Raw genomic sequence first — 288,358 nt, 5'->3', positions numbered from 1 at the left:
CTTTAATGCATTTGAAAAAAAAATATCTAATTTTTAGATTGCTTTCATTTACTAAGACTTATTAATTGAACCTTTTTTGCTTAAATGAGTCACAGAGAAGAACTCTCCCTCCTTACCTCTTAGCAGTGTTTATGCATCTGTCACAGATCTGAAAAATTATGTATCAAGAGGACCGACAGCTCGGAAGATGATAAATTACTCAGTTATCTAGCAAAGCTACTATAGGTTCTGTATTTATCAATCCAGGGGAAAAGAGAATATTCTCACCTAAGACATGATTCTTTAATACTAAGAGTAACAAACACATAAACTGTAAGACTACTTAAGCTGCCCTATTTGAATATCATTTAATATAAAATTAGTGCACTTAAAAAAGTAAGTCAGTTTGTAAATATATTGCTGATCCTGGATTACACTTTATGTTTTATTTCAGAGCTCCATCAACAATTCTTTGATCTTCAGAGCATTAGTTATAGTTACCCAACATTTTTGCATTTTGGAAAGTGGTGTTTTTTTGGTTTATTAATTGGACGTAACATAATTTTGTCCACCTACTGTATGCTCTTATAACTTTAACAAGGTCAGTTCTGACACAAAATAGGCTTATTAAATGTAATATTTAGTGACATATTCTTTTTTAGAATATATTTTGGGGGGTTTAATTTCTGCATTACTATGTAATTAAAAATCTTTAAAATCTTCTCAGCATTCAGCAAAAAAGTATGTAACCGCCCTCATTTCAGGCATGTCAGAGTATCTCAGTTTACAATCATGTCACAATTCTAATAAAAGGAGGATTGATCTGACAGAATTACTGTTTAAAGATTGCCTCATATAACAGAAAAAATATTAGGTACAGTATATTGGTTCTGTTGTTTTATTAATGTAATGATAATGGTTCTTGTAATGAATTCATAATGCAACATGTTTTTAATTTAAGAATTTTTAATATACACTAGTAAATTATTTAAATTTTATCAAGACTCCATAAAAAATAATTTTGGGACTGGATTCACGACTCATGACAGATATATCCGTCATAGATCGTGTGAGGTTAATTTTCAACAGCTAACATGTGTACCTGCAAGTTACGAGTGGATCGCATTCCACCCGCAACTTTTAACCCCTTAAATCTCGCTGCCAAAGTCTGGCAGCGAGATGTATATGCGCGCGGCCATTACTTTTACTTTCCGTCGCCCCCACCGGAAGTCATGTATGTGATTACGTGACTTTCGGTGGTTGCCATGGTAGCACAGGGTCATGTGATGATGCCTGTAGCTAACATGAGTCACTTTCTCTCAGTGCCGGTATAGTGCCAGCACGGAGAGTAAGGCAGCATATCTGCAGATCTTAGCTCTGTAGCTGTGATCTGGAGATATAGCAGAGCGATCAGATTGCTGATCACTATAGCCCCCCTAGGGGTACTAGTAAAATAGAAAAAAAAGTAAAAGAAAAAGTTTTAAAAAATAAAAAAATAAAAAAACCTAAAAGTTCAAATCACCCCCCTTTCGCCCCATTAAAAATTAAAAGGTTAAAAATAAAAAAATATACACATATATGGTATTGTCGCATTTAGAAATGCCCGATCTATCAAAATGTATAATCAATTAATCTGATCAGTGTAGCGTAAAAAAATCCAAACGCCAAAATTACATTTTTTGGTCGCTGCAAGTTTTGTGCAAAATGCAATAACAGGCGATCAAAACGTAGCATCTGCGCAAAAATTGAACCATTAGAAACGTCAGCTCGAGATGCAAAAAATAAGCCATCACTGAGCCATAGATCCCGAAAAATGAGAACGCTACGGGTGTCATAAAATAGCACAAAACGTGCAACACTTTTATTGGAGAAACTTGTGAATTTTTTTTAACCCCTTAGATACAAATAAACCTATACATATTTGGTGTCTACAAACTTGCACTGACCTCAGGCATCACAGCGACATATCAGTTTTACCATATAGTGAACACGGTGAATAAAATATCCCAAAAACTATTGTCTGATCACACTTTTTTTGCAGTTTTTCCACACTTGGAATTTTTTTGCTGTTTTCCAGTACTCTATATGGTAAAACTTATGGTTTTATTTAAAAGGACGATTTGTCCCAAATAACCCAAGCCCTCATATGGCAAGATTGACAGAAAAATAAAAAGGTTACGGCTCTCGGAAGAAGGGGAGCAAAAAAACCCGAACGCAATAACGGAAAACGTCGGGGGCTGAAGGGGTTAAGTTCAAAGTGCTGGATTACACCTCCATCTGTTGTTCAAGCTTCCGGGAACAGGCCTGCTGACTGTCTGTGCACTGATCATCAAAATCGGCCATGGTTGCCTAAAAGGTGAGCTGAACCTATTTATATATGCAACTAGCTGTAGTACCCGGGCGTTGTCCGGGATGGTAACTGTCTCTCTGTCTCTCTCCCAGTCTCTATCTGTGTGTCGCTGTCTGTCTCTCTCTCTGTCTGTGTCTTTCTTTGTCTGTCTGTGTCTATGTCTCTGTCTGTATTTGTATCAGTCTATCTTTCTCCATCTCTGTGTCTGTCTCTATATGTGTGTCTGTCTGTCTCTCTCTTTCCCCATCTGTCTCTTTCCCCGTCTGTCTCTTTCCTCGTCTGTCTCTTTGCCCGGTCTGTCTTTTTGACTGGTCTGTCTCTTTACCCGGTCTGTCTCTTTCCAGGGCTGTCTCTTTCCAGAGCTGTCTCTTTCCAGGGCTGTCTTTTTCCCCATCTGTCTCTTTCCAGGTCTGTCTCTTTGCCTGTCTGTCTCTTTGCCCGTATGTCTCTTTGCCCGTCTGTCTCTTTGCCCGCCTGTCTCTTTGCCCGGCTGTCTCTTTGCCCGGCTGTCTCTTTGCCCGGCTGTTTCTTTTCCGGTCTGTCTCTTTCCAGGTCTCTCTCTTTCCAGGTCTGTCTCTTTGCCCATCTGTCTCTGTCTGTCTGTCTCTGTCTCTTTCTGTCTCTCTATCCGTCTCACCACCATCATCATATTACCTCACACATAAACTTCTTATACTAACAGTTTATTTTCTTCCTTTAGCAACCACTGATAGTTGCTATTAATAGCTTGTAGCTCCCACCTCCATTCAGTTTAATGGAAGCAGGATTTTGTAGAGTAACTGTTCAGCGCAGGGTTAAATTTTCCCTGTGCAAAATTTCATGATTGTAAATGCGACGGTGCGAATTCCTTTAGCGGACACACACACACACACACAAACATACACACATACATACACTGAGCTTTATATGTTAGATTTCTTTAATGAATTCAAGTACTAATCTTTGCTCTAGTACTGTGTTCAAGTACTAATGATTCTTTTGGTGTTATAATCATTTAGAGACAATGGTTCTGGGGCTGTGTTCACATAATAATGAAGGGTTTGTTGCTGAACTTATGCATTGAGGTTGATTCTGGTGCTGTGCTGATGTTGTTTGAGGTTGTGAGGCAGTATTTATGTACTAATTATGGTTCTAGTATTGTGTTCATATACTGAAGTTGGTTGTGGTTCTGTATTCATGTATTAATAGTGGTTCTGGTTGTATATGTATGAAGTAGTCGTGGTGCTGTATTTATGTACTTATGGTGGTTTTGTCACTGTATTCATAAAATGATGTTGGTTCTGATGCTATATTCATCTAAGAATGATGGTTCTGATGCTAAATTGAGGTACTCATGATGGATATCATTATGCATTAATGTGCTGATGTTGGTTCTGGTGCTGTTTTTATGTACAGATCTGATTCTGGTACTGTATTCATATACTAATGTTGGCTCTACTGTTGTATTTGTATTTTGATTCTTGTGTTGTATTCATTTGCTGATGTTAGTTCTGCTGTTGTAATTCATATACTCATGAATATTCCAGTGTTGTATTTTCATGTACTGATAAAAGTGCTAGGGATATATTCATTTACTAATATTTCTGATTCTGTGTTCATATGTTTGAGCTGATGCTGCATTCATGTACTGATGATTGCTCTGCTGCTGTATTTGTGTAGTAATGATGATTTTGGGGCTGGAAAGATTATAAAATTCTGGAAATAACAGGATTAATAGGTACAGGTATAAAGCTCAATGCTAACTGCAAAGTGAGCTGTCAGCAGTGGCTCTTAATGATTTGCTTTCCTAAGTGCATTCAGCATGGCAGAACATTCCTCAGACAACCATTAATAGCTTCATTGGTAACATGCCATGGTGTCTTAAGAGCGTGTATTTTTGCATATGACGCTTATAGTAATACGCAATAAGTTGCGATGTTTTGAAAATTTTATTTCTATTTTTCATTATCTGCATATCAATAGCTTTTCTAGCAATCCTGTGATTTCCATAATTCTACAACTTTTTCTCATTGTTGTTGCATAATCAATATTGAGAACTGTGTTTAGGAAAAAAAAAAATAAAAAAAAATAATATATATATATACTAGAAGGTGGCCTGATTCTAACGCATCGGGTATTCTAGAATTTACGTATCGTGTAGTTAATGTGTGATTTTCGTTATATATATAGATGTTGTTGTGTGTAGTTGCCAAGTGTTTGTGTAGGGCAGTGTAAATGTTATGGGTGTTGTCTGGGTGGGGTGAGAGCGGTGTTGTTTATGTGTTGCGTTGTGTGTGTTGCGTTGTTTGTGGAGCGCTGTGTGTCTGCAGCATTGTGTGTGTGTGGTGCTGTGTGTTGCGCGGTTTGTGTGGGTGTGGCTGTGGGGTGCGTGTGTGTGTTTTGGGGGGAGGTATGTTTTGTGCAAAGTGTGTGTGTTGCGCGGTATGTGCGTATATTTGTGTGTGCCGCGGTGTTTGTGTGTTGTGTGTGTGCGGCGTTGTCTGTGTGTGTGGGTGTCTGTGTCGGGGGGTGTTTGTGGTTCCCAGTGTGTGTGTGGTGTGTTGTGCGGTGCGCGTGTGGCGGTGTGTGTGTGTGTGTTTTGGGGGAAGCTGTGCATCCCCATCGTGCTCCATCCCCCATCCTGCGCACCCCCCATCATGCTCCATCCCTAATGCTACGCACCCTCCATCGTGCTCCATCCCACATTGTGTGTGTGGGTGTCTGTGTAGGGGGGTGTTTGTGGTTCCCAGTGTGTGTGTGGTGTGTTGTGCGGTGTGCGTGTGGCGGTGTGTGTGTGTTTTGGGGGGAGCTGTGCATCCCCAATCCTGCGCACCCCCCATCATGCTCCATCCCTAATGCTGCGCACCCCCCATCGTGCTCCATCCCCCATGCTGCACACCCCCATCGTGCTCCATCCCCTATGCTGCGCACCCCCCATCGTGCTCAATCCCCCATCCTGCGCACCCCCCATCGTGCTCCATCCCCCATGCTGCGCACCCCCCATCGTGCTCCATCCCCCATGCTGCGCACCCCCCATCGTGCTCCATTCCCCATCCTGCGCACCCCCCATCGTGCTCCAAAGCCCATGCTGCGCACCCCCCATTGTGCTCCATCCCCCAAACTGCGCACCCCCTATTGTGCTCCATCCCCCATGCTGCGCACCCCCATCGTGCTCCATCCCCCATGCTGCACACCCCCCATCGTGCTGCATCCCCCATGCTGCACACCCCCATCGTGCTCCATCCTCCATGCTGCGCACCCCCCATCGTGCTCCATCCCCCATGCTGCGCACCCACCATCGTGCTCCATCCTGCATGCCGCGCACCCCCCATCGTGCTCCATCACCCATGCTGCGCACACCCTATTGTGCTCCATCCCCCATGTTGCGCACCCCCATCATTCTCCATCCCCCATGCTGCGCACCCCCCATCGTGCTCCATCCCCCATGCTGCACACCCCCATCGTGCTCCATCCTCCATGCTGCGCACCCCCCATCGTACTCCATCCCCCATGCTGCGCACCGCCCATCGTGCTCCATCCCCCATGTGGCGCACCCCCCATCGTGCTGCACCCCCCATCGTGCTCCATTCCCCATCCTGCACACCCCCCATCATGCTCCATACCCCATGCTGCGCACCCCCATCGTGCTCCATCCCCATGCTGCGCACCCCCAATCGTGCTCCATCTCCCAAGCTGTGCACCCCCCATCGTGCTCCATCTCCCATGCTGCACACCCCCCATCGTGGTCCATCTCCCATGCTGCGCACCCCCCATCGTGCTCCATCCTTCATGCTGCACACCCCCCATCGTGCTCCATCCCCCATGCTGCACATCCCCCATAGTGCTCCATCCTCCATGCTGCGCACCCCCCATCGTGCTCCATCCCCTATGCAGTGCACCCCCCATTGTGCTCCATCCTGCATGCTGCGCACCCCCCATCGTGCTCCAGCGGGGTCGAGTGTGCCAACGTGTGCCGAGGGCGGGGCCGATCCGGTTCCATGCACATGTGAACCGGGAGCCGGTGTATGCTGGTAACTATGATACACATCGGGTAACCAAGGGAAGCGCTTCCTATAGTTACCCGATGTGTATCATGGTTACCAGAGTACACCGGCTCCGTCACGATCCCAGCATCGCAAAGTTATGTCCGCCGGGGGCGGGGCCAAGCGTGCCAACGTGTGCCGGGGGAGGGGCCGAGCGGGCGAGGTGTCAGCGTATGCCGGCTCCCTGCACATGTGTACCAGAAGCCGGTGTACGCTGGAGCGGGCGATGCGTGCGGAGGGCCGGGGCGAGGGGCATGGATGCCGGCTCCCTGCACATGTGTACCGGGAGCCGGTGTACGCTGGAGCGGGCGATGTGTGCAGAGGGCCGGGGCGAGCGGCCAATCCATGCGGGGGGCGGGGCCAGGCCAAGGCGAGTGGCCAATCCGTGGGGGGGCGGGGCCAAGCCGAGCCCAGCGGCCAATCCGACAGTTGTCACTGTAACGACACTGTCACTGTAACAACACAATTTTGGAGCAAGAGAGACAGACAGAATAAGGCAATTATATCTATAGATAATATACTGTGTGTGTATATATATACAGTATATATATACATATACTGTGTATGTATATATATATATACTGTATATATATATATATATATATATATATATATATATATATATATAGAGAGAGAGAGAGAGAGAGAGAGAGAGAGAGAGAGAGAGAGAGAGAGAGAGAGAGAGAGATAGATATAGATATATATACAGTACAGATCAAAAGTTTGGACACACCTTCTCATTCAAAGAGTTTTCTTTATTTTCAGGACTCTGAAAATTGTAGTTTCACATTGAAGGCATCAAAACTATGAATTAAAACATGTGGTGTGCAATACTTGAAAAAGTGTGAAACAACTGGAAATATGTCTTTTTTTCTAGGTTGTTCAGAGTAGCCACCTTTTGCTTTGATTACTGCTTTGCACACTCTTGGCATTCTCTTGATGAGCTTCAAAAAGTAGTCACCAGAATTGATCTTCCAACAGTCTTGAAGGATTTCCCAGAGATGCTTAGCCCTTAGTCGCCCTTTTGCCTTCACTCTGTGGTCCAGCTCACCCCAAACCATCTCGATTGGGTTCAGGTCTGGTGACTGAGGAGGTCAGGTAATCTGGCGTAGCACCCCATCACTCTCCTTCTTAGTCAAATAGCCCTTACACAGCCTGGAGGTGTGTTTGGGGTCATTGTCCTGTTGAAAAAAAAATGATGGTCCAACTAAACGCAAACCAGATGGGATAGCATGCTGCTGCAAGATGCTGTGGTAGCCATGCTGGTTTAGTATGCCTTCAATTTTGAATAAATCCCCAACAGTGTCACCAACAAAGCACCCCCACACCATCCCACCTCCTCCTCCATGCTTCATGGTGGGAACCAGGCATGTAGAGTCCATCCGTTCACCTTTTCTACAAAGTCACGGTGGTTGCATTCAAAGATCTCAAATTTGGACTCATCAGACCAAAGCACAGATTTCCACTGGTCTAATGTTCATTCCTTCTGTTCTTTAGCCCAAACAAGTCTCTTCTGCTTGTTGCCTGTCCTTAGCAGTGGTTTCCTAACAGCTATTTTACCATGAAGGCCTGCTGCACAAAGTCTTTTCTTAATAGTTATTCTAGAGATGAGAAGGTGTGTCCAAACTTTTGGTCTGTACTGTATATGTATATATACAGTTAGGTCCAGAAATATTTGGACAGTGACACAATTTTCGCGAGTTGGGCTCTGCATGCCACCACATTGGATTTGAAATGAAACCTCTACAACAGAATTCAAGTGCAGATTGTAACGTTTAATTTGAAGGTTTGAACAAAAATATCTGATAGAAATTGTAGGAATTGTACACATTTCTTTACAAACACTCCACATTTTAGGAGGTCAAAAGTAATAGGACAAATAAACCAAACCCAAACAAAATATTTTTATTTTCAATATTTTGTTGCGAATCCTTTGGAGGTAATCACTGCCTTAAGTCTGGAACCCACGGACATCACCAAACGCTGGGTTTCCTCCTTCTTAATGCTTTGCCAGGCCTTTACAGCCGCAGCCTTCAGGTCTTGCTTGTTTGTGGGTCTTTTCGTCTTAAGTCTGGATTTGAGCAACTGAAATGCATGCTCAATTGGGTTAAGATCTGGTGATTGACTTGGCCATTGCAGAATGTTCCACTTTTTTGCACTCATGAACTCCTGGGTAGCTTATGCTGTATGCTTGGGGTCATTGTCCATCTGTACTATGAAGCGCCGTCCGATCAACTTTGCGGCATTTGGCTGAATCTGGGCTGAAAGTATATCCCTGTACACTTCAGAATTCATCCGGCTACTCTTGTCTGCTGTTATGTCATCAATAAACACAAGTGACCCAGTGCCATTGAAAGCCATGCATGCCCATGCCATCACGTTGCCTCCACCATGTTTTACAGAGGATGTGGTGTGCCTTGGATCATGTGCCGTTCCCTTTCTTCTCCAAACTTCTTTCTTCCCATCATTCTGGTACAGCTTGATCTTTGTCTCATCTGTCCATAGAATACTTTTCCAGAACTGAGCTGGCTTCATGAGGTGTTTTTCAGAAAATTTAACTCTGGCCTGTCTATTTTTGGAATTGATGAATGGTTTGCATCTAGATGTGAACCCTTTGTATTTACTTTCATGGAGTCTTCTCTTTACTGTTGACTTAGAGACAGATACACCTACTTCACTGAGAGTGTTCTGGACTTCAGTTGATGTTGTGAACGGGTTCTTCTTCACCAAAGAAAGTATGCTGCGATCATCCACCACTGTTGTCATCCGTGGACGCCCAGGCCTTTTTGAGTTCCCAAGCTCACCAGTCAATTCCTTTTTTCTCAGAATGTACCTGACTGTTGATTTTGCTACTCCAAGCATGTCTGCTATCTCTCTGATGGATTTTTTCTTTTTTTTCAGCCTCAGGATGTTCTGCTTCACCTCAATTGAGAGTCCCTTAGACCGCATGTTGTCTGGTCACAGCAACAGCTTCCAAATGCAAAACCACACACCTGTAATCAACCCCAGACCTTTTAACTACTTCATTGATTACAGGTTAACGAGGGAGATGACTTCAGAGTAAAGCCCGCTACACACGCTTCAATATATCTCACAATCCGTCGTTGGGGTCAAGTTGTAAGTGACGCACATCCGGCATCGTTTGTGACGTATCTGCGTGTGACAGCTACATGCGATCAGGATTGAACGCAAAACCGTTGATCGCAAACACATCGTATCATTCTCTAGAATTGAGCGTTTTGTTGCAAGAACCTAGTCAATTGTAACGTGTGACATCCCTCATACGATTTTGTTGTCTGATGCTATGTGCGCAGGTGTGCGCTCTGCACCGCAGCTTAAAAAAGGTCTGCTTCAGAGCGCAGCTGAAAAGCTGCGTTCTGAAGCGCCTCACAATGTCTGTCATGCACTAATCTCTGTCAGTCCGTCAATATCTCTGTCCCTCACTCTCAGTCCATGTCAGTCTATCCCCCTCTCTCATATACTCACCGATCCCCGATCCCTGGCGCTGCACGGCATTCACACTGCTCCGGCGGCTTTTACTGTTTTGAAAAAGCCGGCCGCCCATTAAACAATTTCGTATTCCCTGCTTTCCCCGCCCACCAGCGCCTATGATTGGTTACAGTGAGACACGCCCCCACTCTGAGTGACAGGTGTCACACTGCACCCAATCACAGCAGCCGGTGGGCGTGTCTATACTGTGTAGTGAAATAAATAATTAAATAATTAAAAAAAACGGCGTGCGGTTCCCCCCATTTTTAAAACCAGCCAGATAAAGCCATACGGCTGAAGGCTGGTATTCTCAGGATGGGGAGCTCCACGTTATGGGGAGCCCCCCACCCTAACAATATCAGCCAACAGCCGCCCAGAATTGCCGCATACATTAGATGCGACAGTTCTGGGACTGTACCCGGCTCTTCCCGATTTACCCTGGTGCGTTGGCAAATCGGGGTAATAAGGAGTTATTGGCAGCCCATAGCTGCCAATAAGTCCTAGATTAATCATGTCAGGCGTCTATGAGACACCTTCCATGATTAATCTGTAAGTTACAGTAAATAAACACACACCCGAAAAAATCCTTTATTAGAAATAAAAACACACACATACACCCTGGTTCACCACTTTAATCAGCCCCAAAAAGCCCTCCTTGTCCGGCGTAATCCAGGATGATCCAGCGTCGCTTCCACCGCAGCTGCATGGAGGTGACCGGAGCCGCAGCAGACACAGCCGCTCCGGTCACCTCCATGCAGCAAATGAAGACAGCCGTGCGATCAGCTGCTGTCACTGAGGTTACCCGCGGCCACCGGTGGATGCAGCGGTGGCCGCGGGTAACCTCAGTGACAGCAGCTGATCGCGCGGCTGTGTTCATTTGCTGTGTGGAGGTGACCGGAGCGGCTGTGTCTGCTGCAGCTCCGGTCACCTCCATGCAGCTGCGGTGGAAGCGACGCTGGATCATCCTGGATTACGCCGGACAAGGAGGGCTTTTTGGGGCTGATTAAAGTGGTGAACCAGGGTATATGTGTGTGTTTTTATTTCTAATAAAGGATTTTTTCGGGTGTGTGTTTATTTACTGTAACTTACAGATTAATCATGGAAGGTGTCTCATAGACGCCTGACATGATTAATCTAGGACTTATTGGCAGCTATGGGCTGCCAATAACTCCTTATTACCCCGATTTGCCAACGCACCAGGGTAAATCGGGAAGAGCCGGGTACAGTCCCAGAACTGTCGCATCTAATGTATGCGGCAATTCTGGGCGGCTGTTGGCTGATATTGTTAGGGTGGGGGGCTCCCCATAACGTGGAGCTCCCCATCCTGAGAATACCAGCCTTCAGCCGTATGGCTTTATCTGGCTGGTTTTAAAAATGGGGGGAACCGCACGCCGTTTTTTTTAATTATTTAATTATTTATTTCACTACACAGTATAGACACGCCCACCGGCTGCTGTGATTGGGTGCAGTGTGACACCTGTCACTCAGAGTGGGGGCGTGTCTCACTGTAACCAATCATAGGCGCTGGTGGGCGGGGAAAGCAGGGAATACGAAATTGTTTAATGGGCGGCCGGCTTTTTCAAAACAGTAAAAGCCGCCGGAGCAGTGAGAAAGCCGTGCAGCGCCGGGGATCGGGGATTGGTGAGTATATGAGAGAGGGCTGGTAACTTCAGTTACTCAGGAGATTAGCGGTCACCGGTGAGTCTTCACTGGTGACCGCTAATCAGGACGCGACACAGACAGAGCCGCAGCATCACAATGAAGTCGGGTGAAGTTCACCCGAGTTCATTCTGACAGTGCGGCTCTGTCTGTGTCTGCTGTCATCTGCCATTCAGCTCTGCTACATGGCTGTCTGTGTCTGCTGTTAGCGGCCATGTAGCAGAGCTGAATGGCAGATGACATAGTAAAAACGCATCCCTACACATTACACACGCTTGGCAAGTGAATAAATAAAAAAAAAACAAAAGGTGCCCAATGCATACGTCACAGAACACATGATCTAAAGGATCGCACACACAATTGACCAATTTAACATAGACTACTAACGCTCGTGTGACAGCAAATGAACGACCAACGTGAAATCTCATAGATCCCGTATGCAACCTGGGCGTGTCACATCGCAAATGCGATTGTACAACTAATTGCAACGTGTAAAGTGGGCTTTAATTGCAGCCCTTAGAGTCCCTTGTCCAATTACTTTTGGTCCCTTGAAAAAGAGGAGGCTATGCATTACAGAGCTATGATTCCTAAACCCTTTCTCCGATTTGGATGTGAAAACTCTCATATTGCAGCTGGGAGTGTGCACTTTCAGCCCATATTATATATATAATTGTATTTCTGAACATGTTTTTGTAAACAGCTAAAATAACAAAACTTGTGTCACTGTCCAAATATTTCTGGCCCTGACTGTATATATATATGAACAACAACAAGGCAGAATCCAACAATAACGTGAGCAATCCAGGATGCTGTTAAAAAATTTTTCCTTCTTTTTATTCATAAATTCATTAAAATATAATGGTCCAAGCAATTCAGAACAGCATTATCGCAGGAAAATAGCGCAGATAGGACTACGCGTTTCAGCGGTAAAATCCGCCTTCTTCACGGTCCAGAATCTGATCTGCTTTCCAAACATAGAACCTTATATACATCTCACTCCCATCAGGGTAATTACAAACATGTGTGAGAGATTTAAAAACATAAGCTAGAAAAGCAAATCAAACATGTAAGCTATCCGCATATTAATCAATATACAGCATGCATAAGAGTTATAAGGAAAGGATTCAACATTTTGGAGAAAAATACAATCAGAAAATCCAAGAACCTGACCATAAAACTATTTTTAAAGTGATGCAAAAAGCCTAACACAGTAGTAATAGCCAGAAACATATAATGCAACAATGTATCAATAGTGCATAATGATATCCATACGATTGTTAAAGCCCTGTGGCATGCGGGTCCCCAGCTCAAATATCCACCTACTCTCTCTTGCAAGCACTTTTTATGAAAATCTCCCCCTCTCAATGGTTTTTTTTACATGCTCTATGCCCATAAAAGAAAAAACGCGTAAATCCCCATTGTGTTTTTTTGAAAAATGTCGGGATACTACTGATGCACCAACCATTGGCAAATTGCTAGCATCTGAAAGATGTTTGCGGATTCTGGTTTTAAGGGGGTTCATCGTGCAGCCTACATATTGCATGCGGCATATATTGCAATTAATTAAATAAACTACATTCTCCGTATTACAGTTTATAAAAGAACGAACATTAAACTGTTTTTCATTGGAAATAGATGTAAATATTTTAGATTTATTAGTAAAACCGCAGCACTTACAAATATTAGCACCGCATTCAAAAAATCCTATTGTTTTTAACCAGTTGCTAGGGGAGATTTTGTCTGGATCTTTGAACATGCTAGGTGATAATAATGTAGCTAAGGTTGGGGCTCTTTTTGCCACAAAGGCAATATCATTATTTTCCACAATGTTTTTCAAAATATCATTCTGAGATAATAACGGAAGATATTTTCTGATAATTTTGACAATAGAATTAAACTGAGGACTATAGTTGGTGCTGAAAACTACCCCAGATTTTTTGGAGTCAAACTGTCTTTTTTTCTTAGTAGAATCCAACAGCTTAACCCTATCAATGCCTGCTATTTTTTTCTTGGCTCTCTCCAAAGACCAATTGGGATACCCCCTTTTTTTTAAATTGTTACAAGTTATTTCAATTTCTTCCTCCAATCTAACACTAGATGTGGTATTCCTTTTTAGTCTAATAAGCTCCCCCACAGGAATATTCTGAATGACATGTTTGGGATGACTAGAGGAAGCCATTAAAATACTATTGCATGCAGTAGGTTTTTTATAGGGAGATATCAAAACCTTGTTGCTATCCAAATCTGCGGTCAATTTTAGGTCCAAGAAGTTTGTTGATACCTCATGACTACTACTCGTAAATTTTAGATTGAAATCATTCAAATCCAAATAAGAAAAAAAACTTTTCGCAGACGAGAGACTACCCCTCCAGACAAATATCAGATCATCAATAAATCTACCCAGCCAAACAATATTATCCTTGTATGGGTTATCAATGTTAAAAATATAATTTTCCTCCCACACGGACATAACCAGGTTAGCTAGGGAAGGTGAAAACTTAGCGCCCATGCTCACGCCTTGTGTCTGGAGGAAGTATCTCTCATCAAACGAAAAATAATTGTGACCCAAAAGAAACTGAATTGAGGAGACAATAAACTTCTGGATGGAATCCTCATAATTACTGTATCTGGACAAATAATATGTGATACATCGTATCGCGACGTGATGGGGGATAGAGGGATATAACCCCACCACATCGCAAGATAGCCACATATAGTCAGATTGCCAGGGAAATTTTTCCATAATCTGTATCATACTTTTGGAATCTTTAAGGTGACTTGGTGTTAATGGCACTAGGGGTTGAAGATAAAAGTCCACCCACTCCCCTAGTTTCTCACTAAATGACCCTATCCCAGACACAATAGGTCTGAGAGGGGGAGGAAAAACCTCTTTATGAACTTTGGGGAGTGAGTGGTATATTGGGACAATCGGTGTTTCACAAAAGATAAACTTCTTAATTCTATCTGAAATAGCACCCATACTGATCCCCTCCTGTAACAAATGTAATAATTCAGAATTAAATGAATTAGTTGGATTTGATGGCAATTCAACATAGGTGCTACTATTTTCCAGATCCAACAAGTTCACTTTCTTGTATAAACCAGCATTGAGGGCTACAACAGCGCCCCCCTTGTCCGCCTGGACTATAAGGAGATCGCTGTTTGCTCTCAGCTCATTGATTGCCCTATGTTCAGAAGTACTCAGATTGAATTTAACCTCTTGATGTTCCACCTGGTTGTAAAGAGACACCAACTCACTTTCAATTGTTTCTTGAAAAAAATCAAGGAAAGGAGGTCTTGATTTTACTGGGTAAAATATAGGATTACGAGTCTGAAACCTATCATTTAAATTCACCCTATGCTCCAGCTCTGTCTCCCCCTCTAGTTGTCTTAGATTGGAGATCGCTACCTGCTCACTAAAATGAATACAATTATTATCCAATGATACACTGGTAGATGATAAATCATTATACACATGAATATTATCCTCATTATAATGAACTTTAAGGGTCAAATTGCGTGCAAATCTATTGATATCAACAATAGTGTCAAATAAATTGAATTTTTTGACTGGAGAGAAACCTAGTCCTTTAGACAAAAGTCCAATTTGTGAATCTGTCAAAATATAACTAGAAAGATTAAATACGGAATCTCTGTTAACGGCGCTTGCGGAACGTCATATGATAGACTTTTGGACTTATGTTTCCTTCCTCCCCTCTTGCAAGATCGTTTTTTGGCAAGGCACCTTCTTGCTGGAAGTTCATTTTTTGGTGTTTTTTGCCACCAGTCTGAATACTGGCTACTGAAGCAACCGAGGAGTCCGTTAATTCATCCGATGTTTCTCCAAAGGAGGTATCATAATTAGCCGTGGAATTGAAGGATACCTTAGGTTTCTTGTACCAAGGCTTGTATTTTCTCAAAATGGAGGGAGGATTACTAGCCCAATTATATATTTTATCATTCTTATAATCCTCAAGATCTCTCAAGAATTTTCTTTTCTTTATGGCTATAATGGAATTCTCCCTTCCCTTTAAGTTGTAGTACATACGGTCCTGGAATTTGGTAATGGTGTCTGAAATTTCCAGATCCTTAACAGAGTTTTTAATAGTTTCAATTTCTTTATTAATTTTAACAAGTTCTTTATCTTCCTCCTCTATAATCAATTTAATCAATTTAAGTGAACACTCACTCAGAATGATGTCCCAGTTTTTTGAAAGTCCGCTCCATAAGAAGTAGTAGATTGTTTTTTCAATCTGAGACCACGCGGTATCATTTTCCTTTCCAAATAACCATTAAGGGAATTGTGGTCCCACCAGAGCTTTTGCTCCTTGCGTAAGGATTGCTCCAATTTATTTAATATGGAGTTAGTACTTTCAACAACAGGACAATTTTCATTTATATCTTCCTGAAAAATACTGGCAAGCTTATTGAGACGTACCGTATGGTCCTGTGTATCTCCCATGGAATCCTTGGATGGTAACATGCTGTATTCAGTTGATCAATAAAGGTAAATCCTGCTATAGTAAAAAGCTGTTCTTTGTGGAGACAAGCACGGTCAAAGCTCCCAACAGCATATGAGTCCAACAATGTAGACCAGCTCACTCCTGTGAATCACCTGGATCCTCAGCCCACCTGGTTAACTCTGTTGTGCCCGGATCAGGACGTAGGAGTCCATCCATACAAATGTGAACAACAACAAGGCAGAATCCAGCAATAACGTGAGCAATCCAGGATGCTGTTAAAAATTTTTTTCCTTCTTTTTATTCATAAATTCATTAAAATATAATAAAGTACAAAAAACAAACAAAACCGCTCACCACTGCAGAGACAAGCCTGAATATATCCTCCTGTTAGTCCCCTTTGGTCCGGCACGGATTACGGCAGCAAGCCGAGAAGATAATAGAAGAAAGCAGTGGAAAAATCCAGCTGGACTCCAAAGGGATAAATAAAAATGCTTCTTTATTTATATCAACTCGATTAAAAATATATATCCATTTCTCAAGTAAAGACACCGGCTTGTTCACACTGATGCATGGCAGATGTATACTACTACGCGTTTCGGCGGAACGCCTTCCTCAGGTCATAGTCAGTACAAGATTAAGAGGATATTTATAAATGTTTTTCCTGAGCAGCGAAGTAACTCACATGTTCTCAATAAATTAATTATATAGGGGAGTATACACTGCTCAGGTAAAATCACAAATTCACAAGAGGAAAGTACAAAAAGACCATGAAGTATTTATCTAACCTTAAATTACATAGGTATCCATCCAGATAAAATACAGAAAAAAATATATATATATCAATTAACATCTAGGTATGAAAATCTTATATATAGATAAATATACATATCTTTTTTTCTTTCTTTTTTTTCCCCCATAAATGGACATGAAAATCAATAGACACAATAAAACCCCACTTTATAGATGTAGATAATCACATTCGTTTGTCAAAACACATTATAGGAAGCAAGACATATAAAAAGGACACTGCCCACAGGTATAAGAAGAGAGAGAGAGAAAAAAAGAAAAAAAAAAAAAAAAAAATTTATAATGTCTCGCAGTTGTCAGCCGAGGCCTACCCGTATATGTAAGGCTCAAACAGAACACATATCAATATTAATGAGCGACAGAAATATCAGTGTTGAGATCTACAACAACAAATCAACCACGCTCATACAATGGAAGTGTAAAGTGCTGTTGTATTAGTCTCGCAGTTGTCAGCCAAAAAAAAAAAAAAAAAAAAAAAAAAAAAAGGTTAAATTTCTCTCTTTTTTTCAAAAACCTCAATAGCATAAGATCAAATCATGTCTGCTATTTAATCCCTTTGGGAGGCGGGTATCCAACATAAAAATCCACCGACTTTCATGATTAAGTAGCTTTCTCCTATAGTCGCCTCCTCTCAATGGTTTAAAAACCTTCTCTATACCCTTGAATTTAAAAGCTGTCAAATTGCCCTTGTGGACTGTGGCAAAATGTCTAGATACCGCAGAGATACCAATGGTATTAGCGTTCACTGAATCGGACATGTGCTTGCATATACGTTTTTTAAGTGGCCCCACTGTACAGCCTACGTACTGAATCTGGCATTGTTCACACTCTATCAGATATACCACATGATCACTATTACAGTTAATGAAAGTATTAATGTTAAAGCTATTACCATTGTGGAAAGATACAAAGGTATCACTCTTGCTAACAAAACTGCAGCATTTACATTTAGCGGCACCGCACTTAAAAAAACCTTTGACTTCTAACCACGTGGTAGATCTGACCGGCCGTGCGGAGACAAATGTGCTAGGAGACAAAATACTCTGCAAAGTGGGAGCCTTTCTGGCAACAAATCTAACTGCATTCTTGCTCATGATTTCCTTCAATCTCAGATCTTGGTTCAGCAGAGGTAAGTATTTTTTTATGATATTTTTTATACTGTCAAATTGATCACTGAATTGCGTAGAGAAGGTAATAAAACAATTATCGTTGTCCCTCTGTTTAGATTTGTCGGCAAGGAGGTCTACTCTATTTACTCTATCAACTATATGCTCTGCTCTGTCTAATACCCACCCAGGATAATCTCGTGCTCTGAGTCTGTCTTTAACCCTTTGTGCCTCTTTTTTGTATGTAGCTGGGCTGGAACTATTTCTCTTAGTACGGATCAATTCTCCCACTGGAATATTTCTCAGAACATGTTTAGGATGGCAGGAAGATGCATTCAGTGTGTTATTAGTGGCCAGAGGTTTCCTAAATGGAGAAATACATACTCTGTTATCTTTGATGGAGAATTCAATATCCAAAAAATTAATTTTTGTTTTATGTAGATTGTGTGTGAATTTCAGATTGAACTCATTATTATCCAAATATGAAAACAATTCCTCAGCTCTGGATTCTGTGCTCCTCCATACGAGTAACATGTCATCTATGTATCTCCCCAGCCATAAAATATCACTAAAAAAAGGTGAATTAGTACTGTATAAAAACCTCTCTTCCCAAACCGCCATAACAATGTTAGCAAGGGAGGGTGAGAAAACCGCTCCCATGCTAACACCACTCCGCTGCAAAAAAAAAACGTTTATCAAATGAAAAATAATTGTGACTGAGGAGATACTTGACCGCAATTAGCAAAAATTCGACAATAGAAGGGTTATAATTGCTGAAACTGTTCAAAAAATATTCCAAACAATTAATGGCTACATCATGAGGTATTGCCGGGTACAAACCAATAACATCTACTGTGATCCAGGTGTATTCTTTTTTCCATTCCATATTATCAAAAAGGGAAATAATCGATTTGGAATCTCTAATGCAGCTAGGGATGAGTCTGACCAGCGGCTGCAAATAATGGTCGACCCACTCACCTAGCTTTTCATTGAGACCCCCAATACCCGCTATTATGGGTCTAAGGGGAGGTGGAAATAACCCCTTATGTGTTTTAGGTAAGGAATGATACACCGGGACCACAGGATGATTCACAAATAAATAGTCTTTAAGTTTACCATCAATTGCATTAATAGTTAAACCCTCATTCAAAATAGACAATAACTCAGACTTATATTTTTCTGTAGGATCAGACATAAGTTCCAAATACATGTGATCGTTAGAAAGATCTATGAAATTCAATTTCTTATAAAGTCCAGAGTTCATAATGACCAAAGCCCCTCCTTTATCTGATTGTCTTATCATTAGATCTTTGTTGTTCCGTAAATCTTTTAGTGCTTTCCGCTCACTACTAGACAAATTATGAGACACATTTGTAATATTTGTAGTATGTCTCTCCAGCTCCAAAAGTTCAGATTCAATCAATTCCTGGAATGAATCCAGAATGTGCGGTCTTGATTGCAATGGGTAAAAGGCAGGGTTAGGTGTTTTCTCACCCTCCCTTGCTAACATTGTTATGGCGGTTTGGGAAGAGAGGTTTTTATACAGTACTAATTCACCTTTTTTTAGTGATATTTTGTGGCTGGGGAGATACATAGATGACATGTTACTCGTATGGAGGAGCACAGAATCCAGAGCTGAGGAATTGTTTTCATATTTGGATAATAATGAGTTCAATCTGAAATTCACACACAATCTACATAAAACAAAAATTAATTTTTTGGACATTGAATTCTCCATCAAAGATAACAGAGTATGTATTTCTCCATTTAGGAAACCTCTGGCCACTAATAACACACTGAATGCATCTTCCTGCCATCCTAAACATGTTCTGAGAAATATTCCAGTGGGAGAATTGATCCGTACTAAGAGAAATAGTTCCAGCCCAGCTACATACAAAAAAGAGGCACAAAGGGTTAAAGACAGACTCAGAGCACGAGATTATCCTGGGTGGGTATTAGACAGAGCAGAGCATATAGTTGATAGAGTAAATAGAGTAGACCTCCTTGCCGACAAATCTAAACAGAGGGACAACGATAATTGTTTTATTACCTTCTCTACGCAATTCAGTGATCAATTTGACAGTATAAAAAATATCATAAAAAAATACTTACCTCTGCTGAACCAAGATCTGAGATTGAAGGAAATCATGAGCAAGAATGCAGTTAGATTTGTTGCCAGAAAGGCTCCCACTTTGCAGAGTATTTTGTCTCCTAGCACATTTGTCTCCGCACGGCCGGTCAGATCTACCACGTGGTTAGAAGTCAAAGGTTTTTTTAAGTGCGGTGCCGCTAAATGTAAATGCTGCAGTTTTGTTAGCAAGAGTGATACCTTTGTATCTTTCCACAATGGTAATAGCTTTAACATTAATACTTTCATTAACTGTAATAGTGATCATGTGGTATATCTGATAGAGTGTGAACAATGCCAGATTCAGTACGTAGGCTGTACAGTGGGGCCACTTAAAAAACGTATACGCAAGCACATGTCCGATTCAGTGAACGCTAATACCATTGGTATCTCTGCGGTATCTAGACATTTTGCCACAGTCCACAAGGGCAATTTGACAGCTTTTAAATTCAAGGGTATAGAGAAGGTTTTTAAACCATTGAGAGGAGGCGACTATAGGAGAAAGCTACTTAATCATGAAAGTCGGTGGATTTTTATGTTGGATACCCGCCTCCCAAAGGGATTAAATAGCAGACATGATTTGATCTTATGCTATTGAGGTTTTTGAAAAAAAGAGAGAAATTTAACCTTTTTTTTTTTTTTTTTTTTTTGGCTGACAACTGCGAGACTAATACAACAGCACTTTACACTTCCATTGTATGAGCGTGGTTGATTTGTTGTTGTAGATCTCAACACTGATATTTCTGTCGCTCATTAATATTGATATGTGTTCTGTTTGAGCCTTACATATACGGGTAGGCCTCGGCTGACAACTGCGAGACATTATAAATTTTTTTTTTTTTTTTTTTTCTTTTTTTCTCTCTCTCTCTTCTTATACCTGTGGGCAGTGTCCTTTTTATATGTCTTGCTTCCTATAATGTGTTTTGACAAACGAATGTGATTATCTACATCTATAAAGTGGGGTTTTATTGTGTCTATTGATTTTCATGTCCATTTATGGGGGGAAAAAAAGAAAGAAAAAAAGATATGTATATTTATCTATATATAAGATTTTCATACCTAGATGTTAATTGATATATATATATTTTTTTCTGTATTTTATCTGGATGGATACCTATGTAATTTAAGGTTAGATAAATACTTCATGGTCTTTTTGTACTTTCCTCTTGTGAATTTGTGATTTTACCTGAGCAGTGTATACTCCCCTATATAATTAATTTATTGAGAACATGTGAGTTACTTCGCTGCTCAGGAAAAACATTTATAAATATCCTCTTAATCTTGTACTGACTATGACCTGAGGAAGGCGTTCCGCCGAAACGCGTAGTAGTATACATCTGCCATGCATCAGTGTGAACAAGCCGGTGTCTTTACTTGAGAAATGGATATATATTTTTAATCGAGTTGATATAAATAAAGAAGCATTTTTATTTATCCCTTTGGAGTCCAGCTGGATTTTTCCACTGCTTTCTTCTATTAAAATATAATGGTCCAAGCAATTCAGAACAGCATTATCGCAGGAAAATAGCGCAGATAGGACTACGCATTTCAGCGGTACAATCCGCCTTCTTCACGGTCCAGAATCTGATCTGCTTTCCAAACATAGAACCTTATATACATCTCACACCCATCAGTATAATTACAAACATGTGTGAGAGATTTAAAAACATAAGCTAGAAAAGCAAATCAAACATGTAAGCTATCCGCATATTAATCAATATACAGCATGCATAAGAGTTATAAGGAAAGGATTCAACATTTTGGAGAAAAATACAATCAGAAAATCCAATAACCTGACCATAAGACTATTTTTAAAGTGATGCAAAAAGCCTAACACAGTAGTAATAGCCATCAACATATAATGCAACAATGTATCAATAGTGCATAATGATATCCATACGATAGTTAAAGCCCTGTGGCATGCGGGTCCCCAGCTCAAATATCCACCTACTCTCTCTTGCAAGCACTTTTTTTTATGAAAATCTCCCCCTCTCAATGGTTTTTTTACATGCTCTATGCCCATAAAAGAAAAACCGCGTAAATCCCCATTGTGTTTTTTTGGACTTTTATCTTCAACCCCTAGTGCCATTAACACCAAGTCACCTTAAAGATTCCAAAAGTATGATACAGATTATGGAAAAATTTCACTGGCAATCTGACTATATGTGGCTATCTTGCGATGTGGTGGGGTTATATCACTCTATCCCCCATCACGTCGCGATACGATGTATCACATATTATTTGTCCAGATACAGTAATTATGAGGATTCCATCCAGAAGTTTATTGTCTCTTCAATTCAGTTTCTTTTGGATCACAATTATTTTTCGTTTGATGAGAGATACTTCCTCCAGACACAAGGCGTGAGCATGGGCGCTACGTTTTCACCTTCCCTAGCTAACCTGGTTATGTCCGTGTGGGAGGAAAATTATATTTTTAACATTGATAACCCATACAAGGATAATATTGTTTGGCTGGGTAGATTTATTGATGATCTGATATTTGTCTGGAGGGGTAGTCTCTCGTCTGCGAAAAGTTTTTTTTCTTATTTGGATTTGAATGATTTCAATCTAAAATTTACGAGTAGTAGTCATGAGGTATCAACAAACTTCTTGGACCTAAAATTGACCGCAGATTTGGATAGTAATAAGGTCTTGATATCTCCCTATAAAAAACCTACTGCGTGCAATAGTATTTTAATGGCTTCCTCTAGTCATCCCAAACATGTCATTCAGAATATTCCTGTGGGGGAGCTTATTAGACTAAAAAGGAATACCACATCTAGTGTTAGATTGGAGGAAGAAATTGAAATAACTTGTAACAATTTAAAAAAAAGGGGGTATCCCAATTGGTCTTTGGAGAGAGCCAAGAAAAAAATAGCAGGCATTGATAGGGTTAAGCTGTTGGATTCTACTAAGAAAAAAAGACAGTTTGACTCCAAAAAATCTGAGGTAGTTTTCAGCACCAACTATAGTCCCCAGTTTAATTCTATTGTCAAAATTATCAGAAAATATCTTCCGTTATTATCTCAGAATGATATTTTGAAAAACATTGTGGAAAATAATGATATTGCCTTTGTGGCAAAAAGAGCCCCAACCTTAGCTACATTATTATCACCTAGCATGTTCAAAGATCCAGACAAAATCTCCCCTAGCAACTGGTTAAAAACAATAGGATTTTTTGAATGCGGTGCTAATATTTGTAAGTGCTGCGGTTTTACTAATAAATCTAAAATATTTACATCTATTTCCAATGAAAAACAGTTTAATGTTCGTTCTTTTATAAACTGTAATACGGAGAATGTAGTTTATTTAATTAATTGCAATATATGCCGCATGCAATATGTAGGCTGCACGATGAACCCCCTTAAAACCAGAATCCGCAAACATCTTTCAGATGCTAGCAATTTGCCAATGGTTGGTGCATCAGTAGTATCCCGACATTTTTCAAAAAAACACAATGGGGATTTACGCGGTTTTTCTTTTATGGGCATAGAGCATGTAAAAAAAACCATTGAGAGGGGGAGATTTTCATAAAAAAGTGCTTGCAAGAGAGAGTAGGTGGATATTTGAGCTGGGGACCCGCATGCCACAGGGCTTCAACAATCGTATGGATATCATTATGCACTATTGATACATTGTTGCATTATATGTTTCTGGCTATTACTACTGTGTTAGGCTTTTTGCATCACTTTAAAAATAGTTTTATGGTCAGGTTATTGGATTTTCTGATTGTATTTTTCTCCAAAATGTTGAATCCTTTCCTTATAACTCTTATGCATGCTGTATATTGATTAATATGCGGATAGCTTACATGTTTGATTTGCTTTTCTAGCTCATGTTTTTAAATCTCTCACACATGTTTGTAATTACCCTGATGGGAGTGAGATGTATATAAGGTTCTATGTTTGGAAAGCAGATCAGATTCTGGACCGTGAAGAAAGCGGATTTTACCGCTGAAACGCGTAGTCCTATCTGCGCTATTTTCCTGCGATAATGCTGTTCTGAATTGCTTGGACCATTATATTTTAATGAATTTATGAATAAAAAGAAGGAAAATTTTTTTAACAGCATCCTGGATTGCTCACGTTATTGCTGGATTCTGCCTTGTTGTTGTTCACATTTGTATGGATGGACTCCTACGTCCTGATCCGGGCACAACGGAGTTAACTAGGTGAGCTGAGGATCCAGGTGATTCACAGGAGTGAGCTGGTCTACATTGTTGGACTCATATATATATATATATATATATATATATATATATATATATATATATATTTATTTATATATATATGTAAAACAAGAAAATAGCTGAAGCGAAACTTACACAAAATCTATACTGAGTGATTTTTTAGGCATAAAGAAGGGATGTGCTGCTTGTATTTTTGTATTTATATTGTTTTTCGATGAAAAAACTGTTTTATTTAGTAACACATTCTAAAATAAGGCACAGCATTATAAATATTATCCAGACTCATCTAATTAGAATAAAAGTAGAACACTAGATGAGGTATCTTGAACTCTTCCTTTAAGCAGAACAATTACCGGTAAGTTGGCAATTGTGGAGACTGAGGGGCTATTGTGCTCTTAGACCTTTTGTTGTAATAATGCCCAATCCTGGGCAAGTTCTATCTTTTGGCAGTGGCAAACAGATTATGATTATGATCTAAAATATCTTTTTTGAGGGTGGAACTTAGTGTGCCATCATTTTTAAGAATAGTCCATAGTGGTAAAACTATATCTGGTGGTTTTTTTTAATTGTGTGGTTTGCTGAAAGGAAATTATTCTTTTGTAGAATTATTAACTTCCATCTTCCAACCGGAGATGAGACGGTATTTGTATAGATGATATACAAAAGAATCTGCCATTCCCTCTTACTTATAGCTATTCAAGGGTAGTAGTGTAACTGGAAGCTTATGGACCCCATTATAGAAGCTCTAAGGGGGCCCCAATTATTGCAAATCTTTATCAGCATTGTTTTTTTTTATACAGGCCAAAGGGGCTTTTTGGGCCCCTTAGGCTTCAGGGCCCAGGTGTGCTCGGAACTCCTACACCTATTCAAGGGTGCATCCAGACATATATAACACTACTTCATAATGGTTCCTTTTAATAGTGTCAATGTAGATGTGGCACAGATTAGTATTTAAACAAATGGGTCTCACAGTATACTCTGAAAAAGTGGTACCTTTACAGGTAAGATCATAAAGTGAGGGACTATGTGGAAGAGGGGCCCACCAACGCCATCATCTATTTCAGCTGGATGTGTGTCCAAGAATGTACATTCGATCCCAAGCACTCAAATTAGGACAAAGAGAATAAATGCAAAAAAGTGTTATTTTATTGGACTATTTGCAAAAAAGAAAGCGCCACCACAATATAGCAAAAGCCGACGTTTCGGCCTGTTAGGCCTTTTTCAAGGTTTTTGCGTATAATGGGAGGGTGGATAGGACGAATTAAACGTCAAGGGATTATACCATGTGGCGTTTGCTTTGCTTTGCAAGGGTACGTCACGGAGGCCAGGGAGGCCCAGAAGACAGGTGGAGGAAGAGAGAGGATGCCGGAGGCCAGGGAGGCCCAGAAGACAGGTGGAGGAAGAGAGAGGATGCCTGGATGTCACAAGGAGTGGGGACAGGGTCCCAGAGGTCTGTGATGGAGGCAGGAGGCCTCCAGGCATCCTCTCTCTTCCTCCACCTGTCTTCTGGGCCTCCCTGGCCTCCGGCATCCTCTCTCTTCCTCCACCTGTCTTCTGGGCCTCCCTGGCCTCCGTGACGTACCCTTGCAAAGCAAAGCAAACGCCACATGGTATAATCCCTTGACGTTTAATTCGTCCTATCCACCCTCCCATTATACGCAAAAACCTTGAAAAAGGCCTAACAGGCCGAAACGTCGGCTTTTGCTATATTGTGGTGGCGCTTTCTTTTTTGCAAATAGTCCAATAAAATAACACTTTTTTGCATTTATTCTCTTTGTCCTAATTTGAGTGCTTGGGATCAAATATATTACTTAGCGCTTTCTTTCCCTTAAGCACCTTCCTCCTCAGGCGGTTGAGCCCAGCTCTACCCATATTTCAAGAATGTACATTCAGCTGAAATGTATGCTATAAAGGGGGCCTAGGATGGAGGACATACAGTACAGACCAAATGTTTGGACACACCTTCTCATTTCTAGAACAACTGTTAAAAGGAGACTTTGTGCAGCAGGCCTTCATGGTAAAATAGCTGCTAGGAAACTACTGCTAAGGACATACAACAAGCAGAAGAAACTTGTTTGGGCTAAAGAACACAAGGAATGGACATTAGACCAGTGGAAATCTGTGCTTTGGTCTGATGAGTCCAAATTTGAGATCTTTGGATCCAACCACCGTGTCTTTGTGCGACGCAGAAAAGGTGAATGGATGGACTCTACATGCCTGGTTCCCACCGTGAAGCATGGAGGAGGTGTGATGGTGTGGGGGTGCTTTGCTGGTGACACTGTTGGGGATTTATTCAAAATTGAAGACATACAGAACCAGCATGGCTACCACAGCATCTTGCAGCGGCGTGCTATTCCATCCGGTTTGCGTTTAGTTGGACCATCATTTATTTTTCAACAGGACAATGACCCCAAACACACCTCCAGGCTGTGTAAGGGCTATTTGACTAAGAAGGAGAGTGATGGGGTGCTATGCCAAATGACCTGGTCTCCACAGTCAGCAGACCTGAACCCAATCAAGATGGTTTGGGGTGAGCTGGACCGCAGAGTGAAGGCAAAAGGGCCAACAAATGCTAAGCATCTCTGGGAAATCCTTCAAGACTGTTGGAGAACCATTCCGATGACTACATCTTGAAGCTCATCAAGAGAATGCCAAGAGTGTGCAAAGCAGTAATCAAAGCAAAAGGTGGCTACTTTGAAGAACCTAGAATATAAGACATATTTTCAGTTGTTTCACACTTTTTTAAGTATCTCATTCCACATGTTTTAATTCATAGTTTTGATGCCTTCAATGTGAATCTACAATTTTCAGAGTTCTGAAAATAAAGAAAACTCTTTGAATGAGAAGGTTTGTCCAAACTTTTGGTCTGTACTGTATATACCAGAAAGGGGTCCAGGATGGGGGACATATATACCTGAAGGGGCCCAGGATTGGGGACATATATAAAAGGAAGAGACCCAGGATAAGGGACATTAAATACATCACAAAAATTAATTGTCCCATCAAAAGATTTAATAAAATATTTACAAAAATATGAGGGGTTTACTCACTTTTGTAATGTAATGTATATACCAACAAGGACCCAAGGTTAAGGGAAATATATACATCATGAAGGGTCCCAGGATAGGGGACATATACTGTATACCTGGAAGGGACTTAGGATGGGGGCATATATAACTGGCAGGGACTTGAGATTGGGGTCACATATACCTGGAAGGGGTCCAGAATGGTGAACATGGGGACATTAGTACAGGATGGGGACATTACTAGACAATTTTGGGGGGAGGTCAACAAGTATGTCTTTATAGGATTTAGAATGCTACAAGGGCCCATACATCTGACCAACATGCAGGAGGGAGGACTTAAGCCCAGAATTTTACACCGGGGCTCATCAGACTCTAATTGCACCACTGCATAATACATTTACACTTAAAATTTACTAAAGTAATCATGATTAGAGATGAGCGAACTGGCCGTGGTTCGGCTCGAGTTCGGTTCGCCGAACGGAGGTCTCATTCGAGTTCGGTTCGGCGAACGTTCGACGAACCGAACTCGAACCAATAGGATATAATGGGAGGCAATCACAAGCACATAAAAACGCATTATAAATGTACACATACAGTTAATAAACATTGCCATAACACTTACCGGTCCCCGTGATCCCTCCTGCACTCTGTCTCCTGCCGGTATTCCATCCGATGATCGCTGAATCCTCCCGGTGACCGGCACTGCCAGCAGTGATGCAGGACCTATCATGACGTCAAAATAGCCATGTGACCAGTCACGTGGCTATTATCTCATTGGCTACAGACTGGTCACATGACTATGACGCGTCATGTAGGACCTGCGTCTGCATCTCTCCGGTACACGGTGCACATTTGTGTATCGCCGTGTACCGGCGACATGCTCTAGCACACGGTCGACTCCCCGTTCCGTTAGGGACCGGCTGACACAGCCGGTCATTAACGGAGATCACCGTTGCCATAGTAACGCAGTTAGCGGTGACGTCACCGCTAACCGCGGCTCCGGGAATCACATGATCGGAACCCTGTTGCTATGGTAATGCGTCTGTCACCGCCAGCAGCCAGCAGCACTGATCTCTCACGGAGTGAAGGCTGCACGCTGCTTCCCGTGCAGCCTTCACGGAGTGAAGGCTGCACGGGAAGCAGCGTCTACCCTCATGCAGCAGTGATGGAGCAGAGCTGCATTTGTTGAACGAGAAAGACAGAAGACTATGGATCGTGGAGGGCTGACAGGGGGTAATAAAGATGGAGTCTCTAATGTGTCTGTGTATTTATTTCTATTAAAGTATTTTTTCTCTGTGTGGTGTCTTTTTTTTTAACCCTTTATTGGAGATTCTTAATGGCCGGGTCAAACGTGCCTGACATTAAGAATCTCTGGCTTAATACTGGCTAGTAAAACAAAGCCAGTATTAACTCATGATTACCCAACAAGCCACCCGGCTCCAGGGCTGTTGGAAGAGTTGGATACAGCGCCAGATGATGGCGCGTCTATGAGAGCGCCATTTTATGGGGCGGCTGCGGACTGCAATTCGCAGCAGATGCGCCCAGAAACCTCAGGCTAACCTGTGCTGCGGATTCCAGTCCCCAGCTGCCTAGTTGTACCCGGCTGGACACAAAAATGGGGCGAAGCTCACGTCATTTGTTTTTTAATTATTTCATGAAATAAGTGAAATAATTAAAAAAAACGGGCTTCCCTATATTTTTGGTTCCCAGCCGGGTACAAATAGGCAACTGGGGGTTGGAGGCTGCCCGTGGCTGCCTGCTGTACCTGGCCAGCATACAAAAATATGGCGTCAAATGACGTAGCGCTGCGCGGTATTTTTGATTCTCAGCGTTGATAAAGCAGACAGCTATGGGTTGCCACCCCCATCTGCCTGCCGTTACCTTGGTTGGCAATCAAAATACAGGGAAGCCCATTAATGTTTTCTATTTAAAAAATAGTTAAAAAAAAAATGACATTGGGTCCCCCCATTTTTGATAGCCAGCTAGGGTAAAGCAGACGGCTGTAGCCTGAAAACCACAGCTGGCAGCTTTACCGTGGTTGGGGATCCAATGTGGAGGTCCCCCCAGGCTCTTTTTTTTATAATTATTTTATAAATATTAATAATTACACAAAAAAAGTAGGGTCTCCCCCAAATTGGATCACCAGTCAAGGTAAAGCGGACAGCTGTGGTCTGGTATTCTCAGGGTGGGAAGGTCCATAGTTATTGGGCCTTCACAGCCTAAAAATAGCAGGCCGCAGGCACCCCAGACGTGGCGCATCCACTAGATGCGCCAATCCTGGCGCTTCACCCCAGCTCATCCCGTGCCCTGGTGCAGTGGCAAACGGGGTAATAAATCGGGTTGATACTAGCTGTAAGGTCACCTGACATCAAGCCCAGCAGTTTGTGATGTCATGGCGTCTATTAGATACCCAACATCATAAACTGTCAGTACTAACAAAAAAATAATCGACAAAAGAAATTTATTTGAAAAAACAGTCCACAAAACATTTCCTCTTTCACCAATTTATTGTAAGAAAAAAAATAAAGGGGTCCCACGACGACTCTAGACCGTCTAGAATATGGGGGGAGACACTCAGGGAACGTATCCCCCTTTTTCTAGGAGTGCAGACCCTTCATGTGAGGAGTGTGGGTGCAATGAATCTGCACTCACTCTCCCCGGGTCCACAGCAGCAGAGTCCATGTCGTAATGGTTGCTACCAAAGCTGCAATGCCCTGCTCATGAGGTAAGGGCATGCCTAATCAGGAGAACTATTCTACATTTCCAAATATTGGTATTTGCTGATATTATTGCTATTCCACCTACTATATATTGGGGATAGGATCTTGGAGATGGAATACCCCTTTAAGTCCAGTTATCCAGCTGAATGAATACTTAACAATAGAGCTCGCTATTTAGATGTGTTTTCTTGTGGCGTATAACGGACTCTCATGTTTAGTAGTCGTTCAGCAGGGAAACTATAAAAGCAAATCCCTCCATTTGGAAATGTAGTATATAGCTCTCCTGATCAATTATGGTCCTTACCTCATGAGCAGGGCATTGCAGTAATAATAATAATTTATTCATTTATATAGCGTTATTAATTCCATAGCGCTGTATGTCTTTGGAGTGTGGGAGGAAACCGGAGTACCCGGAGGAAACCCACGCAAACACGGGGAGAACATACAAACTCCTTGCAGATGGTGTCCTTGGTGAGAATTGAACCCAGGACCTCAGCGCTGCAAGACTGCAGTGCTAACCACTGAGCCACCGTGCCGCCCATTTAGCTTACAGATGCATAACCACCACTCACTGTGTCTGAACACAGGAAGCTGAGCTGACAGCTGCTCTGTGCATGCGGCAGCGTTTATTGTGAAGGAGAGGGCCGTGGGGGGATCAACGCTGCACAGGTACCGTGGGACACCGGGGAACACCGATATGATTATAGGGGGTGACCTGGCAGGGCCTGGGGAGGAGTTTTCTGTCGCATGTGTCATGGCACATGCGACAGAAATCAGAGGAGTAGGGTGAATGCGGCCGGCGCGCTGCTGTGCGCGCGGCCATCTTGGATTTCTGGGAGGGCATCAGGGGGGCACTTTGGCGACACCGGGGGACCGGAGGGGACCGGGGAGGAGATTAATCATGTTTGTTCATGCCAGATGGGAGATAAATAATTTTTTACCGGCGCTGTCATTTACTGTAACGTGATCATCGGTGTACGGTGTATACCTGTGATCACGTGAGCGGGGACCGGAAAAACCGTCCTGAATCATGATCTCCAGGGTCTCAGCTAGCCCTGAAACCCCGGAGATTTTCTGATGCTGGGGGGCGTTATTCACTTATTTCTGCCTGCTGTTTATAAACGGCAGATCAGAATAAGGCTACATTAACACGACCGATCCATTTTTGCGGTCTGCAAAAAACAGTCAGTTTTTTTTCACGGGTGCATCTGTGTGGCATCCGTTTCCATTCCGTAGACGGTCCGTATGTCATCTGTTTGTCATCCGTGTGCCTTCCATTTTTTTTGTGTACTGCAAAAAAACTGAAGGAGGGTAAATGCATAAATTTACCCAGGATCCATAGCTTCATCCTACATGAGGCGGTCACATGTTCACTCCAGTGCCATTTTCTACTGCTTTTCACAGCGTAGAGCGCTCTGGTGATTTTCTTGTGCTTGTGCACTTCATATCAGTCTTTTCTGTCATTATAATGGCAGAAAGACACATAATGTCCCACTCTCCTGCATTTTGTAATTTTGCACCCTTTGGTGCCTTTCATGTGGCACTAAGGGGTGCTTAGCTTTGTATTTAGCCAAAAAAATGAAAAAAAAAATGACGTAGGGTTCCCCCTAGTTTTGTAGCCAGCTAGGGTAAAGCAGACGGCTGCAGCCTGCAGACCACAGCTGGCAACCTCACCTTGGCTGGTAATCCAAAACTGAGGGCACCCCACGCTGTTATTTTAAATTAAATAAATAATTAAAAAAAAAAACACGTAGGGGTCCCCCCAAAATTGGATCACCAGCCAAGGTAAAGCAGACAGCTGGGGTCTGATATTCTCAGATTAGGGAAGTCCATGGTTATTGGACTCCCCCCAGCCTAAAAATAACAGGCCGCAGCCGCCCCAGAAGTGGCGCGTCCATTAGATTAGCCAATCCTGGTGCTTCGCCCCAGCTCATCCCGCGCCCTGGTGCGGTGGCAAACGGGGTAATATATGGGGTTAATACCAGATGTGTAATGTTACCTGGCATCAAGCCCTGGGGTTGGTGAGGTCAGGCGCCTATCAGATACCCGACATCACCAACCCAGTCAGTAATAAAAAAAAATAGACGACAAACACATTTTTATTTGAAAAAACACTCCACAATACATTCCCTCTTTAACCAATTTATTAGAAAGAAAAACAAATCCAGGTCTGGTGTAATCCAAGGGGTTGCCATGACGATCCACACTGTCCCAGTCAATGAAGAGCAGGATGTTCCCCATTGGCTGGGGGAGCAGTGCAGTGACCTGAGCTAACATCAATGGGTCAGCCCAGGTCACTGCAGGGGATGACAAGTGCTGCTGTCAGTGAGGTACATTACCTGCGCTGATCTCCTGCACTGCTGACAGCACCTGTCCCTGAGTTCAATGACCTTCACAGCCAAGTATCGCGAGAGGCCCGTGACGTCACCGCTAGTCAGTCTCGGGTCGGAAGCGAGAGAAGGTGATGTGACAAGCGGCGGCCATGGAGGACAGTGACAGCGCTGAGGTCGGGACTTCATCACCGCAGGTAAGCCGAGCGGGACCATGTGTGCAGAGTGCCAGGAGGACGTCAGTGTCGTGGACTGCATGGCTGGGGACGTGTGTGTGTGTGTGTGTGTGTGTACATGCCGCGTGCAGGAGGGGGCGGAGTGAGCTGAGCGGGGAAGTGTGGGCTTCCTGCACGTAACTAGGATAAACATCGGGTTACTAACCAAAGCGCTTTGCTTGGATACCCGATGTTTATCTTGGTTACCAGCTTCTGGCAGGCTGTCAGCGATGGCTCCTCCACACTGTAGCTGTAAAAAGCCCTGCTTTTTGCTGCTAGAACCGTTCTCGAACGTATCTAGAACTATCGAGCTTTAGCAAAAAGCTCGAGTTCTAGTTCGATCTAGAACAGCCCCCAAAATCACTCGAGCCGCGAACTGGAGAACCTCGAACCGCGAACCGCGCTCAACTCTAATCATGATAGTATAAAATGTAAACTATATCATAAAATATCCCATTTATTGCTGTTTAGCTCATTACATTGCGACATATTCACTAAGGTGCCCTGGTCACCATAATGATTATTAATTTTAACATATACAATGAAAAACAGGTATGTGCTTAGTGTAAGGCGGGCTTTGCACGTTGCGACATCGCAAGCCGATGCTGCGATGTCGCACGCGATAGCCCCCGCCCCCGTTGCAGGTACAATATCTTGTGAAAGCTGGCGTAGTGAAAATTATCGCTACGCCGGCTTCACATGCACTCACCTGCCCTGCGACTGTCGCTCTGGCCGGCGACCCGCCTCCTTATTAAGGGGGCGGGTCGTGCGGCATCACTGCGACGTCACACGGCAGGCGGCCAATCGGAGCGGAGGGGTGGAGATGAGTGGGATGTAAACATCCCGCCCACCTCCTTCCTTCCGCATATTCTACGGAAGCCGCAGTGACGCCGGTAGGAGATGTTCCTCGCTCCTGCGGCTTCACACACAGAGATGTGTGCTGCCACAGGAGCAAGGAACAACATCTTACCGTCACGTCAGCGTAATTATGGATGACGCCGACGCTGCACCGATGATACGATTACGACGCTTTTGCGCTCGTTAATCGTATCATCGAGCCTTTACACACTACGATGTCTCATGCGATGCCGGAAGTACGTCATTTTCAATTTGACCCCACCGACATCGCACCTGCGATGTCGTAGTGTGCAAAGCCCGCCTTAGTGTACCTTCACAAACTGTTATTGTTACTTTTTATGGTATACTAAAATGTGAAGTTCTTTGTGATGTTTTCTTTGCATGTTTTGTTACAATAATGACGTATTTGCATTTTTACAGTTGTTGCACTTTTTTCATAATTTTATATTAAGACGTAACAAGTAGTTTGCCTTTATACTCATGATAATGAGATTGTTCAGAATAAAATGAATAGTGTTGTCAAACATATTATAAAACGCTTATAAACTACAAGTGAAATGAATGTGTTTATTAAAGAGCAAAAAAAATAATGGAAGTATATTGCAGAAAAATTTCATCTGAAAAGGTACATTTGCTGTATAATGTATGCAAGTGTAAGAAAACTGATTTGTAGTTTGTATCCTCAAAGTGATAACTTTTTCAATTTAAACCCCTTAATGCCCTGATGATTTTTCATGTTTGCGTCCCTCCCATGCTTCCAATAGTAGGGATAAGCATACTCTGGTGCCCCGTTCTCAAACAGGAGATTTAAAAAAAAAAGTCCATTTCTGTACTATTCGTATACTAACTCTACACTTGAGGTGTTAGTAATAGGGGTGTTTGATAGATGCCTATCCTTTACTTAATCTGGGGCTTGATGACAGCTGACATCAACCCGAAAACTATTACCTTGATTACCACCACACAAGGGCAATCGGGAACAGCCGGGTAAAATGCAGGATTTGGAGCATCTGATAGATGCGCCACTTCTGGGGTAGCTGCAGGCTGCTATTTTTATTCTAGGAGGTGCCATATAACCATTGACCCTCCCAGTCTGATAATACCAGCCCCCAGCTGTCTGCTTTACCCTTGCTGTTTATCAAAAATAGGGTGGAGCCCACGCCATTTTTTTTTCATTATTTATTTAAATACATTTAAAAAACATCATTCTTTTAATTCATTTATTCCCTATCCACATTTGTTTGCAGGGCAATTGTCCCCTTTTTGCTTCCTTTTGCAACCCTCTAGCCCTTTTTACGACCATTTTATATTTGTTTTTGCAGCGTAGGAGTTTGGGTCTCCAACAACCTATATGGGGTTTGGGCTCCAGGGTCAAGTTCGGGTCAAGTCTGGGTCCCAAACCAAATTTATGGGGTCCGGGGTAACATGAAGTATGGTTTGGTTTCTGTTGTACTTTTTTGACACCCATAATTTTTTATTTTCTTGTTGATGGAGTTGCATGAGGGCTTATTTTTTGTGTGGCAAGCTGATGGTTTTATTTCCACAATTTTGGGGTAGATGCAATGTTTTGATCACTCCTAATTTAAAGAAAAATGCAATTCTGGTCTTTCCACATTTTTCTCTTTCCAGTGTTTAATTAGGGTAATTAATCGTATAGTTTAATAAATCCGATTTCTGTGGAAGTGGTGACACCTGATATGTCTCTTTTGTTTGTTTTTTTTTTAAATATATTTATTTTTAACAGAATGGAGAAACAGTGATTTGAATTTCTATGTTTTCTCAAATTTTATATTTGTAAACACTTTTTTACTCATATATTTTAGTTTCATCAGAGGATTTAAACCTGTAATCATCTGCTCAGTGTAGTTAATGTATGATTTTTGTTATATATATAGATGTTGTTGTGTGTAGTTGCCAAGTGTTTGTGTAGGACGCTGTAAATGTTCTGGGTGTTGTCTGGGTGTGGGGGTGTGTGAGAGTGGTGTTGTTTGTGTGTTGCGTTGTGTGTTGCGTTTGTGGAGCGCTGTGTGTCTGCAGCGTTGTGTGTGTGTGGTGCTGTGTGTGTTGCGCGGTTTGTGTGGGTGTGTGTGTGTGGGGTTCATGTGTATGTGTTCGGTTCGGCGAACGTTCGACGAACCGAACTCGAACCAATAGGATATAATGGGAGGCAATCACAAGCACATAAAAACGCATTATAAATGTACACATACAGTTAATAAACATTGCCATAACACTTACCGGTCCCCGTGATCCCTCCTGCACTCTGTCTCCTGCCGGTATTCCATCCGATGATCGCTGAATCCTCCCGGTGACCGGCACTGCCAGCAGTGATGCAGGACCTATCATGACGTCAAAATAGCCATGTGACCAGTCACGTGGCTATTATCTCATTGGCTACAGACTGGTCACATGACTATGACGCGTCATGTAGGACCTGCGTCTGCATCTCTCCGGTACACGGTGCACATTTGTGTATCGCCGTGTACCGGCGACATGCTCTAGCACACGGTCGACTCCCCGTTCCGTTAGGGACCGGCTGACACAGCCGGTCATTAACAGAGATCACCGTTGCCATAGTAACGCAGTTAGCGGTGACGTCACCGCTAACCGCGGCTCCGGGAATCACATGATCGGAACCCTGTTGCTATGGTAATGCGTCTGTCACCGCCAGCAGCCAGCAGCACTGATCTCTCACGGAGTGAAGGCTGCACGCTGCTTCCCGTGCAGCCTTCACGGAGTGAAGGCTGCACGGGAAGCAGCGTCTACCCTCATGCAGCAGTGATGGAGCAGAGCTGCATTTGTTGAACGAGAAAGACAGAAGACTATGGATCGTGGAGGGCTGACAGGGGGTAATAAAGATGGAGTCTCTAATGTGTCTGTGTATTTATTTCTATTAAAGTATTTTTTCTCTGTGTGGTGTCTTTTTTTTTAACCCTTTATTGGAGATTCTTAATGGCCGGGTCAAACGTGCCTGACATTAAGAATCTCTGGCTTAATACTGGCTAGTAAAACAAAGCCAGTATTAACTCATGATTACCCAACAAGCCACCCGGCTCCAGGGCTGTTGGAAGAGTTGGATACAGCGCCAGATGATGGCGCGTCTATGAGAGCGCCATTTTCTGGGGCGGCTGCGGACTGCAATTCGCAGCAGATGCGCCCAGAAACCTCAGGCTAACCTGTGCTGCGGATTCCAGTCCCCAGCTGCCTAGTTGTACCCGGCTGGACACAAAAATGGGGCGAAGCTCACGTCATTTGTTTTTTAATTATTTCATGAAATAAGTGAAATAATTAAAAAAAACGGGCTTCCCTATATTTTTGGTTCCCAGCCGGGTACAAATAGGCAACTGGGGGTTGGAGGCTGCCCGTGGCTGCCTGCTGTACCTGGCCAGCATACAAAAATATGGCGTCAAATGACGTAGCGCTGCGCGGTATTTTTGATTCTCAGCGTTGATAAAGCAGACAGCTATGGGTTGCCACCCCCATCTGCCTGCCGTTACCTTGGTTGGCAATCAAAATACAGGGAAGCCCATTAATGTTTTCTATTTAAAAAATAGTTAAAAAAAAAATGACATTGGGTCCCCCCATTTTTGATAGCCAGCTAGGGTAAAGCAGACGGCTGTAGCCTGAAAACCACAGCTGGCAGCTTTACCGTGGTTGGGGATCCAATGTGGAGGTCCCCCCAGGCTCTTTTTTTTATAATTATTTTATAAATATTAATAATTACACAAAAAAAGTAGGGTCTCCCCCAAATTGGATCACCAGTCAAGGTAAAGCGGACAGCTGTGGTCTGGTATTCTCAGGGTGGGAAGGTCCATAGTTATTGGGCCTTCACAGCCTAAAAATAGCAGGCCGCAGGCACCCCAGACGTGGCGCATCCACTAGATGCGCCAATCCTGGCGCTTCACCCCAGCTCATCCCGTGCCCTGGTGCAGTGGCAAACGGGGTAATAAATCGGGTTGATACTAGCTGTAAGGTCACCTGACATCAAGCCCAGCAGTTTGTGATGTCATGGCGTCTATTAGATACCCAACATCATAAACTGTCAGTACTAACAAAAAAATAATCGACAAAAGAAATTTATTTGAAAAAACAGTCCACAAAACATTTCCTCTTTCACCAATTTATTGTAAGAAAAAAAATAAAGGGGTCCCACGACGACTCTAGACCGTCTAGAATATGGGGGGAGACACTCAGGGAACGTATCCCCCTTTTTCTAGGAGTGCAGACCCTTCATGTGAGGAGTGTGGGTGCAATGAATCTGCACTCACTCTCCCCGGGTCCACAGCAGCAGAGTCCATGTCGTAATGGTTGCTACCAAAGCTGCAATGCCCTGCTCATGAGGTAAGGGCATGCCTAATCAGGAGAACTATTCTACATTTCCAAATATTGGTATTTGCTGATATTATTGCTATTCCACCTACTATATATTGGGGATAGGATCTTGGAGATGGAATACCCCTTTAAGTCCAGTTATCCAGCTGAATGAATACTTAACAATAGAGCTCGCTATTTAGATGTGTTTTCTTGTGGCGTATAACGGACTCTCATGTTTAGTAGTCGTTCAGCAGGGAAACTATAAAAGCAAATCCCTCCATTTGGAAATGTAGTATATAGCTCTCCTGATCAATTATGGTCCTTACCTCATGAGCAGGGCATTGCAGTAATAATAATAATTTATTCATTTATATAGCGTTATTAATTCCATAGCGCTGTATGTCTTTGGAGTGTGGGAGGAAACCGGAGTACCCGGAGGAAACCCACGCAAACACGGGGAGAACATACAAACTCCTTGCAGATGGTGTCCTTGGTGAGAATTGAACCCAGGACCTCAGCGCTGCAAGACTGCAGTGCTAACCACTGAGCCACCGTGCCGCCCATTTAGCTTACAGATGCATAACCACCACTCACTGTGTCTGAACACAGGAAGCTGAGCTGACAGCTGCTCTGTGCATGCGGCAGCGTTTATTGTGAAGGAGAGGGCCGTGGGGGGATCAACGCTGCACAGGTACCGTGGGACACCGGGGAACACCGATATGATTATAGGGGGTGACCTGGCAGGGCCTGGGGAGGAGTTTTCTGTCGCATGTGTCATGGCACATGCGACAGAAATCAGAGGAGTAGGGTGAATGCGGCCGGCGCGCTGCTGTGCGCGCGGCCATCTTGGATTTCTGGGAGGGCATCAGGGGGGCACTTTGGCGACACCGGGGGACCGGAGGGGACCGGGGAGGAGATTAATCATGTTTGTTCATGCCAGATGGGAGATAAATAATTTTTTACCGGCGCTGTCATTTACTGTAACGTGATCATCGGTGTACGGTGTATACCTGTGATCACGTGAGCGGGGACCGGAAAAACCGTCCTGAATCATGATCTCCAGGGTCTCAGCTAGCCCTGAAACCCCGGAGATTTTCTGATGCTGGGGGGCGTTATTCACTTATTTCTGCCTGCTGTTTATAAACGGCAGATCAGAATAAGGCTACATTAACACGACCGATCCATTTTTGCGGTCTGCAAAAAACAGTCAGTTTTTTTTCACGGGTGCATCTGTGTGGCATCCGTTTCCATTCCGTAGACGGTCCGTATGTCATCTGTTTGTCATCCGTGTGCCTTCCATTTTTTTTGTGTACTGCAAAAAAACTGAAGGAGGGTAAATGCATAAATTTACCCAGGATCCATAGCTTCATCCTACATGAGGCGGTCACATGTTCACTCCAGTGCCATTTTCTACTGCTTTTCACAGCGTAGAGCGCTCTGGTGATTTTCTTGTGCTTGTGCACTTCATATCAGTCTTTTCTGTCATTATAATGGCAGAAAGACACATAATGTCCCACTCTCCTGCATTTTGTAATTTTGCACCCTTTGGTGCCTTTCATGTGGCACTAAGGGGTGCTTAGCTTTGTATTTAGCCAAAAAAATGAAAAAAAAAATGACGTAGGGTTCCCCCTAGTTTTGTAGCCAGCTAGGGTAAAGCAGACGGCTGCAGCCTGCAGACCACAGCTGGCAACCTCACCTTGGCTGGTAATCCAAAACTGAGGGCACCCCACGCTGTTATTTTAAATTAAATAAATAATTAAAAAAAAAAACACGTAGGGGTCCCCCCAAAATTGGATCACCAGCCAAGGTAAAGCAGACAGCTGGGGTCTGATATTCTCAGATTAGGGAAGTCCATGGTTATTGGACTCCCCCCAGCCTAAAAATAACAGGCCGCAGCCGCCCCAGAAGTGGCGCGTCCATTAGATTAGCCAATCCTGGTGCTTCGCCCCAGCTCATCCCGCGCCCTGGTGCGGTGGCAAACGGGGTAATATATGGGGTTAATACCAGATGTGTAATGTTACCTGGCATCAAGCCCTGGGGTTGGTGAGGTCAGGCGCCTATCAGATACCCGACATCACCAACCCAGTCAGTAATAAAAAAAAATAGACGACAAACACATTTTTATTTGAAAAAACACTCCACAATACATTCCCTCTTTAACCAATTTATTAGAAAGAAAAACAAATCCAGGTCTGGTGTAATCCAAGGGGTTGCCATGACGATCCACACTGTCCCAGTCAATGAAGAGCAGGATGTTCCCCATTGGCTGGGGGAGCAGTGCAGTGACCTGAGCTAACATCAATGGGTCAGCCCAGGTCACTGCAGGGGATGACAAGTGCTGCTGTCAGTGAGGTACATTACCTGCGCTGATCTCCTGCACTGCTGACAGCACCTGTCCCTGAGTTCAATGACCTTCACAGCCAAGTATCGCGAGAGGCCCGTGACGTCACCGCTAGTCAGTCTCGGGTCGGAAGCGAGAGAAGGTGATGTGACAAGCGGCGGCCATGGAGGACAGTGACAGCGCTGAGGTCGGGACTTCATCACCGCAGGTAAGCCGAGCGGGACCATGTGTGCAGAGTGCCAGGAGGACGTCAGTGTCGTGGACTGCATGGCTGGGGACGTGTGTGTGTGTGTGTGTGTGTGTACATGCCGCGTGCAGGAGGGGGCGGAGTGAGCTGAGCGGGGAAGTGTGGGCTTCCTGCACGTAACTAGGATAAACATCGGGTTACTAACCAAAGCGCTTTGCTTGGATACCCGATGTTTATCTTGGTTACCAGCTTCTGGCAGGCTGTCAGCGATGGCTCCTCCACACTGTAGCTGTAAAAAGCCCTGCTTTTTGCTGCTAGAACCGTTCTCGAACGTATCTAGAACTATCGAGCTTTAGCAAAAAGCTCGAGTTCTAGTTCGATCTAGAACAGCCCCCAAAATCACTCGAGCCGCGAACTGGAGAACCTCGAACCGCGAACCGCGCTCAACTCTAATCATGATAGTATAAAATGTAAACTATATCATAAAATATCCCATTTATTGCTGTTTAGCTCATTACATTGCGACATATTCACTAAGGTGCCCTGGTCACCATAATGATTATTAATTTTAACATATACAATGAAAAACAGGTATGTGCTTAGTGTAAGGCGGGCTTTGCACGTTGCGACATCGCAAGCCGATGCTGCGATGTCGCACGCGATAGCCCCCGCCCCCGTTGCAGGTACAATATCTTGTGAAAGCTGGCGTAGTGAAAATTATCGCTACGCCGGCTTCACATGCACTCACCTGCCCTGCGACTGTCGCTCTGGCCGGCGACCCGCCTCCTTATTAAGGGGGCGGGTCGTGCGGCATCACTGCGACGTCACACGGCAGGCGGCCAATCGGAGCGGAGGGGTGGAGATGAGTGGGATGTAAACATCCCGCCCACCTCCTTCCTTCCGCATATTCTACGGAAGCCGCAGTGACGCCGGTAGGAGATGTTCCTCGCTCCTGCGGCTTCACACACAGAGATGTGTGCTGCCACAGGAGCAAGGAACAACATCTTACCGTCACGTCAGCGTAATTATGGATGACGCCGACGCTGCACCGATGATACGATTACGACGCTTTTGCGCTCGTTAATCGTATCATCGAGCCTTTACACACTACGATGTCTCATGCGATGCCGGAAGTACGTCATTTTCAATTTGACCCCACCGACATCGCACCTGCGATGTCGTAGTGTGCAAAGCCCGCCTTAGTGTACCTTCACAAACTGTTATTGTTACTTTTTATGGTATACTAAAATGTGAAGTTCTTTGTGATGTTTTCTTTGCATGTTTTGTTACAATAATGACGTATTTGCATTTTTACAGTTGTTGCACTTTTTTCATAATTTTATATTAAGACGTAACAAGTAGTTTGCCTTTATACTCATGATAATGAGATTGTTCAGAATAAAATGAATAGTGTTGTCAAACATATTATAAAACGCTTATAAACTACAAGTGAAATGAATGTGTTTATTAAAGAGCAAAAAAAATAATGGAAGTATATTGCAGAAAAATTTCATCTGAAAAGGTACATTTGCTGTATAATGTATGCAAGTGTAAGAAAACTGATTTGTAGTTTGTATCCTCAAAGTGATAACTTTTTCAATTTAAACCCCTTAATGCCCTGATGATTTTTCATGTTTGCGTCCCTCCCATGCTTCCAATAGTAGGGATAAGCATACTCTGGTGCCCCGTTCTCAAACAGGAGATTTAAAAAAAAAAGTCCATTTCTGTACTATTCGTATACTAACTCTACACTTGAGGTGTTAGTAATAGGGGTGTTTGATAGATGCCTATCCTTTACTTAATCTGGGGCTTGATGACAGCTGACATCAACCCGAAAACTATTACCTTGATTACCACCACACAAGGGCAATCGGGAACAGCCGGGTAAAATGCAGGATTTGGAGCATCTGATAGATGCGCCACTTCTGGGGTAGCTGCAGGCTGCTATTTTTATTCTAGGAGGTGCCATATAACCATTGACCCTCCCAGTCTGATAATACCAGCCCCCAGCTGTCTGCTTTACCCTTGCTGTTTATCAAAAATAGGGTGGAGCCCACGCCTTTTTTTTTTCATTATTTATTTAAATACATTTAAAAAACATCATTCTTTTAATTCATTTATTCCCTATCCACATTTGTTTGCAGGGCAATTGTCCCCTTTTTGCTTCCTTTTGCAACCCTCTAGCCCTTTTTACGACCATTTTATATTTGTTTTTGCAGCGTAGGAGTTTGGGTCTCCAACAACCTATATGGGGTTTGGGCTCCAGGGTCAAGTTCGGGTCAAGTCTGGGTCCCAAACCAAATTTATGGGGTCCGGGGTAACATGAAGTATGGTTTGGTTTCTGTTGTACTTTTTTGACACCCATAATTTTTTATTTTCTTGTTGATGGAGTTGCATGAGGGCTTATTTTTTGTGTGGCAAGCTGATGGTTTTATTTCCACAATTTTGGGGTAGATGCAATGTTTTGATCACTCCTAATTTAAAGAAAAATGCAATTCTGGTCTTTCCACATTTTTCTCTTTCCAGTGTTTAATTAGGGTAATTAATCGTATAGTTTAATAAATCCGATTTCTGTGGAAGTGGTGACACCTGATATGTCTCTTTTGTTTGTTTTTTTTTTAAATATATTTATTTTTAACAGAATGGAGAAACAGTGATTTGAATTTCTATGTTTTCTCAAATTTTATATTTGTAAACACTTTTTTACTCATATATTTTAGTTTCATCAGAGGATTTAAACCTGTAATCATCTGCTCAGTGTAGTTAATGTATGATTTTTGTTATATATATAGATGTTGTTGTGTGTAGTTGCCAAGTGTTTGTGTAGGACGCTGTAAATGTTCTGGGTGTTGTCTGGGTGTGGGGGTGTGTGAGAGTGGTGTTGTTTGTGTGTTGCGTTGTGTGTTGCGTTTGTGGAGCGCTGTGTGTCTGCAGCGTTGTGTGTGTGTGGTGCTGTGTGTGTTGCGCGGTTTGTGTGGGTGTGTGTGTGTGGGGTTCATGTGTATGTGTGGGGTGCGTGGGTGTGTAGGGTTGCGTGTGTGTTTTGGGGGAGGTATAATTTGTACAGTGTGTGTGTGTTGGAGGAGTAATCCTGGGGAGAGAGGAGTATAATAGGAGGAGTAGTCCTGGGGACAGAGGAGGATAATAGGAGTAGTCCTGGGGGACAGGAGGATAATAGGAGGAGTAGTCCTGGGGGAGAGGAGGATAATAGGAGGAGTAGTCCTGGGGGGAGAGGAGTATAATAGGAGGAGTAGTCCTGGGGGGAGAGGAGTATAATAGGAGGAGTAGTCCTGGGGGGAGAGGAGGATAATAGGAGGAGTAGTCCTGGGGAGAGAGGAGTATAATAGGAGGAGGAGTCCTGGAGGTGAGGAGTATAATAGGAGGAGTAGTCCTGGAGCTGAGGAGTATAATAGGAGGAGTAGTCCTGGGGGGAAAGGAGTATAATAGGAGGAGTAGTCCTGGGGGGGAGGTGTCTAATAGGTATAAGTGCCCAATGTGTGCGGGGGGCGGGGCCAAGCGGCCAATGTGCGTGGGGGGCGGGGCCGAGCGGCCAATGTGTGCGGGGGCGGGGCCGAGCAGGCAATGTGTGTGGGGGGCGTGGCCGGGACGAGCAGCTAATGCATGCGGGGGCGGGGCCGGGCCGAGCGGCCAATGCGACGGTTGTCACTGTAATGACATCATTTTGGAGCAAGATAGACAGACAGATAGACAGAATAAGGCAATTATATATATAGATAATGCAATACCACTGTAGTGAAAAAGGAGCCAGCACGATCTGAAATTGGCATGCATCATATAAAAAGTGCAAATTCACAGATTTATTCCAACTGTACTATAATAAAAAAATGAGATTTTTAGCAAATAATTGATCAATTCTTTGAGCCACCCCTGCCAACGTCACAGCAAATCTCAATAGGAGGGTCCTAACCTATATTACGTATTTCATGTGCCATGCGGCCTCCTAGATAAAGTTAAAAGCAGAACCATAATGGAGCACACATACCTGTAACCTGTATATAGCCGCTTCCATGTTGCAAAAGAGGCAATTATGGATAGAGGCCAGCCCAGGTCTCAGTATGTGGAGCAAGCTCTACACCTACGAGGACTATATCAGAACTGGTTCTGCTTTTAACTTTTTCTAGGAGGCCGCATGGCACATGAAATATAGAATATAGTGTAGGACCCCCCTATTGAGATTTGCCATGACGTTGGCAGGGGTGGCTCAGAGAATTGATCAATTATTTGCTAAAAATCTCATTTATATTACAGTACAGTTGGAATAAATCTGTGAATTTGCACTTTTTATGATGCATGCCATTTTCAGATCATGCTGGCTCCCCTCCCAATACCACTGTAGTGCAGTATATAGTGAAAATCCCTGTCTCTTCTAAATATCAGCATGTGGCTAAGCGTCATAGAAGTATAAAGATGAGAGCAAAGGAGTAGTTCAGCAAGTCCCCCTGCCATGGTAACCCATCTATCCCCCGTAATGGCGTTGCAAGTTTCTTATGGGAGCCAATGGACAGAGGCACCATAGTCCATCTCTTTTAACTGCAGCTGTCAGAGAGTGACAGTGGAGTTGAAATGGTTAATATACCCTTATACATTTTTTGTATTTACAATTTTGTTGGAATGCAATAAATTAGACAAAAGGAATTCTTATCATATGAATGCTTTATTTCCAATGCTGTGGACATATTAACAAATGGACTACTTCAGAAGGTCTTAGAACACAACATTTTAGCTTTGTACAGTGACAGAAAATGAAAAAGAAAAGCTCCGATAGCTGCACGAACATTTGTTCATTACACTGAAGAATTGTGTAGTCCCACAACATTCAGCACAAATCCATCACACAGGATCCATTCCATCCGTATTATTATACAGTTACATTATCCCAATGGGCGGCTCACCGCTAAACCAATAAGTAGGTAACTTTACTTGGGGTGTTCAGTAGAGATTTGTTCAATATGCAACGCCATAACATTTTAGGCAAAGTAATTCAACAGCAGAGGAGACACTCATTAGAGGTTATACAGGATCATTATAGCATGGCTGCTTTCTTTATATACATCATCACCTCTGTCCATTTCTTGCATTTTTGCATTGCAGCTCATTTCCTTTGACATAAATGGACTAAGCTGCAATACTACATACAACAATTGGACTCTTGCAACATTATTTTTGGAAAAAAGCATATTTTTTTTTTAATTGTGTACAACATCTAAGCTGATTATCAAGAATTTCTTATCAATAGGCTAAGTAAAAATATGGTGATAAGTTTAACTCAACAAAAATCCTCAGTATCATTCTTCCTTGTTCTCCATCTATTGTATCTGAGCTGTTTTTAAATATTTCAATGGATTTGGTCATTTAATAATTCATTACTGCCTTCATTTTGGGCAACACAGAGGGAAAGTGTGTGAGTTCCCATGATACGGTAAATATTTGGTGAGTTTTGCACGCGGCAGATTTCCTGCACTTACTACCTAAATTCTATTACATTCGCTTTTTCCATTTCATTTTTACAACATTTTTTACACTGTGGTTTTTGTCTCTTTTTGGTATGCTATGTTGTAAATAAAGTTGCTTTGTTTTAGATATCGCCTGGAATTTGGCTTTTGTACAAATTTATAGTTATGTGTTGATTAAATTTGTTTCTAATGTATTTCCCTATTAGAAGCGCACTAAAAACGCATGTATTTTTTTACCTGCAGATCTATGCAAATTCTAGGGGGAAATTCTGCACATAAAACTCAGTGTACCCGCAACACAAATTGACATGTTGCGGATTTCAAACACGCACCAACACTGCATAAAAAAAGAAGCACAGTGGGCGTGAGATTTCAATAAATCCCATCCACATTTCTTGAACTACAATATGCTGAATTTTATACACAGCAAAAATACACACGGTCAAAAAAAACCTCAGCAAAAATTCTATGTGGGAACTTAAAGGGTTATTCCCATCTCAATATATTGTAGGTGTAATAATAATACCAAATCTCTCCAATTAGAAATGTAGTATAGTTCTTCTGATTCACTATCTCACTTACCTCATGTGCAGGGCATTGCAGGACCTTAGGTATCCATGGTTACAAGCACGCATGTAGTCACAGTTAGTTAGTTCCTAGTGGTCATAACCCTGGATATCTAAGGTTCTGCAATGCCCTGCATATGAGGTAAGTGACATAGTTAATCAGGAAAACTATACTACATTTCTAATTGGAGGTATTTGATAATATTATTATTATTACGCCTACTACATATTAGAATAGGATCTTGCAGATGGGAACACCCCTTTAACCTTAGAAACAGTCTTTGCTGGCCCTAGTAGATCCTCAGCTCAATTGTTCTATAGCTGCTGTGAAAGTAAATGTGATCCTTGTTGTTTACATGGTCTGTCTGTTATACACATAATATAATCCTATACAATAACCTGAACACTATTCCATAAATACATGAAATAAATATTAAATACTCCCCTTTCACCTCTCCTTATATACAATGCATAGCAAAATTATATTGGTCCAGAAAGGCAACACACATAGTAACAAATATAAAATCGCACATGAAGAAAATCAGTATGAGATGTTCATGATTTCCAGTATCTGTGAGCGCATGAGCAAGGTACAGAAACCATCAAGAGCTTTATCAACAAGGAGAGACCTATCATCACGGCCTCTCGGATACTGGGATATGATATACAATGGTCCATGATATTACGAGATGTCCATATACATCATGGTTTAATTGCCTCTTTCTTTACAGTGCAATAGTACTTTTTTTGTAGAGATGTTATCATCAAAAGTAAATGCTCCTAAGAAACTATCTATGTTCATATGAAGCCCTGCCATGGCTATTTATTAAGAAGGATCATATGAAAATAGAAAAAAAGCCTCGCTCTTGTCTAGTGGCTACGAGTGGCTGAGCAGCATTAATGGTTGCGACCCATAGACAAGAGTGGCAAGGTTTAAAAAAAATAAAGCAAAAAAAATGTTTTTTTTTAATCTCATACAATCATACTAATGAATGTTTAACAACTAATCGTGATACTTTCTTGAATATTTAATACAGAAAAGAAATAAAAATAAATAAATAAAATAAATATAGAAATAAATAGATACTATCTCATTAATATCTACTGAACGGCTCTCAAAGGCTTGACAGACAAGAATATCCAAGAAAAAACTTATAAGAAACCCCACAAATTTTCAGCTTAAAAAAGTCGGCCCCTTTCTCCACTCAGTGCAGCTTTCCTCACAGATTGTACAGAACATGTGTTCATAGAATGGCTGCTGGTGAAGAGTGATGCGCCCAGTCCACTGTGTTCCGCGCCCAGTCCACTGTGTGCCGAGCCCAGACCATTGGCTACCACCACTTCACTGTTTTCAAAATCTGCTGTTGCCATGCCATTCTTATCAAGTAAGGTATAGCCTCCTTTGAGCCATGTACAAGATTTAGAACAATGGAATATTGAGATATAAAGATTCAAACTGTAAACATAAAATGTAACATAAAATGAGAAAATCCTTGAGACCTTTAAATCACCATCAAAACCAATTCTGTACATTGTGTAAGGAAACACATAAATATAAAGCAGCCAATGGGTCATCGTATACATAATACCAGGGTAGTTTAAGTGTGAAGCAATCATGGATAGGTTGGTTCTCACCCAGACCATTATAAATACATAGAGAAAAATATACAACATAAAAAGTCAATAAATATCATAAAGCAGCATAAATTAAACATCAGGAACATGGAGGTACATCATCAAAACAATACAAATTATATAACACATTGTCAATGAACATAATGGCTCAGTAGAGAAGTCTTTCTCTTCTAAGAGGCCACCACATCCCAGACATGTTTAGTGGATCTATAAACAGAAGGGATGGAATTTTTAGTATAATACATGTTGTTCTATTGATTCTGTTATATTCTCCCAGGAAGTGTGAAAAGTTCTTCCTTCCAATATCCCACCATATGAATTGATCTGAATCTCGACTACTGATTGTTTCCTTTCTAACCCTTCTATTCTGAGCCAGAGTGAGCAACAGTTGAAGGAATAACAAGGGTATGAAAATATTCTTTATCACAATAAATACATGAATAGATAAATATTTTGAATATTTATTATTCTGAAAAGCAATATCATTACCCTGGAGTTAAAGAGAATCCATCATCAGGTTTTTATAACAACCCTTTCAGACAAGGGCTATTTTCCGTTTTAGTTTTTTCTTCCCCTTTTTCCAAGAGCCATGACTTTTTTATTTTTCCATCAGGAAAAAAAAGCATTAATCAGCATTACAGCACCTTTACATACTTGCCATTAGTTTGGGCTATAAAATCCTGATGACAGATTCTCAGTAAATACTTTGGACAAAGAAGTGGCTTGCTGACACCGAGCCCCTTGGACACATGACTTGCCACCCTTAACCAAAAAACAGCCTAGGTTCCTTGTTTTAGATGATTATTCAGGCAATTGTATATATAGAATACGTTTTTCACTCACTGATGTTGCAAATATGCTACAGTCATTTAACTGTTCTTTAAAAAAATCCACATCATTTTGCAGGGAAAATACTGTATATGTCCCAACCCTGTCCTGCCGTTAGTGATGGCACACTGTGTGAATGCAGCCAGAGAATGTTTGATTGATTCATTAAGGTTTTTAGAAACACAGTAGTTAGACTAGAAATTAATCTGAATTCACCCATTGTGGTCATTTTGCAGATAATAGCCGCAACAGTCCTGTACCGCTGCGATCTTTCACTTTTATTTTTCTGCATAATCACTTTTTATTGCAGGGTAACAGGTGTTTAAATTACACAACGTCGTGACTGATTGTGAGGGCTACACGGCTTTTCGGGTAATACAAGTGATTATGTGGAAAAACAGTAAAAAGATCACAGCGGTAGTGGGTAGAAAATGTCTGCCTCTGAATAAAGCCTTAAAACTGAAGCGTCCCATGGTCCATAGAGTACTTTCTATAGGCAACCATGATGTAGAGTTATTATTCAGATTTTTTAAAGCCCAAATGAAAGGTGTGTTAAAAACATGGAAGTCAAATCCTTCCTATATAAGGATTTATGTGGCCCCACACAATTCCTGTTGAGGTCTAAACTATATGGTAAGCTTATTGCTAGGAAACAATCTCTTAAGTAAGCAGCGTCTTGTTCCTTTTGGACAACATAATTTCTGCAAGTACACTTGAGCTTTGAAGGGGACTTATTATTTTAAAATTAACCCTATTTATTAGGGGGTATGAGAAATAATATATGTTGACTGTATACCCCCATGCACATTGTGGTTACCGATCCGGCTAATTTTCTGAGCTACCATCTGATGTGGATGGGCACCTCTTTATACTGCTCCAACATAAGATGTTGGGAAGACAATTATAAGTACCAGACCATTTTATTATTTTTCTATATAAGCCCTAACCACCTGAGGTACCTGGCAATGTCCTACTCTTCTCCCCCATACAAAATCTATGAACACAGCCTGTAGGTGTAAATTGGGAAACATAGCACATGGCTATCTGGGGTGTATGGCCAACTTAAGGTATGGTCAACATGGAAATTGTAAATGTGCAATGCAATGACTGGATAAACCATGGGATGGAAAATTTGCACAATTTGAACAAATGATTGAAATTCAAGTAAAGAGAGAAAATAACTTGTACTGTGTGAAGGCTGCATCGTATACCTCACATCCATCTACATTTTTTACATGGATTTGTTTGGGAAAGTGGGGGTGGATGAAAGAAGTTGCACATTGAAATAATGGATGGCAGAAAGTGAAACATTAAAGGGAATCTGTCACCAAGATTTTGCAATGTAAGCTAAGGACAGCATGCTGCAAGAGTTAAAAAAAAGTAAAAACATCTGTGCTTCTCTTATCTGTGTGCTAGATTCTGTTTACTCATGCTAAAAGGTTTATTGCTCCATGATTAACATTGATGTGACTCCATGCCTGGTGCAGAGAAGTTTGCCATGCCTCCTGCTGTGATTGACACCTTAGGGGTACTTCACACACAGCAAGATCACTACTGAGATCGCTGCTGAGTCACGTTTTTTGTGACCTCATTAGCGATCTCGCTGTGTGTGACACTGAGCAGCGATCTGGCCCCTGCTGTGAGATCGCTGCTCATTACACACAGCCCTGGTTCGTTTTTTTATTGTTGCTCTCCCGCTGATAAGCACACATCGCTGTGTGTGACAGCGAGAGAGCAACAATCCTGAATGTGCAGGGAGCAGGAGCCGGCGTCTGACAGCCTGCGGTAAGCTGTAACCAAGGTAAACATCGGGTAACCAAGGTGGTTACCCGATATTTACCTTCGTTACCAGCCTCCGCAGCTCTCATGCTGCCAGTGCCGGCTCCTGCTCTCTGCACACGCTAAGCGAAGCGGTGTGCGCTGGTAACTAAGGTAAACATTGGTAACCATACCCGATGTTTACCTTAGTTACCAGTGTCCGCAGCTTCCAGATGCTGGCTCCGTGCAAGCGCAGCATCGCTTGCACGTCGCTGCTGGCTGGGGGCTGGTCGCTGGTGAGATCTGCCTGTTTGACAGCTCACCAGTGACTATGTAGCAATGCAGCAGCGATCCTGACCAGGTCAGATCGCTGGTGGGATCGCTGCTGCGTCGCTAAAGTGTGAAGGTATCCTTACAGTCAATGCACAATCTCTATTGAGAGACTGGTGTGGGCGGGATAGCTCCCAGCTCTGCTACACTCAATTCTGAGATAAAGTCAGAAAGGCTGCACCCGGTGATCTAAGATAAACATGTTTACTTTTAGAATCTCTTTGCCTACATTATGCTGCTGTCAGATGAAGTATCAAAAACCTGGTAACAGATTCCCTTTAAAGCTTTCTAAGGAAGAACTTCATAAAGTCGCTCAATTTTACTACATGAAGTTACAATCCTTGCATGACATATAATATATTGGCATTTAATTTATTTATTTTTTAATGCTGAAATTAAATAAAATGTAATTAGAAAAAAAACTACATATTTTTAAAATGTAGCCCTGCAAGATAATTGAGAGCAGCTAAGAGGAATATTGGGTGGATTACAACACTTAAGATAATGTGTTATGAATGATGTGATGACATCCAGTGAATGGAATTGTACAATATGAAGGATGTGATGACAATGATTTCTATATGACTAATATCAAACTTCATTGTCAGGAATGAGGGGTAATATCCAAAACTAACAGTCATCTCTTACAACCGCACATTTTTTTTTTTGCGCATGTAGGCATCATAAATAATTCATACTTCATTGGTAAACTCAATGAAGACAGAGTAGAAGCTGATAAAGGATGGGGAGAGAACACATATGCATGAATTGACCTGTGCTCGGTGTGGCTCTGGTTAGTGTTAAGCTGAACTATAGACTTATACAAGGTCACAGAACATTAATTAATTACTGCTTGTACTGAACACTGAGCTGATAAACATGTACACTGTCAGGATGATGAATGTTTAGATTAACTACAAGGGGAATGATAGGGCATGAAGGCATGAACGTTCCTGGCTCTGTGTGTGATTTTCAAATGAGCAGAAAAAGATAGATTTACCAGTATTATGGCAGAATCAAGTGCTGTTTTTATGTAAAAATATTAATTTTAGTGACATTTAATTTTTTTTCTAAAAGTTTGTCAAATCACTAAAAATGTCATTATGAACCTGTTAGTAAACCTGGTTATAAAACAGGTATGAAGTTTGCAATGGATGTGACCTGCCATATGTGTATTCTGTCTTGAGATATTGATAATTGCCATGCCAAATCCTTGATGGATTTTTCATCAGGTTTTTACTACCTCACCTGAGAGCAGCATGATGTAGGCAGAGATCATGAATTCAACGATGTATCACTTAGATTACTGGGTGCAGCCGTTCTGTTGCAATCAGAATTTTTAATTTAGCCATCTAGCAGAGCTGAGTGAGCTTCCCTGCCCACACCATGCTCTTAATAGAGATTGTATATTGACAGAGAGGTGTTAATCAGAGAAGGGGGCGTGCCCGCTGCCGTGCAAGTGACTTTGTAGTCTGATCAATGATAAGGGTCTCGCTGCTTAAACAAACATAGCATATTAAAAACAAATCAGACCTTGAGAAGACCACCATACTTTAATTCTATGTTTTAACCGTTGCAGAATGCTGTCTTCAGCTTACATAGCAAAAATCAGCTGACAGATTCTCTTTAAAAACTTTCTTCTGCATTGGTAGCAGCTACAAAAACTGTTGAAAGCTTTTTGACTAATCTGAAGAAAGTTATCATCTACAACAGACCCACTCATGCACGTTTAAGGGTATGTTCATACAATGAGTATTTCCTGTGGATTCATTCAGATAAATGGAAATGACTTTCAATTGTAGAAATTTCTGCATCAAAATCTGTGGAATGTGAATTCACCCTAAGGCCTGCGACACACATCCGTGCCGCCGGCACGTGTTTGTCATTTTTTACACGTACCAGCGGCACGGAGACACGTTAAGGAATGCTACCCTATTGTAGCAGGCACACACACGTAAAACCACACGGAACGTGTGTCCGTGTGCGTTTGTACGTGTGTGCGTTTTTCAAAGCGCTGACATGTCAGTGTTTTATCCCGCAGCACGGGTGTCACACGGCCCGCACCCATACCACACGGGTGTAGTGTGGATGCGGTCCCGTGTGACACACGCCGGAGAAAACACACGTGTCAGTGGAAAAAAAAAAAAAACATTTACTCACCTTCTCCAGCCCTCCTGTCTCTGCCGCTGCTGCCTCTTGCTGCCGACCGCCGCTCATTAATCTCATAGAATATTCACTTCACTGCCTGGCAGCAGCAGCAGCGGGGAGACGGGAGGGCTGGAGACCGAGGATCAGCACCACGGACAGCAGCGCGGACAGCAGGAAGGACCAGGTGAGTATGTTAATTACCGGTTCTACGTGTGCTATCGCGGATAGCACATGTAGAACACACGTGTCCCGCACGTACCAGAGACACGTACTTACCTGCACGCAACACGCAGGGGAAATACGTGTCTCTCGGCACGTGCGTGATTTTCACGTGAATGTGGCAGAGGCCTGAAGCTGTGACATACTGATAAATCTTCTTCAGCCTGTCTCTTAGTAATACCAGGCCTGCACTTACGTCAATACTTAGGCCTAATGGGTTGCCTTATTAAGACAACTAGCTTTCTAAATGAAGCTGCAATGGCAAATATGTTGTTTTTTGTGTTTTTGTTATATTTGTTTTTAATGGCGAATATGTGACCTGGGTTCTGAAATCCACTGGGAACTTAGAATTTGCATTTGGCCAAAGGGAAAGGTAATAAGGTGACAATATTACATACTGGAAATTTAAATAATATGAATTAGGCTATATATATTGTGTATATATATATATATATATATATATATATATATATATATATATATATATATATATATATATATACTGCTCAAAACAATAAAGGGGACACCAAAATACAAAATCCTTGTTGAAGTGCTCCCTTTATTTTTTTGAGCAGTATGTATATACGGTACACCTATCTTTATACAGTAGGACTAATTGGGTGTTGTGCAGTGTTCCACACATTGATTTTTTTGGTTGAAGATATGGAATATATCATGAGCATATATATCTAATGGAAGGCGAGAACACTGTGATTCCAGATTCTGACACGTTCGGATAGGATCTACCAGAACTGGAACCTCTCTTATAGCATGAATTGATTGTTTAGATTAATATATTATCAAGAAAATAGCTGAGAGGAAGGAGGAACTATTATATTTGAAAAAAAGATCCTATTTTACCTTTTAGAATTTCTTCCTTCTGAATGAATTTTTGAAATGACTAATCATTATTATTTTAAACCTCTTATTTCTGTAATACGTGTTAAAACAAACATTAAAGCAGTGGACTATGTCCTTCCCTATTGGGTTTATTTTGTTGAACTCTTCCCTCAACATAGAAAATAGTTTTCTGACATTCTGGCGCAATGAAAATCCATTCTGCATCACCTACAATATGGAAAATTACCCTTTGTATTAACCTCGAGTACTTTGCTGTTACATTCGTATATTTCCTGTGTTTTGGGAGGTTTTGTATAATGAGGTGGTTGGTGGTAGCCTGATTTGTATTTTCCAATCTTCTGGCTCAGACAGTAAATTCATTCACTCGTTAATAAATATGATTAATAACTTAACAATAACACAATAATTGTAACAAAACATGACAAAAGATGACAAATTCCACATCCCCGGGAGCCATGTATAAAAATAGAGCAATGTGCCAAATGCATAAATTATAGCATTATTTTAAAGGGACAAGGACACTCTTCTCATGAGCAACAAATGATTCATATAGGGAGACAGTCTTGCGCCCCTTGAAATATAAATATAACCTGAATATGACAAATTTTATATATGACCCCCCTTTCAAGAACCTTAGGGAAAATGCACAGATTGCAAGCTCTTTTGACAGGGAATGGAACATTTCTGATTAATTTCTATATACGTGTACCAATATAAATAAAATATAAATAATAAATAAGTAATTAAATAGCAATACCACAAATGGCTTATGAAGTGCAGATCTGGCTGAGCCTCATTTTGATTCTTCATTAAGGTTCAGTAATTATTGTTCTTACTACTGCTGGAATGAAGAGGATGAGGAGGACGCCGGCCCATTCTCAATCTGTACCGTGTTTGTTGGAGCACAGACATGCTGGATTATTGCGGCCCAGATGGATACTCACAAAGTATAAAAAATACACATCATTTCAAGCTTTCATAGTTCACCACTTACATTGGGAAAATACATTTCACACTCTTAATAGCTGCCTGGAAATGGACGTATTTAACCCTGTCATTATTAGACTAAAACAAGTCAATTTTGTTATGTCTTACACTTGCACATGGTATCAGCATTCATGGCCATCATGGTGTCTGGAAGATGATTTCATATTTATCATCTGATTGGTTATATGCCACATGCTTGCGTCAATATGGTATATAAAGTTACTAAGACCTCAAGTTTTAGACTGGTGATAGGTACGCTACAATGATAGGACGGGTTATCACTCTGCTTGTAAGAAAGGACAATTCTTCATGGGTTCCTATGAATCCTCATGATAGTTCTGCTTAGTATTGTAGAGGGAATTTGCCACATGTATTACCAGAAGCATACCAGTGGACATGGATGTTTAAGATAAATATTTCATTAGCCGTGCTGCTGAGCTTCGTATGAATACCATGAAAGCCCAGGCTGGATTATCAGCGTCTGATGCTATCACAAGAGTCAGAACTTCGGCTCCAGCTTCTACTGCGACTTCTGCTGTGTTCCCGTGAGCTTCTGTTCCAGTCCCTGCTGCGACTTCTACTGCTGTGGCTTCGGCTCCGACTACTTCTGTGACTAAAGTAACTGCGACTTCTGGACCTGCTTCTTGGACTATACCAAGAAGGGGTGCTGCTGTCACTGCTGGATGACGAAGGGCTGGGCCGGTAATACGGGATGGGACGCTTTCGAGCACTGTGAGGAGGAGAAGAATGACAGACACATAAGCTCAGCTTGTGATGGATTTCTAAAGCTGTGATGCCAAGTTACTTTAGGTCACAAGTGCCGTGTAAGGACAGGAGAGGTTATCGAAATCCTCTCTATTTATAGACTATACAATGCTGCTGCTCTCTGCTGGAAATCCATATGAAATATTACTGAACTGAAATTCTTAAGATTTGATGGTTATTTCAAAAACATATATCTCCTCTAAGCTCTAAGCCTCTTATTTTTATGTCTTGTGCTACGGAGCTCTATAAAAAAGCAAAAAGGACATGAGGAAATGCCATTAATTGCTTTTAAATTAACTATTTTATCACATGTAGACTTATGAGATATGTGAAATATACACTTAGATGAGGAAATAAATATATCTAGGACAATATGATTTACAGGAGTTAGCCCATACTGTAGTAGTGAACCAAATATGTCTGCTTAAAGCCTCTTGTCTTTAGATTGCATGCAAATATATGCAAATGTGCTAAATCAGACATAACAAATCTCATTAGAATCAGGGCATCCATGTAGCATGAAACCTGATTTGTTCATAAGAACCATCTCATATCAACTATATGAACATAACCACGTTAACTCCTTCACACCACAGCCAGTTTGGGTTTGTTTTTACCAATTCCCACATTTCAGATCTGACATGTGTCACTATAAGTTAAAATAACTTAGAATGGTTTTGCTCTTCACATTGTGCCTGTAAATGCCCTGCAGTTGTAAAAAGATTTTTCACATGGATTATTTATGCCACAAGAAAGTGGTATGATCTGTTAGATGTAGTATTATGCTTTGTTAGTGCTTTTATGTGGTGGTTGTTGGGGGACCAGTGTTTTTTACAGTTATCACAATGCTTTAAAGGGAACCCGTCAGGTGCAATATGTACCCAGAACCACGAGCAGTTCTGGGTGCATATTGCTAATCCCTGCCTAGCAGTCCCAGCCTATAGTAGCATAGATAAAGGAATCTTTAGAAAAAGTATTTCTAAAGATCCTTCATTATATGCTAATGAGGCCAGCGACTAGTCGGAAGGGCATTAATTCCCTTGGCTAGTCGGCCCCATTAGCATGTAAACACGCCCCTGTGAGTCAGAGGCATGGTCGCACTCACCTCTGCTGCCACCGCGACCGATGCTGGATTTCGGCTCAGTGCACATAATCCCGGGACTTCCGGTCATGTGCACTATGAAGCTGGGTGTATGCGTCCCGGCTTCAAACTAGTGTAGTGCACATGACCAGAGGAGCCATAGACTTCAGATCATGCGCACTGACCCTATGCCTGGCGTTCGGAGGCAGTGATCCGGACACAGGTACGCACGTCACTGCCGATGATGACGCTGGGCAGTGGGCATTGAATAGCATGTTAGTATGCCCCTGTGGGTGTGCTAACATGCTAAGAGGGCGGAATAAGCGCAGGAACTAACGCCCTTGCGACTAGTCCCTGGGCTCATTAGCATATCATTGAGGATATTTAGAAATACTTTATCTATGCTACTTGATACAGGGAGAGTTATGCAGGGATTAGCAATATGTACCCAGAACTGCTCGTGGTTCTGGGTGCACATTGCACCTCACAGGTTGACTTTAAGGAGACATTAAGGAGATATTAAATCTGTACATACACTGAAGTTTCTTGTTGCCTGTAAGTGATGCCTAAACTATCTAGAAATAAAAAGCGGGTAAATGTTCTCCTAGTGTTGTTCCCTACTTTAGTTTTCTTATTTCAATGTTCACCACTAAATTTAAATGAAGAATCCTGTCTAAAACTTGAAACATGCTGTGCATCTAGACTAATGTCCATTCCCTGCTAGCAATTATCAAACTGAAATTTGAATTCATCGAATTTGCCAAATATTTTCCCCAAAATTAATTTTTTGTTGAATCTCAATACTGTAAAGCCTCTAATTGCCTTGAAAAAAAGGTGCGTAACAGTCAGAGATCTCCTGGGACTGGACTGAAACTTTTTAGAGCTCTTTAATACAAACACAGCTTTAATAATATCCAAGTAACTTCAATCTATCTGGCTAGAAGAAAACGGATAATAACCGGTTTAAAACAATAGGCTTTTTAACAATATACTACAGACTCACAGACTTGATAAGCTGCTCAAATTGTAGAAACAGTCCAAAAATAAACCTGTTTTTATGAGGTCGATGCTAGAATTACTGTTGTTGATACACAGGCGGTGCAAACAGAAGCCATGGCTTTTCCACACAGTGTGGTGCAAAAATTATTCTTGTTTCCAGCACTTCAAGGGTTTTTCTTTGTTAAATGAGGTGAAAGCTTTTTAACAAAGCATCTAAAAATTATCACTTCATCTATTGAGTAAGAACAGCTTGGCAGTTTTCATAAAAGAACAGGTCAAGTAAAGCCTGCATCCCAAAAACGAACACCTGCAACAGGTCACTGGTTTTGAGTGATGTATACTGCTCAAATAATTGGATAAAGATGTGTGCAACAAGAATGAAAATTTAGAACAACAAAGTGATGTAGACAGTTGATTTATAATTTCTGGATTTTAGAGGTTTGTGATTCATATTTAAAAAATATGGCTTTCCTGACTGTGACACACAAGCCTAAAGGCTGCTTTACACCAGACAATCTATCGTGCGATAGATCGTCGGGGTCACGTTTTTTGTGATGCACATCCGGCATCGCTGGCGATGCCGGCCTGTGTGACACCTCCTAGCGACGCAGTATCGGTCACAAATCGTGAGTCGTGTACTGCTCGCTAGGTTCCATAATATCGTTTAATTTAGTTGTTCATCGTTTCCGGGGTAGCACACGTCGCTCCGTGTGACACCCCGAAAACGATGAAAAGCAGCTCACCTGCGTCACGCAGCCGCCGCCGGCTATGTGAAGGAAGGAGGTGGGCGGGATGTTTACGTCCCGCTCATCTCCGCCCCTCCGCTTCCATTGGCCGGCGGCCGTGTGACGTCGCTGTGACGCCGAATGTCCCTCCCACTCCAGGAAGTGGACATTCACCGCCCACAGCGAGGTCGCACGAGAGGTAAGTATGTGTGACGGGGTTACTGACTTTGTGCGACACGGGCAGCGATTTGCCCGTGATGCAAAAAGGACGGGGGCGGGTACGATCGATTGTGAAATTGCACAATCGGTTGTACCGTGTAAAGCAGCCTTAAGTTTCAAGATTCTTTTTAGCAGAATTAGTACACAGAGTAATAAATTATCCTCCTGTTTTACAATTGCATTGTATTAACATACAAAATGCAGTTACTAAAGTACTATGCTGTTACTGTAGTATATCACAGATCAGTGAATTCATAGTAACACTAAAAATCCTGGTAAAATTAGCCCACTCAGTATCTCTCCAGCACAACCTGCATAATTTGTGCAGTACAATCTGCACAAACAGAATCGCAAACTATTTATATCCACGGAAACTGTGAATTCTAAGAAATTAAACTCAAAGCTGATTCTCCACGGATCAATTCGATCATCTCTATTGCCTGCCACTGGCCAATGTTTTTAACTACTGCAAGTGTGGAATCACTATAAAAGCACCTATACACTGGTAATCAGCAGTATTACAGGTTGTAAGAAATCATTGCATCTGGGCTACAAACTCAATTTGCACAATAATAATTGCACATATTGTATATATCTTATATTTTCATGTCTATTCTAACTTACTGTCCCATGAGAAAGACATCAAGTCTTATTAATAGTATATTCTTTGACAGCTTGCTTCTTGGAGCATTTTACAGTTCAACTTCTCGGTTGATGAGAAGGTCATTTTATCTTGGTTTAATATTAATGCAGACAGAAAGGCATAGGGTCTTGGCAACCCCTTATTGAGACTGGAAAGGAAATATGACTTCACTTGTATTCAGCCTAATTGTCACTATACTTATATATTTTTATCACGTCCATTACCTAGTGATCCTTCTTGCTTCCAGGTGACTTGGAGAATCTCTTCTGCGCTTTTTCATAGGTGAATAAGAGCTGCGCCTTGTCCTATGACCTCCTTTCCGAGTTTCCTTTTCAGCAGAATCATATTTGCCACTTCTCTCTCGATCTCTGTTGGAATTAATTTAGAATTATGATATTAAAAAGAATAAACTTTTAATAATGAAGAGATAAAATTCATATTGAGATGGAATTTGATACTATAACTTTAATATTGATTTTTACACCTGCTTACATTGGAGAGTAGAGTACATGACGGATGGTCATACAATAACCTCAATAATATCAACTAGTAACAAACTAGTGAAGATTTAGTTCGGTAATTAACATGTGTGCCAAATATATTATTAAGATCAAACTTCACACTAATCACTATCATATTTTGAAGCCTTTACTTTTACACACACACACACACACACACACACACACACTAATGAATACATTGGAGAGAGCTGACCATAACCACTTTTCTGATGTCCATTCTAATGTGACTATTTAAAGTCCCGTTTTACTCGAAAAACTAACAAATCAACATTAAGCAATGCATGCTATTATTAAGACAAGAACAAGCTCATGTATGACTCCCCCAATTTGTAACATTTGTAACAATTCTCTTTCACTTTCATTCACAGTTTTAATAAACAAGTAATATGAGAGCTATAGGATTGGGTAAAAGTGTCCATATTGGAGCAAAATAATCTCAAACAAGATTTCTGAGAGACTGGCCAACAATCTAATGTGTATGGGGCCCTCCTGACTCCTCTGACAGTTGATGTCAAAGAAATTAGAACATTATACATGCTGAATTCTAACACCCAATCTTTTAGATTTTAGGGGAGATAAGCTGCAATCAAAGTATGCTTTGCTGAATAGTAAGGGGGTCGGGATACATAGTGGGGGAAGTGTTTGTTCAAAAAAATATTTTTTCCCTATGTGTGTGTATGTTTTAACTCTATACTTATCAGGTTAGTAATGGGATTGTCTGATAGTGGCCGATCAATTACTAACCCCTGCGGTTGATGCAAGTTATAAATTCACAGCTGATATCAATCCCAAACGTATTACACCAATTGCCACCGAACCAGGGCAATAGTTAAAGAAGTTGTCCAGTTACCAAAACTGATTTTTTTTTCTGATAAATCTTGCTAATATGTGCCTCTCCACTAGAGATGAGCGAACTGGCCGTGGTTCGGCTCGAGTTCGGTTCGCCGACGGAGGTCCCGTTCGAGTTCGGTTCGTCGAACGTTCGACGAACCGAACTCGAACCAATAGGCTATAATGGGAGGCAATCACAAACACATAGAAACGCATTATAAATGTACACATACAGTTAATAAACATTGCCATAACACTTACCGGTCCCCGCGATCCCTCCTGCACTCTGTCTCCTGCCGCTATTCCATCCGATGATCGCTGAATCCTCCCAGTGACCGGCACTGCCAGCAGTGATGCAGGACCTATCGTGACGTCAAAATAGCCATGTGACCAGTCACGTGGCTATTATCTCATTGGCTACAGACTGGTCACATGACTATGACGCGTCATGTAGGACCTGCGAGTGCATCTCTCCGGTACACGGTGCACATTTGTGTATTGCCGTGTACCGGCGACATGCTGTAGCACACGGTCGACTCCCCGCTCCATTAGGGACCGGCTGACACAGCCGGTCAGTAACGGAGATCACCGTTGCCATAGCAACGCAGTTAGCGGTGACGTCACCGCTAACCGTGGCTCCGGGAGCACCGTTGCTATGGTAACGCGTCTGTCAGCGTTACCGCTGTTACCGCTAACAGCCAGCAGCACTGATCACTCATGGAGTAAAGGCTGCACGCTGCTTTCCGTGCAGCTTTCACGGAGTGAAGGCTGCACGGGAAGCAGCGTCTTCCCCCATGCAGCAGTGATGTAGCAGAGCTGCATTTGTTGAACGAGAAAGACAGAAGACCATGGATCGTGGAGGGCTGACAGGGGGTAATAAAGATGGAGTCTCTAATGTGTCTGTGTATTTATTTCTATTAAAGTATTTTTTCTCTGTGTGGTGTCTTTTTTTAACCCTTTATTGGAGATTCTTAATGGCCGTGTCAAACGTGAAAAAAAGCAACAATAAGAGGATAATGTCCTCCAAAAATCAAGTATTACTCACAGCAAGTTGGGCTGCAGTGTGTACATCGCCCTGGCCAAAAACTGATGCTCTAGCAGGATACAGCTAAACCCCCACTAAGTGAAGGCATCACAGGTGCAGGAGAAGCAGATCACACACACACCTTCATGGAATGGAGGGGAGGTGACTGCTAGATGATAAAACTGCACACAAGTGGCTTGCATAGAGCGCTGTTCACATGCAGATAACACAGTCACAAACCCGCAGCCTATTAGGTAACGCCCTTCTATTAGATCAGGCGGGCTGCCAAGCCGTACTCCACTGTATATCATGCACGGACAGACACTCTACAATGCAAGGCCCAACAGAAAGGGGCCTGGCTGTATCTTGTACAAACAAAAAAATATGAGGTTTTTGTTGGTATTTATGGCCATAAAACGTAAGCCTACACCCTCGTCAAGGGACCTCATGTCTGTAGGTCCCTACACTAAATATAAAAAAAGCAACAATAAGAGGATAATGTCCTCCAAAAATCAAGTATTACTCACAGCAAGTTGGGCTGCAGTGTGTACATCGCCCTGGCCAAAAACTGATGCTCTAGCAGGATACAGCTAAACCCCCACTAAGTGAAGGCATCACAGGTGCAGGAGAAGCAGATCACACACACACCTTCATGGAATGGAGGGGAGGTGACTGCTAGATGATAAAACTGCACACAAGTGGCTTGCATAGAGCGCTGTTCACATGCAGATAACACAGTCACAAACCCGCAGCCTATTAGGTAACGCCCTTCTATTAGATCAGGCGGGCTGCCAAGCCGTACTCCACTGTATATCATGCACGGACAGACACTCTACAATGCAAGGCCCAACAGAAAGGGGCCTGGCTGTATCCTGTACAAACAAAAAAATATGAGGTTTCTTTCTGTTGGGCCTTGCATTGTAGAGTGTCTGTCCGTGCATGATATACAGTGGAGTACGGCTTGGCAGCCCGCCTGATCTAATAGAAGGGCGTTACCTAATAGGCTGCGGGTTTGTGACTGTGTTATCTGCATGTGAACAGCGCTCTATGCAAGCCACTTGTGTGCAGTTTTATCATCTAGCAGTCACCTCCCCTCCATTCCATGAAGGTGTGTGTGTGATCTGCTTCTCCTGCACCTGTGATGCCTTCACTTAGTGGGGGTTTAGCTGTATCCTGCTAGAGCATCAGTTTTTGGCCAGGGCGATGTACACACTGCAGCCGTGTCAAACGTGCCTGATATTAAGAATCTCTGGCTTAATACTAGCTAGTAAAACAAAGCTAGTATTAACTCATTATTAGCCAACAAGCCACCCGGCTTCAGGGGTGTTGGAAGAGTTGGATACAGCGCCAGATGATGGCGCTTCTATGAAAGCGCCATTTTCTGGCGCGGCTGCGGACTGTAATTCGCAGCAGAGGCGCCCAGAAACCTCGGGCTAACCTGTGCTGTGGATTCCAATCCCCAGCTGCCTAGTTGTACCCGGCTGGACACAAAAATGGGGCGAAGCTCACGTCATTTGTTTTTTAATTATTTCATGAAATAAGTGAAATAATTAAAAAAAATGGGCTTCCCTATATTTTTGCTCGTGGCTGCCTGCTGTACCTGGCTAGCATACAAAAATATGGCGAAGCACACGTCATTTTTTTGGTGGGCAAAAAACTTCTGCATACAGTCCTGGATGGAGTATGCTGAGCCTTGTAGTTCTGAAGCTGCTGTCTGCTCTTCTCCATACAGACAGACAGCAGCTGCAGAACTACAAGGCTGAGCATACTCCATCCAGGACTGTATGCAGAAGTTTTTTGCCCCCTGAAAAAATTATGTGGGCTTCGCCATATTTTTGTATGCTAGCCAGGTACAGCAGGCAGGTACGGCTGCCCCCAACCCCCAGCTGCCTATTTGTACCCGGCTGGGAACCAAAAATAAAAGGAAGCCCTTTTTTTATTATTTCATGAATTTCATGAAATAATTAGAAAACAAATGACGTAGGCTTTGCCCCATTTTTGTGTCCAGCCAGGTACAACTAGGCAGCTGGGGATTGGAATCCGCAGCACAGGTTGGCCTGAGCTTTCTGGGCTCCACTACTGCGAATTGCAGTCTGCAGCCGCCTCAGAAAATGGCACTTTCATAGAAGCGCTATCTTCTGGCGCTGTATCCAACTCTTCCAGCACCTGCCTGCTATACCTGGCTAGCATACAAAAATATGGCGAAGTTCACGTCCTTTTTTTTGTAGTTTTTGCAAAAAAAGTAAAAAATGCTTCCCTGGATTTTCCATTGCCAGTGAAGGTAACACCAAGCAGTGGGGGTTAGCAGCCAGTAGCTGCTTGGATTACCCTTAGCTAGCAATACAAACAATGCAGCGGGAGCCCATATATATTTTTTTAATTATTTATTTAAATAAACTAAAAACAAAATGGGCTTCCCTGTATTTTGATTGCTGTAGATCACAGTGCTGTAAAAATAAATCTTTAAAAAAAATGACGTAGCGCTCCGCGGTATTTTTGATTCTCAGCGCAGATAAAGCAGACAGCTATGGGTTGCCACCCCCATCTGCCTGCCGTTACCTTGGTTGGCAATCAAAATACAGGGAAGCCCATTAATTTTTTCTATTCAAAAAATAGTTAAAAAAAAATGACGTTGGGTTCCCCCATTTTTGATAGCCAGCTAGGGTAAAGCAGACGGCTGTAGCCTGAAAACCACAGCTGGCAGCTTTACCGTGGTTGGGGATCCAATGTGGAGGTCCCCCCAGGCTCTTTTTTTATAATTATTTTATAAATATTAATAATTACACAAAAAAAGTAGGGTCCCCCCCAAATTGGATCACCAACCAAGGTAAAGCGGACAGCTGTGGTCTGGTATTCTCAGGGTGGGAAGGTCCATAGTTATTGGGCCTTCACAGCCTAAAAATAGCAGGCCGCAGGCACCCCAGACGTGGCGCATCCACTAGATGCGCCAATCCTGGCGCTTCACCCCAGCTCATCCCGTGCCCTGGTGCAATTGCAAACGGGGTAATAAATCGAGTTGATACTAGCTGTAAGGTCACCTGACATCAAGCCCAGCAGTTTGTGATGTCATGGCGTCTATTAGATACCCAACATCATAAACTGTCAGTACTAACAAAAAAAAAATCGACAAAAGAAATTTATTTGAAAAAACAGTCCCCAAAACATTCCCTCTTTCACCAATTTATTGTAAGAAAAAAAATAAAGGGGTCCCACGACGACTCTGGACCGTCTAGAATATGGGGGGGAGACGCTCAGGGAACGTATCCCCCATTTTCTAGGAGTGCAGACCCTTCATGTGAGGAGTGTGGGTGCAATGAATCTGCACTCACTCTCCCCGGGTCCACAGCAGCAGAGTCCATGTCGTAATGGTTGCTACCAAAGCTGCAATGCCCTGCTCATGAGGTAAGGGCATGCCTAATAAGGAGAACTATTTTACATTTCCAAATATTGGTATTTGCTGATATTATTGCTATTCCACCTACTATATATTGGGGATAGGATCTTGGAGATGGAATACCCCTTTAAGACCAGTTATCCAGCTGAATGATTACTTAACAACAGAGCTCGCTATTTAGATATGTTTTCTCGTGGCGTATAACGGACTCTCATGTTTGGTAGTCATTCAGCAGGGCAACTATAAAAGCAAATCCCTCCATTTGGAAATGTAATATAGCTCTCCTGATCAATTATGTTCCTTACCTCATGAGCAGGGCATTGCAGTAATAATAATAATTTATTCATTTATATAGCGTTATTAATTCCATAGCGCTGTATATCTTTGGAGTGTGGGAGGAGACCGGAAAACCCAGAGGAAACCCACGCAAACATGGGGAGAACATACAAACTCCTTGCAGATGGTGTCCTTGGTGAGAATTGAACCCAGGACCTCAGCGCTGCAAGACTGCAGTGCTAACCACTGAGCCACCGTGCCGCCCATTTAGCTTACAGATGCATAACCACCACTCACTGTTTCTGAACACAGGAAGCTGAGCTGACAGCCGCTCTGTGCATGCGGCAGCGTCTATTGTGAAGGAGAGGGCCGCGGGGGATCAACACTGCACAGGTACCGTGGGACACCGGGGAACACCGGTGGGGTTATAGGGGGTGACCTGGCAGGGCCTGGGGAGGAGTTTTCTGTCGCATGTGTCATGGCACATGCGACAGAAATCAGAGAAGTAGGGTGAATGCGGCCGGCGCGCTGCTGTGCGCGCGGCCATCTTGGATTTCTGGGAGGGCATCAGGGGGGGAACTTTGGTGACACCGGGGGACCGGAGGGGACCGGGGAGGAGATTTATCATGTTTGTTTATGCCAGATGGGAGATAAATAATTTTTTACCGGTGCTGTCATTTACTGTAACGTGATCATCGGTGTACGGTGTACACCTCTGATCACGTGAGCGGGGACCGGAAAAACCGTCCTGAATCATGATCTCCAGGGTCTCAGCTAGCCCTGAAACCCCGGAGATTTTCTGATGCTGGTTGGGCGTATTTCACTTATTTCTGCCTGCTGTTTATAAATGGCAGATCAGAATAAGGCTACATTAACACGACCGATCCATTTTTGCGGTCTGCAAAAAACAGTCCGTTTTTTTTCACGGGTGCATCCGTTTCCGTTACGTAGACGGTCCGTATGTCATCTGTTTGTCATCCGTGTGCCTTCCGTTTTTTTTGTGTACTGCAAAAAAACTGAAGGAGGTTAAATGCATAAATTTACCCAGGATCCATAGCTTCAACCTACATGAGGCGGTCACATGTTCACTCCAGTGCCATTTTCTACTGCTTTTCACAGCATAGAGCACTCTGGTGATTTTCTTGTGCTTGTGCACTTCATATCAGTCTTTTCTGTCATTATAATGGCAGAAAGATACATAATGTCCCACTCTCCTGCATTTTGTAATTTTGCACCCTTTGGTGCCTTTCATGTGGCACTAAGGGGTGCTTAGCTTTGTATTTAGCCAAAAAATGAAAAAAAAAAATGACGTAGGGTTCCCCCTATTTTTGTAGCCAGCTAGGGTAAAGCAGACGGCTGCAGCCTGCAGGCCACAGCTGGCAACCTCACCTTGGCTGGTAATCCAAAACTGAGGGCACCCCACGCTGTTATTTTAAATTAAATAAATAATTAAAAAAAAAAAACACGTAGGGGTCCCCCCAAAATTAGATCACCAGCCAAGGTAAAGCAGACAGCTGGGGTCTGATATTCTCAGACTAGGGAGGTCCATGGTTATTGGACTCTCCCCAGCCTAAAAATAGCAGGCCGCAGCCGCCCCAGAAGGGGCGCATCCATTAGATGCGCCAATCCTGGTGCTTCGCCCCAGCTCATCCCGCGCCCTGGTGCGGTGGCAAACGGGGTAATATATGGGGTTAATACCAGATGTGTAATGTCACCTGGCATCAAGCCCTGGGGTTGGTGAGGTCAGGCATCTATCAGATACCCGACATCACCAACCCAGTCAGTAATAAAAAAAAATAGACGACAAACACATTTTTATTTGAAAAAACACTCCCCAAAACATTCCCTCTTCAACCAATTTATTAGAAAGAAAAACAAATCCAGGTCTGGTGTAATCCAAGGGGTTGCCATGACGATCCACACTGTCCCAGTCAATGAAGAGCAGAATGTTCCCCATTGGCTGGGAGAGCAATGCAGTGACCTGAGCTAACATCAATGGGTCAGCCCAGGTCACTGCAGGGCATGACAAGTGCTGCTGTCAGCGAGGTACATTACCTGCGCTGATCTCCTGCACTGCTGACAGCACCTGTCCCTGAGTTCAATGACCGCCGCCTTCACAGCCAAGTATCGCGAGAGGCCCGTGACGTCACCGCTAGTCAGTCTCGGGTCGGAAGCGAGAGAAGGTGATGTGACAAGCGGCGGCCATGGAGGACAGTGACAGCGCTGAGGTCGGGATAGCGGGACTTCATCACCGCAGGTAAGCCGAGCGGGACGATGTGTGCAGAGTGCAGTGTGCAGAGTGTGTGTGTGTGAGTGTGTGTGTGTGTGAGTGTGTGTTTGTATACACGTACATGCCGCGTGCAGGAGGGGGCGGAGTGAGCTGAGCGGGGAAGTGTGGGCTTCCTGCACGTAACTAGGATAAACATCGGGTTACTAACCAAAGCGCTTTGGTTGGATACCCGATGTTTATCTTGGTTACCAGCTTCTGGCAGGCTGCCAGCGATGGCTCCTGCACACTGTAGCTTTAAAAAGCCCTGCTTTTTGCTGCTAGAACCGTTCTCGAACGTATCTAGAACTATCGAACTTTAGCAAAAAGCTCGAGTTCTAGTTCGATCTAGAACAGCCCCCAAAATCACTCGAACCGCAAACTGGAGAACCTCGAACCGCGAACCGCGCTCAACTCTACTCTCCACACATCTATTATGTTATTTCAGCAATATTACCTTTTATTGTGCACTAGCAGCACATCCTCATTGCTGGCTCCAGCTCTGATGGGGTTAATCTCTCTTCTGACTTCCTGGGTTCAGTTCCTACAACTCCCATAATTCTTTGTGGCTCTAGGGCTGTATCTAACTTATCTAACACAACCACTGTGTCTAACACACCCACTCAGCTCTCCACCCAAAGTCTCCTCCCTGCCTCTTCCCTGTGGATGCACTGAGAGCAATCACAGCAGAGACAGCCGAAGCTCCAAGCTCTGCACAACCAGGGGAAGAAAGCAGCTATCTTCTGCTTGTTCTCATATAGTTCATAGTCTGTGTGTGTGTGTGTGTGTGTGGGTGTGTGTGTGTGTGTGTACAGAAATTATGATTATTAGCCGGCGCAACATGTGAAAAAAATAATTGGGGAAAAAAAAAATGAAGGGGTCTTGAGATTGCTTTTTTTCCCTCTTGCCTAGTCTGTGTGTCGTCCGTATCATTCGTGTGGCATGCATTTTGCAGGCTACTTTCACATCAGTGTTTTTTTGCCTGTAGGCAAACAACCGCAAACCGCATATGACTGGATCCTGTGGATTAAATGTGCAGCGCATGCAACCGTTATTTTACCGGATCCTTCTGCAGCGGGACACAGAATTTATCGGCCGCACTGGAGTCAGCTGACTCCTGATCTCACAGCCCGCACACGCTGCAATAGCTGCAGGTGGGCTCATTCACATGACCGTTCCGTTTGTCCTGGTCAGTTCCTGTTTTTTTGCGGACCCACGGACGGGACCATCTTTTCAATGTCTTTTGTGTAGGATCGGATGGTACATGGTAGCACTTCCACGTGCATCCGATCCTACAAAAAAAACACATCGGATGCCGTATGTCCGCTCCGTTATTATGGAACATGTCCTATTCTGTTTCGTAATAACGAACCGTGACTCAATACAAGTCAATGGGTCCGCAAAATTCCCAGAAGCAACACGGAAGCACTTCCGTGTGACTTCCGTTGGGTGCCCGTGTAGTCTGTGTCTCGCTCCAGCTCCAGCCCCGCGGCTGCCCGCACAGCAGTGTCAGCAGCTGCCCGCACTGCAGTGTCAGCAGCCGTGGGGATGACAAGCGCAACCGTCAGGAGGTTAGTAAGTTCATTACCTGCGGTGATGAAGTCCTGCATTCCTGACGGGAGCGCTCGTCACTGCCTTCTATGCCCGACGCTTGTCACATCACATCTCGCTGTCAACCCGAGACTGTGACTAGTGGTGGCGTCACGGGCCGCTCGCGATACTTGGTTTGTGAAGGCGGCGGTCATTGAACTCAGTGACAGCGCTGCTGTCAGGAGTTTAGCGATCATCGCAGGTAATGTACCTTGCTAACCTCCTGACAGCAGCACTCGTCATGCCCTGCAGTGACCTGGGCTGACCTATTGATGTTAGCTCATGTCACTGCACGGCTCTCCCAGCCAATAGGGAACATTCTGTTCTTCATTGACTAGGACATTGACTATGGTATGGATCGTCGTGGGACCCCTTGGATTACACCAGACCTGAATTTGTTTTTCTTTCTAATAAATTGGTGAAAGAGGGAATGTGTTGGGGAGTGTTTTTTCAATAAAAATGTGTTTGTTGTCTATTTTTTTTATTACTGACTGAGGTATCTGATACACGCCTGACATCACTAACCCCAGGGCTTGATGCCAGGTGACATTACACATCTGGTATCAACCCCATATATTACCCCGTTTACCACCGCACCAGGGCAACGGGATGAGCTGGGAAAAAGCACCAGGATTGGCGCATCTAATGGATGCACCACTTTTGGGGCGGCTGCGGCCTGCTATTTTTAGGCTGGGGAGTGTCCAATCACGGTGGACCTCCCTAGTCTGAGAATACCAGACCACAGCTTTCTGCTTTACCTTGGCTGGTGATCGAATTTGGGGGGACCCCGTGTTTTTTGTTTTAAATTATTTATTTAATTTAAAATAACAGCGTGAGGTGCCCTCTGTTTTGGATTACCAGTTAAGGTGAAGCTGCCAGCTGTGGTTTGCAGGCTGCATCTGTTTGCTTTACCCTAGCTGGCTACAGAAGATAGGGGGACCGCATGTCATTTTTTTTATTATTTATTTATTTTTTGGCTAAATACAAAGCTAAGCACCTTAGTGCCACATGAAAGTCACCAAATGGTGCCAGCTTACAATATGCAGGGAGGTGGGACATTATATATGTCTTTCTCATCTATCTATCTATCTATCTATCTATCTATCTATCCATCCCTCTATTCATTCATTCATTCATTCATTCAGTCATTCATTCATTCATTCATTCATCCCTCTATCTCTCTGTCTCTATATCTATCTATCCATCTCTATATCTACTCATCTATTTATCTTTCTTGCTGCTTCCGTTTTTTGCGGTCCGCAAAAAAAACGGAAGGCACACGGATGTCACACGGATGCCACATGGATGCATCTGTGAAAAAAAAGGACCGTTATTTGCGGCCCGCAAAAACGGAACGGTCATGTGAATGTAGCCTTAACGGCAGTCATTCCCTGCTGCCGATCACATGTGACCGTGTGCGGGCTGTGTGTACAGGAGTTCAGATCAGCTGACTCAAGTGTCGGCCGATTTGGCTGGGGCCACACGGGGATTACTTGCGATCCCCTCGCATTACACTTGGCTCACGCTCAGTACAGCAGAGCTCAGTGTCATGCGTGTGTCCCTGCGACTGAGGTCCGACTGTGCGAACAGACCTCAGCTGCAGGGGGCGGTCCGGCACTCAGGAGGGGTGGGCCAGCACTGAGGAGGGGTAGCAGGGATTTCTCTCCCTCTCTCCTCCGTAGTCGGCTATTGCGATTCTCGCTCTGCACTTGCGGTACACCGATGCGATTTTTCTCTCACCCCATGCACTTGAATGGGTAAAAGAGAAAGAGTCTTGCATTAAAATTGCAGCATGCTGCAATTGTTTTCTCAGTCCAATTTGGACTGAAAAAATAATTGCTCATGTGCGCTGACACAGGCTAATATTGGTCCGAGTGGAATGCGATGTTTTATCGCACTCCACTCGCACAGTTTTTCTCGCCATGTGGCTTAGACCTTACTTGTTTTGTGTCCCCTTGCATCCATCACAGCGTGTGTGGGCTGGAGTTCAGCTGAGTTCAGATCAGCTGACTCCAGTGCTGGACTGAACTCAGGTGACCTCACAGCCCGTACACGCTGCGATGGATGCCGGGGGACACAGAACAAGTAATCGGCCGACACTGGAGTCATCCGATTACTTGTTCTGCTGGCGCTGTGGTCAGGAGTAGGGATGAATGAGCAGTAAAATGCTCTGGTGCTCGATGGGCGAACCCCATGTCAATTTTTTTTTTTTTAAAAATTAATTAAAAATAAAAAAAAAACAAAAAACAATCATATAACCCTAACCCTGGGGTTAGGGGTAAAAAAAAAGTGTGGGCTCCCGCTGCATTTTTTTATTGCTAAGGGTAACCCAAACAGCTACTGGCTGCTAACCCCCGCTGCTTGGTGTTACCTTCACTCACAATGGAAAATCCAGGGAATGACGTGGGCTTCGCCATATTTTTTGTACGCTAGCCAGGTACAGCACGCAACTACGGGCTGCCCCCAACCCCCAGCTGCCTATTTGTACCCAGCTGGGAACCAAAAATATAGGGAAGCCCTTTTTTTTTAATTATTTCATGAATTTCATGAAATAATTTAAAAAAAATGATGTGGGCTTTGCTCATTTTTTTATGTTCAGCCAGGTACAACTAGACAGCTGGAGATTGGAATCTTCAGCGCAGGGTGGCCCAAGCTTTCTGTGCCCCCCGCTGCGAATTGCAGTCTACAGCCACCCCAGAAAATGGCGCTTTCATAGAACTGTATCCAACACATCGCAGCAGAGCGGGCGGGTGGAGAGTGACATACAGTTAGGTCCAGAAATATTTGGACAGTGACACAAGTTTTGTTATTTTAGCTGTTTACAAAAACATGTTCAGAAATACAATTATATATATAATATGGGCTGAAAGTGCACACTCCGAGCTGCAATATGAGAGTTTTCACATCCAAATCAGAGAAAGGGTTTAGGAATCATAGCTCTGTAATGCATAGCCTCCTCTTTTTCAAGGGACCAAAAGTAATTGGATAAGGGACTCTAAGGGCTGCAATTAACTCTGAAGGCGTCTCCCTCGTTAACCTGTAATCAATGAAGTAGTTAATAAAAGGTCTGGGGTTGATTACAGGTGTGTGGTTTTGCATTTGGAAGCTGTTGCTGTGACCAGACAACATGCGGTCTAAGGAACTCTCAATTGAGGTGAAGCAGAACATCCTGAGGCTGAAAAAAAGAAAAAATCCATCAGAGAGATAGCAGACATGCTTGGAGTAGCAAAATCAACAGTCGGGTACATTCTGAGAAAAAAGGAATTGACTGGTGAGCTTGGGAACTCAAAAAGGCCTGGGCGTCCACGGATGACAACAGTGGTGGATGATCGCCGCATACTTTCTTTGGCGAAGAAGAACCCGTTCACAACATCAACTGAAGTCCAGAACACTCTCAGTGAAGTAGGTGTATCTGTCTCTAAGTCAACAGTAAAGAGAAGACTCCATGAAAGTAAATACAAAGGGTTCACATCTAGATGCAAACCATTCATCAATTCCAAAAATAGACAAGCCAGAGTTAAATTTGCTGAAAAACACCTCATGAAGCCAGCTCAGTTCTGGAAAAGTATTCTATGGACAGATGAGACAAAGATCAACCTGTACCAGAATGATGGGAAGAAAAAAGTTTGGAGAAGAAAGGGAACGGCACATGATCCAAGGCACACCACATCCTCTGTAAAACATGGTGGAGGCAACGTGATGGCATGGGCATGCATGGCTTTCAATGGCACTGGGTCACTTGTGTTTATTGATGACATAACAGCAGACAAGAGTAGCCGTATAAATTCTGAAGTGTACCGGGATATAATTTCAGCCCAGATTCAGCCAAATGCCGCAAAGTTGATCGGACGGCGCTTCATAGTACAGATGGACAATGACCCCAAGCATACAGCCAAAGCTACCCAGGAGTTCATGAGTGCAAAAAAGTGGAACCTTCTGCAATGGCCAAGTCAATCACCAGATCTTAACCCAATTGAGCATGCATTTCACTTGCTCAAATCCAGACTTAAGACGGAAAGACCCACAAACAAGCAAGACCTGAAGGCTGCGGCTGTAAAGCATTAAGAAGGAGGAAACCCAGCGTTTGGTGATGTCCATGGGTTCCAGACTTAAGGCAGTGATTGCCTCCAAAGGATTCGCAACAACATATTGAAAATAAAAATATTTTGTTTGGGTTTGGTTTATTTGTCCAATTACTTTTGACCTCATAAAATGTGGAGTGTTTGTAAAGAAATGTGTACAATTCCTACAATTTCTATCAGATATTTTTGTTCAAACCTTCAAATTAAACGTTACAATCTGCACTTGAATTCTGTTGTAGAGATTTCATTTCAAATCCAATGTGGTGGCATGCAGAGCCCAACTCGCGAAAATTGTTTCACTATCCAAATATTTCTGGACCTAACTGTACTTACGTGACAGGGGGGATTTCAGCTGAAGAACCCCCCTGTACTCCACACTGGCGCCCCGTGCCTCACCATCTGCTGGACGCTAATGTCTTCACTGCTCCACACTGTGCCATCCTCCGAATCCTCCCCTCGCTGCTGGGCTGTGATGTGCGGTAGTCACCGCCCACAGCCCTGTCAATCAATCTGAATGGCGCCAGCATCCTCTGACTTACCCGTCAAGTTTGAGAGCCTGGAATTGACGGGACATAACAGGATACTAGCGGCCACAGCACCAGGGGGTCATGTGACCGGCACTAAGCGTGCAGGATAGCACCACTCAGTGCCAGAACTGGAAATAGAAGCCAATGAAGAAAACGCCTATAATGATAAGTGGAACTCATAGAGAAAATTAAAAAAATGGGTGAACCACCCCTTTAAGAGCCGGTCAAAGAGCCAGAATTGGCACATCTAATGGATGCGCACTTCTGGGGTGGCTGCGGGCTGCTACTTTTAGGCTGGGAAGGGCCTAATAATCATGGCCCTTCCCAATCTTATAATACCAGCCCCAAGCCGTCTGCTTTACTATGGCTGGTTATTAAAAATAGGGGGGCCCCAAGCAGTTACATACATACTTTTTTTTAAGTTCGTGTTCGATTCCTGAGACCCGTACACCCGCTGTTCAGTACGAACCCCGAACTTTACAGTTTGGGTTCGCTTATCTTTAGTAAACACTTACTCATCAGTTTATTATAAACAGCTGCATAATATATGCAAAGTGGCAATAGCACAATAATTATAGAAGATAAACAAAATTACTGTGAGGTATAAGGAGATGAACACAAAAGCATTTAGCATTTGGTGATAGGAAAAAAGTAAACTTGCAAACTGTGATTGTGGGTTGGCAATGGGTGAAGCATAGGGAAAACATTTCAGAGAAGTAATGTCTTTGTTGGTAAAAGTTGGTAAATGACTGATGGATGCTGGGTGGTTGAGTGGCTTATTGTTAGACTTGTAGAGGGAAAACATAAAACAGATAATCTGATTCAGGAAGATCTCAGCAGGACAACGCCACTTCATAAGGACTTAGGCAAAATATGTCCCAACAAAGTATCAGCCTGGTATAACCTACTGTATCTCAGTAAACTAATAATATTATACACACTACTGAACTTCAAAGAATAAATCATTGTTGTTAATATTATCATCAGTTCATGTTAGCAAAGTACCTGCTGGGACTGTAGCGTGAATAACTAGGGCTCCTTCTTGTTCGTGAATTTCTACTTCCAGTGCTCTTCCTGGCTGATTTAGAGGAATAGCTGGGAGATCTTGAGTATGACCTGTAATGATTTATCCAGATTAAGTTAAAGAGCAAGATGAAGAACTAATTTGTTTTTCAAAACCCTTATCACCTCTACCAATATCTAGTGGGAGATTGGGACAGACACATATAGGAAAGAACCCCTTAACAAGACGGAAATATGGTTCCCTTGTTCTCCAAACTCTCATCACAGAGCAACTCCTTATTTATCACTGATAACGCTCTACTAGGAAGATCAAATATTTTGAAATTTGAATTATACAGGTTTGATTAATTATTTCCAGCGCTGTGCCATCCATCTCTGCCCTATCATCACAATTTCAGTAGTACCCTCTTCCTCAGGATGTGGATACTGCTGAATAGAATGGTGGGTTATGGAGCTGATGGCTCCATGTTCCACCATTTATCCTAGGCCCCTAAGTTTGAGACATCATGAACTGCAGATGTGATGACGTCACTACAGTGTGCCTGCAGTTCTGAAGTCTTAACACTCACACTATACACACAAGAGCAGCACGCTGGGTGAATGTAATGAGTTAAGTAGAATTACTTTTGAAATGTCAGTAATAGTGGGGGCTATTATTCTAAAAACTGAGCCAGATGGGGATTAATCATACTGAATGGAGGCTGGTGTGGACCGATCATACTGAATGGGGAATTAATGTGGGTCAATCATACTAATTGAAGGGCTGATGGGGGCCAATCATACTGATTGGAGAAATATACTGAATGAGTGATGGTAGCACCATTATACTGCGTGATAGGCTGGTGGGGAGCAATCATACCGAGTGAGGGGCTGGTGGGGGACATTATACTGAGTGGAATTAGTGAGGGACATTATACTGAATAGGGGGCTGTGGGGACCATAATAGTGTGTGAGAGACTATGGAGGACTCTGAGAGCCCACATATTAAGTTGGGGACTGTGAGGACTACCGTGTTTGTCTATGGGGAAGACTATGATGATTTTAGGTGCATCATTATGTGGGGGTATTATACTGTGTTGGTGGCACTGTGGTAACATCATACTTTGCTGGAGGCACTGTGGAATCATCACATGCTATAATGTATGTGTGGTGGTTTTCACTGTGTGCATGCCATACTTAGTGTGTGGGGGCATTTCTGGAAGCATCATACTCTATAATGGCCATCAAAGAGGTATCGCTGGAGAAAACACAAAGGGGCTTTAATAGGGATATAATTACTGTATAGGTGTCACAATACATGTCCACTTCAAAAGTTGGGAGATATGACTGCCAAATATACACTCACAGCTAGTGAAATATGAATTGAATACGCCACTAATTTTATAAGTAAATATTTTTATAAAGGTGCTATTGACATGAATTTCTCACCAGATATCGGTAAAAAAAACTTCCAACCACACAAGGAAGGAAATTAAACCATAGATGTCCATAAATTAAGTTATGTGTAATAATGGGAAATGACAAATGGAAAAAGTATTGAACACATGAATAAAGAGAGGTGCAAAAAGACATGGAAAGTCACAGCACCAGCTGAAATTTATTAGAAAGTAGAAAACAATTCTACTACTTTCTAGTGTAAAATAATATCAGCTGGTTTAACTAATGGTCTATAAAAGGTTGTCTCATTATCAAGATGCCACACAAGAAGCATCTCCCTTGAGTAAAACCAGTGAGCTGTCTGAAGACCTTTGCAACTTTATTGATGCAAAATATATTGATGCAATTGGTTAAAAAAGAATTTCTAAACTATTGAAGGTTCCAGTGAGCACATTTAGGGCCTTAATACGAAAGTGGAAAGAACATCATTTTACAATAAACTGGCCATGACCAAAAGCTCCTGGCAAGATTTCAAACAGAGTAGTGAAAAGAATTATCAAAAGAGTTGTCCAAGAGCCAAGAACCACTTGTGGAGAGCAACAGAAAGAACAGAAATCAGCAGGAACAATTATTTCAAAGATAACAATAAGTAATGCACTCAACCTCCATCGCCTGTATGCACGTTCACCATTTAGGACACCATTGCTTAACAAAAAGCAAGTTCAAGCGCGTTTAAAGTTTGCTCAACAAAATTTGGACAAGCCTGTGAAATACTGGGAGAGTATAGTATGGTCAGATGAGACCAAAATTGAACCTTTTGGATGCCATAATAATCACCATGCTTGGAGACCAAAAGGCACTGAATACTCCAAAATTACTATATCAACAGTGAAGTTTGGAGGTGGGAAAATTATGGTGTGGGGCTGCTTTTCAGCATAGAGCACTGGAAAACGTCATTTAATTGAAGGAAGGATGAGTGGACAAACATACTGAGACATTCTTGATAACAATCTGCTGCCATGTACCAGTATGATGACAATGAAACAAGGGTGGATAGTTCAGTAAGACAATGATCCCAAATACACATCCAAGAAAAATCTCAATTGGTTTTAGAGAAAGAAAATAAAGCTGCTACAATGGCTCAGTCAATCGCCTGACTTGAATCCAACAAAAAATTATGGAAGGAACTAAAGCTCAGCGTTCATAGGAGCCAACAGAACCTTCAGGATTTGGAGACTGTTTGTGTGGAAGAATAGGCAAAAGTCACAAGTGAACAATGCATGCAACTAGTTTCCCCCTAAAGGAGACATCTTGAAACTGTCATCACCTACAAAAGCTTTTGTATGAAGTATTAAATAAATTTCAGTACGCATGTTGAAAACTTTTTCCTTGTGTCATTCTTCATTATTACACATAACTTAATTTATGGACATCTAAGGTGACATTTTTTTGCCTGTACGGATTGGATAGGTTACCGACATACGGTGGACACCCTATGCTCAATATTTCTTTTTATACCGCGATAAGTGCACCTAGCATCTGTGATTGGAAGTATCAGACACGCTGTCACTCAGTGTAGGGGGTGCATTTAACTGGAACCAATCACGGATGCCGGTGGGAGGGGAAAGCAGTGCATATGCATGGATGATAATGCGAGGCACCTGTAGGGAATGAGCAGACGTGGGAGTAATGTACAGCTGTGCTGAAGCTTCGGTAAGTACAATGCCCTTGCTCCCATTCCCCTATCCCTTCTACCACCACTTTTAATTGCCAACTTCTGGTCCCAATAGTCTTACATGAGGACCGGAATCCAGCCCGGAACCAGATTTTAAAAACAGGATCACCGGGATCCACAGGTCCCGATTATCTGCGAGTCCATTCATCACTACTCCCTAGTAAATATTAGCGATAAATTTAGATTGGAATTAAACACAATCCAGAAGGCAGCAATAAGCTACATTGAAGGTAGCAGTTGGTCCTGTAACTTACAGTTGCACAGGGCCACTATTAAAAATTTGGTCAGAAGTTTCTTAACTGACTACAATTGCCATAAAAATGTAAAGTAAGCAGGCAATAGTGTAACAAGAATAATTGAAATCAAGCAGCTTTGTTGTACATTTACAGACCTCTCATTCTTAACATAGTTGAGAAGACATAAATTCAGTTAGAAAATACATTATTTTAATTACATTTGAGCATTATACAGTATGTCTCCACCAAAGCCAGTTCACATAGTAAAAACCCTACTAGGATCGGGAGTGTTAAGACTGCTAATCTAGGGTGTTATCTAAAGAGATTGCAATGTTCTTGCAAGTGTACTCACACATTTGATCAAACTGTGCATTTAGCACCTCAATTTTATCAGTATCCTCAATATATCAGTAACGCAGTTTAAAATACATATATTCGTTGTTAATTTATACCTTGGCACGTTTATCTGGCAGTTGTATTTGTTTGCATACTAGTGTGTGAAGAAAATTTGTACTTCTGTGAACATACCTTCTACCTGAAGAGATGGACCTGCTTCGAGACTTTTGGTCTGAAGATGACCTATAATAAGAGGAATAAGAGCTGATGGAGTGACTCGAGCTACGTGAGTAAGACCTTCTGGTGCTTTTGTAAGAAGAACTCCGTGATCGATGTCTGTGTACAGATGTTCTGTCAGGTGAGATGTCAGATACACTTTTGTGTTCCTTAAGGCAGCCAAGACAAGAGGACAAATCTCTGAAGAAAAAATAGACCCAACTCTTATTTTATATATAGCAAAGAATCAAACCCTGCTGAAAAATATGGTAAGTTAGTTAATTGACTTAACAAAGCTCTACTTTAATGGAAATACATTTCTAAATCATCCCTTGACTAGTATAACAATGCAGCCTCCAAAAGTTTTCACATTTCTTCACCTTTTTGCTGGTGTCTTTGACTCTTCCAAATGATGTGATGAAACTTTACTAAAGGAAAAACAACTGGCAGATGAATTCCCTGAATCAGAGATGTTGTCACTGTGACCATTCGGAGTCTTCGCGGATGGAGGGACATGTCCATAACCCTGATGAATAGGACTCTCCTTGTCCTGGTTAATCTTCAACACAGAGGAACTTGTCTGCATCGAGGGCGGGGTGCATATATCATTTCCCGAGTCATACTCGTTTGAGGCATCCTTTTGACAAACTCCATGATTCTCTGCTGTGACCAAAAGGCCAGGGACTGATTGGGAAATCTGAAAACACAAAAGAGTGTTGACATAGGTGGAACCCAACACTGTAAAGCAACTTGTCACTGAGAGTCACAGTCACTTTCCAGAATTAATTTCTTTTAAATTCTCCATATACTGTATATTTTATTAACTGGAAAGGAAAAAAATAAATAAAAAAAATAACAGAAGAGAGGGCAGTGGAAAAATGAAAAGAAATAGGAGAAAAAAATATATTTGTACGGAAAGTCAACAGAGGTGCCTGCAGACAGTGAGAGCTGCAATGATACTGACACCATGCACAATTTTGGCATGCACCCATAAAGAGAGAATGAGAATCAGAGAGAGAAAGAAAAAAAAGTACTGCTGTAAATGTAATGAGTTTTTTCTCTGATTAAACATTGGCACAGCAAATGGGACATAGGCTTCAGAGGAGAATTGCTCCATTTAATGTAGCTGTTATCAAGAACAATTGTGAACAATGTGTTCTACAGATTTAATTAGAGTATTGAAAGAGACAAAGCCGCACCTTTCTGAGTACTACAGGCCCGCAGTCAGACAGATCGGGGAAAGTGCTTAGGTCATGTCATCTTTCTATTAGTTTTCTTTTAATACATACAGACGTGAAGAAATTATGATACTTGAAAGTATCGTTCTATAAAATTACTGATAGATGGATAGCATGATTAAGTATACAGTATCTTGAACAATTATTTATACTCCATGAACGTTTCCACATTTTTTCAAGTTACACCCGCAAATGTAAATGTATTTTATTGGGATTTTATGTGAGCAGCAAGTATTTGTGAAGGAAATAATACATGGTTTTCTAAATATTTAAAATATATAAATGCTGAAGATAAGCATTTCCACAGCATGATGCTGCCACTATCATGTCTGACATTGGGGATGGTGTTTTCAGGGTTATTTGTGATATATGTTTTCAACCACACACAGTGTTTTGCATTTAGCCTAAAAAGTTCTACTTTAGTTTCACCTGACCAAAGCACTTTCTTCCACATGCTAGCTGTGTTCCCTACTAGAGAAGAGCGGATCCACGGAAGTTCGGGTTCTGCAGGTTCAGCCAGACTTTAGAAAAAGTTCAGTTCTGGACCCAGACTTCACTGGAATTTCATTTGAAGTCACCCACATGTAACCAGTCATAAACAGAACACTTCCAGTGAGGGAAAGAGTGTTTTTTATTTTTCTTTTTCTTTTGTACACACTACATCCAATAACGCTGATTTTAGTCCCAGTTTGAGCTATTAAAACACTGCAATCAGCTTGCATTGGGCAGAGCACCGAGCATACATGAGAACTCGCTTGAGTGGTTTGCATGCATAAAGCACCCAAACTCTGAACTCAGACATTTTTTTGGTAAAGTCAGTGTTTGGTAAGCTCATTTCAATCTCCTACATGACTTTTTGCAAACTGCAATTGGGACTTCGTATAGCTTGCTTTCAGAAATGGCTTTTTTCCCTCGACTCTTCCATAAATGCCAGATTTGTGAAGTATACAACTAAGGCTCGATTCACACGATGGGATGGCATCCGATGTGAGTGCATCAGATGTAATATGCTAATCCGACCTTGATATTGGATCACAGCTGAAGAGGAGAGGGAGGGATTAATCTCCCCATCTCCTCTATTGTCAGCTGATGTGATTATCGCACTGCACTCAGAAATCATCTGAGTGCAGTACAATGTTTCACTTGCACCCATAGACTTGTATGGGTGCGAGTGACATGGCTCTCGCTGACAATCGCAGCATCCTGTGACTTTTCTCTCACCTGGAATCTGGATGAGAAAAAAGCTGACCATCTGCTCTCCCTCATTGAATAACATTGATCCAAGTGTAATGCGAGATTTTCTTGCATTGCACTCATCCGACTCATACACTTGTGTGAGCGTACCATAATAGTTATCTTGTGGACAGATTCTTTCACCTGAGCTGTGGATCTCTGTAGCTTCTCCAGAGTGACCATGGACCTATTGGGTGCTCCTTTAAGTGGTGCTCTCCTTGCTTGGGATGTCAGTTTAGGTGGACAGCTGTTATGGTCTGGTCAGAGGACCACTGCAAATGATCTTGCAAAAATCCCATAAGAGGTAGAAAATAATTCACAAGAGTAGTTGGATGCTTAGCTGGCTGCAATTGGCTGACTACACATACACAATTAGAAGTAGTGGTGGAGCGTTTCTAACCAACCTAGATGCCTCGTCACCGCCGGAGAACTAATTAGCCTCAAAGATGGAATGAGGAATCCTGACTTGCCTCAGAGCAGTCCAAAAAGGATAGTAAAGCTTTCAACATATAAAAATGGTGATGTAAGGAAAAAGACAGCACACAGATGGTTAATATAGGGTTAGGCAAAGTGAGGCCCTGCTAGCTAGATACAAAAAGAATAGAAAAGATTACTGGTTGCAGCCAGTGAAAACCCTGAAAAAATACCAACACCTGATAATCAAAAATGCCTTAAGATCACACGATCTTCCTCCCACTAGATCAGGAACTCTTGTGCAAGTACTAACTCCTAATCAGACTGGGAGTAAAAACTCCCTTCTTTGTGGAAATAAATCGTCCTCAAAAAACAGTGCAGAAAGAACGCTTATTCCCATGCAAGAAACAAAAGAGATTTTTCTCAAACATTGAATTAGGAATAGACTTCATAGGTTAAGCAGAAACGCCCATAAGTACAATTCAGCCTAAACCAAGCCCAGACTAAGAGAATAAACCCTCACAAGGAAAAATCACTGAGATTACACAATTCCCATAAATTGCAAACAAAAAGACAAAAAATGAATGAGAACGAATTAATTTCAGAAAGAAAAAAACAAAATACTTATCAGGCATAGCTGCAGACTCAGGATGACATAGGAACAAAACTGATGCAAAGGAATGAAGAAACTGCTGTAAAAACCATTCCTGGAGAATCAAAAACAGGAGCAGAAAAAAGCAAAAACCAATCCTACATGGAAAGGCAAAAAAGCCTAAGGCTATGTGGATTTACCATGGATTAGCCACGGATTTGCTGCAGAAACTGTATTGTCATTCCCCAGTAAAACCTATAAGTATAAAAAAATGCTGTGCGCACACTGCATTTTTATACATGCGGATTTACCCCCGGGATTTCTGCTGTGGAATTAATGTGCATGTCACTTCTTTTCTGCAAGTACCTGCGTTTATTTCCATAAATAATGGTAAAAGATCGCAGGGACCAACTCTCGGCAAAACCACAGCAAATCACAGCATAAACGCGGGTGCGGTTTTACCGCGGTTTTTGCCGTGGGTGCGGTATTCTGCCAGAGGGTGCGTATTTTTCTTAAGAAAAGTCCATTTTCTAGTGTGCACATAGCCTAAAGGCAGTAGGACAAATTTCAGGACATATTTTCTTGGAACAGAAACAATTAGCACTGGCAAAGGTCAGACAGAAACTGCCTTCCTATATTGCCCCAGGCTGAACCTCATTGGCTTTCCTGGAACAGCAATCATCTTCCACTCCTCTCTGAGCGACAGTTCCAGAATCAGACTCACTACCTGCACTAGCCACCAGAGGGAGCCCAGAAACACTCCCAGGAACCGGTGATTGGACAATGCTTCATGAAATGTTTAGTATTTGGGCTATTTTTTTAAAACAACCTAACCTTGCTTTACTTTTCTTCACAACTTTATCCCTAACCTGTCTGGTGTGTTCCTTGGTTTTCATGATGTTTTTTATTTTCAATGTTCTCAAGCAAAAGTCTGAGGCTTTCACAGAACAGCTGTAGATATACTGAGATAAATTACACACAGGTGGACTCAATTTACTAATTAGATGACTTCTGGAGGCAATTGGTCAATGGAATTTTATTAGGGGTATCAGACTACAGGGAGCTGAATCCAATTGACATCACAACTTTCAGATTTATGTTTTTAAAATATATAGAAAAAACACGTATAGTTCCTTTACACTTCACAAATACTTGCTACATTGTGTTGGTATATCACATAAAATCCCCAAAAAATAATTTAGTTTTGTGGGTATAATGTGAAAAAATGAATATCCGTTCACAGAGTATAATACTTTTTCAAAGCACTGTAAGTGAAGTTGAAGGGGTTTTTTTTATAGAACAACATTGGACAGAGTAATTTTGATGCACTGGTAGCAAATCACTATAAAATGACATCACTACTTTTTCTTAGCCCTAATTCCATACTTGTGTCTTAAATAAGATTTGGCTTCTTTTCGCTATGGGACTTGCCCTGTAGCTAGTACTATAATCTATTTTATGCAATTTCATGAGTGGACTGGTAGCTTAAGTAATTGTACAGCAAGAAGTTCAAAAATAATATGTTAGTAACTACAGAGGATGATAATTTTTGCTATATCTTTACTTTAGTTCCTGCTTTTTAGCTTAGCTCCACAGGAGCAGAGATGGGATCTGAAACAATGGCTTTTCTGCACAACAGTCTCCATTGAGATTTAAGGTGGCTTTACACGCTATGAGATCGCTAAAGCGATCTCGTTGGGGTCACGGATTTTGTGACGCACATCCGGCCGCTTTAGCGATGTCGTTGCGTGTGATACCTATTAGCGATTTTGAATCGTTGCAAAAACGTTCAAAATCGCTAATCGGTGACATGCCCCCTCTTCCCAATTATCGTTGCTGCTGCAGTAACGATGTTGTTCTTCGTTTCAGCGGCAGCACACATCGCTACGTGTGACACCGCAGGAACGAGGAACCTCTCCTTACCTGCATCCCGCCCGCAATGAGGAAGGAAGGAGGTGGGCGGGATGTTCGTCCTGCTCATCTCGGCCCCTCCGCTTTGATTGGGCGGCTGCTTAGTGATGTCGCGGTGACGCCGAACGCACCTCCCCCTTGAGGGAGGGATTGTTCAGCGGTCCCAGCGACATTGCAGAGCAGGTATGTGCGTGTGACGCTGCCGTAGCGATAATGTTCGCTACGGCAGCGATCACCACATATCGTTCCAACGATGGGGGCGGGTGCTATCACGCTCGACATTACTAGCAATTGCTAGCGATGTCGCAGCGTGTAAAGCCTGCCTTAGTCATATTTGCTGGAATAATTAGCACTGCACAATATTCAAAACTAATGTCTGACACAAATGTGAACAGAGCCTTATTTACACTGCCTATAGGGAGTCTGTGGTAATCTGAGACAGACCTCCCATCTTATTATTGGTCAAAGCTGATGATTTTATCTTCTCCTCCCTCGTCCTTTAATCTTTTTTGATAGATTTGCATAATATTCAGCAACTAATAAATGACTACCGACAAAGTCAATGCATGGAGAGTTTATTTACAGTATAGCTAGGCACAATGATTATAAAGTAAAGATTACCAAACCAATAGTAAAAAAAGAACATTAATTAATTGCCATACATATACTAAGACAAATGAGCCTTAGGAACATGTAGGATTATCCAAGTATGTAATATAATAATAAATAATATGTAATATATAATATCCTCTGTCATGTAGTTCAAACAGCAGTCCATCCTAGTCCTATGTCAGTCTGGGCTGAAGTCTAAAAATACAAATCTCCCAAGACCTGTGTTTCAACTGACAGATTAGTGAAAAGGTTTTGTTACCGTGTTAGCCAGTTGAAAAATTATTGAATGTTCTCAGTGAGAGGAACAAAATTATAATCTTGTGATACCTTTTCATGGCTAACTAAAATAAAATAAAGTGATGTTACAAAGCAAGCTTTCGAGACATCTCAGGTCCCTTCATCAGGCTAAAAGCGTCCTTTGTAACATCACTTTATTTTATTTTAGTTAGCCATTAAAAGGTATCACAAGATTATAATTTTGTTCCTCTCACTGAGAACATTCAACTGACAGATGAGCACATCTACTGTAGCTGCCAGGAAAGCGTTGTGACAGGAGAAGAAATAGATATGATGCTCAGAAATGATTGAGGCTGGAGAAAAAAAATATTTTTGCTTAGCCAGCGGAGGAGAAGATTAATTTCTTTTCTTGTCACAGCTCTTTATTTCTGCTTACAAAGTTAAGTGTGCTATCAATACAGGACTTCTCTCAGTTGAGACACAGGTCTCTGGAGCTGCGCATATTTACACTGCAGCCCATTCTGACACATAACTAGGACAGGCTACCATTTTAATTACTTGATGGGGGCAATTGTTTTACATTCTTGGAGTACACCTTTATAAAATGCTGCCAGAATGTTTTTGCATATTAATTGTTTGGTCATAAGCTACAACTCTGCAGTCACTATTTGTAACTTCAGACTTCTGAACCCTCACATAACGCCAAGTGGGATGATTCTCTGGTGTTGGGAGTGGGCAGTCATATGACTGCAATAAGGCATATGCATACTCCCAACCAAATTACAACTAAATGGGCAAGGCCTCGATTAATGCAAGAGTATTGAACAAGGCCGTAAACAATCTAGTTGGATAGTGGCTGAGGGTATACATATCGCTCCCATCAATGGCACTGGAGAATTCTCATAGTGTACAGTGAGCACAATATGAAGATTTACAAGTCTATCGAGAAACTCCAGACTTACAGCCTAAAGGGGGGCTTTACATGCTACGACATCGCTAATGCGAAGTCGTTGGGGTCACGGAATTGGTGACGCACATCCGGCCGCATTAGCGATGCCGTTGCGTGTGACACCTATGAGCGATTTTGCATCGTCGCAAAAACGTGCAAAATCGCTCATCGGTGACATGGGGGTCCATTCTCAAATATCGTTACTGCAGCAGTAACGAAGTTGTTCCTCGTTCCTGCGGCAGCACACATCGCTCCGTGTGACACCGCAGGAACGAGGAAGCTCTCCTTACCTGCCTCCCGGCCGCTATGCGGAAGGAAGGAGGTGGGCAGGATGTTACGTCCCGCTCATCTCCGCCCCTCCGCTTCTATTGGGCGGTGGTTCAGTGACGCAGCTGTGATGTCGCTGTGACGCTGAACGAACCACCCCCTTAAAAAGGAGGCGGTTCGCCGGTCACAGCGACGTCGCCGGGCAGGTAAGTACGTGTGATAGGTCTGGGCGATGTTGTGCGGCACGGGCAGCGATTTGCCCGTGTCGCACAACAGATGGGGGCGGGTACCCACGCTAGCGATATCGGTACCGATATCGCAGCGTGTAAAGCGGCCTTAAGACCAGACAACCCCTTTAAGCCCAAAAATAAGCTAAATGTATTTTTCCATTTGTCATCTACTTTAGTTGTCTTACTTACAACACTCATATGTAACGGCAGGTACATGAGATGCCATCATGGTGAGGCCTTGCTATCAATAGCATATGGCATCTGATGAGAGAGCATTGGATGCAATATGCTAATAACACTCAGTTCACGCTCTGCTGCGAGCGTGAGCCGAGTGTCATGTTACCGATACAATTATCTCTCATGTGAGAGTCAGATCACAGGTGCAGAGAAGAGGGAGAGATTAATTCTCCATCTTCTCCACTGCCTGTCTCTGTGTATATCACACTGCACTCTGATGGATGTCATCTGAAACTTGTATGGATGTGTGTGATCTGACATACACTGTCAAATGCAGCATACTGTGATTTGTTTCGGATGCAGATTGGTAAAAGAAAAAAAAAGTCACACATAAGCACTGCCTAATTGTTTAACATTGGTGTGAGTGCAATCAGATATTTTATTTGATTACACTCAGCTATATTAAACACAAGTGGAAGTAAGGCCTAAGGGTATGTCCGCACGCTGCAGTTTTGTTGTAACCACAAAAATGCACCATGTGGCCAAAAAAAAGCATCTTGTGTGTTTTTTGTAGTAAACGCCTTATGGCGTGAGGATTAGGTCTGGGGACATGCTTGACTAGTCCAGCACCTTTACCCTCAGTTTCTACAGCAAGGCAGTAGTTGTCTTGGATGTGTTTTTGGGGTCTTTATCATGTTGGAATACTGCCCTGTGGCCCAGTTTCCGTAGGAAGGGGATCATGCTCTGCTTCAGTACGTCACAGTACATGTTGGCATTCATGGTTTCCTCAATGAACTGTAGCTCCCCACAGCCGGCAGCACTTATGGAGCCCCAAACCATGACACTCACACCACCATGCTTGATTGTAGGCAAGACACACTTGTCTTTGTTCTCCTCACCTGCTTGCCACCACACAAGCATGACACCATCTGAGCCAAAAAAGTTCATTTTGGTCTCATGAAATCACAAGAGATAGTTCTAGTAATCCATGTCCTGAGTCTGCTTGTCTCCAGGAAACTATTTACAGGCTTTCTTGTGCATCATCTTTAGAAGAGGCGTTCTTCTGGGACAACAGATATGCAGACCAATTTTATGCAGTAAATGGTGTATGGTCTAAGCAATGACAGGCTGACCCTTTACCCTCTGCAAGATTGCTGACAACAGTCAAACGTTTTTGGGTTTTTTCGATATTTTTTAAAGACAACATCAGGATATGATGCTGAGCACGAACAATCAACCTCCTTGGTTGACCAGGGAGAGGCCTGTTTGGAGTGGAACCTGTCTTGTTAAATCACTGTATGGTCTTGGCCACCTGCTACAGCTCAGTTTCAGGGTGTTGGCAATCTTGTTATAGCCTAGGCCATCTTTATGTAAAGCAACAATTCTTTTTTTCAGATCTTCAGAGAACTAGTTGCTAGTTATAAACAGGGGTCATTTTAAGGGTTGTAGAGTTTTCCAATTTATGAAGAAACATGCATGTTCATATGTTGGGGGTCATGTGTCTTTTTTGTTTTTATATATCTGATGAACATAAATCTGAAAATAAGAAAAGCCTTTACAACCTGTCTAACCTGCTGTACACTTTTGCCTGTCATCTGGCTTAGTTAGCTTCTGTACTGAACTGTTACCCCATAAATAAAACAGCACCATTTTTTCTAGTAAAATGATGGACACCAACACAAAACCATGACACTCCAAAATAAATGAGGTCTTTTTTCCTTTTGATGTCAGCCATTTGACGCACACTGTATATAATCATTTTCAGTTTTCTACTCCCATTGTGGAACAGAATAATGAAGATTCCCATGTCCAAAGGCACTGTACATATAAAGGGGTATTCCATTTATGGGACCTCTATTTATCTAGATAATAGAGCTCTATTATGAGTGGCTACTAATGGAGTGGTAGCCACATACTGTATATATGAATCTTTAAGGGGGTTAAGGAGCTAATCCTATTTTGACCATTATGGAATATTTAGCATAAGTGTCTGATAAATGCAGGTCTTGCTGTTGGGACTTGCATCTATTTGGTGAATGGGAACCCATCTCGAGCTGTCAGGAATGGAGAGCAGGCCATGCAGCTGCCCCTGTTTGCATTCACGTGTATAGTTATTTCGAAAGCTGCCAAGCATGACCACCTTTTCTTTCACGGCAACACAAAGCATTTGCTGTTCTCCAGACAGATGAGATTCCGGATAGATGGCATGTTCAAAGTAGAACAACCCTTTCAAGAGACAGAAAAAAAATAAGCTAGACCTAAGATCATGATGTCATTTTCTCCTCAAAGTGATGGAATTAAAGGAGACAAGTGCAAGTGATACGGTGCCTATCCTAGTGTTCACTAATGGTAGAAAATACAGATATGGGTAGAGACAGAAAATGTTGGAGGCTTTCCAGATTGGCACACAAACAGTTATATCAGTGTACTTTGCTCGTTCATTGCTGGAGACAATGAAAGTATGAAGACACACTGAATGTATAATTTTTGGCATAAATTAAGACAAATATCTTACACCAATGCTAGGACAAAAGATGGTATCTGAATACATTTGAAAATATTTTTCAGTATGATTTGCTAGATGTTCTCCATGAAGATCCTTATCTGCTATTTTCATGTTGTTTGATGTGATGCTGAAAGCTATTTGCTGCAACTACTTTGTTTTGGAATGACTCATCCATCCAAGTCTGCAACGTAAGGCTATTCCATCAATTACAGTCAGTGCGTCCTGACGTGTAACATATAACATGACTGGGTGATGTTTGAATATTCTCTGGGCATTAGATACACTATGTTCAGGAATGCTGGTTAAAAGAAAATTGTACATGGATGTGTCGGTGTTCAAATCTAATCTATAAACAGTACATCACAAACGTGAGTACATCATTCACATTTTTGGAAAGATGTTATTATATCTTTTCAACGGACAACACTGAAGATTTGACACTTTGAAACAATATAAAGTAGTCAGTGTACAGGTTGTATAACAAGTGCAGAGGATAAAAGAATGGTGCTTTGCAACAAGAGTAGGGACCTGAGGACTACCAGCCCAACTAAAAGCAGCATGCTCAGGCAAATGTCATCAAAGCACCTGAATAAGTGGGCCGAATGCTTGTGTCCACAATCAGCATTTGTGGATGACACCACTGCCACTTTCCCTGTGCTACATGCTTGCCAATAATCTGTCCAAGACGCAAACATGAATGCCTCACGCCTTGCAGCTGTTATTGCACATTCGCAAATGTACCGCCCCCATGCCAGCGGCCGAGCTTCTCGGATCCGAAGTCGTGGTGGCTCGAGGGGTCTCCGGATCCGGGGGTGTCCGCGCGGACACTCGAATTAAAAGAAGGGGGGAGTATGTACAAGGGGATTAGGAAGTTCGTGACGTCACCCACAGTGCATGCTAATGTGAAGGACCACCGCTGCTGTTAGGGAGCCCAGTGACGATGGTGCAGCAGCAGGATGTTTAACCCCTCCATAGGTAGGGGGTTTATGTCCCGGGGCCCATTGGATGGTTGGTGCTTGTGGTGCCGTTGGCGATAGGAAAAGGGTTTTTCTGTGTACTCACTCAGTCCAGGAATAACAACACCAACAGCTTGTAAACCAGAGTTCTGAGCACCACTGCAGCTTGTAGGGAGCACGCTTTGGTCCGTGCCCTTGGTGTTGCTGTTAGCCTGTGGCCCTTTCCTTGGCACTTTTGTCTCTGTTTGGACCCTCAAGTGTAAAACTCTTCGAGTCCAGCTCTCCCGTATGGCTAACGGAGTGAGCTTGCTCTCAGGGTTCACGCGTAGGATTTCTTAGGACTGTATTGGGAAAGTCCTATCCCATCGGTGCGCTAGTACCCCGATTTTGGAGCGGGTTGGGGATGAATCTTGAAGTCATCACCCCCGTCGGGTAAATTACCGGAACGCGTAAAGCTACTTTCCGGCCTAGTGTCCATGTACCCTGTTGTGCCCTGGCCCCTGCTCGGTGATAGCTCAAGGCCGCCGGCTGCCTTCCTCGGCAGTCTGTGCCCCTTGACACAATCCCCTGCGACCGGGGTTCCAGCTCCTACCAGGCCCAGACTAACATCTGCCACCTAGTAACTACAGGAGCCCTGCTTCAGGCCGGTGACTTCTCCCACTCAGAGAGTCACCTCTGCCTCCTTCTCCTTCCTCTGCTGGCTCACTTCTTCTCCTTACTTGCTCCACTGTCCCACTGTCACTTTCTCACTTTCCCCTACCAACTCCCCAAGTGGGTGGCCCTATTTCCTTCAGGCCCCCCAATGGTGTGTCTGGTAGGTACAGTGTAAAGTGTTCCTAGGATTTTGATTGGCTAAGCTGTTAGCAACACTAAAGGACCAGGGCCTGTAACCAAGGAGGAGTGGATACTGTGCAGAAGGGCAGATTGCACCATACCCTGTGATGACCTGATAAGCCAGGGCCTCACACAAACACCTTCAGTAACCATGTCCCAGTGCTGTGTTCAGCTGTTCTTATCTTGGGCTTTGGAACACAAAAGGAAATACCCAGGCACCCACATGCCTAAACACTAAAAGGGCACATTTCCAGACTGATTTCTCTTGAAATGTTGCCGCTTAGTCTTGTGGACACTGAGGCTTTTTGCAACCACGTGGTGACGGCCATTAGCAGTCATCCCTCAGTACTCCATCACCAGCCACCACTATTTTTTCCAGTATGCCGTCCCCGCCTTACACAAGTGTGACGCCCTGACCTATCAGGTCATCACAGGATATTGTGCAATCTGCCCTTCTGTACAATATCCACCTTCTCCTTGGTTACGGGTTCCTGACCTTTGGTGTTGCCAAGAACAAGGTAATCAAAATCCTAGAAACACTCTGCACCACACCCACCAGACACACCAGTGGCTAACCTGAAGGGAATAGGGTCGCCCACTTGGGGGGTTGGTTTAGAGGCGGTCAGAAGTGTCAGGAGACAGACAGTCAGTAGAATTGAGAAGTAACTCTCGAGAGCAGAGGTCAGGAGTTGGGCTCCTTAAAACTACTAGGTGGCAGACGTTGGTCTGGGCCTGGTAGGAGCTGGACCCCGGTCGCAGGAGATTGTAACCCAGGTTGCACGGACTGTCGAGGAGGATAGCCGGCGGCCTTATGCCATCACCAGGCAGGGGCCAGGGCACGACGGGGTACGTGGACCCTAGGTCAGGAAGGAGCCACAGGCATCCTGATAATTTACCCGACAAGGACGTAGCCTTCAAGATCCGATCTCCACCCACTCCAAAATTGGGGTATTAGCGCAACGAGGGGAATAGGACATTCCCACTACATAGTCCAGAAAATCCCAAGCGTGAACCCTGAGAGCAAGCTCACCCAGTTAGCCATACTGGTGAGTGGGACCTGACTAGTTTCAGGCTAAAGGGACCAAATAGAAGACTAAGTGCCAAGGTAAAGGTCACAGACTAACAAGCAATACCAATGGGCACGGGATCCAGGCGTGCTCCCTCCAAGTGGCAGTGGTGTCCAGAACTTTGGTTTACCACAGTTGTCGGTGTCAGCGTTATTGGACTGAGTGAATACATAAGTGACCCTTACCAACCCAACGGCACCTCCCTGTCACCATCACCGAGTCCCGGGGCTTTTTCCCTACCCGTGGAGGGGTTAAACACCAAGCTGCCCACACCACCGTCACCGGATACTCCCAATTGCAGCGGTGATACTCCATGTTACCACGCACCATGGGTGGCGTCATGAACTTTCCACACCATCCCCTGTAAATACTCCCCCCTTTATTCCGAGTGGCCGCGCGACCCCGACCCCCGGGTCAGGAGACCCCTCGAGCCACCGCGGATCCGGATCCGAGCAGCCTGGCTGCTGATGCGGGGGCTGCACACAAGCACATGTCCCATAACATGACCCATGCAGTTTCTGAAAACTTACCCAGAATTACCTGAGCTATTTGTACCGGTACACCGTCTATCATTATTTCTGCTAAAAAAAAAGGCATTTCTTTAGAAAGTCAGCTATTTTACCTAGCTATAATGAGTTATCCAAATGTGCTTTAATCCGGCTGCATAACAAGCTTGGCCTCGGTGACTGATGTTTTATCTCAGTATCTAGATACTCTTAAAAATATTTCTGATGTACAATTGGTCTTGCAAGTCCTGCGGAGAAGGCTCAAACAACTGTTTGCTTTCACCATATTTATGTGTCACTTTTAATAGCTGTGTATTTAAATCTGTGCCATGACTTGAAATCTGCTCAAGGTCACAGTAATTACAAGCTTCCTACACAGCGGCTGAAAGTCACAATTAGTGTGATGTTCGATAAACACAGCCTTCAAATGATTGCAGCAACCCTGGAAGGTTGCAGTGATTAAACCAAACAAATGAATTTAGAAAGCAAATCATACAAAGCTGGCTCTTTATTCGAGGAAAAAACAGGCTAGTATTTCTGGAATTTTCTGGAATTAAAATCCCAAATACTTTTTTGTAATATAAGGATTATGAGCATGGGGAATTGTTGTAGTCCCGATGGAATAAAGCATTCAGTTGACATTGATTGTGTACAGTTATCATGGGCTATTAAATCACGTTTATTTAATTTATTGAACTTTTCCACTATACATGAGTTTAAAAAATTGTGATATATAGAGATGAGTGGACCCGTAGAAGTTCAGATTCGGCAGGTTCAGCCGGACTTTACATAAAGTTCTGTTCTGGACTCGACCTGAACCTCATTGATTGGAAGTCACTAAATGGGCAGTTCGGGCCTCGACCCACATACAGCCAATCATAGACAGAGCACTTCCAAGGGAGGGAGGAAAGAGTTTTTTTGTTTTTTTTTACACACTACCAGGGTTGAGCAAACCCGAGGTTCATTGTTCGTACCGAACACAAACTTTACCATAAAAACAGAGTTTGAGTTTGGAGTTTGGGTGCTTTACGTATGCAAACCACTCACGCATTCATCGTTGTGCTCGGGTACGCTCAGTGCCCAGCCCAGTGCAAGCCACTTGCAGTGTTTGTTCGGCTCAAACTGGGGGTAATAACAGCGTGATCAGATGTAGTGTACACCAAACAAAAAAATGGAAAAACCCTGCCCACCCTCTCCCGGAAGTGCTCTGTTTATGGCTGGCTGCATGTGGGCAGAGATCCGACCTGCCTAATTAGTGACTTCCATTGGGGTTCAAATCAAGTCTGGGTCCAAACCTGAACTTTATCTAAAGTTCAGCTGAACCCGCCGAAGCGAGTTTCCACAGCTTTGCTCATCTCTATACATTACATCCCATAACGCTGTTTTTACCTCCAGTGTGAGCCATTCAAGTACTGCAAGTGGCTCTCACTGGGCTGAGAACCGAGTGTACCGGAGTTCAGAGATGCTCACACCAGTGGTCAGCATACGTAAAGCACCTGAACTTCGTACACGAACACTGATTTTTTTTTGCAAAGTCTGTGTTCGGTACAAACACCAAACTTTACTATTTTGGTGAGCTCATCTCTAGTGATATAACTATCTGATCTACTAGCCCATTAGAACCTTGTGTCTGCACTGTCTCATCGTAGAACCCATTCATCATGTGACCTTACTAGTGTCATCTAATGCCAAAAGTCCATTTAAAGGGAACCTGACAGCTCTTCCATGCTGACAGGACTTTGGGCACCATGATTTTATGCACACATGTTTGCCTCTGAATTGCTGAAAAAACACAATTTAAAAGGAACCTGACAGGTCCCCCATGCACTCCAAACCACCAGCATGTATGTATCCATTTATAAACACCCTGCATAACAAGCCCTTTCTACTCATTATCTATGGTCCAATATGAGCTGTACAAGTCTGTAGATAAACAGCAGCTTATAAACAATCAGATTGAAAAAAATGCCAACCAGCATGGTGGTGCGGTATTTGGCCTCATGGTTGTGGCATGTCAACTGCTATTTTTGGTAGTGCTCTGTTTGTATTCATTCCTACAACAAGCTTTACGAGCAAAGCAGCACACTATTAATGACCGAGGTTTTGCTCTGCATCCTATAGGTGAAACAAGTTTGTGCCAAGTGAATGGAACCAATAGGATGGAAAAATAGTGTGTTTTGGCACAGCTGGGCTGGTGTGTGCCACTTTACCCTTAGCTTCACCTGTTGCCATGTTCTACACATTGAACACAACATGAACCCCTTGGCCAGATTTACTAAAAGTGTAAAAATGAGTCTAAATATGATACAATAAAAGGACAAGCAAAATAACAAACAGAAAGATAGAATGGAAAGAAAGAAAGAAATAAGCAAAAGAGCCCCATTTGCAGTAAGCAAAGAGAGGCAGAAAATAAAGTATACAGATATTTCCAGATATTTTCATTAATTGAATTCTTTGATTTTAATTACCCCTGTAAATCCAGATTTAGCAGGCGCCTCACTCTAAAAACACCCCTAACATCCGTCAGGAATCAGCGACTTACCAAGCGGGAACTCCTCCTTTAGTAGGTAAGGTGTAAGAAAAAGGTAACATAATTCCATCATTACATATTACAGGTCAGCAAAAACAAACATTCACTCTCCCTGCCTAATCCTGGGATATGCTCTATGGACAGACAGCTGGACACCTATGTGTGATATCTAGAATTGGACTGCTCTGTAATCTGAACATGCCTACAATGAATTAGTACATGAAATCCATGGGCACAGTCAATACAATAAGATTAAAAAGAATTTCAGCTTTTGTGAGCTTTCAGGTACTATAGATTTGTACTCATTCACGAGTAGGAATTTTGAAAAAAAGTGTTTTCGAATTCTATATCTTCAATAAATACACAACATATATGACAAGTAGAAATTGGAGAAAGATTTGATTAATATTCTTTTCAAAGGGACCATAAACTTTAAATACAATTAAAATAGAACCTGTTGCATCAAATTGTATCCTTATTATCTATGTAGGAACTGTATCTGTATTTTTCCCATGGTGCTAAGTGTGTGACTAAGATGATAAGTCATGCTCTCGTTCCATTAATTTCTATAGAAGTTCCAAAAATACCAAGTGAAAGGAGAGGACTTCTTATCATTAACCACTAATGCGGAAGACGGAGCCCTGTTCTTGAGATAGCTGAGGAACCCAGAAGAGTTAACATAAATAGAGCTAAAATGCTAACGTTTTTAACCCTTTTGAAAACAAATCTGAAGTCAAAAGTCCTTTGTCTCAGGAGTTTCAAATATACTTTAGAAATTACATTATAAATAATATTACCACTACTCTAATAAAATTTAGAAAGGACATTATGAATAATATTACTACTACTGCTACTAGTAAAACTGTCCACTGTCATTTCTACCATACCCACTGTCTTTAGTAAGAAGACATTCCAGTTTTGGGACGGAGTATGATAATGGAAAGTTGTCCTCTTCAAAGGAACCTGTCACCATGAAAATGCAGTCCAATCTGAAGGCCCCATGTTGTAGAGCAGGGGGATCTGAGTAGATTGACGTATAGTATTGTGAGAAAAGACTCAATATAATGTGTATAACCTCTGCCCTTACTGAGATTTTTAGTTCAGTGGGCGGTCCTATCACTAACTGTCAGCTTTCTCTGTATAAGTGTGCATATGGATATAGCTGTCAGTTACTGATAGGACCGCCCACTGGACCAAAAATCCCAGAAAGAGCTGAAAAACGTTTGTTTAAAACAACTGAAGTCCTGAGTGGTTGATACCTTTTAATGGCTAACTGATAATAGCAAGCTTTCGAGACTACGCAGGTCTCTTCATCAGGCTCAGTGATATTAGCCTAGTGAAGAGACCTGCGTAGTCTCAAAAGTTTGCTATTATTACCATCTTTTCAGTTAGCCATTAAAAGGTATCAACCACTGAGCACTCTCAATTCTTTTAAACAAACTTTGTTTATCTCTACTGGCTAACGCCGAACAAAGATATATTTTACCTGTATCAGAAAGAGCTGAGGTTTCAACTGATTAAAACACAGGTTATACTGAATCTTTTACTACAAAATTATATATACTCTGCTCCCCCCACTCTATAACATGGTGCCTGCAGATTGGACTGCATTTTATGGTGTCAGGTTTTCTTTAGGATGCCCACATAACATAGATAACTGTCAGCTGAACACTCGTGTGGCTAACAGCTATCTGCAGACTCCCCAATATACATGATCGCTCGGCATGTCCAAGCCCTCATGTATTTACAAAGGGAAGATCAGAAAAAAACACTGCCTGACAGCTCTTGTGGGGACATATCTGCTGGAGAACAATAGGATGGGATTTTTACATACCCAATCCTTCTTTCACCTGACGATATCTATTCCTGTGATAATTAGATAGTTGTCCGCTCTTGCCATCATAGGGTTCCTTCGACTTTAAGCTAATGTGGACCTTAGCCTTGGTTTACATCATGTTTGTGATGTACAATTACACTGGGATAGTTTATTGATGGATATATTTTAGCTATAATATCACTCCTTGCACTGCCGCAATTACTGAAAACGAGTGGCTCCTGGGAGGGAATAATTTAAGTATCTCTCAATAGCCACACTTTCAGAAAGGTGGCCGGGGAGAATTGTAAGATTAACCCTTTATCTACAAGTAAATATAATTTTCTAAGGTGACAGGTTCCCTTAAAGTTAATTTGTCATCAGTTTTTTGCTATGTAATCTCAGGACTGCATAAGGTAGAAGTTAAGACACAGAATTCAACCTTGTGTCACATGTCAATCTCCTGTGCTGCTTACTTAAACTAAAAGTTTCATCACTTAGTGATTATGACTGCTGTGACTAACTGGCACTCGTCAAACTCACTGTCTATTGAAAATGTCCATGGAGTCTGTGTGGGAGGGGTTAGATTTCTCAGCTCTGCTGCATTGCTATCTAAAAACTGACTATACTAAGTATTACATCATTGGATTCAGAGTCTCTTTGCCTACATCATGCTGCTCTAAGATAAGATACAAAAACCTGCTGACAGAAACAAAGGGAATTAATGCTAAATAACATAAATAGTCACACATCTACATATTACATTGGATCATTAATTCATTTAATTATTACTTAGAATCTATGGTGATTCTTCCCATAAGCACATATGGTCCCGGATTCTTTTTATAAAATTACTTGTATTTTAAGTTTAGTGTCACTTGAATGCAATGAAAAATACGCTGGATTTATTACGTTTTAATCTCTGGCAGGGACACAATATGTATGCCTTTAGGAATATTATATTATCAAATGACTTCAGTTCATTGTCTCAAAAGTAGATGTGTAACTGATAATATATTTCAGTATATTAGGGGCAGGGATGAGAACGGACCGTCCTGTTCAGTAGTGACAGTACAAATATTACTGACTTACAATTAGCATTCATTGTACTGCTTCACTACTCACAATTCCACATGTCCCCCATAAAACAATGCGCACTTCTATGTTCAGGTATACGGCCTGAGTGAGGTTCATCTGGCTTGAGGGAAATGGCAGATAATGAGTTTTCCAACCGCAGGTAATTAGAAATGAATCAGACTTTAAAGAGCCATCTGTTCGGGCAAGTTTTTCTGTACAAAACAGCCCTTGGCAATAAGTGGTGGGTTTCCTAAATAAAAAAAATGTTTTGGCACTCTAAATACCAGAACTAAAAACATCCAGTAAAAAGCAGTTTGTGAAATAGTTTTTTTTCTGGCTTTTATAGAAATACTCCAGCTGTATCACATATATTAACCTAGTTTGTCGGATGTTGCCTATATCAGTAGCCCTCACTAGAATCCATGATAATTTTAATACACTAGCATTATACGGCTGAATTCCTTGTTACTCTTCAACTAAGACAAAGTTGTCTATTTCCCAAGGAACTCAACAGATGGTGCACTGAAGGAACTCATAAAAGTCCAGATTTTTTCATCCTACCCAATCAGAGCAGTCATAATGTGCAGGATATATTCAGAGTAAGATATTGGTCCCAATTGGTAGAAAAGATCTAATTTATCAGATTAATCCCAGAATGCCAGTATGTTATATCTTTCTTATAAACCATTACCTTTAAGCTGACCCATTACCCTGTCTTGGTGCAGGAGGATGGAGGCATTCAGTTGCTAAGTGCTGGATGGGGTGAAAAGCACTGACCTACTTACATATTTCATTATTTCTTAAAAAGACATCATCATTGACTTTAAAATTAGGTATTCTGAATATTGACACTAAATGATTTTAATATATTTCATCCAAGTAGTATATAATTTAAGCTATTCCAATAGCAGCAATATGCTTTGACCCCCCAATGAAGGTTTTCTACCCAATGATGGCAGCATGCCGATGGGTGTACATAGACATATGGGCAGATTCTCTTTATTTCATGTATACTAACATAAAGACTTTGATGCACATTGAATTAATAGTTCAAACCTGCCAATTTTGATTAGACTGGCCAATTACCTAATGTGTGCGAGTTTCCCGACTCTCCCCTGACAGGTGGTCCTTGGTTATTCAGGGAGATGTCCTCTGCTAACTCCACTGTCCTTCATGGCTGAACTGAGTGTTCATGTGTTTAGGGGAGTCAGGAGAGATAGTTGTTGACTGAACACAAGTCAGGTAGACAATATAGAAAATTATATATACATTGTTCTAAGTTGGCCACTAACATATTGTAGAACAATGAACTTTATACCCACACCTAGACACTATACTTGGTTTTGATATATGTTATTTCCATGTTTGCGGTGGGAATTATAAGTATTAGTAGATTAGTATATTCTGTGTGCAGAATTGTTAGGCAAGTGGGTATTTTGACCATATCATCGTTTTTATGTAGTTTTTCCAACTCCAAGCTATATAAACGTAAATGCTTATTAGCTCGAAGGTGATGTGTATTTGTGTAATGAGAAGGATGAAGCCTAAGGATATCAACTCCTTTTATCAAGGTTTGCAGAATCATCAAAAGGTTTTGCTCAGAGAAACTGTCATGCTTGGTATGGGGATCACCAAATGAATGGCTAAAGGAGGGGGAAAGATGGAAACCCTGTCAATAGGGCTGGCCCCTGGCTCCAATGACATTCCTAGATAAGGTCTGCACCTCTAGACTGATCAGGATACCTAGGCCCTAGCTGGCCCTAAAAGTGACCATGTGGGATGAGCACTAGTCAACCCCTCTAAGTCCTAAATAACAGACAACGGAGACAAACAAGGGACACATCTCTAAGATGACTTAGGGATAAAGACAGCAACACCAAACAACGTGTTTCCATGAGAGATTACAAATTGACTACTTGCAATCTGGACAGCTAAAGGTACTGTCACACTAAGCGATGCTCCAGTGATCCCACCAGCAACCTGACCTGGCAGGGATTGTTGGAGCGTCGCTACACGGCTTGCTGGTGAGCTGTCACACAGGCAGATCTCACCAGCAACCAGTGACCAGCCCCCAGCCAGCAGCGACGCGTGGAAGCGATGCTGCGCTTGGTAACTAAGGTAAATATTGGGTAACCAACCCGATATTTACCTCTGTTACCAGCGCACACCGTTTAGCGCTGGCACTCGCAGCGTGAGAGCGGCGGACGCTGGTAATGAAGGTAAATATCGGGTAAGCAAGGAAAGGGCTACTTGGTTACCCGATATTTACATTGGTTACCAGCGTCCGCAGAAGCCGGCTCCCTGCTCACTGCACATTCAGTTGTTGCTCTGTCGCTGTCACACACAGCGATGTGTGCTTCACAGCGGGAGAGCAACAACTAAAAAATGGTCCAGGACATTCAGCAACAACCAGCGACCTCACAGCAGGGGCCAGGTTGTTGCTGGATGTCACACACAACAACATCGCTAGCAACGTCACAAAAGTCGTGCTAGCGATGTTGCTTAGTGTGACGGTACCTTTAGAGGCAACTCTATCACCGACAACAAAATAAGGGGGAATGCAGAAGTATATGGACACAGGGAGAGGTGATAATGATTTGTAGCTGAACTGCCAAGGGTGCAAAAGGGAGTGAGTTGATCTCAACAGAGAAAATACATAGAACTCCATTCACACTTAGGAATGAAGACTGAAATATCAAGGAGCAGTTTGTGCAGCCAATAGCAGCGACTTTTTGCAGCCGGGCACCACAAGGTTGTCTGTCAAGTGTGAAATACCTGTGAAACAAATGGGCCAAAAAGAGATTTAACTGACTTTGAAAAGTCAAAAACTGTTACAACTTTTACTGACAGATGCAGCACTCTTGAAATTGCTAAGATATTGGGGTGTGATTATTAAGCTTCAAAATGTTTGTTGCAAGTAGTCAACAAGGTCACTAAAAACATGACGAGAAAAAATGACATTCATTAACTGCCAAAGATTTGAGAAGATTCAAACATGAAGGGATCAGAAACCCATTATCCTAAAGTGCTGTCATATTCCAGAACAGAAACCTCTCTGGTGTGTGCAGAAGTACAAGATATTCAGGTCTCAAAGACATGGCTAAGGTAAGAGACCCAAAAACCACTGAACACAACACATACTGCAAGTTAAACTGTCAAGACTGGGTCAAGAAATATGTCATGGCAGACTTTAAAGTTAATGGACTGATGATGAACCAGATGTAGGGGCATACATAAAAATCATGGGCCCCAATTGCAGACGTTCTAAGTGCCCCCCCCCCCCAAAAAAAAAATACATTAATTCTCAATGGGCCACAGAAGAAAATATCTCACAATTTTGCATCCCTTACAAAATAATTTTCCTCCTGGAGCCCCTAGATTTCCCTTTCATTGCACCGATAAGGTATGATGCCAACAAAAGTGCCCCACAAACACTGTATGATACACAGTGAATTTTGCAACAGTACCGTGCACACACAATATGATTACCCTACTGCCCCCCAAACAACAACGACAAAGTGTTGTGACCCCAACACAGTATGATCCCCAACTGTGACCCTCACATGGCCATCTATGTAATATAATGGGATTACATACAGTATAATGGCTCACACACAGCCTTTCGCACAGTATGATGAACCCCACACAAATCTTCACAATGTATAATTGTTTGCATAAAGTATAATGGCCCTCAAATAACCCTCCATAACGTATAAAGGCTCCCTCATAACTTTCCAAATAGTATAATGCTATCTCCATAGCCTTCTAAATATGGTAATGGCCCCCACAAAGCCATCCATATAGCATATTGGTCCCCTCATCACCCTGCATATAGTATAATGCACTCCCCATAGTCCTCCATATAATATAATGGACCCCTATAGTCCATCACATAATATAATGCACCCCCTATATTCCGCCATATAATATAATGCACCCCTCATAGTCCATCATATAATATAATGCACCTCCCATAGTCCTTCATATAGTATAATACACCCTACAATCCTCTGCACCCCTTAGTGTTCTATATCATATAATGCAAACCAGATAGTCCTCCATGTAATATAATACACTAATAATAGCCCCCCCCCCCTCACTAGAGTTGCATTGCTTGTTCTCACCTATGAAGCTCTTAATAGTGCATCACCCCCTACATCTCCACCCTCACCCTACCCATTCTCTAGGCTGCGCAAATGACTTTTGATTAACATCCACATTAATCTGAACCTCCCAGTCCCGGCTCCAAGACTTCTCCCGAGCTGCACCGATCCTCTGGAATGATCTACCCCAAGAAACTAGGATGATCCACAACATGCATAGCTTCAGATGCTCCCTAAACCACACTTTTTAGGGTGGCCTATCACCCTCCCTAATCGAAGTCAATTCATATATATCCCCTCCACTATTTATCAGAATATAAATCTCCTTCAAACTCCACCGCACCTAAAAGCATCACAAAGATTGGCTGGTGACTGGCCTATGCAGCCTTTATCTATCCCCCATTTCTTTGCGATGGCTGGACCATCTTTGTAATTAAGCATTTGAATCTTGTGTCACCCCTACCTCAATCCATTGTAAATTGTTAGCTCTTACTTATGTTTGTATATGAACCTCTGAATTGTAAAGAGCCGGCGCTAGAGAAATTTAAATTATTATTATTATAGTACATCCCCCATAGTCCTCCATATAATATAATGCAACCCCCATAGTCCTCCATATAGTACAATATACACCCAAGAGTCCTCCTTATTGTATAAAGCACACCCCATAATCCTCTATATAGTATAATGCACCCCCATAGTCTTCCATAAAGAATAATGCTCACCCCACAGTCATCTGTATAGTATACTGCACCACCCATAGTCCACATATTGTATAATAACCCCTTAGCAGCCCGCCATATAATATAATGCACCCACATAGTCCTCCATATAGTACAATATACAGCCAATAGTCCTCCTTATCGTATAATGGACACCCCATAATCCTCCATATAGTATAATGCACCCCCATAGTCTTCCATAAAGAATAATGCACACCCCACAGTCATCTGTATAGTATATTGCACCACCCAAAGTCCTCATATTGTATAATAACCCCTTAGCAGCCAGTTATATAATATAATGCACCCACATAGTCCTCCATATGGTATAATGCATACCCCATAGCCCTACATATAATATAATACACCCTTCATAGTCCTACTTATTGTATAATGCACACTACATGGACCTCCATATTGTAAAATACACCCCTATATGCCATATTGTATGATGCATGTCCCATAGTCTTATATATAATATAATGCACACCTCATAGGCAACAATATTGTAGAATGCACACCCCATAGCCCTACATTTAATATAATACACTTCCCATAGTCCTCCTTATAATATGTCACGCTCCCGGTGTCCCAGCAGCCCTCCTTACCCACTGAGCCGGTTCCTGCATTGCACCACCGCTCCATACCCACTGATCCAGTCGTACCTGCATTGCACCACCGCTCTGTACCCACTGATCCAGTCGCACCTGCATCGCACCACCGCTCCGTACCCACTGATCCGGCCTCACCGTCATTGCACTGCTCCTTACCCACTGATCCACTCCACGTGTCCACCGGTCATGGCTGCCGCTCCCGCTCGTGCTCTCCTGTGTCCTGCTCCTGGTCTCATGAGTCTGACTCTGAGTATTAGCCTCATGCCTCTGTATAGGACCAGGCCGCGCCCACTCTCCTGGTTTTATGGACCCAGCACACCTGAAGCAGGAAGTGACCTACGGCTGTGCTGGATATATAAGACTGGCCCTTCCATAGGGGCGTTGCCTGATCAACGTGTCTGGAAGCTTTGTCTTTTGAGCTAGGTGTTCAGGCCCCCTGGTGCTGTGTCCTGTAGACTTCTTGTCTTTGCTTCCTGGTACCTGTGCCTGTTTTCCTTACCGTCCTGAAGAACTCTGTGACTCTGCTGACCTGGTTATACCTGTCCCGGCCACGCCAGTGCTCCGGCTGCCGTGTACCCTGCCCCCCGGTGGGATACTCGGTCCAGTGGATCCACCTCCTGGGCCCATCAGTCCTCCCGGTCCTGACAGTTTGATCAGGCCATGGATCCCGCTGGAGCACAAACATCTGAGCTGGCCGAACTACGCCAGGAACTGGTGCAACAGCGTGACACCTTACACCGGATGCTGAAATTCCTGGCGTCCATGGACCACCGGTTATATACACTGCAGACCGCTGCCTCGTCTGAGTCCACGCAGCAACCAGTCTCCGGCTCCGAACCAGTTTCCGCCATGGCCTCGCAACTTCGCCTCGCTGCTCCGCCTCGCTATGCAGGGGATCCCAAGTCCTGCCGCGGCTTCTTGAATCAGTGCTCCCTGCATTTCAAGTTGCTTCCTCATTTGTTTGTCTCAGACCAGGCTAAAGTGGCGTTCCTGATGTCACACTTGGAAGGCGAAGCTCTAGCCTGGATTAACCCCCTGTGGGAGAATGAGGATCCAATGACCACTAACATCCGGGAATTCTTGCACGCCTTCCGAAGTACATTCGATGAACCCGGACGTACCACCACAGTGACCTCTTCGCTCCTCCGGCTACGCCAAGGGACCCTGACCGTCGGCCAATACGCCATCCAGTTCCGCACGCTCGCCTCTGAGCTGGGCTGGAACAATGAGGCCTTGACGGCGGCCTTTTGGGAAGGACTCTCTGGCCGCGTCAAAGACGAGCTTGCTGGCCGTGACGTTCCACGCACCTTGGACGCTTTAATATCCTTAGCCACCCGAATTGACCTCCGTTTCCAGGAGCGAACCAAAGAGGTATTCCGGGAGAAGCGACCACCCCGTCACGCCTTGTCCCCGCAGAGGCCTATCGCTCCTTTGCCCCTGCCTTCCTGTGACATGTTTCCGGAACCCATGCAAATTGACCGACTGAACCAAGCCAAGCAACGCCGTGCAGAACGGCTCGCCCTGGGCCTGTGCTTCTATTGTGGAGACGGGTCACACATGCTTCGGACATGCCCTGAGAAACCTGGTAGACCCCAGGCCCAAGGGATGGTGGGAACCGCTACCCTTGGCACCGGAATCCCCTCCGTTCCACTTACACAGACTGTCCAGGTGACGACGAAGAAGACCAGGTTCACAGCAGAGGCCCACATCGATTCTGGGGCAGCGGCTAATTTCATACACCAGTCTGCAGTGGACCGATACCAGGTACCTGTGATCCCGCTTGCCAAGCCCCTCTGGTTCGCCTCCGTGGACGGCAAACTGCTATACGAACCTGTCCGATATACCAGTGAACCAGTGAGACTCCAGGTTGGCACTTTGCACACTGAGACCATCACCTTCTATGTGATCCCGAGGATGGCTCCTGAACTCCTGTTGGGCCTACCCTGGCTTCAACTCCATGACCCTGCCATTAGTTGGCACTCTGGCGCTATTACTCGCTGGGGGTCCTGGTGTCATGACCACTGCCTACAGCCCGTTCCTCGGCCCCTGTCACCTGAACCTGCTATGCCGCCGGAAGAAGAAGAGGCGACGACGCAGTCCAGCGGTGTACCACAGCTCCTGGCACTTGTGCCTGTGGTGCCACCGGACCCAGAAGCAGAGTCGACGCAGCCCAGCGTCGTGCCACCATCCCTGGCACTTGAGACTTTGATGCCCCCTGCTACTGAGGATGACACACTATCCTGTACCCGGTCCGAGACGCCCGAACCGGTCGCCCACGACTCCAGTCCTGCTTCTGACTGTCTTCCCCTATCCGTTGCCTCCGTTGCCGCTGACTTGGGTTCTCCGATACGGGACATAGTGGCCATGAAAACGGTCCGGGGTAGGCAGTCCTTCCTGGTCGATTGGGTGGATTGCGGTCCCGAGGCTCGGTCCTGGTTGTCCCGGAAGTACGTTGCTGCCCCTCTTCGGCGCGCCTACATGTCCCGGCCGCGGGGAGGGGGGCTTCAAGGGGGGGGTACTGTCACGCTCCCGGTGTCCCAGCAGCCCTCCTTACCCACTGAGCCGGTTCCTGCATTGCACCACCGCTCCATACCCACTGATCCAGTCGTACCTGCATTGCACCACCGCTCTGTACCCACTGATCCAGTCGCACCTGCATCGCACCACCGCTCCGTACCCACTGATCCGGCCTCACCGTCATTGCACTGCTCCTTACCCACTGATCCACTCCACGTGTCCACCGGTCATGGCTGCCGCTCCCGCTCGTGCTCTCCTGTGTCCTGCTCCTGGTCTCATGAGTCTGACTCTGAGTATTAGCCTCATGCCTCTGTATAGGACCAGGCCGCGCCCACTCTCCTGGTTTTATGGACCCAGCACACCTGAAGCAGGAAGTGACCTACGGCTGTGCTGGATATATAAGACTGGCCCTTCCATAGGGGCGTTGCCTGATCAACGTGTCTGGAAGCTTTGTCTTTTGAGCTAGGTGTTCAGGCCCCCTGGTGCTGTGTCCTGTAGACTTCTTGTCTTTGCTTCCTGGTACCTGTGCCTGTTTTCCTTACCGTCCTGAAGAACTCTGTGACTCTGCTGACCTGGTTATACCTGTCCCGGCCACGCCAGTGCTCCGGCTGCCGTGTACCCTGCCCCCCGGTGGGATACTCGGTCCAGTGGATCCACCTCCTGGGCCCATCAGTCCTCCCGGTCCTGACATAATATAATGCACATCTCATAATCCTCCATATAATATAATGCACCTGCTATAGTCATCTGTATAGTATTATGGCCACCAGTGTACTCATTGATTAAAATAAATAAATAAATAACGCTTGTCATTCCCCCGCTGATCCAGACTCCGTGGTGAGGGGTTTGCCGCTCTGCTCATCTCTGGAAGAGAGAGTGCTGTACTGACATCAAACAGCAAGGGAGAATAATGGAGGAGGCAGCGTCAGGGGAGCACTACCTCTTTCATCATTGCTTTCAACTGTATTGGCATACAGGATGTCGATACAGTTGAATGGGCAAGCAGGGTCCCAGTGCTGGCATTGGCCATAGCGGCCCTGTGGTCTACCGCCACTGATCAACTGGAAGGGTTCGTGGCTGAGTCAGTAATAGGCACCGATCTCTACTTTGGCTCAGACTCCAGCATGCAAGAGATGGAACACAGCTATGGGCTGGTATTATTAAAGATGACCTAGTTGGACCTTTTCTAGTTGAAGATGGACTCAACATCAACACATAAACCTACTGCCAGTTTTTAGAAAAACACTTTATTTAAACAGTGGTAGATGATAAAATCTTCATCTTCCAAGAAAACCAGGATTTTTTGCAGTACAATTATCCATCACATGCATCAAAGTGGGAATGCTTGGCTTGCAAAAAATAAGGACCAAGAGGAGACTTAATAACTGTCTACAAATATCTGCAGGGATGTCACAGTGTAGAGGGATATCCTAATTCTCATTTGCACATGGAAACACGAGAAGCAATGGAATGAAACTTAAAGGGAGAAGATACAGATTAGATATTAGAAAAAAAAAATTGACAGTGAAAGTGATCAATAAGTGGGATAGGCTGCCATGAGAGGTGGTGAGTTCTCCTTCAATGGAAGCCTTCAAACAAAGGCTGGACAGACATCTCTCTGTTGTTAACAGACTAAGAAACTAACACTCCATGGATGGAAGGTTTATATGACTGATATTGAAAAGAAAGGTGGCTATCTTGGTAATTGATATATATATAGTATTTTTTAATGCTCAGAAATGTATTTTGTACATTTTGAGTTGTTTGGTTAGCATACTCACTTTAACAGATGTAAATAAATTAAGATGGGAAAATTTACGTTTTTCATTTAGTTATATATAATCTCTGCACACTAATAGCTGGCCAAAAATTCTGCACATATTGATATTCTCCTAAAAATGACAATACCTGAATTTTATTTCTTATATTGATTTGAATAGGAAGGGCATGAGCCGTACCGGGCCGCGGCAACTATCAGAAGACGGAGCAGCTCCGAAACTGAGCACTTTCGGCTTCCTGGTGCCGCTACCGGGACCGCGAACAGCTGAACGGCAGGGGTGTGGGGTGTCAGACCTCGGCCGATCAGACAATGTTGACCTATCCTAAGGATAGGCCATCAATGTTAAAGTCATAGACAATCTCTTCCAAAGTATCTAATCAATTCCTCACATTAATAGTCTGGTTAAAAATATCAGTTCAGGCTGTGTGTAACTAGTATGAATATATTGTGGTATCAGTGTGGTACTAACTGCATCGTACATGTCCTGGGAATACATGTTTCACTTATAAATTACTGCAACACCAAGCCTTTGACTGCACATAGTTTGGGCATGTTCTAATGTAATTTTATTATTTCTAAAACAGATGTTTTATTCTAACAATTGGTGACATATCAAAAATGGGATTCATGTTTCTACATTTAAGTTCAAATAAATGTGTTACACAGTAAGATATGTCAGCTATTAATATATAAAATAAACACATTTTAGAACTTGGGATTGCAGATATAGAATAATGCCTTTTTCTAACTGTAAATCTGCACCATTAATTAGAATTCTGTATTTGTACTTGAAAGTGTTTGAAGATTATCTGTGATATATACCAACTTTGGCTGGTGACTCACTTAAGCTTCACCTCCGTAAGGTACTGTCACACATAACGAGATCGCTAGCGAGATCGCAGCTGAGTCACCGTTTTGGTGACGCAGTAGCGATCCCGTTAGCGATCTCGTTATGTGTGACACCTACCAGCGATCAGGCCCCTGCTGTGAGATCGCTAGTCGTTGCTGAATGGTCCAGGTCATTTTCTTCAAAGGCGACGTCCTGCTGGGCAGGACACATCGCTGTGTTTGACACTGTGTAACAGGATCACATTGACTGCTGAGATCGTTATACAGGTCGCTACTGCGACCTGTATTGTTCCTGCATCACTGGTAAGATCTGACTGTGTGACATCTCACCTGCGACCTCCCAGCGACTTACCAGCGATCCCTATCAGGTCACATCGTTTTTGGGATCGCAGGTAAGTCGTTATGTGTGAAGGTACCTTTAGTCAAGGGGGCATGACTAATCAACTTATTGTCCTATTGTAGACAGACACTTCTGCTGCAGTCAGTTGTCCTATAACCACACATAAAACAGTGAGGAAGAGATGAAGGACATGGCTGAGCTCCTGGAAGAGGCAGGGGAGATTTTTTTTTATATACGATAAATATCGTATCTATTTCTCATTTCTAATTATAAAAGAACACAAAATAAACAATTTTTTGCCTTTTTTTGTGCATAGTGTTTCCTCTAAATGGAGACAGCTGGGCATAAGCATGGCACCGCTCTGGTTATACTCTGCTAGATGGAAGAGGGGTCAGTGGATCTTGTGGAAATAATATTAATGTCTAAGATGGGAAAACACTTTTAATTTTAAAGGTTTATATATAACTTTTATTCTTTCTCTGTATGGGGCAAAGAACTAACAGGCCCATAGTTGCTAACTACCTTTCTGGTTTGCACAGGGATAATCTCTGAATGCTCACATGGCTATTCTCCTGCTTCATTTCACCTCTCATCAACAGAGCAGCTCTTGCTCTTCCTGACTGCTTTGTTGATAGGGAGTAACTGTAGACATTATTCTGATTGGCAGCTGGCTGCCAATGAACATGAACAATTGGCAAAAAAAGAAAAAAAAATATTACAGAAGAAAAAAACAACCATATTTACAATACCATGTTCAGACACAAATGCATAAGAGGATGCAGCAGGCCCCTGTGATAAAGGTGGGGGGCAGCACAGGTATCCAATACTAATGAAACAATCACTTAATAAACCACCAAACATCCATGGGGTAGCCGCCCAGTATTTAAGATGCACACAACTCTGCATTCACATCACTACAAGATATGCAGTGCTGTCTGGATATCAGCTTATTATCAATGGCCCTACTATTAGATTAGGCGGACTGCCCAATACAATATGTACACCCTACAGGACAGATACCCCATATTACCTAGTCACCACTAAAGGGCCCACCCTGTATCATGCATAGAAAACATAATTTTTTGCCTGTTTATTTATGCAGGATGCGGGCTGGGGCCTTTAGTGGTGGCTGGGTAATATGGGGTGTTGGTCCTGTGTGTGTACATATGATATTGATAGCCCTGATGTGCTGCCCCCACCTATATCATGAAGGCCTGTTGCATCCTGTTGTGCATTTGTGTCTGAACACGGTATTGTAAGTGTGGCTGCATATTTCTTCTGTGATGTTTGTCAATCAGTATAACATCGGCAGAGACACCCCATCAACAGAGCAGAGAGGAAGAGAACAAGCTGTTCTGTTGACATGACAACAGTGAAAGCAGGGGAATCGCTGGCAGGAGAGGTCCATGACTGCTGCAGCTCTGAATTGGCAGAGATTGGCACCAGGCAGAACAGAGCAGGAAGGTAGTAACTAACTTCCCGTTAGTTCTTAGCCCCATACACAAAAATTCGGACAACTCCTTCTCAATCAGAGTATCCATATTAAAATCAAAACACTTATAGTTACCTCCGGTGCCAGTTCGGTTCCAACATTGTTGGCACTTGCTCTCCCAGGGTTCATGTGATGTTGTTATGTCTCACGAATCATGCACCCAATCAGCACCAGCTTCACTTTCCCCACATTTGGATGAATAGAACATCAATAGGAATACAGAGCTTCATTGGGCCGCTCACTTCCTTTCGATGTTTGATACATCTGAAGGCAGGGAGAATGAAGCTGGTGCTGATTGGGCGCAGAGCTTGTGTGACATAACAACGTCACATGAGCCTCAGGAGAACGAGTGTCCACGCCACTGGAATGGCACGGACACTGGAGGTGTGTGTCACAGCCCTGACTTGTGGTGCGGCTATTGCACTGGGGACTTCTGTTGTGTCCTCCTGCATGTGGTCATCGTGTTATTGTTTATCCTGTGTCGGGCCGTTCCCTGCATTTGGTTCATTACCAGCTTTGGGATGGGCTTGCTCTCATGCGCCGCTTCTGGGAAATTGCTCTGCTTTATCTTGGAGCGTCCGTGCCCATAGCGGCGCCAATCGTATTCTCTGGCTAAGTTGTAGTAAGCTCCCTGCTTCTGTTTTTTGCTATTCATTTTGGCTCTCGACCCTGGACTGACCCCTGACTTGAATCTGCCTGCTCGCTCTGACTTTCCTTTCACGTCTGGCTCCTGACTTTGGCGCTCCCTCCTGACTACTCTTTTGTCTGCCCCCTGTGTTTGCACTGTCTCTCCTGATTATCTGATCTCCGACTTGTTACACGACTTTGCTTCCATCTGCTTCCTGTTTATCGTCGCGTCCTCTCGCCTGACCTCGGCCTGCCTGACTTCCCTCACTCTAGTATCTCCAGCACCACCTGTAGCACCCCAGAGTTCATATGCCACAGAAGCAACACAAAGGGTTAACTTCCCACACAACACTAGCACCTCCTTGCCAGAAGGGGGAGACCTAGCTGCTTCCATATATATTCTGGTGTGGAGAGGAAGTCGTCAGTTCAGTCAGTTCATTCAGTGCAGCTCAATTCCAGGGAGGACTGAGGAAGAAGGATCTGTAGGTTGGAGATAGCTCAAGCTCACCACAGGGTCTGCTGACCAATTCCAGGCCTAAGCCGAGGGTCTCAGGAAAGGAGACAGATTAAACAGAGGAACATACCTGGGAGACAGAGTATTGCTGAATTCACCCCAGTGGAACACACAGAACGGATGCCGGATCCGATGCTCTGCAGATTACATGTCGCACAGCTAACACCAGAGAAGTGAAGATTCCACATTCTTCATCTGTACCACAGACACAGCAGCACAGCAGAGTTCAGGAACATACAAGTAAGGACTCGAGTTGCCTGTCAGGTCGGTACCCGGGAGGAGAACAGAGTCGGCTACCTAGTTTACACAGCAGTAGGGCCACACACAGTGCAGATAAGGAAGCCAAAATGGCCCGGTTGGGTGGGAGAAACCCTGAACCCTGCACAGACTCCGTGGACAGTACTCTACTGAATGCTATCTTCAGTAAAGGCTAAGGAACTGCAAAACCGTGAGTCTGCTTGTTTATTGTGCTTGTGTCTTGCACTCCCCCATAGACTATCACACTGCCCCGGGGAGAAGGCTCTACCCGTGGGGAGCCGTCCCATCTCAAGCTGCCATCCATCACCCCTGGAGGTTCTGCAGCAGCGGTGGTCATCTCTGATCACATTCCACGGGTGGTGTCACATACATAACCCCCCCTTTTTATTGTGGAACCAGGGATCACAGACCGAGTCACGAGACCGTGATCCCCTTTCCAGAAGCGACACCTTGGCCCGGTTCTGAGTATCCCCTTAACCCCTGGCGACACACACCTAATGTAGTTATAGAATACTGCACTCCTCAGTTTGAACTCCCTCACTCCACTATGGTAGGAATCTTACAACAGGGATGTTACAGTATGTATAAGTTTTTTTATTTGAAGGGGAACAAACACCCTGGTTGAGCAGGGGTTGTCCCAGTAGTGGCTAACCTCTTTAAGTAAATTATCTAGAAGCACAAAAAAGACAGTTAAATTTCAAATTCAGGTCTTTCTGTATTCTAGATCTTCTATTTCACAGAATATTATTATTAATCACATGTGGTAGTTGTTTGGCAGCTCTATTACAGATTTGGCATTGAAGCTTCAATGATACTTATACACGCATGACAGACTGCTGTAACCAGAACCAGTGTTCTCCAGTCTGCACCTATAGCACAATCAGGCAGTGCTGTAATCAGCTTACATTTTGCAGAAGTTATGTTGGTAACATTATATGTAATGTGATTCCATAGAAGATTGATTAAAGTGGTTTCATAAACTCTATAAATTCATATATTCCAATTGTGTGCAGTTGTTTGTCACATACTCTATAGTTTAATGTGTTTATTATGTATAGAAAAATTGTTAGTATTTACCATGGTGACTACACAGGTGTAGAAAAGTATTTTATATTAAAATATGTGCATTTCCAAATTTTGAATTGGTGATGTAGAATTGAACTGATGCATATCATGATTTTACTTAGTGAATAAAACATTGATATTTCCACTTTTGTGATGGATGAAAGAAATGTTTGTATTGTCAAGTTTCTAACATTACAGCGGTTTGAGACCAATGCTGGAAAGATTCAGATGTTTGATAGATTCCCTAGGGTGCTAGTATCCCATCTGAAAGCAGCATGACACAGGGGCAGAGACCCTTATTTCAGTGATGTGTCACTTACTTTACCAATTGCTGTTATTTTGATCAAATTTGCTGCAGATCTACCAGTTCTCTGAATGCTGAGCTGTGTATAACACAGCCGATACCACTGATTGGCAACTTTCTGTACACACTCTTCCTAAAATCTTGATAGAATTAAAATCCAGCTTCACGGTGTGTGCGTCAAATAGAAACTTATTGATAGTCCATGCAAAGGAAAAAAATAGACATCAATATTAATAGAAAAGAATTAAAAAAGAACTACACATTTCGAAAGATAAACATTCTTAATCACGATTAAAAATGTTTATCATTCGAAACACGTAGTTCTTTTTTAATCTTTCTATTGACATCGATGTCTATATTTTACTTTTGGGTGGACTTTCAATACACTGTGAAGCTGGATTTTTGCCCTTTCAAGACTTTCTCCATATTTACCATTGGTTCCTTGGCTCTGGAGTGCTGGTTTTAGGGTGAGCTGGACTTTTTCTTCCTTCTTTCTTTATTTGTACTGTGCATAGGCAGAAAGCTACAATGGGGGGTGAGGTTATGCCAAATTCATAAATATGAATGACTACATGACAGCAGATTTATTAGTCCTCCTGTGATAATCTCCTGCTGATAAAACACTGAAGAGACAATTTGCTTATGTCCCGGCTTAAAGTCTCCTCACCACTGGCATGCTGGAATGGTATGTAAGTCTCCGCAAGGACAATAGCTTCCCCTTTAGACCACGTTTTAGCCTTTCTTACAGGTAGATCAGATCTCTAACTTTGCCCTGATGAGGAACAACCATCCCGAAACACCATGTCTGCAAATTGAGGTTCTGATCTGGCATAAATTTTAACTCATATGAAAAGGCTCATTAAAGGGTCACTTTTGACTTTTAGGATTGCTACCTCCAATAGGTGGCACTGGAGTTTGTCTACTTCCTCAGTGAAGAAACAATTTTGTAATAAAACAGTAATTTTATCAAAACTACTAGCAGCCCAGTGAATGATGCATCATTGATATCAGGGTCTAAGGGGTACTTTGCACTTTGCAACATCGCTACTGCAATATCATCGGGGTCGAAATCGAAAGTGACGCACATCCGGTGCCGGTAACAACGTTGCAACGTGTAAAGCCTAGATGCGCCGATAAACGATCGCAAAAGCGTTGTATATCGGAGATCTGTGTAATGTCGGACATTTTCATAATGTCGCACCAATAGGAGACACGATGTTGTTCCTCGTTCCTGCGGCAGCACACATCGCTGTGTGTGAAGCCGCAGGAGTGAGGAACATCTCCTTACCTGCCTCCACCGGCTATGCAGAAGGAAGGAGGTGGGCGGGATGTTTACGTCCCGCTCATCTCCGCCCCTCCGCTTCTATTGGCTGCCTGCCGTGTGACGTCGCTGTGACGCTGCACACTCTGCCCACTTAGGAAGGAGGCGGGTCGCAGGGTAGGTAAGTGCGTGTGAAGCTGCCGTAGCGATAATGTTCTCTACGGCAGCTATCACAAGATATCGCATGTGCGACGGGGGAGGGTACTATCGTGCTTGGCATCGCTATCATCGGCTTGCAATGTCGTAGTGTGCAAAGTGCCCCTTAGATTAAGAAGACAATCCCAGTGACAAATTCCCTTTAAGGATGGGCCATCGTCATTGTATGAGCTGGTGTTAGCACTGACCTGTGACATCCACTTGCATGCCTCTATGACTTGACAAGCAGTAGGAGTTTCCTCTCATATAAATTAAGATTCTGTGTGTTATATTAGGGCCCAGTGACATTGAATATAAGAGGAGGAATGACAGTTTGATAAAACTAGCTCTGCATGTTGTAAACCCCAGTAGGAAGGTTACACACTCCAGAAAGTACATAAAGGTTTCATCCTTCTAAACATTTGCCAGTAAAGAAGCTTAATGTGCACAGTGTAAGACATTGATGGTTACATAGTGTTTAATGAAATAAACCTAATGAAAGCCACTTGGTATTTCATTCGGCTAAATTTACCCTCCAGGGAATTCTTTTATAGACACAGCCTGCAATTCATTTAATCAGGGAAAAGGAAATTGATAACCCTCGCTGGCATTTAAAGTGTCATTTATTTTTATCTCTCAAATCACCCCTAACTGCTTCAGAGTCCTGCTTAGCATTGGAGGGGAGTAGAGAAAAACTCTCTCGTTCGGCTGTTGAATATACATGTGTTTCACCAAGCAAGCCAGGCTGCTGTCATTCTAGAGATAACACTATTCAGCAGGTAAATCACCCTGTGTGATGCCGCCATTCACAACTATATGGATGATGTACTCTGCCATACATTGTCTCTTGTTGCTGTGAGACATTTTCTTAACATTGGGCTGAGAAATTATCTTTATGGTGTCTGAGAGCCTTTCATACATCTTTTACATTATTTATGGTGAGTTTATAGAAGCATACATAAAACTTTACTATATTCTTGACATAAAAAGTGCCAGCAATAAGTTAAACCATAGTTGTTGCGGTTTCTGATAATGCAGCAATGGATTTCAAGTACATTTCTTTTTTATGAATGTATGCAGTCTGTTTCACATTCCCATTATGTTGTCTGGAACTAGCAGCCTGCAGTCTGCAAGTGAAATGTCCTGCTCTTCATAGAAGCAGTAAGGCTGGGGCCACACGGGGGTCTACTGCGATCCTCGCATGACACTCAGCTCACGCTGGCAGCACAGCGGGAGCCGAGTGTCATGCGAGCGTCATTGCGACTGACGTCTGATCGTGTGATCAGACCACAGCTGCAGGGGTGGGCCCGCACTGAGGAGGGGAGGGCCGACGCTGCAGAGGGGAGGGAGGGATTTATCTTCCTCTCTCCTCCGTTGCCGGCTATTGCCATTCTCGCCCTTCACTCACATTACACCGGTGTACTGCGAGTGCAGTGCGATTTTTCTCTCGCCCCATAGACTTGAATGGGTGCAAGAGAAACAAGGATCACATTGCACCCGCAGCATGCTGCGACTGTTTTATTGGTCCGATTAGGGCTGAGAAAATAATCGCTCATGGGAGCTGTCACATAGGGTAATGTTGGTCCGAGTGGAATGCGATGTTTTATCGCATTCCACTCGCTCCGATTTTCATGCCTTATGCTACCATTCCACCATCTCACGTAGCGGCCCTACTTAGCACCCTCTTGCCACAGCCAACTTAAAGTTGTGCAGACAGCAGATTCAATAAAAATGTTTAAGAAAGCAAAAATACTTTCTTATCCTTCTCCAAGAGTTCAGGAACATCCTTCTCTGTGACCTCCCATCAAACACTGGTTTCACCAATCTACCCTCAACTCAGCTGCTCAGTGTTACGGTTGCTGTGGCACTGGAGTCTATATCCAGATTTCTTGCTACTGCACATGTGCGAGCACTGGAGACTAAGTCCTATCTTGGAGCCATTGCACATGTGCGGGTGACATCATCGCTGACACGAGGTCACATGTCTCTGACACCTTCTATGCCGATTGGCTGCTGGTCATGTGCTTGTGACACGTGGTCACATGTCTCTGACACCTTCTATGCCGATTGGTCGCTGGTCATGTGCTTGTGACGCTTTGCTCGGTGATAGGCCAGCGTGACGTCATTCCTGTCGTTCTGGCAGTGGATTGGCTCTGGTGTCCTCCATCTTGGATGAGGCACAGAGTCTATATAAGACCCTGACACACGCCGCACGGCGCTCAGTCCTCTTGGTTCATGCATGAGAGTAGACACTCTGTGCACGTTCCTCTAGGCATCTCTCTGTCTATGCTAGGTGAGCGCTACCGGCAGGGTAGCGTTCTTATACCTTACAGCTTCGGCTGCAGTCCGTATCCTTACCTCTTAGGGGAGCGGACATAGGCAGGTGCCTGAGGCACATGGTCTGGCTGGGCCTTGTGATTCTACTCGTAGGTGGACGTTGCCGCTAGTGTAACGTTTCTTATACTGCGTCTGGCAGTTGTTCGTATCCTCGCACACTAGGGGAGCGAACAGAGGTAGGAGCTTTGTGCGGCTTATGCTGCTGTCCGTCTCTTTTGCACCACTAGAAGAGCGGACCTAGGCAGGTGCCATATCTAGTGGTTCGTGTCCTCGCACACTAGTGGAGCGAACGCAGGTAGGAGCTTTGTGCGGCTTACGCTGCTGTTCATCTCTTTTGCACCACTAGAAGAGCGGACCTAGGCAGGTACCATATCTAGTGGTTCGTGTCCTCGCACACTAGTGGAGCGAACGCAGGTAGGAGCTTTGTGCGGCTTACGCTGCTGTCCGTTTCCTGGCACCACTAGAGGAACGGACCTAGGTAGGTGCCATTTCACACTCACTGCCTTTGTCTCTGTGATTATTAACAGAGACCATTCCACACACCCTCCAAGTAAGGGAGGAAATGCCTTATTTACTAATTATATTCCTCTGTGAGTTTAACAGAGGTATTGCACTCTGCCATAGTCTGCAGCAGAGTCTTTGCACGGTGGACCCTGACTGTCTGTTACTCCTTTAGGTTTTATTATCAGACAGCCCCCGTAACACTCAGCCTCTCCATCTGTCTCTCTGGTTACTCCTCTACTTACCCCTTTACTATCCCGATCTGTTACCACCCCTGGCCTTGAGAATTCAGGTAAAAATATTAACAATGACCTACAAGGCTGTCCATAACCTGGTCCATTCATTCATTGTATACTACCTCCCTATATATAATCACTGATCCTCATAAGACCTCCTTCTATGCTCTCCTTTTGTTTGTTCCTCATACAATGGCCTCCTAGATTTTTCTCATGTCCCCAATACTTGGGAACCTGCTCCAACCTAAAAAAACTTACCCCTAAAGTCTACAACTGTCACAGTGTATGTGGAAAGCAGGGGGCAGGGGGCTCCTAGACTGGCCCTTAGGCTAGGGAACCCTAGCTATCCCTAATCCAAGAGTTAATCTGATGGTGAGGATATCTGGGTGACATTCCTTGCCCTGCTCTTGACCAGCCCTGATCCTATAACCTCTCCCTCCAACCCCTGGGGAGGACCAGGGAAGTAGTAATAAAGACAACCGAAATAGACAAATAGGGGAAACCAAATCTCTATCTCATGGCACACACACAGAGGTATAAGACAAAAAGTGCTTAGGAGGGAAATTAGAGCAGGGAGGAAACAAGAAGACAATGGGAGAACTCCACAACAACTCCCTGCACAAAGTAATACAATCATCAGCAGGACTTGGATACAACAGCACACGGATCGGTTTAGTAAAACCAGGGAAGACAGGCTCCACCATCTTAAAAAGGTGGGGAGTGACTTTGATAGGCCTCCTACGACATGTGATCCAATAATTGACCAGCAGGCTAGCAGAGATTAACTCCTGTAGCCCAATCACTAATGGGAACAAAGCTGGTCGACGCCCAGGTGGTCTGTATAACTCAGAAGCACCAAAGGAGACAGAGTGTGGAGTGTCAGATTCTGCAGTGTGAACAGCGGCAGATGCCGCCATGACACTCGGTGAGTTTAGTGCCAAACACTATGTGACAACAAACTACAGTAATACCTTGTGGCACTACAATACTACATGAGCATCTTCTTTCTTCACTGACTGTCTCCTTCCCTTGTAGATTGCATTGGTCCTCTCTCCTTCTGTTCAATTCATGGTTATCCAACTTACAGTATTTGCAATATTTACTTACAATATGTTTTTATTATGTTGTGCACTGATATAATTTTATGCTGTGTTTCAACCTCTATCACATTTTAAAAGGTCCGGAATTCAGGGCTCTTTGCAATAATAATAATTTGGAGAAATGTTATTGATGCAGTAGCCTAAAGCTCACAATACTCATTAGTTACAATTTTCCCCAACCCAACATCTTACATTATGTCGAAATCACCAAGGTCAAGTCGAGCTGAATGTGAATGTTTATGATGAAGTTGAGAGAAATCGATCAAAATTTATGGCACATTTAATTGATTTGCAGACATATCACCAGTATTTAGCTGGTTTTATGACTTGATCTATAACCCATGTTAGGATTTTGGTGGCACTCTTGTGCACCTTCATTATTGTCCATTGACATACTGGACTCTCTGCGTGTGGATTATATTATTATAAGGCACAATATGGACCCATCTTATGGTTTACAAATTTAGAAATATGCGATTTTTAAAGTCAACACTATGAACTCTACTTGTGTAGTTATTAGGCTTTTGGTTTTCAAATCCATCCAGCACAATACCTAAACAACTGCGATGCCCATCCATCCTCTTCTAGATAACACATAAGTATAACAGGTTTCTGCTATTTTACAATGAAGGTTTCCACTTACTGTCAGCTTGGAGGTGCAGATGCTGCTATGTGCAGATATTGGGGTGACTTCTCTTTGCTTCTTATTTACAGACCTAGAATTGTGGTATTTGTGTTTCTTTCTTCTTGACCGATGTCTCTCTTCTTTGGATTGTTCCCTTGCTCTAAATCACAGAAAAGAAACCATTACATTTCTGAAGATAGATTGAAAACTAGAATTAATCATAATCACTGTGTAAAATGATTTTAGGCTAATAAACCTTGGCTTGCCCATAAAACCTCAGGGGGGCCGAGGAAGATTACTTAAGGCGTTGGGGCATGTTCCCTCAGTGTACCCATCAAGGGTAAGTTGAACCAGCCATTGAATCTTTCGAGCTCTTTCAGTCTGATCCCTGTTTAGGCCGCTGTCATCCTATTGCTGTCCACTAGGTTTATTGAGCTTATTCTTTCAGGGACCTTTGACACTATCTAGTGACTGCTTGGTATTCTAACAAGTTTGAATGATTTTTTTGTCTGCTGTAGATTCATATACATGTGTAACACTACGTATGAATTCTGCCTTACTGTATATGATCTGGGTTTTACTCGTGGGCTCACTGACTGCTGGTGTATTTCCCTGAAACCCCTATACTCACCTGTGTCTATTTTCTGTAATCGTTGTATATCTTGCAGTTATTTTACTCCTCTTGTGTGTGTGTGTGTGTATGTATATATATATATATATATATATATATATATATATATATACATATAAAATATTGTAATTAATAAATGTTTTTCTACTTTTTGGTAAAGAGGATTGTCTGTGGAATATTTTTTCCATCTTCTATGGGTCTTATGCTCCCTTGTTTCTCTGTGTGGTATTTAAATTATATTTGGGAGTGGCCTGTGCTACCTATTTATTTCTATTATGGTCCCTTTGCTTGTCCATGCTCGTGTCTCAGATAAAGTATTGTAGTGCACATGCGCGGGTGCTCTTTAACCTTTCCTCGTGACTGCACATTACAGTACTTTGATCTGTCCTGAGCAGGACAGATCAAAGTGCGTATGCGCAGGACTTCAATGCCGGCTAGTGTGGATGAGGTAGACACAGTTGGGTAGAAGGAGGACAGAGATTGCAGCAGAGAGGAGGCGCCAGACCAAAGAGCAGCGACATCCATTGGACCGGACCGCCCCTTAGGTGAGTATCATAAAAGTGTTTTTCATGTTATACAGCGCAGCCTGGGCTCTTATATACAGCATTCTGGAATACTGTATATAAAAGCTCAGTGGTGGTAGCCGCAGCTTATAGTCGCCAAATCTGGTGGCAGGTTCCCTTTTTCTGATACTAAATAAATACTATAAATATACAATAAATAAAAAAAACATAAAAACAAATACAATAAATACTAATTTTCTGATACTAAATCACTTTTTTATCACAAACTTAAATCACACCATGGTACAGTTGAAAAACAACACAAATTGTCAATTGGTTACATATAAGAAAATGGTTTCTGCCTTGGTTCTCTGAAACATGTTGATATTCTGCAATTTTTTATGTATAATTATTCCCATCATCATATTTTTATTAGTATCAGTATTCTTTTGATTTCCTTACTCAAAAATATTCCCAAACAAATCAGGCAAATGAAACACACTTGCTCCACTGATCGTAATGAGCTCTCAATATTTTCTGCATTTAGCTCTGCTGGAAGGCCATTAAGAGATCTTTATAGTAAGAGGAGCACAAATCAGCTGCATTATGCCAAGAAGCCTACAAAATGTAAGAGCTCCCTGGTGCCTGAATCTGTCCTGCTTTGGACCAGTTCGATTAAGAACCTATTATGTGACCATTACATTACAATCTGCAATGCCACAAGGATAGTCATTGTGGTCAAATTGAGTTTATAATTTAAAAGGAATCTGTCAGTAGGTTTTTGCTATGTAAGCTGAGGATAGCATGCTTTAAGAGTTAAAAAACTAAATGCACTGTGCTTCTCTTATCTGTGTGTTGCTATTGTTTACTTAAACTAATGGCTTTATTACCCTGTGATTAACTTTTCAGGACTAGAAACAGATGTGCAGAGAAGTCTGACAAGCCCCTTGCTGTGATTGACACTTCACAGTCAATGGACAATCTCTATTGAGAGCCTGGTGTGGACAGGTCAGCTCCCTGGCCTCAGCTACATGCTTAAAACTCAATTCTTTGATTATCTGAGAACAGCTGCACCCAGTAATCTATGTGATACAGCTTTGGTTTCAGAATCCCTTTGCCTACATTATGTTGCTGTCAGTTGAGGCAACAAAAACCTGATGACAGATTCCCTTTAACAGCCTTGTAATGTTGGAAAATCCATTAATTGATTTAATTACATAAGTGACAGCTGTATGTAAGGTGTAACAGATCAGTATTCTCCAAGTTAAGCATTCAAGGCCAACCAACAAGTCATGTTTTCAGGATTTCCTTAGCATTTGAGCACATGATCACTTGCAAAATGCTAAGGAAATTCTGAAAATATGATCTCTTGTTGGGCCTTGAGGACTGGACTTGGGGAACACTGTAATAGATCTCTAATTTAGAGTTCTCCAGAAGCAACTGAATCCCTGGAGTGACAACTATCTGTCTCCATTCAAGCAAAGTAAGAAAAACTTAATTTAACAATATATGGAGTGAACCACTAAATATGTTCTGGAATCACTTTTACATTCCATAGAACATTTAATGGAAATTTAAGTGGAAGAAGGTATGTCTGCAATAGAACCTTAAAAAAAATGTATTATTGTTATTATTCTTTCTCTTAAAGTTACAAAAAACTGTCATAAAACAAAACATACAGCAAATGATCAAACATAATATTACTTCAAGAGCACTTACATAAGCTAATTTGCTGATTAGTAGCCCTGTGGTGCCAAGCTTTGGACTCCACTAGGAGGCTTCTATTGTTCTAGAACACATTGTCTTTGGCAATCAAAGGCCTTTTCTGCCAGTAAGGCCCCTTTCACATGTCAGTGATTCTGGGACGTTTGTGCTTTTTTTTAAACGTACCAGAATCACTGACATACGCAGACCCATTATAATGAATGGGTCTGCTCACACGTCAGTGATTTGTCACTGCACGTGTCTCCGTGCAGCGTACCCGCGTGTGCGTGTTTGCCGCACGGAGACATGTCCATTTTTTTCTGGCATCACTGATGTTCCACGGACCACGCAATGGTGTGGTCCGTGAAACACGTGCCAGAAAAAAACGTGCTTTTAAAATAAAAAACATTTTAACTCACCCGGCGTCCAGCGATGTCCTCTGCAGCCCTTTCTGCCGGCTGCTTCTGAGCCGGCTCATTATTGTCGCGCATATTCATTATGCGCGACACAGCCGACCCGGAAGCAGCTGCTGCGGGGGTCACCGCCGGCCGGATGCTGCACCGCGGGAGCGATCAGCACCATGGAGAGCGGGAGCACGCGCAGGTGAGTAGTTTTCTAAGTGCAATCACGGGCCACGGAGAACGGAGCCCGGATTGCACTTAGACAACCCACGTGTGCCGTGATTCACAGCACACGGAGGGACATGTGCGTGTTTTACACGCCAGTGAGAAACGTCACTGTTTTTCACTGACGTGTGAAATGGGCCTAAGACACAGATTTAAGTGCTGATCTTTCTCTATAGATCTCTGCTAGCAGCTAGTATTAGGGCACATCTTGGAAGCATACTCGAGGTAAGTAAGGTGACACCATAGCAAAAGCAAAGGTAGGTTGGGTAAGGCTAAGTTCATAATTCTGTTTGTTCTGAATTTATATGTCTACTTAAAACCTATTATATGCTAAAACATGGAAGTTCTTTTACATCTGTCTAATGATTATGACCTATAGCACCAGGTTTCTGTATTTAAAAGATCTTACATGTGTTGTGTTGTCTTTCAAGAGATACTAGTATTTTGTGCAAACACAGTACCATCTGGTGGTCAAAAGAACATAAAAAACACTCCCACATTTTCAAAGTTTTGCTCCACATAACTTGTCTTCTTTAAATTTGTTGTTCACTATTAGAACAACCCTTTCTCTTTCAGCACATTTCCCCCAATTAAAATAAAAATATTAAATTCACCTCTGTGCCTGTGCTGTTCTAGTCGTGTTGGGGCTCCGGTTCCCAGGGCTCATGAGAGGTTGTGACGTCACCGAGCCCAGCGCCCAAGCACCTCTGGCTTCTCTCTCCCCACCCTTGGACATATGAGTCAATCACCAGGAAGTGAGAACTGTGGCTAACTTCCTGTTGGTTACTTCAGCATCCAAAGGCGGATGAACAGAAGCTGGTGGTGATTGGGCGTGGGGCTTGGTGACATCACAACCTCATGTGAGCCTTGGGAATGCGAGCCCCGATACCACTATAACAGTGCAGGCACGGGATGTGAGTACAGGTTTTTTTATCTTAATATTTTAATTGTGGAATGAGAATTGGTTCTTTTAGTAGTGGACAATACCTTTAATGCAATATTCCTGTGTCCTGTTGTGTACAAATATGTGACCCTATGATAATGGGGCTTATTTATCAAAACTGTGCATGTCATAGGCTATGTGCACACGCTGTGTTTTTTTGACGCTGTGTTTTTGTGCATTTTTGGCCGCTAAAAACGCACAAAACGCACCCACAGCAAAAAAAACGCGGCAAAAAACGCATGCGTTTTACTGCGATTTGGTGCGTTTTTGGCTGCGTTTTGATCTCTGCATTTTTTTGCGTTTTTCCAATGCATTGCATGGGGGTAAAACGCAGAAAAATGCAGGAAAGAATTGACATGTCCATTTTTTTTAACCCTTTCACGACCGGCCGATTTTTCGCTTTCCGTTTTTTTTTTTCGCCATTCTTTTTCTGAGAGACGTAACTTTTTTATTTTTCAGTCAATATGGTCATGTGAGGGCTCATTTTTTGCGGAACGAGCTGTACTTTTAAATGAAACCATCAGTTTTACCATATTGTGTACTAGAAAATGGCAAAAAAATTCCAAATGCTGAAAAATTGCAAAAAAAGTGCGATAGCACTATGGTTTTTGAGATATTTTATTCACTGTGTTCACTATATGGTAAAACTGATGTGTGGGTGTGATGCCTCAGGTCAGTGCGAGTTCGTAGACACCAAACATGTATAGGTTTACTTTTATATAAGGGGTTAAAAAAAAATCGGAAGTTTGTCCGAAAAAAGTGGCGCACGTTTTACGCCATATTCCGTGACCCGTAGCGTTCTCATTTTTCGGGATCTTAGGCTCAATGACGGCTTATTTTTTGCGTCTCGAGCTGACGTTTTTAACGGTACCATTTTTGCGCAGATGCTACGTTTTGATCGCCTCTTATTGCATTTTGCGCAAAAGTTGTGGCGACAAAAAAACGTCGTTTTGGCGTTTGGAATTTTTTTGCCGCTACGCCGTTTACTGATCAGATTAATTGATTTTATATTTTGATAGATCGGGCGTTTCTGAACGCGGCGATACCAAATGTGTGTATATTTTTTATTTCTTTAACCCTTTAATTTTCAATGGGGCGAATGGGGGGTGATTTGAACTTTTAGGTTTTTTTGTTTTTTTTTAATTTTTTAAAACTTATTTTTTTACTTTTTTTTTTTATTTTACTAGTCCCCCTAGGGGGCTATTGCGATCAGCATTCCGATCGCTCTGCAGTATCTGCTGATCACAGCTGGAAGGCTGTAAACAGCAGATACGCTGTCTTTCACTTTTGCTGTGCCCCGGGCACAGTACAGGAGTCATCACATGACCCTGTACTACCATGACAACTATCGGGAGTCACGTGATCGCGTCACGTGACTTCCGGTTTCGGCGGTAAGTAAAACTTTACCGCGATTGCGCTTATAATGGCGCTGTCATGTATTGACAGCGCCATATAAGGGGTTAATCGGCACGAGCAGATAACGATTCTGCTCGTGCCTAGCAGGCACACATCTCAGCTGTGAAAATCAGCTGAGATGTGTGCCGATCGCGGCATGCTGCCGCCGGAGGACCGCGGGCAGTAAGATTATGTCATTTAGGACGTAATTTTACGGCCCGCGGTCGTTAAGGGGTTAAGCTCAAAAACGCAGCTTAAAAAAAAGTTGTGTGCGGACAGCAAAAATGAAAACTCATAGACTTTGCTGGGGAAGCAAAGTCATGCAGTTTTGAGGCCAAAAATGCACCCGAAAAACGAGCAAAAACGCCGCGAAAAATGCACTGTGTGAACTTACCCTTAGACAATGCAAACTTAGAATGGACGGTCTTATTATTTGCCAAATTTATCAAGGTGTTTCATAATGTTTGATAAATCTGTCTAATATTAAGACAATCTAGTCTACGTTTACACCACCTGTTAGTTGGCTTACTATGTGCCAGAAAAGTGCACCATCATTATGGCGCATTTTTGGCGCATTTGGTTGCATTTTAGGCATCGCACCTCTCCCAATAAACCAAACCCATATCAATGAGGCCACATCTCCTTTATCAAAAAGTGGTAAAAAATGTCTAAAACAAATAAGAAATAAGGCGAAAATCATAAAAATTCTGGTGTAAATTATATCAGAATTCGGTTACATTTAGCTTGATAAATATGCTGTGGGCGGCATGGTGGCTCAGTGGTTAGCACTGCAGTCTTGCAGCACTGGGGTCCTGGGTTCAAATCCCATCAAAAACACCATCTGCAAGGAGTTTATATGTTCTCCCCATGTTTGCGTGGGTTTCCTCCGGGGTCTCTGGTTTCTTCTCACACTCCAAAAAGATACTGATAGGGAACTTAGATCGTGAGCCCCAATGGGGACAGTGTTGTCATTGTATGTAAAGCACTTTGGAATTAATAGCGCTATATAAATGAATAAATATTATATTACATCATGTTAAACCAATAAACTAAGTAGTCTGTCATTGTTTTCATATTTTTATAAAATGTAACTAGTAATAAAGTGTTACACATGTGTGTAACAAAAAAATGACAGATTATATAAATTATGGAAAATACAGAACAAATTAAGCCCTTTGAAGCCTTGTGGTCATTGGTGGATCTTCAGATAATTACTAATTATTATTTCCTTATCAATAGGAAAATAATTATCCCTAAGAACAAAAAATGAAAAAAGAAACAGTAATAAACAGTGAGACCCTATGATTAGAAAGCCATGGATCCCCCTTTGGGGAGGAGGGGCGACATGACCAAGGGGGAGTTAGGGAGTGATGGGGTTAATAGGGACAGTTTGGTAGGCAGGCCTAATATGGCATTAAGGGGAGGTTTAAGCTTGGGAGGAAGAGGAGGAGTAGGGAAAGGGTTAGTCTGGGAGAGGAGGGGGTTACCTCCTCTTCTTCTTCCGGACGCCAAGAGATCCCCGCCCACCCTCCCTTTTTGTGTTGTCATCTGGGGGGCGTGGTTTGGGATGTTGGGATGCTATTTGTCACAGCGGCGGGGGGGTAGGTCTGGTCCAGAGGTTGGAAGTGACTGGTAACTGGACCGGGAGTCATTGTCTGGGTATGGTGGCTCCCGGTTCCGGGATGTGGCAGGCACGGGGTTCTGCCAAAGTGTGGGGGTGTCAATCCGTGGGTGATTGGCACCTCGTCTCTGGGTCGGTGTGTTGCGGCCAGGGACAAGGGGAGTAGTAGTTATGGACTGGGCCTGCCCCCGGAAGGGTCATGTAATTGGCATTGTCTATTGTTATCTGTGTGTTGTTGTCCTGGGTCGCCCGTTGGACGGCGTCCCTAAGGTGCTTAGTTTGTGAACAATAGGCAATAAAGGCTGCTGTGGCCATTTTGAACCAAGTCGCATGCAGTCCGTGTGTTTATTTTTAGGATAAGGGTTTTGGTAACACAGACATCACGACCGGATAATACTCCCTCAGCTGGTCATGATTCGCTGATATGGACACCGGATTCATGGCGAGTGTTATTTGCATATTACCTGTTTTCACAGCTTATGGACCTGGAGTCAGTGCTTGGAGAGCGAGAATATTGGTAGCGATGATGATGGGATTTTCGTGTCCTTCCACGTGAGCTATGAGATAAACAGAATAGACTCACATAAGTTTCCCAACATACATTAATCTATACTGTACATGTATAATAGTGTTGAGTTAGCCAGTTATAGCAGTTATTGTGCCAACATCTTGTGCAAAATTAATTCCGTTAATTTGTTACTCATAAGAATACAAACTATTGACCATGAATAAAAACTGGCCTGGAATCGATGAGGTGTTATACAATACTTACACCGTCTGCTACAGGGCAGCATCATAACTGGCACAGAATAGCTTGGTGGCCATGTTGCAAATATTGCATCAAGGAAGATACAGTTGGGCAAGAAGTCCCGGATATGCAGACTGCATCATGGCTTTTGATGTAACCCAATGCCTTCCGACTATTTCCTTGGATTGGGTCTATTAAATTTAGACTGGAAATCTTATTTGTGTTGCTGAGCTAGTTTTAAAAGACCATGTCATAAATTTTCTATCTTTGTCATATTGTCTCATCAATTGTGCAGTATTGGTGATCTACATTATTTATACAGCATTTTGCTATTACCATATTTTTATGTGTTAATTATATTGTCACTCTCAAGTTCGTCGTAAATTCCTGGTGAACCTGAGCCACTGCTAAGGCCAACAGCATCTGGGGAGTCAAATGGCCCAATTTACACTGCATTTATGGAGCAGGCTCATGAGCTGAGCCTGCTACAGAAAGCATGCATGCCAGCTATATTGCACAACCAGTACAACCAGCACTCAAGTCTAATGGTATCATTTAACTTCTTAGATGCTGCTGTCAATTGGGAAGTTGTCAATTCTGAGGTTAAAACTTAGGTGCCTAAGACCCTTGTCACTATAATTTGTAATGTTGGTAAAAGTGGAGGTTTCTCCTTGTAGTAGTGATACAGGTAGCTCCTGTTAGATACATCACAAGGAGAATTGATGTAAATAGAGAAACAAGGAGTTTCTATATTAGGGAGTGGCCCGATGTGATATGGTACTGTGATATAGAAACAGTGTTACTGGGTTAGGAATAATCTGTATGCTGGTGGAGTATGTGTACTACCTCCTTGTTATTGTGAGCAATAGACAACATCTGGCGTTTCAGGATAGCTTTGTAAGCCTGGCCAATGTGTTACATTAGACATTTCAATTAATGTTGGATATGCAGGTCTAGAGCAAGTGTCCTCCTGCACTGGGAGTATGGAGCAGGTAGAAAGACAGAGTCCTTGCTCATAGTAAAGGTACCGTCACACTAAGCAACGCTCCAGCGATCCCACCAGCAACCTGACCTGGCAGGGATCGCTGGAGCGTCACTACACGGGTTGCTGGTGAGCTGTCACACAGGCAGATCTCACCAGCAACCAGTGACCAGCCCCCAGCCAGCAGCGATGCTGGGAAGCGATGCTGCGCTTGGTAACTAAGGTAAATATCGGGTAACCAACCCGCTATTTACCTTAGTTACCAGCGCACACCGCTTAGCGCTGGCTCCCTGCACTCCTAGCCAGAGTACACATCGGGTTAATTACCCGATGTGTAGTCTGGCTATGTGTGCAGGTGTGCAGAGAGCAGGGAGCCGGCATTCGCCGCGTGAGAGCGGCGGACGCTGGTAACGAAGGTAAATATCGGGTAACCAAGGAAAGGGCTTCTTGGTTACCCGATATTTACATTGGTTACCAGCGTCGGCTCCCTGCTCACTGCACATTTAGTTGTTGCTCTGTCGCTGTCACACACAGCGATGTGTGCTTCACAGCGGGAGAGCAATAACTAAAAAATGGTCTAGGACATTCAGCAACAACCAGCGACCTCACAGCAGGGGCCAGGTTGTTGCTGGATATCACACACAGCAACATCGCTAGCAAGTTGTGCCTCAGCAGCGATGTTGCTAGCGATGTTGCTTAGGGTGACGGTACCTTAAGGCCTGGCTGCTGGGGGAAAACAGTCTCTTCTCATTGTAGAGAATAGGCACAGAGAGATAGACATCATAAGGATTGTTACAGTGAAACAGGGTGCAACTCCTCTCAAACTACAGCTGATTTGAAGTGGAAGACACCAGGTTTTGTCAGGAAGCAAAAGTGCTCTTGCAACTATTTTTCCAGGATAACTTATGTATGCGGCTTGATTCATACGTCCTTTGCAAAGTTTAATCTGCCCAATTCCAGCCTTGCTGAAGCATCCCCAGATCATCACTGATCCTCCACCAAAATTCACAGTGGCTGCCAGACACTGTGGCTTGTACGCCTCTCCAGGTCTTTGTCTAAGCATTAGATGACCAGGTGTTGGACAAAGCTGAAAATTAGACTCATCAGAGATTACCTTACTCCAGTCTTCTATGGTCCAATTGGGCAAATGAAACTTTGCAAAGGACGTATGAACCAAGCTGCATACAAAGTTATCCAGGAAAAAAGAGTTGCTACCTTCTGCTCAGTCAATGTTTCCCAACTCTGAGGACTGTTTTTTCCAGCAGGACAATGCGCCATACCACACAGCTAGGTCAATCAATGTGTGGATGAAGGACCACCACATCAAAACCCTGTCATGGCCAGCCCAATCTCCAGACCTAAACCCCATTGACTCAGGGTGGGGGCGCGTCTAGCTGCAACCAATTACACGTGCAGGTGGGTGGGCAAAACAATGAATATTGATTTGTCGGCTCCGGAAGGGAAAAGCGTGACCCGGAAGGAGTGTGCCACCATGACAGCGCCTCTTTGAGTATGCCGCAATCGCTCCTACCCCCTTATTCCCTCCACAAACATTTTTAATCTCCGGATTCCGGTCCCCATTGACTTATATGGGCACCGGATTCCGGAGCAGATCGTACTCTTTTTAAAATCTGGCAGTGATCCGCTGGTCCCGGATTTTTGGGCGTTCGCTTAGCTCTACTCTTCAGCTCTAGACTCTTACAGTTAAAAGATTTTTGGTGACATTATGATCCCATGAAAGTGATGTCACTAAAGCTCCTTAAGTAGTCTTAACCTTGGAATAGAAAAACTGGGGGCCAATAGAAGAATGGGGGACCTTTCTTCCTAATACCAGTCCTACACACCAGCCGCTTTCCTGTTCAATTCCTTTAGACTACTGCATTTAAGAGACTTAATGGTCACATGATTCTAAAGCCACTAAAGGTTCTTAAGCAGTCTTAACCTTGGAATAGAAATGCTGGGGGCCCCTAAGAGAGTGGAAGCCCTGAGAATTTGCTCAGTTTGAGTCCCCCCTAACACTGACCTTGACTGTAAATAGGGCTCATTTTTGGAGTAGGGCTTATATTTCAAGCATACTTAAAAAATCCATGCTAGGGCTTAAAAAAGTTCATGCTTGGGCTTATTTTCTCAGTAGATTTTTGGGTAACACAGTAGACTTGTGCCCTGGTGGGTGCCATTCACCGAGCCAAACAAATTCGGTGAACTAGACGTATTTACAAGTCAAGTGGGATATAGAACACTCTTGTCCTATGAATGACATTTCCTTATAGTGCTACTTTAACATGTAACACAGGCATTCACAAAACACAGGTATGAAATGATCAATCTTTATTAAGTAAAAATAAAGTTGTCAGCAGTGCACTAGTGTAATGCCTGCCTGGATCCACAGACTCAAACTGTCTGTAATGGACAGGCTAGAGGAAAGTTGCTCACAAAGGAGAACCCAGAGTACCTTAAACCCTTTAACCCCTATACAGGGATTTGGAATTACACAGGGCCCTGGATATCACTACCAGTGGTAGGCTGCAGTCTGATGAGAGTAGTAGCCAGGCAGGGTCGAACCGGGAATTCAAAACAAAACAGTAGTAGCAAAACAGGGACGAAATCACGCAGACAAGGACGTAATCAGAAAACAAAACAGAGGTCATATGCAGATCGGGCAGTCAAGTACATAAACAGCATGCATGAGAGTAGTCAGGAAACAAGCAGAAGTCCGAACACCAGAATCACTAAACAGAACAGGGCGGAACAGGAACAAGGAATACAGAACTATCACTGGCAGTGATCAGCAGACAGGAGGGGAAATAAGAAGGGAGTGGTGTCTTCCCATCGGTTGTAGCTGAATGATGATAACTTCAGCTGGAAGACAAATGCCACCTACAGTCAGCCAGTGGTACTGCAGATCCCAAGGAAACCCAGCCCAGTGGATGAGCAGAGCCTGCACCCACCAGCTCCTCTCCCATCACCAGCACTATCCACGGCAGGAACACGGCATCGCCTGGTAATCGAAGCAGAAGTCGCTGGAGTGGTCTCCGGTGGGGATATAACAACTGAAAAGATTAATATTATGCTAAAATATATGTGCTATAATTTTTTTTTATGATGTGATATAGAGAATAATGGAAGTTGAATAATAACTTGTCTGGGGAAACATTACCAAAGGCATGGGTGGCACACTGTTATCTGAGTGACCGTTATACACTGGTAATTGTGCTTATGTGGGTTTTTAGACAGAGCTATTGCTTTATTAATTTCTAACATAATTTGAGAAAATATATTATTTCACCAATTTGACATTGCCTCGGTATGACAAGAAATTAAAGTTTAATGTGCTAAGTTGTTCTACAATGTACATCCACAACCTTTTCGCTGGAAAACAAAGCTGTGCAACTTCAATTCTGTCTACCGTCTCATGGCAGAACCTAAGTATGGCAATTTCCAACAAACCGAGCACCTACTGCTAAGTCAGTGACTCCTAATGTTATTACTGACAGCAATAATAATCACGGCTGCTCTTCAGAAGATAGAAAGGAAGTCCCCTGTAGTTCATGTCATCCCAATATGCCTTGCAATCAGAATAGAACAGGAAAAAAGCAGCATGTCTCCTTTTCACTTATCTGATCTACATGAAGGAATGGAAATGGAGCAGCAATAGACAATGAGAATATTATTACTCACTGTACAATTGTGATGATAATGTCATTTTTCTTTATATCAAACAGTTATCTTGAATAGAAAAGTAACACGTTTGGATATGACACCTATCACATTTCCATATAAATGTCACAATTCTTGGCAAAAGGTTTATGTAATCCATAAGTAAGGAAGGATCCTCACAATGATGTTAAAAATGTAATTAAACTGCATGTCGTTACAATAAAGTATCAGCTAACTCGTGCAATCTACTCTGTCTTCTATAAGTAGAGAAGAAGGTCACAATAACATATAAGGAACTACAGAAGAAAAGGAAAAATACCAAAGTAAGTATTATCTTGACATTATCATAACGGGGTGGTCCAAAGGCTGAAGAAATTTTAATCTATTTCCCTATTTATTACTTGCCCCAATCTAAACTAATTTCTAATATGACTGCATCGTCAGGGGTGAGAGGTTGTTGGCATTGCTACAGCCACTGCTACCTCTCTGAAATGAAGTGTCATCAGTGGCTCTCACTTCAGGGGCTGGTCTGGTCCTTGTGCACTGTCATTGTGTAATTTGCACAGTGACAGCACACTTTGTGTTGCCGTCTGAGATCAATAGAGCCAGCAACACAGAACAACGCAAACACTCTGGTGATGCTTTATTTGAGTATCCCAGCATGCTCTGGCGTTTTCAAACGAAGTGTCATCAGAAAGGTACAAAAATCAAGAGCAGTTAGTGTAGTCAGGGAAGGGTAGGGAATTTTTAATGCTGCCATATTAGAAATTAGTTTAGATTGGGGCATTAAATACATACAGATTTAGATTAAAATTTCTTCAGCCTTTGGACCACTGCTTTAAGTACATAGTTACATTTTATGTACGACTGCTTCAGCTATGAGGCTAGATGAGCAATTTTAGATCATAGAGGCTGATAGTGCGGAGGCAATATGTTATAACAAAGGACAATGTGGAGGGACTGCTTTTGTGTTATATTTTGTGAAGTGAAGGGCAATTGTTTATTCAGGGGTAGATATTTTATACAAGATGCATTATAATGATATTTGTTTTTAAGGATAACTTGACGGGATACGCTGGAAAAAATTGTAAAGAGTGAAGTCTGCAGCGACCAGCTCTGATTTTGAAAGTCATCATGGTATCTGGGCCAAAATGGGATGAATAGGAATGGTAATGATTCTAATCAGAGAAGACTAGAGATGAGAGGACTCGTGGTAGTTCGACTTTAATTAAAAGTTGTACTTCACCCGAACTTCTCCATATAAGTCAATACAGCCCTGAATTTCTGTGCTGTAAAATGGCTGTAAAATGGTCACAATATGGGCTAGGGGACAGCAAAAGGAAGCAAAGTGGGCGCAATTGCCCTGAAAAGACATGTGGATAGGGAATAAATAAAAAAAAATGACGTAGGGTCCCAACTATTTTTGATAATCAGGTAAAGAAAACAACTGAAGCTGCAAACCTCAGCTGTCTTCTTTACCTAGGCTCGTTATCAAAAATAGAGGGGATCCCACACAATTTTTATAAAATATTTAAATAAGTAATTTTAAAAAATGACGTGACCGCTGCCATACTTTTGATAACCAGCCAAGGTGACGCAGACAGCTGAGAGCTGGTATTATCAGGCTTGGAAGGTTCATGGTTCTTTGACCCTTTTCACCCTAAAATAGCAGCCTACAGCTATCATAGAAGTGGCAAATCTAGTAGATGTGCAAACACTGGCACTTTGCCCGTGCCTTCCCGGTTGCCCTGATGCATTGGCAATCAGGGTAATACATGAATGAAGTAATCCAGCTGAGTGCTCACGGTGATTTATTCAGTGCAGTACAGACAATGCACAAAGACATTAACGCGTTTCTGGCTTGACGCCCTTAATCGCCGATGTCTGAGAAGGAAGCATGGTGAAGTAAGGCATGAGTGAGCTGGATCTCTAAACAAATAAGGGTAATACGTTTGGGGTTAATATCAGCCGTGAATTGACAGATGGCATCATGCTCAGGGGTTAGTAATGGATAGGCATCCATCAGACATCCCATTACTAACCTGGGAAATGTAGAGTTAATACATACACACAGGAAAAAACTGTTTATTTGAATTAAGACTCACCCACACTCCCTTGTTCACCAATTTATTAATTTTAAAAAATCCTCAAAGTTACGACGTAATTCGATGTAATCCAATTGAGGAATAAAGACTCTCTCACACTCCCTTGTACACCAATTTATTAAGTAAAAGAAATCCTCAAAGTTCCGACATAATCCAAAGGTGTAAGTGTCATGCTAGGTACGGGAAAGTACCAAGCAAACAGTAAAAGGAAAGGGAAGGGAAACCCTGTGTCGAGGAATGGGGCAGATGGTAATCCCTGACCAAACCTACTGCTGGCCCTTGGCTTCTCTCACTACCCCAGATAGGTTCCACACCTTACGTTGAGCTGGATAACTGACCCTGGCTGACTCTGACATAGGCCATAGGTAGGGAATGGATGGGATGAGCACTTAAGGCCCCGTCACACTAAGCAACATCGCTAGCAACATCGCTGCTAACGAACAACTTTTGTGACGTTGCTAGCGATGTTGCTGTGTGTGACATCCAGCAACAACCTGGCCCCTGCTGTGAGGTCGTTGGTTGTTGCTGAATGTCCTGGGCCATTTTTTAGTTGTTGCTGTCCTGCTGTGAAGCACAGATCGCTGTGTGTGACAGCGAGACAGCAACAACTAAATGTGCAGGCAGCAGGAGCCGGCTTCTGCAGAGGCTGGTAACTAGAGATGAGCGAACCGGTCGCGGTTCGGCTCGAGGTTGGTTCGCCGAACGGACCTCCCGTTCGAGTTCGGTTCGTCGAACGTTCGACGAACCGAACTCGAACTGCATAGGAAACAATGGCAGGCAATCACAAACACAGAAAAACACCTAGAAAACACCCTCAAAGGTGTCCAAAAGGTCACAAACAACTCACAACACATGGGAAAGTGACAAGGACATATACTCATGCGAAAACAAAAGAGCTGGACAAGGAAAAAGAGGAGGACACACAGATATATGAGTATATGCAAGGAAACATGCCATTATTGTGCAACTTGAGCCCTGCTCATTCTTGGCTTCCAATCTTGATAAATTGCCTGAGCTCGCCACGTACGTCTTGGGGATCTTGTCGTGTCCTGCAGCCAGCGTTCTCTCGGAACCTGTCTTCAGTGCTGCTGTGGGTCTGCTGGCAGATAAGCACACGTGTCTGTCCACTGACAATGTGGACATGGCTCTCAGAGGACTTTTCTTCCCCGGGGTCAGCCAGGGGACGGGAAAGGCACGCGTATTTTTGAGAGTGCTTCATGCAAAGCATCTTTTTCTTTTTCAAAAGGGGGCTCAACCGATGCCAGTCAAGTGGGGTGTGTGTGGCCCAGTGAGTGGCAACGAGGGAGACTGTGGTTGGAGTCCCCTCGCTGTGTTTCTAAAAGAACCAAGATGAACAAGTCATGGCTCTCAGAGGACTTTTCTTCCCCGGGGCCAGCCAGGGGACGGGAAAGGCACGCGTATTTTTGAGAGTGCTTCATGCAAAGCATCTTTTTCTTTTTCAAAAGGGGGCTCAACCGATGCCAGTCAAGTGGGGTGTGTGTGGCCCAGTGAGTGGCAACGAGGGAGACTGTGGTTGGAGTCCCCTCGCTGTGTTTCTAAAAGAACCAAGATGAACAAGTCATGGCTCTCAGAGGACTTTTCTTCCCCGGGGTCAGCCAGGGGACGGGAAAGGCACGCGTATTTTTGAGAGTGCTTCATGCAAAGCATCTTTTTCTTTTTCAAAAGGGGGCTCAACCGATGCCAGTCAAGTGGGGTGTGTGTGGCCTAGTGAGTGGCAACGAGGGAGACTGTGGTTGGAGTCCCCTCGCTGTGTTTCTAAAAGAACCAAGATGAACAAGTCATGGCTCTCAGAGGACTTTTCTTCCCCGGGGTCAGCCAGGGGACGGGAAAGGCACGCGTATTTTTGAGAGTGCTTCATGCAAAGCATCTTTTTCTTTTTCAAAAGGGGGCTCAACCGATGCCAGTCAAGTGGGGTGTGTGTGGCCCAGTGAGTGGCAACGAGGGAGACTGTGGTTGGAGTCCCCTCGCTGTGTTTCTAAAAGAACCAAGATGAACAAGTCATGGCTCTCAGAGGACTTTTCTTCCCCGGGGTCAGCCAGGGGACGGGAAAGGCACGCGTATTTTTGAGAGTGCTTCATGCAAAGCATCTTTTTCTTTTTCAAAAGGGGGCTCAACCGATGCCAGTCAAGTGGGGTGTGTGTGGCCCAGTGAGTGGCAACGAGGGAGACTGTGGTTGGAGTCCCCTCGCTGTGTTTCTAAAAGAACCAAGATGAACAAGTCATGGCTCTCAGAGGACTTTTCTTCCCCGGGGTCAGCCAGGGGACGGGAAAGGCACGCGTATTTTTGAGAGTGCTTCATGCAAAGCATCTTTTTCTTTTTCAAAAGGGGGCTCAACCGATGCCAGTCAAGTGGGGTGTGTGTGGCCCAGTGAGTGGCAACGAGGGAGACTGTGGTTGGAGTCCCCTCGCTGTGTTTCTAAAAGAACCAAGATGAACAAGTCATGGCTCTCAGAGGACTTTTCTTCCCCGGGGTCAGCCAGGGGACGGGAAAGGCACGCGTATTTTTGAGAGTGCTTCATGCAAAGCATCTTTTTCTTTTTCAAAAGGGGGCTCAACCGATGCCAGTCAAGTGGGGTGTGTGTGGCCCAGTGAGTGGCAACGAGGGAGACTGTGGTTGGAGTCCCCTCGCTGTGTTTCTAAAAGAACCAAGATGAACAAGTCATGGCTCTCAGAGGACTTTTCTTCCCCGGGGTCAGCCAGGGGACGGGAAAGGCACGCGTATTTTTGAGAGTGCTTCATGCAAAGCATCTTTTTCTTTTTCAAAAGGGGGCTCAACCGATGCCAGTCAAGTGGGGTGTGTGTGGCCCAGTGAGTGGCAACGAGGGAGACTGTGGTTGGAGTCCCCTCGCTGTGTTTCTAAAAGAACCAAGATGAACAAGTCATGGCTCTCAGAGGACTTTTCTTCCCCGGGGTCAGCCAGGGGACGGGAAAGGCACGCGTATTTTTGAGAGTGCTTCATGCAAAGCATCTTTTTCTTTTTCAAAAGGGGGCTCAACCGATGCCAGTCAAGTGGGGTGTGTGTGGCCCAGTGAGTGGCAACGAGGGAGACTGTGGTTGGAGTCCCCTCGCTGTGTTTCTAAAAGAACCAAGATGAACAAGTCATGGCTCTCAGAGGACTTTTCTTCCCCGGGGTCAGCCAGGGGACGGGAAAGGCACGCGTATTTTTGAGAGTGCTTCATGCAAAGCATCTTTTTCTTTTTCAAAAGGGGGCTCAACCGATGCCAGTCAAGTGGGGTGTGTGTGGCCCAGTGAGTGGCAACGAGGGAGACTGTGGTTGGAGTCCCCTCGCTGTGTTTCTAAAAGAACCAAGATGAACAAGTCATGGCTCTCAGAGGACTTTTCTTCCCCGGGGTCAGCCAGGGGACGGGAAAGGCACGCGTATTTTTGAGAGTGCTTCATGCAAAGCATCTTTTTCTTTTTCAAAAGGGGGCTCAACCGATGCCAGTCAAGTGGGGTGTGTGTGGCCCAGTGAGTGGCAACGAGGGAGACTGTGGTTGGAGTCCCCTCGCTGTGTTTCTAAAAGAACCAAGATGAACAAGTCATGGCTCTCAGAGGACTTTTCTTCCCCGGGGTTAGCCAGGGGACGGGAAAGGCACGCGTATTTTTGAGAGTGCTTCATGCAAAGCATCTTTTTCTTTTTCAAAAGGGGGCTCAACCGATGCCAGTCAAGTGGGGTGTGTGTGGCCCAGTGAGTGGCAACGAGGGAGACTGTGGTTGGAGTCCCCTCGCTGTGTTTCTAAAAGAACCAAGATGAACAAGTCATGGCTCTCAGAGGACTTTTCTTCCCCTGGGTCAGCCAGGGGACGGCAAAGGCACGCGTATTTTTGAGAGTGCTTCATGCAAAGCATCTTTTTCTTTTTCAAAAGGGGGCTCAACCGATGCCAGTCAAGTGGGGTGTGTGTGGCCCAGTGAGTGGCAACGAGGGAGACTGTGGTTGGAGTCCCCTCGCCGTGTTTCTAAAAGAACCAAGATGAACAAGTCATGGCTCTCAGAGGACTTTTCTTCCCCGGGGTCAGCCAGGGGACGGGAAAGGCACGCGTATTTTTGAGAGTGCTTCATGCAAAGCATCTTTTTCTTTTTCAAAAGGGGGCTCAACCGATGCCAGTCAAGTGGGGTGTGTGTGGCCCAGTGAGTGGCAACGAGGGAGACTGTGGTTGGAGTCCCCTCGCTGTGTTATACATGCTTTTAGAAGGGCATGACATGGCTTGGAGGTTGACTTTCATAAAATGCAAACTGTTGGCTACCAAAATGCTGCCTTTCCAACAACTGTGGTTATAGGCAATGAGGAACATACTGATGAAGATGAGACGCAGATACCCGATTGGGATGACAACTTAAATATTCGGTCAGGGCAAGAAGAAACTCGGTCTGAGGGGGAGGGGAGTGCAAACACAACAATTGATGATGAAGTTCTAGATCCCACCTACTGTCAACCCACAGTCAGACACTCGAGGAGGTCAATAGAGGCGGTGGAGGAGGATGCAACCGACGTCGAAGTAACCTGGCGCCTTCCTGGACACAGTCGGAGCACTGGTAGCACGTCTACAACTGCATCCTCAGCCACCACTCTGCCTCTGAGCATTATTCGGGGTGGATCAACAGGTCGCATGGCCTCTAAGCCTTGCCTAGCCTGGTCCTTTTTTGACATAAAAAAAGATCGGCCAAATTATGTGATCTGTAACATTTGCCATGGTTATCTTAGTAGAGGTCAAAACCTCAGCAGTTTGACAACTTCTTCCATGAATCGTCACATGAATAAATATCATATGGCCTGGTGGGAAGCTCACCGTGCTGCAATGCGGCCTAGTGGAGCCAACCATCCACCGCCTGCCCCTTCCAGGGCATCCGCGCGCTCGTCATCTTCTAGGACTGTGGGGACAGCTGTCACACCTGTTTTTCCACCCACAACTTCCACCACTGTAACCGCAACAGGCAGTTTGCTTGGTAGGTCGTCAGTTGGTTTGGAAGGGGAAACAAGTGAGTGTGTACAGCTCTCTCAGACATCGATAGCACCAACTTTGGATGAAGGCAACATCATGTCTCCGCCTGCACTTTCCTCCCAAAGCTGCATTTTTCCAGGGACACCCTACTCAACACCGTCTACACACAGCAGCCAGATCTCTGTCCCTCAGATGTGGTCAAATAAAAGGCCACTTCCTTCGACCCATGACAAAGCGAAGAGGTTGACTCTATCCCTCTGTAAGCTGTTGGCTACAGAAATGCTGCCTTTCCGCCTAGTGGACACACAGGATTTTAGAGACCTTATATCTGTCGCTGTGCCCCAGTACCAGATGCCTAGTCGCCACTACTTCTCTAAGAAAGGTGTGCCCGCGCTACACCAGCATGTCGCACACAATATCACCGCTTCCTTGAGAAACTCTGTGTGTGAACGGGTGAATTTCAGCACCGATACTTGGACCAGTAAGCATGGACAGGGACGTTACATGTCGCTGACTGGGCACTGGGTAACTATGGTGATAGATGGTGAAGGGTCTGCTGCACAAGTCTTGCCATCCCCACGACTTGTGTGTCAATCCTCTGTCTGTCCAAGTTCCGCCACTGCTTCTGCATCCTCCACCTCATCTGGGTCCTCCACCTCCGCCCCAAGCCTGCCTGGTCAGGCCACCAGCGTTCTCACTGCGCAGAAGGAATCACGCACCCCTCATTACTATGCTGGCAGCAGAGCGCAACGGCATCAGGCGGTCTTTAGCTTGACATGTCTTGGGAATAAGAGTCACACAGCTGAGGAGTTGTGGTCAGCTCTGCGGTCCGAGTTTAATAAATGGTTGTCTCCACTCAACCTGCAGCCTGGTAAGGCCGTGTGCGACAATGCTGCAAACCTGGGTGCGGCCCTTCGCCTGGGCAAGGTGACACACGTGCCTTGTATGGCTCACGTGTTGAACCTTGTTGTCCAGCAATTTTTAACACACTATCCCGGCCTAGATGGCCTTCTGACCAGGGCACGGAAACTGTCTGCAGTGCTCACTTCCGCCGTTCAAGCGCCGCAGCTGAGCGACTTGCATCGCTCCAGAAGTCTTTCGGCCTGCCGGTTCATCGCCTGAAATGCGATGTGGCGACACGCTGGAATTCAACTCTCCACATGTTACAGCGACTGTGGCAGCACCGCAGAGCCCTGGTGCAATACGTCATGACGTATAGCCTGGGCCAACGAGATGCAGAGGTGGGGCAGATCACCCTGATGGAGTGATCTCAGATCACGGACCTATGCACCCTTCTGCACAGTTTCGACATGGCGACGAATATGTTTAGCGCTGACAATGCCATTATCAGCATGACGATTACAGTCATTTACATGCTGGAGCACACGCTAAACACTATTCGGAGTCAGGGGGTGGGACAACAGGAAGGGGAGGAACTACAGGAGGATTCATATGCGCAAGACACAACAACATCACCAAGGTCCAGACGTTCATCATCACCAACGCGGCAGGCATGGGACCATGGGGGACAGGGATCAACAAGGGCGCATGGTAGCAGGCGAGATGTTGAGGAAGGTGCAGGAGGACATGAAGATATGGAGGACGAACTGTCCATGGACATGGAAGACTCAGCTGATGAGGGGGACCCTGGTCAAATTTAAGTTGAAAGAGGTTGGGGGGAGATGACAGAGGAAGAAAGAACGGTTAGCACCTCTATGCCACAAACACAGCGTGGACTTGGTCCGCATGGCTGCGCAAGACACATGAGTGCCTTCTTGTTGCACTACCTCCAACATGACCCTCGTATTGTCAAAATTAGAAGTGATGATGACTACTGGCTTGCCACACTATTAGATCCCCGGGACAAGTCCAAATTTTGTGACATAATTCCACCCATAGAAATGGACGCACGTATGCAGGAGTATCAGCAGAAGCTGTTACTCGATCTTAGCTCGGCTTTTCCACCAAACAACCGTGCAGGTGAAGGGAGTGATTCTCCCAGTTGTAACTTGACAAACATGGGACGGCCTCGTCATCTTCAACAGTCTACCCGTACCAGTAGGACCGTATCTGGTGCTGGTAACAGCAATTTTATGGAATCTTTTCATAATTTTTTTAGACCCTCCTTTGCAAGGCCACCAGAGACATCAAGTGTGTCACATAGTCAACGGATGGAGAGGATGATACAGGAGTATCTCCAAATGAACATCGATGCAATGACTTTGCAAATGGAGCCTTGCTCCTTTTGTGCTTCAAATCTAGAAAAATGTCAAGAGCTCTCCAGTTACGCCTTGAAGATTTTGTCGTGTCCAGCTGCCAGCGTTGTCTCTGAACGTGTCTTCAGTGCTGCTGGGTGTGTGCTGACAGATAAGCGCACGCGTCTGTCCAGTGACAATGTGGACAGACTGACGTTCATCAAAATGAACAAGTCATGGATCCAGAAGGAATTTACTACCCCTGTGTCATCCTGGGGAGAGTAAATGCTTGTGGATTTGGAATGTGCTTGATGCAAATCAAAACATCCTGTTTGCAACTAGGGCACAAGTCCTGCCACTGATGGGGTGTCTGTGTGCCCAATTTGGGGAAAAAAGGTAGACTCCGCTTGGAGTAACCCTTGCTTGCTGTGTTTTTTAAAAATGATACAAGATGAACAGATCTGAAGGCAAGATGAAGGCAACATCATGTCTCCGCCTGCACTTTTCTCACAAACCTGCATTTTTCCAGGGACACCCTACTCAACACCGTCTACAGACAGCAGCCAGATCTCTGTCCCTCAGATGTGGTCAAATAAAAGGCCACTTACTGCGACCCATGACAAAGCTAAGTGGTTGACTCTATCCCTCTGTAAGCTGTTGGCTACCGAAATGCTGCCTTTACGCGTAGTGGACACACAGGATTTTACAGACCTTATGTCTGTCGCTGTGCCCCAGTACCAGATGCCCAATCACCACTGCTTCTCCAAGAAAAGCATGCCCGCGCTACACCAGCATGTCGCACACAACATCACCACTTCCTTGAGAAAATCTGTGTGCGACAGGGTGCATTTCAACACAGATACTTGGACCAGTAAGCATAGACAGGGTCATTACATGTCACTGACTGGGCACTGGCAAACTATGGTGAGAGATGGAGAAGGGTCTGCTGTACAAGTCTTGCCGTCCCCACGAGTTGTTTCAATCCTTGTTCTGTATGTAGAAGTTAATACACTGCTTCTGCCTCTTCAACCTCGTGTGGGTCCTCTACCTTGGCGCAAACCCTGTGTGGTCAGGCCACCCTTCCTTGCAACTGCGCACAAGGACTACCACACACCTCCTTACTATGCTGGCAGCAGAGCTCAATGCCATCAGGCGGTCAAAGTTTTACTTTGAAATGTATGGGAAATGTGAGTCACACCGCTATTACAGAGAATAGTAGTCAGGCAGGGTCAAAACATTAATTGAGGAACAGGAACAGAATGGGACGGCCAGGAAAGAATCAGAAAACAAGCAGAGGTGAAATGCGTATCGGCCAACAAGGTACATAAACAGCAAGCGGGAAAAGTAGTCAGGTAACAAGCACACAAAATCATAAAACTGAACTGGGGGTAAAATTAACCAGAGGTTCATAGCTATGTCTGGCAGTGGTCTGCAGACAGGATGGGCATAAAAAAGGGTGTGGTGTCTTCCCATTGGTTGTAGCTGAATGATGGTATTTCATCTGTGAGATACCCACCAGCTACATTCAGCCAGAGATTCTGCATCTGTCAAGGTAATGCAGCCCAGTGGGTGAGCATAACCTGCGTCCACCTGCGCCGCTGGCATCGACTACTCTCCCATCATCAGCACTATTCATGAAAGGAACACGTTGTCACCTGGCGACCGGAGTACAAATTGACGGAGCGGACTCCGTTGGTGACTTAACAGCCGTGTGCGGCAATGATGCAAACCTGGCTGCGGGCCATCCTCAGGGCAATGTGACACACGTGCCTTTTAGGGCTCACGTGTTGAACCTGATTCTCCAGCAATTTTTAAAACACCATCACGGCCTACATGGCCTTGTGCAGTGGGCACGCTCGCTATGTGCTCACTTCCATCGTGCGCACACAGCAGCTCAACAACTTTCATCACTCCGGAAGTCTTAGGGTCTGGCAGTTAAACGCCGTAAATGCGATGTTTCGACACGCAGGAATTGGAATCTGCACATGTTGCAGCGTGTGTGGCAGCACCGCAGAGCCCTGCTGAAATACGGTAAGACATATAGCCTGGGATAACTTGATCCAGAGGTGGTGCAGATCACGCTGCTGGAGTGGTGTCAGATCAAGGACCTATGCACCCTGCTACACAGTTTTGAAATGTCGACGAAGATGTTTAGCACTGGCAATGTCATTCTCAGCGTGACAATTCTGGTCATCTACATGATGGAGCACACTGTAATTATTATTCGGAGTCAGGTGTTGGGACAAGAGGAAGGGGAGGAAGTACAGGAGGAGTCATATGCGGAAGGGATAACAAGATCTACGAGGTCCAGATGGTCAGCGGCACCTATGCGGCAGTCATGGTGAGGGAGAGGGATTAACAAGGGCGCATAGTATCAGCAAAAAGTGTTGATGAAAGTGCAGGAGCCCATGAAGAAATGGAGGACGAACTGGCGATGGGCATGGAAGACTCAGCAGATGAGTGAGAGCTTGCTCACATTTCGGTTGTGCGAGGTTGGGGGGAGAGGGCAGAGGAAGGATGCACGATTCTCACCTCTCTGCCACCAACACACCAAGGACTTGGTCCTCCTGGATGCACAAGACACATGAGCGCCTTCTTGCTGCACTACCTACATGACCCTCGGATTGTATGAATTTGAACTAATCCTGAATACTGGGTTGCCACACTGTTAGATCCCCGGTACAAGACAAAATTTGGCGAACTAATTCCTGCCATAGAAATAGACGCACGTATACAGGAGTATCTGCAGAATGTGGTACGCAATCTTAGATCTACTTGTCCACTAAACACCAGTGCTGCACAGAGTGAATCTCAACGCTTTGTCATGGATAGGAGGAAATGGTCTTTTACTTGTCCACATCGGAGGGACCGAGGGATGGCTGCTGTGCTGAGATGGCGTTGAGTACGGTGTCCCTGCACAGTTGCACTTTTGGTCATATCCCAAAATGAGTTGAAAAAGGACAGATGCTGTTGGAAAGGGGAACAGGTGTGTTGGAAAGGGGAAAAAAGTTTTGGTCCGTGGATTTGGTGGTTAAGCAACTGTAACATTTGCTGAAGAAACAACATCTGTTACAGTGGGACTGGCAGATTTGGATAAAGTGGTATATAATCTGTGACCGCTATATAACGAAAATTAATAAGAAAAGAAAGAGAAAGGTATATATCCCCATCAGCAGTCAGTGTCCACCGTGCTCCCAGTTGGAAAAGGAGAGGTTGGCAACTTGAAGGTTTGGTGGAGGATACAGAGCTGTGTGGCTATGAAACTAATAGTAGCCTGAACCGAGTTAGACGCCATTCGGATCTGGAGACTGTGAGCCATGTTAGCGTCACAGGGTCCACATGCCCACCCAGCCCAGGAACTCCCTGTTAACAACACAGGGGCCATTGAGTACGCTGACCGTGTGCGTAGGGGCCACACCTGTGGACAGCAGGCGCATCAGCAGCAGCAGGCCTGTTAATGCCACTGGGCTGCACAAGCAGGACTGTTAGGACAGGAGCTGGTCTTAACCGTTCTGCGTTACCAACTGTGGTGGTGGCCTGCATCCACCACCCGATCCCTGCCTACCTCTGGCCTAAAGCCGCAATGGGTTCAACACATGGAGGTGTGCTCTTTCGGAGCATAATAGAAGACTGCGCACCTCCTTGTTGGCTCCAGCCCCTTTTATAACCTGGGTCCGCCCCAAACCAGGGTGAACCACAATGCACCTCCTGGAGACAAAAGTAGAGTGACACGTCATGAGTGGCATAACTAGCGTCCTATTTGGAAACGCAACTTCAATGATGACCTCATGGCTGCCATGACCCAAACACCTCACCAGTCATCGTCTGAGCATCAATAATGCGGTGACAAGTCATAGGTGTGGGCCTCTGCAAGCCATTTGGGAGGACACCTGATGCCCTGTGGTCTATATGGGACCCCCACATCAGGGCCAGGGCCAAAGAGTTCATTACCGGACCTAGTCTCTGATGCAGGAAGTGCCTGAGCATGCTCAGTAGCATGAAATACAGTCTCTGAAAAAAGACTATCAGCTTTAGCATGGTGTCTATGCCCAAAACAGGACTTATACCCGGCACGGAATGCAAGCACCTGTGCAAAGAGGCTTTTCACACTTAGTGTGGGAGCATGCGCTGTATCCCGAAATGAAAACTTAGCGTCAGGAATGGCACAGTCAGGCTGAGCATACTCACTAGGCGAAACACTGTAATTATGCTGCAGCTGGGGTACATCGGCACACGCATGCGCACTAGCTGCCTCTCCACACTTAGACGTGGAGGGGAAATTTGTCTTGGAGATGCTGTCTATGAACAGAAGGAAAAGCTAAAGGAAGCCTGACTTTCTATCCCTCCGAATTATGAAATGCAGCAATGAATTCCATGAGTTTGCTATAACATTAGCGTAGCAAAATGTGCATGAGGGTGTGATGTAGAGGTGCTAGAAATAGCTTGTCACCAGTGGGGCACTAATGGAATACAACAGCCAGTTCTATGATGCCACAAAATGGCAGTATTTTGTGCTATCATTATAGCTTATTAAAAACAGAGCACGAGGTTGTCATGCAGAGGTGCTGCACATAGATTTGCAGTAGTGTGAATTGACAAAAGTACAATAGCCACGTTTAGGATACAACTAGGTACAGTGAGTGTTTGCTAGTATAATGGCTGAGTTTAAAAAAGTTTGAGTGTGCAAGGCAGGCAGATGTCCTGCAAATAACGTTCCAATACTGTGAATTGACAAAAGTACAATAGCCACGTTTAGGATACAACTAGGTACAGTGAGTGTTTGCTAGTATAATGGCTGAGTTTAAAAAAGTTTGAGTGTGCAATGCAGGCAGACGTGCTGCAAATAACGTTCCAATACTGTGAATTGACAAAAGTACAATAGCCACGTTTAGGATACAACTAGGTACAGTGAGTGTTTGCTAGTATAATGGCTGAGTTTAAAAAAGTTTGAGTGTGCAATGCAGGCAGACGTGCTGCAAATAACGTTCCAATACTGTGAATTGACAAAAGTACAATAGCCACGTTTAGGATACAACTAGGTACAGTGAGTGTTTGCTAGTATAATGGCTGAGTTTAAAAAAGTTTGAGTGTGCAATGCAGGCAGACGTGCTGCAAATAACGTTCCAATACTGTGAATTGACAAAAGTACAATAGCCACGTTTAGGATACAACTAGGTACAGTGAGTGTTTGCTAGTATAATGGCTGAGTTTAAAAAAGTTTGAGTGTGCAATGCAGGCAGATGTCCTGCAAATAACGTTCCAATACTGTGAATTGACAAAAGTACAATAGCCACGTTTAGGATACAACTAGGTACAGTGAGTGTTTGCTAGTATAATGGCTGAGTTTAAAAAAGTTAGAGTGTGCAACGCAGGCAGATGTCATGCAAATAACGTTCCAATACTGTGAATTGACAAAAGTCCAATAGCCACGTATAGGATGCCACTAGGTACACTGAGTGTTTGCTAGTATAATGGCTTCGTTATAATTAGTTGGAGTGTGCAACGCAGGCAGATGCGCTCTGCAAATGTCTTGGCACTAGTGGGACTATAGCAAAGTCCAATAGCCACGTATAGGATGCCACTAGGTACACTGAGTGTTTGCTAGTAAAATTGCTTAGTTTAAAAAAGTTGTAGTGTGCAATGCAGGCAGACGTGCTCTGCAAATGTCTTTGCACTAGTGGGACTATAGCAAAGTCCAATAGCCACGTATAGGATGCCACTAGGTACACTGAGTGTTTGCTAGTAAAATTGCTTAGTTTAAAAAACTTGGAGTGTGCAATGCAGGCAGATGTGCTCTGCTAATGTCTTTGCACTAGTGGGACTATAGCAAAGTCCAATAGCCACGTTTAGGATGCCACTAGGTACACTGAGTGTTTGCTAGTAAAATTGATTAGTTTAAAAAAGTTGTAGTGTGCAATGCAGGCAGACGTGCTCTGCAAATGTCTTTGCACTAGTGGGACTATAGCAAAGTCCAATAGCCACGTATAGGATGCCACTAGGTACACTGAGTGTTTGCTAGTAAAATTGCTTAGTTTAAAAAAGTTGTAGTGTGCAATGCAGGCAGACGTGCTCTGCAAATGTCTTTGCACTAGTGGGACTATAGCAAAGTCCAATAGCCACGTATAGGATGCCACTAGGTACACTGAGTGTTTGCTAGTAAAATTGCTTAGTTTAAAAAACTTGGAGTGTGCAATGCAGGCAGATGTGCTCTGCTAATGTCTTTGCACTAGTGGGACTATAGCAAAGTCCAATAGCCACGTATAGGATGCCACTAGGTACACTGAGTGTTTGCTAGTATAATGGCTTCGTTATAATTAGTTGGAGTGTGCAACGCAGGCAGATGCGCTCTGCAAATGTCTTGGCACTAGTGGGACTATAGCAAAGTCCAATAGCCACGTATAGGATGCCACTAGGTACACTGAGTGTTTGCTAGTAAAATTGCTTAGTTTAAAAAAGTTGTAGTGTGCAATGCAGGCAGACGTGCTCTGCAAATGTCTTTGCACTAGTGGGACTATAGCAAAGTCCAATAGCCACGTATAGGATGCCACTAGGTACACTGAGTGTTTGCTAGTAAAATTGCTTAGTTTAAAAAACTTGGAGTGTGCAATGCAGGCAGATGTGCTCTGCTAATGTCTTTGCACTAGTGGGACTATAGCAAAGTCCAATAGCCACGTTTAGGATGCCACTAGGTACACTGAGTGTTTGCTAGTAAAATTGATTAGTTTAAAAAAGTTGTAGTGTGCAATGCAGGCAGACGTGCTCTGCAAATGTCTTTGCACTAGTGGGACTATAGCAAAGTCCAATAGCCACGTATAGGATGCCACTAGGTACACTGAGTGTTTGCTAGTAAAATTGCTTAGTTTAAAAAAGTTGTAGTGTGCAATGCAGGCAGACGTGCTCTGCAAATGTCTTTGCACTAGTGGGACTATAGCAAAGTCCAATAGCCACGTATAGGATGCCACTAGGTACACTGAGTGTTTGCTAGTAAAATTGCTTAGTTTAAAAAACTTGGAGTGTGCAATGCAGGCAGATGTGCTCTGCTAATGTCTTTGCACTAGTGGGACTATAGCAAAGTCCAATAGCCACGTTTAGGATGCCACTAGGTACACTGAGTGTTTGCTAGTATAATGGCTTACTTAGAATGAGTTGGAGTGTGCAGAGGACAAGAGGGTACAGTGGCAGGATTGTGGTGCTCTGGGTAGAGGAATGGAAGCCTGCCTTTCTATTCCCTCCTAATGGTGAAATGCAGGGAGGAAATCCCTGACCTGGGCTACACAGACGCTGTTGCTGTTTGCAGGACCTGTCACTTATGGCTCTCTGACCCTGCCGGTACGAGCCCTTAAAAGGACTGCTAGAATGTGCTCTCCCTAAGCTGTCTAACGCTGTGTATGCAGCGCATACAGCTGTATCGGCTATAGGACTCAGGAGGACGGAGCTGCGACACTGATGTCTGACACCAAAGACGCAGAAGGCAGATAATGGCGTTCGTGAAGAAAATGTCCGGTTTTATAATGCAGGGACATGTGACATGCAGATCCTATCACACATGCCGTTGCTTCTCTGGCTCAAAGTCCACTTAGGTGTGTGTGTGTCTGTGATTGGCTGACATGCTGGCCCGCCCCACAAGACGCGCGCGCTTAGGGAAGGAAGACAAGAAAAAAAAAAGAAAAAAATGGCGATCGCCATTATAGAAACAGCAGTGATCTGAAGGCGCTGTTCACGCACACTATACACTGAAATGTGATAATAGTTTGATTCACAGAGTGACTTACACTATTACAGCAGAAACCAAGCTAGGATTTAGCTGTTTTTTGGCTGCTAGAACCGTTCTCGAACGTTTCTAGAACTATCGAGCTTTTGCAAAAAGCTCGAGTTCTAGTTCGATCTAGAACATGCCCCAAAATCACTCGAGCCGCGAACTGGAGAACCACGAACCACGAACCGCGCTCAACTCTACTGGTAACCAATGTAAACATCGGGTAACCAAGAAGCCCTGTCCTTGGTTACCCGATATTTACCTTCGATACCAGCCTCCGCCGCTCTCACTGCCTGTGCTGCCGGCTCCTGCTCTGTGCACATGTAGCTAGCTGCAGGACACATCGGGTTAATTAACCTGATGTGTGCTGTAAGTAGGAGAGCAGGGAGCCAGTGCTAAGCATTGTGCACTGCTCCCTGCTCTGTGCACATGTAGCTGCAGCACACATCGGGTAATTAACCCCATGTGTGCTGTAAGTAGGAGAGCAGGGAGCCAGCGCTCAGTGTGCGCTGCTCCCTGCTCTGTGCACATTTAGCTGCAGCACACATCGGGTAATTAACCCGATGTGTGCTGTACTAGGAGAGCAGGGAGCCAGCGCTCAGTGTGCGCTGCTCCCTGCTCTCTGCACGTGTAGCTCCGTGCGGTGGTAACCAAGGTAAATATCGGGTTGGTTACCCGATATTTACCTTAGTTACCAAGCGCAGCATCTTCCATGCGGCGCTGGGGGCTGGTCACTGGTTGCTGGTGAGCTCACCAGCAACTCGTGTAGCCACGCTCCAGCGATCCCTGCCAGGTCAGGTTGCTGGTGGGATCGCTGGAGCGTCGCAGTGTGACAGCTCACCAGCAACCTCCTAGCAACTTACCAGCGATCCCTATCGTTGTTGGGATCGCTGGTAAGTTGCTTAGTGTGACGGTACCTTTACTCAAACCCACTAAGCTTTAAAGAACGCACAGGGAAATACACACAGGGGAAAGTAAACAAATAACTTATCTCCAGATAACTCAGGGAGAGGAACTGCAACAGCAACGCAGTTTTTCCAGATGAATACAAGCTGACTGCTTGCACTGAAGACTTGTTAAGGTTATTAAACCAGCACAGAGTAAGAGGGAATGAAGGTATTTAAAGACACAAAGAGAAGTGTTGAAGATTAAAAGCGGAAAAAAAAAAAGAGTAAACCCGCAGGGTCCTAAAGGAAAGGGATAAACCCCAAGCAGGGTAAAAGGGAAAGTCAGAGAGCAGCTTGTGTAGCCAAACACTGCGACCTAATACAGCCAGAAACAACAGGACTGTCTGTCATGCATTACATACCAGTGACAGTACATCCCACGATGCCCATCTATTCCTATATAGCTTAGTTATTCACACCCGGGAAAAATTCTGTAGCTACCACTGACTGAGAGTGACCTACGGAGTCTTATTCTGAGAATGTAACCCAACAAAGCCTGGTACAGAGTGGTCTCACAGAGTAGTCGACCTGCTGCCATTTTGCTGAATTATAGAGTGCCAGGAAAAAAGAACTCACCTTGCCGCTCACCTTTCTTGCCACTGCAGTCTGACATCTGCTGCTTTGAGCATCCTCTTTGAGTCTTCTATGATCTTCACTCAACATCGGCTTTTGGTACCAAGTAGGCATCAGTCCTCATGATGCTCATCGTCTGATACCTAGTCAGCACGTTCAAATGATGCACTTTGTGACATTATGACGTGCGGTGGGACGTCTGAGGGCTACTTAGCAAAAAATTACATGTGGAGGATAGGAAGTGGGGCTGCAGTAGCATAACAGATGAAAGGCAAGATTTTTTTTTTAACCTCTGGTTTATTCTGCTCTGGAGTCACATATTTTCCAGGAAAATATGCTCTGGGGTTTTGATAGAATCGAGTACATAACAAGGAATATTGAAATTGATTTTCCTTGGTAATATCAAGAGAACCACTGAATTACAGCAGATCTGTTCATCAGTAGTGCTTAGCTAATTTGCTATCATACCTCTACTACTGATTTGGACTGTGAGTTTGTCTCATTACATTGAAAACATATAAGGATAAAATACCATTTGTAGTATAGATTGCGACCAGATATAGTTTAGGGTCTACAAGAGAAGGTAAATACTCACTGCTTTCGGTGTTTCCTGTCTTGCTTTCTTTTACTTTTTGGGCTGGAGGAACTAGGAAAAGGAGCATTTTATTAACTACAGTAATGGTGACATAAAACCGATATATAAGATTCTGATTACCTAAAATATCAAGTCTAGAGTCAGAATTTGAATAATATGTTTCAGCCAGGCACTCATATAACAATTTAACCAAGCTATCTTCAAAAGTGGTTAAGGAACACTTGCAAATAGTAATATATTTTATTAACCTTACAGGAGGTCAAAGTCTACTAAGGTCTTCAACTATGCCTGCATGATCTGTCTTTAAAAGAGTACAAGGAAAACATTTCCCAAGGAAATGTTTGGTTAAGCTCCCATTTCCTTTATTCTGGTATCTTCTCCAATATTTAAAGGTTTATTCCCACAATCAAATCATTTTTCACAAAGCACAGTGAATGCATACCTATCATTAAGCCAATACATACAATAAATGCATATTTTATAGCATACTTTTTGGTAAGCCAAACAAAGTTTCTTTCTTGTACCTTTGTGTCATTTTTCATCTCAATGCCACTTTGTTAATTCATATGGCAGATGATTATCGTCAGCCATATGCTTCAGCATAGTAGCTTTTGCAATTTCACATCAGTGATCTGTTAACAACAGACAGCAAATATAGCTCAACTTGTGTCTCACCTCAGCACTGCCTAGTAACCACAGGAACTGCTGTGGAGGAGTAAAAAGTGCAGGAGATCTTACCTCTGCTAGAAACCAGCTAATAACAAAGAGGTATCGTTGCGTGTAAAGCCCCCTTAAGCCTCTATGCACAGTGTGCTCTTGTAGAGTACCCTGCCTTACTAATTTTATCTCTTGCCATTTATAACTGCTACTTATGTAGTATAATTAGCAGTTATAAATGGCAGATGATAAAATTAGTACGGCAGGGTACTCTACAAGAGCACACAGTGCATAGAGGCTTAAGGGGGCTTTACACGCAACGATATTGCTAACGATAAGTCGTCGGAGTCACGGAATTCGTGACACACATCCGACGTCGTTAGCGACGTCGTTGCGTGTGACACCTATGAGCGAGTGTAAACGATCAAAATTACTCACCTAATCGTTGATCGTTCACACGTCGTTCATTTCCCAAATATCGTTGCTGGTGCTGGACGCAGGTTGTTCGGCGTTCCTGAGGCAGCACACATCGCTACGTGTGACACCCCGGGAACGATGAACAACAATGTACCTATGTCCTGCTGGCAACGAGGTGGGCGTGTTGTTAATGCGGCTGGTCTCCGCCCCTCCACTTCTATTGGCGGGTTGCTGTGTGACGTTGCTGTGATGGAGAACGAACCTCCCCCTTAAAAAAGAGGTTGTTTGCCGCCCACAGTGAAGTCGCTAGGAAGGTAGGTATGTGTGACGGGTACTAGCGATTTTGTCCGCCACGGGCAGCGATTTGCCCGTGACGCACAAACAACGGGGGCGGGTGCTTTCACGAGCGACATCGCTAGCGATTAGAGTGTACTCTATAAGAAAAAATGCAGACAGGACAGGATGCCAGGTGAGAGGCAATGCACTGTGCATGATCAACCAGGACCATGAAAACTACAAACAATTCCCAGTGGCCAGTGTAAAAATAGTAAGATTTTTATTTTTTATATTTAATACAGATTGTGATATGGAAAAAACACTGCCCCCCGCAAAAAATACATTTCACACAAAAATCTCATATTAAAATGATAGGTCATTTTCGGTCAATAACTACTTTTTTAAATTATATATGCACTAAATTACTGGTGCACAGAAGAGGTGAGTAGAGTTCTAAAAAAAAATAGTTATAACAATTACTATAGTTTTTTCTGGATGTTGGATAACCCTTCGCATCACATATATCTTTATGATAGGTCATCACTATCATATCACTGGTAGTCTGACACCTAAGACCCCTACTGACCAGCTATTTGCAGTTCTAGCGTGGCTGAATGCAAATAGTGTATAGAGCTGGAACAGCACGGGTCTATATATTTTGTAGTGGTTGTTCTTGGGTACTGCATTTTAACTCTCATTGACTTCAACAGACCTCCACCAATCTGGTATTAATAAGCTGTCCTAAAGTTGGCTCATCATTATTTAAGTAGTGGACAATCTCATTAAGACACATGTGATGCAAAGGGTTAGCCAATATCCAGAAACAACTATAGTAATTTTTATAACTAATTTTGTTTTTTAGAACTCTACTCACCTCTTCCTCGCACCGGTAATTTAGTGCTAATGGTCTGCTGGTCATCCCATAATGATAAATACAGTGCTTTGAAAAGTATTCATACCCCATGGACATTTTCCAAATTTTTTCAAACTTAAATGTATTTTTGTTGTCATGTATTTTATGTGATATACCAACACAAAGTAGGAAGTGTTTTTGAAATGTAAAGGAAATGATACATGGTTTTCCAAATATTTAAAAAATATAAATGTAAACATTTTAAAGTGCATTTCTATTCAGGTCCCGGTAGTCTGATACCCATTAATGAAATCCTGAGTGACCACTTGCCTTCAGAGGTCACTTAGCCCCTTCACGACCTTGTATGTATATATACATCCTAGAACGTGTCCACCGGTAACTGCGAGCTCACCGCATATGTCTGCTAATCCGATCAGCAGATATGTGCGTCTAACAGGCGTGGGTGGATCAGAGATCCACCTGCACCTGCTTACCACTTGAATTGCGCTGTCAAATACTGACAGAGTGATTTTAAATGACTGTCGCGGGGATTATACTGTTTCCCGCCACCATCGGCTAATGACCCCTGATGCTACCATGACGTACTTCCTGTAAGAGCCACCAGAGCGCTGGTTGTCACAGGAATGCTGCATTTCTGCTGATCAGAGCGATGCTGTTCTGATCAGCAGAAATGAAAAGGCAATTGGACTGTGCAGTAATAAAGTTCCCTAGAGTGACTAGTAAAATAAATGAATAAATGTAAAAAAAAGTTTTAAAAAATATGAAAAAATAAAATAAAGCTAAAAGTTCAAATCACCCCCCATTCGCTCCATTGAACATAAAACAATAAAAACAATAAAAAATAAACACATATCAGCATCACCGCATTCATAAATGCCTGAACTATCAAAGTATACAATCAATTACTCTGATTGGTACATGGTGTGGCAAGAAGAAAATTCCAAATGCTAAAATTAAGGTTTTTGGTCCCCGCAACATTTTTTTAAAACGCAATAACAGGCGATCAAAACGTACCATCCACACAAAAATGGTATCATTAAAAACATCAGCTCAAGATGCAAAAAATAAGCTATCACTGAGCCCTAGATCCAGAAAAATGAAAACGCTATGATTCTCAGAAATTGGCGCCAAAAACACAATTCTTTTTTTGGACCAACCCCTCATTTTTTTTAACCCCTTAAATAAAACTAAAAGTAAAAGTATACGTTTGGTATTTACGATCCTGAACCAACCTGAGGCATGATACAAACACCTTAGTTTTACCATATAGTGAACAGGATGAATAAAAGATCCCAAAAACATAAAAACATCGTGCAATCACACCTCTTTTGCAATTTCACTGCACTTGAAATTTTTTCCCATTTTCTAGTACACTATATGGTAAAACTAATGGTTTTATTCAAAAGTACAACTCGTCCCACAAAGAACAATATTGATGGAAAATAAAAAAGTTATGGCTCTTGCAAGAAGGGGTGGAAAAAACAAAAATGAAAAACGGAAAATTGACAGGGGTAAGGAGGTTAAATAATAAATTGAGTTAATTTATTTGCAACTTTTTCTTAGTATATGTGCAGCTGTTCTGTGAATACCTCAGAGGTTGGTTTGAGAACATTAAGGATGAAACTGCATCATGAAAACCAAGAAACAAACCAAACAGTTAAGGGATAAAGTTGTGGAGAAGGTTAAAGCAGGGTTAAGTTATAAAAAAAATAACTCAAGCTCTGAACATCTCACAGAGCAGGGTTAAATCCATCATCTAAAAATGGAATGAGTCTGGCACAACTGCAAATCTATCAAGACATGGATATCCACCTAAACTAACATTCCAAGCAAGGAGAGCATGAGTGAATCAGCCAAGATGCTCATGGTCACTCTGGAAGAGCTGATCTCTAGATCCCCAGCTCAGGTTGGAGAAACTGTCCACAACTAATAGTCGTATACTCCACAAATTTGGCCTTTATGGAAGAGTGGCAAGAAGATAGACATTTTTGAAAGAAAGCCAGAAGAATTCCCATTGGTAGTTTGCAAAAGCCATGTAGAGGACACAGCTATAATGATAATAATAAAGTTTTATTTCTATAGCGCCAACATATTCCGCAGCGCTTTACAATTCAGAGGGGACATGTACAAACAATTTGAGACAATACTAAAAAAGAAGAAAAAAAAAAAAAAAGGTAAGGAGAGGTTAATCGCTGGTGTTTCTAACATTCACACACCAAACACAGTTAGGTGCTTTTCCACTGGGGGGATGGCGTGGGGTAGATAGGGGGGTGGCCATCATGAAGCATGGGACTTTTCCGGGTCACTAGGACAACCACCTGTGGGCGGGCACCACATGGGGAAAAAGAAGGAGCATCTTCACGCATGGTCAGTTAGCCCTGGGCACAGATTGGAGTGAGGAGCACAGTCGGGACTTTGGTTCAGGCACATTTATTCTCTACCTTCACACTTCTGGGAGCACTACAGGACCGTGGCTTGGAGCAGGCTGCTCGGCCTGGGTTCTCACAGCTACACGGGATTCCAGGGTCTGCGGAGGGTGCAGGCAACACCCACAGCCTGTTCCATATTCCACATACACCGGGATTGGAGGAACCCCGACCAGAAAGGATTCACAGTGGGAACATCGGCGGTGACGTTGAATTGCTTGGGATCGGCTGGGGCCCTTCACGGCGGTGACCGACATCTCCCGGGTAAACCAGAGCTGTGAGTAAAAGAAACCTTGTACCCGCAGAGACTGTGTCCGCCTGTCCTTGCCGGCGCCGGTGCCCTGCGCTTCGGTGCCCGCCATTACTACTCCCTTCATCATCCTCCCCGGGGGCCGCAACACCTGTGGGGAGTAGAAAGATCTTAGCTGATACAACCGTTGACCCCGGAGGTCAGCAACAGCAGGCTAATTCCCTAGCAGCGTACCGCAGGTGGTGTCACAAAATCAAACCTCTATCATTCCCCCACCCTTTTATTGTACAGCTCCGGGCCACGAAGCCGGGTAGGGCCACCTGTGACATCCCAGATCTGACATCACCGGCCTGGTGAGGAGTAAACAGTTAACCCCTTGCCCCGTGGGTGCTACAACTTGGCGTCACGAACAGGATAATGTGCCCAGGCTAATCGAGTACTGTGTACCTTACAGAATTATGCTAAACTGTATTTTGTGAAAAGGACAGTTGCCATTACTTGCGCAGAGTGGGAAACAAAGGGGTGTGCCATCATAGGCAGGACTCCAAAAGAGCGCAAAAGCATAGATAGAGCCCAGAAAGAGCGCAAAGGAGAGTCCCACTGCCAGAAACCAGCATGAAACCCTGTAACTGCAAGGACATGTCCACTGAAGCACCGCAGCGCCATGTTTCAGCAACCGAAGTTGATGCCAGCTACACCGGTGATGGTGGAAGCCAAGGAACAAACCTTGGGTAGGGACTCCATCAATAAACTGTGGCTCCAGATCCTTGAATTGATTAAAGTTATGGCTACTCTGACCAAAGTAGTGCAATCCAAACAAGGGACTCAGCAACCTGCAACCACTGAACGGACATCCAGTGCTGATGACCTCCCCTGGTGGCGACGCGGGAGGAACCTGCTGCCCCAGGTTCCTGATCGTTACGACACTGATGAGCAGCCAAACTGCCGGCGTTGTGAAAAAGTTAGACATTTTTCCCGAGAATGTCCTTTGAGTGCCCAGAGCCAGGGGGCTGGGACCAGCCCTCTTGCACCACCAGCAGTAAACCAAGAATAACTGTTTTTCTATGCTATGTTTGTTTTTCTTTATGCACTTGATTTTCATGCTAACCGGTATTTTTTTGAAATGTGTTGATGCCTCCCATGAAGGGAAAATTGTTTACATGTTTATTGCATACTAACAAATTGCGGTGTACTAACTTTGTTTGGTTGCAGCCGAGGACTGCTGCCATTTGCTGTGGGGGAATGTGGTGCCCCTGAGGCTTCAGTTGCCACAGGGTACTGCTCATCCCGGGTAAGGAGAGGTTAATCGCTGGTATTTCTCACATTCACACACCAAACAAAGTTAGGTGCTTTTCCACTGGGGGGATGGCCTGGAGTAGATAGGGGGAGGCATCACGAAGAATGGGACTTTCCCGGTCACTAGAACAACCACCTGGGGGAGGGCACCACATGGGGAAAAGGAAGGAGCATCTTCACACATAGTCAGTTAGCCCCAGGCACAACTTCGGGTGAGGAGCACAGTTGGGACTTCGGTCCAGGCACATTTACTCTCTACCGTTACACTCCTGGGAGCACTACAGGACCCAAGGCTTGGAGCAGGCTGCTTGACCCGGGTTCTCACAGCTACACAGGATACCAGGGTTGCGGAGAGTGCAGGAAACACCCGCAGCCCGTTCCATATTCCACATACACTGGGATAGGAGAGACCCCGACCAGAAAGGACTCACAGTGGAAACACCGGCAGTGACCTCGAATAGGTCGGGATCGGCTGGTGCCCATCACGGCGGTGACCGGCATCTCCCGGGTAAACCAGGACTCTGAGTCAAAGAAACCTTTAAGCTGCAGAGACTGTGTCTGCCTGTCCTTGCCGGCGCCATCGCCCCGCACTTTGGCACCTGCCATTACTACTCCCCTCCCCTCATCATTCTCCTTGGGGTCCGCTCCACCTGTGGGGAGCAGAAACATCTTAGCTGCTGCGACCATCAGCCCTGGAGGACAGCGACAGCAGCAGTGGCTAATTCACTGGCCGCTGACCAAAGGTGGCGTAACGAAATCAAACCTCTATCATTACCTCCTTTTATTGTACACCTTGTGGCCATGAAGCCAGGTAGGGCCACTCGTGACATCCCAGACCCGACATCACCGGCCTGGTGACCAATTAACGGTTAATCCCTTGCCCCGTGGGTGCTACACCATCCAATCTCACTTAGCTAGAGCTATTTTGTAAAGAGCCTCTAAATGTACAATGCTGATAGGGACAAATGTGGTCATACAAAGTATTGACTCAGAGGGCTTAAAACAAATGCACATAACAATTTTCAGATTTATCATTTTAAAATATTTAGAAAATTGTGTATCATTTTTTTTACCCTTCACAAATACTTGCTACTGTGTGTTGATATGTCACATAAAATCAATAAAATACATTTTAGTTTATGGGTGTAATATGAAAAAATGCGGAAAGGTTCACTGGGTATGAATACTTTTTCAAGAGGCTGTAAAGAAACTATCATTACCCTGTAGTTACATAATTTTGTGTTCTGGTAACACTAGAGTGGACACACTGACTTGTCTTGATAAGTTGTCAACTTATCGAGGTCATGCCATTCATTTACTTCTAATTCTAGGAGTGTGTTTGGCCTTGTAGGAGATAAATCGTGCCCGTTTAGCATTATTCACTGTAAATCACTTCTGTTTCAGCTGTACATATCTCAATAGTAATAATATAATGTGAGTTTTATATGGAGGAGCAGAAAATGACTTACCTGTGTCTTCTCTTCTTTGATGAAGACCTAGGGAAATCAGAAACAGGCTTCATCTATGAATTTCATTTTTTTAAAGACACAAACATTATGCAGTTACAAATAGGTAAATGAGAACCTATTGTAAGGATCATCATTAGTTCTGCTTACAATGACATTAGAGATTAATGGTTGGTTTACATTAATTAGAGGGATTCCAACAAATGACAATTAATACTTGATGAACTGACTTTTTTGCTTGGTTTAAAGTGTTATTCCCAACTCCATGATCTTATCAAAATATGTACCATTCTTCCCCGAAAATATAGACACTGTCATATTTTTTTTGCTCAGGAAAAAACACTAGGGCTTATTCTCGGGGAAACACAACTGGGGAAAGTTTTCCATTCACAGAATGAAGACCCTCCTTTCCAGTAGAGTCATGCTTACCAGACCCCAGGTCCTCCTGCGATCTTCAATGGGCAATCACAGCAGGTATGCTGCACACCGTCCTCCCCTGCTTCTGGCCAAATCATACTCACTCTTGCTTGCACATGCACACACTCATACACACATAAGATGGCACACACAATCGCACACACACTCAACACATCCAGCGATTGCCTCCAGCCGGCAGAGAATCCTGGGACGCAGTGCAGTGGAGCGCGAGGACCTGCGGGTGGAGCACATAGGGGACCTGTGGGTGGAATGCATTGATGTGTTCCACCGCTGGATCCTCCATGCGTTTCACCCGCAGGTTCTCGCGCTCTACTGCACTGCGTCACAGGTCCTTATGCCGGCCAGAAGCAATTGATATTTATGGATGTGGTGAGTGTGTGTGTGTGTGCGATCTGATATGTGATTGTGTGTGTGCGATCTGATGTGTGTGCGTGTGATCTGATGTGTGTGGCTATGCGATCTGATGTGTGTGGGTGTGCGATACAATGCAGGTTCTCTGGTGAGTATGATCGCGGGGTCTTCTCTCCTTTCTTTTCTCTTTTGGGGGGTGTCTGCTTTCTATAATGAAGTGTCCTACAGTATTCTTTAACTTTTTTAGCTGCATGGACACTTCATTATTGAATTGCGACAAGGGCTTATTTTTGGGGTAGGGCTTATATTTAAGCCTTACGCCGAAAATGCTGAAAACTCCTGCTAGCCCTTATTTCTGTGAGTGACAAACTTTCCCCAGTCGTGTTTCCCCGGTAGTAAGTGTAATAATAATAATAACAATAATAATAATATTAGCATACACTGTACCGCCAATTTGAAATGCAGTAGAGATCTCTTGATATAGCCATATCTGTTCCCTCATGTGCAGGGCATTGGTATCCACTCATAAATTGACAGTTAGTTAGTTGCTTATAACCATGGATACTTAAGCTGCAATGCCCTGCATGTGAGGTTAGGAGACATGGCTATATCAGGAGAACTCTACTACATTTCTAATTGAAAGTATTTGGTAATATTATTATACCTACAACATATTAGGATAGGAACACTTGGAGATGGGAATATCCTCTTTTCAAAATTTGTACCATGTTTTTTGTGATCAAAGTGTTAAATAGACGTACTTTATCCATTCATCCTATTATAATGTGACAAACAACATCTCCTAGACCATTTTTAAAATACCTGGTTACTAGTTCACATATGCTTATACCTTTTACCTCAATATATATATATATATATATATATATATATAAGACTAGATTTTCATCGTTAACAAAGATTGCATTTACTGTAGTAAGTTTAGCTTCAGAAACCTTTTGAAGTAACCTCAAATGTATGATGATCAATAAAATACCGGTCACAGAGGGACTGCTGCTCTTACTATGGGGTCCCCATCCTATGTTGAATAAATGCCCTTATAACATATGTGTACAGGGGTTGTGTTAGTCTTATAGTTATATATAACATATATACATCACTGAATGTATGGCACAATGCAAAGAGATCAAAACACACGAGGTACATTTATGAAATGTATTGCTAAAGGAGCGTAGCAATCTCATACCTGTTTCTCTTCTGCTTCTTTGAACTCTTCTTCTTTTTCTTTTTCACAGGGGAAGGGCTGTAAGACCGTGACCTGGAGATGAAGACACATGGTAAATGAAATGGAACATTTCTGCATAATAACCTGGAGAGACCATAACTACTGCTCCAAGTGAATAATTAAAATACTTCTAAATCTCTCCTGTGTGTAACACATTTTTGTACCTCCAAGAATCATCCAAACAACTAAACAGGCACTAAAAAATTGCAGTTGATTTAAAGGGTATCAATAAGGACTGCAAATGGGAACAATTTATGATAAAACTAGTGAATCGATTTAATTCCAATGAATGGTAGGCTTTTGGTTACGGTATGGTATGGTAGATCTCATATAAGAGAATAAAACCTCTGCCTGCATAGGGTGAGTTATTAAGATCTGAGCGAGGTGTGTGAAATCACCCTAATATTGATTACATGACTCTGCAAACGGTTTCTACTTTAGCACTAAGCAAACACATAGGTAAAAACGCTTTATAATTTACAGAAATAAAATTGCTAAATAGTTGCAATGGTATAGTCTATTTTTTTAAGCATTTTATTGTATGAACCCCCCTTACATGTTTAAATAAATATATATACAGTACAGTCCAAAGGTTTGGACACACCTTCTCAAAAGGTAAAGAGTTTTCTTTATTTTCATGACTCTGAAAATTGTAGATTCACATTGAAGGCATCAAAACTATGAATTAACACATGTGGAATGAAATACTCAACAAAAAAGTGTGAAACAACTGAAAATATGTCTTATATTCTAGGTTCTTCAAAGTAGCCACCTTTTGCTTTGATTACTGCTTTGCACACTCTTGCCATTCTCTTGATGAGCTTGAAGAGGTAGTCACCAGAAATGGTCTTCCAACAGTCTTGAAGGAATTCTCAGAAATGCTTAGCACTTGTTGGCCCTTTTGCCTTCACTCTGCGGTCCAGCTTACCCCAAACCATCTCGATTGGTTTCAGGTCTGGTGACTGTGGAGGCCAGGTCATCTGGTGTAGCACCCCATCACTCTCCTTCACAGTCAAAAAGCCCTTACACAGCCTGGAGGTGTGTTTCGTGTCATTGTCTTGTTGAAAAATAAATGATGGTCCAACTTAACGCAAACCGGATGGAATAGCATGCCGCTGCAAGATGCTGTGGTAGCCATGCTGGTTCAGTATGCCTTCAATTTTGAATAAATCCCCAACAGTGTCACCAGCAAAGCACCCCCACATCATCACACCTCCTTCTCCATGCTTCACTGTGGGAACCAGGCACGTAGAGTCCATCCATTCACCTTTTCTGCGTCACACAAAGACACGGTGTTTGGATCCAAAGATCTCAAATTTGGACTCATCAGACCAAAGCACAGATTTCCACTGGTCTAATGTCCATTCCTTGTGTTCTTTAGTCCAAACAAGTCTCTTCTACTTGTTGCTTGTCCTTAGCAGTGATTTCTTAGCAGCTATTTTACCATGAAGGCCTACTACACAAAGTCTCCTCTTAACAGTTGTTCTAGAGATGTGTCTGCTGCTAGAACTCTGTGTGGCATTGACCTGGTCTCTAATCTGAGCTGCTGTTAACCTGCGATTTCTGAGGCTGGTGACTCAGATAAACTTATCCTCCGCAACAGAGGTGACTCTTGGTCTTCCTTTCCTGGGGCGGTCCTCATGTAAGCCAGTTTCTTTGTAGCGTTTGATGATTTTTGCCAGTGCACTTGGGGACACTTTCAAAGTTTTCCCAATTTTTCGGACTGACTGACCTTCATTTCCTAATGTAAGAATGGCCACTTGTTTTTCTTTACTTAGCTGCTTTTTTCTTGCCATAATACAAATTTTAACAGTCTATTCAGTAGGACTATCAGCTGTGTATCCACCAGACTTCTGCACAACACAACTGATGGTCTCAACCCCATTTATAAAGGCCACTTTACACACAGAGATAAATCTGTGGCAGGTCTGTGGTTGCAGTGAAATTGTGGACAATCAGTGCCAGGTTTGTGGCTGTGTACAAATAGAACAATATGTCCATGATTTCACTGCAACCACAGACCTGCCACAGATTTATCTCTGTGTGTAAAGTGGCCTTTAGGCAAGAAATCCCACTTATTAAACCTGACAGGGCACACCTGTGAAATGAAAACCATTTCCGGTGACTACCTCTTGAAGCTCATCAAGAGAATGCCAAGAGTGTGCACAGCAGTAATCAAAGCAAAAGGTGGTTACTTTGAAGAACCTAGAATATGAGACATATTTTCAGTTGTTTCACACATTTGTGTTAAGTATTTCATTCCACATGTGTTAATTCATAGTTTTGATGCCTTCAATGTGAATCTACAATTTTCAGAGTCATGAAAATAAAGAAAACTATTTGAATGAGAAGGTGTGTCCAAACTTTTGGTGTGTACTGTGTATATATATATATATATATAAATATATATATTATAGTGGATCTTCTGAAATCAGTATATGTGGCATAAGCATATCAATGTGTAGCGTATAATTGTTGTGTGCAATTATTACATTACATGTAGACAACAAAATCAGTACAAACAATGACATGCAGCTACAGTAATTAGCTGAAATTTACACCAACCTTTTTCTCTTTTTGCGATCTGATTTTTTCTTCTTCTTTTTCCCCTTGAGAGGTCGTGAAGGGCTGAGTTGTTCTTCTAGGAACTTATCACTAGACAGAAGACAAGGACTGCCTTGAGCTCTTGATTGCAAAATAAGTCAACTTAACATACTTCAAAATTATATTATTAATGGGATTGTGCACTACTTTTAAATACTACATGAATGGTTCCTATATAAAATACTTGCTACTTCTCTGTCCTGTTATCAGCGTCCCCCACTTGGCTTCTGCTTTTCTCTTCCAATCAGGGAGTCACATAACCGCAATAGCCGTGACATTCTCTTGAGGCCTCATTCAGATAGCCATTTTTTTCACTTACGAGAAAAAGCGGACAGAGGTATATTAGTGATCTTCATCAGTTTTATTTGAGTTTGGTCTGTGTCATCAATTTTTCTCATACGGAAAAAAAAAACATTTCTATATACTTTTACAATCTAACAGTATGTGAAAATTGACCGGACTTAGGTATCATCCGAATTGTTCACTGACCCATAGACCTGCATTGCCAATTTAAAATGTTGCGTGCTCCACTTGGTTGGGGGAATATCATAGAGATGTTAATGACCTCATTGACTATCACATGAAGAAGTGCTAACTGTCAAAAACATAGATAGCAGTTGTACATGGAAAACAGACATCTGAATGAGACCTAAGGCAGCAGCCAATCAGTGATTGCTGAAAGGGTCATGTGCTGACGACCTAGGAAATGTTGGCAGCAGAATATAAGAGCGGCGCTGGTTCATTATGTTTTTTATTTTACTCAAAACCTCATTACTATCAAACCATCTTCTTCAATCTTATCAAAGAATCTCTATTGATAGTGGTGGGATAATGGCAATTCAAAGCCCACTGAGCAGATAACAGTAAATTATTACAGCAGGTATGAGGATGCCTTCCTCTCAAGTCTTAAATGCAAGTGAACGTGGCTTAAATGCTATTGATTATAGATGAGCAAATCAATTTTCAGGACTCCAGTCCATCAGCCTGATCAGTAGTCTCTGGCCACTGGATGAGACTCTCTCAAATTGCTTTCTTTTCAGGCTTCTCAGTAGGGCTCTTGATTAGCTTGGCTGGCGTGAAGTACAGATGTAGACACAGTAGCCTGACTAATCAAAAGCTGCACCGAGGATCCCGGAAGGTAAGAGATTTGTGAGTCTCCTGTCCAGTGGCCAGAAACTACTGACATGGCTGATGGGCCCGGATTCCCACAAATCAATCCACCTAACTCCACTATCGAATTATGGTTAAATTTATTTATGAAAATATTAACCGTATATCATGTTATATGAATAAGAAATATTAATCACATTGGAAATTTCTAAAAATCATGGCTAACTAAAGAATCTTTGGAATGAAGCCCAAGTATTGTATGGGATAGGTAAAAACAATGTGTGTCCATATAATAAACTTATTATCCTTAGACACCAGTCTAACTTTGAAATCTAATTACATCTACCTTTTTTTCTAAAATATATTAATTTGACTAAAAAAAAAAATTATTTAGGCATAATACTCTCATGAGGTGATTTGTCTGTATACATAGGTGTACTGAGAATCAAAGACTGCATTTCTTAAGTTCAGTCATTCTAATTAAAGGCTACATATTTTTGTTTATTCTGGTATTTAAAGCAGTCATTCAGAATTAGAAAAACTTGGCTGCTTTTTCCCCAGAAAGAGTACAACCTATCTGTGGCTTATTTCTGGAACTGATCCTCAGCTGTAAGCTGGAGTTACAGGGTAGTCTGCTTGTTAGGCTCCTTTGATTACCTACTAAGGGGAAGACAAACATATCTGCTCACCTCCTATATATCCTGGCTAGATCCTTCGACCTATGCCAGCTACAGTTTATTTTAGTTGGTTCGGAAAGGTGTGGTAATCCAGACTACCTGTTGCTGTGCATTGTTGTGGAGTTAACCCTTGTTGCCTTTTTTTGTTACAACCTTCCTGCTTTTGTTTTTCTCTTGGGTCTCTCTTTGGCTAGTCCTGTGTCTGAGTTTTGGTTTTCCCTTGTCTGTCCATATTTGTTTGTCATCTCACCCCTCCCTCGTCCCTACCTAGCAGGAGGGTGGTATTAGCAAAGTTTTTCTCAAGAGTATAGAAAGTCATGGGATTCCTGCGTCTCCATCATTAGAAGTAATGAGGTGAGGGATAGCTTAGAGTCCCCTAGCATAAGGGACAGCATAGGAGCCCCTGTCTCTCGCTATCCCAAAGTAACATCATGACAGCTGCTTCATATATTTCTATACAGCTGACCGCCTCTTGTCAGGAGAGCTGGCGGCCAGTCCGGGCAATGCGATGCAATCCTTTTGGGAATCACACGCAAGTCTGACTCCAGCTGTTTAGAAATGACTAGCACTGTAGAGCCACCTAGATCCTGTGGACACGTGTGCCACTGATTTTAGAAGACAGTAACCATGTTTTTCTAATCTTGTACAAAAGCATTTATCACTAGTTTGGCTTACAATTGTCCCTCCTGACGTCCTCATACACATGATTTCTAACGTCCATGTGTTCATTAAATTCGAAAAGGCCAAATTTTTAACACTAAAGAAGTATTTCTGACATAAGAAGTATGGTCAGTCTTATTTAATTTGGTGCATGGTTGGGTATAGCCACATCCTGGCCTCTTCACAGTTTCACCCATTTTGGCAGAGGTGCAGAATCAGGTGTAAAAACGCAGAAAGGTGCAAAGGTTTTGATTAATCGATCCCAAAATGTACAATCTTTTTCTCTCTTATTATTATCTGTTGGGGGGGAGAGTTGGGAAGCCCCTGTACAACATTAGCAGATCAATGGGATCAGCCTCCTTTGTATGTGTATTGGGGCATATCGATCTTATTCATACAAGATGGAAAGATGTAAAAAATGCTTTTTGGAATTTATGATTTGTGCTATTGTGTGTGTTGAGGTCACCACATAAATGTAAAATATAGAGCCTCTAAACCTCAAGAGTATGTGAATAGAAGTCTATAAACTCATAATATGCCACTCATTAGGGCTGCACATCTGGCCATAGTAATAAAATTCAGCAGAAAAATAAAATCAGAAAATCAGCTTTTAACTGTGCATTTTGCACATCCCACTAAATTGCTTAAGAGGATACTATCCAAAAGGACCTCAGCACAGCATTGTCTGCATGCTCCGGATCAGTAATATAAAGGCGCAGTTACTTATGTGTTGTCTGCATTTTCGGGGGTTCATCGTACAGCACAAGAGTTGATAGCGCCTACAGGGAACCAGCAGATGCCCTGTCTGTTCCTTCTAACACTTTCTCCATCCAGAGAAGAGCTCATGCCAGCACACTGATCACTGTTATAAGACCCCAGTCTTTGGCATTACTGACGTCAATGTCATTTATTAGGTGCTATTCACTACCATTCTCAACATAATAACAACAAAAAAGCCTTGAATTATAGTTACGATTGTTGTAGGCCTGGAGCCAGGTTGCTCATATGGCAGTATTGGCTTTGTACACAGAATTCCCTGTCTCACTAAACTTGGAGGTCAGAAAACAACTTAAAGGGTTATTCACAAATCCAAGATCTTTTCCCAATATGTAGTTGGTTTGATAATAATATTAGCAAATGCCTCAAATTAGAAATATAGCATGATTCTCCTAATTAGCTGTATCTCTTGCCTCATGTACAGGGCATTACAGACCTAAGCTGGTTATGTCCACTCATGTAGTACCAGATAGTTAGTTAGTTTGTTACTTGTGGTCGTAACCATGGATGCCTAAGCTGCAATGCCCTACACAAGAGGTAAGAGACATGGCTATTTCAGAAGAACTATAGTACATTTCTAATTGGAGGTATTTACTAATATTATTATTATGACTATTACATATTGCAATATGATCTTGGAGATGGGAATAACCCTTTAAAAAAGTCCTTTTTTGTTGAGAGTTTTTCTGAAGGTTTTTTAGCACTTAGCAAGATAGATCAACTTCAAGTGAATTTCCTCTTTCAGCAATCTTCTAACCTCAGCCTGTTAGGTGTATAAAAAGAAACTAAGCATTACACACCCTCCCCAGGTCTAGCACTTTGCCTCTGCTGCCGCCCCTGTCTCTGATGTTTGGTTGCAGCAGTGATGTGCTGCAGCTAATCACCGAGCTAAGTAGCTTGTCCTGCCTACAAGGAGCTCACTGACTGGTTGTAGCACTGTGGACGAAGATACAGCACTGGACCCAGAAGGGTCATTAATGCACATCTTTTTTATTTACACTTAACTGGGCCTAAAGGCCCCGTTACATGCAACGACATCGCTGGGGTCACGGAATTCATGACGCACATCCGGCCTCGTTAGCGACGTCGTTGCGTGTGACACTTACGAGCGACCGCTAACGATCCAAAATACTCACCAAATCGTTGATTGTTGACGTGTCGTTCATTTTCAAAATATCGTTGCTCGTTTGGGACGCAGGTTGTTCGTCGTTCCTGAGGCAGCACACATCGCTACTCGTGACACCCCGGGAACGACGAACAACAGCGTTTCTGCATCCTCCGGCAACGAGGTGGAAGTGACGTTCATGCGGCTGCTCTCCGCCCCTCTGCTTCAATTGGTGGCCTGCTGTGTGACGTCGCTGTGATGTCGCACGAACCGCCCCCTTAAAAAAGAGATTGTTCGCCGGCCACAGTGACATCGTTAGGAAGGTAAGTTCGTCTGGCGCGTACCGGCGATATTGTTCGCCACAGGCAGCGATTTGCCCGTGACGCACAAACGACGGGGGCTGGTGCTATCGCTAGCGACATCGCTAGCAATGTCGCTGCGTCTAAAGCAGCCTTAAAGGAGAAAGATTGGCAAAAGAGGAAAACCCCTGTAAAACTTGTGATTTTAATTTTATTTCCGTGAACTACATGCTCTATTTGGGTCTTTTCAGTACATATCATCTCAATATTTCCTTGTAAGGTTTACATTAGTCATAGTGATCCTTAGAAAGCTTACTATAGCACATTGTTTGCTCTTACCTATAGTGCTGGCGTGGGCTGAGCTCTCTCCCGAGCCTTCCGGTTGAACATCCATTCTCCAGATTTACAGTTAGATTCTCTTGTCTTGTCTCTTTATTCGGAGATGATGAGCATTTCACATTGTCACTGAATGAAAAAGAGAAAAATATGATTAATAAAAAGAGAAAAATATGATTATCTTACTATGTAACTCTACTATCTAAAAAGAATAAACTCCATAGCAGATACCCATTGCCTGGTAAAACATGGCGACTGATATAAAGTCAGGAATCTATTGTGTTCTGGATTACAACAAAAAATGCAAGAGCGAATATTTTACCAAAGACCACAGTAGGTCGCAATAAATGATACTAATGGATTCGTTAATATTTTAACCTATAGACAAAAGTTATTATCAAAAACCTGTAAGATTTATTATGGTTTCTCACGTTTTCCAGTAAGCCTATCTAGAAAAAAAAAAAATACATAAGCTTGTGACACTCCTGAGACATTAGACGCAGCGTCATGCCCCTCTGACTCTGGCTTTTTCCACCAGACTTTGCAAAGAAAAGGAAAACACAGATTAGATCCAAATGGTTAAAGGGGTTGTCCAGGCTTAGGAGAAAAGTCTGCAGATATTCCATGTGACAGCAGACTGCGGAGTTGTCACGATTTACCGGTATTCGTGATCCAAGCAGGGGTCACTTGACCTCACATGTATCTGATTTGCGAACTTGTGGTCTTCTACTAACTAGATGTGTCCATGTCCAATGTGTCTCAATTTACTTCTATTGAGAGAAATCAAATGTGCCTTTTAACTGTGGACTTTTTGCCAAAGTCTGGACAACCCCTCTAAACCAACCGGAATATCACGGTTTCCAATTTCTGACTGGGAATGATTAGGTAACATGCTTTACATTTTTTATATATTTTAGGCCACCCCAGTACACTGATTAACAGATAAATACAGTTATTTTAATTCTTCTGGCTGATGGGTGATGATTCCGCTAGATATTCAGAGCTGGTGCCGTCTGTAACCTCCTGATGGGCCATAAATATGCATCTATGCAATCTGAGCATTCATGACTATGAAATGCCCTTTAAAGAGTTGGAAAAGATAAAGTATAAGGAAAGGCAAACATTGAACCTCTATGCTCCATTATACATAAGGCACATTTCTCTTTAAGAATGTCATCATGCACATCAATGCAGTAAAACTCTCAACTCCATAGATCCTTCAAGCAGTATCAAGCCATAACACAGCAACTGTATATACCTTACTTCTATAAATAGGTATGGGGCCATATAGTCGCTTTGCATGCTATATTCATATTTCATATAATGGTTTCCAAGGTTTGTCTGTGAGAAAAAAAAATGTGGCAGGGTCTATGGCCGAGGTCTCCAAACTTTCTGACCTTGAGAGCCATATTCAGCTCTTAAAGCCGCTTTACACGCAGCGATATCGCTATCCTTATCGCTAGCGTGCGTACCCGCCCCGTCGGTTGTGCATCATGGGCAAATCGCTGCCCGTGGCGCACAACATTGCTAACACCCGTCACACTACTTACCTGCCTAGCGACGTCGCTGTTGCCCTTTCTAAGGGGGCGGTTCGTTCGGCGTCACAGCGACGTCACTAAGCGTCCGCCCAATAGAAGCGGAGGGGCGGAGATGAGCGGGACAAACATTCCGCCCACCTCCTTCCTTCCTCATTGCGACCAGCCACAGGTACAAGGTTGTTCCTCTTTCCTGCGGTGTCACACATAGCGATATATGCTGCCACAGGAATGACAAACAACCTGCGTCCTGCTACAGCAAGGATATTTGGGAAATGGACAGCGTGCCAACAATCAACGATAAGGTAAATAAAATTGCTCGGTAACGGTCGTTCGTGCGTTTCACACGCAACGACATCACTAACGAGGCCGGATGTGCGTCACGAATTGCGTGGCCCCAACGACATCGCGTTAACTATGTCGTTGCGTGTAAAGCGGCCTTTAGAGAGGGTTGCGAGCCATAGCCAGCTCCTGCCCCTCCTCACAGTAGTTACACCTGGAGTCTCCATTACCAGTATAATGACAGCCAAAACCTAGCCACAGAAATCAAACCGAGGCAGTATACCAAGAGACAGGGGTTCCCACCCTACTCCTATTCAATTCTGCTCTTCTATGTGAGCTACACACATAAGTCACCATCTGGATGGAGACCTGCTCTTCATAGCTGTTTGCATGACCTTGTCCAAATGTTCCAAACTGGAATACAGCCGCGAGCCACTCATCTCAGGTCTGTAAGCCACATGTGGCTCCTGAGCCACAGATTGGGGACCCCTGGTCTATGGTATATTATGGAGCTGTTCTCTCCTGGAAATGTTGCTTGAGGTGGAGAAGACCTCCGTAATACTACACTGTATGCGGCACTCCATGGTACTGCAGGATGATACTTAGGCTAGTTTGACACTTGCGTTGTTTTGACGCAAACGGAATCCGTCACTAACGTAGTACAGTTCATTTATTTACATTTGAAGCGTGTTACTATGGCGCGTGTGTGTGTCATGCAGTACCCGCTTGTGTCCACACGATGTCGTGCTTCCACTGTAAATAAATGTACTGTATTGTATTTGTAACGGAGCCCGAATCCGTTAAAATAGCGCAAATGTGAAACGGCCCTTAACTGTGGCATGGTTGTTTTTCGACACAACACTTTCTTACCGAAACCCATTTTTCTTTCTATAGTTGCCATTTTACAAGAAAAAAACGTAATTGCTTTGTGTTATAATTTCTCTCAGTAAATGTGTACTTGAAGGATAAGGCAGGTCAGTGAATACACAATTTCTTGCCAGTGATCTATAACAGCCTTATTAAAACTCAAGTGGTCACACAGAGTTAAGGAAATGATTGCACTATGCATTGGCTAATTCCAGATTTACAGTGTATTGAAGAGGTAATTACAATTCAAGTTACTGAGTAGGAGTTGAGACAACCAAAGGAGAAAGCATTGTTGTGAAGAAAAAAAAACATTAAGCTTAAAGGTGACATATGAGAATCGTTCAGTAATACAGAAATCAGCATTATGCTGTGAGAAGTCACAGTATGTGCCTGGAATTTTAGCAGCTAGCGCTGAATAAGTCTCATCACCGCTCTATTACAGACAGATTTCAGTCTGACACCCTCTGATGTTGTTTTCCTAAGCGTCAAAACATTGACTAACAGCGTCTGCTATAATTTTATGCTACAGCCAAAAACCCAGACAAAAAAAAATAGCTTTTCATGGATTTTTATACCAATTATAGCATGTCATTTAAACCAGACATATAAAGCATCAGCTATACCTACAATGCTTTGCAAAAATATTCACTCCCTTGGCATTTTTCATGTTTTGCTGGAATTTCACTGCTTTTTTGAGACGTTGCACCTACAACTGAGACCATTTGGTTTTCATTTTATTGTAAAGCAAACAAATAAAATAAAATAACGTAAAAAGTCAGTGTGCATAACTATTCTTCCCACTACAGTTAGTACTTTGTAGAGCCTCCTTTTTGCGTCAAGTACAGTTGCAAGTCACTTTGGTTAAGTCTCTCAGCTTTCCACATCTTGCCACTGGGATTTTTGCCCATTCCGCAAGGCAAAACTGCTCCAGCTTCTTCAAGTTAGATGGTTTTCTATGGTGAATAGCAATCTTCAAGTCGGACCTTAGATTTTCAATTGGATTAAGGTCTGGGCTTTGACAAAGCCACTCCAAGACATTTGCTTGTGTCCCCTTAATCTACTCAAGCGTTGACTTAGCAGTATGCTATGGGTGATTGTCTTATTGGAAGGTGAATCTCCGTCCCAGTCTCAAATCACTGACAGACTGAATCACGTTTTGCACAAGAATATTTTCTTTCACAAAATTTCACACTATCCATTTTTCCCTCTACTCAGACCATTCTCACTTTACCTGTTGCAGAAACAACATCACACAGCATAATGCTGCTACCACCATGTTTCACTGTGGGGATGGCGTTCTTGGGGAGATGAGCTGTGTCTGTTTGGTGCCAGACAAAGCGTTTACGTTGGTGGCCAAAAAGGTCAATTTTGGTCTCATCTAACCACAGCAGCTTCTTCTACACATTTAGGGAGTCTCCCAGATCTTTTGGAAAAATCAAAACAAGCCTTCCAATTTTTGGCTATAAGTAGAGGCTTTTATCAGGCTAGTTCTATGGAGTCCATGGCTTATTATGGTTGTATGGACAGATACTCCAGTGTCTTCTTGGGAACTCTGCAGCTCCTTCAGAGATATCATGAGGACTCTGCGCTGTTTCTTTGGTGAACCCCCACACCCTCGCACAATTTTCTGTTTTTCATTTTCATTTTTTCCTCCCCTTCTTCCAAGAGACATAACTCTTTCATTTTTCTGTCAATATAGCCATATGAGAGCTTGTTTTTATCTCGGACGAGTTGTACTTTTGAACACCACCATTAATTCTGCCCCATAGTGTACTGGAAAGTGGGAAAAAAAATTCCAAGTGAGGTGAAATTGCAAAAAAGTGCAATTGCTTTATTTTTTTTTTTGGGGGGGGGGTTATTTACCATGTTCACTATTTTGAAAACCTGATCTGGCATTATGATTTCCCAGGACAGTACGAGTTCGTAGATTTTTGCCTACATGCAAAGTTTGACCGCCTGTTAATTCATTTTGATGCAATGTTGCCGCGACAAAAAAACCCCGTAATTTTGGGGGTTGGAATTTTTTTCTCACTACGCCATGTACCAATCAGATTAATTGATTTTATATTTTGATAGATTGGGAATTTATGAAAGTGGCGATACCAAGTATGTGTATTTTTTATTATTGTTTTCTTTTCAATGGGGTAAAATGGGGTGATTTGAACTTATAGGGTTTTTTTCTGATCAGGAGAAATGCTGTGTTACTGTTAGTGCTGGCGCTCTGACGACATTCACAGGAAACACATCATGAGAGTGAAAAGGGTGATCATTTGATCCCAAAGTGCCATGCCAACCCATTGATGCCCTGTGATTGCGACGGCTAACAGCGCGATCTCCACTGGAGTGCTTTAGATCATGCTGTCACAGTTTGACAACACGATTTTAGGGATTAACAGGCATTGGTGGATCAGCGATCCACACGAACCTGTTAGCTGTACATGTCTGCTGATCAAATCAGCAGACATGTGCGGGGTATAAAGAGGGCTGGCCATGCAAGTCCACATTAAAGGGACAGAGTCTGTTATTTCCATTTGATGATAATGGATTTGATGGTGCTCTGGGGTATCATCAGAAATTGGGATATTTTTTAGAACCCAACCTTGACTTTTACTTCTCAACAAGTTTGTTTCTGACTTGTTCGGAGATATCCTTGGACTTTATGGTGCTTGGTTAGTAGTGCCTCTTGCTTAATGGTGTTGCCTCTGTGGTCTTTCAGAAAAGGTGTGTATACAGTGACAGACCACGGGACAGTTAGATTGCACACAGGTGGACTTTCTCTCACTAAATGTGACTTATGAAGGTAATTTTTGGCACGAAAAAGTTTTAGGGGCTTCATAGCAAATGGTCGGAATACATATGCACATGGCAATTTTTATTTATGCTATCCCATAAATTAAATTTTTGCCTATATTTTTGTCATTCACTTCCTCAACTTAGACTATTTAGTGCTGATGCATCACACACAAATCGGATTAAAAAAATATTTAAACATAGGTTGTAATGTGACAAAATAGGTAAAAAAAAGCCAAGGGGGTTAATACTTTCACAAGGCACTGTATAATCAGGCAATGATATTAGTGAGCTTTCCAACTGTGGAAAGCGTTCAATAAAGCACAGGTACATTTTATAGCATGTTTGAAAATTGTTACACAAAACATACCACTACTTGGAAAACCCTTTGAACAAACCATGTATGCCCCTATTAAAATATAAATACATTCTCGTTTCCTGTGCCAGTGCGGTTCCAGCTGTGTCGGCACTCACTCTCCCGGGGCTCACATGACATTGTTACCTTACGTGAGCCCTGTGCCCAATCAGCTCTGTTTTCATGCTCTCCGCCTTCAGACGAATTGAACATCAACAGAATGTTATAGCAGGGGCTGACCACTCACTTCCTATTACTGTTTGATATGTCCGAAGAGAGTGGGGAGAGTAAAGCCAGCGCTTATTGGGCTCAGGGCTTGCATGACATAACAACGTCACATGAGCCCTGGGAGAGTGAGTGTCGACATCACTGGAATTGCATGAAATATGGGAGGTTTTTATTTGAACATGGGCAAACATGGTGAATGAGAAGGGGTTATCCGAGTCGAGAACAACCCCTTTAAAGTGTATGTGTCATTTCATGTTAACTTGTCTGAAAACGCTGTAATATATGTGTCATCAATGATGGATAACACAATTCCTAGCCAATGTGACTTGTAGGCTTCATTTTCACCTTTGAAGATGTTAACTTTTAGTTCTCTATGAAGTGGTGGGTGGAGACTAGCTGCAATGATGTCTCCTACACACAGCAAAATGTTTTCCTGCTCTTATTTATCAGAAGCGCATAGAAAAAAAAGCGACATTATACAGTGGAGCTGAGGTGTATGTCTGTGGCCAGAGTGAGGTACAACAGTTACGCGAAGCTGCAGCATGATCTGCCTCTGTCTGCCCAGTCTCTTACTGTGCTGAGTGCTCCTCCTCCCACTCTGCTCTGTAACCTGACTCCTAAGTGAGTCTGACTTACTTTGTCCAAAATGGATTTTAGCAATTTTTCAGAGTAGATGTGTGACGCTAGTTGCTTACTCACAGGCAAGTCTAGAGGTAGTGTAGTCAGATATTCTGTGGTCAGATACCAGGACAGCTCATCGTGGATACAAGGAGTGAACAGAGATGTAGTCAGGTAATGATCCAGCATCAGAATACCAGGATGACATGGCATGGATACAAGGAGTAAACTGAGAGGAAGTCAGACCATGGGCCACGGCCAGAGTACCAGGACGACAAGTCAAAGATTCAGGGAGTAAACTGAGGCATAGTTAGGTCACGGGTCTGGGGTCAGGTAGTAATAAACAGAACAAGGCACAGGAATGCAGCCCAATACCACCAGTCAAACAGAATGCTACAACTGGCAGAGTGCTGGGAGAGACTGCTCAGCTAAGTATCTAGGCAATCACTGGGAACATGGAAAACCTGAATAATCCAGCACCTCCCAGACTCAGGTTGGATAACTGAGCTGTCATTCAACTCACTGACAGCTTAGCACACCCCTGTAACTGATTGGATGACTGAGCTGTCACTCACCAAACTGACAGCACAGCACGCCCTGATTCCATAGTCACAGAAGACAGTCATTCATTGCATCTTAGACGCACTGAGAGGAGGAATCGTGACAGAATGGTATATTCAAGAGGCAGGGAGAAGGGGAAGAAGTGGCTCATAAGTGGAGAAAGAAGCAGATTTCTCTGATAAGATATATATTTGCGTGTACTATTGATTTATGCAAAGTTTGTTGAAAAAACAGTGACCATTTAATTTTCTTTAGAAAAAGAAAATGGCACAAAAACCTACTTAAAAAGACATTAAGTTGCACGAAAACCCAGTCAGAACATGATCACTTACAGTATGTGTAAGTGCTTCTTATCTGAACAGCCTACATTACTTTGGATATACATGTGTGACGCTCTGGCAAAACCAGGTAGTCACAGAGGTTGTACAAATCTCTCAGGTACAAAACTCCATCCTCCTTGGCATACCAACACAAAACCCACACCCAGGTGCACAACACCAGCTAGTAAAGCCTAGTCACTCCCCCATGACAATAGGGACATACCAATGGGCGGGACCAGGCGGATGGGAGCGCCCACCTAGGAGTCCTGAGGTGTCAGGGGAGGGAACCAAGGAGTCGAATACTGACAGTTGAAGTGGAGGAGTGTGAAGTGCAGCGAAGTCAGGGATTGGGACCCCTGGACTACCGGACTAGGTGGCAGATGGCAAGCAGGACCACAGGCGACGGAGATCCGGTCGCAGGAGTCCTTAAGTGGACTGGGGCAGGATTGTAGCCCGCCGGTGCCGACAGCGGGAATCCGGTCTGGAGGCCGTGCACAGTCAGGGTGCCTGGACCCTAGGGCGAGGAAGGTTTTAAGCCCCTTGTCAATTGACCAGCCAGGGACAAGGCTTCAGGACCTGTTCAACAGTAAGCACAGAGAGTGAAACGGAAGCCAAATGTGGGGGATAGGGTGTCCGCCAGAACCTACAGAGATCCCAAGGGTCAGATTTCGCGGGCCACAGCTCCCAGCATACAAAGTACTGGGAGTGGACTTCCCTGTTCAAAGCGGAGTTGTCCCATTGAAGACATAAACACTGAGTGCAGGAGGAAGGGATGTCTGTTTGCTACACCCGGGTGTGGGACCCGAATACACCCGCCGGAGGCAGCCGGTCACTGGCAATTTGGTTTACCACTGGACTTTGTGTGCAATTCTTTGGAACTATGAGTACACCATCCATCCTCGGTCCAACCCTGCATGTTATTCTCCGCAGCCATTACTCCCGTACACCCTGGGCCTCGGGACTACACCTCCCCTACCCGTGGAGGGGATTCCATCCTGCTGCCCTGCTCCACCAGAACCGGGCATCCCATCACCAGGCAGCGGCAGTGCTACCACCAACTCTCACCGCAATCCACGGGTGGCGTCACTGACAAAGACTCTATCCACTGTAAATACCCCCCTTTCCTACGGTTGTGAGGACAGACGTCTGTATGAGCCCGGGTTCGGCTACCACTCGAGCCACAGTAACAAACCCGGATCCGAGCAGCCCCTGCAGCGGCCCAGCCTCCATCCGCAACACATGTATATGTGGAAAGTATTCACGTGAACCTGTGAACATTACAACTTTTACTAAAATGTATAAGACACATCCACTCGTCAGAGCCTGCATGGCATAATACACAGGGACACTGCAGTTACCTAGGATAGACTCAGACAGCCCGTGCCTCTGTTCTCTGCTGATTACTATGCAGGAAGCAATTTTCATTATCTCTATGGAACAAAAATCTCCATGCATACTGCATGCTCATACTATGATTTTATTTCCAGATTTTGTGCAAAAAATCTCTGTGTAATTTAATGTAAAATTCGAGGCACTCAGTGGCACATTAGAGGCACATGTACTACTTAAATGAAAGCCCTGTTACAGTTCTCTATAAAAATTAGAGGATTGCAGATTCAAGTCCCTTAAGAGGAATAAAATTTAAGATGAAGAACATGTAAAAAAAAGCCTTTTAAAATATGAAAAACAAACCAAAAATCTAAACATTGAAATCACTCCCTTATCTCCATTAATATTTAAGAAATTTAGTTTTGCCATGTCTACAAAAGTCAAATCTATCAAAGTATAAAATCCACTTAGAGTAAAGGCTATGAAATTCAACGACAATGTGGCTTTTTTTCCAATAAAAACATGATTTTTATTGACAAAATTTGGACATACATAATTAAAATAGTACAAGCAAGGTGTGCACAACAAAAGGGTGGATGCAATTAAGGACAACATTTTTTAAAGAAACAGTATTGAACTGATCTATAAGCCACAATAGGCAAGACTGATTCACTAGCAAGCCCCTAGGGTCAGAGTGGTAGCTTTTAAATAGTTAATGGCCACCTAAGTAGGACCTGTTTAGATACCTATCTATACCCACACGAGCAGTGATACCAAGTTGACAATACAATCAGCACAACATTACTAACCAGTGTAACTTTTGTCCGTAAGGCACCACCCCAACCGTTCGCAGGGGTCCCTGACGTAACCGGAAGTGGGAGCGGGAAGCCGCTAAGTCCCGCCCCCACTTCCGGTTACGTCAGGGTTCCCCGCGGCATTTAAACCCCGCTATCGATTCAGTGCACTATACGTTCCCTGAAGAAGAAGGTGAAACGCGCGTCGGAACGGTTGGGGTGGTGCCTTACGGACAAAAGTTACACTGGTTAGTAATGTTGTGCTGATTGTATTGTCAACTTGGTATCACTGCTCGTGTGGGTATAGATAGGTATCTAAACAGGTCCTACTTAGGTGGCCATTAACTATTTAAAAGCTACCACTCTGACCCTAGGGGCTTGCTAGTGAATCAGTCTTGCCTATTGCGGCTTATAGATCAATTCAATACTGTTTCTTTAAAAAATGTTGTCCTTAATTGCATCCACCCTTTTGTTGTGCACACCTTGCTTGTACTATTTTAATTATGTATGTCCAAATTTTGTTAATAAAAATCATGTTTTTATTGGAAAAAAAGCCACATTGTCGTTGAATTTCATAGCTTAGGAGGTGGTATTCCTTGTAATTGTTACGAAGGTCCAGTTAGTGACTTGTATATTTAGAGTAAAGGCTGTAATGAGAAAAAAATATTCAAATCACGAAAATTATGTTTGGTCGCCAAACCTCCCAACAACAATGTAATAAAAAGCCAATCTAATGTACCGTATCTACCACAAATAAAAACATCAACCAGCCATGCAAAAAAACACATACAGTAACCACATAGCTTCATTTATTGAAAAGTAGAAAAGTTACAGGTCTCAGAAAATGGTGGCACAACATTTTTTATTTAATTTGTTTTTATAAAATTATTTTTTTTTCCAAAATTGAGTTAAAAAACTATACATGCTTGCTATCACTGTAATCATGCTGACTTGAAGAATACATATTTATCATACAATGAATATCGCAAAAATGAAACCCAAAATCAATGACAAAAACGCAATTTTTCGCTATTCACTGCACTTCTTTTTCTAGTGTTCCAAGCACATTATATGTTAAAATGGATGGTGCCATTCAAAACCACAACTCAGCCGGCAAAAAAAAGCCTTTATATGACGTAGTTGACATTAAAATAGAAAAAAAGTTATGGCTTTTGGAAGAAGAGAAGAAAAAAAAATAGAAGCACAAAAACAAAAAAAATAACCTGGTCACAAAGTGGTTAAAATTGCAAAATAAAAATAAAGACTAAAGAAATTAAATATTTCTATTTTTAATTATATTGAGTTTTCAAAATCTATTTATGCGTAAGAAGACTACTTTTTTGAAATTTCACATTGATATGTCAATTATTAGATGGGCTGCAAGTCAAAATGCAAAAAAAAAAAAATCAAACAAAAACAAACAAAACGTAAAAAAGAAACAAAAAGAAAGAAAGAAGCAGAAAACTTTCAACCAGACTAGAGGCCCCAAAACAACAAAAGTAAGCACCAAGAAAAAAATTAAACACTAAAAAGGTTTTATTGAATATCAAAAACGTCGAAAAGCCCTCAGTGGCATCCCCACAACAAATATATATATATATATATATATATATATATATATATATATATATATATATATATATATATATATATATATATATATATATAAAAATTCTATAGCGTACAAAAAGATAAAAAAAAATTCTTAGGATAATACACATTTAGAAAACATGTCAAACACTCTGTAGCCAAATTACTACATCTTAATAATATAAAGATCCCCTAGATAACTCTAATAAAACATATAACACATAAATATATCTTATTCTGCAGTGGCAAAGATGGAAAGAACTAGTAGAAAGATACACTCAGGATAAAAAGTATTATTGTGGTATTATTGTAATACAATATCAGGCAAGATCTCTACTATTGTCCTGGGAAAATCTTAAAGACCGGTTTCTCACTAGCACATGCTCCATCCATTAATCCAAGACACAGGTCGCCAATCCAGATTTCTTGATGCGTTCCGTGTAATGAAGAGGTTATAGAAGGTTGTATAAGGCACTATCCAGAGATAACACTGCAGGGGGCAATCCACTCCGCTATTCATCCATAACTGCTATTCATCCATCGCTACAACATCCTGTGTGACACCGCAGGAACGAGGAAGCTCTCCTTACCTGCCTCCCGGCTGCTATGCGGTAGGAAGGAGGTGGGCGGGATGTTACAACCCGCTCATCTTCGCCCCTCCGCTTCTATTGGGCGGCGGTTCAGTGACGCAGGTGTGACGTCGCTGTGACGCTGAACAAACCGCCCCCTTAGAAAGGAAGTGGTTCGCCGGTCACAGCGACGTCGCAGGGAATGTAAGTACGTGTGAGGGGTCTGGGCGATGTTGTGCGGCACGGGCAGCGATTTGCCCGTGTAGCACAACAGATGGGGGCGGGTACCCACACTAGCGATATCGGTACCGATATTGCAGCGTGTAAAGCCCGCTTTAGAGGTGAAATATCCTACAGATCAGGGACAGAACACATGATTCACCAGTAATTCCTAAGGATAGCCATCATCTGATCAATTTGATCATCATATGCTTCAATAATATGTGTAATATGACTACCATCTGTATTTTGTTTAGGTATAAGTAAAGATTGCCTACTTACAGCCAGATCATGGCTATAAGGAGGCATAGCTATGTCCATTTGTCTTGGACTTCAAAGCCCAACAACTCGTCTTAGTGGTCCTTGGCAAAGCATGGAGACATATCCAATTGTGATCCAAGTCTTGTGTCAAATTCGGCAAAGCAAGTTTATAGGTTCATGAAAAAAAACTAGACAGCAATGGGATGCTGCTGGCCCAAGCTGTGCAATCTCTAATGCTGTAAGTAGGGGCAGCTTTACTTCTGCAGTGTCGAAGGAGAACAAATCACTGAAGCTGGCCGGGACCTAAAATTGTATTCTAGTGATCTGGGCCAGCTTCAGGGTAGTGCTTACAAGCTATGTTATAAAGAGCTTATAAGCACTGTGCACGTTTGACCCCTGTGATAGACAGTGGTGATCTCCAGTAACACAGGTATTTAACCATAAATGTTAAAATAGGAAAAATATATCTAGCCAGAGACTTGGGCCAAATTTTAATAATAAGTAAATTACAGAGTTGCATGCTTCTACAAGCCCTTTACAATTTTACCCCTCTAAGAAGAGGTGAAGAACATAACCCTTGATTTCCTTGAAAAACTCATTCAAGGTTCAGTGGAGTTAATGTATTCTACAAGAAAACATGCAGTTTCCCTTCTGACTATCTCCATTTTTAGTGATGAGCGAATACTAGATATTTGGGCTGAGATTATTCGTAATGAACCCCAAAGTATTATTCTGGTATTCATCACGAATGATGAATTTAATGCAAATCAAAGGGGAACCTGAGCATTATTCTGGGAAATCTTCAAGAAAAATGCTCTGGTTCTCCATTGACTTGCATTAGGTTTGCGTTACGGGGGGACTGGCAGATCAGGATAAGGTGGTAAATATCCCAATCACTAGTCAGGGCCCACCGTGCTCCAGATGACATAGGAGCTGCTGGCAACCCAAAGGTTAGGCAGAGAATACAGAGCTGGGTGGCTCTGAGATAACCCAGGAGACCTGGGAACCAGTAACGTGTGTAGGGACACATCAGACCGGATGACAACCCAGTTAGCGTTTCGGTGTACCTGGCGCTACACTGACCACGTGTGCAGGGAACACGTCAGGCCGGGTGGTGACCAGGTAGCGTTGACCAGAACACCACTGTGAAAGCGCCCTGTCGGCCACGTGTGTAGGACACGTCAGACCGAGCGGTACACCGACTAGCATTAACAGTTAACTCCACTGGGCTTCACTAGCAGGACTGGACAGTAGGATAGAAGCACGATGCCTGACCCTATCGTGCCCAGCCACAGGTGACTTGATGTAGATGGCACCGGAAACCTATCCCTACCTACTGCTTCCAATCCAAAGGCTTATTCCGCAATAAGGCTCTACACATGGAGGTGTGCTCTGTCTGAGCATATGAGAAGACTGCACACCTCCATGTTGTCTCCAGCCCCTTTTACAACCTGAGTCCACCCCAACCCCAGGGTGGACCACAATGGCACCTCCAGGTTCCAATAGCAGAGTGCCACGTCATCAGTGACATCATTAGCGGCCTATCCGGAACCACCACGTCACTGATGACCTCATGGCTGCCACGCCCCAAACACCTCACCAGTCATCGTCTGACGACCAATGGTGAGGTCCCGTGTCATAGGGGCGGGCCTCCGCGAGCCAGTCCGGAGTGGCCACAGCATCAGGACACCTGATGTGTGTTGGCCTATCAGAGACTGCTACTTCATGGACATGCCCAGTGAGGTCCTTATCGGACTTAGCCTCTGAAGCACTAAGTGCCTGAGCATGCTTAGTAGCCTGAACAACAGTCTCAGAAATCAGACTGCCCGAGCATGCTCAGTAGGCACAACACAGGACTTAGACATGGCACGATGTCAAAGTACCTGTGCAAAGAGGCTTTTCGCAAGTGTAGAAAAAACAAAAAGCCAGCACCAAATGTGCACTACAGCACTAAACATTCCAAACTGTACTTATTTTAAAAATTTTGAGATTTTTGGCAAAAAATTGCAATTTCTTGAGCTGCTTCGCCACATCACGGCAAATCTCATTTGAAGCAGTCCTACACTAAAATATTTTTATAAAATGTGCCATACGGCCTCACATATGAATAGTAGAACTGCTCTTAGCAGCACTCACCTGGTCTATTTCAATCCCGTACCCATGACTGAGTCATGGCTGTGGGCGGGACAGGTCCAAGCAAATGCTGCATGAAGTAAATAGCCTGTGGACAAAGCCTGATGACTTAATGTGAACAGTCACCAACCGCCAAAATCTAGACAGATGGAATACATCCCAAATTGGGGTGCAAAGCAAGGTGGAGGTCAACCACCGACCAATTCAATGAAGAAAAAACAAAAAGCCAGCACCAAATGTGCACTACAGCACTAAACATTCCAAACTGTACTTATTTTAAAAATTTTGAGATTTTTGGCAAAAAATTGCAATTTCTTGAGCTGCTTCGCCACGTCACGGCAAATCTCATTTGAAGCAGTCCTACACTAAAATATTTTTATAAAATGTGCCATACGGCCTCACATATGAATAGTAGAACTGCTCTTAGCTGCACTCACCTGGTAATTTATTTAAAATAAGTACAGTTTGGAATGTTTAGTGCTGTAGTGCACATTTGGTGCTGCTTTTTGTTTTTTCTTCATTGAATTGGTCGGTGGTTGACCTCCACCTTGCTTTGCACCCCAATTTGGGATGTATTCCATCTGTCTAGATTTTGGCGGTTGGTGACTGTTCACATTGAGTCATCAGGCTTTGTCCACAGGCTATTTACTTTATGCAGCATTTGCTTGGACCTGTCCCGCCCACAGCCATGACTCAGTCATGGGTACGGGATTGAAATAGACCAGGTGAGTGCTGCTAAGAGCAGTTCTACTATTCATATGTGAGGCCGTATGGCACATTTTATAAAAATATTTTAGTGTAGGACTGCTTCAAATGAGATTTGCCGTGACGTGGCGAAGCAGCTCAAGAAATTGCAATTTTTTGCCAAAAATCTCAAAATTTTTAAAATAAGTACAGTTTGGAATGTTTAGTGCTGTAGTGCACATTTGGTGCTGCTTTTTGTTTTTTCTTCATTGAATTGGTCGGTGGTTGACCTCCACCTTGCTTTGCACCCCAATTTGGGATGTATTCCATCTGTCTAGATTTTGGCGGTTGGTGACTGTTCACATTGAGTCATCAGGCTTTGTCCACAGGCTATTTACTTTATGCAGCATTTGCTTGGACCTGTCCCGCCCACAGCCATGACTCAGTCATGGGTACGGGATTGAAATAGACCAGGTGAGTGCTGCTAAGAGCAGTTCTACTATTCATATGTGAGGCCGTATGGCACATTTTATAAAAATATTTTAGTGTAGGACTGCTTCAAATGAGATTTGCCGTGACGTGGCGAAGCAGCTCAAGAAATTGCAATTTTTTGCCAAAAATCTCAAAATTTTTAAAATAAGTACAGTTTGGAATGTTTAGTGCTGTAGTGCACATTTGGTGCTGCTTTTTGTTTTTTCTTCATTGAATTGGTCGGTGGTTGACCTCCACCTTGCTTTGCACCCCAATTTGGGATGTATTCCATCTGTCTAGATTTTGGCGGTTGGTGACTGTTCACATTGAGTCATCAGGCTTTGTCCACAGGCTATTTACTTTATGCAGCATTTGCTTGGACCTGTCCCGCCCACAGCCATGACTCAGTCATGGGTACGGGATTGAAATAGACCAGGTGAGTGCTGCTAAGAGCAGTTCTACTATTCATATGTGAGGCCGTATGGCACATTTTATAAAAATATTTTAGTGTAGGACTGCTTCAAATGAGATTTGCCGTGACGTGGCGAAGCAGCTCAAGAAATTGCAATTTTTTGCCAAAAATCTCAAAATTTTTAAAATAAGTACAGTTTGGAATGTTTAGTGCTGTAGTGCACATTTGGTGCTGCTTTTTGTTTTTTTTCGCAAGTGTAGCAGCATGCTCAGTAGCCTGAACTGAGGACTCAGCCTCAGGAATGGCACAGTCAGGCTGAGCATGCTCACTAGGCAAAACACTGGACTTTGGCTCTGGCTGGGGTAAATCGGCATGCACATGCGCACTAGCCGCATCTCCACACTATGACGTGGAGGAGGAAGCAGGCTGCTGGATGACCCGAGGCATGGCCAAAAATGGCGGCCGGCAACTGGGCGCAACTGGAACCGCAGAAGGCTGCTTGCGGCTATGGCGGCGCCGATTCGTAACAGTTTGTTAATTGTGATGAATACCGTAATAGTACTTTGGGATTCGATATGAATAATCCGAATCTGAATAGTTAGTATCCACTCCATTAGTAAATGAGACAGAATGAGTTAACACTTGTATGATGCTTCAACCCTACACTTTCTTCGAAGAGCTAGATTTAGGCATTAATGTCTGGGGGGTGGAAAGCAAGATGTTTTGATTGCATTTGCTTAGAATAAAAGCCCTCCGACAAGGCAATTCTGAAAGTGTAGAGAAAATGGGGGAGATGTGGAAGGTAGCCCCTCCATGGAGCTGTGATTAATAATCATGTGGGTTCCTGGAGTTTGTTATGGAAAATTATAATAGAAAATCAGGGAGAGTCTTTCCCTGTGATTACACTGATTCTGAAGTGGCTCTGATTATGTCAGGAGCTTTGTGCTACATTATTGGGATGTATAACACCAGCTGCAAGGCTTTGGCAGGCGCAGTTAAAAGGTGCCGTTTCATTCACCCAGTCTAATTTGTTTGTGCTAATTTAATTCTGTCATCACTCTGGATACAGTACATATATTATGTGCCGTTGTCCCAATACTGCAGTGTTCAGCTCATTCAGTTCATGTCTGCACAGATTAGATAAAATTACAGGGTGGTGTCTGACAAGTCTCTAATTTATGTGAAACGCATCGGGCTTTATAATAGTGATGGTCGTCCCTTCTCACGTAAGGAGAGTTATGGATGGAATTCTAGGTATCACCATTCCAACAGAAACTTTCCCGCGTAGTATGGGATGTGAAGAGTTTACTAATGCCTTCAAACAAGGGCTACACGTTCTATCTTGACGTATATATTACATGAAGAGAAAACTGTTCATCCCCCATTGAACGATTCCAGCATGCTCAATGCTCTTGGTGTCAACCATCCTGCGTTATTATTAACATTCAGCCTCGTAGTCTATTCAACATAGCATTATAGGCTTTAATTATTCTTGTCTGATATGTAAATTAAGCCCAATTATTTTTATGTTATAGTATGTTGCTTTTGGCTATTTTAATAGATCCTTTTACTGTTATATTTATGTATGAAAGTGTTTCACATTTTAAGTATCGCTGTGAGCGATCTGCAGTGGAATGAGGTACGGTGCAATTTAACCTTAATTAGGTCGTTCTCGATGACTTTAATGGAAGCCATATACTGTGATGTTAAGGGTAATGTAAAAAGATTCTAAATATTGTGTAAACACAGGCTGAAAGCAGATTCATGAAGTAAAGAGTTTATCTCCCACCTGAAAGTGTAACTGTTGTTTTATTTTTTTTAATAAATCAATAGCACAAGTGAAAATAACAAATATTTTCATATACTTTTATTAGAAAAATCCGCTTCTTTCTCCTACTAAACTGATCAATGGGTCTCAAAATTCTCAATTAATGGGTAAAATCTGTCTTCAGTGAATCCAAACTTTCTCATTATTAAGATAGATGACAGTTAGTGCCAATAAACGTCTATTAAGTCTAAGGGCTACTTTGCACGCTGCGACAAAGCAAGACGATGCTGCGATGTCGAGCGCGATAGTCCCCGCCCCTGTCGCAGTAGCGATATCTTGTGATTGCTGGCGTAGCGAACATTATCGCTATGCCAGCTTCACATGCACTCACCTGTCCTGCGACGTCGCTCTGGCCGTCAACCCGCCTCCTTCCTAAGGGGGCGGGTCGTGCGGCGTCACAGCGACATCACACGGCAGGCGGCCAATAGCAGTGGAGGGGCGGAGATGAGCAGGATGTAAACATCCCGCCCACCTCTGTCCTTCCACATTGCAGCCGGGACGCAGGTAGAAGATGTTCCTCTCTCCTGCGGCTTCACACACAGCGATGTGTGCTGCCGCAGGAACGAGGAACAACATCGTACCTGTCGCTGCACCGGCATTATGGATATGTCGGACCCTACACCGATGATACGATAACGACGCTTTTGCGCTCGTTAATCGTATCAAAAAGGATTTGCACACTACGATATCGACTGCGACACCGGATGTGCGTCACTTTCGATTTGACCCCACCGACATCGCACCAGCGATGTCGTAGGTTGCAAAGCCGGCCTAACTCTCATTTCAAAAGAACTTGCAGCAGAATGTCTGTGTATGTCATGCAATTGTAGGACATCACCAGATTAGCCCATTCCTACGATAGACATAGAATCTAAGTGCTGCTGGAGAGTACAGCTGGTGATTTAGAAGAGCCAGAGCAGTGCAGTGGTCGTCACCCTCTAGCGACCGGCAGATTAAAATGTTTTTACTGCATACTGCATTTTACTCTATAACGTGTATTTTATAGTATAATCTGTCATGTGTGACTTATGTGTTAATCATGAAATGTTGAGAAGGAATGTTAGTAGATAGATATTAGATTGAGAAAGGATTTTAGTCTGTCTAATGTAATAGATACATCCTGGGTGCTGAGGGAACTAAAGACCAGGATGGGCGGAGTGTCACTGAACAGAGGGTTGGTTAGCGAGGCAGGCCAGGAAGAGATGAGTTCTGCAGAATAATTGTTGGAGTGAGGATGAGCTCTATACTAGGGTTCGTCGCGGAACCAGGAGATATCTTCCAACAGTCCGGAGCCTATGGATCACCTCAGGACAAGCTTAGGAGAGTTCAGGAATCAGTCGGGGGCGTTGGCCAAGTGTATTGCCGGTGGGCTCAAATACAAGTCGAGAGCCTAGAAGCCGTCCAAGGTAGTGGAGTGGACTAGGGAAGCCACGGAGACGAGAAACGGGGGAAAGCAGAACTTTAGACTCGGCTGCTGGAAAGCCAATAACAAAGGCGAAGGCTAGACAGAAAAAATATCCTAAAGAACATAGCAGTAGAACAGGAATGTATGGCCAGAAGATTGAATAACAAATAAAACAGATGTTGTTTTTCAAAAAGTCTCTCTGTGTAATGTGTTGCACTGCTACATCTACGATGGTGACCAGCTGTGGGGTGGTGGACTCACCCCTGAAGACCCAAGTAAGTGTCGCACCCCCCAGCTGAAGCAGAACAAAACCATAAGTTCAGTTTAGTAAAGTAGAGCGGAGCCCTGTTGGCCATACGTTGGCTCCCCTCTGCACAATCCTAATCCCTCCTCCCTTCTCCATAGAATATTAAAAGCACCAACTGCCATCTACTGTCTCAAAAGTGTCACAATCAATCACTCTTCACTAAATACAGAACTTACCCATGAGTTGAGAGTGAAAGATCAATCCAGGAGGAAAAAGTAGCACATTTTTCTGATAAGATATATATGAAGTAAAAATTAAAAAAAAGTATACTAATTAAGCTATGGTCTACCTTTGTAAATTGCAGTGTATACAACATAGTAAGAACTAAATGAGACCAATTCTGTTGATCAATTAAGAAAACACAATTGTGGGGATATAAAGAATGTCCTAACTTAACTTGTCCTTGTAACATTATTGGCCAAACTTGCCGGTATCGACAGATTCCTCTGACAGACTTATGGTTGGGAGAGATGTCCATTGCACATGTACTGTGTTTCCTCAAAATTAAGACCTACCCTGAAAATTACTCCTAGCAGGATTTTAGTGGCTTTTTGAAGCATGCTTAAAATATACGCCCTGCTCCAAAATATCTTGAAATAGGGCTTTGGAAGCCTTTCGGGATATGTAACTTCTATTGCTGGCTGTCACTCTCAAGTCAGAATAGACGGCCAGTCCGAGGATTGTGATGTTATCCTCAGATGAGTAATACGGCAGTCTTACTGCACCCAAACACTGATGCTTGTGCAGAGGGCTAGCTGGGATTATGGGCATGGGTTATGGAATTTAGATTGTGAGCCCCTATGGAGACAGTGTTTCTGATTCATGTAAAGCGCTGTGGAATAAATGGCGCTATATAAGGGAATAAATATTATTATTATAGGGGTGAATATTTGTTTTGCATTAACAGCTGGCGTGGGACTATACTTTTTCCGGGGCTTACAACAAAACAGCGGGGTAACTTATAACAATAAAAGTTACATATCCTGAAAGGGCTCCCCAAGCCCTTTTTTTGGATCCTAGGTATTAGTAAAGTAGGCAAAAATTACCCCACAGATTCCCTTTAAAAAATACAGTGGGACTGTTCCTCAAAGCAAAGAAATATAAGGCTTAAAATAAGCCCTAGCACATTTTTTAGAGCCAAAAATAGTATAAGACCGCGTCTTATTTTCGGGGAAACACGGTACAACTTTGGACAGCTGGTTCACTGAGAACACAGGAGCACTTGGCCAAACAAGTAGTCTTGTGTATGGGAGAGTCACCTGAGATGGTTGTCGACTGGACAAAGCATCATTTGTCCAACAGCCATCTAATGTACATTGCTGGCTTTATTCCAAGATGTATGGCATGAGAAGTTCAACAAAGAACGAAAAATATATATCTCCGACACTGCTGATAGCCTGCATCGCTCACGTGACATGACATTCACATCGCTCACGTGATACAACACTAATATAACTGGAGCAGCACTGGTCCGGGTGGTATGTATAGGTTTTAATTTTTTTGGTGCTTTGTAGCATTTATGAAGGGTTGTCTAATAGAGGATAACCCCTTCAATTTATAATTTCATACATCTTGGAATAAGTCATATTTAAACATAAGTTAAGTGAGTATTGATCACCAGAGTTGGCCTCAGTTAGGGCTTATTATATTCCAGAGTGATGTACTGCAATTAACAAAAGCAAATTATAGTACACGCTCATTGACTGTGCTTTTAAGTTCTGAAATTGCCTTCACACGATGGTAGGCTAATAGCCATCAGCTCTCAAGTGACACAAGAATGTCTAATGACAGCTATCATATATGACAGCATGTTCAAGTTTCTGCCAATATCCAGTAATTTTGCGCAGCCATTGAAGAGGAGTGAACCAACGTTCCACAGACCACAATCAACAACCTGCTCTTCTCTATGTGAAGATATGCTGCACTGCATGAGGCAAATGGTGGTCACACCAGATACTGACTGTTTTTTGACCCCCTGAATCCCCAAATACTGCAAAACTGCACGTTTTAGAGTGGCCTTTTATTGTGGCCTGCCTAAGACACACCTGTGCAATAATCATGGTGTCTAATCAGCATCTTGATCTGCTACACCTGTGAGGTGGTTGGAGAAGTGCAGATGGCTATGTGCACATGCTGGATTTACTGCGGATTTGCTGCAAAAAATGTGTATAACATTTCTGCAGTCGTTCCCCAGCAAAACCTATGGGTATAAAAAAAATGCTGTGCGCACACTGCGTTTTTTTCATACCTGCGGATTTACCCGCTGAATTTCCGCTGCGGAATTCATGTGCATGTCATTTCTTTTCCGCAGGTACCTGCGTTTTTTGCCATAGATAATGGTAAAAATCCGCAGGGACTAACCTTGGCAAATCCGCACCAAAACAGTGGCAAAGCGCATGCGGATTTCGGTGCGGTTTATGGTGCTTTTTTTACCGCAGGTGCAGAATTCTTTCAGAAGGTCCGTATTTTCCTTAAGAAAAAGTCAATTTCTAGTGCGCACATGGCCTTACAGATTTATTCAAATTTGTGAACAATATCGAGAGAAAAAGCCTTTGTGTACATAGAAAAAAAGTCTTACATTTTTGAGTTCTGCTCAAGAAAAATGGAAGCAGAAACAAAAATGTGTTTATAATTTTGTTTAGTGTAAATATACAGTCTTTATTGGATGATGCAGGATTTATATCTTTACAAATTCTATAACTTTACTCAATTCAACAAAGTTAAGTACAAACACATCAATATCCCCATTGGAGGAAATGATTTTCAAGTCCCATTTACTACCTGTACAGAACAATACCCACAGGACACATCTTCAATAAGGCCTCATGGAACGTGATTAGCTCTAAATTCAGATCCAAATGGAGTTGTCTTCTGCTTGGCAATCCTATGTGTATCAGAACTTGTGTGCACTGGAGAATCCACCAATGCTTTGGACAGTCCGATTCTATGCATTCCTCTCCAGCTGTGGGATTGTAGAGGACTTCTACACATGGTTCCTACAGGTAATATTTTAGGGAGCCATTCTAACAAATAAGTATTGTCAACAGTGGGCAACCTCTCTATCTACAGTGTCTTAATGATGATGTGGAAAGTAATACGTTTTCCACTGCATAACCAATGATATCTTCTTTTGGGAGGCATTCTCATTACATGACCTTTTTTTCTGACTTCTGTTCCTATTATTATCACTGCTATGCTGTTCAATTCACGATAGACATGGAGTGATTTCATTAAACTCCTTGATATTTCCATTCATTATGTTAGAGAGCTAAAGGATGAGCTGGAATATCATAATAAAGACATGAATGGAAATGACTCTTATATTCCTACAAAAACCCAACATGGCCAAGGAACTTAAAGAAATAAAATATTTTACTAAAGGAGTCGGCTACTTGTGGCTCAGGATAGGTCATCATCCTAAGGATGGGCCATCAATGTAAAAGTAGTGAACAACCTCTTTAAGTTTTAACTTTCTGTATTGTGATATCTGCCTTTTGTGATAATTTAAGAAAACCTTACTCTGTAGTTCAGGCTAGTATTGTCACATATAGCAACGTAATTTTTTTTTATATAAGTTCAGCTATAGATCAAACTAATTTTACTAAATAGATTCTCGACCTATTTTCCAAGCATCATTTATTGTATAGCTTACTTTGCAAATGTCCCTAAAAACAACTGGGAAGTTCGGCATGTGTGCTGTTGACTTCCGGATCGCGGTGCACATGTGCGCACAGAGGGCAGTCTGATGACGGCTGACCAGGACTCACCTGGTATTTAAGGGGGAGAGTGACGGGGCATAATACAACGTGTGGTGGCCCTTGAGAAAGGCAACCGAAACGCGCGTCGGGCGTGGATCCTGGATCAATCCCCCACCAGCCTGAATCTTTGGGTATGTAGCTGTGTTTAATATTGTTTCCTTGACTGCCATATGCGATAGATATAGCTTAATGCTAGCATGCAGAGGGACTAGCCTAATCCTTTGATACTCTGGACTCAGACCGCTGGGGGCTTATTATTATTCTTTACACCTTGAGGGAGCTTATGTGATATCTTACTAATACCCTATTGTATGCATTAAACATCCCCCTTGTGATTTGGTGTAATTTTTAACTACTATTTGATCCTGGTCCCCACATAGTGAGGTTATCTTCTTTTTGTCTTCATAATATTGTTACAAAATCGGGAAAACACATGGTGGTGTGTCTTTTCCCTTTTAAAATGATATTGTCTAATAAACGTTTGCATTGAAACTACTCCATTGTGTGTTTTTACACATTATTGAAACTGGGAAGTTCGCAAAAATACAGAGAGAGCTAGTTAACTCCTCAATGAGATGGTAAATCTCCCAGTCACACATCTAAGACTATGTGCACAAATTCAGTTTTTAGTGTGTTTTTTACCTCAGTATTTGTAGCCAAAACCAGGAGTGGGTGAGAAATAAAGAAGTGGTGCTCGTGGTTCTATTATACTTTTACTCTGATTGTTCCACTCCTGGTTTTGGCTACAAGGTAAAAGATTCACCAGATACTCAACATGTGCAGTTGGCCTAAGCCCCCACATGCTTCCAGGAATGTAGTGTTTCCGTAAGGTTTCTAGCTAGCAGCACTCTATGGCGCTTCAGACTCACATAGCGCCTGTGCATCCAAACTCATATCCAATGTTCGGGAAACAGGACGTAAAAGGGACCTGTTGTTGGCTGGCTCCCTTTTAAATAGAGTATGGGTGCACAACTTTTTCTGGTCCAATGGCCATATTTAATCCCTCTCAAGGGCCAACATATTTCCGACGTATCAAAATATTATGCCATAATGTTTAATAGAAAGTAGGCCATAAAGTGAAACCTGCATCTATGAAGATAATAGGGGTTCCCTTTACTTTAGGAGAGGGTACAGCCAAGCGAGAATGTAACTCTCGCCAATGTAAACTTAAATGCGATAAACTACAATGAGAGCCAAGAGCATAGGTGGCCACCTGTAAATCTCAAATACATCTTCCTGCAGTAAAAAAGAGGGGTCAAAGAGCCCAGTCTGCTAAAATGTAAAACTGTGTGCCTTTTTCCTTTAGTAGTGGGTAGAAGAAAAGGGTTAATCCGTGCTGCCAGAAGAAGATCACTGAAGATCGATAGAGGTTAAAAGTATCTGACTTTATTGTTCTACGTGTTTCTATGCCGTACGACTCCTTCTTCAGGATAAAATCAGTGATGTACATCTTTCTGCAGTAAAAAAGAGCGGTTAAGGGTCCCCAGTCAACTAAAACATAAAACTGTGTGCCTCTTTTCTTTGTTATGGGATCAACATGAAAGCTTCCATACACAGCCAAGCTTTTCTTAGCATTTCTTCTCCGATGGTTGGGGGCTGCACAGAATGGCATAACAGGCCAATTATGGCTTCCGGGTCACAGGTTGTGCTCCCCCGAAATAGAAAGTGGAAAAAAAAGAAATTAACTAAAAATATACACTTATGTTGTATGTTGCTATGCAATATTGGACTAATCCCACTGACAAAAAGGTTTACCTAGACAATACAGAGCGCTAAATTACCCCAAGTCATGATGTTGCTATACAATACCTTAATCCTCAACAGGGATACTTTATACAATGCAGTTTACAATCTTTTTCCGCAGTGTAGGCCCAGCGTAAGAGGTGAATATAAAGAGTCATAAAACATTCCAAATATGCCCCACAGCTTTACTGCAAAACAAAATCTCAAGCGTGAACCCGAATAATACATAGCAATATGTGAACTTGCGCTTAATTGTAGATAGGATTTTATATTTTGTGCAGCTCTCCGCTTCTTTGTCCAACTTTCTACAGTGTTCTCAGTTGTGTTCCCATTTTCTTTAAATCATCTGTGCATTGAATGTAATACGTCTTGCAGATACACAATAGCAGCCCACTTCATGCACATCACTGTGCTTTATAAAAGCAAAACGTTGAATGCAGCTAGGCAACTATTATTCATAGCATGACTATAATTTATTTCCTGTCATAGCCGCTGATAGACGGATGATTACTCGTTAAATATTCCCTGGCCATAAAAAAGGCCGCAGTTGCTCTATGTCTTGCTATACCTGACCCTGTCACTTACATTAAGGATGAGCTAAAACATTGCATTCAGCCCTTGGCTTGTGGCCTGCTTACACATCCCATATTGTCATATCACAAGGTGCCAACAAGCTCAGTACGGTGAACCGCTGACACTAATTATAGGAATTAGAGCTGGCATCAAACTATTACAAAGCAAAAAATGTATCACAGCAGGAGAGGAAATGTACTGTCTGTGGACGAGTCTGTTGTACAAGGGGAACTCTACTTTTCTGTAATGCCCCAAAATTTAGGGAGCAGTCAATGTTCACATTTAGGTCTCATGTGCACTGCTATTATAAATTTAGGCTCATAAGATAACTAATTAATAATATAAAGTGGGTCATGACTAGTGATGGGGAAATGTGCTCGGCACTGCTCGATCGAACATTGGGGTGCTCAGAACACTCCATACTCGATAGAGTATCACGAGTACTTGAGATAAATACTTGAGTCCCTGTTCTGTTACATGCTCTGACACAGCCCCTGGCCACCTCAGGCCCCATCATCCGCGTGCAGCAGGTAGCAGACATTGTCCGGCAACCTCTGTTTCATCTTCCCAGCCACCATAGTCCCTATTATCTGGGTGCGGCTGGCATCGCACTGGAACCTCATGTTCCTTGTGCGCTATCCAAATATCCCCACCTGCCAAAGTAACTGTGAGGTTAGTCCCACTCAAGTCCCTATTCAAAAAATAAATGTATTTCTCTGTTTCAGACCCTGGACTCGAACAGAACTAACCACACACTTACTTTGGCCAGGGGGGAACATTTGGACAGTGGACATGGAACGGAGGTTGCCGGGTGATGCCATGATAGGGACTGTCATGGCCAGGAAGACGGAAGAGAGGTTGCACTTCAATGTTTGCTGCCTGCTGCATGTGGATGATGGGGACTATGGTGGCGAGGGATAACAGAATAGATAGCAGACTCAGGAAAAATATGTTGCAGCAACTCATTGATTGCTATTGTGATCGGTACTCAACTCCAACATTCCCAAGCATCCAACATGCTCAATTCGAATACCAAGTACCCGAGTACTTTTGTGATCGCTGATCATTAGTCATGACCTATTCCATGCTGCAATATGGTGATGTTCTTCCCTAACAGCACCATACTGGAGTCTGCATTGTGCGTATGGTCCTGTAATGTGCAACCATACTTGCAGTCCAAGTAGGGGATTAATTATAGGAATGCTGAGATTAAAGGTGTAATATCTGAGCAGCGTCACAGACATATTGATATGAATGCTAATTAGGGAACCAGAAGCATAAAACATTGAATAACTGAAGAGACAAAAAAAATATTAAATGGTCAAATTTTAAAATAATAAAACATCACTTTTATTAACTATACATTATAAAACAAAACCCTCCTAAATTGTGAAAAATGGAAGATAACAATTTGGAGAACTGAACAAACAAGGTACAAAGAATAGAGATGGAAAACTATATCACCTGAATTATTCCCAGTATTTCATGGATATTATTGTACCCTGCCTAGAAGTGGGAGTTGGCTTCCTAAGAAGATCGATGTGGCGCCTCCACTCCACGTCATCTAAGACTTAAATAACCATAGTTCCTGACTGGAGTAAAATTTGTGTCGAAGAGGCGCACACTTTTCAGATATGCCAGATTCAGAAAGAGATGTGTGCCTTCTAACGAATCTGGAGCATCTGATTCCAAGACGCCCCCATGAATGAAAACCGGTCTGAAAAATGCCAGTCTTGATGAAGTAGGGCCAATGCCTCTATACTGAAGAAAGTATTGCATGTATCACAAGAATCTATAAGGCTAACTATATTCAAATAGAAAGGTAGGATACATAATATTTCTACAACAAAGAAATGGCACATTATAACCAAATCCATATGGTCACCTTGACACATTTCCCTCTACATATTACTGGACTAATCAGTAGGTTATGAATTTGGGAAAAGGTACCATCCTTCAGACGAGATATGGGGAGGTATGCTGACTGATGAGAGGTCTGAGGTGCCCCAGAGATCTCTCACATAAGGTACAGCAGTATTTTATATGTGACATGGTTGGTTTAGTCTCCATTACAGATTTTCAGGTCTCTACATACAACATTAAAATGATACATGGTCTGTGCACCTAATAAAGCTACCAGGTGTACAAGTGTGCCAGCTACTGTGTTTTTTGGACTATAAGATGCACTTTTTCCTCAAAAATTTGTGAGGAAAATCAGGGTGTGTCTTATAGTCTGAATGTACCTTTCTGCAGTGGAGTGGGATCACATGAGGCAGAAGCAAAGAATATTAATTTCCTCATTAAAGGCAAATGAATATTCACTGCTCCCCAGAGTCATAATCCCGCCCACCTATTAGCAAGCATCAAGGTCAGTGATAGTAAATGATTGTGAAGATTTTTACTATCACTGATGCTGGCACCAAGAGGTGGGTTGAATTATGGGGGTGGGGGCAGTCGATATTCATTTCCCTTTAAAGGGGAAATGAATATTCACTGCCCATGCCGCCGCCAACCTCCTGCACCAGCGACTCTGCTTCTACCTTCGGCGTGCTTGTGACTGGGGATTCATGGCATGACGTCATGCTCTGCCCGTCCCTTACATGCCAAAGTCAGTTTATGGCATTAGAAGAAGATGCCACATGCCTAGGGAGTGAAGGTAAGGTGTGGGAAATCAATTATTTTTTATGTGTGAAGCATAATAAAAGGCATGTTTACCAGGAAGTGCCCATGATGGGGGACATATATATCATGATGGGCCCAGGATGGGGGACATATATACTAGAATGGGGAACATATTTACCATAAAGGGGTCCAGGATGGAGAACAAATATATCATGATGGGGGACATATATACCAGGAAGGAGCCCAGGATAGGGAACATATATACAATGATGAGGGATATATATACACCAGGAAACGGGGCATATATACCATGATGGAGGACTTGTACACCTGGGTGGGCAACATATATACATATAAAGAATGCACTATTCCTGAATAGGATGCTTGAGGGAGCTGTAAATGGTATACTATTAACTTCTGTTAGATTGCCACTATTATTTCTAAGGGTACTTTCTGTATAACACTATTTTTTCAGCAGGAGAGCAATGAAGGGGCATGTGACGCCCTGGCCTATCAGGTCGTCACAGGGTATTGTGCAATCTGCCCTTCTGCACGGTATCCACTCCTCCTTGGTTACGGATCCTGGTCCTTTGGTGTTGCTAACAGCTTAGCCAGTCAAAATCCTAAGAACACTTTGCACCGTACCCACCAGACACACCATTGGGAGGCCTGAAGGGAATAGGGCCGCCCAAATGGGGGTTGGTAAGGGGAAAGTGACAAGGTGAAAGGGGAGTAGACAGAAGTTGTGTGGTGACTCTTGAGAGGAGAGGTCACAGGGTAGGACATGGGCTCCTTGAGTACTAGGTGGCATACGTTGGTCTGGGCCTGGTAGGAGCTGGAACCCCGGTCACAGGGGATAGTGTCAAGGGGCACGGACTGCCGAGGAGGGCAGCCGGCGGCCTTGAGCCATCACCAGGAAGGGGCCAGGGCACGACGGGGTACGTGTACCCTAGGCCGGGAAGTAGCTTCACGCGTCCTGGTAATTTACCCGATGGGGGTGAAGACTTCAAGTGTCATCCCCAACCCACTCCAAAATCGGGGTACTAGCACTAGGATCGGCCTTTCCCAAACTACAGTCCAAAGAAATCCTACGCGTGAACTCTGAGAGCAAGCTCACTCCATTAGCCATATGGGTGAGTGGGACCCGAATAGTTCCAAACTTGAGGGTCCAATAGTCCGAAGGTGCCACGGAAAAGGCCACAGGCTTCCAGCAACACCAAAGACACGGATGAAAGCGTGCTCCCTCCATGCTGTAGTGGTGCTCAGAATTCTGGTTTACAAGCTGTCAGTGTTATTATTCCTGGACTGAGTGAGTACGCTGAAAAAACCCTTTGCCTCTTCCCAATGGCACCCTGTCACTGACACCTAACGGGCCTCGGGGCACAAACCCCCTACCCATGGAGGGGTTAAAACATCTTGCTGCTACACCATCACCACCGGGCTTTCCCGCTCCCCAACAGCAGTGGTGGTATTCCACATTACCACGCACCGTGGGTAGCATCATGAACTTACAGTTCCCCCTGTACATAGTTCACCCCCTTTAAATCGAGTGGCCGCACGACCCCTGGGAACGGAGACCCCTCGAGCCACCACAGATCCGGATCCGAGCAGCCCGGCTGCTGGCACAGGGGCGGCACTGGCAGTAGGATGGAAACTTTGAGTAGTGGTCAAGGTTGTGCTAAAAAAATAAAGCGCCAACTCGGCTTAGATGATTTATGGTTAACATAGTGGTTTTGGCCAGAGAGATAAAAATAGGAATCAAAGATGAAGTCTCCTGTAGGGTAATTATACTGCACAGCATGACTGCACTGCAGAATGCAAGTGTTCACCACTGTGTGGTCAGGGTATGGTGGAATTATTATTACTCTTATGTCATGGTATGGAGGTATTATTTTGCATTATTCAGTTATACTATTATATATACTGTACATTATGGTTTGTAAAAAGGCAAATTGTTTGGGTATGCATGTGGGCGGAGACCCATATTGCCCAATCAGTGACTTCCAATGAGGTTCGGGTCAAGACCGGGTCCAAAACTGAACTTTATCTAAAGTCCGTCTGAACCCACTGAGCCGAACTAACACGGGTCCTCTCATCTCTACTCCGTTAACCAATGTGATTAATGACTGCAATATAAAGAACAGTATTGTAATTTGGTATTAACAAGAACTGGTAATAGGTGGATTTTCAAGTATTCTGGATTGCTTACTGGATTATTAAATGCCTGATAAAACATATGTTCTTTGTGTTTTGGGTCAAGTTGTTTATAAACATGATGTCTTTATTCTCAGTTACAAATATTTGCCTTATTTACTTGGAATACTGTATTATATCTGTACGGACAAAGACGCTGTTGTAAAATTAATGTTTCCTGACCTCTAGTGGCGAATTGTGAAACTGCTGTTACTCACATATTTCCCATTAGATCGTCTATTTGTTGCGTTAACCAAGATGTTTTACTTTCACTAAACCTGACATTATACAATATTTCTATCAGTCTAGCATCAAAAAATTTGGAAAAATGTATAATCCAAAGCTTTTTTCCAGTACAGGACTTTGTATACATGCATATTGAGTTTGTATGTCCTCCCTGTGTTTGCGTGGGTTTCCTCCGCATTCTCCGGTTTCCTTCCACACTCCAAAGACATACCAATAGGGAATTTAGATTGTGAGCCCTAATGGGGACAGTGATGATCCTGTCTGTAAAGCGTTGTGAATTTGGCACAATATAAGTGAAGAAAATATATAAATACTACATATTATGATGCATGTTTGTAGTACAATTTTAATTTTTGCTTTATTTCTGAATGTTTCTTACTCTTACAAGTGTCTGTTACATACTTTTCTATGACCATCCAATAATCTTGAGTATTTTATAATATAGCACATATTAAGTCCCATAAAGTCCAATTAAAGGCCCCGTCACACACAGAGATAAATCTTTGGCAGATCTGTGGTTGCAGTGAAATCATGGACATATTGTTCCATTTGTACACAGCCACAAACCTGGCACTGATTGTCCACAATTTCACTGCAACCACAGATCTGCCGCAGATTTATCTCTGTGTGTGACAGGGCCTTAAGTCTTGAGAAAGAAAATTCATGCTATATTTCATTCCAACCGTAAATCTGAGATTGCAATTTGTAACACTGGCCACTCTAGTTAAAGGGATTGTCTCATTTTATTAAATAGGTAAAATTGAAAAGTGTTTGTAAAATAGTGAACTTTGTAAGTTACCTTTCATTAAAAATGTTCTCTGTTCTCAAGAAAGTAGGGATTTTTGATCCCATAGTTTACAGCTTGTTGCCAGTGGCTGGTTTCTTAGGGTATAAAACTTGTGAGCACTGCTCCGGATAGAGCTATCGTCAGTGCCCTGCGATCTTACAATGGCTCTACTGCCAGCATTGGAGAGCCCAGTCATGGCGCTGGCCCCAAACTGTCAGTCATCAAAAGCCTCCGGCCCCCAGTAAGCACTGCAGTAAACCGAGAAGTTAAGACAGGTAAGAGTGTCCAACATGGTCAAGTGCACACCTCCAATGGGTTCATTACAAATCCATAGAAGTGAAAATTGAATCTCTTTGAATGGATCTTTTACTTTTCACTTTTATACAGTACTGTGCAAAAGTTTTAGGCAGGTGGAGAAAAACTACTGCAAAGTAAGAATGCTTTCAAATATGGAAGTGTTATTAGTTTATTTTTATTAATTAACAAAATTAAGTGAATGAACAAAAGATACATTTAAATCAATTAATATTTGGTGTGATCACCCATTGCCTTGAAAATGCATCACTTTGTCTACGTACACTTGCTCAAAGTCAAGGATTTTGTAGGATTATGGTCAGGTGTATGAGTAACCAATCATAATAAATAGGTGATAATAAGCATCATTTTCTTATGTAGGTTGAAACATAGTCATTAGAAATAGCTGTGTAGGAAGCTTAAAACTGGGTGGGGAACAGACAAACTCTATGACAAAGGTGAGGTTGTAGAAGACAGTTTTTTACCACAGGTTATACACCATTGCACGGCTAAGGACAGCAACAAGATGAAAAGGCAGTTATACTGCATCATAAAGGTCTCTCCCAGGTAAATGTTTAAGGGCAGACTGGGATTACAAGATGTGCTGTTCAAGCTCTATAGACGTAGCACCAAGAAATGGACAATATTGAAGACCATATATGCAGTGGTTAGGAGGAAACAATGCAGAACAAAAAAGTTATCTCAAGTTATCCAGCAGTGCATGAACTATGCATGAACACATAAGAAATGGAATGGAAAAAAATGGCAGGAGGTGCAATGGGACTTATAAGTCAAAATGTGAAATACATGGCTATAAAAGAGGCCAAAATGTTCGCTTAAGGGCTAACAAACTGATGGTAGAATAATGAGTGTCTGCAGGCAACATTGAAGCAAGATCGAGGTTCCTTGAAAGTTTGAGGCTACTTTTAAGATAGTGGAGATGGGGATTTGGTCAGGATTAAAGGTGTCCTCAATGTTAAGAATGATTTACATAAAGATATTATGTACACTCCATCAAATATTAATTTGATTAAAATTTCTCTTTAGCTCATTGACTTAGCATTTTGTTAAATAGTAAATATAAACTATTAACACCTATTTTTGAAAACATTCTTACTTTTTGGCATTTTTTTCCACATCTGGCTTAACCTGTTGCACAGTACTGTGTATACAGTCCTCAACACTGAAATTGCAACACCTCTTAGGCGGGCTTTGCACACTACGACATCGCAGGTGCGATGTCGGTGGGGTCAAATTGAAAATGACGTACTTCCGGCATCGCATGCGACATCGTAGTGTGTAAAGGCTCGATGATACGATTAACGAGCACAAAAGCGTCGTAATCGCATCATCGGTGCAGCGTCGGCGTAATCCATGATTACGCTGACGCGACGGTCCGATGTTGTTCCTCGCTCCTGCGGCAGCACACATCGCTGTGTGTGAAGCCGCAGGAGCGAGGAACATTTCCTACCGGCGTCACTGCGGCTTCCGTAGGATATGCGGAAGGAAGGAGGTGGGCGGGATGTTTACATCCCGCTCATCTCCGCCCCTCCGCTCCTATTGGCCGCCTGCCGTGTGACGTCGCAGTGACACTGCACGACCAGAGCGACGGTCGCAGGACAGGTGAGTCCATGTGAAGCTGCCGTAGCGATAATGTTTGCTACGGCAGCTATCACAAGGATATCGCAGTTGCGACGGGGGCGGGCACTATCGCGCTCGGCATCGCAGCATCGGCCTGCGATGTCGCAGCGTGCAAAGTGCCCCTTAGTTGTTTGATTGAATTCAGATCAGGAGATATACCTGGCCACTGCATCACTTTCACTCTGTTCTGTTCAACTGAACACCTATGGGGAATTCTGAAGAGACAAGTTAAGCATCAGTCTCCATCCAGACTCTAAAAGAGGTTGTTCTTGAAGAATGGAAAAAGATGGATGTTGTAATATGTCTCCAACTTGTTCATTTCACGTCTAGAAGACTTGGAGCTGTCCTTAAAAATGATGGAGGTCATATGAAATACTAGATGTAGTAGTTTTTGATGGGGTGTGTTAATTTTTGCATTAACTAATTTGAGTAAAACTGAAGATTTTGGGAAAAAAAGTTATATTACAAACCTTAGTGTCATGTTTTGTTAAAAAATGTTTTATACAACTCATTCTTGTCAAAATTTTGGAAATTGTTTTTGTGTTCAGTGAAATATTGATTAAAGTACGGAATTATTTTTAAATATATATTATATCGCAAGATTTTATATAGATATATATATATATATATATATAGTAGTATTATATATGCACCATATCCTTTACATATATAACATAAGTTATATAGATCCATTAACTCTCCCTCTATATATAATAAAACTTGTAGATAATATAATGAAAATATCTTTTTTTTTTATATATATATATATATATATATATATATATATATATATATATATATATATATGATTGATCCAGTCCAAATTATGTCCAACGCAGTATACACAAAAACAGGTTTCAGCAGACCTTGCTTTGCTAACTGTGTGCACTGGAGACCAAGTTCTCCTCTTTGCCACATAGAGGTTAGTCATTGTGATCACAGCTGCAATTGCGAAAACCGATTTGACATTCAGGGTCCGGCATCCACAGCACTAGTCAGGTGAAACAGACAATGCATGAAATATCACAGCACACGCATATAATGAAAAATGGACCATGCAGACATTTTTTTTATTGCCTTTAGTGTAAAAAGGTCTAGTCCCAGAATATTTCATTAGATATCAAAAAAAGAAAAGGAATAGCAGAGTTTTAAAGGGACAAGCCTATCTATAAGAATTCCCACATGTGAAATAATAAGATACCCAATTAGTACTCACGATGGTGTGCAGGAGAAATGATAATACACAATTATGTAATAAAGGAGAGATATCAAAAAGTTGATAATGGATATCATTGTAGATTATCCGAAGCAGATCAGTATAAAAGAATTCCCATATCTCTTAGGCCTCTTTCACACGTCCGTGAAGATCATGCATGTTTTTCACGGACGTGTCAAAGGTGCGTATTGCCCTTTGTGTGCAGTGTTTATGGCACACGTGTGTTCTCCGTGTGTTATCCATGATAACACACGGAGAACGCGAACTTTCTGCTCACCTGTCCCTGTCGCTGCTCTCCGTGGTGCTGATCTATGATCTCCGGCCCTGCTGACTCCCTGGTGCTACAGCTTCCGGCCTGCAGTAGACTGAATATTCATGAGCATAATGAGTGGGGGTCGGAAGCAAGTGCCAGCAGCGGCAGAGACAGCAACGCTGGAGAAGGTGAGTATAGAAATTCTTTTATTTCACAGGCACGTGTGTTTTCTCCTGTGTGTGTCACATGGATCACATCCGTGCGTCTGTGTGCGGTACGTGTGATACCCATGATGCCGGAGAAAAATAAACATGTCTACGTGTGGAGCACACTATCACACGTATGCTCCACACGGACACAAGGTCCATGGCAAAACATCCATGTGAGTGCAGACCCATTGATTTTAATGGGTCTACGTGTGCCCGTGTCTCTGGCACATGAGGAAACAGACCAAACACGTACCAGAGACACGGACGTGTGAAGGAGGCCTTAGAAGTATTCGGCGTGGATGTGTTTGGAATGGGGAAAGAAAGTAATGGCACCTTTAGATGAGACTATAGTCGGCAAATAAGTTTTCAAAAGAATTCTCCTTCCCAATTATCAGACCCTGTAAACATGCAAGTGATCTCTTGATGAAGGAGGCATAGCGGAGACATGCATGGGATTACACCCCAACTGTCTTTAACCCCAACTGTTTTTAACTTTCTCCTGGACACCTCAGTATGGTATACTTTACAAAATGAGACGCTGGTATTGGTTGTGCTAGTAATGGATTTTTAGGTGCTATTATCTTGCACTTCACTCATACAACTCCCTTTTCTTTTGGCTGTTAAAGGGAACCTATCAAGTGGAAAAATTATTTTAACCTGCAGATATGGGGTTAATCTGCAGGATAATAGGATTCTAAACCTGGTCAGCACCAGAAAATTGATCCCCGCTGCCAGGAGGAAATTAACATCAATCCTCTTGGCAGTGTAGCTGCTTCAGTCACAGGAGCGGCGCCGGCACAGGTTCAGTCGCCTCTCTGTGTATAGAGGGCGATGGCTGTATCCACGCCCCCGCACTGACTGACAGCAGGGCTTAATGTTGAGCGATTCTCAGTCAGTGCGGCGGGCATGGCTGCACCTCCTGCTCTAGATACACAGAGCGGTGACTGAACCCACACCAGCGCCATCCCTATGACTGAAACCCAGATGTTGTCGGTGGGATTGAAGTTAATTTCTTTCCGTCAGCGGGGTATAATGTAGAGGCACCAGGCAGGTTCAGAATGCTACTAACCTGCAGATTAACCCCATATCTGCAGGTTAATGGGATTTTTCCACATGACAGTTTCTCTTTAAATCTTTTTATTTAGACAGTGTGTTTTTGCATAGTATATGATATATTCTATTATGTTTGTCAGTAGTTATTGATACCTTAATGTATACTAAATGTGTGTATATTGTGGATCCCTGCAGATTGAATTTTGCATATTACTTCTTGTGTTACTTTATTTTTTGCCATCAGATAAATTATTTTCAATTGTACTAGACTATGTATACATTTGTATGGGGATTATTTTCCCAACTTCTATCTAATGTGTTTACTCTTTTGGAGAGTGTATTTCATTGTCCAGCATATACTATTGCTGCCACTCAGCTATCTTCTATTGTAACATAGGTTTCTTGTTATCCCAAAGATAGCTCCACATGCGCATTAACAAAGAGGCTGTATTGGACCCCTGGTTTGAAAAGGAGGCCGTCATGATAGGGTTGGGATGGGAATTTTGTGAGAAAAGGAGGATAGAAGACAGGATAGGGTTCATATAGAGGTGGGAACAATGTGGTGAGGTCAGAGAGGGTGGCCCAGTGGGGGGAGAAAAGGGGGGTTTATAAGGTATGTACCATTGAGAGGAGGCAGCCACTTTAGACAGCATTCAGAGAAGCAATCTCCCACCCACCCTGCCTTTGTTGTTTGGGTACTTTCATTAGGAGTTGTTCAGTAGAGTGGTAATAATTTAATTCATGTTAATTTTCGAGGGGAAATTTTTGTTATCTATGTAATAGCAGCAAGGTGTGAGCAGTAGTTTCTCAGAGTTGGTGGAGTTGGGTAATGTCAGTTTGGTGGGCTGGGGGAGTCCAACAGGTTCTGGACCACCCAAGGTGGATTTAATTAAGTGGTGATGGGTAGAAAAAATAATCACGGTTTAAATTTGTGAAAGGGCCGTGGTCATGGTTTATGTTTTATTGCCAGGTTGGTTTACAAGGTGCCTGTGAACTGGTGCAAAGCGGCTAAAGGTAAGATACGACCTGATCAGGGGCGGACACTTATGTATTGTGCCTCGAGGACCAACTCTCCAGTTTCTAAGTTATTCACATGGTTTCAATTACATTGTTTAATTAAAAGTCTGCGGTGGCCAGTTTCATTTAATATTGGTGTGCAGTCTGGTTATTTTGGAAGGAATAGGGGGGTTTAATTAGAGTCTTGTGGCTTTTAGAAACTAAACTAAAATTATCTAATTTCAGGTGATCCTTTTCGGTGAACATAGCTTTTCTTTTCTCCTTCTTTTCTATACTCCTGATGAACGAACAAAGCACTTATTTGTCAAGTGATCAGATTTTATGCCACTGTTAGGGGTACTTTGCACACTACAACATCGCAAGCCGATGGTAGCGATGCCGAGCTCAATAGTCCCCGTCCCCTGTCGCAGCTGCGATATCTTGTGATAGCTGCCGCAGCGAACATTATAGCTATGGCAGTTTCACATGCACTTACCTGCCCTGCGACGTCGCTCTGGCCGGCGAACTGCCTCCTTGCTAAGGGGGCGGGTCGTGCGGCGTCACAGCGACGTCACACGGCAGGCGGCCAATAGAAGCAGAGGTAAACATCCCGCCCACCTCCGTCCCTCCGCATAGTCAGCGTGAGCCACAGGACGCAGGTAAGGAGATGTTCCTCGTTCCTGCGGCTTCTCACACAGCGATGTGTGCTGCCGCAGGAACGTGGAACAACATCGTACCTGTCGCTGCCACGACATTATGGAAATGACCGACACTACACCGATGATATGATTTCGACGCTTTTGCGCTCGTTAATCGTATCAAAAACGATTTACACACTACGATATCGACAGCGATGCTGGATGTGCGTCACTTTCGATTTGGCCCCACTGACATAGCAGCTGCGTTGTCATAGTGTGCAAAGTACCCCTTAGGCTAGATGCAGATGACCATATTTTTTCTCATTGGAGAACATCGGTCCAATTATCCTAATCACATTCTGATCAGACTCTGATATTAGCTAAAATATTAAGTGAAGATTTTATACTCAAATTAGGCACAGAGAAATTATGTTCAATCTGTGTGCTGTCAATTTATGAAGAGGCTGAACTCAGGCAGTATTGACCATCACTGACGTGTGTTTAGTGCACAGGTCCGTGTGGACAATAATCGCAGCATGTACCAGCCTCATCTGTTTTCCAGAGGTAACTGTGTAGATGTCATTGGCAGGTAGCTCCTGCACCCATCCATGTAGATGAGGGCTCAAGTCACGTCCACACTTGTCGAAACTTTGCCAAACTGTGAGCTGGGTTTATGGCTCTGTATTTCTGGATATATATTGAGGATTTGTATTGTAGCTCTTAGGGTCAGCACACACGGTAAGTAATACGGAGTGAGTGGAATGCGATAAATAAATTGCATTCCTCTCGGACCCATGTTACTCTATGGGGCAGCTCCCATGAGTGATTGTTGTCTCAGCCTAATCGGACCGAGAAAACAGTCCCAGCATGCTGCGGGTGGAATGCAATCTTGTTTCACTCGCATCCATTCAAGTCTATGGGGCGAGAGAAACATTGCACTGCTCTCGCGTTAGACCAGTGTATCATGAGAGCAGTGCCATTCTTGCATCAGCCAGCAACGGAGGAGATAAATCCCTCCCTCTCCTCCGGAGCGCCGGCCCTCCCCTCCGCAACTGTGGTCTGATATCATGATGGGACCACAGTCGCATGACACTCGCATGACACTCTGCTCCTGTTGTGCTGCAAGTGTGAGCGGAGTGTCATGCAAGCACTCACAGTAATCCCCATGTTGCCTCAGCCTTAGGTCTTGTGTAGACGCCTAAGATTTATAATCACAGCCCTCACCATCCTGACACTGTCCGGCAGCTACAGTTTTCCCAGTTTGACTACTAGTTGGAGCTTTTATCTTCCATACAGGCTACAGATCTAAGTAAAGCATTTTAGTGATTCCCACAAGGTGAAAGAATTCAATTTGAGCACTATAAAGCTTTCGTTATTTGATTAATGCCAAGTATAGCTATGGTTTACCAGATAACGACAGAACATAATGATAATAATCACTTTGTGGAAATGAGACAATGAATTTTAGAAGAATCATTGGGAAGATCTGCCTGACTTGCTAACATTTTCTATGAAGCTCCCCATTGTGGCATGACATAGTCCTTCTAGAAGACATCATTGTGGTACAGGCTTGCATTTCTGTACAGAGGAAATAAATATTCCTGTAAAATATTTTTTTTTATTATAGATACCCCCTGATGACAATGACTGGCAATCACATCACTAAAACCGCTTTTCTTTGTAGTCTTCCTAGCCTCAATCTAAGGTAATTAGTCCATGAATGCATTTGTAAACTACCGTCTATCCAGCTATGCAATGCCTAGCAACAAAGATCAATATAGTGTATTAGCTCTGGGGAAAACTAGCCCAGAGCAGGAGATGACCTGACATCAATGACGGATTGTCCTGCTGGGAGGACGAGAAGCATGGAATAATGTTCTTAGGCCATGGGAGGATTTTTTTCAACATGTCACATGGATTGAAAAGAAATAGTCATTTGTTTTAAAATTTCAATAAGTGATAAATAACAAAAGTTTTTAATGAGTGTTTTCTATATTATCTTGGTTTGTCAGGTGTAGACCATCATAAAGGGCTGTATGGAAAAGTTTGAATGACCTTTTTCAATCCCCTCTTAACCATCGTCCCCGCAGTTAATCAGCCCCGTATCACAGCCACTCTGTTTAAACAGAGCTATCTCTTACTGTGACATCCTCATCTCCGAGCCATTGTTCACCTAGTAAAGCCGGTATCATTCACCCGTTCCCGTCTTTACAGGGCTCGCTGAGAAATAGATTGTTTCTTTCAAATTATTTTAGTCATTAAGGGGCAACATAAAACATGTAAAACAGTTGTTTGTAGGCATTAATGTGGTCTACTACATACAATGTAGGCAGAATTATTCGACAAGTGAGTATTCTGACCATTTCATTGTTTTTATATAGATTTTCCAACTCTAAGTTTTATCAACTTGAAAGATTTTTGGATGAAGCATATTAGGGAATGTATATTTGGGTAAGCAGGGGGTGTAATCTAAATATATCAGCACCATTTACCAATACGTGCAGAATTATTAGGTAGCTGGTTTTCCTCAGGCAAACTGGGCCGAAAAAGAGATTTAACTGACTCTGGAAGGTCAAAAATTGTAAAACGTTTTACAGGGGGAAGCCACAGTCTTGAAATTGCTGGGTATGCAGCACTCCTGAAATTGCTAAGACAATGGGGCGAGACCACAGGCCCATCAAATGTTTTGTTGCAAACAGTCAACAGGGTCACAAAAACTGACAAAGATTTGAGAAGAATCAAATGCAAAGTGACAAGGAACCGATTATTCTCCAGTGCTAGCATATTCCAGAACAGAAACCGCCCTGGAGTGCCCAGAAGAGCAAGATGTTCAGTGCTCAGATACATGACCAAAGTAAGGGAGGCTGAAACCTGACCACCACTGAACAAGACATAAAAGTTAAAACGCCAAGATTGTACATAGAAATATCTAAAGACAGATTTCTCAAAGGTTTTTTGGCATAATGAGGTGAGAATAAATCTTGACGGAATAGATGGATGGGCTCATCGCTCGAACAATAACAGACACAGACTTCTACTTCATCTCAGATACCAGCAAGGTAGAGGTGAGGTGCTGCTTTGGGCTGCTATTATTATAGATGAGCTAAATTGGACATTTTCAGGTTGAAGATGGACTCAAAATCAATTCCCAAACCTAATGCCAGCTTTTTAAAGACACTTTCTTCAAGCAGTTGTTCCAGTTGTTCAGGAAAAAGTCTGCATATTTCAAGAAAACCATGATTTTTATGCAGTTATGCAGGATAATGCTCCATCACATGCATCAATATCCTCGACTACTGGGCTAGTCAGTAAAAGCCTTAAAGAAAGAATAATGACGTGGCCCTTCCTCACCTAATCGAAACCCTATTGAGAATTTGAGAGCCCTTCTTAACTGGGAGATTTACGGGGAAGAAAAATAGTCACCTCTCTGACCAGTGTCTGTAAGACCTGTTTCAGACATCAGTGTTTCTGGTACATATGTGACAGTTTTTATATGTACCAGAATGACGGACATACGCAGACCCATTTAAATCAATGGGTCTGCGCACACATCAGTGATTTTTAACTGACTGTGTCTCCATGTGGCGTACACGCGTGTTCGTGTGCTCCGCATGGAGACATGTCCGTTTTTTTCTGGCACCACTGATGTCCCATGGACCACACTATGGTTTGGTCCGTGAAACATGTGCCAGAAAAACACGGACATTGAAAATAAAAAGCATTGTATACTAACCTTCTCCAGCGCTGCTTGTCTCCGGCTTCTGCTAGCTGCTGCATCAGAGCCGGCTAATTACTTGCATGCATATTCATGTATGCAGGCACAGCCAACCCGGAAGTAGCTGCAGTGGGGGCGGAAACACAGCAGAGCTGAAGAGTTCAGCACCACGGAGAGCAGGAGCGGGGACAGGTGAGTATGGATCACGGAGTACGGATCACAGAGTGCACATGGACAACCCATGTGTGCCTTAAATCACGGGACACAAGGGACATATGCGTTTTTAACTCGTCAATGAAAAACACCTGTGTTTTTCACTGACATGTGAAACAGGCCTAAGGCAGTGGATGCTGCTGCCCAAAAAATTGATCGTCGTCAACAGATTAAGAAACTCACAGACTCTGTGAGTGGAAGGCTCATGACTGGCATTAAACAGAAGGGAAAGGTGGCTATGTTAGTCACTATTTTTTTCAGAAATGTATTTTGTACGTTTTGAGTAGTTTGGTTATTATTCTCATTCTAATAGATGAAAATAAATTTAGATGGAATAATTTACATCTTTCATTTAGCTGGGTAATAATTCTGAACTCTAATAGTTGCGTAATAATTCTGCATGGATATTGTCCTAAGAAAAGCAAACATTAGTTTTTCTTTCTTAAATATTCAGGTTTCAGTTTATTACATTTTTGGATTGACTAACAGTACTGTAGTTATTCAATAATAAAATTAATCATCAAAAATAAATTGCCTAATAATTTTGCCAGTGTATACTGTAGATAAATTTTCAATTTTTATGGAGACACATACAGAAGCCTATGAATTCAAACCTATAAAATGGGCACAAATACTTGAGTTAATGTGATCATCATTGTTTATTGTACATAAGATTTACATTTATGTTAAAAAATTATTGTGTTTGACTAACAGAATTCTGCTCCACAGGTTAGAATAGCTGTTAGTGCATATTATTAGTAGCTCCTGGCCAACATATACAGTTGAAACTAGAAGTTTGCATACACTATCTAAGACATATCTGGATGTTTTTCTGACTAATTGACATGAAATCAGAATAAACCTTTCCCGTTTTAGGTCAATTAGGAAACAAAATTATTTATATTTGCCAAATGCCAGAATAATGAGAGAGAGAATGTTATAAGGCATTTTTATTACTTTCTGCAAAGTCAAAACTTTACATACATTTTATTAGTATTTGATACAATTGCCCTTAAACTGTATGACTTGGGACAAACATTTTGGATATCCTTCCACAAGCTTCACACAATAGTTGATAAGAATTTGGGCCCATTGCTCCTGACAGAACTGGTGTAACTGAGCTATGTTTGTAGGTTACCTTGCTTTCACCTGCCTTTCAGTTTTGCCCATAAAGTTTCAATAGGATTGAGATCAAGGCTTTGTGATGGCCACTCCAAAACACTGACTTTGTTATCCTTAAGCCTCTTTGTAACCAGTTTGGTAGTATGCTTTGGGTCATTGTCCATTTGGAAAACCCATTCCCGCCCAAGCTTTAAGTTACTGGCTGACCTTTTGAGATATTGGTTTGAGACATGACCTAACAATTCTTGGGTAGGGCTAGGAAATGGTCAAAGTTTCAAATATTTTCTATGTTAAAATTGTGGATCCTCACCCATAAGTTGTAATGGTATCATTCCACTGTGATCCTTCATCTTTGTCTGTCTCTTTGAGGGGATACTGAGTACAGGATTTGTGGTAAAAAAAACACTAAAGTTTAACAACTATATAGCACCTACACATTCTATAGTGCTGTAAACCTCTGTCTCTTCACCATCTAATATCGCTATTTTAGAAATGCAGTAGGCCAATTACTTTAGAGGCTGACTGACCTAAAAGTATGTTTTTGAAAGGAATCTGTGATCAGGTTTTTGCCAACTATTCTGGTAGCTGCATAATTTATAGTCAGTGATGTGTCACTTAATGGACTACTTGATGTTGTTTTAATAAATGTTTTAGTGCCAAGTATGCCATGTCGTCCTCCGTATTCAAGAGCTCCACTGATTAGCAGCTTTCTGCCTATGCACAGGATACACAGATAGCTGTCAGTCAGTGGTGTGGGCAAGGATATACTTAGTATACAGAAAACTGCTAGATCTGCGGTTGGGAAAACAATGATATCATCAACATGGAAACAAGCAGCCAATAAATGTAAACATTGCTGGAATCAGGGTCATTGTCTCTACATCCAATGGGATAGCAAAACCCTTGTGACCAAAAGAAACCAAAACAACCAGAGGAAAAGCATACAGGTTCTATACCGATGTTAGTTGTAGGCTCTGTTCAGATCTTTGTACATTCCTGACACCGTAATGCTGCGCAGAATCTGTCATATGACACATAACAATATTTTACAAACTCTATTAACTTACAGTGCATTGGGTGACTAATGTGCTGCCATTTGAAGGGGAAAAATAGTGTTTTAATCCCTAATGTTCCCTCCACCACAGATGTGATACACAGCCTTCATTGGATTCAAGATCATGACTCCGGCGGTGTAAGGTAATAGAGCTATCCAATGAGTCAAGGTAATTATCGGAAACATTTTGTTTTGATAATGTAAAGATCTAATGTATAAAGTATATCAACCAATCAGATGTCTTATATGATGTTTTAACTTCTTCTTGTGTCAGGTTTGCATTGGAAAAAATTAGTGCTTTTTAAATTTCTTGGTGTTCGAGAACAAGATGGCACTACATAAATAAGTAATACTACTAATGATACATTATTTATTGCAGCATATACATATTTATGTGTACAAAATCACTGCAGTACTTTTAACCTTCATTTAGTAAAAAATGTATCCGTTCAGATGTACTCATTATTGATTCCTAATTTCCATAATGGTAGCCAGCGCGTTTCTCGCCTGATGGTGATTTCGATTCATTTACATGGCTTTCTATTATATCGTCTGCAGCTTAATCACATAAGAGAGTGGAGTTAATGAGGAAAGCTTCCCAGTTTGTAGTTTCTCTCAGTTTTACAATTTTATTTTGACATTTAATATGGAGAGAAATGTTATAACTTTGAAAGTGTGGTGAAATGTTCCACCTGTCTGCACATCTGATAAGGTGAGAGTGAAGTGAGTAGATAATTAGATCCAATCAAGAGAAATGCTCGCTAAGAATTAAAACTCATTAACCTCATGTTCTGTTACCATAAAAAGTCAATCAGCACAAACAACTCAGTGGCATCACATAAGGTCCAAGTACAGAACATCTAATAAAAGTGGGTGGTGTAGTTATCATTATACTTTGCCTATTGAGGTGCTGCCCAAAGTTGAATAAAACAATTTGCAGGATCCTAGTCTAAGGGGCACTTTGCACACTGCGACATCGCAGGTGCGATGTCGGTAGGGTCAAATTGAAAATGACGCACTTCCGGCATCGCATGCGACATCGCAGTGTGTAAAGGCTGGATGATACGATTAACGAGCGCAAAAGCGTCGTAATCGTATCATCGGTACAGCGTCGGCGTAATCCATAATTACGCTGACGCAATGGTCCGATGTTGTTCCTCGCTACTGCGGCAGCACACATCGCTGTGTGTGAAGTCGCAGGAGCGAGGAACGTCTCCTACCGGCCTCACTGCGGCTTCCGTAGGATATGCGGAAGGAAGGAGGTGGGCAGGATGTTTACATCCTGCTCATCTCCGCCCCTCCGCTCTGATTGGCCGCCTGCCGTGTGACGTCGCAGTGACGCCGCACGACCCGCCCCCTTAACAAGGAGGCGGGTCGCCGGCCACAGGGACGTCGCACGGCAGGTGAGTGTGTGTGTGAAGCTGGCGTAGCGATAACTTTCGCTACGCCAGCTATCACCACATATCGCTGCTGCGACGGGGGCGGGCACTATCGCACTCGGCATCGCAGCATCGGCCTGCGATGTCGTAGTGTGCAAAGCCCGCCTAAATGCCATGTTGGTAGTCGGCAGCTGTTGGATCAGAGCCTTGTGAACTTCCTCCTAAAATGCATTGAGGAAGTATTCATACTCTGAGAACTAAACATTTTTTCGCATTATACGCACATACTTGAATGTATTTTATTGGGATTTTATATGATATACCATTAAGTAGCAAGTACACTGACGAGCAAAAGGGCAACAATGTTTTGAACCTTTGACTTCCAGGCTCCATATCTCATCATCTACTCACTTCAGCTTTGCCAATGAGACTACCTCGTTTTATAGACAATTATCTTGGACAACAGACACGTACATTTGAGTTGCAACTATTTAGCATGTCATTAGTTATGCAGATTCTTGTCATGCCACTGCATTGCTCCTAAAAATCTAAATTTAAATTTGTATTATTTTGTTAGTATTTTGTAAATTTACCTTTGGATTTCAGCACTGCCTGAATCCTGGGCATGCTTCCGATCAGATTCAAGCAAGTCTCGACCGAAATCTGATACCAGGTCTCTTCTGCACATTCTCAATGTTAGCACATTGACTTACTTGGGTATGTATACGTTTTTTCTTCAACTCTACCCACAAGTGTACAATTGGGTTGAGGTCTGGGGACTGTGGGGGCCAATTCGACACCTCTACTTCATTGTCATTGAACAACATGTTTGCCAATCTTATCGTATGCTTTGGGTCATTGTCCTGCTGAAACACTCTGCAGTCCTTTTCATATCCATAGTACTCGAGTGTACGAACTAGTATACTCAGATGTAGCACAGCAATGAGACAATCATCAGTCCTGGTCAAGTATCCAATGCCTACTTTGGTCTCATCTGACCAGAGCACCTCCTTCCACTTGCTAGCTGTGCCCCCTACATGGCTTTTTGAAAACTGTAAACAGAATGTTTTATGGCTTGCTTTCAAAAATGGATTTCTTTTTGCCACTCTTATATAATTACCAGATCCATGGAGGATACAACTAATAGTTATACTATGGACAGATTCTCCCACCTGAGTTGTGGATCTCTGCAGCTCCTCCAGAGTGACCTTCCATAATTACCAGATCCATGGAGCATACAACTAATAGTTATACTATGGACAGATTCTCTCACCTGAGTTGTGGATCTCTGCAGCTCCTCCAGAGGGACCATGGACTTCTTGCACTATTTAGTGTTCTCCTTGCTTGAGATATTAGTTTAGAAGGATGACCATGTCTTGGTAGGTTTGCAGTTGTGCAATACTTCTTCCATTTTTGGATTTTTGGATGATGGATTGAACAGTGCTCTGTGAGATGTTCAGAACTTTGGCTATTTTTCTTTATAACTTAACCCTACTTTTCTCTTGGCCTCAACTTTATCTCTGACCTATCTGGTGTGTTCCTTGGTTTTTAAGTTGCTGTTTGATTTTCAATGTTCTAGTACAAATTTCTGAAACTTTTATAGAACAGCTGTAGTTATACACAGAATAAATGAAGCATAGGTAGACTCAATATCCTTATTCATTGACTTCTGTCTGTAATTGGTCAGGCAGGATTTTATATAAGGGTATTGGACTACAAACATCTAAATACAAATACATGTCCCAATTTTCAGATTCATACTTTTAAGTATTTAGAAAATCATGTGTGTGGAGCTGGTTATGGTTTAAAGACTAATGGACCAATGGATGTAGAGGGGACTTTTCCCAGCATGGAGTGCTGGTTACGTTGATCTTATTGTTGTGTTTGATTAGAGATTTGCTTGCTCTCAGTTTAAGATGCGCTTGACTTAGTGTCTCAGGGGGCCTCCATTAAACCACTGTTCTCCTTGTAACAGAATGTCAACCCCTGCCTGTCTCAATGGACTCTAATATAATCAGTCTAAGGAGTACTTTGCACACTACGACATTGCAAGCCGATGCTGCGATGCCGAGTGCAATAGTCCCCGCCCCTGTCGCAGCAGCGATATGTGGTGATAGCTGGCGTAGCGAAAATTATCACTATGCCAGCTTCACATGCACTCACCTTGCCCTGCGATGTCGCTCTGGCCGGCGACCCGCCTCCTTATTAAGGGGGCGAGCTGTGCGGCGTAATAGCGACGTCACACGGCAGGCGGCCAATAGAAGCGGAGAGGCGGAGATGAGCGGGACATAAACATCCCGCCCATCTCCTTCCTTCCGCATAGCCGACAGGAGCCATGGTGAAGCAGGTAGGAGATGTTCCTCGCTCCTGCGACTTCACACACACACACATCGGACCGTTGCAGCAAGGTAATTATGGTTTTCGCCGACGCTACACCGATGATACGATTACGACGCTTTTGCGCTCTTTAATCGTATCATCTAGGCTTTACACACTACGCTGTCGAGAGCGACGCAGGAAGTGCGGCACTTTCGACATGACCCCACCGACATCGCACCTGCGATGTCGTAGTGTGCAAAGTACCCCTTACAATAGGATTCATTGTCCTGCATCTGGTGCGGGGGTTCTGTATCTTAGTTAATCTCTGTAGGGGGCTTCCTAAAAACACAACTTTTCAGTCTGGGCTTCTGGGACCTTCTGTATACTTTGAGCTACATGTAGAAGATGTTTATGGGGATCTCTTCTGTCCACCCAAGGGGCTGAACCCAAGAGAGGGAAAACAGTAAGACACTTGTTTGGTGAGTGAGTTGGTGGTGTGATGTGGAGGAATGAGGAGTTATTGTTGTAGCCAAGTCCTGTTGCCCATAAATAGCTGATACAGATTTGAGCTGGATATACCAGCTACGGTAGTGGTATCTGTCATCTGGAGGAGCATAGGCTGTGACTGCAGACTATACCGGATGGGATATAGAAGCTGTAGGCCAACCAAAAATCAGGAGACAGTGAGTATCGCCTGGTACAGGGGTAGTAGAATTGGCAATCCCGGTTTGGGATCTTGTGGACTGAGGTCATCACATTGTAGCATCTACCTAGATTTGTTGTAAGACTGTGTATATAAGAAATAAAAAATGTTCTATCATTGACCTATAGAAGGGATTAATACAACCCACAACCTCAAATCTTCACACCATATATCTTTTTCTTTCAACTTCATAAATACTTGTTATCTATCTATCTATCTTTCTACCTATCTACAGTATGCAAAATAAGTATTGAACACATTACCAATTTTCTAAAGGTGATATAGACATTTATTTCTCACCAGATTTTGGTAACAAAAACTCAGCAAACAATACACACAGGCAAAGAAATCAAACCATAGATGTCCATACATTACGTTTTTGTGTAATTACGAGAAATTATATAGGGAAAAAGTATTGAACACATGATGAAATGGAGGTGCAAAAAGGCATGGAATGTCATGATACCAGCTGATAAAAAGGTGTCTGTTTACCAAAGTGCCACACAAGCAACATCTCATGACTGGTAAAACAAGTGAGCTTTCTCAAGCCCTTCACAACCTTATTGTTGCAAAACATGCTGATGGCATTGGTTACAGAAGAATTTCTAAACTACTGACGGCTCCATTGAGCACCAATGGTTCATAATTCATAAATGGGAAGAATATTGATTGCTTTACCATAATTTAGCCACAACCAGATGCTCCCCATAAGATTTGCCATCCGATTGAGCACTCCTGCTCTTCAGCTTTAGGTGATTTTAATTCTTTATTAGCAGGTTCCTATCAACCCATAAATTGTAGGTTTTGTAACCCAACTAGAGGCATTAGTTTGAGAGGGACCCTACAATAAGAGGTCGACTTGGCATTGGTTGTTGGGTTCACAAAAAACTGGTAATTTTTGTGTGCTAAGTTTCTCAAATTTCCATGTCTTCTATAGCAATAATGCATATTTATTTTCCTATATTAATTGTTAACTTGTCTTAGTACTACAAAGTGCAACTGTCTCTTTTTTGTTACTACATGTCATGCTCAGTATGCACCTGTTCACATTAGAAAGTTAGGAAGTTCTATCATTCTTTTTTCTTAGATTATAGGGTCATGTCTTCTGATTGAGGACTCCTGCTTTTCAGCCTGCGGTGATTTTATTTCGTTATTAGCAAGTTCCTATCTACCCATAAATTGTAGGGTTTTTAACCCAAAGAGAGGAATTTGTTTGATAGTTACCCAACAATAAGAGGTCACCTTGAAGTTGGCTGTTAGGCTCACAAAACTAGCCATTTTTGTGTGCTAAGTATCTCAATTTCTACATGTAGCGGTAATAGCGGTAATGCATATTTATTTTCCTATATTCATTGTTTACATATATTAGCACTACAGAGTGTAACTGTCTCTTTTTTGTTACTATATTTCATGCTCAGTATGCACCTGTTCACATTAGAAAGTTAGAAAGTGCCATCAGTCTTTTTTCTTACCCCATAAGATTTCAGACAGACTAGTGAAAATTATTATCTGAAAAGTTGTCCAAGAGCCAAGGACCACCTTTGGAGAGCTTCAAAAAGACCTGGAATCAGCAGGTACAATTATTTCAAAGAATACAATCAGTACGACACTATCCTAATGGCCTGTATGCACACTCACCATGCAAGAATATGAACAAAAAGCCTGTTCAAGTGCGTTTAATGTTTGCTCGACAATATTTAGACAAGCCTGTGAAATACTGTGAAAATATAATCAGGTCAGATGAGATCAAAATTAAAGTCTTTGGATACCATAATACACACCATGCTTGTAAGCCTTTAACACCATACCAGCAGTGAAGTTTGGAGGTGGGAATATCAAGTTGTGGGGCTGCTTTTCAGCTTATGTCACTGGCAAATTTAGTATTATTGAAGGAATGAAAAATAGAAAAATGTACCGAGAAATTCTTGATCTGCCATCTAGGATGATGAAGATAAAACAAGTGTGGACATTTCAGCAAGACAATGATCCCAAACACAGATCCAAGTAAACTCTCAATTGATTTCAGAGAAAGAAAATAAAGCTGCTAGAATGGCCAGGCCGATCACCTGACCTGAATCCAATATAAAATTTATGGAAGGAAATAAAGCTCAGAGTTCATAGAAGGAGTGGAGAGAACCTTCAGGATTTGAAGAATGTTTGTGTGGAAGAATGGGCCAAAATCACACCTGAGACTAGTTTCTCCACACAGGAGGCATCTTGAATCTGTTATCACCAACAAAGGCTCAATACTCTTTCCCTGTGTCATTTCTCATTATTGCACATCACGCATTTTATGAACATCTACACTTTGATTTTTTTGTCTGTGTGGATTGGATGGGTTGTTACCGACATCTGGTAAGAAATTAATATGTTAATAGCACCTTTAGATATATTTACTTGGAAATTTGGTGGCGTGTCCAATACTTACTTCAAATGCTCTATCTATCTATGTATCTATCTAGCTATTTATCTGGATCAGACTTGAGAGTGACATCTGTCTACCAAATGTTTGGCCAAACTATAGTTTGTTTGAAAGCTCTCTGCTTGGAGGATTTACAGTCTTTAGCTTGGATAGTTGAATTTTAGGCCAAAAAAGTAGAAGATAACCAAAATTAGCATAATTGCACACTCTTTTGTTAATATCTGATGCATATTCTAGATGTTATATACATATTTGATGGATTTTAAACATATATTCTGTGCCATTTATGATACGACTTCTTTTTTTTTTTAAACCACATAGAAATCTGAACATTGAGGTACAAAAAGTATTTAAAATGCATACTAAGGCCCTGTGCACACTGGAAAGCGGAATTTTCTCAAGAAAATTCCGCAGGCACTGAAAGATTACCGTACCCACGGTAAAAAAACGTGACAAACCGCACCCGAAAACCGCATGCGGTTTGCTGCGGTTTTACCACGGTATTGTTCGCGGTATTGCCGCGGTTTTGCCACGTGCGGCTTGGTACATGTGTTTTTTGCATTCAATGCAATAAAGCACATTGAAAAAAAAAATATATAATAATTTCCTTCTGAGATAGATAACAGACAGATAAATAGATAAATAGACAGATAGAAGAATAAATAGAGGGATATACAGAGGGATAGATAGGGGATAGATCGCTGCATTTCTCCCGAGCGGTAGTGAGTTCACATTACCGGCCGTGGGAAATGCCCTGTGGTTACCTCTGCTGTCTCGTTGCGAGGCTGCATTTAGCAGTGTGTGTCAGTTGCGGCTGGATGCAAGCATCGCAGGACGTGGATTACGCCGGAGCTGTGTGTTTCGGGGGGGTTAATAAAAGGGTGAATGAGGAGGCTTTTTTGTGTTTTATTTAAAATAAAGGATTTTTCGGTGTGTGTGTTTTTTCCCTTTACTTACGGGTTGAGCATGTCAGCTGTCACATAGACGCTGCCATGATCAAGCCTGGACTTAGTGGCGGCGATCCGCCGCCATTAACTCCTTATTACCCTGACTGCTACCGCATCACGGCAGCAGGAAGAGCCGGGGACACTCCGGTACTGACGCATAATGGATGCGACAGTCCCGGGGCAGCTGCGGCTGATATTCTCGGCTGTGGGAGGGGGGGTGACATTAACCCTGTCCCTCGCCCTCCCCAGCCTGAGAATACCGGGCTGCCGCTGTGTGCTTACCTCGGCTGGATGGTAAAAATACGGCGGAGCCCACGTGTTTTTTTTTCTATATTTCCGTTTGATTTCTATGTGTATTCTATATGTCTGGGTCTGTGTGTGAGTGTGATCTGTGTGTATTCTATGTCTGTGTCTGTGATCTCTGTGTGTTTACTCTCTGCTCCGCTTTCTCTTCCTGTCATAATGACATCACTTCCCTGCAAACCGCAGGGCAGTGCTGAACATTACCGCAGGTAAACTGCGATATACCGGAGGGAATAACGCAGGAAAACGCAATGAACCGCACAGAATTTGCTGCCTGCGTTATTCCCTGCGGGATTTCACGATTACATTGCAGTCAATGGAGTGAAATGCCGCAGCGACGTGCGGAAAAGAAGTGACATGCAATTGTTTTTTCTGCGGGAATCCCGCAGCAAAACATGCAGCTGTCAAAATCCGCATAGTGCGCACAGCATTTTTTTTTCCCAAAGGTTTTGCTGGTGATTCACTGCAGAGATGTTATGACTATTTTCTGCAGCGAAACATGCTGCAAAACCGCAGGAAATCCGCTGCAAAAACCGTCAAGTGAGCACAGGGCCTTAATTAGAAATATACACCAGTTTTTTTCACAAAGTGTACTAGTATTCCAACACATTTAGCTTAGCAAATCCCCCCAAAATGTTTTTTCAAGCTGTTCTTTTTTTGTCAAGCTCCTGTATAAAACATTATATGTGATGAGTGACAAGAAATATGCCAATCGCTACATCTCCCATTGAAGATGTCACCCAGCTATGACAGAAACTTGTGCTGCAAATCCGTTGACTTATTCAGCAGGACATTCCTCGATCCTGCATAATTCGGCTAATTTGCCTAACTATCCAACTTACAGTAGTAGTGTTTGATGGAACTGGTGATGTATAACTCATAATCAGCAATAGGTTAATGACCTTTAATGGCTAGGAGAAATTATACTTGAAAAAAAAGTCCTAATTTTCAGAACATGATTTTAATAAACACTAGAAGTAATGTTCCCTAATGAAAACAATTTTCATTCCTGTGACAAACTGGATAAATATCCTATTTTCTTAAAGGAATAAATTGCTTAGCCTAAGGCAAGTCTGAAATTAAAAAGAAGTGTTAATCAGTTGGCTCCTAACAGCCTTCTTTCCCTATGAAAAGGAAATCTTGCCTTTTATATAACCTTTTAATGTGTGTTATTTTTAAATGGGTTAAAAATAATTTTGGAGAGTAATTGCATTTCATTGTGAGTTTAAATAGTAAGTGATGATGTGTGTGTATATGTGAACTATTCCTGGCCATTGGGTTGTCCAAGTTTGGAAGTTATCCTCTATCCATCCCAATCACTGAGATCCCCATCAATCCCACAAATCTGGGCTCTAAACCATGCCGTGTCAATAGGGAGGTGTTCTATCATGCGCTCCTAAACTCCGTTCATTCTTAATGGGAATGCTGAAGGCTTGCTAAACGCTACGCTGGGCTATCTACAGGGGTATCATAAAGAATTAATGACCATGGATAGGAGAAGTTGATTGCCGCAGCCCTTCCACTACAATCATTAAAAGACACTGGCCAAGATAGCCAAGCGCTGACCTTAGCTCTCTTTCGGTGTCTTCAGTTTCATGGACCTGAATGGAGTGGCATGGTACATGCATGATAAGCTGCGCCATTAATCTTCTTGAGTTGTAGGAAGGACAGGGACATAAGTCAATCGGTATGGGCAATCAGAAAAACCCATACAAAAACAACATTGACTTAATTGGATAGATGTTAACTTGTTTTGGCTGGAATATCTTTCTAAAAATGAGAATAAATAATGTGTTTTTTAGTAAAAATGTTTAGATGGATTGTCCAATCTAACTCCATACGTCTGAAATCACTCTATATGCCATTCTGTGTGACTGCAGACTTATGAATTCTTGCAACGCACGCACTGTGAGGATTCGCCAATTCAAAAGTCGGGAATAGCAGTCCCGTGACCACCAATTTGCGATATGCCTATTCCTGGCCAGAATACAAAATAAGGGGTGTGGCCTCACTCAGTGCAAGTGTATTGAGATAAGCTGTCGCCTTTTAGTCTGTTTTTGGCCTGGAGTCTGCATATCAAATACTCATGACCATGTGACTGCCCTTCCTAGCTTTAAAAGTGATGAATGCTTAAGCATCATTATGATGCGTTCTTCCCTGCCACACCTCTTCGTCCACATGTAAATAATATTTCTCAGTGCCTCCCTCACACAATGTACCTCCCTCAATCTTAACCATGCCCCAAATATGTTTTTCCCTCCGCCCAACCCCATTTTAAATAGCAGTCTTGTCACACCACCCCACACACCTGTTCTGCATAGCACTTATATACTTACTTGTATCAAGCCAGGATACCCATCAGGTTAGTTCTTTCACTGCTATCTTCTTATGCTATGTTAACCCCATCTTTCTAGCCACTCTCATATTCTTCTCTTTAGAACAGGTGCAGCACAGCACCTTTTGAGATTTATACCTCTTTAAGACCACTTTCAGGTTTATCTACATATTATTCCACTACTCTTTACTATTTATTCCCCATACATTAACCTTATTCCTTTATTCTGCAGCCATTTTGCCTTCTTGATTGCCCATCTTTATACCAGTGTATCAACCCATCTCTTCCATTGTACGACAGTAACTTTGTTATGTCATGGACCTTATGTTTTGTATTATACTTGTTTATTTTTTCTAATACTCTACAGTGACTGGTTGAAAAAATTGTCATAAGCGAAACGTCATCAATATTATGTCGCTTAAGCGAAGCATCCAGACGTTATTTTCTTTGTTTTTGGACACTTCAGAAAACTTTCAACCTGCATTTTGTATAGATCTTTATTTGCAACCTGGGAAGTGGTTCCCTTTACACTTGCACCTTCAAACGTGTGCACTCCATTTCTTTTCTAATAACGCCATAAGTCTGCAGCCACTCTATGTATCACTCTGTGTGACTGGAGACTTGCAGACATGTGGGTACTAATTTGCGATGTATATACTCTGGCCAGAATTCAACTGAAGGGGCATGGCCTCACTCAGTTCAAGTGTGCTGAGCAAAGCTGTCTCCCGTTAGTCCGTGTGTGACCAGGACTATGCGTATCTCATAGTCGTGGCCATATGATTGCCATTCCCACTTCTGGAACTGGCGAATCCTCACAGCGCACAGTGCGTGTGATGTGATAATTCACAGGTATGAATTTAGACTGGAAAGCCCCTTTAAGCAAAGTAGCTAAGTATAGACTGCATATAAGCACTTTAAAAATGTATTTGGCGCTTCATGCCAAGTCTCTGTTCTACCCTTAGTCTTGCCCCGTTGCTTATTACTGAAGATCTGGACATGACCTACTAGAACAGGTAGGTCTACAAGAACCAGGTAAGGGATATTTCCTGCAAGTTGGACAGTGCTAGGATTATTCATCACAATCATACATTGCAGATCCATGAAGATGTGAATACCGGTTATTAATATGGAATCTGGTATTAATCATCTGCACAAAACATGGGAAAGACATTTTTATCAGTTTTCATGGATAATGAGAGTTGTGGTCTCTCTCATTCCTGAAAAAGCCTAGTATAAATAGCCCAACTGTTAGAAATTGTCTGCAGTCTTCCAGGGTGGAAGGGTTAATAGGCATTTACTCTAAGACGCACTGCCTGACAGTTTCTTGTACTAATGGACAAAGAGAGGGACATAGGAAAGCATTGTGTTTTGACCAAGTACCTGCTCTAAGGAATACGCCGGTCTATTCATTACTCTATGCGCATTATTCTTTGCAGCAGGTGGAGGGCCATATCATTGATTTTGATGCAGACAACTAAAGGACAAGTGAATGTTACAGTAATTTTTATGCAGAGAGCACCCAGAAGCCAGCTGAAGGTTATTAGGCAGCCGCAAAGCAATAGCACTTGGCAATACTTTGTGTAAGAGATATGGGAGGCTGTAAACACATTATTAAGATCACTGTCTTTACTTAGTGTACAGTAAACATTGGGAAATGCTTATGAAAGAGTGTAACAATGTATTGACCCATGCATTTCAAATCATTAAAGGAGCTGGTCCCTTTCAAATAATATTTGTCAGTTTGTTGAAAAATAACAAATCATATTGCGCTGTACTCACCTTCCTTGAGACCACCAGTGAGTCTCTGCCAGTGCTCTCAAAGTCTGGCATTGGCTGTGGCACTGATGTCACATCAACAGCGCAGTAGCCAATCAGTGAGCTCAGTGGCTCTGCCAGTATAGATGGAACTCCCCTTTCAGAGCCACTTAGCTCAAGTCATCAGCACTACAGCCAACACCAGACATCTATAGCACTGGCAGAGACGCACGGCTGGGAAAGTGAGTACAGCACAGTTTGTTACTTCTCAAAAAAATTGCAGCCGAGGACGAATATTATCTAAAAGAGGGCAACCTTGTTTTCTTTTTATTTCAGCTCAGGAGTAGTGCTCTAAACATAAGTCCCCTAGCCCATTTTATACTCACCAGCTACCGTCTTCATCTTTTTATAGCGTTGTTCCAGTCGGTCTCGCGATTTATAACCTGCCGGCAGCTCCAGTATTTCATAAAGCATCGGAGGTCATAAATCAACACAAGTCTAAGAGAGAATTGTTCTGGCTCTCATAGAGCCATAGTTAGAGTCACAAGATGGCGCTGTGGGATTGGAGCGTAGTCGGTGGCAAGTATGAAGATGGTGGCAGGTAAGTATAAGACCAAGGGCAGGTGGCTTACATTTTTATGCACTTCTCCAGGAACGCTGGAGTGGTACTTTCAATGATATACAGGAGAAGTGGAGATTGTAACATGGACCATATGTCAGAATTATCTATGCCATTTTCTAGGACAGCCACCAATAACCATGATAGTTCTTTACTGTTTCAAATGGGCACAATTAGATAATGGCATCCACTATCTAATGAAACATACTGGCTAAAATAGTTAAAATAGTACCCTGTCTATGCAATGAAATAAAGTTTATAACAAAATCTATCTCTGTTCATCCTGGTCGCATTGCACATTAGATATTGTTTTAGAGAATATCTTCTATTTGATGTTATTTGTTTTAAGGAATATAGTCCACATAACAACAAAACCTACAGATTTTATCAACCCTTCTGTTAAGATGAAATACATTATTAAAGAGATTTTCCACTTTAAGTTAAGTGAGCCATAAAGAATTGCATACTTGTGAAACAACAAATTCAGACATTATTCCAGCTCCTCTGGTCCAGTGCTGGCCCTTCGTTCTTCCAATTTAGAAAGCACGAGCTGCTGAGCTCAGTGACTGGCTGCAGTGGTGATGTGCATTGTCAATGTGATGTCACTGCTATAATAAAAACACAGATTATCAGAGCAGGGGTGAAGACCTAGCGCTGGACCTGGGGAGAGTGTAGTACCTGAGTTTGTTGTTTTTCAAGTATGCAGTCATTTAGTGAATCATTTTCTTAAAGTGGAAAATCCCCTTAATACAATAGATCTCCGATTGTGTCTCCACTTTGGATTATGTGTTTGTACAATGATACTTCATTGATTATAATGGACCTTCCATATGTTATACAATGATTCATTTTTTGTAGGACAAAATTGTGCCATTGAAAAATGAAAGTGACTATCCATACCTAGGCTCAAAAAAATCTAAACCTTTTAGTTGAAATCTCTAAGACTGCAATTATGGGTTAGTCCTGAATGTGATAGATAAAAACATTTTAAGGCCAGGGTAACACGACTGTATGAATCGGACGAGTGCAATGAGGGAAAATCTCACGTTGCTCTCTGACCAATGTTAGTTAGTGAGGCAGAGCAGATCTGCAATTTTTTTCTCATGCTGAATCGGCATACAAGTCTATGGGTGCATGTGAAATATCAGGCTGTACTAGGATGAAATCTGAGTGCAGGCTGATACACGAGTATGCAGAGACAAGCAGCGGAGAAGATGGACAATTAATCTCTCCTTCACACCTGTGATCTGATTCTTGCAAACAAGAGAATCAGAGCACGGTATGGAGACACTCGGCTCATGCTCACAGCAGAATCTGAGCCAAGTGTCGTTAGCATTTTGCATCTTATTCTCTCACATCTGATGCTTAGGCCAGTGCAACCCGGCCTAGAAATTATAATCTTTTTGTACAGAACCCTCAAAGGACCTCTATAGCTTTTCCCCATTTATATAAAGTGATACTGAGGTTTGGACGTCTCATAGATGTAGCGGTGGACATATCTTTGGTGCAACCTGTGGAGCCTCACATGAGACCAAGTGGTAAGCGGCCACGTCTACCTCCAAAACAGGTGAAATTGTGCATTATGATTAGTTAGTTGACTACAAAGGACCCATATATTGTTCTTGCATAGGGACCCTCTTCTGTCTGTGTCCAGCAGTGTCTAAATGTATTAAATTCCAGGAATATTATCACCATACGCACAGTCCACACAGGCTCCATTTATGTAAATGATCCCAATAAAACACTATAGTGACCTACGATTGGTTCAGAAGAACAATACAAGCCTCGGTAGTTACAGTTGTATTAGGGACGCTAAAATGTGTCCATCTGAAACATACCTAAGTAACACATATTCAGAATATGGATATTTTATATTCCCACTGTAATTTTTATATAGCATTTGTATTTGAGTTCACTTTGAACCTTTTTGAATGCTAATCCTGAATGTATATTTATGTCAAGTATATGTACATGGCTACACAATGCATGTAAGCCCGGAAAGCAACGGCAAGGTATATCTCTGTAATCCAGGAACCTAACTTAAATGCCACTATCTAGGTTAAAAACATCCGTATCTGGGCAAAATGCCACTATTTGGACTACAAACCTGCATGTATGGGCAGCTAGACTCCTGCTATAGTCCAAATAGTGGCATTTTGCCCAGATACAGATGTTTTTAACCTAGATAGTGGCATTTAAGGTAGGTTCCCGGATTACAGAGATATACCTTGCCGTTGGTTTCCGGGCTTACATGCATTGGCCAATACATAAACTAAATATCTCTCTTTTGCAGTAATGCAGTGCCATATTTTCCCTTGTATATTTTTGGCTTTTTCAGTGTGCGACTGTATGCATTTATAGTTACTATGTTTTTTCAGTTAGCACCTGTTCACATTTGTTGGATGTACGGGTCAGTTTTTTGATATTTCTAGTGACTCTTTTTCTGACTGAGCACTCCGCCCTAAGATATGGCTGTGCTCATAACCATTGTATCAGGAGCTTAGCTGCCCATACATGGAGGTTTGCAGTCCAAATAGTGGCATTTTGCCCAGATACGGATGTTTTTAACCTAGATAGTGGCATTTAAGTTAGGTTCCCGGATTGCAGAGATTTACCTTGCCGTTGGTTTCCGGGCTTACATGCATTGGCCAATACATAAACTAAATATCTCTCTTTTGCAGTAATGCAGTGCCATATTTTCCCTTGTATATTTTTGGCTTTTACAGTGTGCGACTGTTTGCATTTATAGTTTCTATGTTTTGTCAGTTAGCACCTGTTCACATTTGTTGGATGTGCGGGTCAGTTTTTTGATATTTCTAGAAAGATTACCAGGTGACACTGTTGCATTGCAGTGCAATACAAGTGAAAAGACTGGGGTGACATTGTGACCTTTAGTGCACTGTGATCTTTAGTGCATTGTGATCTTTAGTGTACTGCAACCTTTAGTGTACTGCGATTGAGCAAGCAAGTCATAAAAAATCCAACCAAGTATGATTTTATGGTGACTTGCTTGTCACCGTCATGGTATCCTCGGTGGTTGCAATGTGATCCCATTCACCCCTATTACTCATCCATGTAGCTGTGACACCTAGCGACCTTTGGATGAGGGACTTGTGTCACAACCATATTCGCCTTAGCCATAATTAGATTATTCTCTGGATTAATAGTATGGATGTAATAATGAGATATAGCTTTGTTTTTGTTTCTTTTTTTTGTGGAATGATGAACTTCATGAATTTAGGAACCGTAGATATGAATCTATGAGGTCAATATCTTCTTATTTTCATTAGTTTGTTTCATTTTCTTGAAAATGATCATAAAATGTTAGTCATGGCAGAGACAATAAAGCTTTCAAGAATCCTTTAGTAGTTGGCAAATATAAAGAGTGATGTATCGTATACAGAAAAAAACAGTATTTCATTTACCCCCTCTTTCAGATTGCCACTTGGGCCTGCTTTTCTTTTAGGCATTTAGTCATTGGTAATTTTAGCATGTAAATTGAAGAAAACACACCTGTGCATTTTAATGTTACAGAATGCCCGACTTTGTAAAATTATGATTTGCATAATACTAAGCTCATGCAAATAATATATAGAGAAGACGCAACACTGTACAAAGCCTGTATGGCCCCTTTAATATGAAGTTATAACGTCTTCCTGCCAGGGGTAGATAGTGACCGCAAAGGGCACCTTTGCAGCCCCCCGATCCGTCAGGCCTCACCCATGTAAGCACACACTTTTACATGCATATTCACATTGGATACTATAAATAAAATGTGCATGTGTTTACATTATTAAAACTTATTTACACATTACAAATGCATATAAATAGTACAAACATCCACACAAGAATAAATAAAATACACACATACAGATAATTACATTTCAGGATGCATTTGTTAAACCACAAAGCAGCTTTTTTTTGTTTATTTATTTTTGTATCAGTGACTAATTTTTTACATAAGCTTCACTATGTAAGGTCTTGCTTGATGTGCGACAAACCATAATTTTGCCAAACATGTATGAAAGAGATACAATTGTGTTCACAGTGAATGACAAGTCGTAAGAGAAAGGATCGACTATTCTGAAAATTTCTATAAGATTTAAGAGTTAGTATTACTGACCATATCGATATAATAAAGAGGTGGTTCACTACTTAGTTTTACAAGCCACATCAATATGACGTTGAGAAACAAGACTTCTCTCAAATTCCTTGTGCTGGCAATACTGCCTATGAGCGGCACTGTTGCGGTCCGCTCATCCCCATTGTGTGACCACTGGGCTCCATGACTTCTGATGTCCAGTGAGGTCACGTCAACTTCCAGTTGAGCTGACATCACCACGGCTGGCCCCAATCTGCATGAGTGACTGGGTTGTGGGTGGCATTTCATCGCTGCTCACAGCTCAGCATCGCAGCGCAGCATCACAGCCCAGCATCTCACTGCTCTCTCCTTCACTGCAAAGCACTGCAAGCAGGAGTGACACTGGGTTGTGACGAGCATTGAAATGCCGTCCACAGCCCAATCACACATGGAAACCTTGGACCAGGTGCGTTGATGTCATTACCGGACATCAAAGGTCATGGAGCTCAGGGTGATGGGGATAAGCGGACTGCAATAATGGCACTCACATTCGCTATTGTCAACACAAGGTACTTGGGTGAAGCCTTATTTCTCAACGTCATATTGATGTGGCTTGTAAAATTAAGTAGTGAACCACTTTTTTAAATAAATTACAGCTGCTTGTTACAGACACAGCGCCACTTTTGGTCTGTCCAAAGTGTTAATTCCCAGTTAACCCAATAAAGCTAAGCAGTATTAAAATATAAACTTTTTCATTCCACCTTCCTCTAAAAAAGAGGGAGATTTCACTATGGTTGTGTGATGACTTCACTACAGTTTCGCCATGTTTTATAAATAATGATTAATATTTGTGCATTTTGAATTCCATATAAATTAATGATCCTAAAATGACCTATCTTTATGAATGTTTGACAAAATATGTATCAAGGACAGTGTGAAATATGGAAAGTTGCACACAGATTTTATATCCCTGGCTGGTTTAGAATTGCATTCTCTATGCAGCGTGCAACCAAAGCTTATTATCCATTGTCCCCGTCTCAAAGACATTAGACCAATGAATAGATTGCCTGAGGCTGACAGATCACGCTTCACTTATTACTTAAACCTACAGGGGAGTTTGCCAAGAAAATCCCACTGTCCATCTGTTTGTGTAAGGATAAGCAGGATACACGATGTATTATGCCAAACATAAGCCATCATGTTAGTTGTAGTTCAGTAGGGCATATTGACTTCTTAGTCATATGCTGGTTACTATTGTAAAGCAAACTTTCCTTTTATTGTCAGGAATAAGATCAGCAATAATTGCACCATATAAAAGTGGGCTTTTAAATATAAATCAATATTATTTCATCTATTACATAGACAAAATTGACTTAGGGTATCAATACTGACATAAGAAACTGTAGGTTGTTTAAAGTCTATTATGGATATTATATTATGTATTTAATATGGAAATGGAACTTTGTAAACTCTTTTCGACAAGTTTTCATTTACTTTTCAAATTGGCCTCGTATAACAAACTTTATCAATTTTAATTTCAGTTCTGAAATCGGTGCTCATCATATGTTAAAATACCAACAGATGTAGTAGTTCTCTGAAGCATTGGGATGTGGAAAGTAAAGACTTTGCCAGCACAGCCACCTGGAGATCTTAATTGGGGGTTCCATCAGCCAAGATACCTGGCATCTTAAATTACCCCCCTCTGCCAGGCCACCTGGATGCTGATGTTGGATCCCTACTTTTGCTCTGATAATCTACACTCTTAATAAAAATATTTCTGGGAAGATATATGAGATCAGATTTCCAGTAACTGCAAGGAAAGTAGGATAAATGTAGAGTGTAAACTGAACTTATTTCTTTCCATTGCCGTAAATGATTAGACAAGATGAGATGCCTCATAAAAAATCCAGTTAGTGCAATAATACAATGGTAATGTCTTGAAGGGCAGGGTTTCCATAGCACAAACTGAGTTCTTTGGTCTAGACTTTCCTAAAATACTGATGGTGGAAAATCACTTTATTAGAGGATGACTTAGTGTGCACGCACCATTTATATAGCCGGCTATTTTAATACACTATTATCTAAAGATGGCCCCTCCTTTTTACGTTGTGGTCTTCACCCCTATCCCTGGCACCTCCTACACTATGACACATAGTCCGAGATATTTATAATGAAACTTGTTATCACAGGAGATTTTTGCAGGCATCGCCTACTGTCATTGGTGGCATCATAATCTGCAGAGACTACTAAGTCTGGCACTCTGCCCTGCTAATTTCTCTGAGGTTTGTGATCAGCGCAGGGAAACATGGGTGTCGACCCACAGGCTTAGGTAGGCTAGCAAGAGTTAATCTCTGCTGGCCTGTTTGTTAGTCTCTTTCACATTTGTGGGGGAGCCAGTCACGTTTGCTTCCCTTCATATCCTGGCTAGACTATTCCATTAATGACAACTATAGTTTGCCTATACTGGTCTGGTGAGGTATTGTGATCCAGACTTACTGGCAGATATTGTGCATTATTGCTGTGAGTGGTTGTGGTGTGTAACCATGCTGTAACCTTCCTGCTCTTGCTTTTCTCCTTAGTCTCTTTCTGTTTGCTCCTGTGAGTTAGTAATGTGTCTAAGTTTTGGTTTTACCCTGTCTGTGTTAATCTCTGTTGACATAAAACGCTGTTTCCTTCCTTCCCTGGGTGGGTAACACATTAGATCTGGTCAGGAGAATAGAAAGGCATTGAACTCGGGCGTCTCCACCATTAGGGATAAACCCTAAGGTTAGGGATAAGGTCCCCTAGCATGAGTGACAGCATAGGAGCCCCCTATCCCTTAATATCCTGAAGTCACATTGTGACACCCGTGTTGTGGTGTCAGGTGAGACAGCAAAATGAAGAATCGGTATCTAACCCACACGTCATACGCAGATCAGTCACAATTTTCATCTGATTCATAAGGGATTGACTACTTATTGGTGTTACTCTGACTATTAATCTGGTTAGTGACTTTGTGCTCCATCTCTCTTATGCATTTTACAAATTATATACATTTTTAAGTCTATTAAACATCCTTGTGGAGTTAAAATATTTTTGTAATTAATATTTTATTTTTATTATTTATTTGATCATGTGCCCTTTTATGAGATAATAATCATGTTGCTCACATGCCGTCATCTGGATGCCTTTTAATATTATTTTTGTATGTTTTTAATAAACATTATGATTTTTTCCTGTTTATTTGTGTTATTGTTATTTTTTTTTAAATACAGCATTATCTGTCATTTTTACAGTAGAGACAGTAATGATTTCAATCCACCATTTCTAGGCATTTACCAGCCCCAACACATGCTTTGAGGGAAGAGTAGGATTTCATGAGTAAAATATATTTTTCAGGGATTTCTCTCTGCCACTAATAATAATAATCATCGCATTCTTTGGGATATTTCTTTCCATGGCTAGCTAATTTAATGTAATATATACAACATAATTTTCACTAATTTATTTTTGCATTCCAATAATATTTGTTTTTGGGATAAGAATACTATACAACCTTTACATGTACAAATAGATAAGTCTACACATTAATCACAATACGTGATATTCTACGATGAAATAAAAAATCTTTGAGCTCATTCCTATCCCCAAATAGAAGAATAAATGTTAACTGGTGAAACAGCAAGGATTTGCTTTTCTAATGACACTTTTTCACAAAGCAGCATGCAAGCAGTTAATCTCAAGGCAGAAATTCTGTCATAGATTCCAAACATCTGTCACTTTGAGCACCCCCCTCCCCCCAAATGAAAGGCCACGAAAGGGACACTAATAATATGTAATGACGGTTAATACAAAAAAGTGTGCGTGGGTGGTGTCTCGGCATTCTTGGCTGTGAGCCATTGCAATTAGTCAGACAGCTACTCCAATTTAGGGAATAAAGTATCAATAGACGCTTATATTCTTACAAGGACTTTATGAGTAGATTAGATTATGCCTATTCTCTTTCCTCTTCCTTTTTTCTTTGAAGTAATGACACTGAAAACTGTTTGGAGAATAGATAAATCGCACATTCTTCGTACTAAATAAAATATTATGAAATAGTTGAAAGCTAAAATGCTAGGTTTTATTTTCCATTAGGCACACTACATGGCTTTCTGTAGCTTTCAGCAGATGGCGTACATATTAATTGAAGAAGCATCCGCCACAGGTAACTATCTCCTGACAATACAGTCTTCATAGTAATGCATCAATAAAAACAGAAGTACATTATAAAGCCAACACAAAGAAACGCTAATAAATAATCTACTGGCTTCTTTGCTATCAGGTATCAGATACGGCTGCATTCCCGGCATTGCGTGAAGGCTTGTCATCTTTTGGGTCTCGAAACCACCAACACTGACATTAAGTAGTAATTTGGAGACAGCGATGACATATCCTTTTCATAATATACCCAGCTATTATTATATATTACTATATTTTATGTATTATATTTTATGTGAATGCCATGTAGAAGCATCAAGTTACCAATCATGGCTCCCTATCTCTTGTTACGGATTGTAATTCTTACAAAATATAAAAAGCCTATCTTCCAGCCATAACATATTGGACCTCTGTCTCTTTACATTGCACATGCTAACTATTTAATGCCGGAATCAGGTGTCCTATATTTTTATTTCAACCTATTATTGATCAGTAAATCTGACACCCACTCTGTGTTACCACAACCCATATATTTATAGTTATTCAAGACATTGGTTATTGATTTCAATGAATATATTAGACACTGACGCAAACAGAGGAAACTACACTATAGTAATTCACGGTGCCCTTGTTATAGTGAAGTATGGTGTGTGGGCTGTATTGATTTCTAGTGTTTTATTTAAAGAGAATCAGTCTGCAGGTTTTTGTTATGTAATCTGAAGACAGCATGCTGTAGGGGTTAAAACGCATATTTCAGCTATGTGTCTCTTATGAAAGCTCCATAATTGTATAAGCAACAAGACATTATCATTGCATGGACTACAGTAGCATAGGTCTGGTAGTCAAACATACCCACCCATCTGTGATAAGCAGCTCACTCTCTATAGACACTGGGGTGGGAGTCACGTTACACTAAAGGCCCAGTCACACTAAACAACTTACCAGCGATCCCAACAACAATCCAACCTGATAGGGATCGCTGGTAAGTTGCTAGGAGGTTGCTGGTGAGATATCACACTGCGACGCTCCAGCGATCCCACCAGCAACCTGACCTGGCAGGGATCGCTGGAGCGTGGCTACACGAGTTGCTGGTGAGCTCACCAGCAACCAGTGACCAGCCCCCAGCCAGCAGCGCTGCGTGGAAGCGATGCTGCGCTTGGTAACTAAGGTAAATATCGGGTAACCAACCCGATATTTACCTTGGTTACCAGCGTACACCGCTTAGCGCTGGCTCCCTGCTCTCCTAGCTACAGTACACATGGGATTAATTATCCAATGTGTACTGCAGCTACATGTGCAGAGAGCAGGGAGCTGCGCACACTGCTTAGCGCTGGCTCCTTGCTCTCCTAGCTACAGTACACATGGGATTAATTACCCGATGTATACTGCAGCTACATGTGCACAGAGCAGGAGCCGGCACTCATAGCTGAGAGCGGCGGAGGCTGGTAACGAAGGTAAATATCGGGTAACCAAGGTAAGGGCTTCTTGGTTACCCGATGTTTACTGTGGTTACCAGCCTCCGCAGAAGCCGGCTCCTGCTGCCTGCACATTTAGTTGTTGCTGTCTCGCTGTCACACACAGCAATCTGTGCTTCACAGCGGGACAGCAACAACTAAAAAATGGCCCAGGACATTCAGGAACAACCAGCGACCGCACAGCAGGGGCCAGGTTGTTGCTGGATGTCACACGCAGCAACATCACTAGCAACATCGCTGCTACGTCACAAAAGTTGTTCGTTAGCAGCGATGTTGCTAGCGATGTTGCTAGCGATGTTGTTTAGTGTGACTGGGCCTTTAAGAAGCAGTACTCTACTAACTACCTGGTAAATATTCCACTATTATGTGTATCCTTGTTCCGATTCTGACACTTTGATTGTTTGGCAGATGATCAGGTTGTCACTATATAGAACTGGTTCCTTTTCACTTGTAATCTAAGGTCTGGGTAAACTACTCTGGTTATAAAGACTGCTTTGGTGGCAACAAGTACTGGGTGATTTATTGTGGCATACCCTCTGGCCACATTTCCCTCTAGTGCTTGATATCCTTATTCTTACATACATACAATTATATTGAAATAACTTTCTTTAACCCTTGCACTTTACCCATATCTTTGTATGTTTAAACATACATTTACCTTCGTGACGCCCTTTTCTTCCAGTCAATGGTTGTGTTTTTTAAAAATATATGCATAAAATGTTTATTTGTTTTTAATTGAATATCAATAAAGACTATGTGTGTTTTATGACCTCTTGTTCGGTTTCCTTTTTTGGTGCTATATATTTAAATCCGAATGGTCCTATTGGTCCAATATACCCCCACACTGATTATTATAATCTTATGATTGTTATACAATATTATTAATGCTTCTTGATACATAATTCTGTTGGTGTCATATGGGTTTTGTTCTCTAACAACTGGTGTTTACTGTGCACAGAGAGCCTAGTGTGGATGTGGTTAGGCGTTGCACTTAGCAGCTGCCAGATTTCTTTTAATGAGTAAGTTAAGCCTACTTTACACGTTGCAATTTCGCATACGATATCGTATGCGATTTGCAAAGCCCCCATCGTATGTGTGGCACGTTCAATTTGTTGATCGTGCCGCACAAACGATTAACCCCTGTCACACATACTTACCCGTCCATACGACCTCAATGTGGGCGGCGAACGTCCACTTCCTGGAGTGGGAGGGATGTTGAGCGTCACATCAACGTCACATGGCAGCCGGCTCATAGAAGCGGAGGGGCGGAGATGAGCGGGACGTAAACATCCCGCCCACCTCCTTTCTTCCGCATTGTCGGCGGGAGCGGCGGACGGAAGTAAGCTGTCGTTCAATGTTCCCGGGCTGTCACACACTGCGATGTGTGCTGCCTCGGGAACATTGCACAACCACACGTTCAATCTTTGAGGAATGAACGACGTGCATGCGATGAACGGATTTTCGTTCAATCGCAATTGCACGGAGGTTTTACACGCTACAATCATACTTACGATGCCGGATGTGCGTCACTTATGACGTGACCCCGCCGACACATCGTAAGATTTATTGTAGCATGTAAAGCCCGCTTAAGTCTCATACACAAAAAGTGCCCTTATCTCACTGTACTGTCAGTAGATTATCATGGCAAATGTGAAAAAACAGGCAGGCACACTTCTCTGTAACGTGGTGCTCGAATCCAAGGATGCACTCCACAATGAATCAATATAGAGGGATCGGCACTCACATCCAATTCTTATGCATTTTTTCTTTTATTCAATTATTTCATCTGGATACAGCAATATAGCATTGACGCGTTTCGGACTCACATCAGGAGAGATGTTATCAGCCCTGCCAACTAACAACCTTGGCTGGAGTTTTGGACATGATTTTCAGTGTTTACTATTAAATGTTATTTTGGGCCTCACTCCCTGAGAAGCTGTAGGCATCTAACAAAATGCATAGGAGACTTTCATCCTTAATTTAGAATTTCCGTAATTTTGAAACACTTTCTCCGGTTTACACTCCTGTAATTGGGTATTTTCCTTGAACAAATATAAATATTTAAGGTTCTGTTTGAAGCTATGAAAATGTACCTACAATCCTCCATTCAGGAGGTTAGCGTTTCCCTAGACGGCGGTATGATAACGGGATTAGACTACTTAGTCTGTAACCATGGAAACACCTTGGACATTTTAATCAAGATGTCCAATGTGGGTTTTTTTTGTATCTAAAATGCGTAAAAATAAAACATGGTTGCAAAAGTGCACATAGGCTTTAAACAGAAAACCGTAAGTCAAAATTGATTGGCTGCAATAGGAAACCATAATATTTTTTAGTAGATACTATGTTTTCAAATGCTTCATGCTTACATTTTTATAGATGTACCATTATAGTACAGACAGTCACTTCTTCACCCAGGTTCACTAAGACTCCAAAATGCAGCCTATTTTTTTCAGCATATACACTCAATATTGAAATTACGGCTCTTAGAAGCAAAAGTTGTGGAATTATGAAAATCACAGACATGTGTTACAATATGGAAATGCTGAAAAAATTGGAAACAACGTTTTAAAAACATCTTGATTAGGGATGAGAAAACCTGACCGGTAAAGTTCAGCGTTCATACGGGCACTCCGGTGCTCGAACACGGACGTTTAAAAAAGTCCATGTCCAAGTTCGGAGTTTGGGTACGATTCATACACTAATAAACTTTGTTGAAAAGCTGCAATGCAGACAATCAACAAGCTTTATTGCATGAGAAAGATGCCTGTACACTGATGTCAACAATAAAGAAAAAAGAATGACATCAACCCCGAAAGTATTACCTCGGTTGCCACCACACTAGGGCAACTGGGATGAGTCGGCAAAGTGACAGAATTGCTGCATCCAATGGATGCACCACTTCTGTGGCAGCTGTGGGCTGCTATTTTAAGGCTGGGAAGGTCCAAATAACAATAGGCTTTCCCAGCTTGCTAATATCAGCCCCCAGCTGTCTGCTTTACCTTGGCTGGTTATCAAAAATAGAGTGGAGTTCACAACAGTCTTTAAATTATTTATTTATATTATTTAAAAAAAAACAGCTTGGAGATCCCCTCTATTTTTGATAACCATTCAAGGCTGAGCTGACAGTTGAAGGTTGCAGCCCCAATTGTCTACTTTACCTGCACTGGTTATCAAAAATAGGGGGAACTTTTTTAAACTTTTTTTTCCTAATCCCTATCCACATTTGTTTGCAGGGCAAGTGCCTCAATTTTGCTTAATTTTACAGCACCCTAACCTAGCTTTTACCATTTTACAGCCGTTTTACATTGAACATTGAAGTTCAGGCCCCCATTGACTTGCATGCGGGTCAGGGTCTAGGGTCAAATTTGAGTCAAGTCCAGGTCCTGAAGTGGAGTTTTAATTAAATTCTGACCCAAACTCTCACGGGTGTGCTCACTCCTAATGTTCATTTATTTTGTATCAAGTATCAGCGCCAACCAGAAGTACCCACATGCATTGGCTGCTATCAATGAGGTTAGTAATGGTTATGGAATGTTCTGTCATGCTGAATGCACTTGGGCATGAAAATCATCAAGATCCACTGCTGTCAATTTCCTTTGCTATTGCCACCCAATGACATCCCAGATGTGCTCGATGAAAGACAAGTCCGGAGATATTAAAGGCCAAGATAGAATGTTTGAACCATGCAGGCTGCTCACATGTTATTGCATTGAAAACAGCTCCTTGGACACTTTGAAGAAATGGCCTTACCATTGGTACCATGAGTGAGCCATTCTGTATCGCAGCTGAAATTGGAATCCACATGTCAAATGTAACCATCAAAACACAAAACATCAGAAGATATTTGCATGATATTGGGCTATAAGCCAGATGTCCATCTACAGGTGTTTCATTGACTTCATGCTACAGCTCTCAAAAGTAATCATTTTGCAGAGCAAGAAAGCAATGCAGGCAGGAATGAAGGTCTATCCTCTTCAGCAATGAGCCCACTTTTTTCTTGGACTATCTTTAGCCACAAATTAGTCTGGACATCATGTCAGAAACTCCATGAAGAGGCCTTCCAGAGGAAATGTTGCACCTTAATATAGTTTAGGTTGCCTGAACTCTCTATTCTTCATTACATGTACACTATCAGCTTAGTTTACACAGATTTAGTCATGGAATCAGTGGTACACCCATTTCTCCAAAGTGTCCCAGTGGTCACTTTACAACACAAATACAGGCTGCATATTGCTCGTCCTAATGAGAGCAGTCTGTGTTGCTTAATCATGCTACCATAGCTTGCAGCATCTCAAGACTTTTCTCTTACCAAGCACATCTGGATTGCCTTTGGTCAGTAATTGCAAAGATCCAGCAGTAGATCTTGATGATCTGCGTGCCCAAGTGCGATGCATGGCAGTACATTCCTCAGAGAAGTTATAATAACCTAATTGATAACTTGCCAAGGAGTGTAATTGCTGGTATTCCTTTTCTTGATGCTCATACTTGATACTCAATAAATGATGCGTTACAATTCCAATGTTGAGGAGTGACTGATACACAAATATGTGGTACAATGTGCAGAACATTTAATATTTTCTAAAACCTTTTTTTCTAAAATTATTTTTGGCATTGTAATTTAACATATTAGTATATTAGGTTTTTCAGAGCCAGCATATATACTCATTTTATTTGTATAAGCATAGACGTCTATGATATTAGCATACTGCAGTTTGCCTCACTTTGAGGTAACGTGATGTCTTCCTAATTGCACAGTTACATGCATTTGAATAATTCCAAGAAACCAGAAAAGACATTACCGCCATTTTTTTTATTTATTGAACACGAAATGTGGGGAACGACACAGTTTAATTAATACCCAGGGTGTACTGAAAGCTTTTATAAGTGAAATCGCACATTTCCTGTATTTATCTGTCTTGCTTTGTGTAAAAGCCACGTCTCCTTTCTACTTAATCTTGTCTTTTCAACTCTTCCTTTATTAGGACTCCTTGTTTTTTAGGAGATGGGGGTTGTAGAAGTGTTGAAATGAGTTTAACGTCTGAGGAAGGTGAATGATATAATGTTGGTTTGGATTTTTTACAGATTAATTGATAGCAAACTGTGTGCTAGGTTGGACTCAGTTTTTGCTGATTGTTTTATATTTTTATTATAGTCTGCAATTTGGAGAAAAAATTATCAGATGGTTTTTCCTGCAGCTTTTTTGTGTCAATTTTTTCATACAGATTTTTTATTCAGAAGTGGATTAGAAGGAAATGGAAAAGATTAAAGGGGGCCTTACACGCAACGACATCGCTAACGAGATGTCGTTGGGGGTCACGGAATTCGTGATGCACATCTGACCCCATTAGCGACGTTGTTGCGTGTGAAACGCACGAACGACCATTAACGATCAAAATTACTCACCTAATCGTTGATCATTGACTGGTCGTTCTAATCCCAAATGTCGTTGCTGTTGCAGGATGCAGGTTGTTTGTCGTTCCTGCGGCAGCACACATCGCTATGTGTGACACCGCAGGAACGAGGAACATCACCGTACCTGCAGCCACCCGCAATGAGGAAGGAAGGAGGTGGGTGGGATGTTCGGCCCGCTCATCTCCGGCCCTCCGCTTCCATTGGGCGGCCGCTTAGTGACGCTGCTGTGACGTCACTACAAAGGAGGCGGTTCGCCGGCCACAGCAACGTCGCTAGGCAGGTAAGTTCGTGTGACGGGTCCTAGCGATGTTGTGCGCCACGGGCAGCGATTTGTCCGTGACGCACAACCGACGGGGGTGGGTGCTTTCACCAGTGACATCGCTAGCAATGTCGCTGCGTGTAAAGCAGCCTTAATTACTAGGATAACCCCTTCTTATTCAGATGAAGTCCTTATAGGCATTGTCCACCACATCATACGAGCCCAGTATCAAACATCACAACTAGGAGAACCCCTTCTAATTCAGATGATGACCTTAAATGAGTTGACCACCACATCATGTGAGCCCCGCATCCAATCAGTGCTTCTGTCTCCCTGCCTTCGGACTAAACGAGTTAGTAAACAGGAAGTGAGCACTGCAGCTGCCGCTCACTTCCTGTTTATTGCTCCTGTGTCCAAAAGTGGAGAGACAGAAAATGGCACTGATTGGACGCAGGGCTCATGTGACACTGAAAGCTCCAGCACCACTGGAACCGCACTGGTCACATATGTGAGTATGACATTTATTATTGTACCTGTGGGAAACGTGGAATCAGAGAGGGTTGTCTTAGTAGTGGATAACCCTTTTAAAGACTTCTCCATCTTGGATCCACTCCTGAATGGGATTTAAAAAAATTATTTAAATTGCGATGTTGTTTTTCTAATGGTGTGTATAAAACCACCTTTCATAATTTGTTTTTAATTTTGACAATGAATAAGATTTAGTCCATGGTCCATCATAATGACTTTTTTACCCAACCTTGTATGATCTACATTACATCTGCTGTTTGCTGTAATGATTATAAAATTAAAAAAATAACAATATTCAACTTTGGGCTGTATACTAGCTGATCCATTTTTTGTTGCTGTATATGCTTATATACATGAAGCAATTATTTATAATCTTTTCACCCTTTGTAGAAAATGGCTAACAAATACTATAATAAGGCTTGTGTACTTGACCACATAATTGCCCTGTGATCCCCAAAGTATTTACAGTATATATCTTAGATCGCTGACTGTATGGCTGTCACCTTTTCTGCCTGATCCACTATACACATGCATCCTGGGTTTGAATGTTCATTTTTTCTAAATAGTAAAAGGCGCCTTTTCTGCTTGATAAAGATTAAGCACGCTGAGATCCAACATGTCTGATAGTTTTTGCCACATGTACTGTAATGAAAGACATGGTATAATTGTGTCAAATTTGGTGGGCTATGCTAACGTCCATCTACCGAGATACTTTTCCCACCACCAGATTAGAGGTAACAAACTTGCAAGGAACCTACATTTGTACATACATTTCACCCAGCAACATTTAGGCCAATAACCAAGCAAAAGAAATACACTGTATGCTGACAGATTACAGAATAAGAGGGTATACCAAAGTTTGAAGTTTAGAGACAATTATAATCTTCAATTATCTAATTAACTTAAAAGCATTTATTTCTCAATCTCTCTCTAAAAACCTACAATATACAAACACAATTAAAATGAAGGTGTAGTATTGGACACTTTCAAGCAGGTTGGACTATATATTCAATTAATGAACAGCAGGGGGTTGGAAAATTACTTGGCAAAACACCAGATCCTTAGATAATGTAACTGATCCCGGTGAAAATGTCCTTCCTTGCCCTGGAGATTAGCACCCTAAAAAAAATCGATATGGGTATTTTTTTTAGCTTTGCCACCTCATCATCCACTGATTAACATCCCACAGATCACCACTCCCCAGATAACACCCTGTCTTACCTTAATTTACCCCCTGCCTACATCTTATTCCTATACCTCATGTCAAATGAATTGGTTCTAAATTATTTATCACGTTTGGGTGATAGTTGACCCAATAAGTGACCAACCTTACTTTTATTCTAAAACGCAAACCAGTACATTTATTTGATTATTCACAGCTGTCACACTTTTTACTTATTGGTGTAATATCAACCTTTAATACTTATATGCGCATGTGCTGCCTCCGTGCCAGCAGCCGGCGCTGCTTGGCTCCGGGCCTTCTGGGGTGGTGGCTCGAGGGTCTCCGGACCTGGGGGTCTCGCGGACACGCCGAATAAAGGGGAAGATGTAGATGTACGGGCTAGGCCGTATTAAGTTCATGACGCCACCCACGGTGTGTATGGTGAGTTGGGACACCACCGCTGCTGTTATGGGGCACCCAGGGGAGATGTAGTGGCATCTAGATGTTAACCTCTCCATGGGTAGGGATGATTGCCCCGGGACCCAGTGTCTGGTGCAGGGTATAGCGATGGCACGGGGATGATTGATGACTCACAGTCAATAAATCACACAAGTCTCTGGCAAACCAGGGTGCTGGTGGCCGGCTGCATTTGGATCCCCCACCTGGGCTGGTGGTCTCTATCCTTTTCCTCTGCACTGACTTTGTATAAGGTGGACTTCCTAGTCTGAAACTCAGGAGTCCGCTCCCAGCTGGATGTGGCCTAAGGAGCCGTGCCCGCAGATGCTGGCTCATGGGATATATGGGCCCTGGCGGTGACCTCTTATCCCTATCGGTGGGCTGTTGTCTTCTATGAGGGACTTTGAGTGGGACAGGACCTCTAGTCCTGGCCTCAATCGGTTAATTAATCAGGCCGCTGGTTTCCAGTCCTGGCTTCAGGGTCTGAGTACCCCCCTTTGTGCTCCGGTTTCCGGGTCGGTTCCCCGTGTCGGTACCGGCGGGCTACAACCCTGTCCCGGTCCACCTCGGTTCTGCCGAGCTGTCTTCCCGTCTCCTGCTGACGGAGACCACCATCTGCCACCTAGCCAAAGGCACCAGGGCTCCTACCCTGGTTCCGTTCAACTTGAACCTCCTCTGCTGGAGCTACACCTAGCTCCAGCCCACACTCCTCTCAGCTTGAACTACCAACTCTTTCTTCTTGTTTTCCGGCCCTGGGCTGTCTAAACCCCTGGGTGGGCGTGTCCAACCGCCTGGTCCCGCCCACTGGTGTGCCTATCTTTCCCTAAGGGGGGGTGACTAGGGTTTCAGGCCGGCTGTGTGTTTCCTAAGTGAGGGAAGAGTGTTGTGCAGGGGTCTATCTGTGACTACCTGGTTTTGCCAGGGCGTCACACACACTAATGATGAGCAAGCACTACCATGCCCAGGTGCTTGGTACTCATGACGAGCAGTTGGATTCTCGGACGAGCTTGACTCATCTACCGAGTATAATGGAAGTCAATGTGAAACTCAAGCATTTTTCTAGAAAATATTCTGGAAAAATGCAAGAGTTTCTCCTTGAATTGCATTATACTAGATACACGAGTTATGCCCATCTGAGCATCCAACTGTTCATTATAAGTACCGAGCATGGTAGTGCTTACTCATCATTAATACACACCCATTGATGATCTTATGTTTATTCCATGTCTTATAACAGAGAGAGGTAGAAACCGGGTTCTTCAAAGCCGCGCCAATGATCACCAGCCAAAGGATCAGATCAATGAAGCTTTATTGTTGCATCGGTCTACGCATTTCAGGAGCCCTGCTCCCTTCCTCAGGACCATCAGATACAAGCATACATCAAATTTGATGTATGCTTGTATCTGATGGTCCTGAGGAAGGGAGCAGGGCTCCTGAAATGCGTAGACCGATGCAACAATAAAGCTTCATTGATCTGATCCTTTGGCTGGTGATCATTGGCGCGGCTTTGAAGAACCCGGTTTCTACCTCTCTCTGTTATCTGCCGCTTTGGGTTGCTGCTGCCGTGGTCAAATTTTACGTGCGATTACAGTGGTTGTGACTCTCACAACCACATTTGGTGAGTAGTATTGCTCCCCCATCCTATACCCCTACATACAAGGGTAAGACCCTATTGCGCTTTATTTTTCCACAACTTCTTCTATTCCATGTCTTATACATAAATAATGTTTCACAACCTTTATACATAATTTCCACATTTTTATGTGTTTTTTGGAATATATGTGGTCATTAACTAGAACAGAACATTTAGATCATAATTGAGTTGTCATGCGTCCCAATATTGTACATGTATATTAATTCTGGTTATTATAATCTCTGGGGAGCATGTATCAGTTATGGTATATTGCTACTTTGACCGGCGGTTCAATGATCTGCCTGTGGAGCGATGATTTTACACAAGATGAATTCCACAGGGAAGGTTGTCTTAATCTTGCTGTATGACTTATATCTGATACCCTGGTGGAGCGCATATGCATTCCACCATGTAAAACTTCCGCCGATCGTCAGACTGGAAGTGGGTGTATCTTGGGCAATGCATATCTCCCGGGGCGAGATACTGTAGAAGACGTCGGGAATTCTTTTTGCACATTGACAGCAGATTTCCTAATGGATGGTTGTGGGTGATTGGGCCCATGTCCTAATCTCCTGATGAACCCTGCATAATTTCTGGAGGGAAATGCGTCAAGAAGGTGAAGCTGATGAATAACATCAATATTGGTGACTGCATCCTCAAAATTGCTGACTGAGCGAAGTATTTTGCAGTCATTCATTTTGCATTATTTACCCTGTGTAAGCAACCACATATTTTATAGTCATAAGCAGGGAGTTAGAGATATCTGAGGCACAGCCTTTGGCACCATATTGATATTTTATGGTGTCAACCTCCCTGGCAAGGAAGGACATTTTCACAAGGATGAATTAGTGTATATAAGAAACCAGTTGTTTTGCCAAGTATTTTTTCAGCTGTCTGCTATTCATTAATTGAATATATACTCCAACTTGCTTGACTGTGCCCAATACTGCACTGTTATGTATATTGTAGGTTTTTAATAAGATATTAATAAATAAATGTTTTTAAAATAATTAATTAATTGGGGATACTGTATGTAAGCATTAAAGAAATATATTGCCTTCTCTTCCTGCGTCTTCTCCTTCTAGCTTTACCATATTGGAATGACAGAAATTCTTTCTTAAGAGGTCTGGAAAGAGATTGGTGAGCTGGCAAATGTGAATGGAGATAAACTGAGGGATGATTTCTCCACAAGAGTTAGGGAGACTGGGGCCGGCCGCGGTGATGTCAGGTGAACAGGAAGTTGTCATGACATCACTGGATCCCCGACGTCACGAAGCCCGGGTGTCAGGCGATGGGGAAGAGCCGTCCACAATAGCGCCGCACACAGGCACTATTGGCAACACACGGTATTTAAAAGAAACCTTGTTTCTCAACATAATATCGTTGTGGCCAATAATGAATATGGGTGAACCAGTTCTCACTTCTTTAAGTTCATACAAAAAGCATCTGAACTCCGAACCCAAGCCCTGTTTTTTTAAGTTGGTGTTCGGTTTGAAAACCGAACCTGAGGTTTGCTCATCTGTAGTCAGAACCAGACTCTCAAAGAGTTGTATTGAGTTGTGAGCTCTGGCATACTCCATGAAACACTACAGCTGCCGACAGGTCACAAATCACAGGAGACCTACTGGAGCGACGCTGGAAAAAGATGAAGACGGCAACAGGTGAGTGTATGACAAGGGTTACGGGACTTAGGTTTAAAGAGTGGTGCAATAAAAAAAATGCTGGAGGTGTGCTCTAACAAAAATCCATTTAGAAATGAATTGTTCAGACCTTATGTAACAGAAATGGATTTAATATTTCTACAATACTAATGTTACCATCATGACAGTGGTCTGGAAATGCTGTCATTGACTGGGGAACATTGCTACAAAATCCTGATTTCCTTTTTTAGGTTTCAATTGAATTCTTCCTATTCTTTATTCCTCTAATCTCCATTTCTTTTAATTACAAGTGCTTTTCTCGTATTCACCACAGGGGTTTCTATTAAAGTCTGGCACTGTATAGAGCATGGCATTAATCCTCCGTTACTTCGACTATATTTTCAGGGAAATCAATCTGCACATTTTGATGAAACCTCCAACTTGATCGGTCATTCCTGCTGTGTTATACCTATCTTTATGAACTCCGATATTAACCTTTACTTTCAATTCCAAGCTGATTTTCTTAACTGGTCTTGGAGCACCTGACTCTTCCCCACTACAGTTTCATTCTTGCTCCTCTGACACTCATTTTGCACCACCCCCACTTCTATCCCTCTCCAGAAAAAAGCATGGTGCAGCTGGAGTAGCTGTGGGAGAGAGGGGGATGGAGCTGACATAAACTGTGTCTTTGTTAGTAGGGTGGATGGTGGTTAGTTACACAGAAGATGTTTCCTCTTATGGGAGCATTAAGAGGACAGAGATACAGCAGATGGTGAGCAAGGGACCTGCTCAAAGACGAGAGGGCGGGAGCACGGGGAACAACAATTCCAGCTCTGGCAGATGCTAACATTAACTGTGAGGCGTGGGATGTTAGAAAACAGTAGAAAAGAAGTGAGAACTGGCTATAAAGGTAGGGAAATGAATCGTAAGACAATAGGTGACAAAGGACGTAGGGACAGGAATTCATCAAAGAAAGTGAGTGATAATAAAAGACGTCAAAAACTTCTAAGACTCATTTTGGGTAAAAATTCTGAGGCTAAATGTATTTTCTTGGAAGTGAACATGCATTTTATACATTTTTTGTTTATTGACGTCACACTGATTAGATAAAGATAAATTATTGAGTCAGGTTTCATTCCCTTTTCCATTCAAACTTTTAAAGGAATACTATAAAGTCAGGTTATACATGCACGTTATATTTGTTGTAGCAAAGAAGAACAAACTAAGTATAATGAAACAATAATTGAGAGGTTTGGAGAGAGATGAATTAATGTTGGAAATGAAATTGGATGAAATTGGAAGTATGTCACGTCATTAGGTGCAGATTGGAAGAAAGGTAAAGTGAGGGCAGTGATGAAAGAGTATCATTCGTTTCAATATATCGTCATTCAGGAAAAGCTAGCTTAAAACAGTGTCACATACTCCAAATGGAGTGAAAAATTTAGTAAAATAACACAAGATTCAGCTTGATTTATGCACCGTAAAACTGTAGCTAAAATTCTAACAACATGATAGTGTGGAGTGGCGCCGGCAGTAGTCACGGGCAAGAAAATGCCTCCGGATTCCCAGGGCAGGCTACTTAAAATACCTGGTCCTGGCTGAGTGTGTGTACTTTTGCCATGTACTTTCGCATACTGTCGCTGGTATCGGATGGCGAGGACCAGATGATGACTAATACGCCCAAGAGAGACCAACTGTTCACTTTAAACCACAACTCAATACTGGACGGTTCTTTCACCACTTTACACTCCAGAATGGACAGGGCATATATCTTCCAGAACGTTACATTTTCATTTTGCATTAACAGACATAATTCAACTTCTCTGATCTAACTGAACTGGTGAGTCCCTGTGCAACCCAGTCCAGCATTACAGTGAACACTGTGACAGTCACCTTTCTGCAGTTCAGGGGTCCCATAATGACTGGAGTAAAGCTTTGCACACCCAGATATCTAGCAGAACACCACCAGGTTGGTTGATTACGTCATACACCTTAATGGTTAAGGGGCCTGACCACTAGAGCCCTGCACCAGTAGACGTCACCCAAGACCTTGACAGTTAAGGTGCCTGGATGTAAGGAATCCGTATTCATGCTCCTAAAGCCTGGAGCCACTCCATCTGAGGATCGGTCTCTAGTTACAATGCTATTAATATCCTGTGTCAACAACGTTTTGTGAGATTCATGCTATCTTTCCTTTTCTCTCCTTTGCTCCATTGCCACAAACCACTGACTGTCTGCAACTATCATGACTGACTAAATGTTTGCCACATTCGCTCACTAGCTCTTCACTTACCCGTTCTAGAATGAACCATCCTTTCCCTGTTAGCTGAACCCTTCCAGGGTGGGCTAGTGCCAACACTTAACTGTTTCTGTGGCTGTGGTCTGTTGCTGGGCAGATTTAACCTTGAAGCGATAGGGGTCTTCAGGGCCAGGACTGCAACCACCACTGTCCACCACTTTTACAATAGTACTATGAGAAGTGAACTTCCTTGTGACCTTTCAGACATCTGAAAGTATAAAATACAATTTTTTTTCTAGGATGTCTTTGTATTGTAAGATTTTAACTAATTTATTTAACCCATTTTATGACTGGGAGTATTTTGGTCACTGTGGTAAGAGCAAGCTTTCCCATTTGCAATAATGCATACCAATATTTTTATGACTGTACTTTCATTTATTATAGCTAAGTGGGAATAATATCTTTTTATTTCACATGAATTTGATAAGTTTTCCATGTATAGAAAATGCAACACCATTTATGTGATACCCAGTTTATAGTATGATCCATCTTATTATGACCTGCACTGAAATTATTTATTTCCATGTATTGTACCATGGGTACTATAAGAACAATATGATCACCATTAATGGCCTCTTGTATTCTCTGACATCCCTGTATGCACGACAATAGTAAAAAGTGTATGACAATCTCAGGGTGGCATGGTGGCTCAGTGGTTAGCACTGCAGCCTTGCAGCACTGGGGTCCTGGGTTCAAATCCCACCAAGGACAACATCTGCAAGGAGTTTGTATGTTCTCCCCGTGTTTGCGTGGGTTTCCTCCGGGTACTCCGGTTTCCTCCCACACTCCAAAGACATACAGATAGGGACTCTAGATTGTGAGCCCCAATGGGGACAGTGTTGCCAATGTATGTAAAGCGCTGTGGAATTAATAGCGCTATATAAATGAATAAAATTATTATTATTATTATTATTAATGTGTATCTGCAGTCTATAGAAAGAAAGTAAACTGCAGCAACCTGTACTCTACTGCTTTTTGGGCATGCAGACAAGTAGAATGGGTATAAAAAAAATCTACATAACCCTGTTAAAATGCTAGGTTTTTAACATGTGTCAAATATCAAAATGATACCGAGAGGAATAATTTCACAACTTTTTAGCCCATCAGATTTAACCTCATATTTAATAGTAGTCAGTACACAGCTGCTGTCATTAAAAGTGATTCTGATTAACTCCATAAAGTTTAGTTGTTCTAGTATTCTTTTCCTGAACATTTTTTCAGTTGCATTCACACCTAAAGCCATGGTCTGTAAACGGGTTGCAACACAGCAAAGGGATCTCACTGCTGAAAGTTATAAATCAGGAGAAGCGTATATCTAAGGTATTTGAAATAACATGGAACACTGTGAAGACACTCATGAAGACGTGTTAAATTTGGAACAACAGTGACATTGCCTATGTTCCTCACAAATTAATAAAAAGACTAGAAAAAAATGTTCAGGGAGTTTGACAAGAAGCCTACAGAAACATTAAAGCTGTTCCAAGAATTTTTGGCGAGTACTGATTGTATACTGCATGTGACAACAATTTTCAATTTTCTTCTTTATGTCTTGCCTGTGGGATAGGGTGGCAATACAGAAGCCATTTCTAACAAAGAAAAACTTCTAAGCCCAGTTTTGTTTTGCCAAAACTTATATTAAAACTGCCAAAAGAATATGGGAAAACATATTATGATCTGATGAGACAAAGGTTGAACTTTTTGGCCATAATTTCAAAACGTATGATTGGTAGAGATGAGCGAATCTGAGGTTTGAGGTTCGGATTCGGAAACTGACTTCCCAAAAAAGTAAAGTTCGGGTTCGAAAGTTTGAGTGAGTTACGAGTGCAACCCACTCAAGCGAGCAGTGCAGTGCTTGGCTATGAGTGATGCTCAGCCCTGTGCAAGCCGCGTGCAGTGTTTCAACGGCTCGCACAGAGGTAAAATCAGTGTAATCAGATGTAGTGTGCGCACACAAAAAAAATAAATTAAAAAATCCCACATACCCTCCCCCGGAAGTGTTCTGCTTATTGCTGGCAGCATGTGGGCGGAGACATCAATGCCCAATTAATGACTTCCATTGAGGTTCAGTTCAAGTCAGGGTTACAAACCGAACCTTATCTAAGGTTCGAATGTACATGGCAAACCAAACTTCCATAGGTTCACTCATCTCTAATGATTGGCTCCAAGCCAACACTATGCATCACCACAAGAACACCATGCACGCAGTCAAGCACGGAAGAGGCAGCATTGTGTTTTGGGGACGTTTATGACAGCTGAAAAAAATGCTTTAGGTAAGATGGAGGGAATTATGAACAGTACCAAATATCAGTCAATTGTGCAACAAAACGTTCAGGACTATGCTAAAAAAACTGAAGATGAAATGGAATTTCACCTTTCAGCAAGTCAACGACACTAATCATATGACAAAATTAGCAAAAGAATGGCTTCGCCATGAGAAGGTCAGAGTTTTAGAATGGCCCAGACAGAGCCCAGATCTGTCTCCTAATGAAAATCTGTAGGTTGATCAGAAGAGAACACTGTACACAGGAGATGCCCTCACAAACTGACAGATTTGGCATTACTGCAAGGAAGAATTGGCAAAGATTGCCAATTCTCTTTGTGCCATGCTTATAGACTCCTATCCAAAATGACTGAAATCTGTTATGAATTCAAAGAGTACATCAACAAAAGTATATGTGTGCAACCATATTATTTTAGTTTCTTTATTTTTCTTTTTAAACCAACAAGATTTTAGTTTGTTTTTCAATTGAATTGTACAGATTATAGGTGACATTAAAGGTGGGAAAAGTTTTGAAATGATTCCTCTTGGGAACATATCATTTTTTTTATATGACAAAAACCTGGCATTTTAACCGGTGCGTGTAGACTTTTTATATCTACTGTAGTTGTTTAGGTGTTGTAAAATCTATTCATGGTTTTCAATTGCCAATCATTCCGAATAGAAGGTCTGAAATTTAGCAGTTTATTCCCAGTTTACCAGTACAAAAGTGCATAATCTATCAAAGGCTTCCACTGAACAGATGCAATCGTCAGTGTAAGATTATTGCATTATGGTAATAACAATTGGATTGCCCCAATGGAGGTTGCACTTCTCAGTGATGCTACAGAATGGAACACAAAGCAGTTTCATTATCCTCCAATTTGACACAATCTAAGCCCATTCTGGACAGTATAAACCTTTATTTCTGCTCAACATCCACATCTTCTCATCTGTTAAACAGAGAGATTAAGGCTTTATGCTGAACATCTGAATTATGGTTTTCTTGTAGTTTGTGTCTCAATAATTTCTGGGAGATTATTTATAAAACCGGACAAAAAGTAATTCTCCCTTAGTTTATTCACAAAATGGTGGCCTTCCATGTGAGATTAAGGGTAATGCTAATCCTGCTCACATTATTGTTTGTTGACCCACTTAGGCCTCCATCTGCTGCAGATGAGTGCACCGAGATTAGATTTTTAATATTAGAACATGTTCATACTAGGGTTACATCTTTTTAATGATATAAAATAAAAAAGTTGTAGAAGATTTAGTTCTATTTTCAGGATCCTAAAAAATTGTTGTATGAAGTTAAAAAACAAAAAACAAACCCTTACGTAAGGGTGGGGTGACCTGATTCCGTACCCATGAAAGATTATGGACCCTTCAACAACCAACATATTCATAATACACTTGAATTGAGTTTAAGGTGTTGTCTGTGACTAACAAATTGAGGATCAATCTGTAGGATGGCTCATGAATATTAGATTGATGGATTCTGACACCTAGCACCCCCACCTATCAGCTTTTATCTGCTGAGGTGGCATAAAGACGTAAACAATACACGGAACTGCGCATCTTTATATATTGCTTAGTGGCCGCTCCCAGGTACTGCACCTTATCTTGCAATCATTTGAATAGGAGTCAAAGTGCAGTACCCCAAAGCTGCCACTAAAAAATGTATGGAACCCCATTGATCTGATATGTCAATGCATAGCCAGGGGCGTAATTATCAGTTACAACGATTACTGGCCACTAACCCCACCGCTTTTTTCAGCTTGATGTGGATTCAAGGATGCACATTCAGCTGAAGTGTATAGTAGTACAGAGATCCATCAGGTCTCTGCACCACTATACACACTGCAAGACACTCAAAGGCCGGCAGCTGACGTCGGCATGCCATGACTGAGGGCATATGGCAATGACATCATGTGCCATGATGTGCACACAACAGCAGGGGAGTGAAGGAAGGTGACTAGAATGGGTTTTTTGTATGCAGTGGTATATAGTTCCCAATCTGCCTCTGCATAGAAAAAAACTATTACCAGGAAGTGGACCGGGATGGGGAACATATATACCAGAATGGGGGACACATCTACTAGGCTGGGGGCTATATATACCAGGATGGGCCCAGGATGGGGCACATGTATACCAGAATGATGGACATATATACCAGGATGGAGAATGTGTATACCAGGATTGGGGCCATATATACCAGAATAGGGGACATATATTCCAAGATGCGGGACATACAGTATATACCAGAATGGTCCCAGGATGAGAGACATATATACCAGGATGGGCCAAGGAAGAGGGACACATGTACCAGGATGGGGACATATATACCAGGATGGTGTACATGTTTACCAGTTCTTGGGGCATATACACCAGGATGGGGGCCATATATACAAGGATGGTGGACATACATGCCAGGATTGGGGACATATATACCAGAATGGGGGACATACATACAAGGTTCGGAGACATATATATAGCAGAATGGTGAACATACTGTATATACTAGAATAGGGGACACATATATAAACATGGGGCCCAGGATGGGGGAAATATAAACTAGGATTTTAGACATATATACGAGGATGTATTATTTATTTTGCAGGCATGCCATTTAAACTTTAATACATTCTGTAAGTGGCCAGGACTAGGCTATTAGCCTTCAAACACTGCCCCAAATTAAATGATATCTTTAGTTTTTCCTTGAATCCTGCTGCATTGCATACAGATTAAACTGATTTTCCATCAATATCAATAGAATAGCAGTATCAATAGGAGAGCAGCACCAATGAAATTGCCTTAGCAGATGCCTACTTGGACGTGTACACAATCATCCAATATTTTGCACGTTTCCTATTCTAACGAATAGGATGGGATCATGATACTTGCTGGCTTTGCATGATTTCTGGCAGGTATCTCCTGAGACAACATCATCATTGACATTCTCCTATTGATATGGCTGATGACCAGCACTGAATATCTAACTTGTGGGGATCCAGCAATGGATATTTTCTCTAACATATTTTTGTTTACAAAATGTATTAAAAAAAAGTACATTGAGTGAATATGGTCCTACTTGAGGAACAACTGTAAGGTGTAGGAATCATTTCCAGCCCTGATGTATGAGTCAGCCCCAAGGACAAGTATCATAAATGACAAATGGTAGCTGAGAGCCCTGTGGCCCTGATTTTGTATTGGGGGCTGGGTCCTTCAGGTGCACCTCTGGGTCCTTTTGCTTAAACAATAGTGAATCATCCCTCACACCATGGAATAATTTTTCATTTATCCCCACTTGCCACACTATAGGCAAAGACATAACAAAATCATTGACGTGAACATTGACCCCACTGCCAAGGAAGTTATTCATAAAGGAAAGTGTGGATGACAATTTATATGTACAAGGTAAGAATGAGTTCTATATTTTACGTCACAGCGACTGCTGAAATCAGTGATTTACAATAGAAAAAAGATTGTCAAGGTCTGAATTTCTTTAGCTTTATATCTCCTTGACTATGGCCTTCACATTCCCAAGCTCAAATCAGTAATCAGGATCAGCAGCATAAAAATAGCCATGTTTTTCCTCTGTATGTGTATCTAATCACACAGACTCAGTATATCATGGGCCATAATAGATATTTTTCTTACTTTTTATGGACTGTGTAACAGGCAGCCCCAGTGTCCAATCATTAAGATAATACTATCATAATAGTTACTCAAGGTGCTAAAGAAGCTCTTAGAGAAGAAAAAGCTATATGTCACCAAAACTGATTCATATTCTTCATCCCGTGTCCTGGTGAACCCTTTAAAATGTATCACAGCAAATTTTGGTATATATCAGTCAATAAAAAGCTAGGTTTATATCAATCCTGTCCAAAAGTAGGAGTCTAAGGCGGGCTTTGCACGTTGCGACATCGCAAGCCGATGCTGCGATGTCGCACACGATAGTCCCCGCCCCCGTCGCAGATACGATATCTTGTGATAGCTGGCGTAGCGAAAATTATCGCTACGCCAGCTTCACATGCACTCACCTGCCCTGCGACCATCGCTCAGGCCAGCGATCCGCCTCCTTCCTAAGGGGGCGGGTCGTGCGGCGTCATAGCAACGTCACACGGCAGGCGGACAATAGCGGCGGAGGGGCGGAGATGAGCAGGATGTAAACATACCGCCTACCTCCTTCCTTTCGTATAGACGCCGGCGGCAGGTAAGGAGATGTTCCTCGCTCCTGCGGCTTCATACACAGCGATGTGTTCTGCCGCAGGAACGAGGAACAGCATCGTACCTGTCGCGGCAGCGTAATTATGAAAAAGTCGGAGCCTGCACCGATGATACGATAACGACGCTTTTGCACTCGTTAATCGTACCATCTAGGATTTACACACAACGATGTCGAAAGTGACGCCGGATGTGCGTCACTTTCGATTTGACCCCACAAACATCGCACGTGCAATGTTGCAACGTGCAAAGCCGCCCTAAGGCTATGTGCCCATGGGACTTTGTATCTGCGGATTTTTCTGCATCAAAATCCGCAGCTTTCCCCCGGAATCCGCACCTTTTCATAGGTGCGGATTTTGTGCGGATTTGACGAGGATTTGATGCGGATTTTGCGATTTTTTTTTAATTCAATTGAATAGGCAAAATTCGCACGAAAATCCGCAACAATAATTGACATGCTGCAGATTTTTCCGCACGAAAATCCTCACGATATCCGCTGCGGAAAAATCTGCAGCGTGGGCACAGCATTTCCCAAATGCCATAGAAATGGCTGGGGAGTAGCTGTGCTGCAGATTTCTGGAAAATCCGCGGCTTTTCCGCGAGAAATCCGCGGCAAAATCCGCGCATTTTCCGCAGCGTGGGCACATAGCCTTAGGTGTTCCTTGGCAGTTTGGAGGAATGGGATGGGGCTTAAATATTTCTATTTTACTAAATGAGGTGTTGACAAGTTAAGAAAATGATGAGGTTTTGGTGGAGATAAATTATTGGGAACAATGAAAAGTAGTTAGTACAGAGAAGTAAACAATTAGAGGTGCTTTACACATTGCGACATCGGTAACGATATATCGTCAGGGTCACGTCGTTAGTGACGCACATCTGGCGCCATTACCAACATCGCAGCGTGTAAACCCTAGGAGCGACAATCACCGATCGCAAAAACGTCAAAAATCGTTGATCGGTGACATGTCGCTCCTTTTCATAATATCGCTGCCACTGCCGGTACGATGTCGTTTGTCGTTCCAGCAGCACACATCGCTGTGTGTGACACCGCAGGAACGACGAACATCTCCTTACCTGTCTCCACCAACAATGCGGAAGAAAGGAGGTGGGCGGGATGTTATGTCCCGCTCATCTCCGCCCCTCTGCTTCTATTGGCCGGCCGCTTAGTGACGTCGCGGTGACGTCGCTGTGACGCCGAACGTAACTCCCCCTTGAAGGAGGGATTGTTCGACGGTCACAGTGACGTCACCGATCAGGTATGTGCGTGTGACGCTGCTGTAGTGATAATGTCACCACATATCGCATGTGTGACGGAGGCGGGTGCTATCACGCTCGACATCGCTAGCAATTGCTAGTGATGTCGAAGCGTGTAAAGCCCGCCTTAGACTGTAAAATCAACAGCCAACATAGACAAAATGTGTCCACAGCCCCTTTAATAAGCACCTTCATCTAAAAGATCATATATAAGGATAATAAGTCCCAAAAAGAGGCCACATGTCCAAATCCAAGGAGTCTACTTGGCAAAATATATATCAAATAGAAAATAAACAGCGTCCATCAGGTGAAAAACAGATTGTTTCTGCAAAAAAACCAGCAATGTTTCGACCTATAGTAGGTTGCAACGTTTCAACCTATAGTAGGTCTTTTTCAAGCATGCTTGAAAAAGACCTACTATAGGTCGAGACGTTGCTGGCTGTTTTGCAGCAATGGCAGAATATTCAATCTGTTTTTTACCTGATAAGACACTGTCTATTTTCCATTTGATGTAAATTCAACCGCGTCATTATTAATTCTCCTAGGTAAATACAGGGGTCATGGGTAAGAGCTTTTTTGCTTGAAACGCGTAGACATTTCCTTATTGTCATTATGCCCTAATATGCTTATATAGCGAACTATTAATTTATACAATAAAATTCCCCTTTTTTATTATTGCCGGTGCCGGATCCCTTCTGTCTTGCTCACCTGGATGCCGGACCAGGATATCCAAGCACCGCACCCTTTATTCCCATTCTGGTGAGCTGTACGACTCTTTTCTCTATGATATACAGGGAATGCAGAACTAGTTATACAGTTTAAAGGGACTCTGTCAATAGGATTAACCCTTCCAAGCCGTCTATATGGGCATGCAGGTCATAGGAAGATGAATTAAATGATACAGTGATATCTGCGATCTGATGTCTTATTTCAGATAAATCCATGTTTTTCTCATATAAATGAGCTGTTCCCACCTGTGCATGGTTTACTTGAATAGATCTAACCTTTGATAATTTCAAAAAGAAAAAATCCATTTATGTAAAGTCTGGTGAACAATGTGGCCATTCAACCAGAATTCATCTACTTATTTAACAAATAAATATTATGAATACACACTGTGTGTCTACATATGTACCGTAACTCCCTGTATAAAAAATATAAAGAGCCCTATTTTTAATAGAATAGAAAGAAAACCTTTGTGTTAAAGGGAATCTGTCACCAGATTTTGGGCCTATAAGCTGCGGCCACCACCAGTGGGCTCTTATGTACAGCATGTTAGAATACTGTATATAACAGCCCAGGCCGCTGTGTAGAATATAAAAAGCACTTTATAATACTCACTTAAACAGTCGGTGCGGTGGATTTCGGTCATATGGGCATCTCCGTTGTCCGGTGCAGGCACCTCCTCTTTCGGGCATCTTTTGTCCTTCTTCTGTAGCCGGGGTGCATGATGCTTCCTACGTCATCCACACTCCCCGGCATTGAGGTCCTGCGCAGGGCAGAGCAAAGTATTGTAGTGCGCCTGCGCGAGACCGGCGAGTGTGTATGATCTAGGACGCGTCATGCACACAGGCTTCAGAGGGAGGACGAAGATGGCCGAAAGAGGAGGCACCGGCACCGGAGAACAGAGACACCAATATGGCCCAAACGCAGCATGACCGTTAGGTAAGTATTATAAAGTGCTTTTTAAATTCTACACAGCGGCCTGGGCTCTTATATACAGCATGTTAGAATGCTGAATATAAGAGACCACTGGTGGTGACCGCAGCTTATAGCCCAAAAAACCGATGACAGGTTCCCTTTAAAACTCTAGAATTCTTTGTTAGACATTGAAAAACATGAAAAACACCTCATCTGAAAGCAGCCTAATGTAGGGAAAGAGACCCTGAATCCAGCGATGTATCACTCTCTATATACATTGTCTATTGACCCTAAACTGCTAATACATAGAGGGGATTTAGTTGGACCAGGTTTCACAGGGTCACCTGGTATGGGAAGTGACAATCTCCTGATGATAAACCACTCATTATATTTACAGCAGCACACAGCCTAATAAGTGCACACATCCCTGAAATCAGTGTCTCAGTTCCTATCTCAATTACATAGCAAAAACCTGCTGACATATTCCCATTAAGCCGTAAGTGCCACAGGTGTCATAAGCAGCTAAAATATGTTCCAGAAATTCCATATAATTTTCCTGTCTGTCTGATGTTTTGCTACTTACTGAATACCATACTATTGTATTCAGTTCACCTCTACTATGCTGTTTTAGTGGCAGATTCTGTAATCTATTCCATTTCTGAAATTACCCAGCATTCCAGGCGCCGGCTTGTCTCCTATCTATAACCAATGTTTAATAGCAGTTCATTATTGTGTTGCTACCTTCCCATCCTCTGCAGTAAAACCTCTTTATCTGGTGCACTGAAGAAAATCAACCTTTGCTAAATAGCAATGTGTGTATTTATGTAGCACTAATGGAATCGCTGTTCTTCTTACCCTGTTCAATTACATTTCAATTGAACTGGTGAGAGCCGCGATGCATGCTGACTTAGCAGATTGTGTAATGGGATAAATCAAAGTACCTTTGTACAATGTCATTCTTCTGCCATTTTTATCTAGGTGCTTCATGTAGACTTTCAGACACTGACATCTACAAGACGATGGAGCTGCAGACACACTTTTCTCCATGTCTGTCTCCCAATAATGAACTGCACTGATCACTTATCTCTCCATGAATGGCTTTATTTGCCGATATTTTAATAAAGGATGATGTAGATTGAACGCTCCAATTTAACATCATTATCCTATTACTGTTTATGATTGACATACCAAAGCACATGGGCCGGGGAGGAAGCAAACGAGTATACACACATTACAGCACAGGATCACAGATGATTCTTTTTGTGAGGTAAAAGATTTCCCTGTTGGTTTTTAAAAAATGTTTTACCTCAAAGAAAGAATTATTTGCGATAATGTCTGTGTACTTTTTTTACTTCCTCCCCTGCCCATGAGCTGTGGTATGATCAGACCATGTCCCTGTACGGTCAGACACGGCCATTACACAGTACATAGCAGGGACACATATATAAGATTATCTCACCACAGGAACACACATCCAATTGTGGAAATTATTATTATTCCAAGATCTATTGATTAACATGAATTTTATTCAGGTGAAAACCTCTTTAAACCCAAAAGGCCTTCCAAAACCGGAAAGCTCCATTCCACCACTTCAGCAGTGAACTGAGGATGATCATTCTATTATTATTATTATTATTATTATTATTATTATTATTATTATTATTATTGCCATGTGCTTTTGCTTAATGCAAATAGAATAATGCACACCTTGATGTCCAGGAATAGTGCACACAGTAATATTATAGTAAAAGCACACATGGTAGAGTCACTATAGGGAGCACAGGAATTAGAGGGACAGTGCTTAAATAAGGTAGAAACCAAACGGGCTGAGCAGGCCCACTCTCCCATCCGATATGACAATTGTTAGTACAGATGCCAAGGCAACAGGTGAACCCCAGTGAGCATCATACATGGGTAGGAGTAGGTCCCATGCACTATGCTTTCTGGGGCTGGACAGCTGCCTCAGCAAATGTCCTGAGCAGTGTGTAGTGGTGTCTCTAAGGCTCCTTTCACACTGCGTTTTTACTTACGTTCAGTGGTCCCGTCGGTGCATCCGTCCGAACTACCCCTCCCCCACCCTTCAAAACGTTTTTCGGACGCATGCGCCAACAGGGCCTTTGACTATAATGGAGCAGACTCCGTTAGTGTGCTCTGTCTTGCACCATTTTTGCACATATATGTTTTCTGCAGGCGTTTTCAGTAGTCGACTATGTTTGGGTGTTCGCCTGCAGAAAACGTATATGTGCAAAAATGATGCAGGACAGAGCACACACTAACAGAGTCTGCTCCATTATAGTCAATGGCCCTGTTGGCGCATGCATCCGAAACACGTTTTGCGGGGTGGGGGAGGGGCGGTTCGGACGGATGCCCCAACGGGACCACTGAACGTAAGTAAAAACGCAATGTGAAAGTAGCCTAAGTGTCTGCTATCAGGTCAGGAGGAAAATGGTGCGTGGACAGCCATTTAAAACAGATCTCAAGTTTCTCCTTATAAAAGACCTATCACTAGATCATAAGTGGCCAATTTCTGCTAGCCATTTTTTTCCTATTCCTACGGCCCCAAATATTTTTATTTTTTTTTTACGTCTGACATACAGTTGCAGAGGTATGTCTCTTTTTAGTTAGTGCAAATTTCATGGTCTTTACGATGGGAATGTGGCTTACAGGATGATCTGAGGTGTGTCTTTAGACTGGTAAACCATACTCCAATGGTAAAAACGGGAAATATCTGCATATTATATTAGGACAACTGAAAAATAGGTTCATAGCTCTGAAACTGTGTGCTGGATTTAAAAAAAGAAATAAAATAATGCAATATTTTTGTGACCAACAGGAATATAAGAAGAGCAAAAACTAGCCAGATGACAAGTCCTCTTTAAATATAGCATATTTGTACAATGTGAAAATTGCATTATATCCTACATTACTTGTAGACTACACTCATTCTCTATATGCTGCAGTGGAAATGAGTTATCCATGGACTGACTTGCTTTTAAGTGGAATCTGTCACCCTTTTGTGGTTTTTCTAGTATATGGGCATACAGGTAGCATAGAGGTGAAATTAGCCGTGATGATGGACTGGCTGCTGTAAACGGGCATACGCACATTCTTAAAGGGAATCTGTCACCCTTTAGCTTTTTTAGTTACTAATATGGGCATAAAGGTGAACTTAGTCATACCTGTATGCTACCTCGATAATGGGTCGTTTGGCAAAAATCATCCTTTATATCTTCTAACTTCCAGGCTATGGGACATCTGCTGGCCAGAAGATAAGCCTACCTCCAGTCTTCATTATACAGGATTCCTCCCCTTTTCTTCCCTGGTGTCCTTGTGGCGTCAGATGCATGGCTGGAAACCTCTCGCCTGATCTTTATGCCTGCCGTCCCTCCCTGCACTGTTCCACCCTTCTGTGGGCACAGTCTTCAATTTTGTTGTACGCAGATGCCAGGGAGTCATTGCTACTTCACAGTGCAGGGGAGAGACTGCAGGCAGAATGCGCAGGCACGGGATTTCTGGCCTGACATCACAGGGACACTGAAGAGAAGAGGAGGAGAAATCCTGCATAATGAAAATCGGAGTTAGTCTTATCTTCCAGGCAACACACGCCCCATAGCCTGGAAGATAGCATGTATAAAAATGATTTCTGCCAAACAACTCATCATACAGGAGGCATACAAATATGGCTAATTTCACCTTTATGTCACCTGTATACCCATATTAAAAACTAAAAAAATACTAAAGGGTGACAGGTTTCCTTTTAGAATGTGTTTATGTGCATTTACAGCAGCCAATCTATACAAGCAGAGCTGCAGTGTTCTTCATGAGGATGACACATCCACAGTCATCCACACAGTGTCTCCCAATCATGCTCCTGCGCATGCGTACTTCGCTCTGCGCTTCTGAGGGCAGAGCATAGTACTGTACTTCTCAGGCACCAGCTTTACTTTCAGGTCATCGGTGCTATTTCTTTTTTACCAGTGCATGGACATTACAATACTTTGCCTGAGGGCAGAGCAAAGTGTGCCTGCACAGGAGCCTGATTGGGAGACATTGTGTGGATGACATAGGACTTGTCATCATGTCATCCACATGAGGGAGCGAAAGAGCTTGAGAGGAGGCACCGGATCTAGACCAGAGACGCCCATCAGACCGGACCGTGCAGTCTGTGGGTGTCATAAAAGATGTTCTTTGTGTTTTGCAGAGGGGATCGAGGGCTTAGGTACAGCTTACTAAAGTGCTGTAAAAGTGGCTTTAAAGGTGATGGCCATACTTCATATTAGGAAAACCTGGTGACAGGTTCCCTTTAACTGCAAAGGCAATTTGATCAAACTGCAGAATAGAGTAGCATAGAATGACAGTAATTCCCATGGATATTGCCTTAATCTAACCATTAACCACAACTCACATTACGGTAATTTAAAGTTACACCCCATTGGACCTAAAATGTTCAATGACTTTTAGTAGATTTCATAAGATTAACATTCGGCTAATATAAAACATCATCATAGATCACTAGACACAGTATTGTGTTATCAGGCAGGTGTGCAGTGCGATTTTTCCATTTGCCAGGTGTGTATAGTATTAGGATATTTACTTACAGCTGACAGCATACATCTCTTGATCCTTTGTGTTATGAATGCAGAAAATAAGATATAGGATATACACTTTTCATTGGCACACTTTTTGACAGATGGTAGATATTCTTTGTTGAGGTACCATATGTTCTAAGGTGAGCAGGCTGTAAGGGCCATATGCTACTTGTGTAATTCTATTCCTGTGTTACCTTGTGGGTTACAACGTCAGGCCGCGGGGCTTGTTTTTCTGAATACTGTTGTGTTAGAACATGTGGGGCATAACTGTACGACATGGACGGGAGATGTCTTCATAATTAATTATTTTGCTGTATTCTGTAATAATGAATAACTGTATGCCTTCTGTATAGGGTATATATATATATTCTGCAAATTATATATTCTGCTTATTTTGCATTACATGACTTAACTATGACGAGTAAAACAGACTAAATGGAGCACAACTATCCCCCACGTCTATGACAATACTCCCACTGTTATCATAGACTTCATTAAGCTGCATGATGTATGTGCTGTATAAATAGAAAAGGAAAATTACAGAAATGATAAAAGGAGGAAAATGATAAAGTGATCTAATTTATGTGTGTTAATGCTATAAGCACTCGGAGAAATCTTATATATAAGTGCACTGTATCAATGACGTTGGCACTTTAACTACAAAGAAACATATGGTATTAGTCTGATAAACAGAGTCAAGGGGCGTTTGTCATCTGCAAGCACTAAGGGTCATTGATGCAAACAAAGCAATATCTATCTTGCCAGATCATGCATTGGAAGCCATACTGCGTGGTTTCAATGTAACCCTATTAGTAAGCCAATTCCAGCTTGGTCTCAGCCGCATAGCTATTGGCCATAGGGAATGTTTGTACATCTCCCATCACTAAAGAAACTGCATTGTTAAAGGGAACCTGTAAGGTGCTACATGCGCCCAGAACCACGAGCAGTTCTGGGTGCATATTGCTAATCCCTGCCTAACCGTCCCTGTATGCACTAGTATAGATAAAGAGGTCTTTAGAAAAAGTATTTCTAAAGATCCTTTATGATATGCTAATGAGCACAGGGACTTCCGATCATGCCCGGAAATGCCGGGCATTCTGATCAGCGGTGACAGCGGACACAGGTACAAGCATCACCGCTGATGACGCAAGGAAATGGGTATTGAATAGCATGTTAGCATGCCCACAGGGCGTGCTAACAGGCTGAGATGGCAGAATGAGTGCAGGAAATAACACCCTTATGACTAGTCCCTGTGCTCATTAGATATCATAAAGGATCTTGAGAAATACTTTTTCTAAAGATCTCTTTATCTATGGTAATGTATACAGGGACAGTTAGGGGTACTTTGCACGTTGCGACATTGCTAGCATCGGCTAGCGATGCCGAGCCCGATAGTACCCGCTCCCGTCGCACATGCGATATCTTGTAATAGCTGCCGTAGCGAACATTATTGCTACGGCAGCTTCACATGCACTTACCTGCCCTGCGACGTCGCTCTGGCCGGCAAACCGCCTCCTTCCTAAGGGGGCGGGTCGTGCGTCGTCACAGCGACGTCACACGACAGGTGGCCAATAGAAGCGGAGGGGCGGAGATGATCGGGACGTAAACATCCCGCCCACCTCCTTCCTTCCACATTGCCGGTGGAGGCAGGTAAGGAGATGTTCCTCGCTCCTGCGGCTTTACACACAGCGATGTGTCCTGCCGCAGGAACGAGGAACAACATCGTATCTCCTATTGGTGCGACATTATGAAAATGACCGACGCTACACAGATCACTGATTTTCGATGCTTTTGCGACCGTTTATCGGCGCATCTAGGCTTTACACATTGCGACATCGTTACTGGCGCCGGATGTGCATCACTTTAGATTTGACCCAAACGATATCGCAGTAGCGATGTCGCAGCGTGCAAAGTACCCCTTAGGCAGGGATTAGCAATATGCACCCAGAACTGCTTGTGGTGCTGGGTGCATATTGCACCTGACAGGTTCCCTTTAACAAGCAAATCAAATACTCATAAAAAAAGCCTAAGAAAGCTAAGACAACACCATTACAAAAGCTGGCACCACACAAAACATCTCATATTGTGCCCTGCTATGGCTCATCATCACTTCCTCCTTGTAAGCCACTGGAATCCTTAAGTAATTAGATGTTTGCTCTTTTTAAATCTGAATTAGGAAATAGACTATACTTTATAAGCCTGAACAGTCATAAGTCTATCCAGTTCAGCCTATTATCCCGCGATGTTGATCCAAAGGAAGGCAACAAACCCTCATGAGAAGAAAGTCATCTTAGGGAAAAAGTCCTTCTTGACTTCAGATATGGATAATAAATCCCTGGATCAATGTCCCATCTCAAGTAATCTAGCAACTATTACTTGTCGTATCATCCTACTCAGGCTAAAGCCCAACTGACTGCACCATATTGATTTTAATAATCTTTCAACATCCCCAATGATGGGGCTAAGAGTTTAGTCTACTTTCCAGAGGGTAGATCTTTAAAATCTTTTTGATCTGAAAATTGTCTTTTGAGATCATGGAATATTAATATTAAGGAATGACATTCGCCCTTCTCAACTTCCATACATGCTAATAGTTACATGGCATTAAACAGAAGAGCAATATACAGTATGTAACACAAACAATAAAGCTTAAAAGTTATCAGGCAATGTATGTAAATATTCTGTTATAATAGTATTAAAGGTGTCCGCCGGGAATAAACAAAAAACAACAATTACAGAAAATGTCAATATGAATAAATTCCTAAATACCTCTAGTAAGTAAATTTCAATATTTTGTGTAAGAAGAAAATCACTATGAAATTAAAATTGCTGCAATCTTGTTTTACCAAGAGAAACCTTTTTTAAAATATTAATAGTAGAAGTGTCTCTGAGCATTTGCAGTAAGACGCTTCTAGGGGTGCTGAGATAAGACAAGGCTGCTCACACTGCTGTCTTTCCTGTCTTTCTGGTCCAATAGCAGATATTGAGGAATCTGAGGTAAGAAAAGGCTGCTCACACTGCTGTCTATCCTGTCTTTCTGGTCTAATAGGTGTTATACTGAGGAATGTGAGGTAAGAAGAGGCTGCTCACGCTGCTATGCATCCTATCTTTCTGATCTAATACCGGAGATAATGAGAAATCTGAGGTAAGATATAGCCACTCACACTGCTGTCTAATACCTGAAATACTAGGGGTGCTGAGGTAAGAAGAGGATGCTCATAGTGTTCTCCCCCCTATCTTTTTGAGCTAATACTGGAGATAGCAGGTAAAAAGAGGTAAAATAAGACTGCTCACACTGCTGTACAATCTGTCTGTTTAATCTAATACTGAAGATACTGTTGACACTGAGATTAAAAGATGCTGCTCATACTGCTAGCCACCCTGCCATTCTCATTTAGTACTGATTTACTATTAGTACTGAGGTTAGAAGAAGCTGCTCACACTGCTACCCACCCTGTCTTTCTGATTTAGTATTGAGTTACTATTAGTACTGAGGTTACAAGAAGCTGCTCACACTGCTACTCACCCTGTATATCTGTCTATCTGATTTAATACTGGATATACTATTGATGCTGTGGTGAGAAGAGGCGATTCAATGCTGTCCACTCTGAAGATACTGTTGTTACTGAGATTAAAAGAGTCTGCTGACACTGCTACCCACCCTCTCTTTCTGATCTAAAATGGGATAAACTATTAGCACTGAGATTAGAAGAGAATGCTTACACTGCTACCCACCCTGTACATCTGATTTAATACTGAATATACTATTAGTGTTGAGTTAAGAAGAGGCTGCTCTCACTGCTGTCCGTCTTGCCCTTCTGAATGCTGAGCAGCTGCTGTGCCTGGGAGATAGCTTGATAGTATGTGCTATAGGTTATATCTGGATCACAGTAACCACTTGGAATTCAGAAGAACATCACTGTGAGCATCCTCTTCTTATCTCCGAACCTCTGATATCTCCAGTATTAGAACATCTACTGGAAACATATCTTCCTACCCAAGAAGGGAGGGGTTAGAGCTAGATAAATTTAAGTCACGACCACTGGAGGCAGGGGGGTTACAAAACAGCTGATTAAAGATGCACTTTGCTTTTTGGATAACTTAAATAAAAATAAATGGAAGTCCTAGAAAAAAAAAGTAGCCTGGTGGGCAGTTTCGCCAACAGCATACCTCTCTTTGTTGTGCTGCTTCCGTAACATCCATTAATTTTTCTCGGGGAGACAAGTAAACAGCACAGTGAAGATAGGCTTGGCTGTTTTTGTAACTCCGCATTTGGAGCTGTGGAAGCAAATGCAGTTATTTCCATTTTGGCCAAGAAAGGCAGAGATGAGAATAACTCTAGAAAATAAGAGTTATAAAACATATGATATAGTTGATAGCACCACTTCAGTAGAACATTTTTTTTATAGATATCATGCCGCAACAATAAGTAGTCTAAATTCAATGTAGCTATGGAAAGCCTTTGCTAATACAATTATGGCTAGGATGTGAGTAGGATATGACCTTCACAAGGCTTTGTGGTGCATTATCCACAACACTTGAAAATGATAGTCAATCTCTGAGCTAAGATGTTGCGCCAAGATGTGGAAAGCAATATATTGCCTGAAAGACATAGCGATCATAATACATTGTATAATGGACCGGATGGATAATCTAATATGAAATTGTGACATGTACATCAATGAGGAAAACATGCACAGTCTTTTAATTTAGAGAATTTGCATAAATGCATAGATTTCTCTAGCCCTGATTAGTTTACTGTAAGCGAGCAGAAGTTGCATGAAGCCTGTTTTTCTTCCATCTCGGTATGACAATCAATTCATCAACGCAACAGGCAAGAAATTGCAGCAGGGATGAGAACTTGGTTCTATCAGAAGTTCAGTGTAGTGTCTAATAACGCTCATTTAATTGAACACTAATGAGCTGTGCATAGGAAGCCATGGCATTGCTGTTGTGTTCGCCATGGCACATCTGACTGGAGTTTGACTAACACCTTTAGGTTCTTGGTGAGGTTCCAGAAGTATAATGAGGTCTACTGTGCTGTTATGGAATATATGCTACCAATCAGTCTAGCAAGGAAAACAAGCAAATCAAAGCAATAAATATTGTATATTCACTAATATGTTTTGTTTTGGGATTTTACGGGATGCATTGCAAATCTATTAAAGTATTTTAAATTATGCAACAGCAGTTAAAACAGGAGCGTGGAGCATGCATGATTGATTACATTACTACAGCTCTACTTCATATTACTATCTCGAACCGGAGCTATAACGAGGAGCAGGAGCACTAAGAGGATTTAGATGGAGAAGCAAACAACAATTGTCCTAATGCTTTGCTGAAATTGGATACCAAGAACAATAAGAGCCCGCAGCTTGTAGCAAAATGACTGCAGTCCAGATGGCCCTGCCTAGGGGAATACGCAAACTGTGATCTACTTGTCTCTATCTTCTAGACGGTTTGTCATGGTGAGTTGTGTTTTTAGATCTTGTGTGTTTCACACAGTATCATGCTGACATGCTTTATGTATCATCAAGGTTTCTATCATATGCCTACAATGGATGAACGCGCATGCTTAAATATATTCCTGGCTATATTTTACTGGAAAACACTACGAAATTCATAACACTGCATTGTGACTTCTGGGTAACGTGCAGGCTGCCATATGGGCTCACAGTAGGGTCTACCCTTATTTGAAGTTTAGTCCTAAGAAGTGCAGTATAATCATCAGCACATAACATCAAACAGGCTACATCAGAGCACAACAATGTATACTTTATATGTAATAATACCATTTTACTTCAGGGGAGGGGAATATACATGGAACAAGTCTAATTGTATTTTATGTACAGTCAGTGCAACTTTTTTTTTCACCTTTTAAAATGACTCCAATGCTAAAGACGTTTTTCACTACTAAGACAGTCCCTCTTGATTCCTCGTTTCCCCCTGATAAAATAATAAAGACTATACTCACCTCCCGTACTGGCGCTGTTCCGGTGGTGGCACGGCTCATGTGCAGTTGGGACGTCATGCGAGCCCCAAGTCCAATCAGTACTGGAATCCTTCTTCCTCTTTCAGACCAAACAAACAATCAACAGAAAGTGAGTAGCAGCAACAGCTCTCATTTACTGTTGATTCATTTGTTGGGTCATGAAACATGTGAAATCAAACGGAGCTGTCCTAGTAGTCGACAACCCCTAAAACGCTTTATGGGAAGAATGGCAGGATGCTCATTCTCCTGCTATTTACATGCCATTGACTTAGCTACAATGACTACACCTATCAGCTGTATTAGATTTTGGTTTTCTGTCTTCTCTGGATCGTATCCTGTAAAATATTGAAATATGACCATTAATGCAGTTGTATAAATAAGCCCTTAGGTCCTAGAAGAACATGAGTATTTGACCTAGAGCCATAAAGTAACATTCTTAGTTCCAAATGCCATATCTATAGCAATGTCTCTCCCCCACCGAACATGTAACACATTTCGTCAGCATTTGCACTTTAAGCACAGCTTTTTAATTATCAAATTTTATAGTACTGGGTTCCTCTAACACCCATAGGCACTAGGATTTGGGTGCGGTTATTACTTTTTATGTCACTTTTGCTAAGAGAGGGGTATATTTCACTATTAGGGTATGTGGCCATGATCAGGACTCACTGCGTCTTGGATGCAGCAGATCCTGACCTGCAGGGCCGCGAGTCTCCTCCACAGGAGAATGCAGGAGACTGCAGCTGCTTATACCCACAATCAGGGTTCAGTGCGCTTTGGTCTCCTGCTTCTGTTCTCCCTACGGAGGACGCATGTGAATCCGCAGCAAACAGATGACATGCTACAGTCTGGAAAGACGCACCGCAGGTCGGTGTTTGCTGTGGAAAAACAAGCATAGTAGGCACGGGATTTCTAGAAATCCCATCCACTGTGCTTGTACTGTACAACAGAGCGTTTTGGACACAGCTGAAGCATGCTGCGTCCAAAACGCTGCAAACACTGATCGTGGGCATGCACCCTGAGTCACAAAAAAACGTAAGTAAAAAAACCCCAAAACTTTGCACTTTCATATACTTAAAATCAGGGGCGGACATATCATTGGTGCAATCTGAGTGACTGCGCAGGGACCCAAGGGGTGGGGGGGCCATATCGACCTCTAAAGCAGGCAGAATTGTGCATTATGATGAACTATTAGACTGCAAAGGGCCCCTATATTGTTCTTGCACAGGGGCCCTTTTCCATCTGTGTCTGCCAGTGCTTAAAATCATAAATATATTTAGAAGTATTTGGTGGAAACATGTTTTTTTCCTTCAGGGTATTTAGGGAATTATAATGACAGCTACTTGTTTACTGTCTCTGACTTATACCCCTGATGTGACCTGGAGGAATCTGAGATATCTCGAAGAAAATAATGGAAGTGCTGATTTGCTTTATTGCTGTACTTAGAAACTGCGTTTATAATGATGCAGCGGAAAACGTAAGATATTTGCATGGCAAAGCAAAGTTCATTTTAAAAACTATTCTACAATAGGATATAAAAATAAACAAGAATGGTTAAAACAATTTTACAATTGTATGTACATGGGCAATGATAAGAGCACAATGAAAAAAAAGGTGGTTCCGACAAACCATTGGAATTTGGAAAATTGAAGTCTCTGACCAAAGTTCTGACCTATTGCCCACAGTGCTTCATAAATTACTCATTCACATATTTTTTTTTTGGCATTGATGTTTCATAGTGATTCATCAAGTTCCTTATCTGGACTCCTTCTAGGTACAGATGAGCGGATTCGTTAAAGTTCGAGTTCTGTGGGTTCACCCAGACTTTAGTTAAAATTCGGATCGGGGCCCGGACTTGGACCGAACCCCATTGGAAGTCACTGATTGGGCAGTTTGGCTCTCCACCCACATACAGACAGCCATAAACAGATCACTTCTGGGAGAGGGCATTTTTTTTGTACACAATACATCAGATAATTTTTTTTTCCCCTAGTGCGAGCCATTCAAACACTACAAGCGTCTCAAACTGGGTTGAGCACCGAGCGTACCTGAGCACAGTCATGCTCAATTGAGTGATTTGCATATGTAAAGCATCCAAACTCAAACACTGATTTTTTTGTAAAGTCCATGTTTGGTTTGAACACCGAACGTTACTTTTAGGGTTTACTCATCTCTACTTTTGGGCACTTTCTACTGACTTATCTTTATATCAACATATAATCATTTCTGGAAAATAAATTGCATCAATTTGCTGTTCTAGACATTGAATAAGCCACAACATAATGGGAATTTTTTGCAAGAGTGTTATTTTCAATAGTTCGTATGATCTTGTATATGAATATGCAAGGAAATCATCTTAATTCTTAACACAGTTACTGCTGAAGCATTTTTTGGTATTGATTGTTAACAGTACCCAAAGTATTTGTTGTCACCACTTGCTACGTATGCTGCAGAGGACAGGTGGGACACTACCTTCTCTTCCAGACCCACCAAGTGGTAGATGAAGATTGGTGCTGGTGCCCAGTGCTGAAGAAGGGATTTCTTGTTAAAAATATATTTTAGACATATAACCATGCATGAAATAATATATAAATACCTTCTTGCCATATGTCTCCAAAGTGATAGAGGTGGAGATATTACTAGTGACTAGATTTTACTAGTCACGTAACTGAACATATATTATTTCATGTGATAATCTGTACAAATTTATAAGGATACGAGCAGATCAGTTCCCTATCCTATGAATGGAAATAACTATATCAATGGAGTTTTCGATGAGTTATCCAATGCCACTGAGTTATAGAATGTGGATCATAAATTTTGATTATTGTAGGGAGACCTGGAGTATTGTGTGGACACATGTTATAGCTACCCATTCCATTTTAAGTAACATTGTGAATGTTTCTTTCCTTTCTAGACCTATAAGAACTTATGCATGTACTAGCTGTAGTACCTGGCGTTGCCCGAGATAGTAACTGTCTCTCTGTTACTCTCCCAATCTCTGTCTGTCTCGCTCTCTGTTTGTCTGTCTCTATCTCTTTGTCTGTCTGTCTCTTTCCCTGTCTGTTTCTGTCTGTCTGAGTTGATACATACGGCAGTTCTGGCAAATAACTGTAAAGCGCTGGGTTAAAATTTCCTCTTAAAACATAGTCTATGACATTCCCTTAGTCAAATGGGGTGTCTGTGCAAAATTTTGTGATTGTACATGCGATGGTGCGAATTCCTTTAGCGGACATACAAACATATATATATATATATATATATATATATATATATATATATATTTTTTTTTATATATATATATATATATATATATATATACACACACACACACACACACACACACTCGGCTTTATTTAATAGACAATGATCTCATTTATAATTTGGTCTAGTATAGGATTTTCTTTATATAATAGATTGCTATTCTTCCATATCTCCTTATATCATCCTAATGTCTTTCCAGTGAGGAAGTAGAACTCTAGTGCCACTTATTGGAGGTAACAATCCCTGAGGAGCATTTTGGCTTAAAGTCTCCCACCACTGGCATGCTGAAATGGTGTGTCAGTCTCTGCAAGGAGAAGAGTGTCCCCCTTAGATCCCGCTTTAGCCTCTCATACAGCCAGATCAGATCTCATACTTTGCACTGACGAGAGGCAACCATCCTAAAACACCGTGTTTGCAAATTGAGGTTCTCATCTGGCATAAATTCTAAGTCAAAAGATGAGGCACATTAAAGGGTCACTTTTGACTTTTAGGATTGGTACATCCAATAGGTGGCACGAGAGTTCATCCACATCCTCACTGGAGAGACAATTTGCATATTTTCCAGATGAGCATTGCAGCTTAAAGTCTCCTCACCACTGGCATGCTAGAATGGTGTGTTAGGCGGGCTTTGCATGTTGCGACATCGCAAACCGATGCTGCGATGTTGCACGCGATAGTCCCCACCCCTGTCGCAGGTACGATATCTTGTGATAGCTGGCGTAGCGATAATTATCGCTACGCCATCTTCACATGCACTCACCTGCCCTGTGACCGTCGCTCTGGCCGGCGACCCGCCTCCTTCCTAAGGGGGTGGGTCATGCGGTGTCACAGCGACGTCACACGGCAGGCGGCCAATGGCGGCGGAGGGGCGGAGATGAGCAGGATGTAAACATCCCGCCCACCTCCTTCCTTCCGTATAGCCGCTGGCGGCAGGTAAGGAGATGTTCCTCGTTCCTGCGGCTTCACACACAGCGATGTGTGTTGCTGCAGGAACGAGGAACTACATCGTACCTGTCGCGGCACCGGCATTATGGAAATGTCGGAGCCTGCACCGATGATACGATAACGACGCTTTTGCGCTTGTTCATCGTATCATCTAGGATTTACACACTACGACATCGCAAGTGACGCCGGATGTGCGTCACTTTCGATTTGACCCCACCGACATTGCACCTGCGATGTCGTAGTGTGCAAAGTCGCCCTCAGTCTCTGCAAGAAGAATAGTGTCCCCTTTAGACTATATCATCTTTCTAGGATCACACTAGATTTACTCATGAGAATCTAAGTTAATTTATATACTATCTGCTCAACTAGTATCTGAATGATGCAAAATGAATCAGTTGTTGGGATATATAAATCAATAGGCACTAATGTAACAAAAAGAGACATAATGTTGATTCTGAAATGGTTTGTACACTTTTCAAATACCAAAGAATATTGACGTTGTCAATTCATATTATAAGGTATACCCAACATACTTTATTGTAGTTTTTATGATTCCCTGAAGAAATAATATAATTGCAAGTAATATGTCCTCATAGTTTCATCCAATCTTAGTCGGCCAGCAGCAGAACTTATGAAACTGATACATGTGTAATGAAACGCGTGGGCAGTTGTATAAATGGACATTACACTGCACCCTAGGGAAATCAACATTGAGAAATTTTGCTCAACATAGTTACATAGATATATGACATACACCATGTTTTATGTGGTAGAAAAATAAAAGCAAAGAAAGTAAAATGTTCAACATTGTGGCTTTGATGTTGAATTAAAGGGGTTGTCCAGGACTTATATAATGATGGCTTATCCTTAGTATCCTTAGGAAACATCGTCTTCCTCAGATCATTTAGGGTCTGAAACTATAGGTCCATATACTAAATAGTGACTTCCCAGGTACTGCAGCTCAGCTGCTACTGAAATGAATGGGATGTTAGCTGAAGCATCTGAGAATGGCCACTATAGAGTTTATGGAGCCATGCTTCACTGTACATTGTGTACATCTGGCTACACCAGAAGCAGCAAACAACTGATCAATAGTGGTACCAAGTGGTACCAAGACCTCCACTGATCTGATATTGATGATCGATATTCCATAAAATACCCTATAAGATCTCATTTTTGGCATTTGGATGCTAATTTGGATGTAAACAGGATCCAGAAATTCAATGGCGCAGTAAAGGCGACTCAGTGATGTCAACGGGTATTTATTTTACAGAAATAAAGAGTTAGCAGAGATAAAGGATAAAGCGTGAACAGTACAAATGACTATCAAGGAGCAGATCACTACACAATGAGTAATATTAAAGGCGCAAATATAAAACTTTACATATAGCTAATAATGGCTTTGATTCACAGGTTTATAAATAACGCTAAATTATTCCCGCTCTCTCTGTCAAGGAAACATTAGTAGTAATCTATATATATAATTGCCTTATTCTGTCTGTCTGTCTGTCATGCTCCAAAATTGTGTCCTTACGGTGACACAAAGCTGATTGGCCGCTGGGCTCGCCATGGCCCCGCCCCCCCACACGGATTGGCCTCTTGCCCTGGCTCTCTGCAGGCCCCGCCCCCCTCACGCAATGCACGCTCGCTCTGGCCCAACTGACACGGAGCTCCGACTCCCAGGTGAGTACACACACACACATCAGATCACACTCACTCTCACACACACCTCACACATCACATCCACACACTCACAACATCCTGGGATATCGCTTGCTTCTACACCGGCTCCGTCACGATCCCAGCAGCGCCAGACATAACCTTGCGATGCTGGGATCTTGACGTAGCCCGTGAACGCTGGTAACTATTATACACATCGGGTAACTAAGGTCCCTTGGTTACCCGATGCGTATCATAGTTACCAGTGTACACCGGCTCCGTCACGATCCCAGCAGCGCCAGACATAACCTTGCGATGCTGGGATCTTGACGGAGCCCGTGAACGCTGGTAACCATTATACACATCGGGTAACTAAGGTCCCTTAGTTACCCGATGTGTATCATAGTTACCAGTGTACACCGGCTCCCGGTACACATGTGCAGGGAGCCGGCATTATACTCCTCTCCCCCCAGGACTACTCCTCCTATTACAGTCCTCCTATTATACTCCTCTCTGAGTATAATAGGAGAACTATTATAGCATGGGGGATGTAGCACGATGGGGTGCGCAGCATGGGGGATGTAGCACAATGGGGAGTGCGCAGCATGGGGGATGTAGCACGATGGGGAGTGCGCAGCATGGGGGATGTAGCACGATGGGGGGTGCGCAGCATGGGGGATGGAGCACGATGGGGGGTGCGCAGCATGGGGGATGTAGCACGATGGGGAGTGCGCAGCATGGGGGATGTAGCACGATGGGGAGTGCGCAGCATGGGGGATGTAGCACGATGGGGAGTGCGCAGCATGGGGGATGTAGCACGATGGGGAGTGTGCAGCATGGGGGATGTAGCACGATGGGGAGTGCGCAGCATGGGGGATGTAGCACGATGGGGAGTGCGCAGCATGGGGGATGTAGCACGATGGGGAGGTGCGCAGCATGGGGGATGTAGCACGATGGGAAGTGCGCAGCATGGGGGATGTAGCACGATGGGGAGTGCGCAGCATGGCGGATGGAGCACGATGGCGGGTGCGCAGCATGGGGGATGTAGCACGATGGGGAGTGCGCAGCATGGGGGATGTAGCACGATGGGGGATGTAGCACGATGGGGGATGTAGCACGATGGGGGGTGCACAGCATGGGGGATGTAGCACGATGGGGAGTGCGCAGCATGGGGGATGTAGCACGATGGGGAGTGTGCAGCATGGGGGATGTAGCACGATGGGGAGTGCGCAGCATGGGGGATGTAGCACGATGGGGAGTGCGCAGCATGGCGGATGGAGCACAATGGTGGGTGCGCAGCATGGGGGATGTAGCACGATGGGGAGTGCGCAGCATGGGGGATGTAGCACGATGGGGGATGTAGCACGATGGGGGATGTAGCACGATGGGGGGTGCGCAGCATGGGGGATGTAGCACGATGGGGAGTGCGCAGCATGGGGGATGTAGCACGATGGGGAGTGCGCAGCATGGGGGATGTAGCACGATGGGGGGTGCGCAGCATGGAGGATGTAGCACGATGGGGGGTGCGCAGCATGGGGTATGGAGCATGATGGGGCGTGCGCAGCATGGAGGATGGAGCACGATGGGGAGTGCGCAGCATGGAGGATGGAGCACGATGGGATGTGCGCAGCATGGGGGATGGAGCACGATGGGGAATGCGCAGCATAGGGGATGGGGCATGATGGGGGTGCGCAGCATGGGGGATGGAGCTCGATGGGAGGTGCACACTTCCCCCCAACACACACACACACAGGGAACCACAAACACCGCCATACACAGACACCCACACACACAGACAACGCTGCACACACACAACACCCAACACACAAACACCGCGGCATACATAAATATACGCACATACCGCACAACACACACATTGCACAAAACATACCTCCCCCCAAAACACACCACACCCACACAAACCGCGCAACACACACACACACAACGCGACAGACACACAGCGCTCCACAAACAATGCAACACACATACAACACCGCTCTCACCCCCCGCCACACCCAGACAACACCCAGAACATGTACAGTGCCCTACACAAACACTTGGTAACTACACACAACAACATCTATATATATATATATATATATATATATATATATCTATAACAAAAATCATACATGAACTACACAATACGTAAATTCTAGAATACCCGATGCGTAGAATCGGGCCACCTTCTAGTAGTAGTAATAGTAGTTGTAGTAATTGGTCACCACTTCCCCTTAACTGGGTTGTCCATTGTAACAAGAAATAATACCATGAACCTGTACACAGGGCTTAACGGAGTTGCCATACAATTTACTAAGTAGCGAGTACAACTCTAGTCTATAACTTTCCCAATTTGTACGGTGTGTTTGAAAAGAAGGCAACGGCCCAGTTTACTTAGAACTTATATCTTCTGTAATCTTCTGTATTCACCATTTGATCTTTGTTACTTGACCTATGAAGTCTAGTTCTTGGTGCTTCGCCTTCATGGTTGGTCCTTGGTGCTTGACCATCAATGTCTCATTGTCAATGCTTGGCTTTTGATGTTTGGGTCTTCGGTGCTTGACCTGTGAAGTCTAGTCTTCTCTAGGAATAGATCCCTCTCCATTAATACTACTACAGTAATGGCCATAAGCAATATCTGCTACTCACACGTCTGCTCTCTCTCCAGTCTTGGCACCAACTCCTCTCCTCCTTTTTCGTTCCGGCCTTTTATATTTAACTGCGCTACAGCTGTCACCTGAACTGGTGTACCCTTCAAACTCTTCCCTTGAGGAAATGCGCTCCGTTCTTCAGTTCCTGCTTGTCCAGTCCAACCAGCAGATGGTGGAATTTACTTGCAAGTACTGTTAGATGTTATTGGAGTGCATATTTCATTCACCACCCCCTTACACATATATGAGAGAGTAGGCCATAAACAGCCACAAAAAAATAAATGTCTTCAATATATAATTTCTAGGGATGATCGAATATCACAAATATTTGGCTTTGCGAATATTCGCCGAATAGGTTGCTGCTATGCAAATATTCGATGCGCAATGTAAGTCTATGGGAAGCCCGAATAGTTGCTAGTCGAATAGCGGTGACCGATTTGACGAATATGGGCGTAGCCGAATATTTGAGGTATTCGATCATCCCTAATCAATTCCTCTATCACATGGCTATTTCTCATGATTTATGTCAGGATACAAAATCTGCACCAAGGCTCGAACATACAATGTGTCACTATAATATAGTTTTTTTGTTATATTGCATAGGTTCTTTTTAACCCCCTCATTAACTAGGCCCTGGGTGCAACTCATACACTGAGCCTTCTGAAACTACAAACCTGTAACCTGTAATGCCTAATGACCTGGTTGAGGAGTTTCATATCTTAACATTTTCAACTTTTTTATATTTCCAGTGTATGCAGATGCCCATCATGAAAAAAAGGATATGTGTCCATTAATCTACATGCCCTCAGTGGCGGAACTGTGCAGTAATAAGTGAGAAACCCTTTATTACTTTCAATGCCTGTGAGAAGAATGTAAACCAACAGTATCAGCAATAATCCTGGCTGTGGAATAGCCATCTATTCTGAAGAAAATGGCCAACATATTCAATCTGCTGGTGGAAGTGTTCTTCGACGAAGGAGTCACAAAGCCGTGGATATTGATCTGAAAAATCCCAGAATTAAACAAGAGCTACAGAGGTCAAACAACACAAATTAATTGCTAACCAGTTTTAGAATGGATGGTCTCCAGACAATGGATGATAGAAGGCTAGTTATACTATGAAGGTCATAATCCTACAGTATTAGTAGGAGGATGCACATAACATATAATAGCTGCTGTACAGAATACGCCCCGTAACACAAATAGGTTTGGAATTGTTCTCCTCTTACTGTGTTTAATTACTTTATGTCAATTTAATCCAAGGAAATCTCCCTGTCTTCAGGGCTTATCTTCCTCCCACCTTCCGCCGCTACCTCTCACGTATACCCTATATGCTATTTGTTTGTTTATACCCTGTCTGTCTATTTCATATCTCTCAGCCGCTCTTCCTCCTAATTTCAGTCTTTGACTGACAAACACATCCTGCTTTATATTCCCAATTCTTCATCTTTTCACAGAGTGGTGTCTCTCCAACACAATCATTGTACCTGTCATTTTCCTTCTCAATATGTCTGTCTGTTTTATATATTTTGTCTATTTGTTATTGGTAGAAGAACAGATTTATTATTTATATATTAACGCTCTAAAAAGTCAGACACTTCAGTTTCTTCTGTCTATGTCATTAATGGTGACTGGAGAACAGTTTCAATAGAAAAGTTATGGAATTACGTGGCAATTAAAAATATATACTTTTACCTTGGATGGTAAAAGGGGTCGTCTTGTTTGGACAACTTCTTTTAAACTTGTGGTTTTTCTAGATACAGTCAATGACTGTTGGGTGGTTACTACCCAGTGTGATTGGCTGCCATAACTGGAGTGTAAGGGCAAGCTGACCGCAGCTATTAAATGACCCATGATCGTATAATAGCCTGTTATATTGTTTAATGGCCTATTTCGTCAGGCTGTGGAAAATTCTATGCACACAACATTATCATTAATAGAATTACTATGTGTGCATAGAAGATCATTTTACCGGCAGCTGATCATCTGTGTAGACATGACAATGGACTGTCAATAACAATGAATTTTAAGGTTGCTTCCAAATCTTGAGGCTTAATGAACAAGTGTTTTACTCATTGGGTGAGTGATTGCCAACTTGTCCAGATGTGCATCTTCTCAAGAAGGAGCATTCCTAAAGGGTGCTTTACACGCTGCGACATCGCTAGCGATTGCTAGCGATGTTTCGAGCGATAGCACCCACCCCCGTCGTTCGTGTGACATTTGGTGATCGCTGCTGTAGCAAACAATATCGTTACGGCAGCGTCACATGCACATAGCTGTTCAGCGACGTCGCTGTGACCGCCAAACAATCCCTCCTTCAAGGGGGAAGTGCGTTCAGCGTCACAGCGATGTCACAGTGGCGTCCCTAAGCAGCCGTCCAATAGCAGAGGAGGGGCAGAGATGAGCGGCTGGAACATGCCGCCTACTTCCTTTCTTCCTCATTACCGGTGGACGCAAGTAAGGAGATGTTCGTCGTTCCTGCGGTGTCACACATAGCGATGTGTGATGCCGCAGGAACGACGAACAACCAGCGGCATGCACCACCAATGACATTATGAAAAGGAGCGACGTGTCAACGATCCACGATTTTTGACATTTTTGCGATTGTTGAACGTCGCTCATAGCTGTCACACGCTGCAATGTCACTAACGACGCTGGATGTGCGTCACAAACACCGTGACCCCGACGATATATCGTTAGCGATGTCGCAGCGTGTAAAGCACCCTTAAGAATACTTGTTTACCAATTATCAGTCCCTCTAAATGAACCTTCAATTAAAACCAATGGGTATCCATTAATCTAAAAAAACCCCCTAGAGTAGAGATTAACAAACCCATGGAAGTTCGGTTTGGTGGGTGAAGTTGAACTTTAGATAAAGTTTGTTTTGGGACTCAGACTTTACCTGATCCCCAATGGAAGTCACTGATTGGACAGTTCAGGTCTATTCCCACATGCAGCCAGCTATAAACTGATTACTTCCAGAGGTGGGTGGGATTTTCCATTTCTTTTTGATTGGGGCACACTACATTCGACCACGCTGTTGTTACCATCCGTGCAAGCCATTGAAAGACTGCAAGTGGCTCATACTGGGCTGAGCACCGAGTGTTCCCAAGCACAGCGATGTTTGCATGAGTGGTTTACCTACATTAAGCACCTGATCTCCAAACCCAAACTCTGTTTTTTTGTAAAGTCTGTGTTTTGTACGAACAATGAACACCGAACCTTGGTTCATTTCTACTTCAGAGACTTTCCAGAGCACCCTCATGTGATACTTTAGTTTCATGTTTTACAACGGCTTTAAACCAATGTTTTTAAGCCCCTAATAAATAGGAGGTTTTCCATGTGCTCCTTTATTATCATATCTTATGCACACCATGAAAACTGTGTGAGTACTACTGATTGACATTACCTCTATGTACCTGAGATTAGGACATTGAGTAAAAGATGGAGAATCTGACCAGTGAATTTCTCCTTCCAAATTTAACTTACTAAGTTTTTTTTAAGAAGGATTTATTCTATTGATGCCTAAATATATACAAATGTTACAGCCACCAACATGATGTCTGTGACATGGTATGGTGATAACATATATACACTTCTGATGTGGTGTACACTCATTGAAAGAGAATTGAAATGGATGCTATATATATAGTGTAGCGCACCTTCATAGCATAAAATGCCAGTGGTCATGTTGGGAGTTGTAATGTACAGCTGAGTACTGTTTTTTTATTTTGGCTCACATGTAACATGTTCAGATGATTATTTCTATATTCCAGCTGAAAATGTTGGATAGTAGCAGTAATCACTAGACGTCAGAGTTTATAAGGATGTGAACTAAAAAGAATCATAATCAGAACTGACAAACTTTCCAAACTAATCACTATGATCACTAGAATGGTAGCTTGTATTGTAACCAGTAATTTAAAAGAAATCTCATCTATGATGAATAGACGGTCTTTTTTTATTTGCTAGGATGGGAACAACCCTATTTTCTTTTTCAATTCTTGCTAAATCAGTCATGTAGATGACTATTAAATTGACACAACAATTGGTCTGTGTAAATTCTGCATCATAGTTTCTAATAGTGATGAGCGAACACAATCATGCTCGGGTGCTCAGCACTCATTATGAGTAGTGATGGGCGAATGTGCTCAGCACTGCTCATTACTCGATCAAGCATTAGTGTGCTCGGTTACTTGCGGAGTTCAGCCAAGAGCTTGGATATTTAGTCCGTGAAACAATGCCTGCAATGCACAGGCGTGCTTCATTGCATGATTTAAAAGCTAAACCACAAAAAGAGAAATTAAATTTTCCCCAAAAAATTCTGAAAAAATCACAGTTCAAGCACCCCAGAGAGAGCCATTCACAGTCTCTGAATGGCTCTCACGGGAATAAAACAACATTCTCAGATGAAGTGTGACTAAAAAAAAAAAAAAAAAAAACAACACCATGCTTCCCTCCGGTAATGCTCTGTTTATGGCTGGCTGTATGTGGATGGAGACCCGAACAGGCCAATCCTTGGCTTTCCATAATACTTGTCACTCGCATCAAGCTCGCCCGAGCATCTGACCAGCTCGAATCGAGGATCAAGCATTTGAGCATTTTAGTGCTCGCCCATCAATAGTAATGAGTAGTTAATGCCTTGATGGACACGACTGGAGTACCCAAGTAAAATGGAAGTCAATGGGGAACTCGAGCATTTTTCCAGATTTCCCGGAAAAATGCTTGAGTTCTCCTTTGACTTGCATTATACCCTGGTACGCGAGTCATGCCAATCCAAGCATTAGCTGCTTGTTAAGAGTACCCAGCACCCAAGCATGGTAGTGCTCACTCGTCATTAGTTCTGAATGTAGATTGATGTATGTGCCCAATGGGAGTATTGCCAGTATGGTTGGAAACAAGACACTTTGCTATGATTAAGGTATTTAGATACAGGATTAAGGGGAAGCAGAGTGAACCTATGCATCCGTGACATAAAGCCTACCCTGACTATGAGTGATATATGTGGCAGCAGTTGAATATATTGATCTGTTTTTAATGCATTTACCTATTTTCCTTATGTACATTTTCTACGATCCAGCCGATGTGATGTATTGCCTTCTGCATCCTTTGTCCTCTAACACAAGCACATAACATTGCCATGCACTATACTTGATTTACTGGAGCGTGGATGAGTATGTTGCCTCTTTCAGGTCATCTTGCACTGAGATTACAGAAACTGAAAGCTAATGTAAAAGTTTCAGAGACCTCCATTTCACATTCACATTTTTCAGTGAACCTTTTTACCTCCAGAGCAATACTTCTGACAAGAGTTCTTCAGGTTGTAGAACTACAATGTGCAGCGTTGGAGAATTCAATGTACTCTTCACTTATTGGAGTGACCAACAAACTCTTCTTAGTTTCTGATGCTCACATCATGAAATCCAGGCAAAAAAGAGGAATTTAGGTCCAATCTTTTGCACTTATTTATGTCTTTCATACGAAGGTTATATTTAACTAATCAAGTCTTCCTTTCCAGCCGTGCTTTGGAAGCATTATTGTTGTTTTAATACTCTGCCTGATTATTTCATACTGTGCTAATGATTGTTATTGCAAGTGTGTATTATAATGGAAAAGCCAGAGCAATTTGTACCCACTTTCAGGTAATAATTAATGGTCAGATTTAATATTTGGTTTAGAATTAAAGAACAAATTGAACCGCTTCTGTTCCCATCACAATACACTGCTTCTGTTGCTGTAGATAGGCGGTATATGCTTAGTTTGCCACATTGTAAGCACCATTTTATTGGCGTAGCGGATGGAATGAGTTTTGTTAGTATATGGCATCCGCTGGCTTAAATCATCATGGGGCATGAATCTTGTCGATTGGGTGTCTGCCAGCTGCAAGGTCTATAGAGCTATCTAATCAGTAGTATAATCACATAAGAGAATGTGCAAGACTTACTGGTAGCAAAGTATATAATTACATTTTTCAGTGTTAAAGGAAGAAAAAAGGTCACCTCGGATCGATTCACAGCCATAGCTCTTGGGTGCCCAAACTGCTGTTAAGAACAGCAGTGATCTATAATTCCCAGCTTCAAGTGGAAGATTTTAGAATATTTGACCTTCTCACCTCACCTAATTCTCTTATTGGAAACCCTCATCTATATTTTCAATTCTGTAATGATATATATATATATTATTGCGTGTTGACATTATGCCATGATTGATGCGTCATGCTCCCCAAAGGAGGTTAAATGATATAAGGAATAAACACTTTCACGCCAATCTTAATCTTTTAAAATAAGACTACCCTCCCAAAAAATGAAATGTGATGGTAAGGTTTGTGACATTTGAATGAACAATAGAAACACAACTATATTGGAAGGCATCATAAAAAGCAAAAGTGCAGTACAGGATACAAGTAGATGGGATCAGAGTCTTATAATCTGGTTAAATTGTATAGTAATTAATGTGGCAATATAATTCTATTTTAAGTTTCTATTTGTATGGCTTCAAGATTACCCTGCCCAAAATAAAAGGTGATGGTAAGATATGTGCTATTGTAAAAAGTAATAGAATTACAACTACATTGGAAGGTATCATAAAAAGCAAAAGTGCAGCAAAGGATGCCAAGGACATGGGATCAGAGTCTTAAAATCTGGTTCAATTGTATAGGAATTAATAAGTGTCAATTTAATTCTATTTCAAGGATCTCTTTGTATGACTTCAAGACTACCCTTCCAAAATGAAAGGTGATGGTAAGGTTTCTAATGAGCCATAGAACCACAACTACATTGGAAGGCATCATAAAAAGCAAAAGTGCAGCAAAGGATTTCATGAAGATGGGATCAAAGTCTGACAGTCCATTGTCAATTTAATTCTACTTCAAGGTTCTTTCTGTATGACTTCAAGACTAGCCTCCCCAAAATGAAAGGTGATGGTAAGGATTGCGATATTTTAATGAACAATAGAACCAAAACTACATTGGAAGGCATTATAAAAAGCAAAAGTGCAGCACAGGATCCCAAGGAGATGGGATCAGAGTCTTCCAATCTAGTTAAATTGTATAGGAATTAATAAGTTTCAATTTAATTATATTTCGAGGTTCTTTCTGTATGACTTCAAGACTACTCTCCACAAAATAAAAGGTGATGGTAAGATGTGTGCTATTGTAAAGAGAAATAGAACCACAACTACTTTGGAAGGCATCATAAAAAGCAAAAATGCAGCACAGGATCCCAAGGACATGGGATCAGAGTCTTCCAATCTGGTTAAATTGTATAGGAATTAATAAGTGTCAATGTAACTCTACTTCAAGGTTCTTTCTGTATGACTTCAAGACTACCCTCCCCAAAATGAAAGGTGATGTTAAGGATTTCGATATTTTAATGAACAATAGAACCACAACTACTTTGGAAGGCATCATAAAAAGCAAAAGTACAGCACAGGATCCCAAGGACATGAGATCAGAGCCTTCCAATCTGGTTAAATTGTATAGGAATTAATAAGTGTCAATGTAATTCTACTTCAAGGTTCTTTCTGTATGACCTCAAGACTACTTTCCACAAAATGAAAGATGATGGCAAGATGTACTATTGTAATGAGAAATAGAACCACAACTACTTTGGAAGGCATCATAAAAAGCAAAAGTACAGCACAGGATCCCAAGGACATGAGATCAGAGCCTTCCAATCTGGTTATATTGTATAGCAATTAATAAGTGTCAATGTAACTCTACTTCAAGCTTCTTTCTGTATGACTTCAAGACTACCCTCCCCAAAATGAAAGGTGATGGTAAGGATTGCTGGAATTCTATTTGAAGGTTCTTTTTGTATGGCAAAGTTCTTCATCGCTGCTTGCCTACTGTTTGTAAATTACGATGAGTGTAGAAACTAGAAACTTACATATGAGAAGCGTCTCGGAACCGTTATTTTTCAGTTAAAATGCACTCCGAATACAGTAAATATTTTCTCAATATTAACAAAATGGTTTACATTTCATTACACAGTTCAAGCCCTGATTTAGGGTGATGGAGAGAGGACTGAAATAAAATTGCTTGCTTCATTGAAAATGCAAACACAAAAGAAAGTAATGAGCACTGTGCAAAGAAAGACTTGCATTTGATTTCAATAATTCATGGCTACCCAATATGCTAAGTCAGTAGCACGGCTCCAGCTGCACCAGTGCACATATAGAAGGCTGCCATAAAGCAAATTTAAGGCACAAGCTCAGCACAATAAAGGCAAACTGGATACATATAAATAAGGGCTGCGTAATATTAGCAGGAATGTGAGATTACACCACAGAGCACTGAAAAAACATACGATCGCTGTGAGGAACAGATTGCATGCTACAAACCTGCATTAAGTAATGGGGAAAAAGGCACGATCATACACTGGATATATAGGATTTGTGTATAAATAAATGAACTATCTTGTTGCATACTTTTAGAGGATAGCAATCTGCACCATCATCACTGACTGGTAAGATATTGCAGGATTACTGTAAGATTTGGGTACATTTTTCTACACAGGACACAGTAATGAACTAATATTGGATTTTTAGGATGCTCCATGATTCCTGATTATTAGCTGTTTGGAGAAAAGTCCATGCAAAGCGATTTCAGGCTATTTCCCAAGTTTGAGATCTGCAGTAAATCAGAAAACTCATTAGGACGGAGAATTTATAGAATATGGGATAATGAATTCACCAAGTTTAAGGTTTCGGTATCTCCAGCCAGAGAATCTGTGAAGAACCTACTCATCATCACCTGCACTATTACCTTGTATGTAGAATTTGTATGTAGAGGGAAACCTCTAATGAAAACTTTATCTCAAGCTGTTGTAAATCTTCCAAGAAGTGATACAGTTACTTTCTGTGACAGCAGGAGCAGAAATCCCCCAGCCCAGGGCTGCTGCTCAGTAGGGCTTGTCACACAGAGAGGGATGCATGCAGCCAGCTCCAGGGTGGACAAAGGAACTGACACAGATGGAGAGAAGCTGGTTACTCAGTGCCAGGGTCCCCTGAGTGAGGGACAATACTACATCTGAGAAACATATGCTCAAACCCACCATGCCTTCCCCTGGAGACATTGTATACAATCTTATCTTCACCATCTATACACTTTACAACCAGCACTTATAGTAAGAAGCATAGAAACCCACTGTAGGAAGCCCCAGCCCAACTACTCAGCTCCTAACAGACCTACCTGGACAGTGGCTTCCGAGAGGTGATGCTGGCAACGATGATGCTTTCTCTCCTTGGAGTGGCCACGGCTTTAAAAGTCCCCATCCAGAACTTCTCAAAAAGCTGCTTTTCCCCTTCCTGGACGCCGGCCATAGTCACTGAAGAGCGAGGAGCAGGGCAGATGTTCTGCTGCCAACCCCACCGCACGGCGAGAAGAGACTGGAGCTGTCCAAATGCTGAAAGTACTGACTTGCGCTCAGCCACAGCAGGCAGGGCTGCGGGGGAGGAGGACTCGGCTTCCTTCACCTCCTCCCCTTGGTCAAACGCTTGGACCTGAGATTCCAGGCAATGGCAAACTACGAGGCTTCTATTAGACCAGGCTGTGATTGCAGGCAATGGCAGACTACAGGGCTACTGCTGTTAGACCCGATGTGATTCCAGGCAATGCTACACTACAGGGCTTCCTCTTGCAATGCCCCACTACAGGGCTTCTTCAGGCAATGTCACACTACAGGGCTGCTTCAGGCAATGCCACACTACAGGGCAGTCACTGCCACACTACAGGGCAGTCACTGCCACACTACAGTGGTTTCTCCAGGCAATGCCACATTACAGGGCTTCTCCAGGCAATGCCACATTACAGGGCTTCTCCAGGCAATGCCACATTACAGGGCTTCTCCAGGCAATGCCAGATTACAGGGCTTCTTCAGGCAATGCCACACTACAGGGCTTCTCCTGGCAATGCCACACTACAGGGCTTCTCCAGGCAATGCCACACTACAGGGCTTCTCCTGGCAATGCCACACTACAGGGCTTCTCCAGGCAATCCCACACTACAGGGCTTCACCAGGCAATGCCACACTACAGGGCTTCTCCAGGCAATGCCACACTACAGGGCTTCACCAGGCAATGCCACACTACAGGGCAGTCAATACCACACTACAGGGCTTCACCATGCAATGCCACACTACAGGGCAGTCAATACTACTCTACAGGGCTTCTACCGGCAATGCCACATTACAGTGACTTCTAAAGGCAATGCCACACTACAGGGCTTCTCTATGTAATGCCACACTCTAGGGATTTTCTAGGCAATGTCACACTACTGGGCTTTTCCAGGTAAAGCCACTCTACAGAGTTTCACAAGGCAATGCCAAATTAGTAGGCTTCTTCAGGTAATGCCACACTATAGGACTTCTTCGGGAAATGACACACTACAGGGCTTTTCCAGGTAATGCCACACAACACAGTCTTCTCCAGGTAATGCCACACTACACAATCTTCTCCAGGTAATGCCACACTACAGTGTCTTCTCCAGGTAATGCCACATTACAGTGTCTTCTCTAGGCAATGCCACACTACACAATCTTCTCCAGGTAATGCCACACTACAGTGTCTTGCCCAGGCAATGCCACACTACAGTTTCTTCTCCAAGCAATGCCACACTACACAGTCTTCTCCAGGTAATGCCACACTACAGTGTCTTGCCCAGGCAATGCCACATCACAGGGTCTTCTGCTATTAAATCCTACTTCCTGTAGTTTCAAAGCTGGTGGAAGTATGAGGAGCATAAAGCCAGGATGGAGCAATCACCTCATCCCTCCTCTTCTGCAGGATTGGATGGCCAGGATGGGTGACAGGTGTGTGATGCTAATGTGCAAGTGTAGAAAAGTCTGAGCTCTTGTTTTCTCTCCTCTCTTGCTCTGTGACGTTTATACAGGGGCTGGCAGTCCTTTACCCACCCCATGATTCCTTTATCCCACCTCCACCCTCTGCCACCCTCCCTCTTTTTGTATCAGAAAAAAGACAAGTGCTTGCTTCCCAGGCCTGACCTATCTGCATGACAAAAGCCTCCAGGGCAGGCGTGTGCCTGGCATAATGGTCTGAGGTTCAGTTTTGCAATGACCCAGAATAATCTTGGAGCGCAGGAGGGTGTGGAGCACTAGAGACCTATTCAAGGAAGAAACTGCACCACAAACTCCCCCCTACTAATAGACTTCGCTTTTATCAAAGGGAGACCTGCAGTCTGTCTTTGCATCTCAGTAACCCTTTGCACGCCAGTGTCTTGGCTCTTATAGTAGCTGTGAGCTGCACAATCTGCAAAGCAGCTATAAATTGTGATATTGCAAAGCTGAAGGCTAGAAGAACATCTAGGCAATAACACTGAAGATTTTCCTCTAAACAGATAATTCTTAGTTTTAATTCCTTAATTCCTTTTAAAGAGACATACATTAATATTGTTCTTAAAACATAAAGGATTTTGTTATGGGA

At 42.7% G+C, this 288,358-nt stretch overlaps 1 protein-coding gene across 3 annotated transcripts; it reads right to left on the bottom strand.

Moving 5' to 3' along the window:
• Positions 1 to 46,386: 46,386 nt before the first annotated feature.
• Positions 46,387 to 287,756, bottom strand: SRRM4 (serine/arginine repetitive matrix 4). Of its 3 annotated transcripts, none has more exons than XM_075324282.1 (13): positions 286,110 to 287,756; positions 168,651 to 168,776; positions 163,645 to 163,734; positions 161,041 to 161,112; positions 159,051 to 159,077; positions 151,386 to 151,436; positions 127,332 to 127,424; positions 119,463 to 119,604; positions 79,236 to 79,552; positions 78,832 to 79,056; positions 74,938 to 75,048; positions 59,646 to 59,789; positions 46,387 to 55,719 (listed from the first exon to the last, which is right to left on the bottom strand). In XM_075324282.1, the coding sequence occupies exons 1-13, from the start codon at positions 286,238 to 286,240 to the stop codon at positions 55,464 to 55,466; spliced, it is 1,785 nt and encodes a 594-aa protein (XP_075180397.1). In that variant the 5' UTR covers positions 286,241 to 287,756; the 3' UTR covers positions 46,387 to 55,463. The 3 variants fall into 3 exon arrangements, with proteins under 3 accessions (XP_075180397.1, XP_075180406.1, XP_075180415.1); XM_075324291.1 differs by having other exon boundaries at positions 78,832 to 78,882; XM_075324300.1 differs by lacking the exons at positions 168,651 to 168,776; positions 286,110 to 287,756 and adding an exon at positions 164,173 to 164,264.
• Positions 287,757 to 288,358: the final 602 nt, after the last annotated feature.

The sequence above is a fragment of the Anomaloglossus baeobatrachus genome, chromosome 1 (genome assembly GCF_048569485.1).
Source record: "Anomaloglossus baeobatrachus isolate aAnoBae1 chromosome 1, aAnoBae1.hap1, whole genome shotgun sequence".
Classification (NCBI taxonomy): Eukaryota; Metazoa; Chordata; class Amphibia; order Anura; family Aromobatidae; genus Anomaloglossus; species Anomaloglossus baeobatrachus.
This window is presented reverse-complemented; position numbering and strand designations above follow the sequence as displayed.

Coding starts and splice junctions, on each gene's coding strand:
- SRRM4 (XM_075324282.1), bottom strand. CDS start 286,240: ATGGCCGGCGTCCAGGAAGGGGAAAAGCAGCTTTTTGAGAAGTTCTGG. Junction 151,437..159,050: donor TCAAAGAAGAGAAGACACAG/GTAAGTCATTTT, acceptor TCCTTTTCCTAG/TTCCTCCAGCCCAAAAAGTA. Junction 55,720..59,645: donor GAAGCAAGAAGGATCACTAG/GTAATGGACGTG, acceptor TCCTCCTCACAG/TGCTCGAAAGCGTCCCATCC.